General features: G+C 40.0%; 4 protein-coding genes and 5 long non-coding RNA genes across 13 annotated transcripts; 3 read left to right on the top strand and 6 right to left on the bottom strand.

Annotated features, from left to right (window-relative positions):
• Positions 1 to 26,975: 26,975 nt before the first annotated feature.
• Positions 26,976 to 30,777, bottom strand: LOC147655490 (uncharacterized). The gene is made up of 2 exons (XR_015279354.1): positions 30,717 to 30,777; positions 26,976 to 30,612 (listed from the first exon to the last, which is right to left on the bottom strand). It is a non-coding gene; the product is annotated as an uncharacterized LOC147655490 (long non-coding RNA).
• Positions 30,778 to 100,107: 69,330 nt separating this feature from the next.
• On the bottom strand, positions 100,108 to 105,613 carry ADCYAP1 (adenylate cyclase activating polypeptide 1). Of its 2 annotated transcripts, none has more exons than XM_086891057.1 (5): positions 105,533 to 105,613; positions 104,103 to 104,210; positions 102,071 to 102,205; positions 101,499 to 101,594; positions 100,108 to 100,513 (listed from the first exon to the last, which is right to left on the bottom strand). In XM_086891057.1, exons 2-5 carry the CDS (start codon positions 104,201 to 104,203, stop codon positions 100,327 to 100,329), a joined length of 519 nt encoding a protein of 172 aa, XP_086747183.1. In that variant the 5' UTR covers positions 104,204 to 104,210; positions 105,533 to 105,613; the 3' UTR covers positions 100,108 to 100,326. The 2 variants fall into 2 exon arrangements, with proteins under 2 accessions (XP_086747183.1, XP_086747172.1); XM_086891046.1 differs by lacking the exon at positions 105,533 to 105,613 and adding an exon at positions 104,551 to 105,504.
• A 34,707-nt stretch (positions 105,614 to 140,320) lies between these two features.
• Positions 140,321 to 147,391, bottom strand: LOC111924002 (uncharacterized). Its single transcript, XR_002861401.2, has 2 exons — positions 147,213 to 147,391; positions 140,321 to 140,780 (listed from the first exon to the last, which is right to left on the bottom strand). It is a non-coding gene; the product is annotated as an uncharacterized LOC111924002 (long non-coding RNA).
• A 91-nt stretch (positions 147,392 to 147,482) lies between these two features.
• YES1 (YES proto-oncogene 1, Src family tyrosine kinase) lies at positions 147,483 to 197,230 on the top strand. 4 transcript variants are annotated; one of them, XM_086890968.1, is made up of 13 exons: positions 147,568 to 147,914; positions 172,448 to 172,494; positions 181,061 to 181,333; positions 185,516 to 185,615; positions 186,291 to 186,389; positions 189,386 to 189,489; positions 189,678 to 189,827; positions 190,033 to 190,188; positions 190,460 to 190,639; positions 192,948 to 193,024; positions 193,337 to 193,490; positions 194,036 to 194,167; positions 194,931 to 197,230. In XM_086890968.1, exons 3-13 carry the CDS (start codon positions 181,069 to 181,071, stop codon positions 195,137 to 195,139), a joined length of 1,626 nt encoding a protein of 541 aa, XP_086747094.1. In that variant the 5' UTR covers positions 147,568 to 147,914; positions 172,448 to 172,494; positions 181,061 to 181,068; the 3' UTR covers positions 195,140 to 197,230. The 4 variants fall into 4 exon arrangements, with proteins under 4 accessions (XP_086747091.1, XP_086747101.1, XP_086747094.1 ...); XM_086890965.1 differs by lacking the exon at positions 172,448 to 172,494 and having other exon boundaries at positions 147,483 to 147,914; XM_086890975.1 differs by lacking the exon at positions 172,448 to 172,494 and having other exon boundaries at positions 147,495 to 147,650.
• On the bottom strand, positions 172,639 to 212,786 carry LOC147655489 (uncharacterized). Its single transcript, XR_015287421.1, has 3 exons — positions 212,642 to 212,786; positions 211,301 to 211,386; positions 172,639 to 174,935 (listed from the first exon to the last, which is right to left on the bottom strand). It is a non-coding gene; the product is annotated as an uncharacterized LOC147655489 (long non-coding RNA).
• LOC147655488 (uncharacterized) lies at positions 204,230 to 212,801 on the top strand. Its single transcript, XR_015287420.1, has 2 exons — positions 204,230 to 209,537; positions 211,305 to 212,801. It is a non-coding gene; the product is annotated as an uncharacterized LOC147655488 (long non-coding RNA).
• Positions 212,802 to 218,866: 6,065 nt separating this feature from the next.
• On the bottom strand, positions 218,867 to 227,644 carry TYMS (thymidylate synthetase). Its single transcript, XM_023919945.2, has 7 exons — positions 226,451 to 227,644; positions 226,057 to 226,130; positions 224,639 to 224,813; positions 223,064 to 223,165; positions 221,688 to 221,863; positions 220,252 to 220,323; positions 218,867 to 219,389 (listed from the first exon to the last, which is right to left on the bottom strand). Exons 1-7 carry the CDS (start codon positions 226,620 to 226,622, stop codon positions 219,252 to 219,254), a joined length of 909 nt encoding a protein of 302 aa, XP_023775713.1. The 5' UTR covers positions 226,623 to 227,644; the 3' UTR covers positions 218,867 to 219,251.
• A 3,033-nt stretch (positions 227,645 to 230,677) lies between these two features.
• Positions 230,678 to 244,665, bottom strand: CLUL1 (clusterin like 1). Its single transcript, XM_086891001.1, has 8 exons — positions 244,616 to 244,665; positions 243,608 to 243,717; positions 242,139 to 242,287; positions 240,303 to 240,470; positions 237,889 to 238,333; positions 236,535 to 236,672; positions 231,941 to 232,155; positions 230,678 to 230,845 (listed from the first exon to the last, which is right to left on the bottom strand). The coding sequence occupies exons 2-8, from the start codon at positions 243,708 to 243,710 to the stop codon at positions 230,678 to 230,680; spliced, it is 1,386 nt and encodes a 461-aa protein (XP_086747127.1). The 5' UTR covers positions 243,711 to 243,717; positions 244,616 to 244,665.
• Positions 232,320 to 270,981, top strand: LOC147655487 (uncharacterized). The gene is made up of 4 exons (XR_015287419.1): positions 232,320 to 234,980; positions 238,249 to 238,391; positions 260,249 to 260,399; positions 267,043 to 270,981. It is a non-coding gene; the product is annotated as an uncharacterized LOC147655487 (long non-coding RNA).
• Positions 270,982 to 288,358: the final 17,377 nt, after the last annotated feature.

Below are 288,358 nucleotides of genomic sequence, written 5' to 3'. Positions count from 1 at the left end.
GGCACAGCACACTTGAGCAAAGAGGGATCCTGTAATGTAATGTTTGGGAAACACCCCTCCACACCTAAATGCAGTACATGGATTCTTAGGCAGTGCTCAGCTGAGCCAGCGTCCCCACACTCACTGTAGCTATGTAGCCCCCAAATGTGGATGTCCTGCAAAGACATTCAGACACCTCTGCCCTTGGGGTCTGTTACTTAAAAAATTAAATGCCACTTCTTCTCTTCTGTCTGTTCAAGATGCTTTGTTCACTCCTTTTCATTTGCCTGCATAAGGAAAATATATTTATTAGCAGGTGGTTAAAGTTATCTGATTAAATCTGTCTTGGAAGGGCAAGAAAATCTCTATAAGACAGCAAAAATTCTAGGGTTCAATGTCCATGTTCCTTACTCTGAATAAAACCCTGGAAAAGGCTTTTCAAATCCCTTTTATAGAACCTTTGCAGCTAAGTGTTGCAAATGAAAACTGAGCATGCTAGAGAAGGCAGAGATGGGTTTTGTGAATTTTCCCAAGCATTTTGGATAAGTTTTCTTTTTTCTGAAGCACTGCATGTCCAATTGCAATTGCGTAGAGAAAAATCCCAGGAATAGAAACAAGGGTATTGCGTCAGCCAGATTTCGTTATCCTTTATCTTTCTGTCATAAGGATAGGCAATGTTTTCATCTCACTGACAGGAGGAAAGCAAGACCATGGAATGATCATAACCACAACAGTGGTTTCTGCCTATCCCTTGCCCCAGTTCATTGCCTCCCAAGCTATGATTTTAGCCCTTTGCTCACGTAGCCTACTTACTCAGCTTTCCTCTCCTCATTTTTGGTGCTGTCGTGTGTACACGTCAGACACACATTCCTCACAAACCCACTGCGCTGCTCAACCAGGCGAGGAAGGGAAAATGCCAGAACTCTTTGGGGAGATTTCGAGGACGGGTGAAAAAAGGTCGCAGGCACAGCAGAGGATCAGCAAAGAGCACAGGATCAGCACGGAATTCATGCTGTCAGCCTGCAATCAGATGTTTTGTCTCAGCATTCATCATACAGAAGGCTCCTAAACTTAAGGCATCACTCTGAGAAGACAGGACAATCTGTGATTCTAAATATAACGTAGCTGTGTCTTTGCTGTGATGGCAAAATATTTTCTATTTATTGTCATCCTCATTTTATTTGCTTTATTCTCCACACTGGTGCTTGCTCAAAATCAACATCAAATTAAAAAGAATCAAATTTTTGACCCTTTGAAAATGAAAACATTATAAACATTGTAGAGGCATTGACTAAAAGCTCACTGCAGCTAAAATGATTGTACAAAAAGCTCTTCTGAGTTAAAGAAAATGAAAAGTCAATATATATTTCAATTGCAAGTTGCTCAGTTCATGTTTAATTTCATATTTAAAGAGACAAGTATGATTGTATGTTGATTTTATTCAAATTTCTGCAAAAAAATAATTAGTAAAAATAATCAACATTAATATCAATTTACTTTTTCATTTTGGATTCAATTATGATGCACCAAATGCATTAAAAACTGTTCAATAGGCATGTATTTTTGGTTCAGAACAATGTGCTACTCTATTTGTCTTACAGTACATTACTTTATCTTCTTTAAATCAAAGCCATGGTTTTAGAAGTCTGACTCCCACTGAAGAGAAGCTGTTTTATAAAAAGTTAATGCAATTAAAAATATTAACAGAATAATAACATTTAATAACATAAATAAAATCCCAGAAAAAAAAAAGCAGTCCAAAAATGTAGCTAGCATCAGGCAGAAAGAAGGTAACTGGCCTCCAGAATGGTCAAGGGAGGTGATCATTCCCCTCTGTTCAGCACTGACGGGGCCACAGCTGGAACACTGTCTGCATTTCTGGAGTCTTCAGTAAGAGAGATGTGTGAACATACTTAACAGAGTTCACCAAAGGCCCACAGGAATGACTGAGAGATTGGAGCATCTTTCATTAGAAAAACCTGACAGAGCTGGGACTCCTCATCCTGGAGAGCAGATGTCTTGGAGGGATCTTGTCAATGAGGTAAATACCTGATGGGAGAGTGAAGAGAAGATGGAGCCATTTCCAGTTGTGCTCAGTGTCTGGACCAGAGGTAACCAGCACAAACTGAAATGTAGGCAGACCCCTCTGAACCTCAGAAAAAAATTTCTGCGGTGAGGATGACCAAGAACTGATACAGGTTGAGCAGGGAGGTTGTGGAGTCACCATCCTTGAAGACAAGAAGTTTTGACACAGTCCTGAGCAACTGGCACCTGGTGGCTCTGCTTGGGCTAGGGGGTTGGAAAAGATCATCTCCAGCAGCTCATTTTATCTTCAGCCATCGTGCATTTCTTCTGTGAAAGACATTTCTAACAAAATCAATGCTATGTTTGTACACAGCAAAAAGAGGGGAAACATATAACTGGAAGTTCAAATGTATTTCTTAATTGAAAAGTTCTTCTGTGAAAAGAATGTGATTTGGTAAATGATGAAATCCAAAGTGTAAAAAAAAAACTCTTCCCAAAAATTATTTTGAAGTGGGAGATAGGTTTGGGAGTATTTATCTTGGACACTACAGCAGTCTGTTGTTATCCTATTTAATGAAGAAATAAAATGAAAGGTATTAAAAAAATTACAGTAACTAGAAGACTTTAATTTGTCCATTAAAAAAATTAATGGTTAATAATTTTAAAAATTGAACATGCCTCTTATAATATCTATTAGCCCTTTTCACTTCTCCAAAAATGCAAGATTTTGCTGGAAGAGTAACCCTATCCTTTGACAGTGATTCATTACAATATGCTGCAAAGTTCTGCTGTAAGAATGTGCTGCTATAATGTGACCTTCTTCCTGTTAAATAATGCCAAGACTTAAGTATTATGCTTGTTCAAACTTTTAAATTAATGAAATCCAAGCACATTTTCCTAATTCTGGTATTACCTTATGAAAGAGAGAGTTCACACAACCAAGAATTTTACCAAAAAAGTGTTCTGTGGTGTATTGCAACACAGCCTCATTATGAGAAGACCAGGGGTACAAAGTGGCATGGCAAATTCTGATATAAAAAAGCAAATTCAAAATAAGATACCTGAAATCTTCTGTAAAGCAAATTCAGCTGTTTCCTACAAGGTCCTTGATGAACCCCCCCACTCCCCCCCATATACATTTTTTCGTATGAGATTTTTCTAAGTTATTTTCTTAAATATCATCAAATAGCACCAGCTCATGGCTACTCTCTGAAAGACATAAGCCTGAAAATCCTTTTTTCTGAAGTGATTTCTCTGTACTCTGTGAAGTTTCTTTGATATATGTCATTGTATATGAAATCTGAATCAGGAGTAGTCCAAGCAATAACCTAGTTCCTGCAAATATGGCTTTTCTAAACCAGTGAGTTAGCAGTCCAAATGTACAGTGAAAAAAAAATTAAAAAAAATTAAATACAAATTTGTTTGTTTGTCTAAAAAAGAAGTCACACTATGAAAAATATTGTCTTCTAAATTTCCTCAGGATTATGTGGAATCCTGAGAAAATACTTAAGTTTACCTAAACACTGTTCTTTAAAACTGTTAAATGACAAAACTTCCAAGCTGATCTTTCCACCTTGCTTTCTAAAACCTATAGCTTCCCTTCCACCCCAGCAGCATTATTATAAGAGCCAGGCTGTCTTCAACAAGCCAAGTTCTAAACCATAATCTGAAGTTAGCAGCAACATACCCCACTGCCATATATGTAGACTTAAATAAAAGTTTTCATGAACTAGGCCACTATTTCTTTCATGTAGGAATATCAAAATACAGCTCACTGAAGTTTTTTCAAGATTACTTTCACATAAGATTTGAAAATTACCCCTACCATGAATTGCCCTTCCAGGGATTCCATTCTTGAAATCAGTTTGTTGAACTGATGCCTTCAGAATGTCTTACAGAAACAGGTAACTCTTTTTCAGATTATTTCATCCACATTTTAACTCATTCCACAGTACAATCATATTTCATCTTTCTACAGAAAGATAAAATATCAGTTTTATAGAATATAGAAAAATATCAGTTTTCATATTTTGTTCCTCTGGCATCTTCTTGAACAAACCAGCTCAGTGAGTGATGCCTGTGTGTAACTTCTCTGAGCACTGAAATAAGTGGGTTTGGGATGAGAGGAAAGGGGTCCTTACTGCCGATCTATTTTATTTGGTTTTGCCTCCTGCTGAGTTCACACAGCACAGTGCTGGTTACATATGCATAAAAACACCACACTGGAGAGCAAGAGGAATAAAATAACAAGCCTTTTGAAATAATGGAGAGTATTTGTAGTCTGCAGCAGAGGCCAGTGTCAGGCAGAGGATTTTGATGTCGTTTTTTTCAATTTTCAGTTCCTTGCCACATTTCCTCCTTGAGCTGGAAAATTCACTGCAGAATCTCAGCACATTTCTCTTTACCTAACATTCCCCAGGAGCAGGACAGGACTCCATCCATATTTTGGCCATCAACACTTCTTTCCTCTGAGCACTTGCTCTAATTCAGAGGAAAACCAGTTTACATTATAGATATATCCCAAAATCTAATTAGTTCAACACATTCATGATTTATTTCATTCCATTTTCTTTACATTTGAATTCACTAAGGAGTGCTTGAGTGAACCTACATATATATGAAAGAGTATATCATTCCAATGATATAAATGGCCAAGGCTGAGTGTGATGGCTGTAACAAAGATCCCCTTCATATTTCTGCTAAAATTAAACATAGTGGACATAAGTAAGAGGTGAAAAAGTAGCTCAGTTTCCTGACATTCAAAACCCTGTGCCTGCTTTGCAAGAAAGCCATTTGGCTGCCCATTTAGGGAGAACTTTTTAGAGGTAATTATTCCACACATTCTGCCACATTATTCCTCCCTTAGGACTCTTCAAAACACAAATGGTGTTGTTCTTGATGCCAGCCCTAGAGCTTCAGGAGGTGCTGTCTCTACAGAAATGAGCTGTGGTTGGTATGCTGGTGTCTGTGAGTGGAAGGCACATTACTTCCTAGGAGAAAATTTCAGGATGTTGCTGTCATCAGCAAATGGAAAAGTGGGATACTTTTTTGTTGGGTGTTTTTTCAGCCTCTATCAAAGACAAGTGGAACTAATGCAAAATGATCAACTAGTATTTCCATTGAGAGAGCACAGTTAAGAGACTAATTTGCTTCAACTCCTTTGTAGTTCCCCCAAAAAGTAAATAGAAGTGGCCAAAGGCAGATTCTCCTCAGAAGCAGAAAAAAGAGCAAAAAATAAGAAGCTTGAAAGCCTCAGAAGTTAGAGGAGAGAGGGATGTTGGGTGGAGATACAGAGAGAAGTTCAGGCAGTGCCAGGATCTGCACAGCAACGAGGAATGTGGATAAAGGAGGGTGTTCAGCACAGGCTGTTAGCCGAGTTGGGCAGGGGAAAGAATCCAGACCTGAATAAAAGGCAGACTGGAGCAATTACAACTTGGACAAATTACAATCCTGGGAAAGCCAATAGCAAAGGGTTACACCTAAATCCATCTGGCAAAAAGGACGGAGCAATATGCTGGGGTGGTCAGAGAAAACAGCACAGGTGACAGCAGGGAGAGGAAGAGATGACTGGAAAAACTACATTTTTTCTCTGCAAGCAGGAGGAAGAGATACTGAAAACATGTGGATTTGGATCATAATGAAGATTTGGAAATAAGGCAGCAGTGGGTTAAATCTGCCAGACATGTAACAGAAGTTACTCCAAAGGACACTTGCACACTTTTAATGATTTGTGAGTGGCCAGGCTTGTTTCACCCTTCACTCATAACATGGATATTTTGAACTTGCAGTGTGAATAACTGACTAAGCATTTCCAGATTTGGTCATTAAAGCAGATCATGCTTCTTAGCTTTCTTGAATGCTATTACATTAAGTGGATTACTAGGGAAATAAATATGGAAGCATTTCTGAAGCCATAAATACCTCTAAAATGTGGAGATGAGCTTTTGAAAAGTTTGGAATCTGCCTAATCCAAACGTAGATTGTGATGCCGTTGACACTGCACATTCTAGTTAGTTCAAAAATAATACTGAAACAAAGGCAGTGTCAATATTATCCCCATCAATGCAAATCCTCAAAGGGAGCAAGTTTTCCTGTACACTAATCCAGATGTTACTTACTTTCTGGTTAAGCCAGCTGATGTTTCATCTAAGTTTTTGATAGCCTGTCTTTGTAGTGCCAGGGGAGTTTTTGACTTCCATATGGTTGGCAAGTGTGTAACAGTCATTAAACAAATACACTTTGTATTTAGTTAGCACACCTGCTGTGAATTTGCGCTATATCTGTTTGGCCTTTTCATTAGATTTTCTGGGACATGTGTACCTCAACAACAGAAAAACCCTTGATCATTTTAGCTAGAAGGGCAATGAGCAATTTGTTATAGGAAAAGTACATCCATGAACTCTACAGACAATCAAGCAACTTCTCCAACAAAGCACTAATAGCCCAAACCCCAGCTGAGCACAAATCATGTAAGTGAAGACTGTAGCTCCACTGCTCAGCAGCAGCAGTAGCTCTGTAACGACTAATACAAATAAATTTCTGTCTACTTCTGATTCCTGAAGCAACACACTACAAACTCTCCAGAAAAAAAGACCTCTATGTGTGTTACTGACAGATAAATACTAGCAAAGTTTGTCTGAATCAAATAAGGAAGAATGGGGAAAAAAATTACATTTTTTCCAGATACCTTCCTTGTTTTTATATGTGTCATTTCCCTAGGAAGAAGTGTATTCTATTTCAAACTTATTTTGTGTACTAGACAGACAGAAGGGAAATAAAATTGCAATAAGCAAACTCACTCAGAAAGCATAATTGAAGCTTTTCAAAACAATGAATAAAAGAAAATTATAGCATTTTCTCCAAATGGAAATGGATGGAAGCTTATGAGACACAAGCTAAATTGGGCAAAGTCCTAGAGATTTGCTGCAAGCTTCATTTTCCCATTCCTTGTGCTATCATGGAAAGTGCTGAAGCTTCTTTCATCACAATGAGTACACAGAAGAACAAAGGATTTTGGGTTAATAACCAGATAGTTTGTTGTATTTTTGGCATTTGGGAACATCTTTATTTCTAAAAAGGGTTTGTTATACAGTTTAGTGTGCCCTGGAATACTGGTGGGAGAGCATTATTTTGTAAATTTCCATATGTTATTTAGTCTGCCCTTTTCAGGAATTCATTTGCTGCTTACATTCATTTATGTTTCAATCATTCATTCATGTGCTATAGAGTGTTATCATTCTCTCCCCACCCTCAAAGGATTGCCTTGTATAGCTAATGCAATCAATACTTCAGTCTGAGGGGATAAACTCTGTCTCAGACTTCCTATTGTTTTGTGGTTGATTTGATTTAATCTCAAACTACAGACATATCAAGCAATATTTTGTCTTCTGCTTGACAGGTCTATTGCTGGAATATTTTTTTCTTCTTCATTATTTGGACTAGAACCATTATTTGTTTTCATTTCCTAATTAGTGTTCAGCTGACCCACAGTCATGTTATAGATGTGACAAGAGTTATATTTATTTTTTCCTCATCCCGGCTGTAACTAATTTAAAGTGGTAATATTTCTGCCAATCAAAGACACCGTTGATAATATTTTAGCAATAAATATTCATAATTAACTCACTGCATAAGCTGACTTCAGATGTAATTAAATTGGCTTAACTTTTCACATATGAATCAACCTGTTTATACTGAATACTCACAGTCAGTTGAGTTTCAACTAAATGAGAGACAATCAGCAGAAGCGGAGCCCCACTGAAATTCTTTTGTATTAAAAATGGAGAACACTACAACTAGGCACACAAGCTAAAAAAAAAAAATATTTCCTTTTATTCTGAAGCACATACTTTCTAAGGAAAAGGTCATTATGCTAAACTATTGCTGGAGAATAAGCCTGCTCTTCTGAAGAACCTTTAGGGACAATAAGATGAAGTTTCTTGTTCATAAGCACACATAGCCATTTGTATTTTGTACATCTGAGTTTTTCCTAACTTGGTGAAGAGAAAAAAAATTGCAATAAGGGTAATTTTATTTCAGTGTTCTTCAGTTCATTTTAACATGCTTGTGCCTTTTCTTGTCTCCTGCCTACAAGAAGAGCAGTGTGCTGCAACTCTGCAATGAATTTAGGAGGAGAACTTTTAGCCATTCAAGACAGAGGTATCACCCTATCCTCTGTACTTTCTAGAGTATATCAGGCCTAAATAGTCTAGATGTTCACAATAAGAGATGTTTTGATTCCGGATTTTTAGATTCTTTTTTCTAAAAACCTGGAAAGCATAATGTGCAGTTGAGGGAGTTCTTGTTTTTCTGTGTTTGACAAATACATATGAACACATGCAATGGATTGTCATACATCGAGGAAAACAAGTCTTACTTGTTTGACTAAATAGATTTTCAGAGTTAAGCATCTGGGCTACTTAGCTTGGTAGCCAAATCCCTAAATCCATGTGGTCTGCAGCTTCAGAGCTGGTTCAGTCAGGGTAGCAGAACAGGAACTCATCTGAATACAGACTGTTGCAAATGCAGAACATATTTGGATCTTCAATATTAGGCTGGAATACACTATTTAAGAAAAAAAAAAAAATCCATCATTTGCTGTCAAAATTAAGGGACAGACATGCAGCTGAAAATAAAGAGCAACATTACCTGGCGACCTGAGCTAACCTTGTTTTGGTTTAAATTGCAGTAATAAAAATGTTACAGGAGGGAGGTAAAATTATTGTCCACATTTTGGAACAAAATCTGTTCAATCAAAAATCAAGACATCTGTTCTATTACTGCTATTTCCATCTTTGAACCGTGCTGTCCTTTTATAAATCAGCCAGAACAGAAAAAAATCCAGCAACATATTTTATTCTTTCTTTGTCAGAACTTGTTAAGTTTTATGACTGTGTCAAATCCTGCCATTTAGTATCTGGGTTTTTAATATATATTTAGTACATGAGTTTGATGCTTTTGTGTGAAACTGTTTTCATTTTGTGCTGTCTAGTATAATATCTGGAGTCATGCTTCAGTTGTTATTGTGAATAAAGATTTACTGGGGAATGCTCAAATAAGGAAAGGCTGTCATGTTGCAGTGACAAATCTAATGTGTGAAACAATCTTCTCCCTGTAAAAATAAAGATTTATGTAGATATAATATCTTAAATTACAGCAATTAAATTGAAAGCTATTTCAGGACAGCTGCTATCCAGGGAGCAGTTCTCTCATTTCATGGGAAAGATCATAATTTTCCTTTAAAATAATATTTTTGGTTTTTAATTTTTTGTCTCAAATACACATGAATATACACAGTCTGAGTCATATTCAGACAGATTAAGTTTTGCCTAATTTTCTCTGTCTTATTAACAAAGAAAACCAGATTTTTCTGATTATGGGCTTGAACCACTTTAACCAAACCATGAAGAAACATAAAAAGAGAGCTGACCAGTATCAAGTTTATCTAAAGAATGTCCAAAGGTCTGGTAAGTAGTTTTGGGTTTAACTCAATGGTAGTCTATCAATTGACACCTTTGGGGTCTAGGACAAATTTATGGGAACAATTCTGTTTGGGTTGATAAAAATCTGGGTGGGAGGCAGTGGGAAAAACCCTCTATTTGTGGAGAGTAAAGTATTACCCATGTTTCCCCTTGTTTAGTTTTATATAAGTGTTGCCAAAAAGTTCTATAGTTTCTTTGTTATCATTGATGCATTAAAATTTGGTGCATTATTTTACATATTCCTAATCCCTTTTTTCTTGGTTCTTTTCCCTTGAACTCCCCCCCTAACCTACATTATAGAAGTTTCTGTAATACCCTGGACCCTGACCTTTCGTGTGCATCCCCATATGCTGTTTGGATTCTGCTTTTGTTATTTTGCTTATTAAAGATCTTTACTCTTTGGGTCACACATTCATGCCTGTCCCTCTTTTTTATTGCTAGTTATCTCTGAGGTAGCACCTGGCCAGACCATCCAGGCCTGGCACGCTACAGAATTAATTTACACCATAAACAATTCCTTCCTGGATTCTGCCTGTTGCAGAAATTACCATTATTCTTCAGTGACTTACACAGGAAAGTATACTGATGTGTAGCACTTTGAACATTCTCATGTTCACAAAAGTTGTGTGAGGTTTTTATTTTTGAGATGACTAGTTAAATGCATTTAAATAGTGGACCTGTATGTGCTGAACTATAGGAAGACTTGATCACAGAGCTGATCAAGATCTTCCATTTCAGAGCACAGACATCTGAGGTGAACTGGTCCACAAGAGAACACAACTACACTAAACATTTGTTGATGTTTCTAAGGAACTTATTTCTTTTCTGCAATACGTAAGAGATTTTTGCTCAGGGAATATGTCTGGCAAGGGAAATATTCCAGAACAAAAAAAGGCCTATCCACTGTAACCTATACTTTATCATCCACCAGCTCTGTCAGCCAATTTATTGATTCTTATTTATAGAAGATAGTTTTCCCTCACAGAAGATTGTTTTTCCTCAAATGAGGAAGACTACTTTTCAAGTGTTTGCTTCATCATTGTGTCATATTTTCAGCATTTTTGTTTCCTTAAACTGCACATTTTAGCCCCCAGGTTGCACACATTTTCATGTGTTCAATAAACTAAAACAATCTAAGTTAGTACTCTTGGATTACACAGTTTTGAGACCACAATGCTGTTACTGTGTCTCACCCTGGGAAATAATAGGGTTGGGTTTTTTTTAACATTTAGTGCAGCAACAGGCAACTATGCTCACAAGAGAGTTACACTTACAATGGCCACTTAAAGCTTTCAAGCTGGTGTTACTGCTCTGCTGGGTCTAAACCTCTGGAATCAAAACATATTTAGCAGTGTCCAAATCTGATCATGCAAAATACAAAAATGGAAATACGGAATGTGCTGCACTCAGCCATGGTATGACTACAAAAATATCAGAAGAAAATAGATAGAAAATAAATAAAAGAAAAAAAAAAAAATAAGAGGAAAAAATAACACCCTAAATAGGTTTTATTGGCCCTTAAACTTGAGCTAAGCTGTTTACACACACGGATTCTTGTAGGGGAATGATATACAGCTTCTCCACAGCCTGTGGCTAGAGCTGCTAATAGGTACCCAGCAAACCTCTAAATCTAAAAAGATTTGCAATAATCCCATAAGGATCCTTTGCCTCCTGTTTCAGAAATTTTCTCCATCTCATGGTGCATTTTCTTTTGCTATATCTGTTGTAAAATCAAGCAACATTCTTTGTTTTTAAGTGGATTGATACCCTTGGTAGCATATGTGAAATAAAGCACTGAGAACCTGTGCAATTATTTTAGCAACTTTGTGCAAGTTAGCTGACCAAAAAAATAACCATAATAAATCAATAGATTAAGATGTACAATAAATTTAGCCTTATATATCAATAGGGAGGGAGTGAGTCTAGTAGAACTAGTTAAGTGGCTCCATTGGGCTCATGGCAGATTTTCTTGAATACTTCAGAGAGTGAAAGAGTAGATTTAACAAGCACCACTGGAAAAATATAACTGCCTGCTAAGGCTCATTCCCTTCTGTTTAAGCCTTGTTTGCTTATAGAGTTTGCAATAGAGTTAACTATCTTCATACAGACCAAATGAAGAAAACCTGAAATATCAACAGGCCACCCAGATAAAAGCAGCAGGAGGTGGATTTATATGTTCTGCCTCTGGGCTGGGCACTGACAACTTACTTTCTTACAGACCTAGCCACCACCTGCAACAGTGCTGTGGATGAGTGACTGGCACCATTCTGTGACTTCCTGTCAGTTGTCATTACCATCACTTTGTTTCTTCCTTCTTCTTCCTACATGTGGCATAACACTTAAAATACGGAATATTCACTACTCCTTAAGACAGTTTCTGACTACTGACTTCCTTGCCTGACTCATTACTGTATTTTTCTATGCTGTGATCAACTTGATCTAAATTCACTGACTTCTGATAGAGAACATTTGGAAATACATTTTTATATCTGGATTTTCTAGTTTACATTGAGAGAAATTTTTAAAACAAGTAAAACTGCCTATTAAATGTTTCAGGCTAGAAGGAGATAAATATGTTATTCAAATGTGAATTTACTCCCCTTTTTATATGCCCTTGGCTATATTTGTTGATTTCCTCTATTATATGTATAAAGAAATAAGTATAAAAATTTGGTATACCTAATTGTAATGAGCAGCAACAGTAAACATAAAAGCCTAAATGCCTTATTCATCAATCAGCTCTTTTTTCATTGTAGTTGGATGGAATTTTGTAACACCTGCAGTTTCATTTGCATTCTCATATCCTTTTCTACAAAAAGAGAAGGGAATGAGATTTGCCATCAAGTGTCTCACACTGGGACTGTTATGCATTTAATATTTATGGCACTTTTATCTTCCTTATAAAAATATCTAAAAATGTCTTTCCAAACAAAAGCAAAAGGTACTTTGTAAGGAAATAAAAAAGTAGTGCTAAAAGGTCTATTTGGGACAGGTGGTGTAAATCAGAAGAGTTTCACTAACTCCTACATTGCTTCTGAGCTAGGAAGGAGGTTTTTACTGGTTGGAGTAAAGAGGTCAAGTACTTGTAAAGCAGCTAACTTGAGCAGCAAGTTGAACAATTCCAGGTTTAAATGTGTTTGGGTAGTCCTTCTCCACCTACTACATGTGGCCTGAGGCAAGGGGATGAAAAGCCATAAGACAGAGTACAGCAAATAAAACCAATAAAAGAAGCAGTATCTGTAGAATCATATTACCCACATCTTTGGAGATCTGTAAAGCCCACGAAACGTTGAAGTGGCTGGAAAGCAGAATTAAACTGAGGCAGAGAAAGATGCCCTCTACAAAGAGAAGCAGAATAAGTTTTGATCGACAAGTTTATATGAAAAAAAAATTAGTTTTACTGCCATGGGTACAATGAAATTGTCCGGTCTTTGTCTTTTTCAGCTTTTATGAGAGAGCTATGCTATAAAATGTGTCATATGAAATCTTCATAAAAAACATCTTGACATTTTATTGAAAGCTCCAGATCTGGCTTCAAAAGGAAATGTCCCCATTCACAAAAATTTCCTCCTGATAGCACTTATTTTATATATACACTCTTTGCCCTCTTACCATTTTTTACCAACTTTTCATGTTTCCTTTGGAAAAATACAGTCCATTTGGTCAACATTTTATCCACATGCATCTTGAGAGGGAATAAAAATCTCTGTCAACATTTTTAATCAACACTTGACCACATACATTTCTGCTTAGTATCTAGCAGTCATGTTTGAAAACACCTTATTAGGAAAACCCTTAATATATTCAACAGAGACAGGGAGGATAAGAGTCAAAAGTATTTTTTTTTACATCTGAATGAAAGGTACATTGATATGTTCAAGTGTCTGCTTTCTCCTTCTTTCCTTTCTGTTATTCTTTTCCCATTTGTGGGCAAAATTATTTCAAAGCTAACTGACATTTTTCCTTTCACTCTCATAGTATTGTTCCCATGGCATTAAGGAAGATTGATGTCAGCCAAAAGAAAAAAAAAATCACTCATTAAGAGGTGAAAGGAGACCTGCGTGGTGCCAGGCTGTACCGCATCTGTCTAGCATGAGGTTGCTGTACAATGCTCTGTAGCATCTGGCACTGGCCACTCTGAAAAAGGATGGTGGATTAGATGGATCAGGGATGTAATCCACTTTGACAAGATCTATGTTCCTGTGACTCAAAGAACATAATCCAATTATTCAAAGGAGTGGGCACACCATATATAAAAATGCAGACTCTTGCGCTAAGTTTTCATTTAAAGCAATATAAATGCAATATATGTTATATTTAAAGACTGTGTTGATGAGACATGTTTCAAATCATATTTAAACATTTGTTTTAAGCATGGATTTGTGTGTGTTTCTGTTAAGATTTCTTTTAAAATGGTAGAATGGCTAAAATGTTACATTTGCCCCCCAGACTTATGTATTGCAATGTTTGATGGCCCATAATGTTTTTAGAAAAAGTTACATTAAAGAGAAAAACATAGAAGTAAAAATTAAACTTCTGCATTATCCTGATATTTGTAAAGAAGTCTATCCCTCTACACACCTAACTCTAAATTACAGCAGAGAATCCTTGTTTCCAAGTCAGATGTAGCAAAAATCCTTTTGTTTCATGTCCCTTCATTTGTTTTGTTTTGTTTTGGTTTGGTTTGGTTTGGTTTGGTTTGGTTTGGTTTTGGGTTTGTTTGGGTTTTTTTTGGTGGGGTGGGGGTGTTTTATTTTGTTTTGGTTGGGTTGTTTTTAATGTATGTATTTATTTAGGTTGCAGTCTGACCTTACTGCCTTAGTTAATGAAGAAAAATCTTTGACTATTGAGCAGATTCTCTGTGATCTAGCAAGACATGCAGCCCAATTAGTTTTTCCTTCAGTCTGGGAACAGAGAGAAGAGTGGAAGAGCATGTGGATTCCTGCCTGACTGCAAACTGCAGCCTCAGAGAAAACACTGAGAATCTCTGTTATCCTCAAACTGCAAGAAATAACCAACTAAATTATCGAATACAAATGGAGTTGGCAAACAAGTTGTTGCGAGAAGGTGGTAGATGGTCACGAAAAGGAAGGAAGGATAGCAAACAAAATGGGTGCATCCACTATTTTCACTTAGAAAATAAAGTTAATAGTGAAGCTGTAACCACCATAAATCATTAGATTATTAGCTAGTTTAATCCTTGCAATTTTTAAGCCCTTTAACTGAGCTGTGAATTGGCCCTTGACTTTAGTATTACTGGCTTTTTTTTCTCATGCTATGTGAGTGATTTGTGATTTTGGAGGCATAGAGTGGCAGACAGCCATAATTATGCCTGCATACAGCTCAAATTAATTTGTATATCTCTTTTCCACAGATTAAAAAGCTCTCTACACAGCAGTCAGCTGGTACTTCTGTGCTTTCCCATACACTGCTTGCTCCAGTGCTCCTTTCTCAGGGTTCACTAAAACAAAGGAACTCATCTTCTACAGTCAAATCCCACCTTAAAGCTCACCTTTGTCAGAAAGCTGGTACTCAAGTAATAATGCTAATAACAAAGGCTGATTTGAGACTATCCAAACATTTTAGCAGCAAAATATGCATGATTAAATACTGTGTTATCAAAACAGATTTACCAACTTGGAATGGTGCATTTCTCACTTCTGAGATGTCCATTTTGTGGTTATCACAAGTAATTACAAATAGTTATATAACAGTAGCACTGAGAGAAAAGTATTTATTGTTATTAAAAAGGGTCTATCATAAATTTCCCTCTGCAGAAGAAAAAAGTTTAACTTCAACACAAAATCAACAACTTATTTCTGAATATCCCACATGAGCCATTTACCTAGCCAGGTATACAGAGTTTATTACTTGCAGTCTCTGGGTCACAACTCCTTTGATTGCAGTCCCACCAGTAATATCTAGTAATAAGGTGTTATACAAATTTTTCTAATGAATAACTGAGAAGCCAGGAATCAAGACCCAGTCTCATGAACCACATGTTCTCTTGAAATCTTCTGAACCCATTTTTAGGCACCCTTACATTGCAAAGCATAATATAAGATGCCTACCTAGCAAGCAGAAAGACATTATACTGTAAGATCATAGTGGGGTGTTTCCACCACATTTTTAGATTGTTACTGCTTTCAACACACTCGAGTGTAAATCACTTTAAAACATCCATAGCATTGACTGTTCACTGCCTAAGCTTTCAGGAATGATGTACAATTGGTACTGTAGTAACAGAGAGCTGAGCTACAACTGATCTGAACATCTTTTGGAGACCTACAGAAAGTCACCTAAACAAATCCAGTAATTCTACCTACAATGGCACACCACTGTAATAACCGGATCACTGTTTGAGTTCCTGTTTTCCCGTCTGCTTGATGTCATTCTTATATACAGCACAGCAAACTGGGATATAAGAATATGATTCCTGAGTACCAGGAGAAAAATTTGGGCTCTTCTGTTAAATTCTAGCCTGATCTTCCTCGAAACCCTGATACTTAGTGACTTTTCAAAGATACTGTTCTTGCAAACTTTGCATTGATTTGCATCTCAAATTCATTTTCATTGATAAGGTTGCATTGATACCCATTGGTCAGAAAAAGATTGTTAGCTTTGCAGTAAAGATGTGAAAATCATAAGAAAGAAATCAAACATAACACAATTAATTGTTCCCTTTCTTTCTCCCCAGACCCCTTTTACATTTATCAGTTTTATCTGAACAAGTTGACATCATACCTGCTGGATGCTCATTTTCTAAGAAAGCCTTGGTTTAGGAAGTGATAATGCTACTTTATCCTACAGACTTCGGCCTCTATTCCTTTGCTTATACACCTGTTTATCTAACAGTAGAACTTATCTTCTTTCAGCCTTCAATCTCATGTTGATCTGTCCCTCACTACAGAACTTCTGTCTTGACAGACACCTTCAATCATTGCATTCTTATAGTTCTCTAGATATGACATATTACACAGGAGACACATGAGTAACTGAAAACTTTGAAAATGGATTATGTGTTTTTTAGACTTCCTGTAATCTATCCCTTTTTACTGGCAATAAATTATTTTGATTACATTATAACATTAATAACTTAAATTTCATAGTGAAAAATGGAGGTGTAACAGGAGTCATGTTAGACAGAAAAGAAGTCTCCCACATATCTGCTACACTCATATTCACAGGTTTCCATTAAAAATGTTGTTGTTTGTGGGAACTATTCTCATCAGTTTCATGCAGGGAAGCATAGATGAAATACACACCAACTAACAGGTACACATAACTCACCAGAGGCAATAGTATCTGTTTAATATATTTCCACCTTTGATACATTATTAAAGGTACTCTCTATTCTAAAAACATATAGAGACATAGTTTTCCTGGTTTAGCCTTCTGGAAAAGTCTCTAAAGGAATCCAGTCAGGAATAACTTTTTGTTTATTTGTTTAAAAACCTCATTCAGTTTTCAAATCTAACTGCTAGAGGTATTCAAGTAGACCAGTCCATTATATTTCAATAATATTATATTGTCATTATCCATTATCTTGTCATTGCTGCTTTGTTATTCAGATAATATTTATTATTCCTACTGAAGAGCACTGAACCTTCAAGACAAAGCTAATGTTATGTTTATAGTCTGAGTGCAGAAACAACAAAACATTTCCTAATGTAGTTTCCCCTTCTCCTTCACCACGATAAATAATTACACTGTGACAAATAATTACATCATGATAAAAAGGCTCTTCAGACAACAGCATTTTTACTTTTGTTGGGAAAGCTGTTTTCAATGCATTACACACACACAAAACCTCAACAATTCAAAGTCAGGGTTTGACTCCTCACCCAGATTTCTCCAAGCTCTGTGGGCAATATCTTCTGCGAGAGGCAACCTCTGCTACTCAGGCATACCACTGCTGTATCTCAGGTGTGTAAAATACCAGGCTGGTAAGAAGTTCATTCAACAGGAAACTCGTCATCAAGGTCTAAAGGAAGTCAGTATGGACACACGTGTTGCCTTTCTGAACGTGAGCTGCCCCTGATCTTGCACAATGCATGAGCCTCGTAACAAATGCTCCTGCCCACAGTTCTTACTCAGTTAATAACAGCTCTCGGAGCTCTAAGATGAACACCCACAGAGGCAGAAAGCAAAAATGACTGGGAAAAATAATTAAAACCCTAATAGTAACAAGCTGGTGTTACCTGGCACTAAAAACTGAGGTCGCCACTTGGACAAGGCAAAACTACAAAGCCATTTTCCTGGGTATAATTCATAATTACATGAACAAAAGTGCAAACCAGTGAGACAATTTCCAGTAATGGCAGGGTGGATCATCGAGGGTTTATGGATTCTATGGGTTACTCTTGATTTCCTGTGCCTTTTCCCTTCGCCTTTTCCTTTCTAAAGAGCTGAGATAATGGGGTTGTAAAAGAAAAGGAAAGAAATACAATAAGTTAAAACAGTGTGACTAAATGAACTTGGCAGCAGTCCAGAAAAGCTGATATCAGAGTGGGGAGACAGGAGGCTCTGATGGCTGCAGGCTCTGGCAGCTAAGGTGGGTCATCTATCAGCCAACAAGACAGTTTTAATGGATGTCATATAATGAGTTCACTGCCAAAATTTCGTGGGTGGGACAAGGAAATGCTTGCAGCACTAATGCTCTGTCTTCTGTTGGGCTCAGCACCAGCAGCAGAGGGCTGGGGGTAGTCGCCAGCCAGGCGTGACCTTCCCTGAGGCTGCGGTCGGACACACTCAATTGTTAGCAGATGAACATGAAGAACAGGAGTCTCATAAATTCTCATCTTTGGTGCAGTTCCATTATTAATGTTGGCAGTAAACATCCTTTTGGAGTAAAGACTAGTCCACCATAAAGCTCTTGAGAAACCTGCTCCTGTGTGCCTGACTGGCCAAGCAAGCTCAGGCTGGGCTATCAAAGTTCACCAAAGAAGCTTCAGTAAAAAACACCACAAGGCAAAGGTGTGTCTGTCACAGAAACTTCAGCTCTCACATGCACAGATTTAGTAAAGCACATGCAATTTTGTAATTTTGGAACTTGAAATAAATTTATGTATTGCTTACTGTGCTTAACAAAACATATCTGCTGAATACATTCAAGTTTTAGTGAAGATATCATGCTATATTAACATTTTTCCCGTTTGAAAGATAAATATGGTTGCAGCAATGACATTTTGCTGACATTTTTATAGCAATATCTACAAAAGAAAACTGTGTTGAGCAACTATTATCCCATGGTGGCCTAACTAATGAGTGAGTAACAATTTGTATTGATAGGAGGTGTGCTTTTCTCTGTTTACAATGTTTGTAAACCTACTAGAACTTCTCTGTCATACCAAATCTCAGATATATTTAGTTTTTTAGGTTAGCTGCAGCCTTCTGAAGACAGAGCTAACTCATGTATTATCTTCTTCTCCCAACTATGAAAGAAGGATCATTTTACTTCTTAAACTGTTCCAAAAAGCTTATTTGCAGCAACAATCAGGTTTTTTCTATGCTATATAATTCCCATAGCAACAGTGCTTACCATGAGAAACAAAGCCCTGATTGACTACCCACAAATGGTAAAGAAAGAAAGTAATCTGTTGCAAGCAATATTCTGAAACAATAAATCACTTCCACAACTCCTTTTAATATTTTGGGGAAGAGCATTGGCACACTGGAAGTTTCCCTGTTTTTTACAGGAAACATGGCCAATGAGACAGTATGGTTTTTCACACACTTGAATTTTCAAAATATTTAATTTTCAAAATGACTCCTTAGACAATGTATGTACTAATATAATCAACTTTTAAGAAACAACAGTTTATGGAAACTAGGATTATTTCTTGCTAATTACTAGCTTGGAAAGGAAGCAATATTAATATTAATTTCTCAGAGCAAAACTTCAGTCAGTCTCTGAATGGATTCATGCAATTCCCATTATGTCTATATCAATTCAAGCAGAAAAAAAATTACTTCTTACATCCCTAGCCTCCTTCTAAAATTCTTATTGGAGATCCCAGCTTTCGACTCCCAAAGTATAGAGGGAAGTTAACATGTGAGCAGGATCACCACAGTGCATGCTTTGTCCAGCTAGGAAATTAATTAACTAATTGCATAGCAAATTTATTCATTTCTGGGAATATCAGAAGTAAAGCATTCATTTCCACTTTCTCAGTAACTTCATGGCAATTTTTCTTGCCTGAAGGTTCAGAGACTGCTTTTGCTCTTTATAAATGAGTAGGCTGTGCACTGGGGACTAGGGATTTAGCAGGAAGAATGTTGTTAATGTAGCCAGCTCAAAGTACAATGCAACTGAAATGTGATGCTGTATTATATCTTGAGTATTAAGTTGTCACAGTTTCCATTGCTGAAATCACCAAACTGATGATTTGTTTCCACAACTGCTGTTCAACCTGATGTCTTTGTTCCATGCTTTGGGTTCCCAATGCATGGTCTCTGCCCTGTGCTGAGGTTTTTCTGCTTCACAGCACTCTCTTTTTCCATTTCCTTGTTTTTCCCTTATCCCTGATACCAGGCACTAACTTGCTTTCAGCTGCAATCTCAGAGGGAAGAGACCAGCTGCTCCTTTCTCCATCAATCCTCTGAGCTCCTCAAACCAGTGCCAGCAGATATAGGAAGAGACATGATGATCTCCTTCAGATGTCATGAGTTGCTCCTCTGGCCCCTCAGGGCCTGGGAGGAACAGACTGTTCCTGAATTACAAGAGTATGCAGAGGAGGATAGAGAACTTCTCATCCCAACACATATCCCCACAGGGCAAAGGACATCTCCCCTAAGCAAAGGTGACTCAGAAGGCACAATACATAGAAAATACAGTAGTTCACACCACACACCAAAGGAATTATATTATATTAATTCACTCTTCAGATTAGAGTCACATTTAGACTCATGGTGAAATACAAGCAAAAGAAGCTTTTGCTGTTAATGACCTCCAATGGGATCAAACATCTGACAATAATTTGGTAGAGGGCAGAAGAGCCCCTTTTCCAAGCAGTCTGAAAGATCATAATGAGGTTTGTGCAATCTGCTTCCCACATGCTTGTACCGAGACTCAAGGTTTGGCACCCAAGAACCTTTCACACAGTCTCTCACAGTATTCAGTAGAAAAAAACTGCTCACTGCTTAAATGAAAAGCAAACAGAACAAAATTAAAAGAACCATTGGCTTTGATGGTTCAGATTTTTAAAATAATTTTAAGCCTCATGGGCTCCTCTCTTTTATTCATGTTGAAAAAGTTGAATTATCTTGACTGATGTGCCACCTGTTAAAATCCTTACCTCTATGGCAGGGTTTATTTCTTAAACAAACTTTTGTTTAAAAAAACCCCAAATATATATATATCAAATACCCATGAAAACTATATCCTAAAATACACATATATCCTCTATGGCAACCCTTCACATCAGCTCCATTTTATTTACATTTTTTTCTAAACTACTGCCACAACACATTTATTTTATGAACAGGGATGTTTGACTTGTGTACATCCAGCCAATGCCTAGGTCAATAGCAAACTGTTTTCTCCAGACTCTGACATTTGGATTTCAAAATACCAAGACATTCAAAATTCAGTATTAATCTTCACAAACATCTGTCAGGTAACCCTTTATCCTGGTGACATATCCATCAACCTTGTGGTAAGACTAACAGAGCACTCTATTCTCTCTTTATGTTTTTAGAAATTTGATGTTTCAGTGCATGTGCAAAAGGCAATCTGGCTTTACCAATGTTGTCTCATTCCCTTGCTCTGTGTAGCTCTCAGTGCTGCAAGGCTCCAGGTAGCTCCTTTTTCATGCTTGGACACCTGCCTGTGCTTGAATAGGGTTCTTGACCATGAAGGTGTGATAAAGTGTGCATTGACTGTCATTTAGAGTGACTTTGTTAATCTCTGACAATCTTTCTCAGGGACAAGTTAAGGCTGGGTTTAGGCATGGAGCAAAGAATGTGTAGGCTGCCAGGGAAGATGAGGACAAAGGGTGCAATATGTGTGGGGAGGACAGAGCTTCTGCCTGCCCAGCCTCTGCAGCTCACTGAGAAAACAGCAGGGGAGGCACAGGAACATCACAATGCCAACACCCTCCTGGGCAGCCCTTCTATGGAGGGCTCTGCTGCAGTCAGCTCATAAAAGTTTTCAGCACAAGGAATAGCTAAATATTAGAAAATGGCTAGGCAAAGAGAGGAGAAGCATGAAACAACACACAAACAAAGCAGCTAAAATAATATTTGCTACATAATGTGAAAGAGTACTCCTCAGGCTTCTCTTCCTGTGAAGATCAGCAATAGAGCAAAGACAGGAAAGACATCAAAATACCTTCAATATTGCTTTTTTACCAAAATCTTCTCTTCCTCTTACCTACGATGCATTAAATTAGTTCCCTAAAGACCCAAGTGAAAAAGAATAAAGAGATAACTGTGGACCAGCAAGTGGGCAGAACTATTATTGATATTTCATAAGGGCAAATGGAGACTCGAGAGTAAAGATCCTTTGTTTATTGGTTTTCAGGGAAAGAAAAAACCTAACAGACTGAGCTAGAACAAGCTTTATATCATTTTAATCTGCTTTGAGCAGTGCCACCTCGCTGGTTCTGTGAAATTCTAGAGGTTTCATCTCAGGAAAACTGTGATCATTATTTCTCCCAGGGCAGGTCTATACACACACACTCACACATAAATGTCTACATGTACATCTAGTGTATCCACAGGTGCCACCAGAGTGCTGGTAACTGAACACATAGAAAACCCTAAGGGTTTGCAACCTAAGTGGACAAGATAAAGGATTAAGAGGATGAGCTCTCCCCTGGCAAATTTGCACAGCTGAAAGTAAAGGAAAGCTAGAAGCCCAGCAGTGAGAAGTATCTTGTATGCTTGATCTCCTCTTAACTCTTCTGTAAGAATTCATTGAGCTTTAAAGACGGGATGAGGACCTTTGGTTCGATCTACTACAGTCATTCCCTTCAAGTGTTTTAATTCCACTTTTTGTCTCTTTCTGTGTCTGTCTCTTTACTGCTAAGTGGTAAAAACTAACAAATTAGAAACTGCCAAAGCAGCCTGTCCACTCTTAATGCTTTAGTTCAGGCAACTGCATTTGGAAATTTTGACTTCAGCTGTTCATATTGGTAGACTGTTGGTTAGGATTCAAGTTGCCAGTTCATAAAAGGCAGTATGCTTTATTGTCCAGCTGACACATCAGAAGCAGCATCCAATATGCACCTTATAACACACTTGCTGCTTTCCAAGTTCAGCACACCCTTTAGCTGAATACCAAAATCAGAACTAATACATGAACTGAGGGTTGGTAGTAGATAAGTTCTTAGCAGTAGCCAGAGAATCAGGTTTCCTGGAATCAGTGTGGGCTGGCTGAAAGCACAAGAGGAAACAGTCTCAGGCAGTGTCAGAGGGGGTTCAGATTGGACATAAGGAAGAATTTCTTCAGTGAAAGGCCTGCCAAGGATTGGAATGGAGTCACCATCTCTAGAAGTACTCAAGAAACAACTGGACATGGCTCTTTGTGCTGTATTCTAGTTTATATGGTGGTGTTCTGTCAAAAGTTGGACTCAGTGATCTTGGAGATCTTTCACAGCCTTAATGATTCTATTACTCTGAAGGCAGTTCTACCTAGAAGTAACTGTTTTTTCACTTTGTAATTCACTTTTTTCCTCTCATTGTTGTGTGACTTGGTTGTTGTCTCACCCGCTAGTTTCTGCTAGAATTTCTTATCACAAGTTACAGATTTCAAATAGCAAGTGAGCTGAGAAGTGATAGCGAGGTGTCAGCCTCCATTGCTCTTGTCCTCTGCTGCCTTTGATGTTGAGGAATGTTTTATCACAGATAACAGTGGAGCACTTCGGGTCACTGCAGATGCCACTTCTACTCTGAACAAGTCCCACCATTTTTTCCTCATCCCACCCTACACTCATTGTGGCTGGACTGACATATTCTGGTTTTCATCCCAAATGACACTTTCAGAACAACAATAATATTGCTTCACACTAACAGAAACCCCTCTGTTAAGCCAAATAGTCTATAAGTAACTGTGGGGATCGGTGTGATTTTCTCATTTTTTTTCCCAAAGATTTCTCATTGTTATTTTTTTCACTTGTTTTCCAATGGAACTTACTGGGGATAGACTGAGATGTAAGGCATGATCTGAGGAATGAAGTACTAGAGGCAAGGCAGTGCAACTGTCTACTCAGTGCTAGATGAGCACAATATTAGGACAATAAGATTAAATAGTTGGAGTGAGTCAAATAACCTTTCCTCATTTGCAAGAAACAGTTTTGTTCCTGTGATTCAGTTGATTGCTCAGTAAAGGTTGTGCAGCTCATTTGCTGTGTTTTTTACACCAGAAATTAATGAATGAGGCCAGAGTGTTCTGAATCTACTTGGTGACCCACTGGTAAGCAAGTTTAGCTACCTGCCTGCTATTTGAATGAAGGCTTGCACGACTTGAAGCCTTTCAGCAGGTAAGGAATGATACATAAAGCCACTCAAGAGTGTCAATCACGCCTTCAAGCAGCTTGTTCCACAGACAGCTGTGTGTGCCTCGGCACCTCCATCTTCTCAAAAAAACCCTGTATAGCAAGACACTGCTGAAGTATAGAGCTGATTTCTGCTGAGAGGTGGAGAGGTTTGTTGCTTTGTTTTGGCTTATTTTGTGTACAAAACATGACTTCAAACAGGGAGAAAATGCACATATGCTCAGTATATGAATCCAGTGTGATTTATCTGAACAATATTTAAAAAATTAGGAGGAAGGAAGGTTTTCAAACAAGATGCTGTCACAAAAGACTTCACTGTCTTTTCAGAACAGAGAAAATGACAAACCTTTTGGAAGCATGTCTCTTTTAGCCAGTTTTACCTAGTGACTTAACCAACCTCCACATGTATTTCTTAAGACCACTGGCATCCTGAGTATTCAATCTATGCTGCCACTGCCCTCTGGCCTATATGTGCACACATATTCCTTTTCCCCAGAAGGAAAGAAAGGCATGTGGGAGATACAGACAGGTGCCCACACAGGTCTTTCTCCTGCAAAAAACTGGGGTCCAGCAGTCCTGAATCTCTCCCCTCTTTAGATACAGCTATTTTTAGATGACTGTGATGAAGAGAAGGGATTTGACCATGTCTGAGGAGGTTTGACAAGCTGTAATTGCTTTCTAATCTCTTAACAATACATGCTTGAAATTATGCATAGGCTTAAGTGATTCTCTGAACTTGGGCTACAGCGGAAAATCAAGCACATGGTTTGGAAGGATGTCTTCATAGATGAGGATATTAAATATGTAAGGTTAGAATAATCAGGTGCCTCAAGTTCTAATGCACATTTATCTCTTCTGTTTCTTACTGTTTCCCATGTAAATTTAAAAAAAATATTTTCATGGTTTCAGGGGTTTTTTTCTCCCTAGACAGCTTCTCCTGTAAGTGATACCAGAAAACCCTACCATGACATGCATATGCTACAGTGATACAAATCTTTTGTTTTCCTTTCTCTGTGTTACCAGAATGGGCTTTTATTTTCAGTAATGCTGTATGCTCTTTCAGATGATGATAATGTAAATTGATACATACCCTGAAAGGATAAATAAGGGTACTGACACATAGAAGCTGATTGACAGGAACTGTTTAAGCACTGTCATACGGCTGGCATGTCACTTAGTGATCAAATTCTTCTCCTGCCAGTAAAAATTACATTGATGCCTCGTGTGGATTTTAGCCTCTCTTTAGCACTCTTTAGAGTGACACAGCTCCATTCACAGAATTTACTGTGAATACCGTACATTTAAAGATATTGGACAAAGAAATCTCCTGTGCTTGTTGACTCCTGCTCCATATTTGTGTCAGCTCTGCCTGCAGAATAACACACGCCTCTACTGGTCCACAGACACATTCAGCAGTTTATATGGAAACATGTAAATAGTGAGGTCAGTTCTTCATATCATAGCATGGGCCCTTCCAAATCTTTTATTGGCACAAAATACCCAGAAGATACCCTCTTAGAGACAATTTTTATCACTTAAAACCATGACAAAATACATAATCATGGCATTACATAACCAAGACATTAGTCTGCTGAAAAGCATTTAGAGAAACTTGTGTACAGTATCATCATAGCTCAGCCTGGAAGTTCAAGGAAGAAGGAAGTGAAATTTCATCTCTGTTAAAACAGCTTTCTAGAGCTTAAATTGTTACAAATGAAATTATGATTATTTTGAATTCATTGAATTGTAGGATTATAGAATGGTCTGGGTTGGAAGGGACCTTTAAGATCATCTAATTCCCTTGCCATGGGCAGGGACATTTTCTGCCACACCAGATTGCTCAAAGCCCCATCCAGTTTGATCCTGAACACTCAGAGATGGGCCATCCACAATCACTCTGATCAACTTGTTCTACTGTCTCACTACCCTCATAGTAAAGACTTTCTTCCTTAAAATATAACCTAAACCTACCCTCTTTCATTTTAAAGCTACTACCCTTTGCGTTTTTTTTCTCGGACCAAAAATGCCTTTTTTTTTGAAGGATAATAAGTAGATGTTTTGCCTAAAATAATCCCCACTCAAATCACTCCTATTAAGAAGGCTGACTTAAAACTGGCTTCCTGATCATGATAAATATTTAAATACCAAGTACATACCCCATCAGTCCAGCTCATCACTTCCTTCACTTAATACTGCCACATTCTCCACTACAGGATGCTTTGTGGGTTGAACAAGGTGGGACCATGAATGCAAGTTGTGTAAAGCTAAAGGCCAGTGCGGAAAAAAGGTGGCACCAAGAAGAAGCAAGGGGCATTCCTGCCCCAAGGGGACATGCACTCCAACACAGACTTGGCATACCAGACCTGGGGAGTTGTACCCTCCCTCACTGTGCTCACATTGTTTGTCGGAGGTGTGTCAAAGCCCAACAGCCACTGTGGGAGAGAGTGAAATAAAGCATCTAGACAAGGAACAGAGAGGCATTTGTGCATGGCATGAGGCAGTGGAGGGTAGAGTTTAAAGACAGATTGGCTGTTGCAGGGGCAGTTCCCTTTCCTAAACCATTGGCATTGAGGCAAGAGAGGTGGAAAGCCAGTGCCACACAAGGCAAAAAGGCAGAGCTGTAGAAGGCAGTATTCTGAAGGCACTGATGGAAGGAGGGAAGTGGTGGCTCTGCTTTGCATATTGGAAAAAGAATGCAGCATTGATCAGCACACACAATGTCTGGTGATATGGGTTTTGATGACACCAAAGGAAAAAACAGTATAGGAGAGAAAGGCATAAAAAACTTTAGCAATGGAAAGTAAGGCATCAGCAAGTACAGCACAGACCAGAGGCAGATTTAGCAGATGGTAGACTGCAGAACTGACATTTTATTACTGTCTATTTCTGCTCATTGTGGAAATACAATATAGTAATCAGCTAATTCTTAATCTTGTCTGCTTATTAACTTTCCATCTAACTACATGATACAAAACTTGAAATTAACAGAACATTTATGTATTACAGATTTTTTTATTCAAAGTTCCCTACAGCAAGCTGCAAAGGAATTATTCAAAAATTTGAAGTGAAACATTGATTAAGAAATCCTTAGGAAATAAAGTCATTACTCAAGGGAACAAAATCCACTTCAGGGAAGCTCTGAAGATCTGGCAGTCATCAGATTTGTTAAAATCTAACTTAAATTCAATAATGTTTTCATTAAATGAACGCACCTGTTCTGGAGCAGCTAAATGCTCACAGGAAACCTTGAAAAACATACAGCTTAGAAGGAGCTCTGCCAAATGGCCTACAATTTATCTTTCTTCCATTTTGACATATTGATATAAAAAGCAACATCTTTGCTTCTCAGAAGTTCATCAGTCTCTTCTCATGATGATTACCCATATGAAGTCATACTTCTTGTGATGACAGTCATTCTACTAGAACTGCATTTGATGCTGCAAACAACAGGGAATTTGTCACAGAGGCTGATGGACTCTTAAGAAGCCAAGTGCTTTCATGGAGAGGGTCCCCTGTGATGAAACCAGGACAACAAAAGCTCCAATGCCACTGGCATACAGAACAATAATGACATAAAGAAGAGTGCCTTTGTGACGTTTTCCTGGAGGCATCCATTTTCCATCCTGTACGTCATACACAATTCAAAAATAGACTAGTATGTTTTGAAAAGAATCACATCAGAAAAGAGAAGAAAATATGTTGTTAGGAAAAATCCATTTATAAAATCCTACTTTTGTTACAGTGCTTCAACATATTAAATACGAGAGAAATAAATAATAGAAGAAAATAAATAATAAAATATTATTTTTCATATAAAAACATGCACAATTTGAACAAAGGACAGACAAATTGTGATCTGTTCTTTCAAAATGTGTTAAGAGCATTTGCCCTGTTCTTAACAGAAGGTAGAGAATGACATTAAAACACTTGGACACCTGCCTTTTAGGAAGACAACCTTTGGTGGTCAGCATCTTGGCATTCCTCCCATCCCAGCTATTTGACGATGATTTCCCTTCTTACCATGTATTCTACCAGCCCACTGCCAATCTCTTTCCATTTTATCTGTCTTCCCCCACTTCAGAAACCAAATGCAAAGCAAGTCTAGCCCACCAAACCAGCCAGCCTGCAAACACAGCCTGGTCCTCATTGCACACAAGTGTCTTCTGCTTTCCTGGCAAAACAGCTGAGCAGTCTTCAAAAGAAAGGATTTCCTCCACTTCAAACATGAGTATGTTACTTCCTCAACATCTTCTTCCCCTGCCCAAGCTGAATACTGCAGGCTTTCTCAGCACAACCAGCCTGATACCAGGGCCCTCTCTTACTGCTGGAATAATTTGTAACCTTGTGGTGTCAGGAATCCTGCCCCCTCAAAATGTCACTCCTAATTACCTCTCTTCTCATCTAGCTCAATTTGAAGAAACTTTTTCTTCTGAAATGCATTACTCACAGGAATAAAGAATCAGGTCACAGCCACATGATCAGCAAAAAAGTAAGAAATTTTGCACAGCATCAGGGCTACCATCCTTCTCAGAAACAATAATAACTACTTTACAGAGAAATAGATGCTCTCCTTCCCTAGTTGAGACAGTAGATAAGCTCTATTGAAGTCAAAGCAGTAAATGTGCTTTGAAATTTTGAGAAGTACTTTCACAGCAATTTTCACAAATTGATCTCCTTTTTTAAAGCACTGCAGAGTGTTGAGATCATTGCTGTTGAGCAGAAGGAGTTAAGTGTAGCAGCACTACAGAGCCCCTATTATATGCTGACAATGATGTTTTGACTTCAGTGCTCTCTTCATACTGTGTTGTCTGCCTGTCTGCTCTGTGCTGAAAGTTTTTCTGAGGTTTGCAAATACAAAGGGTCTAAACCCACTCCAAGCAAAATCACCATTGACTTCCACAGGCATAAGAGAAGCCTTTATAAAAAGACCATATTAGAAGATACCTTCTTTATGAAATATCACTCATATTCTTCAAAGCTATACAGTTATTCCATAATCCAAATATGTTTAACAACATGAGTAAGAACTATCTTATCTTACAAAGCAGCTCTTCTCTTTACTTTCTGAAGTGCAGAGCTAAGTACCAAATGGTATCTCTGATGAAAAATGACAAACCAAATCTGAATTTTGACCAGCAGGATGCACTCATTTTACAACCACAGGCCTCTTTTGAACACACTGGTTCATCTGAACAGGTAGACATCATCCATTAGGAGCTAAACTTAGACCAGCAATTTTGTGTATGGCAGGAAACGCAGAGATTGTTTCACCACTGCAGATGGGTGGGATCATTAGGACACTAATCGAGTTATCCCAAATTTGTAGTCTTTATTAAATAACTCCTAAACTCAGTGTGATATAGAAGAGACCTCTTCCCCCAATGAATATGCTGTAAAGTACTCCTGCCACATGCTCTGCTGACCCAAATGGAGTCAGGGATTTCCACACTCCCAATTCAGTGCAGCTATTATGTGGCATACTAGAGCCAGCTCTCTGGACTTGCAGTCACACCCATGATGTGGGGATGACTGCCCATCCAGGGAAATTTCAGTGCTGGGCCTCTTCATCCCTTTATGGCAGAAGCCTGAGAGGCCTCGAATTTGCCACATTACCCAACACAAAGGACAGCGCTTATGACACCATTTTAAGGTGTGTACATGAAAGAATAAAGTCTGTTCCTAATGCAATTATGATAAAAAGCAGTTTTTAAAAAGTATAACCAGGATGACTGGTAAAAGGTGGAAGTGAGCTTCCATAACCTCTCACTCATGCTGTAACTGGCTTTGCTTTACCACTGCCCTTTCTCTCTATAGTAGAAAAATTTCACTCTGAACTTCAGTTATCCCATTATCGCCACTAGCAACAGGAGTATATTCAGTCTGTTAATTCATTTCCAAAGCTGCTGTGGGATAGCCATAGCAGGGATTTGTAAAGTTACTATTTTGCCTGACCATGCTATAACAGAAATCAATTGTTCTTCTGACAGAAGAGATCTCAGAGGAAAAATAGTGCAAGATCTCAACTGCATCCTAGTTAATTTTTTCTGTCTCTGTATCTTTAAGATATGGCAGGAAAAATACAAGTTCAGTTTAAAGAAGGAAGAGGCCCACTCAAGTCATCCACAGGTGGTTATGTTTTTACACTATCCACCCCACAGGAGCAGGGACACCACCGAATAATTCTTCAATCTCTCCTGACAGTACAGGAGGCAGCTCAAAGAACTGAAATTTCACTGTGCTGTAAGATTGTGAGTAAAAGGAAAGTTTATAATGAATTTTTTAACCCATTTTTGCTACATCGAAGTCCCCTTTGGCTTCTAGCAGTTGGATCTTGCAAGAAAGTAGAAATGACAAGTTGTGAAAGATATTAGGAGGGAGTAGGAGCAACAAGGGGGAGTGAGAGGTAGAGCTTCCTGTGTAAGGAGAGAGGGTGGACTAGAAGTTCATTTTAGCTGAATTAATCACACCAGCAGACGTACTCATACCTGCTGCCAGCTCCACTGAGAAGATACAGACGTAAAAGATAAACCCAAATTACCTTTTATCAGGTTATGTTGCAAAGTTGAGAGGTGGCATTAGGATGATTGGAGGCTTCTCAGAGCAGCGCAACCCAGTGATAAAGTAGAACACTGCAAATGCAGCAAGCAGAATAGTTCTCTCATCCAAATCTAATGAATTCACTAATCACGTTGCTGTAATTTTCTTTCAAGATATTGGTAGAATAAGTGGGTACCTCGGGAGCCAGTACTGCCTGTGGAATCCAGAACTTCTGCTGTTTGTTTATTGGTGTGCGTGGGAAAGTGCTTTCCCTGGATGTATTTATATGCTGGCTTTAAATACTTATATTTACTTGGGGACTCTAAATACTGTTATAAGTGGTAAATTGTCATTAGGTCATCTTCCTGATGCATCCCAGATTAAAGCTAATGCCCTTCATGTGGGTGCTATTAAATTAACCTACCACCGCCTGACAGGTATCCTCTAATCAAAAGTGTATTGTCTTCTCTGTTTAGATTAACTTTGATTCCTTCTGGGTAGAAAAATAATCCCATGAGTAGCCCAAATGTTTTCAAATGTGTGGGGTTGTACAGGCCAGAAACAAGCAGGAAATTACTTGTCCCCCTTAATTATAACTACAATTTGTATTAGAGTAGGACTTTTATTAGGTGCTAAAACTTTGTACTTTGCACTTTTTCTTTGCGTACACAAAATTTAAATTGCCAATTTGATGCTGCAACAGAGCAAGTGGTGTCAATTTTCTAGGCCTTTTGGGGGTTAAAAGCCTTCTTTAGGGAAGTCAACAATTCTGTTCATAAAATGGCTAAATTTCCTCCAACGCCCAAATTAAGCAGCTGCTCAAGAATGCCAGGGTGATTTAGGACTGGTTAAAAAGGAACTCAGAGTTACAGATATTGCACTTAGAGTTTACCAGAGCAAAAACTGGATTGGTTAGGAAAAAAAAGCAGTTGCACAAAGGTTAATTTTTAATTTCTTTTGAATGTGGTTCCGATATTTCTTTGTATTGGAAGAGACTGAAATACTGAAGTGCATTTTCTTTGCAACCCATTTTGCATGTGACGGGGCCCAAGAGTTTGTACAGAATAAAAGAGTGTCTGTATTTCCATTTCTATTTGTGGGTAACAATAGTTTCTTGGCTCTGTACCTTTGATGTATTTACCAAGTACTGTCAAAGAACAATTACATTTTATAATATGAGGTGCTCCCTCATCTACAGTAAGCAGACAAATATTCTGATTTATTTTCACAAGAATTGTTTAACCTAGGTAAGTCACGTATGGGTATTGTAATATAAGATGCTCTTCAGACAAAAGAAACAAGCATTTTGACAATGATCTAGTTGATAGGTGTCAATTTTAAACAAGATTATCACACATTATCCCAAGAGGTTAAACTTATTACGGAGAGAGCATTCAAAACAGAGATCAGTTCTCTAAAGAAAAAGGAGTTAGAAGCAGCTGAAATGGAAATGGAAGAGCCATGAAGGCAATATAACCAGTCTTGCATCCTTTGAAGCAGATCTGACATACCACTACAGAATAACATTAATAAAACCACCTAATATGTCTTCTTTGGTCAAAGCCTTTCCTCCCAAAGAATACATGAAAATAAAAGAAATTTCATAATTCTTTGAGCTGACACTAAGTTTTCACAGCATCCATGGAAAAGTGAATCTCCAACTATATTGGAAAATTGGTATTTTGATTTTTTTAATACATAACTACTTGCACACACATATTCCTACAACTCTTGACAGTAAAAGTGTGTGCATGTACATGTGTAAAGCAGATGGATGAAAACTTTTGAGCCATCGAGTGAGTGAAGGATGTCAACCTATCTTCAATACAGAGTGCTAATTTGCTAGACATTATTCCTGATTATTTTAACTCAGAAAATATTTTACTTAACTGAAACTGGGGGTTATTTTCACATATTTAATTAGGGTGTGTTCCATTACTAAGTTTTGCTTGATGCAGCCCCTCAAACTTTGCCATGTTGCATCTTTGGTAATCCTTGCCACTAAGCTACTTCTGTTGTTGTTTTATTAGAGTGATTAATAATAAAGTAACGTGGTTTATAAAACACCAGAAAAGGATCTTCATAAAACCTAAAAGCAAAGTATCATTTCTCTACACCATTTACAAACATGTAAACAGGTAAAGAAAACAATTAATAATGCAAGTAATGGATGTTCAAAATAGCTTTTTCAAGTCAAGTGAAAATGGAACATTTTGCAGGAATACTGCACAAGATCATCCCATTTTTCCTACCCCTAGACAACACACAGATAAAAACACTGAGAAGCTTGGCTGAAGGTAGCCCTCTTAAGGCCTGCAGTAGGATTTTATGTTGGGATTTCTGAAGTGAGATCTGTGGCACACAGTTAATACACTGTGTATTTGTATTTAATACACTCTGTATTTGCAGAGATTTTGAAAACTGAGACAGGCTTCTTCCAAGCAGCATCCCAGTACTGTCCAGATTGCTGTCCTTCTCCTTCTCTCAATTTTTAGAATCTAGCACAGATAAAAGACAAGCTGTTGATGGTATATTTGGAAACCTCTTTGACTGAAAGCATAGACTTTTCCCCTTTCTTATTCCCCATTCAGACGGTTGGTAACAGGGAAAGAGCTGTCTCATTTCTTCAAGGTCCCTCAGAAACTGATCCAGCATGAAACAAAAGTGAATGGTCCCATTATGCTAAGGGATCATAATTTTAAAAATACCGGGGATGCTTTTCTTAGCCAGTAATTGCAAATTCAATTTTAGTACACTGAATGTCAACAGGCTTCGAGAAACAAGCACATTGCAAGCTGGAGTTTGCCAAGTTCAAGACAATCACAAGTGCTCTTTATTCCTCTGGTCACTCAATAATATTAGACTTCATTAAAGAGGAAGGATTGCATTGCAGAAACTGAGTCTCAGAGATAGCATCCACCTACAAATGTACAGAAAAACTAAACTTGCAAGCTACCATGGCAGAGTTTAAATTGCCACCAAATACAGAAAACCTGGTATTCTTGTTTAATATGGCCTTTCTATTACGCTGTTTACAGGATGTCAAACACAAAGAGAAAGAATAAAATTAGTAATCAAAAGAAGGTTTGTAAAATAAGAATTTGCAATAAAACTCTATTTATAGGCTCTGATCTATAGATCATAGAACGATTTGGGTTGAAGTGACCTTAAAGACCATCTAAGTTCCAAGTCCCCTGCCACAGGTAGGGGCGCCTTCCACTAGACCAGGCTGCTCAAAGTCGCATCTAATTTGTCCTTGAATAGCTCCAGGGATTGGGCATCCACAACTTCTCTGGGAAGCCTGTTCCAGCGCCTCACCACCCTCACAGTAAAGATTTTCTTCCTAAGATCTGATCCAAAGCTACCCACTTGACAGTGGGTAAGAATTCTTCTCTGTCCTGTCTCTATATGCCCTTGTAAAATGTCCCCCTCCAACTATCACAGACCCCCTTTAGATACTGAAAGGTGCTCCAAGGTCTTCCCAGAGCCTTCTCTTCTCCAGGCTGAACAACCCCAGTTCTCTCCATCTGCCTTCATAGGAGAGGTGCTGCTGCCCTCTGATCGTCTTTGTGGCCCTGCTGTGGACTCAACAGAGCAGGTCTACATCCTTCCTGTGTCAGGGGTCCCAGAGATGAAGGCCTGTTAAAGGAATAGTATTAACTTTAATTTCATTTTGCAGAGGATTGAACCTTTTCACCTTAGCATCTCAGGGTGCTTTATGTGAAACTCCACCCCACATTAGTTGAAATGCTGCTATGAAATCCCACTGGTATGAAGCACAGCAACACTCTCTGGTAGAACTGAAATAAAAAGGAACATGTAAAGAAAGCTCATTACCCCGTGCTGCACCTGAGGAATTCTGTTGTCCTTACTGCCCGCACAGAGCCATGCTTGCCCCACCAGAGACATTAATACACCCCCTGATCTCATATTTCTTAACATGCACATTAATTTATGTCTAGAGCCCCCAGTCACGTGCAGCCCATTCCCATTTTCCCCATCTTTAATTCTGAACATGGAACAGTATTTCTTGTTTTTTTCTTTAAATGACAAACTTGCCATTAATTTATGAAGAAATTTTGGGTCCAATGATTTTAGTGAAAGCAAAACAGTCCACCTGGAATGGAGAAAACATCTAGACTAAAGATGATTAACTATTCATATTTGTCTCTGTCTTTTGAATAGACATTCTTTCTCCCAAGAGATCAGGGATCAACCTCTACCTAGATATTTCATCCTTGCCTTTGGCATTAAAACCCTACCCCCTTCAAGCTCTGTCTTAGTAATGTTCTTTCTATTCTAAGGAATAAAAATAACAATGAAATGAATGATTAGACATGTTATATATGGCATTCAGTGATGGGAAAGAATGAGATGGTAAAAAAGCTGCGTTATATTTTTTCTGCTTCCTTATGCTTACTTTTTTGTTCCAAGAATAAGATGCTTTCTCTTTTACATTCTGATTGTGCTTTGTGGCAATCATTATTCAGGGAATGAAGCATTTTAATGACTTTAAAATTAATTTAGTAGTCTCAGCCTAGCTCCCAGTGAACACGTGTCCACATCAAAAAAAAAAAAAAAGCCACTAATTGGCAGTCTCATTGGCATTCACAGCACAGACGCCAGGAACTCCATAGACTTTAAAGCCAGAAGTGACCATTGTGATCATCTAGTCTGACAGGTCATGGGACTTCCCTGAATTAATTATTGCTTCAAATCTCAATAGCTGTGATATACCTCAAGCCTGCTTTTTTACTAAAACATCCAATGTCAATTTTCAGGTTTCAAGTAATGGAAAATCCACTACAATTCTCATTTAGGTTATTCTGCAGGCTGATTCTGCTCCCTGTTAAAAAGAAAAAAATATTAAAAAAAAAGAATATAATTAAAAAGAAAGCACTGAGTAAATCTCAATTTTCATTTGAATTTTTGTACTATAAGCTTTAAAGTTTGTGACCATCTTACCGCTTAGTTGGCTAAAATGAAGTGTCCTAGTTGAAAATTATTAGGGTGATATGAACATCAAAACTGGAGGATGCTTTGCTTTTAACACTGTTATTTAGTTGTTGGGTCATTTGTTCAGGAAATTGGAAATCTATATTGAGAGCATTCCTAAATCTCAGGAAGAGGGAACCCACAGTATCCGTTTCCCACGATGTCCCAATTGCTAGGCTAACCACTGCTGGAAACTGAGACTGGACTCTGGAATACTGAGTAGTCTTCTTGAAGATGGGTCATTTTGTTGGTCAAGAACACAATGTTTCTGAGGGCAAAGACAAGACACTGGAAAGTTTTGTATTTAGCCTGAAGTGTGAGACCCTTAGCACAGAGAGAGTGTGTTATACTACAGTATATAACATATATGTTATATGATATTAAACTCAATATTTGAATAGTGGAAGAACTCAAAGAAGATATTAAAAGTCTGCACAGTTCTTTCAATGCCCATCCTCTTTTCCTGCAGATTGATACCTGCCATGGTATTTTTTGGTTATAATTCAGTCTATCTTCTTTATTATTTCATTGCTCTATTTCCTGTGCCATACCTATTTGCTCAGTACTACTCACTGGACTTTACCTTACAGCTCTGGTAGTTCAATATATTGCATCACCAATTATTTTTTTGTCCAATTGTTAATGCTAGTTTGCTGATTCTTCTAAGTTAGAATATGACCAGCTAACTGCTGGCACTATGATATTGGAAAACAGCTCCATCTTTTCAAAGGACATAATTAGACATAGCTAGCACTGCATATGCCAGCAATAGAATAAATGGTTTTTTCCAGCAGATTGAGTTAATAGGGATTCACCCTAATTAAAAGCTTGAAGTTTTAATGAAAATATAAAACCCTTCTTGGGAAAGATCTCTGCTTTGATTCACATTCAAGTCACAGAGGCAGCACAGCTCTTAAGAGACCACCAGCAGAACTGAGGCTGTAGAACACTCCAGGAGCCCTCAAGAGGACCAAGGAACGAAGCTTATAATAAGAAGGCATAGTAGTGGGTCAAGGTCTCCCAGTGAATAAATGGCGCCTTTGTGCTCTAATTAAAGCATTGCTGTTTCTATCTTTTTTGGTTATTAGAGTTTATGTGTACCTGCAATATGTTAGGGTAGAAACCCTGACCTCTAGTGCTTCTTAGTTTAGTCTAAGTAGACTAAACAATATTTTATTCTATTTGCTAAACTGAAATTTAGGAGATTTTTTTCAATGTTTTGTTTGGGTTTTTTTAATGCATAAAATCCTCTTCCCTACAAGTTCAAAGAGAAGAAAAAGAACATTGAATAGCTAGTTACTAACACACTGCCTTGGTGTTAAAGGACACTCTTTTAAATAGGTGCTTTAATTACTTAATAGCCTGGAATGAAGTTATAACCCTTTGGCTGTGGTTATGATTACTGACAACTAAAATATACAGCTCTGGCAGACTAAGTCCCTCTCCAGAAAATAAAGCCTCTGCCTCTGATGCTACCCAACACTCCACTTAATTACGCTATCCCACACTTAGATGGTGATTCTGTTGCAACATCTAACAAGGAGAAGATATTGCACAGTAATGGTAAGAGGCTAGGACAGCTTCTTGATCAAGGCATTTATTGAATTACACATACTGAGGATGCACCTGGACAGTGAAAACTGATGCTTTCACTAGGTGATGAAATTCTGCTCTGTAGTCTTTTAATGCAGACTGTATCCAAGATTAAAAGAAATAAGGAGTATAATAGATTACATGCACTGTGACATTTCTACCCTGCTATTTTTATTCATAACAGTATTATCTCTTTTATTATCTTCAGGACACTTTAGGATCACTTAGTTGGCCTGGCTACAGATCTACCAGTTGTCCCAATTAGGTGAAATCTTCAGTACAACAGATATTAAGTGGAGCTATTAAAAGCTCCTGCTAAGCCATTACAAACTGAACACAAACCATACCAGGGCATGTGTAAACGCTAACCTTTTAAAGCCAAGTCCATCTTTCTCTCCAGCAAGCGAGCTGTAACCCAGGATTTCACAGGGAATGTGGCTCTCTGGCAGTGCCTCTGCAGTGCAGGGCAGGAGCTGGTTTGCTGTCCTGGCAATAGAGCTGGGGGTGAGGAGCTGGCAGCACCTGCTTTGGAGCGCTGCCGTGAGCACAGCAGGGCTGTACCACTGCCCAGCCCCGCAGCTGCCCCGGGATCCAGGGACGGCAGCCTGGCACCATCCCATGCCTGGCATATGGACTGCCCACCCCTGGGCCCTGCTGACACAGCGTGGTGTCAGGACGGTCTTTGGGGTCCCACAGCAATTTCAGAAGGCCTTTAGGACTCCCTCTTTTAATTAGAATATTAAGCCTGAATGGCCACTGAAGCCAGGGGATAATCCTGGATCAAAGCCAAGAAAGGCAAACTGGATCAACCCCAATGCAGGCAATCAACACAATCAGCATTGTAATTATTTTAAAATAACACTGCTTAGCAAATAGAGGTGGATTTGAGTTCAGGGACTCATATGCTCAGCCTCAGTAGCTATGCAAAAGACCTTTCCTGCAGAACAGACCACCTCTGGGTCTTTTCTTCCTCACCAGCCAAGACAGCATTTCCATGCCCCAATGTGCTTTACTGTCAGGTAAAGCCTCAAACATCCTGATCTCTGCTTGAAAGAGAAAGGTAATCCATTCTGATGTAACCAGAAAAGACTTCTCAAAATTTCTGGGGAGGAAGAAAGGAAAGGAAGAAGGAAAGAACGTTAAATTTTATGATAAAATAGAAGAAAGTAATAAAGAAAAATAAATTAATGAGAGCGTAGCTGAGCCTTCCTACCAAAACACTTCTCAATATTTGGTTTTGGTAGCAGTGACTTCATTTTTAAATGTTTGAAGGAAAACTGGGAAAAAGCTTTAGAACAATGCAAGTTAAGATTAGCTGTTCTACAGGCTAAAGACATTTCCTTTGCCTAACTCCTGATTCAAGAAAGGTAGAAAAAATTTAATGTTCATTCAGTGCCTTTTTTTCAGTGACACATTCACACACACACACAAAGGATCATCACTTCCAAAACCTTTTAAATAAATGCTGCTCAGCCTTCTGGAAGCCCCACCTGGTTACACAGGGAAAGACACATGGCAGGGTTTCTCTTAACTCTGTTAGGACAGATGTGACCACTGAATTTCACTCAGCAGTTTACATATATACTCCAAGGACCAGTTCATTGACCAAATGAAACACTAAAGTCAAATTCCGTAATTCTGTAGGAGAAGAGAATGTATGGAAGTCTAACTATAATTGCCAAAATCTTGCTCTGAGAGACATATGGCAATCTAGCCCAATTGTGTGGTGACTGCCAGAAAAATTGTGTTTCTACTTTAAGCTCAGTTCCTGCTTCATCATTGTCCCTGTCCCCATGTAGTCATTTACACCTGTGCAAAGTGAATGGAAAGCATTACCAAGTGAGAATGAGAACAATTTATCATTCCTTTCTACACCCACAGCAAAGAGGAAGAAGGAGGCACTGAATTTATCAGGTTCAAAAGAGATTGAAAATTCAAACAAATGCTTTTGTACAATTCTTTTACAAAGGAAATTAATTGCAGAATTGTAGTCTAATGCAACATTATCATTTTGAATTTACCTTCTACCAGGAAATACATAATTATGCTACCCTTAGTAGCCACTGCAGGGTTACATTTTGGACATTGTGAATGCTACGAACTGCATTGAAGTTCAATGAAGTAATAAATAAACAAAATTAGCTTAAAAAGCAAGAAAATTTAAATGTAATTGGCTTAGATAGCCTTCGTTTGAATGTATGTATTTATGCATACAGGCATACACAGTATATGTATACATTCCTCACTAAAGTTAGTACAAAATATTAATTGCATGGTATTTAAATTACAGTTTAAATAATGATGTTTAAATTACAGTTTCAGAAACATTAAAATATTAGAGCAACAATATCAGAAAGCACTGACTTGCACATAAATTCTTACATATTATTCCATATTGTTCCATATTATTCCATATTATTCCAACTGTTGCAGCAAGATTTATTTTCAAATTCTTTCTCTGACCACCAGGCTGACCTAAAGCTTAATTATATCCTTGAATACAGTGATACAGAGCTTTGGTTTTTAAACTATGATATAAATAATAAAAATCATCAGAATTTGGAATCACATACATTATGAAATCAAAATCACATTTACATGAAGAGGTTATAATACTTCAGATAAGGATGTTTCATGTCAAGTATTTGAATCTCTGTTTAAAAACATAAAGTAACGTGAATTTGGAGCTGCTAGGTAAATTCATGTTAGATCTACAGACTGTTTCACTAATGCTCAGCTACATCAGGTACAGGATAACTGGAAAAGAAGCATTACAATAATGGCATAATGCAACTATTTAGTTCAGGTATTAAATTTGCTTAGATTTATGTGCAGTTTTAATTAAGTTTTCACTTTGTGTGAAGCACTTTATGCACATTAGAGAATGTATAATGACAGACCTTGATTATTTTTTTTTCTGCTGAAGACACACCATTATTTGAGAACCAAAAAGAATGGCAATAATACAGCAGGATCTAAATCTGCCTTCCAGCTTTCTTTAAAAAGGAAGAACAATAGCCTTCTGCAAAACTCTTTGTATAGATGACATCCAATTTTTACTAATTAATTCAAATGGCCATCTCTGAGGGAGAAACATGTTCGGTAGAATTTAATGTAAAAGACCAGCTCCACACCTTTAATAAAATAAAATGTTTACTAGCATAAAATTTTCTGCCCTTGTACATTATTCTGTTGTGCAGATGTTTAAAATTTTGTTGTCTTGTTCTGTCTACTATTATGCATGTGTAATAAAGAGTTTGAGTTTTAAATAATGAATAACTCTACTAAGGAAATAAGACTACCAAACAGCTCTTAAACTATGAAAATTTATCCTGGAATTTTTCCATTTATATGTCTTTAAATAGTGTTCAAACTGAGCCAGTACTGACACAAAAAGAACTTTCATATTTATATTATAGAAGTTATTCAGCTTCAAAAAACAGTTTTTGGAAATGGAGTTTATTTTATATTAAGCCTAGCCCACTCACTGATTTGATCAGCATTGCCAGGAAATATGTTACTGAGAAATAAAGCCAGTATCCACTCTGTCTCTGCATTAAGAGTTTTGTTTGACTCTTCTTAATTTTACTTTCAGAGTAAGATCTGCCTGTGTCCTCAAACTTCTAACAGAGATCAGAGCATGATAGATCCTACTAGGGAAATAAAATTAGCCAGCTGATTTTCCCCCCAAGACAAGGGAGCCGAGGGGAAGGTGGCAGCCAGGCATCGTAAAATTGTTGGAAGGACTAAGAGATGTGCATATATTGAGCATTTCTGTCTCAGAGGGTGGTCAGGTCTGTTAGAAGGAAGATGGATGGATACCTGGAAAAGAAGCCCAGGCTTCAGTCAGCCTGAGACAATTTTTTGCGAAGCTAAATCTCTAAGTCCTGAGGCTGGCTGGCACCATGTAGCCACTTGTCCAAGGAAAGGCTAACAGGACTAAACATATAGAGCTCCCTCCTATATACAGCTGTACATTGCAATAAGTGACAGTAGGATCATTAGTATGAACAATAGTAATAGAGCAGAATTGAAGGGAAGTTACAAGGAGGCAGAACATGATGAATTTATTGTAGACCGCAGGTTTCATCAGACACTACATTAGAAATGAAGAAGGACTCTTAAAATTGAACTTTACCTAGCATTTTCACATAATTTTCAGTCTTAAAAAATTAACATTTTACAATTACAATTTGAGTTATGACTGAATAATTACAGATGTTCAACTACGTTTAAAGCATGCACAGGGGGAAACAAACTGTAGCAGTCTTTAGACTCTCAGTACCTTCTCAATGTGGAATCCCAAAAGTTAATGCTCTTCCAGACAATAATTGAAACTGCAGAATTCTGCTATGTAAATGTAGAACAACTTGTAATCAACTTGTTCTTAAATTATGTCAAAAGTGTCTAAATTAAGTGCTTTGTAGATTACCGGAAATACAAATCTGAAATACAACTAATAAAAAAAAAAAACATTTCTAATATGATCATCAGGCCTAAGACATCACCCAAGCCTGCCAAGCAAATCAAAGTGGCATGGTTCTTCCTACACAATATGAAAAATGAGATTTTTCTCAGCCTTGGCTAATTGGGTTAGACTGTATAACAATTTTCTTAGCAGAAATGCAGTATCAGATGAAACCAGAGCTTAGCAGAAAGCAAAAATGAGAAAGTTCTTGAAGAGAAGATTACAAACTCTTTATACACATATGAGAAAATATATGAACATGATTTAAAATTTTAAATTTAAAAACTAGCATGGTCTATCTGGATTCTTCTTCACCCACCTACACCGCATCATTTGTCTGTCAATATATTGAGAATGAGTGCGCCTGCCCACAATTTGGTCTCACAATTCTTCTACGAGGTAAGGAAGCATAATTCAGTTTTACAGATCTCTGAGTTGCAGATAAATGGTGAAAAAGACAAAAGGTTGCAAAGGTTATATGTGGGAAAATTAGGATGTCAACCAAAATCCAGTTTTAGCAATCTCAGTACTCACAGAGTAGGGAAACAAAATTCGTTTTAATTTAATAATTTAACAATGCTCCAAGCACTTCAATTTTGTTAGTATATAACTATCTATTTGTCCTCTGCTTTTGAAATTGCAAGGTGCTTCTGAATTGCACTTTTTATCCCCGAGGGCAGGGTTCAGGAACAATTTTTTTTAAAAAAAAAAGCAAACCTGAGTGTACACTTTTTACTAAATATATGAATATTTGCTTTTTCAATTAAAATTTCAGAAGTTGAGGCCATTATGATAAAGTGAGAATGTCAGCAATAATGGTGGTACCACATCTCATAATTTTCCTTTATTTTGTGCCTTTAAAATGATTTCTCATTTTGTTCTGAACTATTTAAAGACCCACTTTTGATGACTGGTTTTGATACAATGCTTTATAGCGCAACCCTGCTTCATTTAAGAGTGTTGTGCATACCACCAGGAAATCCCCAGGATAACCCCTTTATTAGAGATAAAAACAATAATCATCATTTTCCTCCTGAAGCAAATAAAATAGAAAATTCTGGGGCATAGTAACCACTTACACAGAGGAAATAATTTCTTTGGATCTGCGCCAGTCGCTAATAGGTGCCACTCCATCAGAAGTCAACATATTTGAACTACTTTTCCTGGGTGAAATTTGACACTTGGTAAACAAAAGGATGTGTAGTCCTGTGAGTTTTACTGGAGAATCACCAGCCCAGCACCACTGCAGCCCACAGCAGGAGAAGCTTAGCTTCAAGAGACTAAAAGGGGCCTCCAGAAACAGTCTCACCTCACACCAGGTGATGATCTGAACCCTTGAATGCATCTATTGTTAGAAAGAACAAGAATTTTTTTTTCCCTGAAACTGGGGAGTGCAAATATCTGCAGGAGCAGGTATGCCTGTGCATGAACAGTTGTGCATGACCCTTTCATCATCACTCCATCTCTTACACCTACTTATCCTGTCCATCCATGGTATTTTGTCCAGATATAATGCTTAAATTGCACCTGCTTTTCTATATTACTAGAAGAATTGCCATGGGATTCCTTACACTTGCTACCTGTGCAAATAACCTCTCACCTTTAACAAAGACAGGTTACTTTGCTTTAAGCATAATTTGATGTGTGCAAGGGAACAGGGTTTAGATATCTTACCTTAATTCTAAACACTCATTTGTGCCCTGGACAAATTTCAACATATGTTCCAAGTTTCTTTTTCCAGTGAGAAACAAAATACTGATTACCTTTTCCTGTACACAGAACATATATCTGTCAGATACAACTTTTCAGTTGTGGATTATAAGGCTTATGTTTCCTCAGCAAAAGAGATATTTTCTCTAATAAGGAGGATTCTTATGAAATCTCATTCTTTGGCTTGAAATGGTATGTGCTCCTCTGCTCTGCACGTGCATAGAGTGGAATGAGCTGGTCAGTGCATAAGGAGAACCACAGAGAGAACAGGAGAGACTAAAAAAGAGAGGCATAAAGACAAACATGCTGTGGGGACATGGCTAATAATTTTCCAAGGTTTTTAGCTCCATTAGTTTTTTTTTCTCTAAGATTTTGATCAGTTCTTAAGAACACACAAGCAAAGTGAAACAAGAACCATTGAAATGTCTGATTGAGATGAGCTGTTTCTACAGTCCTTCAAAACAGTTCAGGAGCCTTGTGGAACTGAAGAACAACTAAGTGTCAGAGGTTTGTCAGATTTATTTCCAGCTCATATTAAATCAAATATCATATTACTTGTTCAAATAAACATATTGTTTCTTCACACACTCTCTAACATATGGGCAATATGGAAGGCAACATAGAGTTTAAAAATATTGGAATATTAAGCAATCTTTCTCTTCAAAGCACTCTAATCACATGCAAAAATGAATAAGCATATGCTCTTTTGCTTCTATGTGCTAATTAATTAAAGACTTTTTTGTTTGCGAAAAATAACGCAACTGCATACTTCAGAGAGATTCTTTTTAGAATTTACAATTTTACAATTACTTCAGGTGAAAAATTCATTTATGTTACTGTGTGCTCCAAATCACCTGAATATTCCTGGATGGAAATCATAGACATTACAGAATGGGTTCCCAGGTTGTCACTGAACTGATAAAGGCTGTGAGCAGAGAGCTGACTGGTGTTACAACTCTGTGGCAGTGGCACAGAGTAAATGAGCTCTCCAGACATGCAAATACATACACTGGTATCAAACAAAGATTTAGAAGTGCATAAAGCTTCACAGATCCTTATTCTGGAGTCTGGCAAAAAGAATCATTTATTTCAACAGAGAATGTTTCTCTACCAAGGACATAGAAGGATGTGGTTTAAAATTTTAAATGTGTCTTCAGATGTTCCCCTTTTTAAGCAGAAGCAACACTGAATAAATTACTATGCATATTTTAGACTATATTACCCTTAATGACATTTTCATTACACTGTTTACTTTTTATTTTTATGCTGGTCACCACTGAACTGGCATAACAGCTTTTTGGGGAAAATTGCAACTGTATTTTCAATTAAAATGGAATAAATTGTTCAATTTCTTCTTCCTCATTATGTAGTATCCGCTCTGTAGCAAGCAGTGCTGTGCCCATTCCCTCCAGCAGCTGAGGAGCTACCCAGGATGCTGGAGTAGAGGCTGAAAAGGGAACAACACCTTATGAAAAACTGGAAAACGTTTATTTCTGACTCTAACTACATTTCTCATACTCAGGGAGTGTCACTGTCACTGTCTGGCAAAGACAAAGTAGATAATTCCCCTGGCTGAAATGGTTCTTCTGGAGTAGCTTGCTGCTCCAGAGAGTAGAAAGAAGGGGAAACACTGAATAATGCTGGTATTTAAAACCTACTAATATGCTTCCCACTAAAAGCTCAGGAAAGAGCGAGCCACATCCCTTCCTAATCCATACAGGGCTCAAAGCAGTGTCTCCCAGGCATCACTCAGGAGTTTTGTATAATTTTGACATGGTCAAAAATTGCTCAAATTTCCTTTTTAAAGTAATCCACACTGTTATGATTCTATAAGAGACTCTTTCATTCATTGTTATAAATGCTTGCCAATGTCCCTATTACCACCATTAGTAGTATAATATATTGTATTTCTATTAAAAATAGCAGTGCATAATTATTACTCTCTTTATTAATTTGATGAGATTCTTTTGGCCCAGACTCTTCAGATCTGGCTCCACAGAAGAATTTCCTGATGATGAGGAAATTACATATTTTGTGGGTGTTTGCTATCAAAACCGATAAGGAAACCTAAGCAGGAATCTACCAAGATTGAATCCCATAGATGCCTCTGAAACAGAGCATGTTCTATGTACTGAGTCTGCATCCCAGATAAGCTGACAAGCTGATGATGCCTGTTACATCATAGTTACTCAGCTACAACACAACTGCTGTTACATCTGCTTTGGGCTGGGGTAAGGCATGGGACTGGACCTGGGTGACTTGACCTGGGTGAATTTCGTGCAGACCCAGTTACAGAGCATGGCATCTGCTAAAGAGTGTAGAGGAAAACAAAAGCCAGCAGTCTGCTTGTTCTCCAGCTGCTAGCTGTGCTCCTTCAAAACACAATTTTGCTTTTCTTTTGAAAAAGGGCATGGCAACGAGAGAGAAATACAATAGTCAAAAGAGCAGGATTTAAGGAGATAGTGTCATGCATAATGTTTATAGTCATAGATTTCCACAAAACTTAGAAGGTGTGAAATAAAATACCATGCATTTCCCCCATAAAGAAGGCAAATTCAAGTAGTCTGGTGATTTTTGCCATTAAATGTTTGAAAAACTGAGAGGTTTTTTTCTGATTTTTCCATCTTTCTCTGTTTGTTTTCCTCAAAAAAAATGAACAAAAAGGAATGTATGACAAACTTGCAGGTCCCTGTTTTGATGAGTTCTCTTTTGCATATTGCATAACATCTCCATGTAGATCCAGAAATAGTTTGATTAGAGGTAACAGTTTTCACTAATTTATAGATTTAAAGACCTGTGGATCAGCTCCTGAGATAAAGAGTAGTGATGTCCTTTACCTACTACAGAATAAAAATATTCCTTCATCTTCTTCTCCTTTTATCTTCCTCTCCTCTTCCCTACACCTTTCAAAGTTCATAATCCCATAGAGGTCTTAACTATTTTGTCATGGGTTTTTTTGTGCCAGCCTTGCTGCTTTTTTGTTCTGCAGCTAGTGGGAGCAGGTTGTAGGCACAGGAAAGGCTGGATGACCACCCATTAGAATTCAGGCAACTTTGGTCTGCTCTTAAAAAGGTGGATTTCAGAAACACATTAAAGAAGAGCTCTTACATAAAAGTACATTTTGCCAGACACATAAAATAGGTCAAAATATGAATTTAAACTGGCTTTTTTCTTCCTATGAAGATGACATTCCCTCATTCAACTTATATTTTGTGTTTAAAGGAAACATTGGAAATTTCCACTATTTGGTTATTTTTACTATTAAATGGGCACATGGAGTGGTATACTTCTGGACTCATCCTTTTTTCATGGCATAAATTAAAAGTAACACCTTGCTTTAAAAAAACCTTAGAGGTATGATTTGGTCAGCTCCCTACTATTATTTAGGACAAGCAGATTGTAGACAAAGCCACGCAAGGCAGTTTTTACCTTCCTCTCACACCCTTCAAGTCTGCTCCTGACATCATACAGAGCAAAGGAAGCTGTTTATAGCCCAAACTGCAGTAACAAAAGCCAGACACAGAGTATCTGGGATACAATCTGCATGTGGGGGTGTAAGAGCTCCAAGATGAGTTTAAGCAGAGGAACTACAGCAGTGGCTGATCAGATGCTTCCTGTGTGCTGCTTAGCAAGACACCCAGTAGTAGCAAGGCATGTAACTGCACAAGTGCAAGCAAGTCATCAGACACTTGCAATTAAACCCAAAGAGGGAGAAAGACCTGAGACCCAGCACTCTGTCTGTGGCTGCAGCCACAAAACAGATAGGTGCAAGTTGGAGACTCAGAGAGATCCATACATGCTCTAGAGACACAAATAGATGCATTTAGACATCTCATGTGGACTGCTTTTAATGTAATCATTTGGTCCATAGAGACTTCTGTCTTTTTACTAAGAGGAAAATGAGTGGCCATACTATAAATGGGTTGTATAAAGACCATATTGTTCTAGTTTCCTAAAATAACTTAGACACCTCAATTTTAACCTTTCTTTAAAGGGAAGTAGCCTTTGATGTGAAGCTTTAATCATGAACAGAGTATAAACTACTCTAGGATCTAAAATGACATAGCTGTTCAAAGTGTCAGAGCACCAACTAAACAGTATTCATTAAATCCCAACTACAAGTAATGTCTGGAGAAAACTCAAGGGAAAACTAATGTCTGTCACATGATGTATGAGCTGTGTTGACTCACTGCCATGTAGACTTCAATAATTTTCATCAATAACGGCACTTATATGTATTTCTGCCCAGTGACTCTGTAAATTGCATGTTAGAAAGCCTAAGGGTTTTTTTTCAGTTTTTCAAGCATGTGCAGAACAAAGATTTAGATTTTTTATCTATTTTGGCTTCCTTACGCCATGCTTACTTATGTCAGCCAACACATGTTTTTGTTTTTCGTTCATTGATGCTCATTAAAATGCTTCCAATTCACAGATGTGTACAGATAAAGAAGTTACAAATTTTTCTACAGGTCACATTTCTAGAAATCCTCTTGGGATCTTGGCACTGTCCAGAAAGCAGAAAACAAAAGGTAAATTAAAAAATTGGACACTGCTCTTTTTATTGCTCCTATACCTTGTCCCACACTATTCACTAAAAATTGTCACATTCCTTCAGATTTTAAAAGGGAAAGGTTGGCAAAAAGTCCAAAACCTAGGCACCCAATTTAACACGTTTCCTTGAAACACTTTTTTTAGGTGAAGTAATGATTATTAAAGAATTTGTTTTATTAACTGATGTTTTATAATTTCTGGTCATAATTTATCCTTTATCAGTATCTCTGTACTGACATTAATCTGTTCTCTCTAGATTTTGAGATGTAAGTGGGTACATTTCAAAGGAAATTGTTCTCTAAAGGAAAATTCTGCAACATCAAAGAACACATATCTCTGATCAGGTGGATCTGCAAGGCCCAGAGAAGTCATACTCATGTCTGTAAAAATCATGTGCACTGCTACAGGTCTGAACAAAAGCATCTTGTGATGGATGGAGGAACAGGAAAAACATTTTGTGAAAATGGGTTGCCTGTGGAAAAATTCCCTGTTCATAATTTTCAGCATTTAGAAAGTGTCAGAATATTGGACTATGTTATGGAATTTCTGGTCTACAGAAGCTTTGTGAGATATTTTAATTCCATCAGGACAGCAAAGAGGGTGTCATTTGAAAAGATCAAGATTCAAAGGAAAAATTCAAAATTATAAATGTTGTGGTTTATTGAAAATAAAATATTTTTTATTTGCCTGAGGCAGGGATAACTAATTTTGGTATTTGTTTTGAGTTTTTGAGGACTTTGGGTTTTGTCGCAACACTAGATCTACAACTCTCATGACCGAAATGAATGAAATTGAAACCATCCTCTAAGTACAGAAAAGTTCCCTGGCATCTGTCAGGTTAGACCAGATATCTACAATTTTTCACCTAAAAATAGAAAGCAGAGCACTGAAATATTCACTGTGGTGTAGGCATATGTCCAAAAAAGCAAGGAGCTTCATTGAATAAAATTACTGCAAGTAGAAGTGTGCACTTTAAGCTACTGGCACGCAAAGCTGCTCCAGTTGGGCATTTAAGCACCATGACTGCACAAGCCAATTAACTATCAATCATCCTGAGACCTCAGCAGCACCTTTCCATCATTGAATGAGGTGGAGATTGGATTTGTTGGTGGTCCTGCTCACCAAATATCTTCTCTGAGGTGATAATGTCTTCAGAGTTTCTATCACCACGCAGAAGGGATTTCAGAGTAAGACCCTCATTCGGAAATGGGAAGGCAGATAGTGGAGCACAAGCTTGAAATAAATGCAGGTGAGAGAGAAACACTCAAACAGCGTTTCAGCTGTTTTTAGCAAGTCTATTTATACCTCACCATATCCTTTGAAAACATAAAATTCTAGTCCTAATTTATTAATGGAATGTGCCAGCACCAAGTTATTTTTAAATTTAGAATATAAATGGCCTTCATGAACTAGAGCAAGCAGGCAGCATCTGACATGAGTCTCAGAGCTAGTGTGAAATTTACTTTTAAATTGCTGCTGTCTTTCCAAAAATTATGCACCGTGAGCATGTGTCTTCACTCGTGTTAGCTTTTTCTTTAATTAGAAAACAGAACCGCAGGAAGTGGCACATAGAAAGGATTTTGCCCTTGCTTGGATGTAAATAACCCTCTCAGCTTATTTCAGCTGTTTCTTCCCAGTTAAATTCAAGTTGTCAGAGGAATGTGATCTTGAAAATAAAACCAGAAATTTCAAGCTATTTGTAAACATAAGAAGCAAAGGTTACTTGTATTTTATTATATTTCCCAACCTTTTTCTTCTTCTATGGCAAACAGAAAGTGGGGACTGAAGACAACTGAAATAAATTACAGAGGGTTTCTCAGCTCCTGGGGAATCTCATTCCCAATATGAAGTGCAACAAAAAAGGGTATTCTTCTGTAGAACTGTTCCTCAAAAGAACCTTGCAAATCAGTTTTCAGCCAGCTCAAATTATCTGCCATTTCTGTTACACACTGTTGACTTTTTCCAATGTCTGTCCTCATCACAACTTTATAAGCCCATTAGAGGCATGCAGTTGAGTGTTTTAGGGAATGACTAGACACAGCAAACCATTTCCTATAAATAATTTATTCAATGACTTCAAAATTCTCAGTGTTCCTGTAAGGACTGCCTGTCACAGAGCAATGCTGGTAAGAAACAGCTGCTTTCTTCCCTGGTTCTTCCACCTGGCCCAGGGCCCCTTCTACAATCCACAGAAAAGCTGATGAAATTTCTCCTAGGTTTTGTCCATCTGCCATCTAAGTTAGAGGGAATTTTTGTAATAATTTTAGCAGAAACTGAACAAGTTCCAGGACCTTCCTGATCTTCTTTGCCTTCTGAGAACAAAATCTAAAACTGAATTGCTTTATAAGAAAACGTCCTTGAGCATGAGTCAACTTTGGGACAAAAAACGTGGCAGCCAAGAGTCTGATCTCACAAGCTCCTCAAGAAAGCAATATTATTATAAAGAATAATGTTATACAAGAGTAAAGCACTGAAGGGTTTGTAAAGGTTCAGTAAGTCCTTTTCACACTAAGCTTTGCTCTATGTTCATATTTCCAGAATCTAGTACATATAAAAGTGGTTTTAGAGTTGTTTCAGAACAGGTGAAAAGATTTATATAAATTTTAGTTAGTCTTAGGTTAAGCCTGAACTTTAAATACCTGTTCATGTGAAAAATCAAAGGTCCTCCAAGAGGACAAGATCAAACGGCCTCAAGTAGCAGCATTGAAGGTTTAAATTAGATATTAGAAAAGATTTTTACATGGAAAGGATTGTAAATCATTGGAACAGATTTCCATCCGTGGAAGTGCTCAAAATAAGTGTGGATATGGCAGCTGAGGACATGGCTTAATGGTGAACATGGTGGTGGTGTCAGATTTAAGGTTGCACTTGACAGTCCTAGGGGTCTTTTCCAACCTTAGCAAATCCATGGTTCTAAAAGAAGTTTTTGACTAGGGAAGAAGTTTGAAACATGCTGATTTTTTAATACATAAAACATTATTTTGAAACATTTCTTCATATGGACATATTTGCTAAGAAGGTTCTTCATATATTGAACACAATGCCTTCCCATAGTGTAACCTCGAAAACAAATTCCTATTCTATTAGCACTCCTGTGTCTGTCATTCAAGCTTCTGCTGTGTCTTTGAGTGATTTTTGAGGTAAAAATTTCAGATAAGTCTTCCTCCTTACCTCTGCCACTGAAATTCAAAAATTAATTGTATTATTAATTAAGATTAAATGTAGTAGCTGCATATGAATATGCTGGCAATTCATCTATCAATTTCAGCAGTAAGAATGTTTAAATTATCTCACCTCCATGCCTGATAAGCAATCAATTGACTTTATTTAATAGCTTCATCTCCAGTGCTAATTGTATCCATTTAAATTAAATTATTCTGATTGTTATTCCATGTAGTTATTTGGTGATATGAGACCTCTGAATAGATATTATTGATTTGGAGCAACCAGGCATCATCCATCATGGCTGTGAAGACAGGAATTAAATTTAAATAGTGGGCTATTATTTTCTGAATGTCTTTGTGGACAAATAGGGTAGCGGAAGCAGGATAATTAGGAACTTGCACTAATTTGTCTTCTTGATTTATAGGTATATGATTCCTGAAAATAAAATAAGGTCTACAAAGTAATCAAGAGAAGCTGGCAATAGGTAAAACCTTGTGACTCTTTTAGTAGAATGGACAAATAATTCATGTGCTACCAGTTTTTAAAAGGTGTTTAGACAGCTAAAAGAACTACTTTGCCTCCTGATGAGATTTACAATAGTGCCTAAAATGATTTTTGGACTGTTATATAGAGTAAGACAAGAAGTAGAGTAAAACAAAAAAAAATGAAAGAGAAAGATCTTTCATTGCCCCAGATTATAACTACCGCACAAAAAGGAACCATACCAAAAAAAAAAAACCAATATGTGTGACAAAGACAACTCTCATGCAGTGTTCATGAGGTGGTGAAGGTATAGAAACAACTAGAATTTTACAGAACATCCGAAATTACAAGTAAGATGAACAAAATCAATGAACTCATAAATCACTTTGGGCTGGATTCTAAGTAACATTTCTCATTTTCTGGATGTTCCCAAGGTAGTTAACATATGAGTGCAACCTCATTTTGATCCCAGATGGCTAGAGAAAAATGGGATAACAGTGAGATTTAGATCTCACCCCTCCAAGAAGGATGCCTGTTACAGTCATGAATTGTGGCTCATGCCAAATATATCCCTATACAAGCATTCACACGTTTCTCAGTGTCCTGTGTGCGTGTGAGCAGAGAAGCCACTGATAAAGATGCAAAGGTGCTTTCTAAGCAGTAAAACAGAGTGTTCTAATGAACTGTGTGATGCCTGGGAGATGAGTCTGGAACCTGACAAAGCCAAGGAGGTGCTGGGATCTGTCCTACGATATCAAGACACCAGAGCTCTCAGGACAACTAGAGGCAAAACTCATGTGAAACCCAGAAATACAACTTTGAAACAGAACAGTGATCTCTGGGAACATCTTGGATAGGTGACAGCTGATAAGAGTTCTGAGAAGACAAATTTCAGGCTGAGATCCTTTCACGCATTTGCCATCATGCAGATCATCGAGGCTCTGTTTATGACTCTGTAAATCCACCTTCAGGGCCAGGCTCGTGGACCCTGGAGACAGCGAGCCTACAACAATAGCTCAGGCATAACTGTGGTTTTGCATGGTTGTGCAAGCCTGGTATACACAGTCAGACAAAACAGAAGGTTAATCTAGGCTGGCTGTTCGTGGTAAGTGTGCAGGCTGCCTACAAAGAGAGCACATGGTAGAAAAGCAGGAAGGCAGAACATGCCATGTGCTTACAGACACATACTACATCTTTCAGAACTTCTTGAAAATCAAACCTTTGCAAAGTTGTGGCAAATGAAGAATCACCCAAAACCTTCACTGTCAGTGTAAACCCCCATGCAGCTTTCTATATTTACAGTAATTAATCTCACATGAATTATCTTTGATTGGTTTTAATTGCACAGTTAGACTGTCAACCAAAATATAAATATCTTACGAAATTCACTTGAGGTTTTAAAATTGAATTGGTAAGGAATTTGATGTGAATCTACAGCTTTTCTCATAAAAAATGAAGATATTCTCAGTGGTAAAAACAATGCTTATTAACTAGGATCACTTTAGTAGAAACCAGTTACCAAAGATGTAAGTCTTAGTATCATCAACCAAAAAGCAGAGCAACTGGTACACCACTGCAACACTAAATTAGTCTAAAAATGAAAAGGTATCATTTCATTATTGTCTGTAGTTTAAATATAGCATATTTCCATTCTCAGATGCCTTTTAAACTTTTTCTAAAAAGAAAAAAAGGGTTTCTAATCTGGCTTCCCTAACTGCAAATATTTTGATTTTTTAGCAATAAAGATGCCTGGCTAAGATCACTGAATATTTATACAGAATCTGAAGGAGTACAAACAGAAGGCACAGTCCAGTTATTCTTTTGAAGGCAAAATTTTGTTCTTCATTTTGCATCTTGAGACTTAGGAAAACCTTCTGTAGAATAAAATAACAAAGTAACCATTATACAGTATATAATACTCACTGCACAAACTTGCTTTGTCTGATGCCCAGTTCTGCTTCCCCTTGATGCTGATGTCATATCTTGGCACCGAATTACAAGAATCAAGCTTGGTCTTGAGAGCATGCAAGGATGTCAGGAAAAGTGCTACATACCATTTGAGTAGGAGAGAGTGGGAACAGTGGATGGAAAGGAATGGAAGCTTTATAGTTAGGGGTACTTACTGCAAATCAAGTTGTAAAAATTATTTTCTGATCTGTCATATCAGTAGATGCTGTTCTTAACCAGTGGAGCCACTAAGACAGGGAGCAGGGAGTATGAACTCAAGCAGTGATATTTAGAGCAGAAAGACAAACTCCATGGTCGTATATTGCAGAGTAAGGGGTTCCATGGGGCCTTTGGATGAGGAGTGCTGAAATGAACCTATAGAGTTCAACCCAGTTGTTACTCTCTGAATGATGGATTAAGCGGAAAGCAAGATTCCTGGGGCATGAGGGGCAAGAAATGAGACAATTACAGGATTTTGCTGGAACAGGAGAAGAAAACAGCTCTGATTCTCCAGAGGTAGATATCTGCAGCCGCTTACGGAACAGAAGATTCTTCTGCTGAAACACGGTGACAGAAGAGCAGCACAGAAAGTGCGCACACATGAGAGGTGCATGTGCTAATAGCATTGGTTGTCTATATGTGACTTCATTACAGCCTCTGGACTACTCCTGCAGGGCCTGGAGGAGAACAATCCATCACAGAGCTCCTCAGTGCACAGCTGGTACCAAACTGGCAGAACTTCCCTAAAGTTTCCACACAGGAGCCTGAGCACCAACTGGAACCAGCACACATGTGCAATTGTTCCAGCCAAACTTTGCTTTTGATATGGAAATTAAATGCTAACCACTTTTCTCCTGAGCTGAGAGCTCTGCCAACCATCAGCCTAGTGAGGACTTTTATAGCAAAAAAGTATTCATTTCTGTGAGCTGAAGTTTTATCATGTGTAGAATGAGTCACTCTTTACTAGTGCAGTAATACAGACCTGCTCTCTAATCACAGATTCCCATCTGTACCATTTATTTGGGAATTTATGTTAAAATATTAAGCCATTCCAGACACAATTTGAGTTTTTTCCTGTCCTGCTACATTTAACCCTTGTTCCCTTCCTTTCCTTTTTCCAATAAATTTGTGTCTGCCCTTTTTTTGTCACCCACTCAGACAGCCTCTTCATTTTTCTTATATTCTAGCATTTTCCAGCAGCAAACATGGGACTGAGTCTATGAATCATTGGGAAAGCCGGACATATCTGCTTCCTCTAGCATTTTGTGTTGTCTATCCTAAATTTACTTTTTATTAACAAACGAAACCTAGCATATAATTTCATTGCTTCAGGACACTCAGAATAGATCTGAATTAAGGAGAATCAACCAAGAAATTACAAGACAAATCAGAAAAAAATCCCCATAAATCAGAAAACCAAGTCCTGTTGTTTCTCTAGTGTAAACTTGGTTGGCAGATTTGAGTTCTGGAACTTGTTTAGTTAGAGTCTAATAAGAACATTAATTTTACTCAAATTTCAATTTAAAAAATGACTATATAATCACAAGGGTAACATTTAAAGCTAAACTAACCTCATGCTTACTCACTAATGATTTTTTATAAAACTGAAAACAGCATTATGGCAACTCAAACATAAATGTTACTATGCACTTTAGACTAGAAATAAAGTGTCATTTAGCCAAAAGTGCCATTTAGACACTTATCTACAGTGTTGAGTTAGATCAGACTAATCCAGAAAAAATAACAAGAGTTGTAGCAATATCAATTTTCATGTGTTTAAAGATGCTATTATAATTTTTGGAGTTTGAATGAGAAAGAATGCAGCAGATGGATAAACAAACTCAAATAGCCATTGCTTTATGAATTATGAACCTCAACCAGAGACAATGTCAAAATTTAGCTGAACTTAAATATGTCCTTCTATCAATACCACTGTCACGAACTTCATGACCAGACAAGCTACCTCCGTGACAAGGCAAAATAATTAAAGAGAAGTTTTAAAGAAGACATTGCTGAAATTTGCAATTAATCATTCTATTAGTAAGCAGTCAACACACTAAGTAGCTAGATCATGCAAGGAAAAAGCAGTCCATTTTACAGGAAAACACATAAATACGATATCTTTTTTGTTTGGTTGGTTGGTTTGTTTTGGTTTTTTTTGTTGAGACCACTTATTTCCACAGGCTCACCAACAGCCACCAGCTTGAACATGGCATACATCAGTAGATGATATTCACAGTAGTGGGTTATTCATCTCTATGGGGTTGAGAAGGGCTTAGGGCAGAAAAATAATTGATTATTTAATAATAATAATTGATTATTCCCTTGCATAATTACTTGACCATTACACAAAAACTGTACAGTGGGACAGCTCCCTGGCAATGGGGAAGGACAGCAGCCCCTCCAGCAAGGGTTCAATCCCACAGTGACAAAAAAAGACAAGCAGAGGAGATCCAGTGGCAGCCCCTGGTTTAGTCCCTGGCTGTCACCAAGCACGTTCTCAGTGACAAGAGCATGTCCAAAGGCAAGCAAGAAAGTCGAGTCAATAAGGCCAAGCACACACAATTAAGTTTATGCAAAGGCCAAGCCAAGGCTTCCTAGGCCAGTGGGGAGGGTGGGTCCTTCATTCAGATGGTGGCTCTTCATTTTATCTTTCTGCTGATGGAGGAAATGGGCACTCGTCCATGAGGGACCATAGTCTGGGCATCTGAGCAGTCTTGGAACTTATTAGGGGGTAGACTGGTTTTAGCTATCTTTGTAAATGGATCAGCAAAATGAAATGTACAGCTTTACATCCCAAATTTGTATTAATATAGTGACTAAATGATTTGTGATTAATTCTTATTAAATTAAAAGGAAAATTAATAAAAAATTACCTTTTAGCCAAGATGGCCATCAGTTCTATGGAACCACAGCAGCTGGAAAATGCATTCCCCTTTCTGCGCATGTTGTTGAACCAGTCGGAGCTCTTACTTACAGTGAGTTGAAAGATGCTACATTTGAGAATACAGCTGTTATTGTTTTTAAATTTATAGACATACCTAGAGGTAATTGTAAACTATTTGAGCGACTGCCATAAGCTACCCTGAAATGACTGGCAGCCTTTCACAGCAGTTACTCAAAAGGAAGTTATAATCCCAATACAAGCAGATGAACAATTATGGGAATACCAGAGATGTCTGGAACTGATTTTTGTTTCAAATTTTTCTAGCAGATTTCATCTGAAATGTAGCACTGGAAGGGACCTCCTGAGTTACTGAATCCAATTTCCTATTATCACAGCTAACAGAGTCAGAAACACCATGAATTTGGCAAGAGCTCAGTGATGGTAAACTGCCAGTCTCCCTGTCTTGGCATTCAGAGGGAAAACATAAGCAGGTAGCCCGTGGTGGCTGAATTTACTGAAAATTGCTACTGAAATGTAAGAGTTTCTCAGGCTGGTGGGGAACTGGATTTTGCCAGCTTCAGCACCAGGATAAGGGTGAGAGGGAGCCCTCCCACCAGGGGAGGGCTGGGAGAGGCTGGATGCCAAAGGGCTTGGGAGTTAGAAGGTAAGAAGAACCTAAAGAGCTCCAGAACAGAGGCTTATGGGATAAGAAATACCTATGCATAAATTAATCATTCTTCTCTTAAAACAAATGATTGGATGAAAACAATCCCTGCAAAGCCTCAGCTGTGCAGCTTCCATCCCTTGAGGGCAGTTTCTGTCAGCAGTCTGGCCTCCTGAGCCAGCATCACAAACTTCAACACTGAATTTTAGTTTCGTACAGCTCAGAGCAAGACTGGGTTTAGGTGAATCTTGAATGAAATATTCTTTGGGTAAAAATCCAGTAAAACAACTTAGAGGATGGTAACCCATCCATACAAATTTAAATCAATATCTTGAAGCATATGGGAGTTCCTTTCAGTGTTGGACCTTAAGGTCTTGTTTCAGAGCTGTGGGGCAAGAAAAAGTCTCTCACCCTTAAGATGAACTCCCCAAAAGCAATTTTGTCTCCTTGAAGTTCTCCAACTGGCAGGAAATGGGAAGAAGGAACTGTCGTGTGTGGCCCTGAGAAGTCCATCAGGTGAGCCCATCAAAACTGAATTAACACTGCATTTTCTAGGCAGCAATATGCTTGAAAAACTTCTGAACATGCTGGTAGTGCTTTGTCCAACACCTCTTGGTAAGGCAAGTTTCCTTTCTGAGGATGGACACAATGATTTTATCACATTGCTTCTCAGGGCATAAAGAGACTGTCCTTTAAGAAAGAGACATCCCCTGACTCCATGCCTCAGTACAGGCTGGATCCACATCCTGGCCTTGCTGCCTTAGAGCCACGCTGGTGCTGTGAAGAAAGAGGAAGTTATAGAAACTGGATGGATGGGCATCTAGAATGGCCTTCTCTTTTGAGCACAGTGCACCAGAAGCAGAGCTAGTTTTGCTGGGAGAAAAGCTGAATGCCAGCAGGCATTCAGGCAAGAGGTTGAGCCTCACTTGTGTATCCTGTCTATAATAAAAATTTAAAAATAATGTTATTACATTATAAAACTCTTCAAAAATGAAGAAATTGTGATCTTCTTTTGACACTGTCTGTCACTTCCCCTCTGAACTGTCAGAGGAATCAAAATCTGATCTCCACAGTAAGCCAAAAGGCCATCCCAAGGTAACTGGCAGATTTTATTTGATTAAGGTTAGAGTCGTCTCAGTTGTGTTTTAATTAACATTTCATTTTCTTCCAATGAAAAATGAGGAAGTCTTAGGTATCCTGGAATGTAGAAAGTGTTTATAACCTCTTGAGAGCTTCATTGATTAGTCTGTTTTCCTCAAGTGGTGCCATAACCCTCCGTTTTCATATGGAAATATGTAGAAGCATAAACATAAATGTACGTACGCCTTATGGACTCAGGAGGAAAGGAACAACAAAAATTGCAGATCAAGCATTTAAGGTCATTATTTTTTTCTGCAGTATTGCTGTGCAAAGCAGTCTTGAAATCACAGCATAATCAGTGAAATATTATTTAGTGAGAATTGTTCTGTGACTTCACTAAACATATTTGCTAAAAATTATGGCTAAGTAATGCAAAAAAGTCTTGTCTTGTAAACAATGTATTGATCTGCTGATGGGCAACAATCATCTAATACATCATTAGATAATGTGTCAGCCAACCACATAATTGGTAGACTAATGAATACGATAGTTCATATATAATTTACTCAAAGAAATATGCTTTATTTCCCAGATTTAAATAAATGATTCATCTAGATGTATTTGTTAGCTAATACAAATACCTTCTTAAGGTCCAAGTGAAAAAGATCTTCCCACTGCCTTTGAACACAGGCTCTTTAGAGAGTTTAGAGCATATCTGCCAATGCTTTTTTACTGGAAAAATGACCACAGATTGCAAATGTACCTACACGCATATATATTTCCATAAATTCAAGTGTAAACCATCAGCTTGAGCAAGGAAGGCTCTAAAGAGACAGCTCCATAACAAGCTTCAATGTCTGTGGATAAGTGTCCTTATTTGAGTTGTTGCAAATCTTTATTTGAGCTCATTAGTATATCTGCACATGATTTCTCTATAAAATATAATCTCTACTTTTTGGCAAATGCATCCAACGCAAATGGAGACCGGAGTAGAATATACAGTAGTGTAAAACTAAACAGCTTAATTGAGCAAGGTGAACATTAGAATTGAGTCTGGCAAGGAATAACAAGGACAACAAAAAGGGCTTTTAAAAGTACATCAGCAGCAAAAGGAAGATTAGATAAATGTGGAGCTGCTGCTGAATCAGATGGGTGGCCTGACCCAGAAGACACAGAGAAGGCCAAGCTGCTAAATGTCTTCTTTGCCTGACTCTACCGTACTGAGGATGGTCTTCAGGAGTCCCAGACCTTAGAGGTAAGAGAGGAAGGCTAGAGAAAGCGAGACTTCCTCTTGGTTGTAGAGAGCTGTGCTAGAGACCAGCTAAGCATACTTAACACCTATAAATCCATGAGCCCTGATGAAATGCACCTATGGGTGCTGATGGAGCTGGCAGATGCTGCTCTGCTGCTCTCCATCATCTTTGAAAAATCACAGAGAACAGGGCAGATGTTCCATGACTCGAGAAAAGCCGGTGTTACACCCATCCTCAAAAATGGCAAGAAGGAGGACACAGGAAACTACCAACCAGTCAGCCTCACTCCCAGTCCTGGAGCAGATAATTCTGGAGGTCATCACCAAGCATGTAAAAGAAAAGCAGGTCATAGACATGACTACACATGGGTGTAGTCATCATAAATATAAAGGGGAAATCACACTTGACCAATCTCAGGATTGGTCACGCCATCTATGATGTTGTCATAGGATGAATGAATGAAGGAAGGGCAGTGGATGTTGTCTACCTCAACTTCAGCAAGGCTTTTGACGCTGTCTCCCACAACATCCTCCTAGGTAAACTCAGGAAATGTGGGTTAGATGAATAGAAAGTGAGGTGGATCAAGAACTGTCTGAATGGCAGAGCTCAGAGGGTTGTGATCAGCAGAGCAGAATCCAGTTGGAGGTCTGTAGTCAGTGCATTTCCCCAGGGATCCATACTGGGTCCAACCTTATTCAACTTGTTTATCAGTGACCTGGATGAAGAAATCAAAGCAAGTTTCTGATGATACAAAACTGGGGACAGTGGCTGATATACCTGAAGGCTGTGCTGCCATTCAGTGGGACCCTGCTAGGCTGGAGAACTGGGTGGAAAGAAAGCAAATGGGGTTTAACAAGGTTAAGTGTTGTTTCCTGCACCTGGGGAAGAATAACCTCAAGTTTGAGCATGGGCTTGAGGCCAACCCACTGGAGAGCAGATCTATGGAGAAGAACCTGGGAGTCTTGGTGGATCACTGAGCCTCAGCCCTCTGTCTCTGTGGCCAGAAGTGCCAATGGCATCCTGAGGTGCACCAGGAAGACTATGGTTCAGCAGGTCACGAGAGCTGATCCTCCCCCTCTACTCTGCCTTAGTGAGGTCACATCTGAAATGCTGTGTACAGTTCTGGTCTCCACCAGAGCTCAAGAAAGACAAGGACTTACTGGAGAGGGCCCTGCAGAGACCACAAAGATGATGAGGCGTTTGGAACCTTTTTCTTATGAGGAGATACTGCAGAAGATGGGACTGTTTAGTCTGGAGAAGACTGAGAAGGGATGCCATTAATGCATATAAACCTCTCAAAGGGATGTGCCAAGAGGATGGATGGTGTCAGACTCTTTTAGGTAGGGCCCAGTGACAGGACAAGGAGTAATGGCCTTAAAAAATCCCACAGGAAATTCCTCATCAACATGAGGAAGAACTTCTGTACACTGAGAGTAGCAGAGCAGGGCAACAGATGTCCAGGGAGGTTGTGGAGTGTCCCTCTCAGGAGATGTTGAAAATCCACCTGAACATATTTTTGTCACCTGCTTTAGGTGATCCTGCCAGCTGGCAGGACAGTTGGACTGGATCATCTCCAGAGGACCCTTTAAACCTAATCAATTCTGTGATTCTGTGACATTGCAACAACAGCTGGAAGATCTGACAGGACATGGAGACTTCTCAAGCCAAGGCCTCCTAAACTGTGTAGAAGGATTGTCTGACTTGGTTAACTACAGGTCTGCAGGCAGAAGTGGTAGGACCAGGTCCAGAGCCCCTGCACTTTTATTACTTTCTCTTGCAGCTGCTCTTTTGCTTCTCCAGAGCTTTCTCAGGAGATCCCAGACATTTAAACACAGGGTACTCTTTCTGTACTGTGGGGTCATGGGCTACTTTAGAGACCATTTGTGGACCTTTACTTTATATGCTAAGAATCTTCAGCACATAACGAAAAGTTACTATATGCTTTTCCCACAAAAACAAAATAAAAAACACCCAAGAACTCCTAAAAGTGCAATATAAACAGTGATGATGAAATATTACCACAATATATTGTGCTATCTTTTTAAAAATGGTTGAGCTGAAATGGGCTCAGACCTGTTGCTGCTGAAAGTGGTATGAAACTAGAAAGGTGAATTCATCCCTATAGTTGCTTATATGTATAGTACAAAATCCCATCCACGCTATAGTTTCACACTAAATATTATAATTAGGAGAATTGGGGATCCATAGTCAGAGTTCTGGAAATCAGCATTATCTTTCAAACAACACATTTAAAATTAAATCTGCTTTGTTCAGTCTGATTTCTAACTTCCTTCATACCTGACTGGATGCTCATGGAAATAGTAAAACTCACTTGACCATAGGTGTATTCCTTTGGAAAAATCTACTGCTGCTTCACATCATAAAGGATCAAATTTTAAAAACTTTAATTAAATTAAATCACGTATTCTCCTCCTCTGAATGTCTAAACCATTTTCAATAACACTGTAAGAATTCAATCTGAAGCTTTTATCTACCATGGAAAATTTCTTTGTGAGTTGATAATGTGCAGTAAGGTTATTAGTAAGTGTAATAAACTATAAATAGGTTCACAGATAAGCAGATTTTTCTTTAAAAAGCACTTTTAAAGGTGAAATTTCACACTTTTTGTTACACTTTGTGTAAGACAAAACACATGCTACAATCCCAAAGCACTGGTCATTGCAAATTGATGCACATTTTAACTAGAACAAGGCACTGGGCACCCATTAACTCCTTTTATTCTAATTTAGCAGTAAAAGCTTTCATTACAGCCATTAGACAAGACCTTTGGCATTAAAGTAAGAGAAAAAACATATAGAGAAATAAAATAAAAATTTAATTTACAGCATGGGGAGTGGTAAATATATATTAACAGAACTTAAAAACTTAGTTCTAAATAATTGAATCAGATTAATACAAATGAGAAATATATCAAAAAAAATATGAAAATCTGGTGGGAATTCATTTTAAAGCTTTGCAGATGGAGACAAACCCATGTTTAAATATATATTTTTTCAGTTATGGCTTGAGGAAATAAACTAATGTTGCTTTCACAGCTCTTTCTATATATTTGTAGCAATTAAAATTTCCCACAATTTCTTGTAATAATTGGTTGACAAAAGGGCAGATAAATGTAAATGTTTGCAGGCACAATAACCTGTTATTTTCCTCAGTTTGAGAATACTTTTTTTCTTATATTTCTTAAATCTTAGCTTTAAAAAAAGTATTTTGGAGCAAACCTACACATCCCCTTCCATTCACTATTTTCAGTTTCCAGATAGAAGAATTATGAGTTTGTTACACTAGGTAATATGGGGAGGGAAAAAGGAAAAATAATTAAGCATCCAATCCATATTGGAATGGAAAAAGGAAAAAAAATCCCTCTGAAGCCTAGGCCAGAGCAGGTTGGGGTTTCTTATTTTGATGTGATTCTTCTCCTGGATGCTCTCTATAGTTTTAACAGGAACTAGGTTTGGATAACAGGGCTTGGTAACAGGGTTGAGTGCTACATCTGATTTGCGTTTTGCATGGTTTCTGCTTGGCCCTGGGAGATAGAAGAAAGACTTATGCAAAGAGACAGAAGTGGCTGTGTCTAAATCACTATTACATATCCAGCCCAAACAGCATCCTGTGGGAAGTGGGGTACCAAGGCTCCCCAGAGGCTCCACACCATCCCTGAGCCTGCAGAGCTGTCCAAAACATGGGGATGCCAGTGCTTTCCCAGACTCCAGCATGCACACAAACACCAGCATGTACCCAAATGCGAAATGATAGAGTTAAACTCAGTTTCCATCTTTCTCACAGAAATGTGAGTTTTACCAAACCAAAAATCAGCCTCAGCATGGCTCTTAATTCTTCTTTTGGTATCGACACTGTGCTATGTAGCATGCAGGACTCCTGACCTGTGATCCATGCTCCTCAGACAATATTTTTATTCTGCTCATAAGAATAGCACCTGTAAAGAAGACAGTGAGCTCTGCTCTTCTTGCCAGCTTAAGCTTTCCCCATCAAGCAGAACACACTTATTGCGTGATTCTGATATGGCAAAATCTGCTAAGAAATTCATCCTTCCATCACATCCCTCCTTGAATTTCAGCTTACAATGTAAATATGTAGACAACACATATTCTAGCTCTGCAGAGACTCCCTTTTTAAAAGTATCAAGTCCAATTCCTGTAGCAAGAAGGAATACAAGTGGGCTGAGCTGTCCTTCAGAGGGAGTTGAAGGCCATTTTCCAAGCAATTGGGGATTTGTGATGATCCTGCTATGAAGTTCTCCATTTTGCTGCAGTCAACAAAGTCACCAGGACTCTGTGAAGCACTGAGGCCCACCTGCACAGAACAGCTTGTGAGACTGGGGCCTGGGCACAAACAATAGCAGTTATTTTGGCAAGCCCGAGAGACCTTCTTGTTGGCAGATTGAGGAAGCCCACGCTTCTCCTACTGCACTGCCGTTGATCAGCATCAGAAAAGAGCATTAATCAAATATGCAATACCATTATTTTTCCAAGTTGAGGTCTCAGGTCTGTGATAAGCACTTCTCTTAACACAAAATTACATAAATATTATGCAACCACACTTCAAAACCGCTGTGTTGAGAAATTTGAATGATAATGAGTACTTTTTGGAAATGTTGCTCCAGTCTTGCTCCTGTCTAGGCAGGAAAGACTGATCATGGTCATGGTGCTATATGCTGTATCAGTTAATTTGTCTTTTCACCTGCTTTTGGCTCACCTCACCTACAACATTGTGAAAAATGACAGAGTGTAAACATCTTGCCATTAATGGGCCATGTGACAGACGCCGAGCACAGCACGCCAGGGAGAAGCATCTGAGTCTTGCAAACTCTCCCCACTGCTGGATTTACTGATGGATGACAGAGCTCCACGGTGCTGACAAAGGTGCTGCTGACCTCACTTCCAAGCATGCTAGATGGTTTGCAGCTTACAGCAATGCTTCCAGGACACAAGAGACAAGAAAGTATGTTTTAGCAGGAGATGGGTTGATTTTTTTAATATGGAATATGGTTCAGAAATGGTGAAATCTCGACCAAGAAATGTTGGTTTGGAAATGTTTGTGATCAATGAACAGTAGATCTTCTTTTTAAAATGTGAATCCATAGAATAGTAAACAATCCCCATCTTTTCCCCTACATATTACCTGTCTCCTGCTAGAACCTGTCTAATTAACCTGTTACAATACTTAATCTGGCCAGTTCATAACAAATATTTAGAAAGAGGATGCTTTTGTAATGGGAACTTTGCAAGGGCAACAAAACACTTCTTACAACATTTCTTGTTATCTTCTGGGTTTTTTTAACATTTTCTTTTCCTCCACACAGAACACTCAATTTTTTCGAGTTTTAAAAAGGGAACAAAAATTAAGATAGCATGTGCTTTCCTTTTCAGTCTGCATTGTTTCTGGAAGCAAATAAATCCAGTCTTCTTGACTGTGAGGAAGAATATCAGAAAAGTAGGACGCACAAAATAAAAGCATCTCTGAGTCATACCTACATACACAGCAGATCCAGAAGTTCCTTATGACAACTTAGAGAAGTTGTTCATGTACAGCCCATGGTACATTTGCATCAGCATTTTAGTTCAAGCTAAGAATTGCTCAAAGATCACTGCTCTCCACACAGTGACGCAGCAACAGAGCGCATGAACCAGATTCCTTTGAGGTGAAGTCTCATCCCCAGAGACACTCTCCAGAACATCTAAAGTGACCCAGCCACAAATGAGCTTTCAATCCACAAGAACCAGCCAAAAGGAAAACCCTTGAAACGACATCATGTGGGCATCACATAGACAAGGGGCTCTCGGCACCATGTCTTCCTACAGATCCACTTCCAGCACCCCGTGCCAAATTAAATGTAACCAACGAGTGCTGAAAAGGTCAGGAAGAAGATTTGGGATGTGGGAAGCCAAGGTCAGATCAGGTAAAAGCTGTTTTCACTCTGCTTAACGGTGAGATATGGTGATGGCCAGTTAGGATTTATGGTTGTTCCAGTCAAGGAACTGAGGCAAGGAAATCCTAAATCTCAAGATTGAGTGGCAGAGTTTGGAACCAGATGAAAGAAGTGGTGACTTTGACATTAGCTCTTACAACCACAACATTTAGGGCAGTCAATGAGACCCCAAAAGCTGTATGTACAAATTATGTATTTTTGTAGTAAGAGGGATCCTGAGTCAGTACTGCAGCTGCATTTCTGACCTGAGGAGCAGGCAGAGACAGTTCTTCATCTCGGGAAGAAGTCAGGAGAGCTGCAGGAGACAGATCTGTAGACACAGAGATACCGAGTACACAGAAATGCGGGCTTACTGCCTCATGCAAATATTGATGCAACACTAAAGAATTAATTACTTTCTAGCCCAACAAAAATGAGCTCAGTAAAGAGCAGTGTCTCCCCTCTGCTCAAGTACAGGAAAGACAAATTCCCACAGACATGCTGGATGCTCGACAGTGCTCACATGGGGAGTGTCCACAAAGGGACTGACTGCAAGGTTTCACCAACCACAACACCAACCAACTCTGCCACTGAGGAATGGGTGCAGGATCCTTCTGCAGCCAGGTGCTCTGGAGCCGAGGGCAAGTGGGTTTCCTTCATTAAAACTCCAATACCTTGGAGATGCATTTGACCTACTTATCTATCATCAATGATTGTCTTCACAGCAACCTCATTGCTGCAGTAATTAAGGGGTGGGTTTCTATCTCCCAAAGGAGAGATTTAGTCCTAGAAAAGCTTGGAAACATGCATGTCCCAAACTAGAGACAGTATTTTTATTTTTTAGTGTTCCTCCTCTTTTTTATTCCTAAGTGTATTTAAATAGCAAGTACTTCTCTGAATGAAAGTCAGACACAGAGAATAAGAAACATCTATAGATTCAGCTTTGCCAGAAAATAATGATTTAAACTTTAAAATGAAAGGGGTGAAACCAAAATAAATGAAGGTTAAATCAAATAAATTCTGGTTCCCACGCGTCCAAAAGCAGTAGGTTAGGCTAGACAGCAGCTAAATGCCTGCTCAGCCACTCATCCCTCCTTCCTCAAAAGAATATCAGGGGAAAAAAATTAGCTTAAAAAGCTCATGGGTCAAGAAAAGGATGAGATAATTTAACTATTACCATCATGAGCAAAACAGTCACAGCTTAGGGAGAATTAATTTCATTGATTGCCAATTAAGCAAACAGTGATTAAAAAAAGGCCCCAAGATGCCAGTATTATGGTTGAGGGGCTCAGTTGTGCCCTGAAGTAAATTGGTTGGAGCCATCTGAAACTGTGCATGGCAGGGAGCAGCCCCAGCCTTTCATCCCAAAGGCCACCCCTCCAAAGGCCACCCCTCCAGCCCCCACTGCCAGCACCTACAACAAGCACACCATCTAAAACATTGCAGAACATGAAGATCCCCTTCCAGCTGGCTGCAAACAGCATAGGGATAACCACACAGGAGTTGCAAAAAGGTAAGAGCTAGTGCCACAGCTTTCATTCCAGAGTACACAATTACATATATCATTTCTTAATGACCAGGAACTCTACACAAATTATCATAGACACCACTTTCATCTGTATTCAAGAGTAGATCCTTTAAATGTGATGTTTACAGATAAAGTTTTATTTTCCTCAAAGACACAGTGTTGGTTTTGCAGTTTTCTTGCATATTAAATCTAAGTGTCTTTATATTTTCCACCTGGATGCCAGAGCATTTCCATATTTCATAACACAAGATTTAGAAGTTTCATCAAAGCAAATGTACCAGCTCAGTGGCTGTGAGACTTTTGCTGTACACAAAGTGTTAGGATCAAAATACTTCTGAAAAAGTCAGGAGAATCCACAAGATATTTTCATTCAGTTCAGGCAGGGAAGAACCTACTTTATGAATAAATATTCTTCAAATAACTCACTCACAGCAGGAGACACAAATCTAGAAAAAAAATAAAGGAAATCAGACACTTAAAAAAGAAACTTATTCTGCCTCAGAGAAAGAAAAGACCGCTGAGGGCTGACTGAAGCAAAATCAAACTTCACATTAAGCAAATTGTACCATTGATTTATCCCAAAGTCTTGACTTTTCCTGGTAAAAGAGCATGACAATAACCCGATCTCGTACATCTGTTAGGCTGAGCCTTTCATGTAATGCATCAGAAGGTGTTTTTCAGCACATCCAATTCTGACAACATTAATCAGCAAAGCCCCTATCAAGCCAGAAAATTTAGAGAATAGATTTGCAGGATTATTATTAGACCAGAGGCCCTGACACAGCGAGTGCCTACCTACAGGAACTAAGTGCATGACAAGCTATATAAGGTGTTTTACTGGGAGGCTGTGATTTTTGCCAGTACAAATGAAACAAAGAAATTATTTCTGAAGCATGGAAGACTGAATCTCAGTTAAAATTAGGGTACTTCAAAACAGAACTGGAAGCCCTCAAAATACTATTTCACATATCACTTACCGTAAAATACTGCCAAGGAAAAGCAATGAAAGGTATCCAATCTTGCCACAAAATTTGGAGTTAAAATCGCTGATCACCTTCCTGAAATTCCCACATCTAATGGGACAGTTGAAAGAACAAAATATGACACAGGGAAAAATGCTTTGATCAGTGCAGAATTAATTTTAGCTAATGGAAAGCTGGTTTTTCTGTTCAGTAGTGGTTTTTCATGGTCTGGTTTTTGATAGCAGGGGGGTCACAGAGGTGGTTCCTGTGAAGAGCTTCTGGAAACTTCTACCATGTCTGGTAGAGCCAATGCCTGATGGCTCTGAAGATGGACAGGCTGCTGGCCAAAACTGGGCCAATGAGTGAGGTTGGTAATGCCTCTGTGATGGCATATAAAGAAGAAAATCAAAGTCACAGGGTTTTAGTTCTTGTCAGAGAAGAGGAGGAGGTGAGAACAGGTGAGGGAGACAACATGGAGACACCAAGGTCAGTGGAGAAGGAGGGGCAGGAGGTGCTCCAGGTGCCGGAGCCAAGATTCCTCTGCAGGCTGTGGTGAGACCATGGTGCAGCAGCTGTGCCCTGCAGCCCCTGGGATCCATGGGGGATGCAGAGATCCACCCACAACTCTTGAGGATCCATTGGGGATGCAGAGATCCACCCACAGCCCGTGGGGATCCATGGGGGATGCAGAGATCCACCCACAGCCCATGGGGATCCATGGGGAATGCAGAGATCCACCCACAGCCCATGGGGATCCATGGGGGAGGCAGAGATCCACCCACAGCCTGTGGGATCCATGGGGGATGCAGAGATCCACCCACAGCCCATGAGGATCCATGGGGGATGCAGAGATCCACCCACAGCCCGTGGGGATCCATGGGGGATGCAGAGATCCACCCACAGTCCCTGGGGATCCATGGGGGATGCAGAGATCCACCCACAGCCCATGGGGATCCATGGGGGATGCAGAGATCCACCCACAGCCCATGGGATCCATGGGGGATGCAGAGATCCACCCACAGTCCCTGGGGATCCATGGGGGATGCAGAGATCCACCCACAGTCCCTGGGGATCCATGGGGGATGCAGAGATCCACCCACAGCCCATGAGGATCCATGGGGGATGCAGAGATCCACCCACAGCCCATGGGGATCCATGGGGAATGCAGAGATCCACCCACAGTCCCTGGGGATCCATGGGGGATGCAGAGATCCACCCACAGCCCATGGGGAGGTGCCCACACTGGAGCCATGAATGCCTGGAAGAGGCTGTGATCCAGTGGGAGACCCAGTGGAGAGAGTGGCCCTGCTTCCAGGCTGGAGCAGCCTGTCCTTGGAGGGCTGCACCCCATGGAAGAATGACCCACGCTGTGGCAGTTTTGGGAGGACTGTGTGCCCGTGGGGAGAGTTCACGTTGCAGCAGGTGCCGTGAGGCTGCTGCTCGTGAGAGTGGCCCCACACGGGAGAAGTTCATGGAGAACTGTCTCCTGAGGGAGGGACCCCCGGGCTCACAGGGGAAGGACTCCTCTCCCAGAGCAGCTGAAGGAAATCTCAGTGCTGAACTGACCCAGAAACCCCCATGTACTGTCCCCTGACCTGTCAGTGGGAAAGAGGGAAGGGCTGGGGGGAAAAAGGTGTTTTAAAATCTTATTTTATATTTCATTATCCTCCTCTGATTTTATTAGCAATACATTCACCTTCTAACTTTAATTTGAGCCTGTTTTGCCCTTGAAATTTTACTCCCAGTCCTTACCTCAGCTCCTGAATACTTCATTAATCTCTTTCCTCTTCTCTCCCCAGCTGAGGCAGGAGAGGGCAAGTGAGCAACTCTCGTGGATGCCTGGCGTTGGGCCAGTGTCAAACCATGACCCTTTTACAGTCAGAAAGTACATATAAAATCACACCACCAGCAGCTTCCATTTGTGCACTTTCTGTGGCTGAGTTTGAGCATGTTTGCCTTCTATCTGAAGGGAGAATAACAGCCAAGATTTTCCCAAAGATATTTAAAGGAATTAAGGTCTACATTCCTGTTAGACAGAGCATGATGTGGATCTCTACATTCTCCAGGTAACTCCTGAAATCCCATTAGCTTCTGTAGACTATACCACAGCAATGCTGGAGCCTTAGAAGAAGACATCTCTTGATGGTCACCCATCATTTAGCAGAGAGGCTGAACATATGCTTCCATTGTCTGTGCTTGTCCCAGTTGCTCCTTCTTTAAGGCTGATCTTCTGCAGCAAAGGGGGAAAATGCCTGTAGTGAGACCAGATTTGTGAGGCTGGGTAGCATCTAACTTTACACAGACAGGAGATTCCCTTGGAGACCTTTACAGGAATTCTTGTCACAGACAAGGCAGGAAACTTGTCACTTGCTCCAAGACTGCTTCACTGCGCACCTGGCATTTCAAAACAAGTACAGTGCTCAGTTTCAGCAGACTGGATCCCACACATGGCTTCTTTGGTTTAGTTGTTTTCTTTTCCTTTTATTTTGGGCAGTGTTGCAGAGAACACTCTTTGGAGACCAAGTTTCCAAAGTAAGGCATGATTTCAATCATGGAACTCCCAGAGCTCAATGGAATAAAACAAACAGATGTTTCAAGTTTTGAAATTAGTGTAACAGCATAAATAAGAGAGTGATAATACTGACAAAATCTAACTTAATCTAAATATTAGTGGCCAACCTTTTATACTACATATTACCAGATCATTTTTCTCAAAGTCTGGTTGAAAAATCGAATTCTCAAAATTACCTGTTTTATTTTTTATATCCCAGAATGATGTAGGGTGAACTAATATCTTCAGGGAGCATCTTTATTTATGATTTTACTCACTCTTTGCCTAGCTTAGTGTACATGCCAGTTTAGATCACAAGGTTCAAGGGCAAGATCCTTCTTTTTGCTTTTCCTCCATTGAATGCCCATCAAAATTGTCAATTATTTGTAGGTGTTTCCTAAGAGCCAGTATTTAGGTAAAGAAGACTCAGGACTTGAAGATAGCACCTAATCTAAACTTCATTTTGGCATTTATTCTAATTATATTGTTGACCTTGGGGACCATACATTTAGGTGTTTAAACACCTCTAACACCTCCAAGGCTTGTGTTAAGGAAGCTCTTGGAGTCCCAACCAGTGACCAAGGGCTCTCTCCTTGTCAGTTCAACCAGATACAGACATAATACTAGTGAAACTTAATTGGCACAGGTTTATTATTACAAAAATACCATCAAAATTGGAAAAGAAAATAATATAGACTTGGTAAAACCACTCATTTGCATAGGTATTAAACTGCTCAGTGGAGCTTGCAAAGTCTCCATTTTGAGTGATGGACCCTTGAAACAGCACTAATGAAAACACTTCTGTTCTATATTTCCTGTGTGTACCTTAATTTCATTTATGAAAATGAAGGCTTGATTGTGTATCTTCCTCTGCCATTTGGTAGCCTGCCATCAAAACTCTAAGTGACATGACACACAATAGATTTATGCACCATGAAGCAGACACAGTAGGGGTCTGGAGTATTTGTGTTTTATTTCCAGTTAAACAATACACAGGGGGCTGTCACACTAACAAGGTATATAATGATTGACTTGCTCAGCCACTCGGAGACCTTTACTCTGATACAACTGAAATCTCAATAAACAGGAAATTTATATTTGAACAGCTGTTTATTTTGAAATGCTGTGCTCTAGCCGCTTCCTTTTCTGAACAGTACATATGGTTCATTCCTATTTAATTAAAAAAAAAAATAAAATCATTTGTTGAAATTGAGTCATAGTTGTACCAATTAAAGCTTTTAAAGGGAAGTTTTGCTTTTTTTTTTTTCACACTTCTCTTTATCATGTCATTTGGCCTTTGATATTCACAGTTTGCAGACAATCCTTAGCAATGGAACTCTCAACACTGTAATCCGCAATTTTTTTATTGGAGGCATCATAATACAAAAACATGATGTCAAAAATCAACAGAATAATTTATCAATCACATTACTTTATGAGCACAATAAACCTCAGGCTCAAAGCCCTGTAATGGTATCTCTGGCCCTCTATCTCATACAAGAACCATGAGAAGAGAAAGTCTCTGCAATGATCATCCCTGATGCTTGGTGGTATGAGTTTCAGATGCAGTGGTGCTGCCTGCAGCCCTCTTCAAACTGCTCTACAGCAGACTGAGGGATGTGTAAGCTCAGGCTCTCCCACTCCTACATGCTTCATAAACAATCATCAGTAAAAATTAGAAATAAGCAATTACACATTTAAAGTAAAGCAACAATTTCATCTTTTAGCTGCAAGAAAGGTTTGATCCAGCTAAATAATTTTTATGCTAAAATTCTGAAGCATAAATTCCTACTTTGTAAGTATTAGTTTTCATGCAGTACAGTTTTAATTCCTTAGACAGTAGGGGCAGGCTTCTTGCTACTGTATCACACCACAGTTTGGTGGAGCTTAGAAGGCACCAAATATTTGTTCTATATTGAGGGCTTTGATCCATCTTAAAGTTGATGTCCTGGGCTAGAAATGATAAAGGATATCCATTGTCAAAGCTACCGTGATCTTTTTGGAAAAGGCATCTTACACAGTTTCAGCCCACGGAACAGGAGTCAGTATCCACACCACAAAAGACTGAACTCCATCCATACATGTGCTTTTCGCAATTTCAGCAAATATAAACAAATTGAACAACATTGGAATAAAAACAAATTGAAAAACAATTGAAAATTCTGTCATTTTACTGTGCCCACACATTTTAGCCAAACAACAGGACTCTGTGAAAAATGACCACTCCACTGCTGAGCATTTGGCAAGTGAGGAGGCACAAGGCAAAATCCTCAGCCATGGCAAATCCTTGATTTGTATCAGCTGAAGCTCTGGCAGCACAAGTCTCTGAGTAAAGCTACCACAGAGACAAAGTGGAGAGATATTTGCCACTCTTGCACCATAAATGAGGCCCAGCAGTCAGCTTCTCATCTCCAAAAATTCTTTGAATCCTAAAAGGCTCCTGGACAAAGAGTTCGTTTGCCCCTGAGCTGTGATCTTTGTCTTGTATCTTTGAATTGACATTAGAATACATGGGTAATAAATCTTTTCGGTCATGTGAGATGCACAACATTCATTGAAATTCACTGGCAACAATTGAAAAAATTTACCTGCAACAGGCAACTGGACTAAGCCTTGTGGGTGAGCTCTCCTGGGTCTAGACATGTAGGTCTGTATCACCCAACACTCAGCAGGAAAAGACAGGTCACTGTCTGGTTCTATACCAACAAAAACTGAAGAGACACAGGCATGAATAAAATTGGAAAAGATAAAACTGAATACACAAACTTTCCTCTTTTGAATCTGCCAGATCTTTAGCCCATTGATCTTTGTCCTAGAAGTGGATGCTTCTATTAAAAACAGGACACTTAGCACAGAATATAAAACTCCTCTAACAGCAGCTAATTTTACCATGGATGGCACTGACTATGCCTGTAAGTTGTTTTTTGCTGACTTAACTATTTGTCTTTGCGTAACGTTGCTTACATTTTACTTTGATAACAAAATGTAAGTTTTGTTTAAAGGTGGTGTTTAATATCTTCTCTATATCAGCCACATAACATATCCTGTTCTTCAGACAGGCTGAAGATAAACAAGTTGCTTTTCCTTAAACACAGTTTGCCACACATGACCAATATACAGGCAACCTATGACAGCTGTGAATTGGCAGCAGAAATCCCCTCACATTTCTTCAGGAGGACAACCTTATCTTCACTAACTTTTCTGCTGTTGGTTTGTTTTAACTTTTCCCTATATTTCAGGGTGGCCAGTGGAGGGAGATGGCAGCATATTCCCCCTTTCCATGGTCAAGCTGCCCTTTGATGCTCCCTGTCCATAACAGAGGTTGTAATATTCAGCAACCTCCTGCACAGGCAGCTTTGCCTGAGGCAGAAAATTAGGTTTGGTTTGTCTTGCAGTAAAGCATATATTCATAATCCACAATCCACCCCAAAGGCCATAGCCAAACTACCAGCCACAGATTCAGGATCTGTCATGAATAAATCATTTGCAAAGATGAAACCAGAAACAAGCTTATTGCTTTCTGAAGGAGCAATAAGCAATAAGTAGCTGTAGATTGGAATGTCCTAAGGTCTCTGTGTCTGTATCAGTACTGGTAAAGAAAACTGTGACCAAGTGCTAGCCCCCTTTGCCTACACTTTATTTGCCTCAAATGAGAGCCTCAGAGAGGCACGTCCTCCTCTTGTGCTCTTGTCCATCCCTGCCCTGGCATCTGTGACTGCCCTGCTCTCAGCTCTGCAGCCCTCCTGAGGCTGTGCCTGTGGGCCCCACGTCTGAGGCATGGTCCAGCACCTGTGGGGCTGGGAGACAGTAGGGACCCCTGCCCTGGAGAGAATGAGAGCTGTGGGATGCTCAGCAGACACCTCTCACATTTCTGGGGGCATCATGAGGAGAATGGCTTGATAATGCAAAGCCTCAAGGTATGGACTGGGAACAGTGCTGTTCCATGTTTCCATGTTCTGCATCCATATTCCCAGGAACAGCTGTGCTATATTTTATAAATGTGCTGAAAACTATAGCCCCCTGAGAGAAATCCTTAAGGCTTCTCCTTTTATTTTCCTCTTATCTTCACAAAAAGCCAAAAAAGAGCTATTTTCTTTAGTTTACCACCTGAATATCAGGGGACCAAACAAGCCTGGAAGCCTCTTCTCGGGTTTGTCAGATGAATGAAGTATTTGCTCTCACCAAAACTCAGGAATACTCATCCTCACCTTCCTGTGAGCTCCTGTCTTAAAACTAGGAAAAACACCTTCCAGGTTTCTTCCCAGAGATTTAGGGAAGGAAGGATCTTTTCTTTTTTTTCTGTACTTGCATTGCCAAAGCTAACGTCAAGGAAAATCATTTTGTGTGTTTGCAATTTCTTTGGACAGATATATGAAGTCTGACTTGCCTGACTGGCCTTTGAGTTCTGAACAAATTGTTCCCTATGTCACTTTTCATTATGAATAACTTGGGATGTTTGTTTCGTTTCTCCCTGGCTTGAAAATTAAAAATACATTATTAAAAAATAATATAAAAGGAAAAGCATACTTGTTCAAGCCATCCTTTAATCAACACCACACAAAAATTGCTTCCCTAAGTAATTTAAATAGCAGCACTGCAATTCTTATATACCTTTAAATACTGAATTTAATCAAACAAAATCTAGCTAGTGTGGAAAAATACTTCCAAAATAGTCTTTAATGAGACTTACCAGAATATCTTTGGGAATAAACAAATGCAACTAAGCACATTATTTCAAGAAACACAGTCTTAGGAGAACCACCCAAACACAGAGCTTGTTCAAACACTAACAAATGCTACACAGTCTTGTCATCTTCAGGGAAAATCAGCCTTCAGGTCCTGCTCTGAGTAAAACCCCTGTTTCAATAGGGTGCAGCCACACACACTCAGATCCCACTGATGTCAACAGCACTTAAATGATACTGGCCTGTGGGTATGTGACTCAGTGCTTCCCTGAACAAGTGTGAGTTTCATTTGTGCTTAAAAGCATTGCCTGAGAGAGGGTTTAAATGAACACTGTCAGCTCAGTCAGCAGCCACTGTGAACCAAACTGCAGCATCAGTTTGTAAGAATTCCTATATACTCCTCATAAATGTTAAAGAAATAAAGAAGTGGTGTTTAACTCTGCTGATATAATGTCTTCACCTTTATGTTATACTCTGGGAAGGTATAAAATACATCTTTCATCCAAGGCCTCCTTGATTCCTTTTAAAAATTCTTAGTTCTATAATTTTTAACTTTCCTTGTTACTTTTATATTTGTTCCCTGTTGAATTCCAAATGTCTGAATCAATACCTTTTTATCTTTCAACCACAGCAGACATGTAATGGAGCAAAGGTCCTGCAACTAAAACTTGTCTCTGCATGTCAAGGTAACCACTCAAATCTTGCATTACCGGTACACTGGCTAAAATGTTTCTAGCTATCAAACTGATTCAGACATCTTTGAACTGCCCCTATTCAGTAATTAGGTATTATTGTGTTACTTTACAAATGGGAAGTGATGGCAAAGAATCCCATTCAATGCACTGGATGTCTCAATGATTTATCTCTGCCTTCAAAGAAAAACAGTAGAGAGCAGAAACTTAGGGTCCTGTTTCTGGCAGGAGTCTAACCTCTTCACATCAACTGCTCAGGGAAGTGAGCAGCCTATTTATATTTAGTCCACAGTAATCTAAATTTACCTCACAGCCTCCTAGCACTGGGAGCCTACATATAGTTTAAGAGTCTGTCACAAAGGTTATCTGAAACCTCATTCATTTTTTCATAGATAAAGCTCTCCTAGCAGATGCGGCTTTGACATAGAGCAGGCAAGAATTTCAGATATGCTTTCCCAAGTGTTAGTAAAAGATGGTTGAAACTTTGCTACCAGAAGCAAGACAGGCTTACAATTGGTTCAGAGTTGCAAATCAGGAGCAATGTCATTACCCCTGGTGTCACTGTTCTCATTCCTAGCAGTGGAGTGATAGAAGTGTAAAACCAGTGTGAGTCCAGACACAGACCCATCCCTTTTTCTAGTAACCCTCATAATTGGATTGCAATGCAGTTGCAGCTGAACTCTCCTGTGATGCAGTACACACAAAAATATAAAGCCAACAAGTTTTATAGGCTGGAAAAGGAGGCTAAGGTTCTCAAATGATAATGTTTTTTCCAGACTGAGATGTGTCCAGAGCTGCAGAGAATGATGAGCTCCTCTCTTATGAAGAAAAATATCTACATCAAAATTCACAGACAAAAGATCCCAAAGTCAAAATAATTTCCAAATGTCTTGGTCACAATATAACTTCTTGCTCTATTCTCTCCTTAAGCCTGAGAACTGTATCTACTTTTGTGGATGGACAGATTTGTGTTTGGGTATAATGCCCGATTCTGTTCACTCTAGTCAGCATACACCAAGTAGTAATTGCATCAGAACAGTTAGAACAGCCTTGCCCTTTGTATTTTAGAAGTGCTTTTGCTCATGTTGGCCACTTTGCTTCAAGTCATTGCCTGAGGGTCTTTTTTATACCATGAGACTATTGATCAATACAGTGATGGTATTGGCCATGCTAAAGCACTTAGCAGGGAGGATCATGCAAAAGTTCCTTTCTTCCAACCTATTTAGACAGAGTTAAAACTAAATATAAACTGAACTTTTTAAGGCTCCACTGGATGTTTGTCCAAGTGTGAGGAGAAAATTCAGGTCAATTCACCTATCCCTCAAGCACTCCTGAGAGTTCATTAAAATTGAAAAACAAATAACTTTCTAATAGATATAACCATCACTTAGGAAGGACAAAAGTGTCCTTATAAGTTAATAAGTCTGTGAAACATCACACAGGGAATCACAGACTCTCTGCTTCTCTTAGCTTGTTTCCCAGAGGTGGCTAGCCATAGGAAATAAATAGAAAAAATTGCATTAATCTGTTGTTATATTTTACCCACAAGTATATTTACTCTAATATTTTCTTACTGTAGGAGCTGTAAAATGAAGAAGTTTATGACTTTTATGAAGCTCAATAAGAATGATGATTCATCTCTAGAACAAATATTTGGACATTTAAAAAAAAGGAAAGTAAGATTCAAGAAATGATGCCTGCCTTAATATAGACCTTTTTGTGAAGAGTACTGTCCCTACCTCCATCACTGACTGACTCAGCTCACCTTTTTACTCCAGGCAATCAACAGGCCACTGGCTCATTTTCCAAATATTCCTGACACAAGTAATGTACAGTGTTGTAAGGCTTCTTCACATTAGTTGATTAAATTTTTCTGTAGTCTGGCACTGAGACCTACAGGCACGACTAGCCCTGTCCATGCTTTTAAACTCTTGTAGTCTCCAGGAGACTCAACTGCCTTTGGGGAGTTACTAGCTCCTGAATCACTCTGAGCTGGCTGCGAGCTGTTATTTTCTGTGGGTCACAAGTGTGCCATTCCTGGGCTGTTACAGAAATAACAGTACAGACAACCAGGTGCCTCTGCCCTGGGGCCTTCCCTGTCACCACTTAATTTCCTGGCATAGATGTAGCCATTTTCTCAGTCTAGCATTGCCCAAGCTCTTCATCTTTTCATACCTCTGAAAATTAGAGCTCTCCAACAGCTAGCTCCGTACTCTACAGCGGCTCAACCTCTTCTTGTTTCTGCTGACATTCCCTGTGTTTAAAAGTTATTAAGGATTTTTTGAATCAGAAAAACACTGAAAAAGAGACATCACAGCTCACAGATCTGACACCATTCTTCTGGTTTGCACAGCTTTCTGCCCATGAAAAGGGGCTAGCGGTGCTATACATGGGTTTTATTTCTCAGTTGCAGTAATATTGCATTATAAAGCAATCCTTCCATAAATAAAGATCATAACCACAAGAAGTCTTAACAGCTCTTGCGAGAAAGCTGGAAGAGTAAACATGAAAATAAGACACCTTATTTAAACTTCTAATAAAGAAGAGCAGTTTTGGAGAGAAATGGCTAGGTTATGAGAAAGCATTAGATGCCTAAAGGTAACCTTTCCAATGGAAGTGAAAACTCATGCTTTTAATGAAGAAAAATCTTATTTTAATTAGAAAATGACAGTGACACTCATAATAAATAAAATGCCTGGCTTAGCAAGTAACTTGTCGCTGATGCATCATCAGATCAATAAAGATTCAAGATAAGAATGTGCTTCAGACTTTTGCAGGATCACAGAAAAAAATTCTCACCTGCTGAGAAATCATGTAACTGCTACTTCTACCTAGGTATAATTGAGATGATTGCATACAGATAAGTACAGATATAGTTATAAATATATAGATATAGATGATATAGATAGATGTAGACATAGGTGATATAGATATAGATAGATATTAATATAGATATTATTAAAGATATTAATATAGATGGGGTGTTATAGATGTGTGTGTATATCTGAGGTGCTCCATATTTATTCTGCTAGATCTTATACATGCAGGTCTACAAATAAAATATTATATATATATATATATATATATATATATATACCTGGTTCTGTGTTGACATTCATCATAATTACTCTGGCATTCATAAGAACTCAATTCAGAGTTTTCTTCAGTACATAGTACTTCTTTTTCTATTAATTCACAGTACCTATTGATTCAGGAAGCACTTCATCATTTCTTACTCATTGACTCACTAAGTTAATTCATTGTTTTTTAAGCTAAATATTTTTAAATTTGAAGGAGCTTCTAGATATAAATGAATAAATTATAGGCTCTTCACTAAGGAGATGGCATTCTGGGAAAAATGTTAATGGGACCCACAGAAAATAACTCTAATGTATTTTAAGTGGACTAGTTGAATTTTGAAAGGAAACACAAAAAATAATGAGTAACATTAAGCCTAACATTAAAAAGCAAGCCTTTGTGATCAAGCATTATACTGGCAACAGCATTATCAGAAGTTACAACTTTATCACAAAACCCTGTCCAAGTTAGAAGCGTTCCAAATTACAAACTTTCTCATTCTTTCTAACGATTTTGAACTCACGTCTATTCCCAGCTGTCATAGAATTATTGAATATTTTTCCTCACCTATGCTCCTTTCTTGGAGTACAGTGTTAATAGTACACCTAATTCCTTATACCATAAATCAGCTTCTTATTTCCATTTGATTTGCTGGCCAGCTTTGAAGATTTATCTCTCTGTCCTGACAAATGACCACCTGTCTCCTCCAGTTTACCTTGTTCCCATGTCCAGATCACAAGTGCAAATAGCCCCTTCTTCTGCTCCTTGGAGTTTCCTGCTCCCTCTTTCTCTCTCCTCTCTTATCATATGCTCATGAAGTTCTGCAGGGTACAAGATATTGTATCTCCCCACTCACTTTTTATTCCCCACCTTCCCCCTCCTGTTTCCTCTCTTCCTCCTCTCCCCAGCTTGCGCTATACCTTCCACCATGCATTCCTTTCTTTCTCCTTCCTTTCTCCTTCAGTTTGCCACCTCCCTAGTAAAAAGAAACCTCTATGCTCCTATGCTTTAGCTGAATCCTATGTTTTCTGAGCTGGCATCTTACCACCACCCTCAATCAGTCCTTCAGTCATCTTTTCCTTTTCCTTTTCCTTTTCCTTTTCCTTTTCCTTTTCCTTTTCCTTTTCCTTTTCCTTTTCCTTTTCCTTTTCCTTTTCCTTTTCCTTTTCCTTTTCCTTTTCCTTTTCCTTTTCCTTTTCCTTTTCCTTTTCCTTTTCCTTTTCCTTTTCCTTTTCCTTTTCCTTTTCCTTTTCCCAACCATACATTTCTCCTTGTCGAGAGAATTGTCAGGTTTTTTAATATTTCCTTTCCTTCTGCAGAACATGCAAGACATATATTCCACAATATTCATTCTAACCAGACAAGCATCTTATCTGCTTCTTTCAAGCTTGTCTTTTAATCTCACTGGCACTCTTCCACTCCCTCTTTAGTATCTCTATTTCTCAATTTCCTCAAGATACTCCACCTCACAATATAAATGTGCTTTTAAAAATAAATCATCTTTAACTCCACTCTCTACCAACCATCCCACCCACCTTTTTTGTCTGCAAATGTATTCTGGAGCTCTTCCAATTAAGCTCAGTCTTAAGCCTTCTTTTTTTTCTTTTTTTTTTTCCCTAACTTCTTCCCTTTGCCCTCCAGTGAAGAAGACACATTTTCACCAAAGTGCCTCACAAATCATTCCTCCCAAAACCCAGAACTGACACCCTCTCCAATCTGCCTGCAAGACTCTTCTTCTTGTAAAGCTGTGCCACATGGACTTTGACTCATCTATGTCTTGATTCTCCCCTTTTCCCTCTAACTACACTCCAATGTGCATTTCAAAGGATTTTTCTCTTTCTTCCCTCCAGTTTTCCACAGAAGCCTTCTACACCTGGGCTCTGTCTCTGTTTCTTTTCATGTTGTCTCCAGATAATTCATTTACAGATAATTATGCAAATAATCCAATTCCAGATAATCTCATCTGCAAAATAAATAAGTAATGTACCTGTTCCATGTTTCAGCCATCTGCTTAAGAGTGGCACAGTCATAGTAGGGCTCTTCTTTCCTTCTGTGAAGTTCCTCTTTTTCTGTCACTATGGAAATACCACTATCTTGCCTCTTCTGCAGATCCTCAGGTCCATGGCCTTGGCACAGCCTTCAGCTGAATTCCCAATTGATTCTTACTCCATCTTTCTACTTTACGGTTATACATTTTACACTTTTATTCTCATTCATAACCTAAAACACTCCTCCAGGCTCTCACCATCTCCCATCTCAACTAACATAATCTTCTACAAATTTGTCAAATATAACATTGCTACCTATTTCCATTCATAACATTACAGTGAAGAAAAGTTTCCTAGCCTTTTGCTCCGAGCATGTGATTTCACTTTTCACAGCCTTCCCCCTCTTCATTCACACCAAACATCAGCTTCTTGTCTTCATTCTTCACAGCTTGTCTCCACAGTATTTATCATCTTTCATATACTAAAAGTGACAGTAACATTTAACAAACGTTCCCACAGCACACTTGGCAGGAACAGGCATTTAGGGCCAAAAGCAGAGGAGAGGTGAATTAACATCCTTTGCGTGAAACCAGCGGGATGTGCCCATGTACCAACAGACCCACTTATCCTATCTTTTCTGGTAAGGAAGGGAATTTACTCATCTGTAGCCTGAGGAGCAAAAGAAAGTTTAATTCATGCAGGATAAAGCAGGAAGAGGCAACCCTTCTGAATCAGTCCCTCAGAAGGTAGTAGTGAATGGTAAAGACTGAGCTCAGGAGCAGAGGCAAAAAGCCACTAGGCTGACTTTGGCAGCCTTATTTTATGCCTAGAAAATGTCCATCAGAAGAATCCCTAAAAAGCTAAAGAGGGTTATGAGTGCAGCTCAAAGATGTGTTGGTATCAGACAGCTCAGGTGCAGGTCTCTATGACAGACTATGCCAAACAATCTCCTAATATTTGAGTGCATCACTTCTGTACAGCTAGCAGGCAATTTTTGTCCAGAGTCAGAGCTGAGTCAATACCTACAACAGAAAAAGTCTTCCAAAAAATATTCTCTAAAGCAGTTAGCATGTGAGCCTCCTAGTCTTTCTTTCAAACTGCCCTCTTAAAAGTATTCACAACAGGCAGCCACCATGCATGAGGCAGCTGAAAAAGGCTCTTTACATCCCAACCCGTTAGAGCCAAACTGTGCTGCGCACACAGCCTATCCATTCATTCATCCCCCCTTTCTCAGGCAAGTGCTGTTCACCTGCCTGGGCTTCAATCTCTGTTGCACATCTGGGGAAACTTCAGGGTCCAGTTCTGAGAGCACCTTTACCTCATCTGAACAGGAACCTTTCATACCAACAAATGGCAGCATTTGAGATTTAAGCTACTTAATCTGTACATGCATGCAGATACAAAAAATGATGGGAGCTAAATACTGCCATTTGACCTTGAACATTTTCTAGCATCAATTCTGAATTGGTTTCCCATTCATTTTCCTGTTAATAGCAAATTGTCTAGGCATTTGGTTTAAAAAGCCTCATACTCAGAAACAGGCATTTTGTCCAAATAGGGACTGAGCACACCTTGAAGGCTTTCCCTGCTTCAATTGTGATAGAAATGGTTTTCATTTAATTTATTTCATTCTGCTACATATGATTTTTCTGTATGAGAGAATAGACAAAAACTAAGATTGTCCTTTTGGTATCCAAAAGGCTATGCTTTTCAAGCCACTCTGCTCCTGAAAGCCATATTCCTGATCAGAAAGCCAGATCAAGATGCTTATAAATTCATATTTGTCAAAAAGAAGTTAATAGATATCCTATGCCTTCACGGAAAGCTTAGGCCCCTTTCCAGCTTCAGAAGGTGCACCCTGTTGACAGCTCCCAAAGCCCAGGGTGCAGCCTGCAGCTCTGGCCAGCTGTGCCCATGAGCAGAGCTTTGCTCCAGGCACCACAGCTCCCATGGGGTGGGCGCGAGCAGACCCTCCCTCCCCGTTTCTGCCGGCTGATAAGTGAGGCTGCCTGCAAACAGCGGGACTTCACGCCAGCTGAACCCCCCTTCTGCAGCAATATCACACACACTCCTGTCTTCTAAAGTCTTGCTGGCTGTAAACACTGTGGTTTGAGTTCTCTCTTCTGCTTTACAGGATGACCAGGAAGATTTATCAGCAGTTTAATACAGAGATGGAAAAGGGCAGGGGCAGTGAGCTGTCAACGTTAGACAAGAGCACATCCCCCACAAGCATAGTGCCTTCAGAAATAAAAGAGAGCCTCCCTGCAAAGATCCCTATAGCAATTTAGTCTGAAGGAATATGCCTCCCTCAGGAGTCTTCTCATGGCTGCCAGAGTTATGAGGGCCACACGCTGACGCATGATTAGTATGGTGTGTTTAATTAGCACATACGTGTTTGTGTTCTTTCTTTCGAAATAATCCAAAACTACATGTATTGTGCAAGGTCCCTGCATTAAAATGACACAATAAATTGTGTCTCTTTTCAGGCAGCAATTTGTGAGAGCAACATGCTGCAGAAAAAAAGGTCAAGAATAAGAAAGAGAGAAAAATAAATAGGAAACTAAAATAAAGAGATACTGAAGAAGAGAAGGAGTTAATGGAAGTCCTTATAGGGCACAAAAGATTAAAGGAAGATTTCAAGGCATTAACAGGGCTAACATTTCTGGAATGTAAAATAGCATTCATATTACACAGCTGAATACCATGCCAGGAATCGATAGGTTCTGAAATGTAGTAGAATTTAAGAAGGTCGTTGTTTTGTGTAATCATGGTCCTTTTGGTGGTGTCCCCATTGGGATTCATAGGGGGATAGTTTCTTATGGAGGGTTGACAACTTTTCTTCTTAATGAACAAGAAGGTTTCCTCAGGTCAATGTCAATATAACAGGAAAGGAATATTTCCAGGTCTCAGGTTCATTAAAGCCTGAATTCTGTTCCAAAGAGTTTTGCGTGGCTCTCCTCACGTGAGGAGATCGTGCTCAGATGGATCAGCAGAGATGTTCCCAGTAGCCATCCACACAGTAAATGTGGAGATGCTGCAGCATGCAGTCCTTAGTTGGCCCTCCATTCTTGGCTTGATAGAGCCTGAATTTATTTCCTTAAGGGCATAGTTCAAGGTCTGCTGATAATGCCAGCATTTCTCTGAGGAGTTTTAGCAGACAGCCAAGTTATCACTAAGGGTCTGATTGTGGTTTTATTTATCCTTTATATTGGAACTTGCTTTACATCTTTTGTCTGCAGCTGCAGACGTGACCTTAGAGACCTTTTAAAATTAAGAACACCTTATTAATGTGAGTGTGAGCTCCTCATCTCTTTTTCCTGTTTGTGCAGTTCCTAGAAAAGTGGGGGTTTGGCTGTGGCTGAGCTCCTAGTTGCTATGGCAATACAAGTAATAAATAAATAGTGAAAAATAATACATTGGAATAAAATATTCTGATTTTGTAAGCATGATCTCCAGAATTATAATAACTGCACTTGCTTACAATTTAGCATTTCTGAGCAAAATTTTTGAGAGACGTTTGGGGTGCCCCAAAGCACTTGTTAACTATCATGCCTTGTACACACCAGAAAATGGTAATGTGGCTCTACCATATAATGCTGCAGCATTTTGGCAGTGCTGGTCATGACTTTGCATGTTGCCAGAGGAGTGCCTGGGAGGAGATATGTGTGTGTGGACATGTGAGTGCACATGCCAAAGCCAGGCGTGTCCAAACTGGTGAGTTTGCACACATGAAGGACACCAGTAACTTCATTACTGGTAACTTCATTCATGGGCTTCTCTTTCTCTACAATACCATGATATGCCCACTCTCATTCAGATGAGACATTTTACACTTCTCCAGCTGTGCAAAAAAAAGCCACAAAATACCTATAATTTACATTTATACTCCCATTAAAGAATACTTTTCTTTATTATATAAAAAAATAAATATATATAAAAATAAAGCATGTTGCCAAGATGCTACACAAAGCTGTAGATCAACAGTCATATTTGAAGGAACTGCAGAATTGATGTTTCCTGAATAATCTCCAAATTATGAGATTCTTCAATGTCTTTTTTTTTTTTTTTTTTGAATGTGTAATAACATGCATTTCCATTGTAGATGGACATTAGTTTTGGAAATCAAAGCCATGAAGAAAAATATCTGGTTTTCCTCCTATTTTGCAGGGGGAAATAACAAATATTAGTAGAATCTGAGGTGATTTCAGATTTGGTTTTTTATTGAAGCAAAACTATATTTAATCCTATAAGAATGATACATTCAATTCATACAGAGATAAATAGCTATGTTCATATTCATGTGTATTGATTACATACAAATTGCTGCTAGGTGTATTTAGAAAATAAGGAAGTATAAACATTTATTATTGCAGTTAAAGATAAATCTTATAATATCCAGTAGCACTAGGGGTCATTGAAATATCTACATATATTTTTTCTGTTGACACATTCCTAAAACATGAAAAAACAAATGTTAAAAATAGAACATGTAAACTTTGCTGGCTTGCAAAGAGAGAGGAATGTTAAATCTACAGTGCTCAGAGAGTGTATAAAGACCTGATGATGTTGTGCAGATATAGAAGCTCATGTTTCTCAAGACAAACCTTGAAAAATTAAGTTGATAATTCAATGCATCTTCCTTGCGACATATGGCACTACATAGGACTGAGGACCAGCAGTAACACAGACATATGGGAATTGCAGTTGCTTACTACTGCAAGTTTTTTAAAAAGTGACTTATTCTGAAATAGTTATTAGTTACAGAAAACATTTCTGAAGACTTAAAGTGCATCAGCAACAATTTATTTTATTTTTTCACAGCAGGCCTCAGCAGGGAAGAATGGGAAATTTGTTAAAAAAAGAAAAAATCCTACCTTTTCCCAAATCCTCTGGTTACAGAAGACACTCCTCCAACTCACATCTTCTTAACAGCAGCACATCAGAGAGTAATATGACCTTATATCATAATGAACATTCTTTGAAAGAAGACATTACAAGTGAGAAAAAATTAAATTGCAGCTCAACCACAGCCAAAGCGAGATTATGCTCTTTTGAAGACAGCAGGTTATGAAAGATCACTCTGTCTTTGCCATGGGAAAACAAGTGGCCAAAGATGCAATGGGAGAGAACAGTAGGATGCAACCCCCATTTCTCCAGCTCACAGCTTAATCACTGGCTTCTTCCTGATTCTGTACCCTACAGGGGTGGCATCCCTCACAAGCAAACCTAACAGACAACACCCTGAGCAGTAAGTAGGTGAGGTTACATCTGGTTTATGGATCCTGCCAAACAGCCCATTTGTTCATGTCAGGACATGAGGCAGCCAACTGGAAATGTCTGCCCACAGAAAATGGATGTGTGTTGCCAGGACAAGGAGATACACCAGTGAACTTCGAACATCTGTACAGCTGGGTGGGAGGTACACGAACACAGCGCTCTCTCAGGCACCAGGCCATCTCTTCCTCCTGATGTCTCCAGCCCTCAATGTCAAACCCTAGGGTATATCTAGCACCAATGAAAAAAGTAAATTTATCATGAGAAGCACAGTGATCCAAGAGCATCCAGGCCACGCTTTACCTCAGGTCAAAAAGACTTGTTAGCATCAGCAACCTGATGAACACTTTTAGGGCCAGCTTTTGCTATAAATAGTCTTACTGTGTATTGAAAATCCAAAATCAAGTGGAGAAACTGAAGGAATACAGTGTGCTAAAAGAGAAGCCTAATACATCTTTTCCATATCTTTATCCTCCTAAAGCTGCAAAAACATTCAGTGCTGCTGGTTAGGGAGTCAAATTTTGAGATGGTAAGTAGTAGCAAACTTAATGTTCAAACCTGTGCCATTTAAACAATTAAGCCTAAAAAATTAAGATTTGAAACAGGATCTGCACAGCCTGCTCAGAGTTAGAATAATTAATACAAGTGGGTTTCTGCATCAGCTTTAGGTAGAGAATAACCCAAATTGTCAGGCTAAGCTGGGTTACTCTTAATCTTTCTGGTTGAGCAGAGCATGGCTTGCCAAAGGGCCACCCACCCTCCCTCTACACCTTTGGCAAAGGCATCAGGGCCACCCCTGCAGAACTGATCCACCAAGAATGTTTCCAAGTTTCCCTGCTGAGACTTTATTAAAGGGAATAGCATTTGTGTTCAATATCATTCTACATCAATGTCCACGTTAAAGCACTATCTGCAAGTGCTCATCTGCTGTATTTGCAAGTGGCTTCCAGCCCTCTCCAGGCAGCAGCACAAGGGGGAAGCCTCACTGAGCTCCCTCTCTCTTCTACTGACCATGAACGTTAAGCTGTGCAAAAGCAAGGGTTTGTGAAAAAAAATGTTGAAACTTTACCACAACTGGAAAGACAAATTTCCTCCACAGAATCTTCCATGTGCAGAGTGAGGAAAGCAGAGGGCCTGGCTGCTCCAAGGCTGATGGAGGCAAACAAGTAACTGTGGGCACTGTGGAAAGATATCTGATTCAGAGCTCACAGTCATTACCACAATTATTTCTAGCAGAACTGGAACTCATAACTCTCTCTTCTCTCTACTAAAACTCTTGAGAAAATGCTCCTTAATAAACAATCTGATGACTTTCTGCTGGCTTGGAAACATAACAAAACTCCAGCACCCAACCTGACCTCAGTGTATATGTCACTTTTGAATCATCTGATATTAATTGCACCCTCTTTTCCACCAGGATGAAACACTCACTGTAGAATGACAACCACTCTCTGATCTGCTTGGCTTTTCCCATGGGGTTGGCATAAGTTACTCAACAAAGTGATGGATCTGTCAACACAAGATAATTTGATGCATGTGTATCCCTATCAGAACAGACCCCAAGGCTGAAGCTCAGCTCCTTGCCAATACAAACCATTACCTGAAGTTTTCTCTGTTATGTGCTGGCACCAACAAACTTTGCTGGTTGAGCTGAGTCCTCTTTCCTGTAGGTATCTTCTTATTTTGCAGCACTATTCCCATTTTTGAGCTACATGCAGATGTCCTGCTGAATTCATGGACTTGCACTTGTCTTTGCCCACGACCATAAGAGGCTCTTTGCTGTACAGCCTGCCCTGGTGGCAGCAGAGGTGGCATGTTGTGGAAGCATCACCAACATGGAATTATTTCTTGTCATGGGGGTAAAGAACACAGTCTGTTATTTTTGTCTTTATAAACCCATCTGGACATCTTCAGCTCACCAGATTTTTTTTCTTTTTCTGATTAAGGCAACCAGACTCTAAAAAAGTCCTGCTGGCTTATGTCTTTCACTGTGATGCAGAGTACCTTAGTTCCAAGTGGTCAGAGAAAGGCAGCAGCATTTCCTGCCCCTTTTGTATTCCTACAGCAATGAGCCTGGGCTGATTTCTCTGCATGCAGAAAGTCATTGAAAGCCAGAGGGAATCTGTACTTGAAAGGGTTTCAGCCATGAAATACAAGTCCCAGCAGCATCTCTCTGTTAGATTCAAAGGAGTATGTCATTCTCTGGGTACTGTGAATCTTGACAGGTGTTTTAGAGGTATCTCTTTTTACCTACATGGCTACATTATAGTGTCTGTACAATTGGGTGTGTGTATATATATATATATATATATATATATATATACACATGAAAAAGATAAAATTTCAAAAGAAAAGCAATTCCACTTTTTTACCAAGCTAGTGAGAGTCTCAGACTGGGTGAAAAAATATGTGATTTCTTCAAAGTTTCACTGTAATCACTACAAGTTGTTGGGCAAGATGTGGAAACACCCAATGTTAGTGTTCAAATATGTGGCTTTGTATTAGAAAAGTGTACTGAAGCACTGTGGGGTTTACTTGTGGTTTAGTTGCAAAAATTCACTCCTAGGTTTCAAACTTGGGCTTTGGAGCTGTATGGAAAGCAGAACAAAGCTATCATACAGTGTTTTCTCATGGTGCTCATTCTAAAGGCATTGTTAGAGAAACAGAAGTCAGAATGCTCCTGAGACACAAAAAGCTGTGCTGCGTATAAACACAAAGTTTATATATAGCTTGAAAACCATAGCAAGAAATTTTTAAAATCCCTAAATTGTAAACAAAGTAGGAAGAATGGACAGAAAATATTAATTCATGTAAGTTTATTTAAAATGTATTTTAATGAGTTGTTTTTTTCCATCACCTCCAACAGCCAACATGTATCCTGTCTTGGAATATACAAGTAATGATACTTCGGCTATAGATACTCAGAGGGGGTCTTCAGAGAGTGGTTATGCATGTAACGATCTAATTTATCAAAACACAAGAATGTATAGCACCTAATTAAAATGGGATATTCATTTCTGAAATAAAGTTAAAAATAAAAATGGACTTTAAAAGGTAGCCACTAAATCAATGGATGTCTACCTGGTCTGTTAAACACTCATATAAAGGCAGCTTATGAGTAGCAGGTACTTAATTTACTGATGGCCAGATGCTCATTTTGGCAAAGATGTCCCTTCTGCATGCCCAGATTCAGAGACATTTCTTAAACTGCTGATGACCATCAGAAACAGGCTGCTGGGCTAGCCTTTGGCCTGGTCCATATGGAAGCTCTTATGCTCCTGCTAGAAGAGCAGAGCAGGAAAGCAATCAGTTCTTATTTCTCACGTTTCAAAGGTTGAGGAGCAAAGTTCTTCTCTTGTGGTTCCTTCTCAAGGCCTCTGCACACAGATGCAGCAGAGCCTTTGGACATGCCCTGTTCCTGCCTCGTACTCCCAGCTTGTGCTTGCCTGTCCCCGAGCACAGGCATGGTATTCACTGCCATTTAAAAACTGCTTTTCCACCTGTCAACCACCTATAGCAGGGGAATCTAACAAACTCCTGCTGGTTTTTGTCTTCACTGTGTGTGCATCCTAATTCCAGGCAGAAGCATTTCGCTGAGGAGTCAGAGGACGTATTATCCCTCTTTTATCAGTACACAACCCCAGTCATAATGTATGCCCACAGGAAGAAACCTTTCCCATGCAGGGAATGACTCAGACTAGGTCAAAGCAGTGATATAAGGAGTGTGGAGAAAAAGTGAACAGTAACTGCAGCTTATAAAAGGTAGCATTTATCTTAACAGAGTGACAGCTGCTCACTATGAAGTTACAAGGGAGTATTGTGATTTTCTGACTCTGAAGCCCACCCTTTAGGAACCACTGATCTGGAATATGAAAAGACTGCACATGCTGAAAAAGTCTTTTTTAATGAAATAGGGTCAGATTGTGATGAAGCTCACTCAGGTTGAGTGGGCAGGTGTTTTCCTTCTTGTTTTGGCCCCACTGAAGTTAGCACTATAATTACAAGTAAAATATAGCTGAATACAGTGTAACAGCAATCACAGTCCTGTTGTATACTAATAATTGATAATTAATAGATTTCAATAGATTCAGAAGATTCCAGTGTTTTTATTTCTTCTGAGCTCTACTGGGAAGTAAGAACGGTATGGGGTTGCCCTGGTAAGATTCTTATAATGAAGTGAGGTGCAACGACTATCAGGCATGAAGTTGACTCTCTGTTTATAAGATTAAACAATGACTAAGCTTTAAAAAAATGTATAAACAGTGGTGTAATAAGGCTGTCATTGAAGTATAAGGAATAAAATGAAACTGGTACAAAACATAACTGCATCTTATTATAGCAAGTGAAACACAATCAAAAAATTTCTTCCTTTCAGTTTAATTGTTCCACCTGCCTGCATACAGCATGTTACACAAAGTCCTAGGCTTAATCACCTCTTAGCTGTGTCATGGCTCTTTCCTGGTGCAAAACACAGCAATGCACCAAATCAACTAGAGACACCAGAAATTATTAAACATGCATAACCTTAAAGAGGTTAAGGAAAAGACAGCCTTTCTTAGTTTTTGTGAATTCATTGGCCCAGGAAAAAGATAGATAAAATCTACAGAAGTTGTACAAAAGCAGATTAACCCCTCGGTTTGTATCAGAGATGAGTTGTGCCTTGTAATATCTATCAGTTGGGCTGTACTGGGGACAGACACCAAAAGACTGGAGTCTTTAGTTAGTTAGACTCATGAAGGTCTAACCCATGTGGCACAAGAAGTGCATCCTTGGTCTGACACAGAGGAAAAAAGCTCATAACCTGGAAACAGCCTGGCTGCAGCTCATTTATGCAGAGAATGCACTGGTCTTCCCTTGTTCTGGCCATGGGTCTGGTTTCAGAGGTGTCTCTCAGAGGAGGAATGAGCTAGATTCCTCAGGCTGTGGTGTGCCATAACCTGCAGATATTCTTGGGCTGGCAGAAAACTCATTGGCCCACAGAAAGTCTTGGGAGAAAAGAGAGCTGAAGAGAGTGGCTATGTCTAGTTTTATATCGGGCAGATACAAACAGTGGCTGTGCTGAGTGAGCTGGGTTGGACTGACTTTGCTCAGCTTCATCTGTTTGTTTTTTTTTTCCTTGAGCCTGAGGAACACTGCTTTGCTCAGGTATCACTTGAACAAACCTCACGTTTTTCATTTATGCGTTTTAATCCCAGCACTCCTGAAAGAGAGACGCCTCAAGGTACTATTTGCAAGGTCATCAGCTAACCTGACTTTAAAAACTCAGAAAGCTCATTAAATTAAATTCTCTGATTTACTAGAGAACCGAGGATACATTAAAAAATCAAGTAAGAAAAGAACAGAAACTGGGAAGGAAGTTTCTTTTTCTTTAAGCACCGAGAAGGAGAAAAGCAGAGATGTAAAGGGAAAAACTTGGAGCCAGAAGATCCAAACTTCCCCTTGATTCTAAACTTAGCTCAGCCACTGGCCCACCGTGCAGATGACTCAGTGCACTTCCTTGAACTTAAATCATTCCTCTTACAAAACTTGTTAAAGAAAGACGTCAGTGTAAATTAGATGTTGTGTCTAAGTTTAGCTATGGCCGATACATAAATATCGGAACTCTGATGTGTTCTCATTCTTGTCTGCTTAAGAAAGATGTGTATATACATGCCCATATTCATATATATACATAGCAAGGGAGAGAAAGACTTCTTTGTGCTATTTTTACAGTTTCATTTACATATATTGTTATTTTACTGGTGACATAAGAGCTCACAGCTGATTAGAAGTTTAACCATTTTCAGAGCAGCCTGATTGCTGCAACGCCCAAGCACTCTTCATTCTCTCAAACTGTCAGGAAAGTTTCAATCCCATCCAAGAAGTGGGAGCTGAGAGTACACATTCGGCATATAACATACATGATGGCTGATTTCTTGTGACACTAATCTTCACTCCTGGGGGAAAGGCAGTCATTTATTCATAACTCTACCACTCAAAAGTAACCATTCTTCTCACCATGGAGATAAATGTCAAAACAGAGACCATCCATAGGCTGAGTCTAATCTAATCTGTCCAAAATGAATATATATTTAGATCTGTTGTCAAATTTTGAATAGCAAACCCTTTAGCCTGGGCAACGATTTCCTCAGTCTGCCCTCTCCATCTATAAATATGCATATCAGAATGGATATATGCTACTAGAGAAGCATATTAATCCTGCTAGCGTGGACAAGATATGATGCTGACCAATCTTTCTGATACTAGCAAAGAATCAGATGACAAAGCACGAGACTTCCAGTGTAATGTAACAGAGACGGAAAAAATATATTAAGTTTTGTTAAAATATCTCTATCATTCAACACTCACCTGAAATCAGCAGGCCCTCCACTCCCAAGTGGCTGGTCCAACAAATGAGTAAAACAGTGTCCTACCTGGATTTCTGCAGAAGAAGGCAATGGAAATTTCCTTTCTTATCAAAGTGTTAATTCTCATTGTCCCTCTCCTTTTTCCAGTTCACATTTCCATTTTGGGGATGTCAGCTGGGAAGTATTTATTTATGCTACATCCTTTCTCACCAAACTGTACCTGTGGAGTTCATCATATCCTCTTGAAAATGGTTGTCACAATTTTCAGGAATGAGAACCCCAGAAACTACAGACCTGTCAATCTTGCTTTGGTGCCCAGTAAAATCATGGAAAAGGTAATTCTAAAAGGCATGGAAAAATACTTGAAGAACAATGCAGTCATCAGTCACAGCCAGCACAGCTTCATGAGGGAAAAGTCCTGCTTGTCAAATCTGATTTCCTTCTATGACAGGGTAACCCACAGAGCTGATCTAGGAAAGCCAATAGATGTAACCTTTTTGGACCTCAGCAAGGATTTTTATATTGTCTGACACAGAATCCTTCTGGATAAAATGTCCAGCACACAGTTGCATAGCCATGTTATATGATGGGTGAGTAACTGGCTCACAGGCTGGGCACAAAGGGTTACAGTGACTGTGGTGATGTCAGACTGACAACCAGTCACTAGTGGAGTTCTGCAGGGCTCCATCCTCAGCCCTGTGCTCTTCAACATCATCATAAATTACTTGGAAGCAGGACTGGAAGGAATTCTAAGTTTGCCAATGCCACTAAACAGGGAGGAGCTGTTGACTCCACTGAAGGCAGGGAGGCCCTGCAGAGAGAGGTGAACAAATTAGAGACATGGGCAGTCACCAACTGTGTGAAATTTAACAAGGGAAAGTGCTAGATTCTGCACCTGGAATGGGCAACCCTGGTTGTGTGTATAGAAGGTGAATGAGAGGCTGGAAAGCAGTGCTGTGGAAAGGGACCTGGGGCTCCTGCTTGATGGCAAGTTGAATCTGAGTCAGCAGAGCCCTGGCAGCCAGGAGGGGCAGCTGTGTCCTGGGGGGCATCAGGCACAGCATGGCCAGCTGGGCAAGGGAGAGGGTTGTTCTGCTCTGCTCTGAGCTGGGGCAGCCTCAGCTCCAGTGCTGGGGGCAGTTTCAGGCACTACAAGACAAAAATAACATTAAGCTTTTAGAGAGCATCCAAAGGAGGGTCACAAAGATGGTGAAGGATTTGGAAGACAAGCCGTGCAGGGAGTAGCTTAGGTCACTTCACTTGTCCAGCCTGGAGAGGAGGAGACTGAGGAGAGACCTCATTGTAGTTCAACATGTTCACAAGGGGAAGTGGAGGGGTAGGTATTGACCTCTTCTCTCTGGTGACCAGTTTCAGGACACAAGGAAATGTCAAGAAGCTGAGTCAGGGGAAATTTAGGTTGGATATCACGAAAAGGTTTTTTACTTAGAGTGGTTAGGCACTGGAACAAGCTTCCCAGGGAAGGGGTCACAGCACCAACCCTGAGAGAGTTCACAAAGTGCGTGGAAAATGCTCTCAGGCCCATGGTGTGATTTTTGAGGTGTCCTGTACAAGCCCAGGAGTTGGACTCAATGATCCTGATGGGTCCCTTCCAACATAGTATATTCTATGATATCCTGGTACTGAGACACTCTATGACAACATAGAAGAACTAGAAGTGACTGTAATTTTTCTGTCCCACTCACAGGAGTGATCTAGTATTTCATACTAGCATGAATTTCCATGAAGCTCTTTTTGAAATGGAATGTCTGAAACTTATCTCAGAGCCTAAAAAGAATGAAGCCTTCTTGCTGTGGTCCTCACAAAGAAACTATGTTGTTTCAGAAAACCATACCTCTATCTCTTGTGGATATTTCTTGTGAAGTTGCACAACAAACACTATTACTATACTATTTTGCTATTACTTAATTACTATTACTATTATATAAATGGTAAACATATTTTACACTGCTTGTAAACTGTCCTATTTCTGGTGCTCAAATATCCTTATTCAAAACTAAATCCCATTTTTACATTTGGATGAATCTTTTCAGCAGAAATTAACTAATTATTTCAAAAGATGAACCAAGTTTTACACTTACTCTACCTTAGCAGTTCAACCACATTACCATTAATGCATTATGAACTACTTTTCTTGTCTGTATATTCCATTTGAGTAACTGAGCCATGGTTGCATTAAGAAGTACCTTCAGATGTCCCACATAGGTTTAGAGCAAATGGGACCTCAGCTATGCCAGTGCAGGATTGCCTCTAGGAACCCAAGTGCAAAAGGAGATCTGGCCAGCAACCTGCTATGAGTCACTCTGACTTGCTCTGTCACAGAGGATTTGCACTTACAACTGGGTCAGATTCTTGTCTGGAATAGTTAGACAGATCTGCACTGCAGCAGGATTGAGCCCATGTATCACAATGCACAAATACATAAGCAGCATTGCTAGAAAGGGTCTACTTTCTAAAGGTGGCAGAAATGGGTGTCAGGTGACAGCTGAGATGGTGCAGAATGGTCTTTGTGCAGGAAAAAAAATGGATGCTTTGGAAAGTAATAGCTCAGTAAGGTAAAATAACCGGGGGAAAAATGCTTTAATACAACATAAAACAATAGTACAAAATAGGAATCAAGAAACATGGTGTCACTTCCAGGCCATGGCTTCTGTGCATGTGAAGTAATCATCTGGAAAAGAAGCTAGCTGTGGGAGAGGATTATGAACAGGTCACGATCTCACAGCATGACAAAATGGCCAAGAGAGCAAATGCAACCCTTGTTAGCAGTGAGCAGCACCTGCAGAAAGAAGAGTTAAAGAAGTTGCTACTTTTTGTCACATCCACAAGGTGATCATTGCTAGGTATTGTAACCATTTCTAGCCTCAACACTTTAGCAAGGATGTTAATAAATACAAATGGTTCAGAGATACTGCCACCTGAGGAAAATCTCCCTCATGCTGAGCACTTAAAGATCAACCTCACTACCTCAAAGAAAGGGCACAGAGAAGGGAAAATCTCTGCCTAAGACCATCTATGTGGAGAGGGAAATCCACAGGCATTAGAGATTCTTCTGCAGGCTACAAATCTCTCGGACTCAAAAATGAGACAAAGAACAGAGTGCTAAACTGCCGCACTTGGAACAACATATCCAGTAAATTTGCCATCCTTGCTAGCCTTGCAATCAATACTGCTATCTTACAGAATAGCTCATTCAGAAATTAAATGCTGAATGAGGGGGTCCATGAAATCCTATGCCCTGTATTACCTAAAACAAAGTGGTTGATCATAAGATTCCACTTGGGTCTTAAAAATCTATGAGTGTAGTTCAGAGGACATGTAATTCTAGAGGCTAAGTATGAGGTCCTTACATTTTTCAGGATGAATTTTCCCCGAAGACTACATTATTCATCCTATAACTGAAAAGTAAGCTTCAAAGATAGGAAGTAGTGAGCCCCCAAAAGATTAAATTTCCTCCTTCTTTTTTTTTTTTTTTTCATTTCTTTTTTTCCTTAATTCCAGGTGAAAACATGTACAGAAAATGGACAAACTTTGTGTTTTGAAGAAGACTGACAGGTTCTGAAGGCTTATGGAGAAGAGGTCAGCATTCTCACAACCAAATCCTGTGAAAGAGAGATACTGGCTGCATCTGGCTTTACAACAGGGCTCTACAGGAATTGGCTTTTCTGGTTTTGATGACCTCTGTAGCTCTGTGACAGATGTGGTGTTGTACCACATTTCCAAGGGATGGGATCTACAGCATCTACCCTTTACTATCTAATTGGATTTTATCACTTTGGCTGAATGTCAGGAGGTTTTTACAATGTGAGACTCCGAAACCATGTCTTGCCTAGTCATTCTTGTTTTCTCAGCCAGTTTTATCCATTTCTACTCCTATCTGTATAGCAGCATACAGAGCTCTAGTATTCCCCACAAAACTCATACTGTAGGACTCAGTATTGCACGTTATCCAACGGTATCATTTAAGACGGCACTTTAAATCACTGGGAACTGAGCTGAGCTTTTTGATGAAAATGTATTTGATTTTGTAAAGAGAAATTTCAGCAGAGTGAGGCTAGGACTATCTCTATGTGATTCACAGCAGAATTTCCATCTTTTGCACATTTTCAACACATACCAGGACTTGATGAAGACCTTACTTTTCAGGTGGACCAATCCTAAGTTTCATCCTCTAGCTACCAATACGAGGAAGGCATTCAGCTTGGCTGTCTTAATCACATTTTCGGTTTTGATGGGCAGGAAATGTAGTGTAGTTATATGTGCGAGCCCTGAATAAGCTTAAGAGCAGGTGTTTGCTGCATGCTGGTTTTGGGAAATAGTGGCTGGATTTTGTTATGCTGTAAGTCAGGGAAATTACTCACATCTCCCCCTCCCCTCAACAGGAAAGTTTTGGGGGGCATGGGGGGTTGGCATTCTTCTCTGACCTGGTCTGCATTTAATCAACACTTTCATCTCTCTTTGCAGTAACTCCTCACAAGTACCATTGACATCATCAGCTAAGTTCTCTGTGTTTTCCAGTTTGTCAGTAAAATATTGTTGTTGAAACCAGTTTAGAAGGTGAATTCATGGCAGAGAGGATATGACCAGCCTGTCTCAAACCCTGGACTTGGAGTTTTGAAAAATAAATTGCTATGAAATCGTCATTTAAATTCCTGTGCTTTGTTTTTTAATTGTACCATCTTAGAAAGAAATAGAGTTTGGTATAAGCTAAATTGCTGTTACATTTCAACATGCTTGAGTGAAGTCCCGGAGCTACAATAAAAATAATTGACGTAACCAGCTTTTGCTAAGCTAAAATGAAGATTTAAGTTCTGACCTCCCCTTTGTACCGACAAACTACCCTGTGCTTTTTCGCTGTAGCCACATACTACCCTGAAAAACTCAAGGAACCCTTTGTCATGTTGCAGTGTAATTTTTTTTTAGGCCAGCTAGTAGTACATCTTTAATCCGAAGAAAGATGCTGCCATTGCCCAAGCCGGGTGACACTTGGAAGCACATTATCACATACAGAATGTTCATTAAAAGCGGATTAGGAGAAGATCTCATCAAACATACCAATTCCGCTTGAAATAAACGGCTTCTAAGCACAGGAATTGTCAGAGCAACGGACCACAGGCACCGACTTTGGTTTGCATATTTTAGAGAGTGTTTTGAACTGATGTGTGTGGGACTGGGCTCTTTACTCCAGCAGTTCTGTCTACTTTACTCAAACAGAGTAGAGGTGATAAAATGTGGAAACTTAATGAAAAGATATCCCAGGCATGAAACACTGCAGAAGAATTCTGCTTAATAACGAACTAATTTAAAAACAAATTAAATGAAATGCAGCTTTCAATGTTAGGTTCTAGATTTCTCTCCCCCAAACATTAGACGAAATTGCATTGTTTACAAAAATTTATTAATACAAACTTTACACACTTTATATAACAGTTATCAAAGTCCTAGTTATAGATATCATGTGTGTAATAATACTTTGTTTAACTTCTTTTTTATATTCATTTGCACACAAAATAAGTTCTCCAAGACTAACATCTACCTACTATGACTGTATCTCAAATCTGCTCAAATTTTGGTAAGGCTGTTGGCGTTTCTGAAAAAAAAAAAAAAAAAAAAAAAAAAAAAGAAATCGTACAAAGGATAATAACCTAGATGATCACTTCATAATGCTTGCGACTAGCCACTGAACTCTAACTGATAAGGTCACAAACAAAACGTCAAGAGAGCCCTATGTCATTATACCACAGCCGACACAAACACAGCGCACTCTGCCCATGGCCAAAGAACAGAAGGACGACTAAAACGCAAGCCGATGTGTTGCAGCATCGTAGGGCCACTAAATAGCCATCCGTGAACTCGTGGCGATTTACAAGGTGAAGAGAAGGCACGAAAGCTGCACACTGCGGCCGGGAGCGCGGGCGGGCGGTGCCGGCAGCTCCCGCCCGCCCCGACGGGCTCTGCCCGGCCCGCTCCGCTCCTCCTGCCCGGGGAAGGAAGCTTTGACCCGCCAGGGTTTGTTGGGGGGGTTGGGGGGTTGCTTTCCGACGTCTTGAATGCGGGGCTCGTTTTGTGTCTTTGGAAAGACTCCTGTAAGGTTTGTGTGGTGAGCTGGAAGGAAGCGGGTACCTACGTGTCCTCCTTCGCTCCCGGCCCGGGCGGGGGACGGGACCGACCCCCGGGCAGACGGTAAGATAGGAGTCCGTACATAGAGAGATGAGGTGAAAATGGTTTATCTCGTTAGAAACCGGACCACAGGTGAACACTACACATTCTTTTATGACAAAAGTTTGTTTTATGAAATAAATTTTACTAAGCAATAAGCCAGAATGTAGAAAAATACATTTTACCTCCAAACTCAATAAACAAGGAACAAAAACTTTCGTAATAGTGCATAATTCTTTAGTGGTAGCTACAACAGGGGTTCCTAAACTTGTACAATAAGAGCTTGCATAAAACAGAACAAAGGAGTGAGAGAGCGTTCACAATCTTTTTTTTTTTTTTTTTTTTTTTTTTCTTTTTTTCTTTTTTCCAAAAAAGAACATAACCCAAAAAGGTGACTCAGGTGGGTTAAACAGAGTTCGGAAAAGTTCGAAGAGAGGATGAGAGGCGGGAGGTCCTACAAGAAAAAGCATTTAAAGAAAAGAGCAACTCCGACCGAAAAAAATGCAAAGGCGAGAACCCTGCTCATTATTACACAAGATGAGAAGCATGGACAGCACTGGAGAGTAACACACCGTACTTTGCATCCAGGTCCAGTACCGAGCTGCCCGGGGCAGTTGGGTAGCGGATCGGAGGTGGGATCGCCTCGTCTTTACCTCGACCCTGCGGCACCGGCTCCGGTACCGGCTCCGGCCCCGGGGCGCGCCGGGGGCCGCCCCCGCTCACTTCCCCACTCTTTCCAAACGGGTCCTGTCTCTGCTTTGGCTTTGTTCTGCAACTCTGCCCAGACAGCCAGAAGAGCAGTGCACGGGGCTTAGTACTTACTACCCTTGCTGCTGGTTCGGGATTTTGGGGTTGGGGTTTTGAGTTTGGCTATTTTTGGTTTTATTTTGATTTTTATTATTATTATTGTTATTATTATTATTATTTTAGTTTTGGTTTTTTAACTATTTCTCCCTTCAATAGGCAACAGAGATGCACAATTTGGATCGAGCTGTTGTTTTCACAAGATAATTATCCTCTAAGCTCATTGTTTGAGGATACACTAATAGAGATACAACTGGAATCAAAGAAAGCAGGAGGGGAAAAAAAATAATCGAAATCTAGAAGAAAGGGGATGCTGCCCCTTCAGAGAGGCTAGTAGCAAAGGAGCCTGCCTTGAAACTCACCAGGGGATGAATCTGCTTCACCAATTCTCCCAAATCAATTTCCTCATAATCCCCCTGGGAGCAGGTCATCCTTCTCTATGTACAGTAGCAAATGGTGAAAATTAATGTTTTCGACCCTGTCGCGGATAAAAATACTATCCTTTTAATTTCTGTTACAAAAATAGGAGTAATATTCAAAACAATGATTGTCTCTTTTTTTTTCTATTTATATAAAAACATAAACAGCTCAGGCGAATTCTTGTTCTTGTGCAGGCTTTTCATGAAGAATTGTTCTTAACTATTCTTAGTAGTATTTATATATATATATTTATATATTATATATAACTTAATGATTGGTCCACAAAGTAGATCTGTGCGTTTCTCTAGTGCTTTTTGTACAAAAGAAAAACAATATTATTATCAAAATATTCATTTAATGGCTTTACTTCATACATAAATACATGTTTAGATAACACAGGAGCGGTGATTGTTCAGTCAGTTTGGAAATGACTTTTGTTTTTGTTTAGATTTTTTTTTGTTGTTGTTGTTGGGTTTATCTCTCTCTCTTTCTCTCTCTCTCTCTCTCTCTCTCTCTTAGGACTTTGTATACACAGGAGTGGCTGGTTACTCACATCGCTACAAATACGCTACTCGGCGTCCTTTGCTTTTAACTCTTTGTTTATACCTTTTCCCCAGGACGGCTGCTAAGTATTTCTTGACAGCCATTTGTTTCCGGTAGCGGCTGTAGCTGTCCGTGAAGATGCCGTCTATGTGCCGCTTGGTCAGCGGTTCCGCATCGTCCCCCAGGCCGCCGCTGGCACCGCTGCAAGCACCGAGAAGCACATCTGCATCAGGCGGGGCCGCTCCGCCCTCCTCCGCGCCCCTCCGCACCGCCCCCTGCCCGGAGCGGCCCCGCGCCGGCCGCTGCCCCCGGCGCACCGCCTTGCGCGCAAGATGCGCGGGGAGACAAAGGCCGCTCCTAAAGCCGGTCCCGGTGCTGTCCGCGCAAGTGGCGGCGGCGGGAGAGACAATATCTCCCCGCCATGAATTATTCATTGCGGCCGCCAAAGCTGCTCTCCCCGGGGCTTCATTAACGTGTTACCTTCTGCCGAAGGGCAGCGGGTGGCACCGGGCTCGCCCCTGCCCCGCCGGCGGCGGGGAGCCCCGGGGAGCCCCTCCCGGCGGCTGGGGGTGCGCAGGGATGTAACCGAGCCTCCACTGCTGCAGCTGAGCCCTCGGTCATCGCTCTCCATAAGCTGCTCCCCCCGGCAAACCGTAAGGGCTGCCCAACTTGCTAATTTTAAATCGGTTGATTATAAAAATTTGTAGAGACATATGAGTAGATATAGGTGCTATAGATATAGATATATAGATATATAGATATATAGATATATATATAGATATATAGATATATTGATATATAGATATATAGATAGATATATAGATATATTGATATATAGATATATAGATATATAGATATATAGATATATAGATATATAGATATATAGATATATAGATATATAGATATTGATGCATGCATGTGTGTGTGTATATATCTCTATATATACACACACATACATCTTTATGCCCTAGCATAGTAACCCAAACAAATCTCCGCGGACACCCGCGCTGAAAACCAGGCTCACGCTGATGCCTGGGGAGCAGGACTCCACCAGACTCATCGCGGGCTCAGCACATTCCCGACCCTGGCCGGAGCAGCTTTGTTCCCCCCAGCCGCGGCCCTTCCAGCGTCTCCGCTCCAGCAGCACCAACGCCCACCGCGGAAAAGAACAAGCAGAGAGCCTTACCCGACCCGCTTGGCCATCAGGGAGTGCAGATATTTCCTGGCAGATAACTGGCCCAGGAGTTTCCTGTAGGCTTTGTTGAAGATGCCATCGGCGTGCCTGGGCAGAGGGAAGAGCCCGCGGGTGAGCGGCTGCGGCGGGCTGCGGGAGCCCGGGCGGTAGCGGTGACCATCCCTCTCCGCCGGCGAGCGGAGGGCGGCATCTCCCCGCGTCCCCCGGGACCCCTCGTCCCCACCCAGATCCCTCCCTGCCGCGCTCGCTCGGTTCCGCGCCGGCTGGGCATTTCTGCTCCGTTTGCGGGAGCATCGCTCGCCCTCCTCGGCGCGGGCGGCTCCCCCGCTCCCTCCCCCGCGCTGCTGGAGGTAAGGCGGCTTTTCCGTTCCTTCTGAGCTTTACACTGGGCACCGGGACCTGGGCAGTATTGTAGTTTTGTTTGGGTTCGGGATTTTTATTTTGATGTTGTCGCTGTTTGCTTGTTAGGTATTATTACTATTTTTTCCCCCAATCGGTTCTGCCAGACCCGTTTTTGTCCCTACTCCAAATTCACGCCTGCCACCCCCGCGAGTTGCAGTCACCTCTTTTCCGGTGGGTAATACAAGGTGTACATCTCGCCGATCACGGAGGACGGATTCGCTATACCGAGGGGCTCGTGGTCGTAGGCGAAGTCCTGCAGGGTGTTCCCGTCCTCGTCGTAGACTTCATCCTCCAGCCTGGCAACGAGAGCAGCGAGGAGAAGGAGTCAGCCTGGCTCCGCGGGGCTCTCCGCTCCACTCCCCGCTTCCGCCTGCCTCGGCTGCCACTCCTCGGCGGAGCCGACCCGGGAGCCCCGGGAGCCCCGTCCGACTGCCCCATCCCCTCCCTGCACCCGCCCGCTCTCCATCCCCGCCCTCTCCTCTGCGGGGCAGGACCGCGGAGGAGGGAACACACCCGCCGTCAGACGCGCTCCGAGAAACCCCCCAAACATGCCACCCCCTCCCCCCGCCCTCCGCGGCCCACGCCCCGGCCCGAGAAACATCCCCCGTGTGCCACAGCCGTGGCTGATGCTTGCCGGGCGGAGCGCACGCCCAGGCGCGCAGGCTGCCGCGCACACACGGAGGGTTCGTGTGCCGGGGGCTGGGCTGGGGCCGAGCAGCCTCCGCCGGGGGACGGGGCGGGGAGCGGCAGCCCCGCCGCCGGGGCCGGGGACCGCGCCCCGCTCCTCCCCGCAGCCCCCGCCGGGACGGGGGGGCTTCTCCTGCTGGGTTTCGTTGAACGGTGCCTCTGCCCTTTGAGATCTCGCCAGTTTTGTGCGTGTCCCAGCCCCCCCCAGCCCCCGCTCTCTGCCTCCCTCCCTGCACTACGATGTAGGTCATTGCACGTTACAGGCAGCTATTTTTGTCTGTGAGCTTTAGCGGAGGTATTAATAATAGATGCCGCTAAAGTGTTTCGCTCCTGCTAATTCAGGCACTTGAATCAAGAAAGCCGGCTTGCTGCCGGCTAATGGCCCCTCAGGCCACCGAGCCCGCTGCCCCCTAGCCGCCCTGCCCAGGAGGATGACACAGGCTGCTCCGAGCCAGCTCCGACGGGCTCCGGGTTACTGCAAGGACACCTCGGAGCCCCAAAAAGGACACCCACCTCGGACAACCTCGCGTTCCTGGCATCGCCCCCTCCCCCCCTTCATCTCACCGCAGCAGCTCACCGCACGGCAGTGACCCCCGCAGGGCACCCCGCTACAGAGCCAAGCGCCGGTGGAGCAGGACCACAGCACCGAGCCCAAAACTCCCCCCAAGCCAAGCAGCACCGGTCGCCCGAGCAGGCGACAAGCAGGGTGAGAGCCGGCTGCCATCGGCCGGCCCGGCCCAGCTGCCCTGAACCCCCAGCCGCAGACCAGAGTAGGAAACTCCCTTGTGCCGGTACCTCTGGGTGTCCTCCCCTCCTTCCCCACACACAGAGGGGTTCAAACACCCACGGCTCCCAGCTGGAAAGGGACAGCACAAGGCATCAGCCTGTGCTGGAGCCCAGCGAGACAACTCCGAATATAGAAAACCAAACAACCTTGTGCCAGCCCCTTTCCCTCTTGAGAAGGGCTGTCACACAGACAGGTAAACAGGGGAAGAGACTGAATCCCCGCCAGCTCCAATGCCGCTACACGAACCGTGGCAGCTCCCACATGCTTGCAGACATCGGCGCACCCCTCCCCGCGCCCCCCGACACGGACAGGCGATGCACGGCGCTCCCCCTGGGCGAGCTGCGGGCCCCGCAGGACAGGGGCGCACAGGGGACAGGAGCTTTTGGGCCCCGTCGATATGCGGCCGGGACCTCAGCCCGCTCCCGCCGACAGGCAGAAGAGCAGGTCCCCCACTCCCGGAGTCTCCACCGGGGACAAGAGGCCGTGGGTCACAGCAGCCGGGTCCCGAGGAGATGCCAGTGCTGCAGCCGGAGGGGGGTCCTATGCTGAGGTGGAGGGAGTGGGCACACAGCCCATGTGGAGTGGATTTCCTTTGCTGACTCTACTCCACATCCCCTCTCATTTTCCTTCCCGGTAAGATTCCGCTGCCCTTAGCTAAGCTGGGGCTGAGGGAGGCTGAAGTAGTCCCGGCTGAACTCTCGGACAGCTGACGGACCTACCTGAGTGCCGGGTACTGAAGTCCGGCCGCAGGTGAGCAGTAGACGCTGCAGTGCATTATTATGCCATAGACCAGGAGTGCTAAGATCGCTTTGCTACACATTGCCACTCTGTGCGGGAGGGAAAGGAAACGGCTGTCAAAAAAAAACCAAAAAACAAACAAACAAACAAAAAAAAAAAACCCCGAAAACAAACAAACAAAAAAATCACTAACAAAAACCCGAAGAAATCACCCCACGGCTCAGCAACCCCCTGGCCTCGCCTGCCGGAAAATGAGGCAGTGCGGCCCCGAGGGACAAGCGCTCCGGGCAGCTGAGTGCCAGCACGGAGAGGAGCAGAGCCGTGCCCGGCGCAGGGAGCTGCGGCCGCCGCCCGCCCCGTCCGTGCCCGCCCGCCCGCCCGCCCCGGGACCGCTGCGGGAAGGCCCGGCGAGCCACCTCGTGTCCTTACCATTAAACTCTAGACACCCGGCACTGAGAGGGTTTGGCTGCGAAACTAAAACGGCAGGTCTTGGGAAGAGAAAAAAAAAAATTAAGACCCAAAACAGGGAGGGGGAGAAATCGAGCTCTCTCCCAAGTTGCGTCCAAAAGGAGTTAAAACCCTCGTGACATCGCCTCTCCGATGGGCGAAGGACCGGCAGGATGCAGAAGATGCAGAAGCGGCAGCAGTTAGTTGTTTGCTGGTTTTAGGGCAATCCACTCCAAAAAAGAAAAAGAGAGACGGGAGGGGGAAAAAAAAGATAAAGGAAAAAAGTTTGCAGGTAGGAGCACAGATCTGGAGTGGAGTCTACAAGGGAATGGAGAAGGAGGGATGGAGCGAGATGTCGCCGGAGAACCGAGCTCTGGGGAAGAGGGAAGAGAGTGAGCGAGTCCGGGAGGGAGCGGAGGCGGGAGCCGCGGGCTGGCTGCGTGCGATGTTGTCTTCCCCAGTTCTCTCCCCTCACTGAGCGCCTTCAGCCTTCTCTTCTTCTCCTGCTCGGTGGCTCCAAACTTGACCAGCCTTCCGCAGCCTTCCGTCTGATACGCAATTAGCAAGAAAATCTTTGCAAACACCCCGCTTCGGCAAGAGCTCTCTTCGTAAACATTTGCCTGCTTGTTACCTTAGAGGACGGGCAATATTGTTTGTTGCCCCCGTAGTGGTGTCCGGATTTTTATTCATGAATCAAATGCCTTTTTTTTTTTTTTTCCTCAGTCACGTAATAATCGGGTATCAGAAAAGACGTCACCACCCCAATTCCTCAAGGAACACAGTTCTGTGTCGTCCTCAAAGATGAGCTTATCAGGAGTCATAAAGCTTCTCATAAACACCAACTCACACTTCCCTCCCCTCCCCCCGAAAAAAAATAGAAAAAGAAATTCTAACAACCAAACAAACACGCAGAAAAACCCCACCGCACAAACCTAAAAGGATGTTCGCCACAGTAAAGTTTTACCTGACGTGGGAAGGGAAGCGGAGGAGAGCAGTTAGGGGTGGGGTGGGGGGTCCCCGGGCTTGTTTGGCTCCCCCAGGGTTTTGCTCCGGGTCTTGCAGCGGGGCCAGCTCACCCCAAACGCGTCCCGGGGCCGCCGCCGGGCGCAGGCCCCCGCGGAGCCGCCCGGCTCTGAGCGCGCAGGCGGAGCAGCCCTGGCGCGGAACCCCCCACTTCCGCGGAGATTTAAGAATATAAGTGCCTGCTTTTATTTTTTTATTTTTTTCTCCCAGGCCCCCCTTTTATTTTTTTTTCTTTTCTCTTTTTTCCTTTGTCTTTTCCTTCTACTTTTTTTTTTTTTTGTTTTTTTGTTTGCTTTAAGGATTGTTAATATTGTTCCCATTACACAAGGCTCCCCCCGCCGGGTAAACCAGCAGTGCCGTGACAGCTCTGCGTGTGCTGAAGCCGCAGGGGACAAGCCCCACGGCCGTGCAGCGAGGACGGTCCCATGCGGGGCCGGCGCTGCCCGGGGAGGAGGGGGCGGCTTTCCCCCCCACTCCCCTGGCCCGACCCTCTCGTCTCTCCGCCTTGTGAAGAGACAGATGTGCCGCTCGCAGCGCTTGGCAGAGAGGGAGGGAAGAGCATCGCCATGAGGGGAAAAAAAAAAAAAAAAAAAAGTTGATTTGCCGGAGGGACCGGGAAGGAAATCCCTTCTCTGGGGACTTCCCCGCCGCCGGAATAATTTTCCCCCGAAGTGATGCGCCGGGAGCGGGCCACCGGCGGGCTCCCAGCCGCTGCAATCGCTGCTCGTCTCCGCACTCCCCTCCCTCCACGACCGAAAATGTGCCCTTCATTTCCGAGAATTACCCAAAGAAATCCAGGCTGCAGGAGCCATTACTAGACATTTTAATTACTGGGATCATAAGCAGAGCGTTCAGGAAGCAGCAATAATATAGTTCTCCTGTTTCCTATTTGAATGGGTTTGGTGTAACACGCTCGGATGAGTTATTTGAGCCCAAATCGATTTCTCAAAAACAACAACAACAAAAAACACACCATACAATTATATTCCTATTACGGTCATTTAAGGTTTCAATATTTTCCGGAGATAAAGGAAATTTGACGTGAATGAATGATTCCCGTAGAAATGGCCAACGGCGCGATCCCGGGCGGGGGTTCAGGACAAGGGGACGGAGCGGGACGCTGTCCCCGCTGTCATTCTGTGCCGAGCCTTGCGGGCAGGGAAGAAGGACGGCCGGCAGGACCGGGGCAGGGCAGGAAGTCTGCCGGGGCTGCCGGGGAAGCGCTCACCGCGACCGGCTGGGGAAAGGGTTACCCCACCGCTCCCGCTGGGGACAGGATCACCCCCACGGGTCCCGCTGGGGACGGAATCACCCCCAGGGGTCCCTCCGGAGCAGGGGTGCCCGCGGCTCCCCGCGCCGGGCCCGCAGCGCTCCGGGGCATCCCCGCTGCTGCCGCGCACGGTCCGTGAGCGCCGGGCGCCACCACGCGGGCAGCTCCGCACCTGCGGCCGGGCAGCTCCGCACCTGCGGCCGGGCAGCTCCGCACCTGCGGCCGGGCAGCTCCGCACCTGCGGCCGGGCAGCTCCGCACCTGCGGCCGGGCAGCTCCGCACCTGCGGCCGGGCAGCTCCGCACCTGCGGCCGGGCAGCTCCGCACCTGCGGCCGGCCCCGGCCCCGGCCCCGGCCCCGGCCCCGGCCCCGGCCCCGGCCCCGGCCCCGGCCCCGGCCCCGGCCCCGGCCCCGGCCGGGCAGCGCGGCGGAGAAACCCCCCGGGCGCCGCCGGGCACGGCTGCGAGAGAGGACAGCCCGAAAGGGATGCCCGCTGCTCCCTTTCACAGCTGGTGAAAGGTGCAAGGTGGCGTTTGTGCGAGGGGATTTTTGGTTTCCTTTGTCATGGCTCGGCGGTAGCGGGGGTAAAGACGGGTTTTTCTAGAAACCTGTGTGGCAAGGATTGTGTGAATCACGTCGGTATTGAAGGCTTGAACACACACTCCGCCTAACGAACAGGAAAAACTACTTCTTTCCAAAGAGACGGGACACACACAGGTAATACATTTTAAAGCTGTGGTTGTTTTCACTTTAGAAAAGCTACTTTCAGCTACTTTTGATAGATACACCTGCATTTCCTCTCTTCCATCCCCACTCCTCTAGATCCTTACAGAAAGTGTAAGGATGCCTGAAATAAAAGGCATTAGCAGCACAGAGGTAGAGATACCCATAAAACAAACCTGAAACTACAGACCCCACACAGAGACCCCGGTGGTGCTGTGCATGCAGCAGCAATGTCAGGATGGTTAGTAAAAAATGCATCTTCTGAGCTCTCATTTCTGGTTGAGTGACTAACTCACACACAGTTCGTGCCAATAAAAGTTTCATAGCATCTCACTCTACGCCACAGGGGTGTGTGTGCAAAGTGAATAAGATTATGACATGACTGCAGTTTGGGCTGAGGAAGTAAAGGTTTTAATCCGGTCTCTGCGTACAAGTAAATTTCTCAATAACTGTCATTTCAAGGCTGAGAGGGATTTCAGGTACATAATACTTGCCTCTAGGGCAAATTCCTAAGGCAGCATCTGAAGAAAAGTAGGGGTTTTTTATTGCCAGAATTTCTTTCATCTTTCCCTTACCAGCTTAAATTAGACCTTTTAATTTATCTGACTATTCTATTTTAAATATCTATTTTATTAACTAGAGTATTATCATTCTATAGAAGTTTCTAGGGGAGATTACATCCTGTGTGCCTTGTCAAGCCTGACTGCAGCTGACTGCTGAAAACCTTGCTGCTATAGTTCTAGTTCAAAGGAACATATTTATTTCATCATGTACCATGATGGGTGTTTTTTTGACCCTTCAGAAACCCCCTTTTTTATTTATGCATATTTTATAAAATATACTATGAGTAATTTATCAAACTGTCAGGAAACTCTATTGTTCCATAAAGCCATATATCTCATACACATTGGTTGGATGTCCAGCCACTATACTCATATTTCCTCAGTATGTCCCAGCTTAGCTGCAAATTTTAAAAAGAACGTGGAAGAATTTATGTACCTGGAAAACATAATTTTATCATGAAAGGACACATGTATTTCTGCCAGTATAGGAAAGGATGAATTCTTCTTTCTCAAAAGCAAGCAATCCTGCCAAACCAGCTGTCTCCCTCTCTCACACACTCACACATTATGAGTTTATCATCTGCCTTGTAACTTTCTCTGCCAGGCCTCCTTCCTTACTGGGGTGGCATGGGGAACCTATTGCTAACCAGCATGCCAATAAATACTTGTCTGCATCTGTTTCACAAACATAACACCAGCCTTTCCTTTTTCTTGGCTTTCCTGACTCCTCCTCCTCCTCCCCAAGGGCCAGCTCCTGGGAAGGATGAACTTGTCAGAGGGGCTATTAACCCATCCATGAAATCATTCAGCTGTGGCTGTGGTCATCTAGAAAAGGCTAATTAAGGATAGCCTGGCAGCAGAACAGAAGGCATTATAGCTCAAACACTGCTTAGGGGACATTTCAGCACTTCAGCTGAGATGTAGAACCTGTGGCAGAGGAGGGAAAGCCCCACTTTCCTCCTGTAGGCTAGAGGTCAATCCACTCAGGGACAGAAAGAGCTGAAGTATTTAATTTGCAGAGTTGTTTTTCTTTTATTAAACCATTCCTTCTCATACTTTCTTTAGGCAAAAGCAGCAAAATGCTCAGGCACACTGGTAGAAACCACAAACAACTGTGTGCTTTCTCATGTCCAAAGGGACAAAGCTGCAATCCAGACAAGTTTGGTCAGCCAGGGATGTTCTGGGTAGATTGTACAAAATACAAAAGAAAACCCAGAAAACAACAACCAGGGACATTATTGGGACTACAAATCTCTCAAGAGATGATAGAGGCAAGCCTCACCTGGTAGCCAGGACCCTTGCCAGCCTCTTTGCATAAGACCACCAAGCATTAGCAAAGTCTCTGTGAAAATCTTCCAGATAATTCCTTGCTACCTTTTATAACCTTACTTCCAAGCAAACAGGAAAAAAAAAAAAAAAAAGGACTGATTTGTTGGGGTTTTTTTTCCCTTTCCCTCTCTGAAGTGGGGAGGCAGGACAGCACTTGCCAGGGCAGCAGTGTAAGGGCAGCAGCAGTCCAGTCACTCTGCTCTTTCCGCTGCTTAGATCTCACTGTGAGAGACAGGTCCAGTGGGTTGCCTGTGTCTTGCATGATTGCCCACACAGAAGCTCAGTGTTCAATCTTACCTCGTGGGTGTTCTCCGCCCCCTGTTCAGTAAACGAAGGCAGATGACTGCGACAATACAGAGGCAGAGTCATTCCCATCCAAACACAAAGGCAGGAAAATCGCTTTCTAAGTCAATGAATGACCAAACAGTGGACTCGGTTTCACAAGGAGGTAGCACCATGCTATGCCTGTGACAGAAAATTTCCTTGGATGACCAATAGATTTATTTATAAACTCTCATATTTCACCCAAATAAACTTGTATGCTGCAAGAGAAGGAAAGAATTGTCCTTGATGCTCTCTGACAGAGGTTCTTTGATCAATCATTTATATACGAAAACTAGAAAAATAAATTATGAAAGGCAAAAACCAACAACAAATAAAAACAAATAAAGGACTTCTTTTAAGACTTAATATTCCAAAGGCCTATTCTGCACTAAAGCAAGCAACCTATAAAATGCCACTAATGACCTTACTAGTCCACAGGGCAGAATAAAAGGCTTTAGCACTGGCAGCAGATCTATCCCCACTCTCATTTCCATCTGGTCCAGTGTTCAGAGGAAGGGTAAACCCTTAAGCAGATTGAATATACAAAGTTTCACAAGTGCTGCCAAGATACAATAATTTATACTGGACAAATAACAGCCACAATATTTTTGTGTTCCAGGTTGCTTTAGATGCAGCTGTAGCCCAAGGTGAATGATAAGTTCTGGTTTTGTACCCAAATGTGACAGAATTTTGGGTACACCTTTAGAAACAGTGGGACTGCCATGTGCCCGTGTCCAGAAACAAAAATCCATCTGTAGTTCTGAGGTATTGCTAATGGCATAGCTAAAGTTATTCATAGTTTACATTTACCAGAAATAGTTGGAACAAATTAATAATGAATTAGAACATTTCTTATCATCGCAGGGAGCAAGAGGGAATAAATAGAACCATCCATATTTTCTTATTACAAAACAGTGTGCAGCCTATTACCAAACACTAATTTAGTGTTGCTTGTGCTGGAAAACTGTTGAAGGGTCTCTGGCTCCTGACAGTGCAGCTTAATTCAGTCTGACGGGAGCAAGGCTGCACAGAAGCAGTCCAGGGTGGGCAGGTGAGGACCATCCCAACAGGGGTGAATCCCAGCCTGCCAGAGCCTGGCGCCGCTCAATAATTCCAATTAACCACGCTAAAGATGACAGAGACGGGTCACGCAGAGCCCAGTAAATATCAATCAGAACCACATATTTTGATGAGAGAATAACAAAGTCTTTCTCATTAAGGAAAAAAAAGACATTTGGTTGGGTGTACAAGCCTGTCCTTGGTGGCTTGTGCACCCTGTAGTGCAGTCTCTGCCTTATGGGGCTGCAGGCTGTGCTGGCCACAGCCAAAATTGCCCTGAGCATGGGAGCCCTTCACGTGGCTTAGCTCCCTGTTTTGTGCCTAGTGAGCAACAAGGAGAGCTCCCACGTCCCTTAGCAGCACAGGAGGGCCTGTGCTCCACCAGATGCGTAGGTGCAGAAATGTGGGGTGGGGTGAGACTGGGGAGCTCGGTTTTCTGGCCTCTGTGCCATGAGCTGGCTGGACAGCAGGCACTGGGGCCACCAGCCAGACATAGGGGCCAGGAAACTGCAAATAATCTTTGTCTGCTGTCATAACTTAAATAAAGTACTCGAGTCTACTTAGCCTAGAGGAAAATATGTGGTTCTTAGGTTTTATATTTAAAGATAGCACAAAGAATTTCTTGTGTGTGGCCTTATGGTCCGATCCATCTCTATCTTCTAATAAAATGCATTTCTGTAACAGCCGAGGCAATTAATCACTTAAACAGAATTGGATTACAATCTCCATTACTAGAAAATCTTTAAAGTCAGGCTTGCTATCTCTGTAAAAGATCTCAAGCTATCGAGCCATTCTTTGCCCTGCTTTATGCAAAGGTCAGACTGGATGTTCGTAATGGCCTCTTCTAATGTCAGAAATCAGTCTCTGACCCTTGTAATGCCACTCACTGATTTCAGACAGAACTGCACTGGATTTATTGACCCTTCTCATTAGGAATGAAGATTGTCTACAGAGACTCCTATGTGATTTCATAACTCCAGGTACATGTCTATTGAGCTCATTATGTAAATGCTGATGTCTTTAGTCGGTTTTGAATTTCAGAGGAGTTTGCAGAGCACGGCGCAAACCAGAAATTGCTAGAACATTGCAAGACTGAATTCTCTTTTGATCCCCAAATCTGTGTTCAGTCTCCAGAGGTAACCACATATGTCAATAGGAGCAACATAATGATAAACTATGATGCTCTGTAGGTATGTTTTAAATCCTGAAACTTATATATGGTATTTTTCTCTGTAGTGAAAATACATTTCCTGGGGATTTCTTGCTTCCAAGTGGAATATAATTTGGGGTGATTCTTTGACATATTTCACTATACAGCAAACACAATGTTTCTCTAAGTCCCAGTAACACTTGGGATTGTTCCAAAATGTATGTTGGTTTTAACTGTCTGCAAAGAATGTTTTACCATTGCATAAATAACTTTGGTTAATTTCTCTGATGAAATAACTGACTGTCACATTAATTTGCTCTGAATCACAATAAACAAGAAATTTGAGCAAAGAAATGCAGAAATAACATCTTATCCTCTAATACTAACACTTAATGGTGTTTTGATTTTTAGGTTTGGTTCTAGTTTGATTTTTTTAGTAAGGCCTCCACAAGGAGATACCTGTATATGTTTCACATACCTTTCTGGGATAAAATAAATTATCACATTTGAAAGAAAACCATTGTCCAGAACATCTCCTCTGTGGAAAGTAAATAACTCTGGTTTTAATACAGCTCCTGACCCTTATCTCCTCAGATCAGTTCTACCAGTTGTGTTCTGAGACGGGAATTTCTTGTGATGTACTGTTCATTTCTACATAGCCTCGCTTTCTTTCTTTCTTCCCATTCCTAGGTTGGAATATTTTTATATAATTATCACAGAGGTACAACGAGGTAAGCCTTGTTTACTACAAGATAAATACTGGAATAGGAGAAAAAGCTGTTTATGAAAGGGGAAAATATTTTTTCAGTACTAAGAACATTATGCTAAAACCCCCACGTCACAGATTTAGAAAAAAATATCTTTTATTTTTGATGAAAGACAAGCTGAATGTCATCTGGGTATATGCCCATACTTAATGTGGGTTCTTCATACTTATAAAATACGCTACCATTATGCAATGAGTTTCTTCTGAATGCATTACCACTAATCTCACAATATTTTTATAAGTCTTATAATTCTTGTAAGAATTATAAGTCATAATTTTTATAAGTCATAAACACATTACATCTGTTTTATCCAATAAAGTATGAAATACAGCAAACTCAGTGAGTTTCTTGGGAGCACATACCTAAAAAACATGAATAGTTCTAAAACAAATACCTGCCCCCATATCAAAGGCAAAGATCCTGATTACTTTAGTGGGGTCAGATGGGCACTTTTGGCAATTTGACTCCCAGTTTTTTGCCAGTGCTGGAGGTTTACCACTCAGCAATAATACCTCTCATGCCTCCAAAACTCAGTGCCACTAATCTATAAAGTAACTATTTTCCAGTGAGTTCTGTCTTGGATTCAAGGGAGATTACTATTAAACCCTATGAAGAGTGATTTTAGTTGAAAAAATTCCTGTCCAAACCCCAAATTTGTAGTCACTAGGTGATGGTCTCCACCAGTGCATGTAGAAATCAGCAACACTTGGATGGCAAAGAAAATGTCTCCAAGAAAAAGAAAATGTACAGTCAATGATATGAAACATTAGTGAATTCATGTATTTGTTGCTAGTTTGAAGATGATTAATAACCTTGAATTAAACTAAAAATAATTAAAACAACATTACTCATCCTCTGAGAACAAGGTAATCAAAGGAGACTTTGCAACTGAATAAAAGCTGTCTTTCAAAAGAAATCTTTCCCCATCTTCCAGTGTTGATTAGTGAATAATACTGCTAGTCATTACACTCAATAGAGTTGGTGCTCTTCCTTGATTTTCGTGGGGAAAGACAAGGCAGTAAGGAGAGCTGAATCACAAGTTTTTCTCATATTTTTTCTTACTAAAAATGGTGCACAGAGCTGTTCTGGAAAACAGTGACAGGTAAAGTCAGCACAGTCACTGAAGTGCATAAGAAAGATGGCAAAAGTTCCCAAGCATTGACTCACAATCAAAAACTACAAACTTGGTATTAGGATGTGAAGAAAAATGTAATGTCCAATGATTCCTCTTTTTTTCAACAACTGCATTTAGTATAAGTAGCTAAACCTATAGTAAATACTCTTTCAGGATTGGTCCTTGCCATTTGTGTAGATTCCACAGGATGGGAGACAAACTACCCCAGAATGCATGATCCATGGTTATAAAATTCAGGGATGCTAACTGGAAAAAGCAATGCAAAACATTACATCCTGGAGGTATTTTGCAACAAAAAGGGAAGCTGGACTTGAAAACATTTTCTCTGCTCCAGTTAGGTAATATAAAACTGAAAGGTCATAGAGATATTAAAATCCAATTTTTTTAACTAGTAAGAAATGGAGAAAAGGTCAGAGGGTGGTGGGGTTCTCCACTCAAATGGTTTTTTGGATGAAGAAAGTGGATTGAAGCCAGGTAGAGCTTTTTAGTTCCCCAGAGATCAGTGAGCAGAGCACTTACAGTTGCTTTAGCTCACAGTTGCTGCCTTGCTTTTGCTGAACTGCGTACCTGCAACTCCCAGTGAACTATTACATGCCACTAATATCCTTACTTATCCTTGGAGTCCTAGTTATAAAAGCAGCAAGTTTTAAATATACGAATACAGCAAAGAGGAGCTCTGGATGTTTGCCTTCCTTGGGACTGGGCTGTTAATGGCACCTGCATAATACTGGCTGTAGGAGCTGTTTATTTCACAGTATCTTAAACTTTTAGATTATCTTCCAGGTAAAATGTTAAAACAGGATAAAAGGCAGAATTTTAGGGGTGACCCCTTCACACTATTTTCCCAATGGGACCAGCAGAAGCTGTGCCTCTGACAGAAATTTCTTAAACATTTTTTTGCACAAAGCATCTGAAAGCAAGTTATAAGGAAAACCCTGTCTGTGAATGAAGCAGTATTGCAGAGAGATAAGGGAAGTTCACACAGATATATTGCAAAGAAAATCTGTGGTGCACCTTTTAATAACTCAGAGCCAGATTCTCTCTCTTTCTATCACATCCTCATCACTCAGTTTTGCTTTGGCAAAAGATACAGCAGTATGAGATCCATCCATCCATCCAGCCATCCATCCATCCATCCATCCATCCATCCTGTCCTGACCTCCCCCAGAAAGCCGTGTCACGGATGCATCACATACAACAAAGGTATCACAAATACAGCAAGGAGGGAGGGGTTCATCTGTAAGAGAAAATCCAATTTTATTCCCACCACCAAGGTGCCAGTGCAGAAGATTGTGGCAGACTCCTGTGTAAGTGATTCTCTCATTTTCCTGGCTGTTAGATCAGTTACAGATTAGGCTGAGAGCGGCAGGACTCGGAGAGTCGAACTGGGAATATCTGCTGTTTGTTTGATCTCTCCCAGCCCTGTTGCATAAGAGCTGTTGTAGCCACATCAGTGCTGTGGGCGTGAGTGTCCCAGCAGACACTTAGGGGTCAGGTCATCTCAGCCAGGGGCTTTGGGAAGCATCTTCCGATGCCACAGGCCATATGAGACAAAGAGCGATGGCTGTCCCGCGGGGATCTGAGAGCCAGCAGGATTTGTGCAGGGCTAGGTGTATGCACAGGCCGGTTTTCCTTCAGCCAGACTGAGCAGCGGCAGCAGCCTCAGGGACGTAGCAAGCCCTGGCTTTTGCACACAGCAATCCTCAGAGGCAGTCCCACAAACAGCTCCGCGGGCCGGGGGAATTCAGCCCGCAGAGGGGATGCTGCCTGATGCCAGACATTGGGCGGGGGAGGCACAAACCCCTCGGGCCACCTTGCGGCTGCGGGACCGCAGCTGGCACAGGGGGATGCCACCCCTCCTGCTGCAAGCCCCGCTCTTACAAGAAAAGCACTTTGGCCTCCTGCGAGCTGTGGGGACGTCAATCTCTCGCTTTGGGGCGGGTGAGAGCCCTCTCCCCGAGCATCTCCTGCGGGCGCATTAAGGGGCCTGAGTCATCCTGAGGTGCGCTGGGAAGCAGCAAAGAGGCTCCAGGGCGAGCAGGGCAGGCGTGAGTGCCGATCCCACCGGCTGTGCCTGCGAGCCCCATGGAATCGCATCCCGCCTCGGGTACACGATGTTCTAAGTGCGCTCTGTGACTGGCCATGGTGAGAAAAACATTTTCTTGTTCTCTCCCAGTGCATTATGAAAACCCACTAAAAGGTGCTTTTCGCACCACAAAACCTTTTAAAAGGATTCTGTCAACACAAAAGCAACATTGACAGCAGTTGCCTTTAAAAGTACTCGAGTCTTCAAAGTCTGAAATATGCTTCTTAAACTTTTTTTTTTTTTCATTTCATTTTTTTTTTTATTTTTTTTTATTTTCCAGACTTGGTCTACTACCAGGCTTCAGAGAAACGTTTTCTGTAATTGCATTACGGTAAGAAAGTGCATTGTGAGATTAATGCACACAACTGCTATTAAAACAATTTGTAAACGTATTCCCCACAAAATGGATATTAAAACACGTGGATCTTTGCTTCGGTAATAGAATAAAATCGTTGTACAGAAAATTCATCGGAGGAATTCATATTGAGAGGACTACGAGACTCATTTGCATGTGGTGCACATGGCCCAGGTCACCCAGGTGGCCACCAAGAGATCGCATTTTCTGCTGCATTTTCTTTCACTTCTCCTTTCTTGTGCATCACCATCCTGGCACTCCTTCATTCATGTGGATCACCATCCAGGCAGTGCATGAGAGGATGCACAAATCTGGTTTTGCCAACAGAGATTTTCCTCTGCTTCTGATGATATTAAGAGACAAATTGCCACACAGAAGACAGCATGCCCATCTCCCATATTTCTGCTGCCATTGCTGTCTCTGGGAAAACCTATGGATGGGCCACCACTTTCACCCTTTCCTTTCTCAGCAGTTAGAGAAGCACTTTTTTGATCAAATAGGATGGGTACTCAGAGTTCCATCTCCTGCAACTTCTTCTTTGGCTTTCATTCTGATCATCTCATTACTGTAAAACTTGTGTAAAAGCTTCCTATAGAGCAATTTCAGCACAGAAATTTGCAAGTGAAATCAGTCGATTAGCTTATAAATTATGAGTCTTCTGTATTTTTGGAAACAATGTACAGCTCTGGCCACTGCAGCATGCAGTTAAGGAAGAAAAAATTAGAAAGTCTTAGTGTTGGTACTGTTGAGAAGGAACTGTGTGCTGCAGTCACTTTTTGTGCTGAGAGAAATGGATATTGCAGTAAGGAAGCGTTCACTGTTTTGGAATAGTACCAAACAGCAGCTTATTTTTTATTTTAAAGGGTTTTTATTTGTTCATTCAATAGGAAGCATCAAAGATGCTAACAGCTAAAAATTAATCATTCTGCACCAAAATATCCTGCTTCCAGGAATAATCATGCGAGTAAAAAAAACACTGGTCATTTGTTGCTTTGCAAAACTTCTCCAGTTTCTAAGAAGACATCAATCCACAGCTTGCATCAACGCCTTGGCCAGCAGAGATTAGCCAACTTGGTTGGACAGCTAGCAAAAATTAAATTTCAGCTATTCAGAACCAATTCACCCCCTGAAGACTGTGGAGCTCAGGTTGAGTACCAACCCTGACACCTGCCAGTAAGAGTTACATTGCAGTGCTATTCAGTAACAGATCCCAAAAGAGCTTCAATATTTTTAACTTTATATCAGGAACTCAGAGGCAGCCACTGGAGAACAACCTTCGGTAAGGAAATTTTATGGTTATAAAAAATGCAAAATGCATAATATAAAATTCAACTTGGTGATTTCTTGTTTGGTGTTTAGTGTTTTCCTGTTTGATTTTTTTGATTGATTTTTTTTTGTTTTGTTTTGTTTTAGGATTAAAACAATATATCCAAAGAATAAACAAAACCGACCTCACTTACATCAATACTGAAAACCTATTCAAAGACTGCAATCAACCAACTTTGAAGACTACAAAAGATCCATATGGAACATTCTGCATCTGAGGAATATTAATTCTGGATCTTGCAGAAAGGTCTAAAAGATGGAGGGGACTAATCTGGCCTCTTTAACTACTAGAAAAAGAAACAAATTGGAAAATAACCACTTTCCAGTCCTCACTTTGTGCAGTGACCTGGAAAAGAAACCCTACTGGCACCAGCAATCAAGCTTTCCTGTATTATCTTCCCAGGGGGTTGATTACACTGTCCTAAATATTGGGTGAGTGCCTGAGGTCCAGAATTCTTTACACTGAAGTTATTCCTCAAGAATCAGAAGACAATTAGAAAAGCAGAAACATAGAGTGATAGTCAGTAGTATACAGTAGTATACAGTATGGCATTACAGTAACAACAGTTCAGAATTGCCAGTCAGGAGGGGTAGCAAAACAAGAATATAGCATGCCAGCTGCTGACTTTATAATTTTCAAGGCACCTTTCATAACAGGAGCAAAAAAGTAGCTCAGAAAACTGGAAAGCATGGCAGTATCACATCTGTTTTTCCCAAACTGACAATTTTTGTAGTTAAATGAAAAAAAAAAGTTCATAGAATCATAGACTCATTGAAATTGGAAAAGACCTCTAAGATCATTGAGCCTAGCTCTGAACCCAGCACCATCAATTCCATCACTAAACCACATCCCAAAGTGCAACATCCACACCCCTTTTGAACACTTCAAGGATGTGGTTCCACCACTTCCCTGGGCAGTCTTTTCCAATGTCTAATTGTCTTTTCAGTGAAGAATTTTTTCCTAATATCTGTTCTAAACCTCCCTTGGAACAACTTGAGGCCATTTTCTCTCATCCTGGTGCTTTGCAGGACCTGGCACTTTGCCTTGCTGAATCTCAGACAATTGGCTTCAGGTACCATTCTCCAGAACCCATTCTCTTCTAATCTACTTTTAAGAAAAAGTTCTAGTTTTATCTGGCACACATGAGTTAATCAAAGGATGTTTGAAAAGTAAACTTCTAAAGCCAGCAAAAGCCTTTAAGCATTCCAAATAAGTGATGGGTTTGTTTCACTCACATTTCTAACTTACATTAAACCAAAGAACAGAAAATATTTTTTCAATATTACCTTGTTACACTGACAGAGAGCTCCTCAACGTTCCCTTCACACTTTTACTCCTACTATGGTCAAATCACAATGTGCTGGCTAGTACAGGCAGTGCTCTTATGTCAGGCACTGTATGCACTTGTTGGAAATGGTTCTTACCCAGAGGCTTCACAACCTGAAAAGGGATGACAGGCACGAATAAGAAACTGTAAGCACAAGAGAGACTGCTTTCCTGTGATTATACAGGAAAAGTGGTCTCAAAGTGGGAAATAAACTCCATATCTGCTCTTCTTTCAGCACAATTGCTTAGAAATACACAACCAAGTTTTTCTCTTCCTTTTGGTTTCATGTTTTGGGAATTAATAAGAGTTGGTCTCACTGGAAAATTCCAGTGAAAAATCTAAAGATCACAGGGAAAGTGTTCTGTTAAATGCAAGTCTCCAGCCAAATTTGTGCCTGCTACCTAATCCTCAATATTACTGTGCTGATAACTCCTTCTCTTGTGGTGTTCACACTTGAAAGCGAGGTCAAATTGTATGGACAATTTTTTGTCTTCAATGTGATAAGCAAGCATGCCTGCTGCTTGGACTCCTGCAGGGAATTCACATCCAGCACTATTATTTCCAATTCCTTAGCCCAAGTACTGTTGATGTTTCATTTCATAGCAGGCAGAAAAGCATGAAGTTGTTTTTTTGGTTTTTTTTCTCTCAGAGGCCTTAAGGAGGAGAAAAATTTAAGAAATGTAAGGAAAAAAACCCAGTAAAATTCACATGACAGTTGCATACACTCTTACTGCATCACCCATATGCCACGGTGGAGGTCAGCTGGTATTAAAGATGACATATTCTTATTTGCTTTATATGCTTTATATGCTAATTGCACACACTTACTTATTGTAAGGTCTGGAAAAAATACCCTTCTGTAACAAATCCATCTCAATCACGTAACTTTAGTAGGAAATTGTTCTCAAGAAACTTCGCTCAAAGTGCTTTAAAGATGGAAGAAGTGCATACTTACACATTTTATTGGATTCATGTTATTATAAGGATAAACCTGAAGTGGACATTTCTTCTGTTGAACTGTAATCTGAATTGAGAAACATTTTAGAAGCAGAGGTTTTACTTCACTTTTACTGAAAGCTGTAGCCCCGAGGTGATGAAATCACCCTGAATGCCACATGGAGAGAATGCCATTCAGTAAGCAGCGATCAAGTTGAAAAGATCAAGAAAGTAATTTGTGGCCTTTTACATCTTTAATGCAGCACAGAATTTAGTCATTTTGGACAGAGATAGATTAGATATGTCTGGGTGAGTAACCTGAGGGCAATTCATTAATTAGGGAGAACATGCAGCTGCATGTGGGCAAAATTAGGAAGGAAACACATTTGCAGATGCATGAATGGCAGCATGAACAATTCCTTCTCAGTTTTCTTGTTTAAGCTGTCATAAAATCTTGATTTTATTCTGCAAATTGATCATTTCTTTTTGGAAATTCTAGAGGTGCCTGGGTAAGTACAGGTGGATGAAGTCCATACAACTGAAATCCTCTTTCAAATTGCTTTGATCCAGCTCCTCATGGTTCATTTCAGATCTGCGGTGTCTGGTGTTTTGAGCAAGTCAAATATTGTGTTTAACTGACACATGAAACTAGATTTGGGAGCTGAGTGGCTGAATGATGATAACCAAAATAAAAGATCAGATCCAGCAGTGAAGAGAGGTCATGAAATGAAACAACTTTCATGAAACTGTAAATGTCTGGTACAGTCTTTCAAATTGCAGATCTCTGATGAATAAGAATCAAAATCCTTTTTAACCAATATTGCCAGAATAATGAACATCATTATACTTGTTAGCATTTCCATATTCTGGAAAAATTACTGTTTAGAAACTACAGATTAAGGTAGTTTGAAATAAGATGTCCTTAAACATGAAGGAAGAAGAGGAAGAATTGATGGTGCAGTAATTTCTCATTTAAAAGAACATTTTCCTCTATACATTGTACTTAAAAGATTAGACATATCACTTTCATTTGCATTTAATTTCATTACTGACAGAAGAAACTGAGGGAGGAGAAAAACAGCTAAGCAAGCAGAATTGCAAAATTCTCTCAACACAAGAAATGAGCATTCAACATTTTCCTCCACACACTTTATAAATGAAGAGGTCCCAGTTCTCACATTTAGACCACCTGGAATCTGCTTTGATGTTCTAAAGTAATGAAAGAAATAAAAATAAAATATTTTAATATGCTGAATTTTCTATTCTTATTTTATTACTTGAAATTTTAGCCAAAGTGTATGAATTAAAAAGAATAGAGAAAAGTTCTCAGACATCAAGTGCAACATTTAAAGTAGAGAAAGAAAGGAACGTAGCTTGGTGCTATTGGACTATTATTTCCTAAGGTGATCATGAGTACCTCTACTTGAGACAATTCTTCAGTGCCCCACCAGCTCAATTCAATTCCCATTCCTCCCCAACCAAAAACACTTGCAATGAAGATGAATGATGAAATTTAGAAATTTAGCAAATAGTGGGATTGGTGAGAAAAGGGGTCACAGCTGAAGGCTGTGTGTTTTGAAGGTCAGGCTCAGATATGTTGACAGGGTAAGAATTTATGCAATAGACTCATCTGCCCTGTCTGGTGAAATGTTAGTGCTGCTAACTTCTGTATCAGAAATCAGTCAGTTGTAATATAGGCTTGGATTGTCAGAGCTTTAGGTGATTTCCATGCATGGCAACAGGTTTTTTTGATGGAACCCAGGACTTATTTTCACTATGCTTAATAACATTCCAAGCCAGCTTTCTTTCAGGACTATATATCATAGTTTAGGAGCCTGATGTCAAAGAAAAGGTGCATGTGAATAGACTGTCAGAAATACTCATCTCTCACTTGGGCATCAGAAGAGGTTCCAGATGTTCACACACTTGGAAGTGGTTTCTGGGTTTATTTGAATATCTGGACTAAAAGTACTGCAAAGGTGAGTATTTAGGGGCTTGAAAATCATTATCCCTCTGCAGGTGGACACTAACTCTCTTTGATAATCTGTCTCTTAGTAAGTAGTTGAAAATGAATATGTTCAAAACAGTATGTCAGGAAATATTTTGGCGTGGCCAAAATGCAGTAAAAGCATTTGTGACTCTTAATCTTCTGAGTTGTCAGGGGTTAGCATTCCTATTTTTTTTACTGTTTTATATTAATTGCATTATAAAAGCCTAATAGACATCACAGCTGTGACAGTTAATACTGAAATGGAAGTCACATATTAAAAAAAATAGATAATCAATCACAAAACAGAAATGCCTAAGAAAAAATGAGACACTATCAGCAAATGACTTCTGTATGTTTCTGATGAGAAAGGGCACAAGAGAATGAATTATGTAAGTTGTGCACATACAGGGAAACAAGTGCTTACAAACTTTAAGACAGAAAACCAAGTATAAAATCCTTCAGCTGCCGTAGTTACTTTGGTACAGTCTGGATGGACTTCAAGTTAGTAGTTTTGAACATGTCAGAGTGATAAATAAAATCCTTGGCAGACTGTAAAACTGTGATAACTTAAAAGAGGAATTCCTTGAGGAAAAATGTGAGAGGCAGAACAGATGTTCCACTTTCCAGATAAGATGTCTTCAGCAAACCCACATATCCACTGTAGTTTAGCTGAAGAGTTGTCCATCCTACATTTTCACAAGGTGAAGGAGACACTTGTTTACTGATGGAAGGGAGTTAACAGTTACTTCTTCTTTTTCAATAAATATTTCATTATATAACTACAAAGAGAGACAAATGAAACCTCCAAACACCAGCTAATAGGTCCAAAGCTTAATGGTTCTTAACAAGGCAAAGGACACATGACAGTTCTTTCCCACATTTTCGTAAAATGATTAAGCACCACCATTCCGAGAAAAAAAAAAATAAAATTATTCTGGTAAATTACTTCTGTGACTTCAGGAAAAAATAGACTTCTTTGCAGACATGTAATAGTCTCTAATGGTTAGATATTTATTTACAGTAAATATAAACAGACAGTTTGAGATTTAGTCAATTTGTACTTCATTTCAACTAAAAAAGCCAGAGAGGGGAGAAAAAAATTGTCATTGTCAGATGACATGTCTAACCTTGATTTGTGACTTTGGAAATTTAAGAATCAGGTTTTGAGAAAGGATTTGTTTTCATCCAAGGGGCTGCATCTCTGTAGTCACAAGTGAATTTCTTCAGCCCACATTTTATTTGGGAACGAAGGACTGTGACTCACACCCACACCAGTGAGCAGGAGGAACTGTGGCTCTGCTTCTGGCAGTTCTGACCCATGTTCTTTGACTTTTTTTTGTTTCACACCATAGGGGAAAACTCATTTGTTTAGTTTCACTTATTCAATATCATTTAGCTAAATATTGAAGCAAATAACTTTTAAGTTGACCAATCCTCATTTTGGCCAAAGAAACAGACACAGTTCTGAGTTTGGTTTGAAGATATTCAGGAACACAATAAACTTGTCTCTTCATCAGTTTGTCCCCAAGATCCTAGCAAAACCTTGAAGGATTCTGACACAACCTAAAACTTATCCAGGCAATAGAGAGAAATACGACGTAATTCACTCCTTACTACCTGAAGAACTCCTTATTTGACATTAGTTTCAGCAGTTCTTCATGCAGAGACACAGAGAGGTGGCATCTGAGTAGCACACAGACAATTTAGAGAAGAAGCCAAGTGTCAAATCTTCTGGTGTGCACAGAACTTATGCTGCCCTGCCCCTGCAGCTGCTGCTCTGGCGTGCTACTGGAACATGACCCATTTCAGACTAAATATGTTTGTAAAGATATTTTATCAGCATGACATTTTTCAACTTGACATATCTTGTGACACTTAGAAAGAATTTTGGAACAAGTGACCATCGTGTTTTTCATGGTTGAATTGATTCATTGATAACTCTGCACAGGTTTCTTCTCTATGGAAATCAACTCTGCCTTGCAAAGCACAGATAAAAAAGAGTGCACTACTCATGGCACTTGTGCCAAAGGATTGTATCAAACTGGTTGGTCTCAAAAGACTTATCAGCACCTCATATCCACCAGATTTTTGTGCCTTAAGTGCAGCTTTTTGAGAAGGATGGAGAAGAGGACAAACTTGAAAATTCAAGTAGTTTCACAGCCCTGAGGCACAGCCAGCCCTGCCTGTCCCTCTCCATCCCTCCAAGGCTCCCTTCTACCCTGCCCACAGCCCAGAACTTCATGTCAACTTGCTATGGCAATCAGGCCCATGCCCCAGAACCACCCCAGGGCCATTTCCAGCTCCCAGCTTCCCTGCTTCAACCCACAGGTCCACACCTTGGCCTGTCCCCAGCCCAGGGCGGTCCCCAATGCTCCTGGCTGTGGTGTGGGGTGAGCCCCAGCTGCCAGAACCTGACCTGACAGACCCAGCAGGGAGCTCTCATGGTCCCCAGGGAGCCCCCAGGGAGCTCCTGGCAGTGCCCTGATGGGATGGGAGATAAATTTTACAGCTCCAGTCAGACGAGCTGGATTTTCCAACAAGCAAAAATCCCACTGAATTTTCCAACAGTGGTCCCTGAAGAAAGCTGCAATAAAATTCTAGATACATGCTTTTGAGGTGTCCCTGCGCTGCCGCTTCAACAGTGTGCCTCAGCAGCAGCACAACTTCTGCTGCAGCTGGAGCCCCTCCAAGCCCAGTCCTGCTTCTTCCACCCTTTCAGATTCTCCTGAACAAGTTCTTTTTGAGCTTTTCCTGGACTTTTTTTGCAAGTCTTCTTGAACAATCTGATTGTTTAAAACACACAGGGATCTTGAGGCTGAGGAGTGAGAAGCAGTGATGGAGTTCAGGGAGTTTCTCTGGTCCCCACAGGTGCTTCTGCAAGGGCTGAAGTGTGTCCTATCTGGAAAACCCTTCATGGTGCTGGTGGCACCAGGGCAGTGTCAGTGTGTTGATGTGAGCTGAGTGCAGAGCCTTATTTCTGGCTTTATTGAAAAGGATGGAACATCCCTCCTATGAGGAAAGTCTGAGAGAATTGGAATTGTTCTGCTTGGAAAAGAGAAGGCTCTGGAAAGACCTTATTGTGGCCTTTCAGTAGGGACCACTGGAGAGCTGGGGAGGGACTTTTTACAAGACCATGTAGTGATAGAACAAGGAGGAATGGCTTTAAACTGAAAGGGGATGTGTTTAGATTTAGATATTAGGAATAAATTCTTTACTGTGAGGCTGGTGAGGCACTGGAACATGTTGCCCAGAGAAAATGGGGATGCCCCATCCCTGGAAGTGTTCAAGGCCAGGTTGGATGGGGCTTAGAGCACCCAGGTGGAAGACAACCCTGGCCATGGCAGGGGTTTGGAACAAGATGATTTTTTAAAAATCTTGGTTTTCCAAACCAAGCCATTCTATGATTTGCAAGAGGAGTGTGGGGCAAACTGTGAACTGCTGTTCAGTGAAACAAGAGCGTTGTTGACCAGCTGGAAGAAGGCCAAAAAGAAATAATTTTGTTTTTCAGCAAAGATTAACTATGTTAGATGTGTGGTGGATTTTCTCATTGTAAAGACTATGAGTCTCAGGACCAAGGGGTAGAGAAATTCTGAGTTACCTCCTCTGTTTCAGGCATTCACGAATTATTTGACAAACACCTTTGCCAGTGGTCTGGATACACTAGATGCTTTTCAGCAAAAAATTAGATTAGAATATTTTTTTGAAATCCTTAACACATTGTATTTCTATGATTCCTATTTCTACTACTGCAAGGAGCAAGGTATTTTTGCACTAAAGAGTTAAAAACAGTATCGCACCCATATTTCTTACATAGCATCTAACCACAGGTGTCTTTTACATCATGAGCCTCTGGTAGTCCGAAAAATAGGAAAAAAAAGGAACAAAACCGTGTTTTGCTCCTGCCACTCCTATAAAGAAAGATTGTCTTCAATACCTTTGCATTAAAACAAAATTGTGGAAAGCAGGAGGTTTTTCCAGTGGTTACCTGCAGGAAAATAAAAACAAAATAAAATCCAGAATGAGAATTTGACTTACTCTTCCATTTCAAAAGAAAACTAAAAGGAAGAAGGAATCATCTCTTCTAAAAGTGCTAATCCCAGAAGCATTGTAATAGCTGAAAAATATCTTCTTCACATTCTCTATGCAAATAATCCTTATCCACTTTTAGATAATGACATTTGGGTAGAGAAGAATAGATTTCCTTTGGGAACACTTTTATGCCATGTGGCATTCAGTTCCTGAAAACAGCAATTGATCTGTGGGGGTCAAATATACTTAAGATATGATTAATATTACCAGAAATTAGTCCCTCAATAGTCTCTTTTTCAGACACAATACCAATAATCAGCTGGCTTCTTTTCCATGCACACATAACACATACCACATTGCTGTTACTTTGCAGTTTGTATTTAGCATTTATTCCATTTTTGTATTCATTCTTTTGTTGGTATTAGACAAAAAACCCATGAAACTAATTTTCACCAGCATTAGTGCAATCTACATGACCCAAGGCCTACAGTTTTAGCAGTATTTTTGCTGTATTAGCAATGAGTCTCTTGTGAGAAAACTGCTGTGCAGAAATTTTACTGTGTTCATGTGGCAGCTGTCCACCATGTGTTTTAAAGGAACTATCAGGTGCGTTTCTGATTAAAGTGTTTAAGAAATCATCAACAGAAAATGGCAGCTGAAAAAAATCTAGGTTTTCCCCTACTCTAAAAAAAAAAGTTTTGGTGAGAGGAATTTATTGCAGAAACAATAGCAGACACTAATAGCAGTTTGCTGAGATGTAAGGTTGATACCCTGCTCTGATTTTAGATTTCGGAGCACTCTGGCATTTGCTTGTACAGACGCAGGAGGAAATACACAAGACCGTACAGATGCTGTAACTTCCTGTGGATTTTTGGTTTTTTCTTTTATGAAAACTGTTCTGCTTAGAATACTTGTAGGAAAAAGCATACAGCCTCACATTTGAGGTGGTTTTTTTTGCAATGCAGAACACTCAAATGGAAGTCTCTGAGACTGCAGGACCTAAGAGTTGTAGTAGAGCAGAGTTGAAGATGTAAAAATATAAAAACTGTTTTATTGTCTCAGACCAGTGGTCCATCAAAACTGCTTGCCTACCTCCCGCAGCAGCTGTTAACAAATGCTTAGGAAAGACCACAGGAACAGCAGAAGCCTACATTGACACTTTTTCCCCAAGCACTTACAGTTTCTGGTTGTTTGTGGCTTAAGGAATTATTGAGGTATTAAGTGTATCCTCATTCTGATATTCTGTCCTTGCTTGACTTTTCTCTATGAATGTGCCTAATTGCATTTTGAACAGTTTTATACCTTTGACTTGCATCAGCTATGTGAAACGAGTTTCACAGCTTAATTAGGAGTAGCTCCAAATCAAGTGTCTGTTCTGGACTGGATTTTAAGGTTTCTGTCCCCTCCCTGCCCCTGCCACCATGATGAAATCTTACTTCAAACATGACTAGAATTTCAATGTTCAATACTTAATAAATGAGAAGATCTGCCCATCTCATCCCTCTGTTGTGACAGTCTTGTATACCAGACAATTTGAAATTGCACTCTGTGGATGACAGCTATGTGCTTCATCTACATATTAACATTACTGACCAGTCCCTCAAACACATCCAAAGGCCATGATGAAGTTTGGATACTGCAAAAGATGGGTACAGCAAAACAGTAGCTACAGGAGCCTAAGGACAAATATGCTCAGAACTCATTGCCAAGCAGGCTTAACTTAAACTACAGCTTTGCAAGTGTGGCGGACATGAAATACCAGAGCATGGTATATCCAAGCATTCCATTCACCTCATCAGGCAAGAGGAAGAGATAAGCTAATTGTTTGATCAGGTTTAGAATTCTCAAATTGTGTCAGCAATTCCTGTTTATAAGCAAAATTCATTCAATATTGTAGCTTATAATGCTAGTTCTAGACTAGCCATCTAGACAAATGGCAAAGAACTGCATCTCAGTTTTTACATCAGAGCAATACATGGTGCCTGCTCTATGCTGGCAAGTCTGACGTCCTGGAGCATTACCAGGCATCTCTGAGACACAGGAATTCCCCACACACCATTTATAAAGGGTCCTTGGAAAGCCCAGAGTTAATGTGAATCTACTCAGTGTTGGGCAGGTAAGGATGAGGGTAGGATAATATTTTTCAGATGTATTAGACCATCCATTTCAATGTCAGTGCTGGCTAGAAAGAAAATCATGGCCAAGAGGCACATGGAATGAAACTAATGAAAAGTGCCCAGTTCATATCTCATCCCCCCCTGGAGACCCTAGCACAAGGAACATTTCAGAAGACACAGATTTTGGTTGTAAGGTCTTTCTCTAATGCCAGCCACTCCCAGATATTTCAGCAGCCAAGAAAGGCAAACACAGCAAAGACTTAAAATTACTAAAAAGCCCAATACAGGTTAGGATCTGAGTGGCTGGGGAGCAGCCTTGCTGAAGGGTCCTGGAACACAACAAAAGCTGAACACGAGTAAGCAGAGCATGGCTGCAGTAACAAAGTCAAACTGGATCCTGGACTGCAGCCTCAGGGACATTACTGGCAGCAACGGAGATGTGATCATTCCACTCAGGGTTGGTCAGGTTGTATCTGAACTGCTGTGACCCATTCGGGTTGCTACACTTCAAGAAAGGCAAAAGAAGACTGGAAAGGGTTCGAAGGAAGGCTGTAAAGTTGATCAAGGGGCTGGAGAACCTGTCCCATGAGGAAAGGCTGAAGGAGTTAGATCTTTCATCCATGGATAAGAGAAGGTTTAGGGGGATCTCATTAGGGTATTCCAGTAATTAGAGTGCAGATACAAGGAAGACAGAGGCTTCTCCTTCACAAGAAGACACATGGAAAAGACAAGAGGCAATGGGTACAAGTTGTACTAGATGTTTCATCTTGATATAAGAAAGAATTTTTTTACAGTGAGAATAATAACTCAGTGGAACAACCTAAACTTGAAACCAAAGGTTTTTGACTTGAAATTAGTCAGGTTACTAGGAAATCTCACTGAGGCTCCCTTTTCCAAGAAAACTTGGTCCAGATGAGCATTTGAGGTCCCTTCCAACCTGGACATGGTTCTGTGATTCTATGATTTAAATTAGGGCAGGTGTACATTGCACAACAGGCCACTGCAAGGTCCACAGAGGTTAGAAGGACCAGACTATGCTTGTGGGGACATCTTGCCCAAGATGCACTGGCCCCCACCTTTGTAATTGACCTTTGGTTGAAGAAATGCTGCTCTATATTAAGGCAGTGTGTGCAGAACTGTTCCAGCTGGGCCAAGTATTAATTGTACAAAATTTTCAAGGAAAGGAACAAAATTTATGTCTGAAAGACAAGGGAATTAGTTAATTGAGCATGTTGGGAAAACAATGTCAGAACAGAGAATTCACTTTCCAGATCATTGACACATTTGCAAAATAGCATCATTTTCTATTCTAAACGAATAGTAATTTCATTCAACAAAGGGGAAATGAAAGGGAGAGAAGTTGTGAAAATTTTGCAAAATGTTCTGTTGTCACTCATAGAAACATTCTAAAGTGTTTTTTCTTTTTCTTTTATTTTTCTTCCCAAAAGGACTGTTCATTTAATTTCATATTTTATTATAAAACATTACATTTCCACATCTCAGAATGAAGTATCCAGGTCAATCTGACACTAATCCTTTATGAAATACCCTTCTGCATAGAACTTGTGGAGTTACTGGTGCCATAGCTAATGAGGACGAATGGGCAGTCTTTTGCCAAATAGAATTTCCATCTTCTGCAAGTCTATGCTAATAAAGTATGACTCCATGGGGTCTGGAAGATAATTTTTTTTTTGTCTTTCTTCATTGCACACTTGAAAGAATCATTTCCTCACCATGGATAACAGCAGCTTGGGGACAAATGATTGCTGTACAGTCTCAATACCAGATTGCTTGGCCACACACAACTTCTACTGATTGATTTCTGAGTTTGTTTTTTGTTATGCATCATCTAGGAGTTACCTTTTCCTGCTGCTGTTGTCCCCAGCTCACATAGCATGGGTACTCATTATTTCACTGCTCTCTCACAATGTTTATAATAGCACAGTATGGTATGATGGTAAGTTTAGAACTGTACCCATCCTTTTATTACTGGAAGGTATCACATCCTCTGTTACCCTTTCACAATCCACTTATTTTTCTCCTTCATCTGCTCTAGCTTGTCTCATAGCTGATGCTCTCTTTGAGGCATGTACTGTCATTTTCCAAATGTATGGGCATGCCACCAACCACAGTAAAAGTCCAGGCCAGCTGAGAAATGCTGTTGTGTTATTGCCCAATAATTGTAATTATCATCAGAGACAGATGCCTGTTACTAATCATAAAAGCATCTAGCCCTCTCTTTCTGCTTCCCTGTTGTGTTCTTATTTTCCTTCTTGCTTTTCTTTATACTTCTTTTAATCCACTTTTTTTTTTTTTTCTGAACAGACACCTTCAAATAACAGGCACCCTCAATCAAACTCTCCCTCTGCATTGATCTGGTAAGAATTCTGACAGCATCCTAATTCCACTGGCTGTCATAAGTGAGGTTTAGGTGACTGGCTGAATGATGTCCATTTCCATAGTGTCACAGAAATATTACTGTGCTGATGTTAAATAGGAATGTGCTCTCGTTTGTTGTGCTTTTCCTCATTTCCCATGCTCTGCAGAAAGCTGCATTCGTGTTCCTTCCCGGAGAGAGGTGGCTGCCAGCAAGGAGACACAATGCAAGCAAGGCTTCAGCTAAGAAACATCTGCCTGGGCCAGCTGCAGTGGATTTCATGGGTCACTCACATACAAGGCTGACGATGTCCCACATCACCTCCATAGCCTCAAATCTTCGTTCTGTCCTGGCTCAGCCAAGCTGCCCTAGTTCAAAAGGCCCCTGCAGACAGATGAATGACTCCTATTTCCCTTATTCCCCGTCAGTGAAAGGAAAACGAAACACTTGGGAGGCAGTGGGAGTCTATCACTACTCAGCCCTCGCAGACTCCACTCTGCATGCTCCGTGATTTTGCTTCATGACCACAAGATGTCTCCTGTAATCCATGGAAATAGCAAAAGGCTGACAGACAGACTAGAGAGGAGGACACATAGAAAAAAAAATGGAGCAGCCTTCAGGAAACGCCTGAGAGAAGCTTCCCGATGCATGTCCCATCTCCCACCCAAGAGAAGAGCATCCCAGAGGAAAATGAGCTTTGAAAAGAGAAAGGAAATCTGATTAAACTTCTCCTTGAAGCAACAGAACAACCTGTAAGCGTTCACAGTTTATAAGCATCCTATGAGCAAGGAGAAACCAAAGAGACTGGCAAAGTGCTGAGAAATGACTGTGAAATTCGATGTGCACAGAAACAAGAGCTTCCTTGAACTGTATTATTTCCAGGGCAGAACCTTCAAGAACCACCATGAATTTGTTTGGGCAAATATAGCAAGTCTCAGGATTTACTTTTTGCAGACTTGTTTTTCAGGCTTGTCCAGTATTGGTTGTTGTCTCAGTCCAAAGTGGAGCAGCATTGTGTGCAGCCTGCAGTCATTGATTCCCTTCATTTCCAGGCAGGCCCACAGCATCTGGCATGTTTAGGTTAATGCATTTCTTCATCAATACTCTAATGTTACACTAAAGAGCAGTCTTGCCCTTGCACTGCTCTGCTTCTAGTGTTGGTTCTCCTTTTAGGAATGTAATTGCCTATAACATGTAATGTAACTGGATTTTCCACTTGGAAGTTAGAGCTAGTCAGGATGCTTGAGAATATATATTTCTAAAACTTTCCATTAAAAAGGAAGGGGGGGAAACTGTTATGTATTTAGAAATTCAGCACACTGTTTTTAAAAAAAAAAACAAAATCCCAAACCACCCAACATTTTCTCTATCAATATTCTTTCATCTTGAGGTCTGGGGAATTCTTAAAAGAAACTAGACAAATCTTTAGAAATCTCTGACAAATATTTTTGCCCTCATCAATTATCATTTGCTGGAATAGACTCATACTGAAACAAGTGCTTATATTTAAAAGTATCTGTCATATTAAATGATACATTCTTGTAAGTATGTCATTTAATTTATAATTTCTAATTGCAATTTATAGGGCACAAAGGCATGCAAAAAAAATTAAGTAATATGAATTGCTTTATTCAGACTGACAGGAAAACTCCCATGACTCAAGCAAATCACAGAAATGGAGGAAACCCTGCTCATGGGATCACCACTGGTGTCACAGACCAACAGACCTGCACAGACTTCTGAATCGGATTTCCCTCCTGAAATCAGCATCAGGGTGGTTGTCACGGTACTTCATCAGGCAGCAAGCTCTGCAGAAAAGGAGCCTTAAGGAATAAGCAGATGTTGGGAATGGTGGTCTACAGTCTAACTCCCAAAGGCTGTGCTTAAAAGTAGAGCCACTACAGACAGACAGAAGGGTAATTTATTACGTTTCTTCTAGGCCCTGGAACCCACTATTACAGCACCCATCCCAGCAATTGACTTCTTTTAAAATCCACATTTAAAGATGCCAAAGACCCCTTCTCCTTCATGCACTTGTCTGCTATTAGCTCTTTTAGAAGAAGCACATGTGATACATGTGATGGTGTATTCAAAGACAAAGGTGTCTGTTGCAATGAGAAGGGTGTAACTTAACCTCAGTACATTTTTATTATTTTATTCCCTTCCCAACAGCATTTTCTCTCATGAGCAACTCCACTGCGATCAGTGAGACCGCTTCACATGTTGTAGGATTTACCCCTTGATGAATATAATCCAAAAAAGACAAGTGGAAAATCCTCCTGGCTTTTGAATAAGGTTTTATAAGATATCAAAATTATACCAGAGGCTGTTCTGAGGTACAATACATAAACTGACTTGTGGTTTTCATGTGAAATTGAGCAAATACCTCCAAAGTGTATTATTAAATATTCTAGTACGAAAGATCACTCTGAGCATTTTTGTAAATTTCTATTCTTGAAATATTGATTCAAGAATTTTGAAGAACCACTATGGTTTTCTCTAAATACCAAACCAAGCTACCCACTAAATTTGCTGTATGAGTGCATAGGCTACTGCATTCCTCTATGCAATGTGCATTATGCAATTTATTATTTATGTATGTTGCTCCTTATCCATCATGAATAATCTGAGATGAGTTCAGCTGATTAGAGCATGGTACTGATAACACCAAGGTCGCATATTTGATCCCCATATGGGCTGTTCACTCATTGGACTAGATGATCCTTGTGGGTCCCTTCCAACTCAGAATATTCTGTGATTGTTAAAAAGAGATGCAACTAAAAATACTTAGAAAGATGGGTGAATGGTTTACTTTCAAATTAACTGTGGAAAAGGTATAAATAAATTGGAATTACTACTGTCTGAGTTCTATGCTGGTAATTACGGGGCTTAATGAGAATTTAAGTGATAGTCACCATCACTTATATATTTGGTAAAACTGATAACTAGGCCTTGAGCTGAATAGTTCTGTTTTTCTGAAGCCTCCTCACAGTGATACCTCAATTTCTCAGTTTTCTTGGAGTTCATGTATTTAACCACATATATAAGTGTGTGTGTGTGTGTGTGTGTGTGTGTGTGTGCGTGCATTTCCTGTATTGGACACTGAGATCACCAGTTAATGTTTGATTTGTACATTCACTTTTTATGTAGGTGTGTTTGTTTTCCTGCTGGTCTTAGCCAGCAAACCTGACACCTGAGTAAAACCTTTGAACTCTCAAGTGTCATTTATTGGTGGAGTCAAACAATGTTTGCTGAGCACTAGCTCTAACTTTAAACTTATCAAAATTGGCTTTGTCCAACATAATCTATCCTATTCTTCTACAAAAGTACAACAGTTGAACTTTTGTTTCCTTTGACAGAGTCAAAATAGCCAGAAGCAAGCACTAACCAAAACAATCTTGAACTAGTCTAATACTTCCCCCCATCTTAGCATCTATACTTACCAGGTTCATCAAGAAACTAAACCTCAACAGAGTCCTACAGGTCTTAGAAGTTCCTGCATTTTTCTGAATTCTTCAGATTCTTGTGAACCAAAGTCCAACATTAATCCAACCACAGAGCTGACATAAATCCTACCAATCCTCTCCATCAGCAGCCCAAACAGTGAGTGCATTTCCCCTACCAGGGTCATCTGCAGCCTGACTCAACACATCTCTTCAATCCAGGAGTCACTTGACCCTACAGCCCTCTTAAACCCTGGATTAGGTCAAACTCTAACCTTAGTTTTAATCAGAACTCAGAGTTTAATCTGCAGTTGTGAGTAGCATCTTTATCCCCTGCTACCTCTCTGGATCAGCCCTTCCCATCTGAACTTCTAGCTGCAAACTGCAGCCTTTACTGAAAAGACCCACATCCTGTCCTGCACAGCTACCCTGAATCATCCCCTACCAGCCCTAGTCCCCATTCTACCTTTAATGCTCTTGTAGGAATAAACACATATTCTCAAGCTTCCTTTTGCAAAACACAAATCTTTACCCCAGTCCTAACACAAGGCTCAGAACCAAACCTTCTCAGTTTATCCCTGCCACCTCCAGCCACGACCCATTTCTGTGACAGCAAGGAATGAAGAAATTTAACAATATCCTGCAGCATCCATGTGGACAAGGGCTGAGGTTACTGTGAGAAAGAAGATTGTTTAAGTGTAAGGAATTGGTGATTTTGGGCCCATGATGGAAGGCACAATTACAATTAGAGCTGAAATTCACCAGCAATGCTGAGACATACAAATGAAGAACATACATTCCTAGTCCCTGCTAAGAGCATGGTGTTAGGTAAGAGCTTCTGCTGTGAGGAATGAGTGATGCCTGCAAGATTTGGTAGGCTGCATCTAGCAGAGAATGTTTAATATTCAAGTTAGTTTCAGAAGAAATTAACTGAGAAGGGGAGGGTTGCTGCTTGTTGAGATTTGCAAAGACTAATACTAGGACCACCCAATTATCTTAACTGGATGTGGTGGTTGAACACCAGCTGGCAGCTAAGTTCCACACAGCTGCTCACTCACTTGGAATTGGAAGAGTAAAAGTGAGAAAACTCATAGGTTGAGAAAAAAGTTTCATAGGTAAAGCAAAAGTCTTGCAAACAAACAAAACAAATCATTCACCATTCCCCATGGGTCGGGAGGTGTCCAGCCAACTCCAAGAAAGAGAGGCTGTACCACACTTAAAAGTGACTTGGGAACACAGACTCTCTCACTCTGAATGTTCCCCTGCTTCCTTCTTCTTCCCCCAGCTCTATATGCTGAGCATGATGCCATGTGATATGGAATATTCCTCTGGATAGGGTCACCTGTACTTGCTGTGTCCCCTCCCAGCTCCTTGTGCAGCTCCAGCCTGCTCACTGATGGGGTGTGAGGTGCAGAAAATGCCTTGACTCTGATTTAAGCACTGCTCAGCAACAGCTAAGACATCTCTGTGTTATCAACACTGTTTTCAGTGCACTTGAAGTGTACAGGGATAAGAGGCCAGTGCCAGGGATGTGGGGTTGTATCCGTTACAGATGCCCAGGATTATAAAGTGGGGGATCGATACTAGGAGTTGGAAATGGCTTTATATTATTTAGTATCCATTCAGGAACTGTTTCAGGTAGTACTTTGTAATGTAGGTTGTAGATCCTTGGTTTTCAGCAACAGGTTTCTTTTTAAGGGAGGCTGAATATATCCCCTTCCCCAACAGAGAGTGGGAAATCAGCTGAAGTCACGTAGAGACATGAGGCAAGGCTACAGTGGTGAATTCTGGGTACGTGAGCTTGAAAGAAACTTGTATTACAGAGCACTAGATGATGTGCCAGGATTTCAGCAGGGAGGCAGCCTCCGTGGCAGGCACCCAGGGAAACAGGCAGGCTGGTTCAAGCGCAAGGCACTGCAGTGTGGGATCACAGCTGAAACGCTCGGAGTGATATAATTAACTTGAAAGGGGGATACAGCTGCATAAACTTCACATCCATACTTGCTCTGGAGAAGGAGCAAGTTCCTGTGCTTAAAGTGTGCTAAGAGGATTTCCTTCTGAGTTTGGCGGCACAAAGTGTGCACACAGAGGTCCAAAAAGCAGCTTGTTCATGTGTGAGGATGCTTGTTAATTCTTTTTCCCACCAACCTGTGTGTACTTCCATGCCCTGTGGAAAGATGCAACAAAATTATAATGTCAATAATCATGAGAGTACTTGGCCAGTGTCTTTCCCTTTGTGATAGCCCATGAAGACCAAAGTCGGCCAGGCTGTGTGAACTACCCCAACTGGAGACCTGCAACCACAGCTGCTCCTCCTGTGTCAGCTGGCACAGTGTCAGGCTTACCATTGCCCTGCCAGAAATACACAAAGTGCAGCAGATACCCAAAAGAGAGAGTAAAATGAGGCTTTATCCTCATCTGGGATAAAAGTACTGTATTACTGACTGCAGAAACATGTACCATCCCAGGATGGAAAAGGGCCCTTTAAAGCACAGAGCAAAGGTGCAGTGCAGAAACACACAGAAACACAAATCTTAAACACTGTGGAACTTCAAAACTGTGGAAATTCTGCCACAGGTAAGACAATGTTAACATCAGACCAGGACTTCCGAAACTCAGCTTCAGACCATCATCTTGAATTGGGTTACCCCACCCAGAGGCATCTATAGGTTGTATTTCACCGCCCAGTGAGACATGCTGGCAGTGCAAGAACATGTTCAGACATAAAAATGCAAATAATGCTAATCAACTCACCTCATTAAACTCTATATAGGGGATATATACATGCTGTATGACTATTTTTTTTAATTTTTTTTTTTTTAAACTAGCCATTTGAAGAGAGCAAGACAAGTACTCCCATTTTTCTAACGACACCAAAGCAGACTGTGGTTAAGTTCTTTGCTCTGAGAAAGAGTAGCTGTGCTGTGGCCCATAAAAACCAGTGCTGCTTACATCGGACTTTAATGCATTTGAATACCTTGTGTATTAAAAACCATATAAAAACTTTTCAGCATTATTTCTTTAAAAATTACTCAAGGAAATTGATCATTTCACAAATACCTTGCTACTTTTGGGGCGTTTTTACCCTTTTGTCAGTGAGTGTCTCTGCTTATGAAGGATACTTTAAAAATCATTTTTCCTTCATTTTATTTTAGTCAGAAACTCCTTGTGTCCACACTAACAGTGAAAAAAAAAAAAAAAAAAGTTTGAGGCTTCTTTCTCAGGAACATTTATTTCCTGTAAACAATTTTTCTTTTTTTTTTTTACTAAGGTAAATGTTGTGTGATACTCTGTGCAAGCCCATATTATGCAGAGCAGGAGGTGGATATGCCAATATACTTGCTTCAGCAGTGAAAGGAGTTCTGGCTTCCCCTGCCACTGCTCCTCATAGACGAGACTATAAAGGCATTCATGAGTTTAAAGGCACTTCTTTTATCCAAAGTGTCCACAGCATCTGCATGAAAAAAATGGCATGTTGAGATTTACAAGATTTCAAACTTAAACCTTCTTTGTGCAACCAAACCTACACCCTTCACAAGTGTACTTGCCTTCAAAAACATGCACTATTTCCATTAGGACATACAGAGAGATTGATACCTGTATTCATAGATTTGTACAAATAGAAAAAGAATATAAACTATTTTTCAGTTCCATGCTGGATACTTATATTTAATTATTATCCTTAGACTTAATTGTAAATGTACAATTTCTATGCATATAGCTATGCCAACTCCTTCTCTTGAAAAACATATTATGACAGAGATTCCCACAAAAGCCATGGGCAGGAAGGTCTCCCAGGGTGCCTTTGAAGGTCTCCCCCACAGAAGTTTGTCTTCAAAGGTTTTCCAAGTTCAGACATTCCAAAGTTGCAGCTTATTCTTTTGAAGCTATCCAGGAAGTTTTGTTGCTGGGTGGCCTTAGGACACTTCTGCTATTTGTTTTCTTCTGTCTAGTTCAGAAAAAAATTAACCAGGTGCTACCAGGAAACCAAAATAATCTACTTAGCAGCTTCCACAAGAGGGTGCAGTTGCATTTTGTTAAATCCAGAGTCAACCACAGTTAATAAACGGATTGCAGCAACAGCTGCCAGGCTGCCTACAGAAATGACTAACGAAACAATTATAGAAAAAAAATCATCAAATGTGGTGAAAGATGAGAAAAATTATATTGAAACACACTGAATCTATTAATAAACAGCACTGTCAGCTGATGTTGAATAAAAAACCTGGCCTTTCAAACCTCTGTGGGATTCATTTGTAATTTGTTTTCTTTGAGCTAGTGAAGAGCCACAAGCATTCCAAAGGGAAGCCCCCAGCTATGAAATCCACTCTTCCGTTTTAATTTGACTTCCCAGATGTTCCCAGAAACGCCATGAAGCAAGTAGAACATTTACTGACTTTACCAGGATAAATCTGGAGTGATCCGGGGCCCTTCAATAGCTCACCCTAAATTCACTGCAGTGTGGTGAAGCTCAGAGTTGTCAGTGGCCATTTTGCATATTGGACTAGCAAAGGTTGTTTACTTTACTATACTTTTCATTATGAAAGCCCCTAACAGACCTGCTTTAAGGACCAGCATCTCATTGTGAAAACTGCACACACAAAGAACATAAAAAATGTCACACTCCTGCAAGAACCAGGTGAAAGTTCGCATAACTTCACTGAGCAAATGATCCACATGCCAACAGGCATGATGCCAGCCATCATCTTCAAATGCCAATCAAGCTGTGTTTGTTGCTCTGCTCTCCTTGCCTGATGGTCCCAAAGCTCTGCAATCCCCATCTCTAAGAGCCTTCTATCCCTATGGGACACTTCAGCCTGGCACAAGAGGTAGGGCCCGAGTGTGAGTGAAATTTGAGAAGCAGTGATAGATATCCAGAGTGCTTGACACTGGCTGGTCTGTTGGCCACTTCTGCTCTTAAACTTGGTGAATCACCTGTTTATACTCTGAAAAGCATGTGATTAACTTGGGTAATAGGGAATAATAGGCTCTGTCTCCTACCCACTCTTGACAAGATGAAGCTTGCCCTGATGTAGAAGCCAGCACACAGTTTGTCACATTTAAAGCACAGGTTCCCTTGACAAATAAGCATTGAGATAGCCATCAGTTCTAGCAAGCCAGCCACTCATGGCAACTTTTACAAGGATATAAAACTTCCTGGCAAGTTATTCTAACTACCTGTATCCTAAAAATTCAGTAAGAGTATGGCAACCCTTATCCTTCCTGAAAATATTTTGCTGTCATTAAAAAGAGGTTTGTGCCCATTTTTCAAAAACAAATTTAAGAGTATGCTTCTAAATATTAAATAAGGAAGAATTTAGCTACATATTTTTAAAGCTAAAAGTACGTTTTTAAACATACAAATTTTTGCTTGGTGGACTGAGACTTTTTTAAAAAAGCAGTGTTCAGTTTTTTAAAAAAACACCTAGTCCTAGCAAAACAGTTGTGAAATCTCAGATGTGATTTCTCATGTCAAAGGCCCAAGCCTTCCACCAGAGGTCTTTCACATTTTTACAGTTCTCAAGTGACTTTCTGAAACATCGTATTTCAAATGTGCTGAAACACATCAAGTTATGCTACATGGATTTTATCAGGTTTGTTGTCTAGGAAATACACTTACCTTCAAATAAAATTCTCATTGCTAGGTTGGAGCAGTCACAAGATTCTCCTGAGAGGACATTTTCAAATGGACTTGGTTTTGGTTTGACTACTTCCCTTTATTGCTGCTCCAGAATTTTCTGCTCACAGTTTTTAATAGAAAAGTGGTTCCTGTAATATTTTTTTCCACAGGAAAAAGTTGGTTGTGTCAAAACAATGTAATGTCCCTTTGGGAAAATAAAAAAAAGAATCCAAAATGTTTTGAGTTGTCCAAGCAAATCTAAATGTTTGGCTTCAGGATGGTTTGTCATTACTTATCATGAGTTTGTCATGGTTTAGGTCCCTCATTTCCCCCCGTCATCTGAGGTTTGTGAATGGATTGCATTTTCCATCAAGAACAATAATGTCCCTTCTAGCTGTTAGGATGATGTATCAAATACGTCCAAGCCTACATTTTAAAACCAGAATATTTTTTGGAACTTTCTGTGTTTTTTCTTCACAATTAGAAAACAAAAGCAAAAATGTGGGATAATTTTGAACACAGTCTAATTTTCAATATGCTTAATCTTGAAGGAAAGAGGAGAAGGAAATTCTTGTGCTTTGAAAAATCCCACTTTAACCAAAAGTGAAAGGAAAAATAAGCAGAAGGAAGAAGCATCAATGTCATATATTTTTCTTTAGCTGGTATTTTTCTTCTTTCACTTACCTACATTTTTCTGCATATCATTAACTAGTATTGTACATTATGAGAATTATAAATGTATCTTCTTATCCCATCATGTAGAACTTATTCCATGAGAAATTAAATACCAACATGCAATGATATCTGGCTTCAACAAACTGTTTAATGAAATGTATGAAACAAAAGAAAATAGTGGAATACAATATTACTTAAAAATTAAAAAAAAAAAAAAAAAGCAAAGATTTATACATTCCCTCCAAAGTTTTACAGTTATCTGAAAAAACAGGATCAATTAATTGCATATTCAAAGAAGTAGAGGGGAGGAAAGGACTATTTGCCTCCTGCCTTTCTTAGAATAACTCAAAATTTGTATAAATATATGTTGGTAAAACTTCTCCTTTCTAAATATATTTGTCATTTTTATAGCTTGTAGTTCTGAATTCATGGCATATACTTAGTTCTTCTGAACCTTTACAGCAGTCTTTTCTTTTTCCTTTTGAAGAATATGAACAAAGGTTCTGGGTGGCTGTGATGTACCATCACCATCTTTAGCACTCATGAAGGCAGGCTCAGGTTTGGTTCTGTTCTGCTCCTTTTTTTCTCCTGAAAGCCAAGAGGTAAAGTGATAAAACATCAGGACAAATCAGGAGTTTGCAGAACAAAGATAAGAGTAACACAAAAGTAGTTTTGCTTCTTTACTAATTCCTGTATATTTTTTTTCTTTTTGAGCTAGGGGTGGAGAAGGTTAGAGCTGCTAACATTTTCCCACAATAGTTGTTGCATGGTGGGAGGTCTGTCCCAGCTTTGTGTTCCCATCTAATTGCAAAGAAATCCTGGCTTAGCCTTTGAAGCCTTGGAACAGAGCATCTCCCACCTCCCTGGCTTGTGAGAGGAAATGCAGAGAGTTTTTGGAGAACTCACCTTAGATCCACACCAAGCCTCTACATGAGAAGTGACTGTGCAGAGGCTTACTTGCCTTTGGGTCAGGTATGGATGTACTATTAACACCTACTGCAAAATGCATATCCCTGACATCTATGTTGGAGACTTGAGACATTTCAAATGCCTGTATCCAGTTTGGAAGCAGAGGTGCTGCTCTACAACTTAGCTGGTCAAGTTTCTTTCTTCTAACATGAGAAAGCAGCAGATTTTCACTTTACAAATGTCAGAGCAGTGAGGCAGACAATTGCCAAGAACAATCTTTGCCTAGAAAAAGTGGAAGCTGGGTGGCTATAGGCAATTAAAAACTCTCACACTCAAAAATAACAATTAACAAGGAAACTATACAAGCTCTGCTTGTAATAAACCCAGGCTTCTTCCATCTCTTCATGTCTTTTTCAGATGTCAAGAAACAAGTTTTCTACAACTGCTGCCTCTTGAGTAGTTGTTCTCTTGGCTGGCTCCATACCTCCATCATTCAACTCCAACACAGATTCTCAGGGAAGAATGGAAGAGACTGTGCCTGCTGCACGGGAACAAAGCAGATAATGATATGCAAACCAAAGGGTATTTACCTGGAGTGAGGTGGGAGCTGAAAAACTCCATGCCGAACCATGTAACATCTAAACATCAGGAAAACAGAGCCATCTAGTCTTCCCTATTCCCCACCACCAGTGCTATCTCCTTATCTATTAATACAATCCCATTGGATTTTCCTAAATTCTGAAATTTCAGAAAATTCAGACTGTTCTGGCTGTAGGTAGGATAAGAACTCACTGGTGTCCCTATGTTACTACCTTTTTCCTCATGTCAGGGAGCACAACAATAGATAGATAGATAGATAGATAGATAGATAGATAGATAGATAGATAGATAGATATCATTCCCTAACTAAATTGCATCAACATGTTCTTGGTTTATAAAAAATGATTAGGAGACGTAAACTAAGATCACGTTGGCAGAGCTGAAAACCTATAGGAAAAAAAACCTACAGTTGTAGTTACACCAGCAGACCAGAGAGGATTGTAACCTCCACCTGAAGGAATGGTGATGAGAAAATTAAAGTAATGAGGAAAACAATAGAAATGAAGGGCATGCTGAAAAAACAAGCCCAAATATCTGACAGGTGTCCAGTTTCCTCAGATCTCTAAATGGTGCACAACAGTTATGTCCACCTCTAATGGTGAACAGCCCCGTCCTGATCCAAGCTCCATTCTAAGGGTTTGTTTGACATCACAGATTGAGGGAATGATTTTGCTCCTGGAACTATTCCCAAAGTAATAAATTTCATCACATTCATCTTTGAATTAAGAAGGAAGGCTTTCTGATCCTCAGGGTTGTAACCAACCATTATCCTCAAAACATTTGGGAAGAAAAAATAACCTGTCACATAAAATTCAAAAGATCTGTTAAGCATCTAAGTATAATGTAGGGCACTCACACAGCCTGAGGAATTCGTTAATCTTTAACAACATGGTAGCTGAGAGGAAAAGACCACACAGAGTCCCAACTAAAGTTTAACTACTGATATAGGAGAATAAGATATTTATTTTTTTTTAAATTCTATTTCACTTGGCTTTGTGTTTATGAAATCATGTATAAAAGCACCACAACAGCATGTGTGTTGAACAGTAAAAATTCAGGATGCCCTGAAAAAGAGGGCATTTTGATACAGAATCCCCTTCCAGTGCTCCCTAAATGCCATTTTAACTTGGACTCTGCAGCTATTAACATTATTAAGCATTACTCCTGCAATAATGTCTTAAGTAGTCAGCTCAAAGAAAAAAAAATACATATAACCAGTATGTACATGTACAAGTCTCCCTAAGTCAGCAGAAATTACATCTTTATACTGGCTATCAAATGAGGTCAGAATCTTAAAGGCTATGAATGACTCTGGCAGTGATCTCAAAACCAACCCCAGTTCAGGTCAGCTTTACTGCACAAACTTCTTTTCCTCCTACTCTTTGTCCCTTTCCACTCTCCCTAAGAGTACATGACCTGCTTTGTGAGGAGGAAGGCACACATCCCAAATCTCTCAGAATACACAGTGGCACAAGTAATGATATTATTTTCTTCTGAACATGTATGATTTCACAGGTTTCAGAGTTTTCAAACATGAAATTTAAATGAAAAATAAAAAAAGAATGTGAGCAAGCTTCCCAGTTAAATCACGCAAGAACCAAAGACACAGGAAGTGAAGTTGCTGCCAAAGCAGGGTTGAGTGTTAAGTGTTCATCGCACATAGCACTGCCCTTGGAACAAAAGCAGTAGTTATTTTAAGTAACCATAAGCAATACTCATGTGCAATTCAAAGGAGATCGGATATAAAGAGATAAAGATTAGAGTACAGCAATACGGCTTTCATTATACAATGTAATCCAGCATGTCTGATGTAACTGGATGTGACACAAATGTAAATAGCAACAGGTTTGGGAATACAGGGTTTTCAAAGTCTAACATGCTTATAAGCATAACTTTTAGTAAGTTCAAAAACAATCTTTGAAACAATGTTTTTCAAAAAGAACCCTCCACATACTTGCTAGAAGTATAATATGCATAAATAATTAGACATGTTATGCAAGATCAAACAGAAGTGCTATTTGAGAAAGAACAGAATATTGAACCTCACAAAGACATGCGGGCACAAACACAAAGATCCTGGCCATTTAGAGATGCAGATGCATTTAAAGGCAAAATGGGACATCTTAAGATGTTTAACACAAGGCTTAAATAGGATACTTGCTTCAGAATAGGAAATAACTACAGATCCACCACACAGTGACTTAGCACTCAATTTCCTTACTAAACTACTATACTGGTATGTAATTTGCATTATATCCAAGGAAGATGTTTCACTTTTAAACATCAATGATTTTATTAATAGCTTATGGAATATTAAATAGAAATTAACATGACAAAAACTACCCACTTATTCACTAATTCTTAGAATATTCAGATTCAAAAGAAATGTATTTGGGATTAAAAAGAAATACCTATGTTTTGCTAAGCACCATGTTCTTAAAATATTGATCCAAGAGCTTCAAAGTAAGCAAATGACTAATACTAATTCCAGGATGAACTGCTTCTTTGTAATATGATCACACAGTACAATGAGCAATGGGAACTTTGCACATGAATTTAGGAGGTGCTGCTATAAAATACCAGTTTTTATAACGGGTATATATTTTATTTCATAAAATACACTTTCAAAGAGCAATAGCTAGGATGAGGCCTTGACTACCTCAGTTATTTCTCAAAATGAAGGAATTAATTTGGGTCCAGAAACATTTTTTATTTCTTTTAAAAGAAAAAAAAATGTTTTCTATGAACCACTATAGTGTTTTTCTATTTATTCTGAATTGTTAGAAACCAAAGTGTTTTCAAGAATGTCTAGATGTTTTCAGGTTACTATCATGTTAACTAACCTGAAACCCAGATTAACTTTTGTCATGTACTGTTAAAGCTCTTTATAGCATCAACGTATTCACCTCCTTCAGTATCTCAGGATGCAAGTCCTTTATGCCCCAATTACAAACCACTGAACCCATAACAGTGTTTGAAATATCTTAGTCTGTCTTTCTCCATCTTTATTCCTCTGTTCCTCCTTCTTTCTTTCTGCTCTTATACCTGTATTTGCCCAGATCACCCTAAAAATACGTGGCATAATATGTATCTGATGCTAGCATACATTTTTGGTTCTTCTTTTCAAATTATTCAAACACATTAAGGATTGTATAAATGATTACTTACTTTAGAAAATAATTCAAATATACAAGAATTTTCAAAATTGGAGAATACCTTCTTAAATGTAGGCTATTTGCAGAAATCCTCATTATTAGGTTAATGCCAACTAACCTCACAACACAGGTGAGGAGTTAGTGAATGCTGAGCCTGTCTGAAGGGCTGTTTGGGAAACTGTGTCCAGCAAACGGCAGCAATGAACACCTGCACCAGTGGCTTCTTACACTATATTCCAGCTAAAACATTTGGGGGCAGCTCCTCCCTCCCCCTTCCAGCACAAGGCCAAAAACATTAATTTAAAGCAAAAGAATAAAAGAGAGGAAGTTTCTAGAAGCAGGCACTGGCCTTGCCCGATGAGCAGCTGAGATTTGTGGTAGTTTTGGCTGCTTCAGTCTCCTGAATTGGTCAGTCCACCTGCACTGCAACACATTTGAGAGCCCACTCAGGAATGGGCACGGTAAGGGAGCTTTACCCAGATATCATGTGGCAGACAGGTTGCAGGCTGCCTGGCTGGCAGGCAAAAGGTGGCAATGACACGCCGAGTCCCATCCTGTGTAGGATTAATCAGGCTGAACCACCAACAGTATAATCGTTTTAAGTCACCTGTTCAACAGCTCCTTATAAAAAGCACACTCTGAGAACACTCAGACTATCAGTGACAAGTGCATGACAATTTAAGAAGCAACCAATTTTTCCACTGCAATGAAAGCATGTCTAGCCTCCAAGACTCCTGACTCAAACTCTCATCTATTCTTTCACACCCATATGGTGTGAGTCTGAGCTTGCTCTCAGCTATGGGACCGGTCAGCTTGTCTTCTCCCCAACTGCTTTGCTATTTTAATCACACTGTGCTTGAAATTAAGCGTGACAGTCTCTCCACTACTGACCGAGTCAATCACTGGTGCAGCCCCAGTACTGTCTGCGGCAGCCAATAGCACACACACACGTAATACAGCAAGTAGAGGACACAGGTAACAGCCCAGCCTTTCAGAAACCCACCAAATCATTCCTTAAGATGATCTTTAGGAGAGAAAGCAACAGGAGAGGTGTGATGAACTGAGAATCCAAACATTTTGGTACCACACAGGCATCGCCAGGTGCCACGAGAAAGGACTAATCCCATCCATCAACACCGAACCTGAAACCCAGAAGTCAAATTACAGCAACAGCTGGCAAGAGCCAGTATGTCTCTAACTATGAAGCTTTAGCCCAATGCCACAAAATTTCTTAAACGAGTCATTCTGAAAAGTAATGAAGATGACGACACAACTAGGTCTTGTGTTTTTCAGATATGTACATTTCACCAGTGTGCTGTAAAATTAACCAATCACTTGCCTGTGTATATAAAACCCCCCCAAATGATACTGGAGTTCAAACCTTGTTCTCACTCAAGATTCCCATAAGCTCAGTTGGAGTTGTGAATCCATGGCAGACCTAGAGCTTCAACCGGTCTGCAAACTGTTAAGTAATTCATTGCCAAGGTCAATTTGTAAAACTCACCACTGCTTTTTAAATTAAAAATCAATTCTGTATAATGTGAGTTAGATTTCTGACTGAACAGGAAATTATAAACTCCACCATTCTAAGGTTACATGAGAACAATTTATGGTATCGAGTCTCCAAATCTAGAACACTTCCGTTTTTTTTGTATTTTGTTAACTGTTTAAGTGTATCTGTGATCCTCTAAAAGCAAATACATGTATTTGCTTTATCTGAAATTCAAAAATACAAGTGGCTTTACTCTGCAGCATTGCCTGCAAAATAAACTGAGCATCCTGACTCAATTATTTTTCTTATGAATAAACTATATTAGGTTACATTTAGTGATCAATAAAATTACCATTTTATGATCAGCCTTTAAAGACAATAAAGCGGGAAGAGATGTAAATTTGACTACTAGACAGCAGGAAACACTAAAAGATAATGCTGAATGAGAACTGCTGATTTGCCCATGTAAACTTCAGTAAGTTTGGCTCTTTAGGTTTTTTTCTGTCCTTTCGCTCCTCCCTGCAGTCTGCAGTTCTGAAGGCTAGATGCATTTGAACCACCTTTTTCCACGAAGCCCACCTTGACACAACCCCGATGTTTTATTTCTTAAAATACGAAACACTGGCTTATGGAAGTGGGAAACCCGTAATGTAAAATTCCCCGGAGTTACTGATGCGTAATTTACAGGCTCGTTCTCTGCTCGGTGTTTGGCGACAGCTCTGTTCCGCGGTGCCGCCCTGGGCATTCCCGAGGTGCCGGCGCCGCTCCCCGCCGGCCGCCGCAGCACCCGCACTGCCGGCGGGCCATCTCGCTTCTGTTTGACCCACAGGAAATTAAACGTACCGAGCCTAAACCGTGGCCCACCTGAAGATGCCTAGGCGAGGAGTTTTAAAAGTTATTTTTGTTCGCTTTTCACGCACCACGCCGAAGGGCTCCGCTGCCGGAATCTTTCACGTTCAGCTTCCCTGGCAAGAGAAGCTCCCCGAGCTCACCAGCCCAGAACGGCACGGCGGAAGGAGCAGCTCTACCCGGACCGGGGTCCCCGCGACCCAAGGCCGGGAGTAGGCGGCCGCTCCCGGGCGAGCCGCGGGGCAGGGCAAGCCCCGGCTCCCTCCCCGCCGCCCCGCACGCCTCCACCATGTTGTCTCGGTGCGCAGCGGCGCGGAGGAGGGACCGCCGCCACCAGCCCGGCTCCGCGGGGGCCGCCCGGCTCCTCCCCGCGGCCTCCGGTTCGGGCGCGGAGGCGCTGCCCCGGCCGGGAAGCGCGGCGATCCCAGCCCGGAGCGCATGGAGGGAAACACGGTGCGGAGGAGGGGCCGCGGTGCCCACCGGAGATCCCGGCCATAGGGGCGGGGAGTCTCCTCCTCCTCCTCCTCCTCCTCCCGCAGCGAGGCTCCAGCTCCCCGCACGCACCGGAGCGCTCGGCTCCCTCCTCCTCGTCCCTCCTCCCTTCCCCTCCTCCCCGCTTCCCTCCCCGGGTCGCCGCGGCTCCGGGAGGAGCGGGGGGGCCCCCGCTTCCTTCCCTCCCCCCCTCCTTCTCCCACCCGCCACGCCGAGGAGAGGCAGGTGAGGCCCCGGCCGCGTCCCCGCTCCGCCGCCCCACGGGAGCGGCAGCCGCGATGGCGGCGGCGATGGAGGCGCTAGGCCCCGGCCGCCCGCCCCCGGCCTCGCCCCGCCGCCGCGCCCCGGGGGCGGGGGGCGTCCCGTGCCCCCGGCCCCTTCTCCTCGGCAGAAACTTTCTCGGCAACTTTCTCCCGGGCCCGAGCCCCTGCCCGCGGGGCCGAGGGGTCGGTCGGGCGGGAGCCGGGCTGCGCTGGGCGGGCTGCACGGGGTGGGCTGCGGGCAGTAAGTTTGTGGGGGAGGGCCCCGTTACCCCCGCTTGGCCCGGTGCCCCCCCGGCCCCTTCCCGCCGCGGCCGCTGCGGGCGGCTGCTCGTCCCCCGGCGGTGACGGCGTTCACTGCCCGGGCTGCTGCTCGGCGGGAGCCGCTCCCGGCGCGGGGCCGGAGGATGTAAAAGGGCAAAAATCAGGAGTCGCCTGTAGGTTGGCTTGCGTGGTTTTATCTATTAATTTTTCTTCCCCCCCCCCCCCCCCCCCCCGCCCCACTGTTCTGGTTTATATCCCATTACCGAGCCTGGAACACGACCGCTTTACATTTCTGAGTCATTAATTTAAACGTTCAGTCATCACGCTTCATCAAGGCTACTTGTCTTCCTTGCAGTTTAAAAAAAAATTGTTGGACACACACAGGCCCCTGTTCCTGCGGAGTCTGCACATAACGCTCTGTGTGGACACACAGGCTTGATGTCCTTAAAGTTGTGTGCTCGGGCTAAGGGCTAGTGTGACTTCTACAATATTCAGTTTATTCAGTATTACAAATATGTGAAATTTATTATATGGTTATTTATTATATTAATATATGGGCTTTTACGTGTCTACCATATGTGGGTATGGTCCACCTGGCACTGGGAAAACTGGGACAAATATTTCTGAAGCTCATGTTGTAAAGGTGTATTTAGATGTACCTGCTGAATTTAACCCAAGGCAGAGGCTGGTCATTAATTAAAAATTAGATGTTTGGGTTTACTTATAAGTGGCAGAATGTTCCAAAACCAGTTTTGAAACCTGGAGTGTGTTGACAAAGAAAGTGTATTGGTTTTCATGTAATAATTCATAGACGGCTGAGTGATATTTCAGACAAATTTTGTAAGTGAAATTGATCTTAAGTCAGGGGAGCCGGATACGCAAGTTTACTTCAGAGTCCTTCTCTTTCCTTTTTGGAAAGTAAGACGATGAAGAGGGTCAAAATTTCCTTGTCAGTTACCTTTGCAGTACCTCTGTTTGTAGGTAGTACTGTTCAGCCATAACCATGTTTTTGTAGGCTTTGTAGAAGTAAGAACATTTCCTTTCCAAACAACACTTTGAACCTTGCACTTCAACTCTTGTTTCTGATATGTGTCTGTAAATTTAGCTTATAGGAGCTTCCTACTGAGCATAGGCATAGAGTGGAGGGGAGACTGTAATTTGCACAGCCTGGGTGTTGTGGTTAATTTTGGGACAAGGTAGCACCTCTGGTGGCAACAGAGACAGCAGCATGGGCACTGTGCTTCTGCTGAATTTCAAAGAAAAAGGTCCAGTGGTACCAGGTGTGACAGTAGTTAGTAGCAATAAATGCCACCAATTAATTATTCCACGTGCTTTGTTAGCTTCATTTGTTTAACAGGTGCAGCTCAAATAGAACTATAATCTCTGTGTGCCTTCAGTCCCTCTAATAACTCTTCCGGGTCTTAGAAGATTTCAAATAAATTTGGCAGCAGAGGTCTCCCAGGTGAGCAGTTTCTACAGAGTTTCTGGAAGTAAGGAAGCTAGGTAGGATGGAGCTTTTGACCTGCACACCAGAGAGTTTATGGCGACACTTTCCTCAAGCTGGAAATCGATGGAGGAAGTGGAGCCTCCCTGGTTTTGCAGCTTGCAGAGCTACTGGTTCAGTTTTCAGTAGTTATTTAATACCTGGACCCCAGTACCATTCTATCCAGAATGAAACTGGTGAACCCAAGGTAGCTTTAATCTGGATTTTGTATTATAAAGAGGGATTGTCAAGGAAATATTTGTTAGTCAACAGTAGTTCTTTGGCTACAAAACAAATGAATGGAATTGAAAGTATACTTAAATTTTTTTCATTATTTTGAGATAGCAGGTAAAATGCTTCATATATTTTTGGTGTGCTGCACACTGTGTAACAGAATTATTGAAAAAGTCACAATATAGGGGTTTTTATCAATATCAATACAGCAGAGCAGAGAACTATTCTACTGCACCAAAGAAATGCTCTTTATTTTGAGTTTTGCACACTTCTGCAGCTTCTGAAGAGTGAAATCGTCAGTGTTCTGTCTGATAAGTCATGGCCGTCATGTGACAGCAATGCAAAAGTCTGTGGTGTGGCACATGTGAGATTATTTGGTCAAAGTTTACTTTATGAATAAACTGGCTGTATGGTTTTACTTTTCCATATGCGCTACCTGTGGACAAGTGCTATATTTTCAATAGATAATTCAAAACTTTAGTTAAAAGAAGTAAGTTCTTTCATCCATATTGCCTACTTGCATCCAACTGTTTTGCTGCCTAGTTTGATCCCAGTTTGAGTAAGATACCTTGATGTTAATTTAAAAATTGGTGTCAGTACTACACGAAAATGGCTTTAGGAACGCGTCCTTATTCTGCTGTGTCGAATCAAGCAGCCTTTTTCAGGTAGGACACCTTCTGTGTGTACGTACACAGCCTGTGGTTTCTGCAGAGTCTTTTTGAAAGGTTTCAGGCTTCTAGTACTGAAAGTCCTGTGCCTGTTGATGGAACAGATTGATCCATAAGGGAGAACTGCAGCTTCTCTTAACTACCATAACAGAATGGATTAGTTTTTGTCTTGCAGGAATCACCTCCAAATACAAGTAGATAACTCAGTCTCAGGATGTATTTCATTTCTGTTCTCCTTGAGAGTGCCAGTAGGAGGTTGTTTTATAGTGATGAATTATATGATGTGGCAGCCTATTTTTTATAATTTTTTGAATACAAACAGCTTTACAGTTGCCATATGGGAACTTCCTTCAATCACTACGGTCCCTGGCTGCATTTGCACCAATTATTAGAGCTGTAGGATTCCAGATTGTATCACCAATTGCTGGATTTTGAAGGAAAACCTGGACAACTTCCCATGTGTATGCTGAGTTTAGCAGGGGAAAGGTAATATTGAAAAGATACTGTCAAGTACTTGTAGGACAGGTTTAATTTTAGGTTATAAGAGGTCATTCTGACTGCCTTTTGCACTTAAGGCATCACTATCCTTGATGGTGCCAGTGCATCAAAACGGAAACTGGCACCAAAGTAAGTTACTGAAATGAGTGGGATTGCACCCTTAGGTAAAGTTAATATGCACAGCTGATTGCAGGATCAGAGGTCAAGATAGTAACTTCAATGCTGGAAATTGAGTAAGTAAACACTGTTACTTATGCATGATTTTTGTTCCCTTTAGATTTACACACATATTCTTTGAAGATGTAAAGGGTAGCTGGAAATAGGACAGGAAATGACCTCTCTTGTCATTTTGGCTAGGCACCGCATAGAGCACTGAGTTTCATGCTGTGTTCCGTAAGTCAGTGGACCAAAGCCATGCACAGCTGAAACCAAGCCCTTGAGCTGGACTTCTAGCTGGCACTGGCTTGTATCCAAGCCCCACAGCTCAGTGGGACACTGCTGTAGAGATCATCACTAACTGCATTTAAGGCTGTGTTGACTGTTGTGGCCAGACTGGGGTTTTGTTTCAATTTTTCTTGACTGTAGTATTAGGTAATGTTATAGAGCATGGTTGGAGAATGCTGAGGAAGTAAAACCTCAGACTGGAATAATTTGTATTTTAGCTTCTTGAACACTGTTAGTTGTTGAGTAGGGAATTGGGAAACTGTTTTTGCTAACCTGGCTGTATTTTATCTTTATATTTTTGGAAGGCAAATGCTTTTATGGTAGTGTTACATGTGACTTTAATAGGTATCAATACTGACTGCACCTGTATCTTAAATGTTTATGTAAATTTTGAATTCTGATGGTGCTACTGACCATCAAATAATTTGTCTTTCAACTTGTCACTTCAGGGAGATGAAAAACTTCTATGGCTTTTTTTTTTTTGGTTTTCTGTGGCTTTTTTCACACCAGAAGTCTAGAGAAGTCTGGGAAAAATAAATGATTCTGCAGAAGTGATGAACTCTTTTTAGTTGAAATTTTAGGATTAGCTAGACCAGGCTTACAAGAGTGAATAGCTTTATTTAACTCCATTGACAGTGAAGTTGAGTAAACTCGCCCACATAAGTAAATCTTTGTAGATCAGGGCCTTTAACTTTATTTTGGAGAAACTTTCAGGAGAATTTTGTGGTATTAATCACACATTTAAACTCAGTATTTCATATTGGGAGTGTTTGATTTAGTAAGGTTAAGTTCCTTTGCACATGCCCAAAGCACTGTAGTGTTGGAAAACTGAGGCAGTAGTAGTGTTTTAATCATGAAGTGAATTATGGAGTATAAATTCAGGCAGGCCTCAGGTATGCTTCTCAGGACTGATAGCCCTGTAGAAAAGAAGGGTCAGAGTGGAGGATGGTTGGTGTTCATGTTCCAAATGTTTGTCCGTAGTTCAGGCAAACATTTTGATGGTGGTGCATGCAAACTTCAGAAATAAAATAATGTATCTGGGCTAAAGGTTTTGAAATTTTGATGCCTACCTATTGGCCACACAATTGTAAGAAAAGGCAGTGCTTGTGTGAGGTATTTAAAGAGTAATTAGAGGGTGCTATGGATCTCTTGTGTATTGCAATAGTATAGCATTTTAACTGTTTTGGCAGTCAGCCAGGAAAGGGAGGCTTAAAACAAATTAATAGTGAACAATCCAGTTTTAATAAGTTATTTTAAGTATGGTTAGATAACAACATTAATATTTATGCTTAAAATGTGACAAAGAAAAAACAGGTCTCAGTATGTTATATGTATCTTCTATTTTATTGGAAACTAAAATCATGATTGATGCTCATAACCAGAAGAGTAGAAGAGAAACCCTCCAAAGTCCTTCTCTTTCTTTACATACTCTTCCTGTTTCTGGTTGATTTTTACCAGCTCAGCCTGTTCAACATAAATACTTTATTTTGCCAGTTATAGAACCCCAAAGTCCAGAAGCTTAAAGACTGCACCAAGGACAGCATGGCCACAGGCTTTCCTAATTCATAGGCTGCCTTCCTGAGCATCCAGTGTTGCTCAGAATTTCAGATGGTGGGGGCCCACGGTGAACCTCTGGTCTGACTCAGGTGTTTGGGCTTGATGGACTTCTGGTATAATTTATAAAAGCTGGCCTCTCAGTAGGCTTAGCTTAACATGTGCCTCACAGATGAACACTTTTAATGTTCTGGTCTAAGTATGCTCCACTGAAAAATGAATATAGTATTAATATCTAGAAAAACATTTTGTTTTTGAAGCGCACATTTATCTGAAACTAGCATTTGTTTGCCAAACATAGGAGAGAAAACATTATCAAAGCTGAGGTTGAGGGAGGAAATTTAAAAATAAATACAAAAGTTCTGTATTTCATTGTAAAGTGTTTAAAACAAATCACATAGATTAGTCATGCATCTTTTTAGTGCTCTTGTATCTCTTTTTTTTGAGGTCTGCAGTTGGAGATAAAAACCTAACATTACTGATTCCCAAACCAAGGTCTTCAGAAGAATATTAACAGAAAACATATGTAATGCTTCAGTTAGAAGTTGATCAGACCTAGTCTGTGAGAAACACAGAGTTAAACGTGACATTTAAGTGTGAAATTTGTATAAAACGGGGGTCTCAAAACATCTTAAAAATTACAGACCTGCACCAAACCATGTAGCAAAGTTCACATTTTAAAAATCTGTAAAGACACAGCATTTATATTCTTGTGAAGACTAAACAAGGGTGAGATGAAATGGAGGAAAGCTTATGGTGATAAAGCAAGTGGTTTGTGTCCTTCTTCCTGTACCTTCTTGAGCTGAAAACAGAACATTGCAGCAGAACAATTTGCAACTTCTGGTGTTTTGTTGATACCTAGTATTTAATGTTTGTGACTAGTTCCCACTGGTAGTTCAGTTGAAATACTCCACATTTCCTTAGAGATGTGAACTTGTAGCAATGTTCTGATGAAGCTGTGAACACACTTAGTAATGTATCTTATGAGCTTGTAGGTAATCTCTCCTAATAGAAAATCCTGCCATACTTCAGTGACAGGTGAACATGAAAATGTGGATTTTTGTTTTCTTTTTCCTAATGCAAATTTATGTGAGGCTTAAATAAGTTCTGCAAAGCAAAGACTATTCTCTGCTTTGTGTGATGACTAGCCCAGGTGAGTTGTGTATCATTCTTAAAAGAAAACTGTCCCTTACTGAATGGGGACAGAAGACTTGTAGTTTTCTTGATAGTTTGGAGGTTTTTATCCTAAATCTGAGCAGAACTTCTCTTTGATGCACATGTTCTTTAACTGAAGCCTACTAGAAAAAGTTGTCATAGATCAGACTGGAAGTCTATCAAGGCAAATATCTGTTGTCTTGATTTTTTTATTTTTTTTTCCAATCCATTTGGGATAAATTGTTAATGTCTCAAGTAATAATTCTTGGAAGTTTAGTTAGAAGCTAATTTTCAGAATTCTTTGAGCAACAGATGGCATTTCTCATTCCGCCTGTTTTAAATAAAAACTATTCAAGTTTTTTCCAGCTGCAATGTCTTAAAATGTAAGCATGCCCTCTGGTTTCTGAGACATGTGATATATGGGTTTTTTGCCAAAGTGTGTTCTTTGGTTTTGTTTTTTGGGATTCCCCCTGCCATATATTTTAGAATAGAAGCTGCATTATAGAAAGACAAAGCCCTTAAAGCAAAGAGAAGATGGGTTTGTTTAGCTGATACTGGTGTCAAATATTTGTTTAATCAATGATTAAAGGTTATAATAGCATTGGCCACATCAGCTCATCCATACCTAACTGAAAAACATTCACTGGGGAGTGAAAAAGGGTGTATTAGTCTCACTGGAGAAAGCCATGTTGATTTCTATTTTCATAGTCAAGTTAAATATTCTATTCTGGAACACTTAGAGCATAGAGCAAAAGACTGTTTCTTTTGAAAACAATAACCCATGAAGAAAAGAGAATGAAAAACAAGGATAATTCCTGAGCTGTTACTACTAGTCAGTTGGGGAAATTTTCTTGAGTAACATTTGTTTTCTCAAGCCTGCGAAGTAGGCATTGTATTAACGTTCTGTAGCTGGTGGGGAAAAAAGGGGTTACGTGTTGTTGTTTGGTGGGCTTTAAAGGGTTTTTCTCTGGTTCTGACAGAGCAAAATACAAGTACAAAATTTTCAACTTCAGAACACACAAAAATTATATGCTAACTGTATATGGCTTTAGAAGCTAGGATACAATAATAATATGGATACCTTTTTTTTTTACTTTCAAGTACAATTCTGTACTGTATTTTAAGTACAGCTACACACTAAAAACACAATTCATAAATCATAGTGATTGAGGCTATTTAAAGTGATAAGCTTTCAAAATATCTTGCTGAATAATTGCACATTATGTAATTTGATAAAGATATCAATCTTCTTTTTCATTTTAGGAATTATTTCTTAGCTTGTACACTGTAGAAACCGTAGAACTGATTGATTCAGGCTATCATGATGTACGTAAAATGAGACAAGTGTTAGTTTATAGATGAAAAATTATTTCCCTGGAAACGTTTGACTTGTTCATGCATAGTAGGTGTATTTAAATATTCTGGAATTCATTTGCATTGGTTATTAAATCTAGGGCTCTTTGATTACCTCCCCTTCCCTTTTGCTTAGGTCTGACATATCATCAGAATACTATTTAAATCTGGTGCATACATGGTGCAATCATAGCCAAGTTAATACATGACTTACATTAACAAGCATGACACCTTTATTTTATATGGTTATTTTAAATTACTATTTTATCTCAGATTTACACTTGGGCTTCTTCGTTCTTTTTCCAAAGAAAGAGGTTGAGCCTTCACTAGTCAGTAAAATATATTGACTCTACATATTAGGTTTACACTAATCCTTTCAGCTTTTTGCCAGGGGCATGGATTTTCTATGTGTACATTTAATGTAATAATATATTAAGTGTCTTAATAATTCTCTTAAGCTATATGCATAATTATTTAAGCAATAAAAGTGCAATTTCTATGCAAGACATTTTTATTTCTTCCTAGTTTGTGTTCAGTGACATTTGAATGGAAATTCTTATTGAAATCCATATAAATAACCGGTGTTACATTTTAAAGTACAAGTTAATATGTTGCTTCCTAGATAAGGATATTGAGGGCAATAATTCTAGTGCAAACCACCATTTGCTTTAAATCTGATAGATTTATTTACAAAAGGGAATATTAGCTTTAGTTTGTGAATATTTTTTGATCACCACAACCACTAAGGCATTAGAATGGATAGATCCCATACTCCCAAGTTTTTGTTTTCTTTGAAAATAGCAACAAGAAAATCTCTCCTCTGTCACTTAATCTTGTCTTCCCTAAATGTTTGTAAGATTCTGGTGAACCACTATCTAGATAACATTGACGAGTGGAATATTCTTTACACTTTACAACAGCTTATGTTACTTTAGATATTTGGGTATTCAAATTCTGATTACAGGTGGTTATGAATTAGCTCTGCCAGTCTGGTAATTTAAATTTGTTTAAAGTTTTGTCAGCTAACAGCATAGTTTGAATGTTTTTATAAAATTCAGTATAGGTTATCCTAAAAGTAAATCTGGGGCTTTTATAGTAATTTCAATTAAAAAAAATAATCTCCACTTTAAATAATAAAGAAATGTGATCAGAAGGGTCACTTACTGTTATAACTATATATGACATGTGGTCAGTCAGTGTTTGACTTAATTTGGCTTCATAGGTCTGTTGTACTCTATTTCTGCTGTTATACAAATAGTTAGAAGTAAATATTGTTTACTGCATTATGTGCAGTACAGTGTAGTCAGGTAACCAAATAATTTATGTGATGGAGTCAAATCATATTTAGGCCAACAGAGTAACCTGCAAAAAATTCCAAGCCTGTCAGTTTATCACAGCCTAAGGAGTTCTTGAGGAAATCCTGATTTCTGTGATGGAAAGTTAAAATTTGTAAGTGCTACTGCTGCAGGATTTCTACAGCTTGGAAGCCATGCCATTAAACTGTTGCTTCTCTTAAAACATTTCCTAGATTTGATGGATTTTTACTTTTCCCTCAAGTTCCCCTGATATTGAAAGCCAAAGCAGATGCAGATAGTACAGTTTTACAGTCAGAATATCTGAACGGGATCATTCTCTTTAAAAACATTGCCATGTAAAATAACTTCTCACATACTTTAAATTTAAATGGAAATTAGGTTTGGGGTTTTTTTTCCTATTTAAAAGGTTTGTTTCAGGGTAGTTTGTTTGTCTGTGGCATTTTTTAGCTAATTTGGAACTGGAAAATCTGAACCTGCTTTTATTCACAGATATTTTAGCATTACTATTCTAGGATGTGATCCTTTTTTACACACTGAAGTCAAGTGCAAAATTCCCCTTGACTTCAGGGAGAGCTGGATTAGCTTTACACAAAAGGACTAAATCATCCTCTGGGATAAGTGGAGGGAACTCTATTGAAGTAGACTTCATTAGAGTATAAAATGAAGACAAAAAATGTGTTGCCTGCCTTAACAGGCAGTGAAATTGGATCTGTTAGCTCAAACAGTTAGGTTAATTTAGCAGTTGAATCAAAGATTTTTGTCCTTTTTCAATTAGATTGTAGTTATATTAGTTCACTGCATTGAGCAGTAAATAACATGTCACTTAACCTTTACTACAAATATTTTACTGAAACTAGAATCTCTTTATGAGCCTCTTTGTGTGGCATAATAATTATCATGAGAAAACAAACACTTGGTTAAGCAAACTTTTGAGCAGTTTATCCTTAAGTAGATGAAAGGAATCTGTTTGAATTGCTATTTAGATCTAGGCTTTATACGACAAGTTGTGTGAGGTTTGGGGAGACTTATTTGTATTTTCAGGCTCAGGCTGGTATCCTGAATGGCTTTTTGTAGTCTTGCTGAGGTGAGAAATGGATAATTCATTTACACTGAAAATTGAACTATATGTTATTCCATGTGGTATCTGGAGTAATCCCATTGAGTTCCACAGTAGATAGTAGTGCCTTTGGAATCTTCCACTAATGCTTTACACAATGGTATCTGATTTGTGTATACAAAGGTTGAAGAAATAATATTTGAGACAAATGAACTCAAATGTAGTGATTATTTATGTAACACTCTGCTATACTTGTAAAATGAATCATTTGCACTCAGATTTTTCTTCTGGTACCTGTTGGAATAATGAATTAATTCAACTGTATGATTATTATGACCTAAGCACATTCTGTATGGGTTTCTTGTACTTCCTCTTTGAAATTTAACAAGGGGAAAAGGGATGAAATTATTGTAATCTCCTTAGAATCATTTGAGAATGAGCCCTTAAATGCTGCCCCACATTTCTTTATTAACATTTCAGAGGTTAAATAAATTCTGCTCCCTAGGAAGCTTCATAGAGCTCTTAGCTGTTTAGCATACATAGGTCTGGAAAAAAAACCCTCCAGAAATAACTGTTGCTGCAATATTTAGCTGGTGTTAAGGGGTTAAGTAGTAACCTGAAATTTTCTGAAGCACTTAAGATGCTAAATTTACAAAACACGAGAACTGTTTTAAGATTAGTCTTCGTTAGGAAGCTTATTGAAGCACCAGCATCTTCCTGGATACATCCTGTACTTTTGTGTCTTCAGCTTGCTTCATCTATTCACGGTCCTAACTGCTTTTTGGTTTTTAGAAACTCTTGCTGCAACTTCTTTGTGACTAAGACGCATTGTCAATCAGTCCAGTGCTCCCCATGCCAGCCAACTGCCCCCTTAATGCAGCAATTCACTTGGATGAATAGTGCTCATACTTTAAGGAGACAATTGTCTACCAGAGAGAGTGCCAAGTTGATTTAACTTTGTATGGGTGTGAAAGAGTTTTTAAATGGGTGCTGTCAACTAGACTTGGCCCGGAGCATCAATTGCATGAAAATCGTTATAATCTGATTGGGATTACATCAAAATTTGTTCAAAATATTTTAGTCAATCACTGGGCTGTGAGAGCATTAGTTACCCCAGAAATGGTTGTCAGACGATTGCCGGTGGTCTCTTGGAACTGTAGCGGACGTGTTCTGGCTGAATGTATAACATGTCTTTAAAATGGACTCCTTTTTGGCAGTACCTCGCTGAATTGGTGAAAGAATACAGGATTTATGTTGTAATCTGCTCTTCCAGTTCCCTTTAATGCCACAATGTGTGTTTGAAACACTTAGTTGGATGTATAATGCAGTGTAAAACCACAACTGTAGCCTGTCATTACTGTAGTGCCTACAGAGCTGTGCTACTATTTAGCCAAACCAGCTACTTGGATTATCCATTACCTGGAATTGTTTAAAAGTGGACAGAATTTATGAAAATTGCATCACTTCTTTGCTGACCAAAATTTTTGGATGCATTTTTAGTTTTAGTGGAGGTTGAAATGAAACTTCTAGGTACATAATCGCTTGAGTGCAGAGGGTTTAGAACTGTGCTCTCTTTCATTCTTGATAGTGTAGGGATGGACCTTTCCTAAACATAATTTGGACCCTGATATTTTTTCACTGCACTTCTGAAGGGGAGAGGGTGAAAAAAATTAAGAAAAAAAAACATGTGGAGAAGATGCTCCCTGAAATTCCTTATGTTTCTTTTTCAGGGAGGTCTGGAAATCTGAGAAAGTAAGTTATTTCTAACAATAGAATAATTGAATAGAATAATAATTTCATTATCCTAAATGTGTAGAAAGGATGCTGTTAACAAAATACTCTTGTTTAAAGGAGAGAGAAATTATTTGGTAGTAAGAAAATTTTTCATGGTAGTAAGTAGTGAGTATATTTGGGGGCGGGGAGGAGGGTGTTTTCTTTGCTTGTCTGAGGTCATTAGGCCATTACAGCTGCAACAACATTGCTACTAGCTTACATACATTTGTGGAGAAAAAAAGAGGCATTGTTATTTCAGTGCCTGGCTGGAATAAGTAGTTTGTTAAGCAGTGCTGTGAGGTTGTTGGTTGTTTTAGGGACATCTCCAATAGTAAATGTGCAGCTATTAGTAAGTGTATTGTAGGTATCAAAAGAAAAAAAAAAAAAAAAACAGAAGTTTAGATTAGAGTATATGAAGAAAAGGAGCTAGAATAACTTTCAAATATGAAGGACAAGACATTGATTTGGATCTGTCATCATAGCATGGAGAAGAAATCATGTCTGACCACCTTGTGTGCTGACATGGGCTGGGTAGATGAGAGAAGAGCAATGAACATTGTTTATCTTGTCTTCAGTGATGCTTTTGGCATGGTCTCCCATAGCATCCTTATAAACAAACCAATAAGTGCATGCCAGGTGGATGAACAGTGAAAGCGACTGGAAACTGTCTGACCTGGTGGGCTCAAAGGGTTGGCATCAGTGGCACAATATCACAAGTGGCTCAAAAGCTGGTGGCCAGTCACTAGCAGTGTACCCCAGGGCTCAGTACCAGAGATAATCCTATTTAACACCTCTGTTACTGACCTGAGGGTCACACAGAAGCACACCCTCAGCAAGCTTGCAAGAGGAGCTGATAGACCAGAGGGTTGTGCTGATATCCAGAGGAACATTGACAAAGGAATTGTCTGATGGGAACCTCCAGAAATTCAGTAAAAGGAAATTTAGTGACCCTGGGGAGGAACAAATCCAGGCTCCAGTATGTGGTAGGGTCCAATCAGTGAAAAAGAAAGTGCAGAAAAGGACCCAGGGGTCCTGGTGGGAAAGATGTGTGTGAGCCATCAATGTCCACTTGCAACAAAGCAGGCCAGAAGTGTTCTGGATGCATTAGGAAAAGTCACCAGCAGATCAAGGTGGTGATCCTTTCCCCCTACTCACCACTGGTAAGGGCACGCTTTGAGTGCTGTGTGCTTCTGGGCTCCCTGGTATGAGAAACATGGATGTCCTAGAGCAAGTCCAGCAAAGGGCTACTAAGATGACTACAGGTCTGGAGAATTTGTCTTCTGAGAAGCTGAGAGAGCTAGGATTGCTGAGCCTGGAGAAGAGAGTGCTCAGGGGCACCCTATGTGTGTAAATAACCTAATGGGGTATAATAAAGAGGATAGAGTCAGGCTGCTCTCGGTAGTTTCCACTGATACCATGAAGTAATGGGCACAAATTGTAATACAGGAAATTCCATTTAAACATCAGAAAAAATAGAGGATTTTTTTTTTTTATGTTAAGGGTGATAGATTGCTGGAACAGGTGGTCCAGAAAATGCTGTGGATTCTCCATCCTTGGCAATAACTCAAAACCCAGCTGGACACAGCCCTGAGCAACTTGCTGTTATTGACATGCTTCGAGCAGGGGGGTTGGGGTAGGCATCCTCCAGATGTCACTTCCAGTTTCAGCTGTTCTGTGATTTTCATTAAGTGATTTAAGAGGGCCTAACCAGTAAGTATGGCAGTTGAAATGAAACAAAATACAGGTGTTGAAAGAAGAATAGTTTTGTTTGTATTCACAGACAAGTTTGTTTGTTTGTTTCTTATGAGCAGCTTTCTTATGACAGCTTGGGAAGAGGGGCGAGAACTCTTTGCAACTACATTGTTCTCTTGGGTGTCTTAGCTTTCTGCTATTAATATCAAGGCTGTGTATGGCTTTATTGTCAGCTGTGACCTCTCATTCCTGCAGCAGCAGCAGTGAGGCTACTGTTAACATTCCTGCTGCCCAGAAGACTGAGCAGCACCAGAGGCTTTAAGACAAGGAAAAGTTTTCATCTCATATCTGGAAAAGTGTTTTTTCAATGTCTGTAATTAGGGTATTTTTTTTTCTTCTTAATGCTGTAAAAACATAGGATGTGAACACTATGCTTGCTTCAATGGTCTTTTTACCAATCCTGGTAGTGTGGTTGTTTTTCTTTATTTTCTCCATATATTTGATTTAAACATACTGAATTGATGAATACATGCTGCTCTTCTATTGGCATTAGAACTACAAGCTTCTATTGGACTGATGCAAAATATGAAGATAAAAAAGGAGCTGAAACAGTTGCATATGGATTTAAACACACTTTTATGTGTAACTGTAACATCCTGCCAGTAGAAATACGGCCACAATGAATTTAGCATTTGAGCTTCCACCACAGAAAACCATTTGATCAGTGTGTAAGACTAATTTTCAATTCTTTGTCTTTGGATATGTGAATTAAAAGAGATGAAAGTTGGCACTGTGTTGAAAAAAATGTGTGAATTTCAACCTGAAACTTAGATGGTGCTTAAAAACTTGGTGTTGTAAAAATTTAACTTCACACAATATTGGTGAGCCTACAAATACTTGTGTACATTGTTTTAGTCCTTATCTCAAGTTACCTGCTTGTTGGTTGTGATTTCCACAGAAGTTCTCAATTCTCAAGAGAAATGTTAAAGGTTTTACTTTTCTTTGAATGCTGTCTCATTTGCAAATGAATAACTGTGTCTTCACAAGCTCGTTTGTGTTTTCTAGTAATTAGGACAGCTATTACATAGTTGAGTGGCTACTGCTGCACAAGAGCATATATTTATGGAACTATTATTTACAGACTGGAAAAATGTGAGAGACTTTTTGATGCAAATAAATGTTAGTAGTATTACTGTTACAATAAATTTTTATCATGTATTGATCTTCCTAAAGATAATGCTTAAACCTTCTGTGGAAAAAATGAGAAACACTTCCATGTTTTTAGAGAGGCCTGCTTTGCACTTTAGAAATACAGCTTTCCAAATAGTAAGCAAGCAAGGATCATTGTACTTAGACAATAAGCAATAGATAAAACACCTAGCTAAGTTATAAATTCATGTGTCATCTGTAGTGTCCTAATCTGTATGTGACACTATTTTTAAGAAAGACTTCAGAATAGATCTGGGGAACTACAGATTACTAAGCCTGACATCTGTTCCAAGTAAATCAGTCAAAATAATAATGAATATAATGAAAATAACATGGATAAACGTGATGTACTGAGGAAGAGTTAGAAGCCTTCTCTGAAGGGATGTTATGTTTTGCAAACTCGCTGGAGGTTTTTTGAAGACAAGCACATGAATAAGCAAGATCTGACAGAAGCAGTTTCCTTGGATGTCCAATGGGCATTTGACAAGGACCACCACCAAAGAATCTTGAAGAAACCAAGCAGTCACAGGACAGGGGGAAAGGATTTTATGTGGTTAAATTAATGACTAAAATATAAGAGGAAGAGTTGAAGTAAATAGGGAGGGGCTCCAGATAACAATTCTCCAGGGTAATGTTAACAGAGCATGTTCAAGTTTCAAGTTAATAATGTGTATAGAAGAAAAAGTGAGCTCACAGACTTCACTGATGGGTAGCAGATGCAAAGGCAAACCCTAGCATTACACAGGGACCTGACATTGCTCAGCAACCAGATGTTAAAATGGCAGACAAAATTTCCCATAAATTGCTTCATGTATTCTGTTTGAAGGTAAGGGAGAACAAGCTTGTCTTCTCATCTAAAAAAATGAGTTCAAAGCTGACTATTGCCACTAGGAAAGAAAGGGAGAATGATGATTATAACTTTTAAGAAATTTAATCATTTTACGCACTTTTGCCCTGCTTACACCTACCCATGTCATTGGTCTAAAAAGAACATAGTTGAAGTTTCAAGGAAGAGAAAATCTAAAATATGGAACTATTTCTGTAAGAGGAGCAGGATGAATTTAAGGTCAAAAAGGTGACCAAAAACTGGTGTGACAGCATCCTGTTAAGTGTTCAGCAACCAATGAGACAAAAATAGGGGGTGTTTATTCACTGTCTTTTTTTAGTGCATGCACACTAAGAGGTATCTAATGAAAATAGCAGCTGATGAATTGAAAACAGACAAAAGGAGGTGGTTCCCAACACAGCATGTCATTAAGCTATAGAATTTCTTGCCTCAGGAATTTAAGGAGTCTAAACATTACATCAGTGTAGAGGGAAACTGCTGTTTTGTGGAAGAATCATCAAATACCTATCTATTCTTGTTCAGGAAATCCTGCTTCTGCAAACCATTGGGGGATCAAGGAATATTCCTGGGAAATATTGCTGTGCATTTATTGTATTCTTGCATGCTCCTGGGTGCTGTTAATGAGAGGCTATTTGAATGGACATGGACCTCTGGATCTTGCTTAGTACAGCCATTACTTTATTTCAAAGCCTGCCCCTTTTTTATTTTTATTTCTCTTTTACTAGTTTTTCAGAATCCTTTCTAACAGTAGCACTCAAACTTGGGCCTGCACTGGGGTGCTAAGATATTTAAGGAGGATTTTAGGGCCACTGGTTACACATTCTTTTATTTGTGAGACCTTCTGCATGCAACCAAAATATAAAATCACCAAAATATAAAATCTGATCAGACCAGGGACAGGACTGCAGGTACGTGTCAGTCAATGGCTTCATTTCATAAGGCGTTATCCTCTTACTGGTGCATAGAACATTTTGGTCATGTAATGGATGTTCTAAAGAAGAGGTGGCTTTGAGAATGTATAGGTCGAACAAATGCACGGCCTGGGCTGACTGTAGGCAGATTATTTCTACTCTCCCTTCTGACTCCTTTGCAGTGATTTTGTGTTGCACTTCCTCCTCCAGACATGCTTATTGATAAAAATACACTTTTCTGTGTCTCTAATGATTATTGAAATAATCAAGAGATCTTGCTACTTATAAATTAAGAAGTAATACTGTGTTGGATGGCAATATTCCATTTGAGAATCTTCACACTATTTGAAACCAGAGACGGCTATTTCATATAGCTGTCCTGTTCCTTTTGTGAAGGTGGCAGCTCTGCAAATAATAGGTTTTAACTGTTTGGTTCAATCATAATAGATTTTGATTTGGTGGCATACTTTACTACATAACTGATTATTAAATCCTTAGTTTCTGCTTTCTGTAGAAACATTTTTGCAGTTTACGCTGAGGTTCACGAATTAGTAGACTTCATAAAATATTTTCATTCAGTTACACATCATATGGACTTCCTGATAGCTTTCCTTCTATAGCCACCTTATTTTATAATAATTGTTTCATATTCAACAGCTATCAAGATTTGTACAAAGATGTCAGAAGCACGTGTAATTTTATTTGAAAGGTGTGTTTATTTTTCCATGAGCAAACATCTATCTGTTGTGCAAGGGGAAAATAATGGCTGCTAATATTTACGTACAACTTAAGCTAATTCCAGTTGCTCATTTGTGGCAGTGCTGTTTCTCACCCTGTTGAAGGCCAACTTTTCCAGCCTGATTTTTGGAGTCAGTGGAAGGAGATGACCATTAGGCATGCCATGCCACTTAAACTTGTGTATTAGCTGTCAGGAGACAGGTTGGTTAATGCCAGCTTTGGCTGCCTATACATGAGCTGGTTCTGTAGGCTCCCGTTATAGTCAGTGGAGAGAAATAAGCACTTTCACTGCATGATTCATCTCACCCCCAGATGGATGTCTAAATTTGGAAGATGAATTCCACCTGAAGTCCATTACCAAATATAAATGTCATTAGTTTAAACTAGGGAATTATTTTTAAAGGACACTAGCTTGACTGGCACAGCAATTGAGTAGAAGTCTGTTTTCTTCCATGAATTGCATTTCAAAGGTTTAAAATCAGCACTCTGTAGCCTGTTTCATATTTTGTGTTGTTTGGAACTGCTCTGCTTTTACAGCAGGTTTGAAAGTTAACAAGTCAGATATATTCACACTGCTTTATTTCTAAGTATCTTAACTCTGCCAGGCTATCTGACTCTTCCTGACAACTGGTTTGATTACTGGAGTAAGGGAATGACAACAGCATTATGTGCCCTGTTCTTCTCATTATGCTAGTCCCTGTTCTCAGAAGGATGTCTTTCTGCTCAGAACTTTTTTGCTAAATGTTAGGAATTTTAAAAAATAATTTTTTTCAGTGTCCTTAAAATCATTGCTGCTCTACAGTGGCCTATGTCTTTACAAAAGTTATATACAAAGTCTGTGTGAGGTGATCCAGCCGTGAAATTTTCAGGTACAAAACGTAGGCAGTGAAAATACCTTTTTGTTTCTTTTTGTCTGGAACAGACACTTGGAATGACTGGTATCCTTTTAAAGTATTTTTCATGCTGTGCCATGCTCACACACACGCACAGCATGTCTCCCCTCCTGCCCCCTTAATTTTTCCTGTTTATAGGTCTTGATTCCTGACATGAGCAATCTCCTATCCTTTTTCTTTTTTTCCCTTTTGGAAACTGCTTTTTATGTCATGATTTGTGGCAACTTTTTCCTCATGATTACACTGATCAAGTCCTGCCATCAGATTCTATCCTAGTACTTGAATCAAAAATAAGAAATTATTACAATCCCATTTCTATTGTACCTTGTATGTATTATGTATACTTTCATTTTTGTATGCTGTTTATTATACTTATGTTCAGTTACATATTGAGGATGGTAGAGTTCTATCAGGTCTGTTTAATTTGGTGTTTTTTGCATTGAAGTGAGCATTTGTTTAGTTCCTACATCAGCCTGAACATTCTAAAAAAATAGTTTGGGGTTACAAAATAAATCACAAGAGCATTTGAGGTAATGTATATAATAGAAAGCTGTATCATTTGAACATTTTACTCTGCCAGATTCAACCATGGTGGGAAGAGGAGTTCCTCACTAGGAGCTATGGGGAAATTGGTGGCTGGAAACTTGGACCCAAAAGGGTATTTGGGTTTCTAACTGGGAGAACTGAATGTCGTACAGATACTGTATGGGCTCCTTACTTGTACTGACAAGAATGTAAAGCAGTTCTCAACTCTCTTAACAAAAATAGCAAAAGTCAGAAGTAATACCTATGTCAAGCTATGGAAAGATGTGAGGGCAGGTAAACAGATCACCAGCCCTTAGCACTAGCAGAGAATTTATCATAATTAATAAAGAATAAAAATTGCCAGGCACTTTTAGAAAAAAATATCTTCCCTCAAAGATGGGGCATAAAAAAATCCCATTAGTCTCTACCAGTTGGGAGTGTCTGGGTAATTCTCCCCATTCCTAGCCTGGCAGTTTAATGCTGGGTGTAGTATGAGCAGAAAATGCAATACCCTGTCAGTTTGTGTCATAAGGAGCAATTGCTGAGCTCTCCATTTGATGTCAAATAGGACTTTACTTGGGGACAATATCCCTTCTTCCTGTTGAGTTACAGCCAGTACTTGGTAGAAATATGAAGTGCTACCTACTGCTTCCCTGTAGGCAGTTCCAAAGGGGTTACACCCTTCTGTGTACTTCTCCTTTCTTCTTACTGTGTATTTGGGGTTTAGTGTTGTATTGTGCAGATCTTACCTTAGATCAGTCACCAGTGAACTGTGTCACTCCTTTGGTGGCTGCAGGTACAGGTATTTACCTGAAATTCTGCTGAGGCTCAGTTACCCAACTTAGTACTACTCTTTGTGAATAGCAGTACATTCTGGCTAGCAGTCCACAGATGATGCCAAACAGCTGAACCCGTTTTTCAGCAGATCCATTTTGTGTTTTGTCCAAAAGACAATGTGCTCAAAAATATGCAAAATTGGTTCCTAAAGCTAACCTGTGGAATGATAGTATTGCATTGCTCCCTGCTGGAAGGATGACATTTAGCAGTATTAAGTTTATAAAGCTGGTAAGGACTTAAGGAATTTTGGAAGTTTAGGAGCTTAGCAAAGAAATCCCATTTCTGCTGGATGGGGATGACATGTAACTTTCTCTCAGATACATCTTCCTCTTTCAGCTTAGGAGGACTGAGAAATACAAGTTTTTATATATCTGTAAACCATCAGTATAAAAATAATCAAAACACTGAAATGAGTAAGAAAACTACATAAAAGGACTTAAAATATGTCTCCCTAACCTTCCAGGAGAGACACAGAACAATGACAAGACTTTTACTTGTTTTATGGTTCCATGATAAAATAACATTTTAAATGCTTATATTTTTTTACTTTGTTTTCAATAAATACTTGCGTTTATTGAAATTTTCAGTCAGAGACTGTCACATATGCAGCAAGGTGGTTTTCATTTAAGCTGTTTTAATCATGCTGCTTATTTTTGGAGATCAGAAGTTCTGTTACTGAAATATCTCTACCAGGCAACATTAGTTCTGTTTGAGTAGTGTAAATTTGTTTCCTTGTTACTCATGACTGAAATCTTTCTGACCTGTGACCAAAATTTTAAAAATTCATGCAGGTTTCTGAATACTCAGTTGTTTGATGTGTGTTCTTCCACAAAATCCCTAACATCTTTACCCTTCAATTTAACATTCAATTGAAATTAAAATTGTCCTTCCTTCTGGCAGTACTTCTGGAGTCAAAAGAATATCATTAGAAGCCCTGCTTCCTGGTTAGGAACAAGAAAATCTGTTACTAAATGGCAGTTACTTAGCCTGAAGAGAATTCTTAAACTTACGTTGTGTACTCCTGAAAACAAAGTACCAGGGTCATTAAGAACACAAAATGGCCAAGGCTTTTACTTACCTATTTAGAAAAACATTGCCTGAACTGGTCAATAAAAACTGAAGAGTGTCTTTGTGCTATGGTACCCTTTTGGAAGTTAGCTGTATTTAATTACATGAAAGGTGTCAAAACTATTTCCTGTTGCTCTTTGATTATTAGTGGTTTGTTTCTCTTTTAAAGAAAACTTTCAGATCTCTAGTTGTTGTTTCAGCATCTCTTCTCCCCTTTACTCACCCTTCTCTCATCTATTACTGTTTTATTTGGTATCCTGTACCATGGCTAAAACTTACCAAAGTTACCTGTTGTGTTCACTTTGCTCATGTTCAGGGTGTAGTGACTGGTGGTCTTTACATGTTGGCCAGTTCACAATTGGAGCATGCTGAATTAGAGGGAAGGCACATTGACTAATAATGGAAAACCTTTTAAAAAGTGAATGTTGATAAAGTTCCCCATCACAGGAGCTATACTAAGATGGTTTCCCTGTTTCACTCCATCAAATAAGAACACCCTCAGGAAAAGTTTGTCTTTGGCATCTTCTGCAGAATGTTTTTATAATTTGTATTTAAAGCCCTTTCAGTGGTTATAAGTGGTAGCGTGAAAATCAGCAGAAGATGAGTCTAAATGAAAGCAAACAGAGAATGGGAAGCAAACACTATGTGGTTTCATGTTACATGCCATCATTGCAGGCTTGGTACACTTGGTACAAGTCTCTCTAATTGCTGGTCTTGAGCTGGAAAGAGTTGAATGTTTTGGTCCCTTAAGCAAATGAAACAACATGAATGTAAGGGAAGGTAGTACCCTGGTTTTAGAAAGCAAAGAATTAATATTCTTCTCTTTTCAGTAGCACATTCATGAAATCACTAGTGAAATGCCCACATTTGGAACAAAAAGTTTCTGTTGGAGACAGAAGATACGCCTACTTTGCAAGAACCAACCCTTGTTTTAGACAAGTGGCTGTAGCCTACAAATAAGCTAGTCCTGCTTACAAAGACAGGAAGAATGTGCTTTCCTGTGGTGATGTGCTTGCTGAGGTGCAGCAGAAATGTCTTCATCCTGTAGAAGCTGATGAACTTGGAAGGTAGAACCACTGCATAGCTAAGATCCATGCACATTGCAAAACACAGTGCCAGGTGCTTACAGGGCAGGTGATGAATAATGTAATGGAGTATTGGAGATAATCATAAGAAATGCTGGATAGAGTAGTGGTGAGACTCTTACTGTGTTCTTTTGTCTCTGCTTTCAGATGAGTGATAGACTTCTGAATTTCTTTTTTTCCAAAAAGAATTTTTTTTTCTTTTTGGAAAAGAAAAGAAGTTCTTTTTCACAGCTCCATGATTAGGGTTATCTGGATTAACTGAGAGTCATGTCTGTTTAATACAGAAAAATTATTATTGTATTTTCAGCAAGATGGATGTGCACCATGCTTTCAGGGTATGGAAATTTCTTTTCAAGAGCAGTGCTGAAAAAGACCTAAGAATAATAATGCTGCTGTCAAAATAAATGTTAAAGATCGCAAATGGGTCCAGGGAACATCATGATTTTCCACAAAGTCAAGTGCAAGGTCCTGCTCCCGGATCAGGGAGATCCCCAATATCAATACAGACTGGAGGAGGAATTAATTGAGAGCAGCCCTGCAAAGAAAAAGATAGATGTTAGTGAGTGAAACATTGGGCATGAGGTGACCATATCCTGGGCAGCATCAGAAGTGGGGCCAGTAGGTCAGGGGAGGTGATTGTGCCGCTCTGCTCTGCTCAGATTCCCACCTGCGTACTGCATCCAGCTCTGGGGCCCTGAACAAAACAATGTAGAAGTGTTAGGGCAGGTCCAGAGGAGACCACAAAGGTGATCAGAGGGCTGGGGCACCTCTCTTACAAGGACTGGCTGAGAGTGTTTGTATTGTTCGGTCTGGAGAAGAAATGGCTCCAGGAAGAGTTACTGTGGACTGTCAGTGTATAAATGGAGCATGTAAGAAGCTGGAGAGAGACTTTTACCGGGGCCTGTAGTGGCACATCAAGGGGTAGCAACTTTAAACTGAAAGACTGCAGCTTGATATCAGATACAAGTAAGAAATATTTCAGGATGAGGTGGTGAGACACTGCAAATCTCTCTGAGTTGTACAGACAGGTTGCGTGGGGCCTTGCGCAACCTGAAAGATAACCCTGCTCAGGGTTTTGTGCGCTGGAATTAGATGGTCTTTGAAGGTCCTTTCCAATCTAAAACATTGTGTGATTATATGAAGGAAGGATTAAGGAATATCCCCTACCTTGAATGCCACATCTTTTCCTAGTGATCACTGTTAATGGGAGTTTCTGGAAAAACTGGGGGATCTTGGAGAAAATGAGGTGACTGAGTGACTGAAGAGCCACTTGATAGACTGGAGTCTAGTGGGACTGTATGAGTCTGATCAAAGGGAAGGTTTAAGTGAGCTGTGATCCTTCTTACAACAGGGAACAGGAACAGAGTAGTGGTAGGGCTCCAAGACAAAGGTGTTTTCTGGATGTCAGCATTAAATTCAGATGGGATGTGAGGCATGTACTTTTAGTGGTTCCTGTGTTCAAATTGTAGGACTTGTCCAGACTGTGGGTCAGCTTTCCATAAGAATAATTTCAAATGAATTTGAGCATTTGTGTACATTCAAGACCATAAAAGGAAAAATTAATTTAGGGCAGCCCTATGGCCTCCATTGTGCAAAATGCCTGACAAGCTAATTAAGATAATTTTTCCTGGTCTTCTTGCCTATGAACACTATAGTATCTGTCAAGAGAGAAATAATAGAACAGCACTAATGATAGCTATTAAGGTAAGAATTCTTGTTTAGTTAAAACTTCGTCCAGCTCTTTCCGTTTTTCTAAGGCTGTTATTTAACAGGTGTCATCTTTTTTGTTTCATTTTGAATTTCTTTACAATTTAATTGTAGCTTTCCCCTTTTTTATGTACAAAGGAAGAGCACAAGCTATTGATTAATGAAGAACAATGTGCATGTGTGATTGTAATTGTTTATACATACTTTCACTTTTTGTTTTAGTCCAAAGGCTGATACTTTCCATCTGTCTTCTTGAAATCCTGTTGTTCAGCAAAGAGCTTAATTGTTGAAAGAGGTCTGGGTCTATGGTCCTTTAATAAATGAGCTGCAACATTTTGTCAGTAATTGGAGTTAAACACTTTAATCACTGATTTTTCTTAACATGGTAATCATATCAAGTATATAAAACAACATAGAGAATAGAGGAGAATTTGCTTTCAGCTTAGGGTGATGTTTAGCGAAGAGCAGATGGGAAATTCATGTCTGCAAAGCAGAAATGTGCAAATATAAAGTACAGTGTATCAAACTGCAAATAAATAATGTCTTAAGTGCCCTGAGATTTCTTATCAGTGACCCTGTGCTATGATTTCGATGGATATAATACTATGGGGTCTTTCATTGATTTATCACTTTAAGTTACTGCAACTGTTCCTTTCCTGTATATTTCTAAGCTGACTAATGAAGTTGCAAGAGGATTCTTGCTGATATTGAATTCTTCTGTCATCTTAGAAGTATGCCCAGCTGACAAGATGAAAATGATTCATAAGAATTTCAGTATCTCTGCGATTCTGGGAGCTTGCAAATCTTGTGGTCCATTTTTCATATATAGTTCATAGTTGAACATTGAAAGAAATTGCTTCTTAAATTATCTTTTCAGAACAAAAATGCAATTTGTTCTTCTTATAATGTAAATTTTATGTTCCTTTTTCTGTAAGGCAGATGTCCCTTGGGAAGGTGTTTAGCATGCTTCATGCTGTGAGACCCAGAAAGCAATGTTAGTTTACTTTAGTAAACAAAATTTAAAAGTGTTTTATTTTTTAAAATAACTTCTGCATACTTTTTTAATTTTTAATATACTTAAATATAATGTTTGGAAACTGGTTATATGAAAATGGTCTATGATATCAGGCATAGGTTTGTTGTTTTCCAAATAAAATTCAGTGAAAACAAAATATTTCTATTTATAGATTGATTCCTACATCCTCTCTGAAATATCCTGGATATCTTTGACAAGGTATGACATGCCTTAGAATCTGAAACAATGTTTTGGCCAGACTTCTTGAACATATGAAACTTTTAGCTTTTAAGGTACTTGTAATTATTTGCAAGTTAATAAAAGTAGCCATTACACTATTAAAAAAACCCAGAAGAATTGTCCTTTTCTGCATTTATTTATTGACTATACACTTAAATGTTGAAGACAATAGAGCAGCAATAATATTGTCTAGACAATATATTGGTTGTTTTGTCTGTGATATCATCTGTTGTCAGAGAAAATGTCTTGGTGTGGTAAGGGCTTGAAATTGTATGGCTAGACATTATGGCTCTAAATTTTAAAAATGGTCTCATGTATATGTATTAGATATTTCATCACATAAAACTGCTTTTGCAATTCTGATATTTTAGTTAATCTCTCCCTTGTGATCTTGACTACTGGAATAAAGAAAATTAATCCACCAGTGTTATGTATTTTGCATCATTTGCCTTTTCACCCTTTCTGAAAGTGAAAAGTATGTTGACTACACTCAAAATTCAGTATACATCCTGAAAACAAACTTTCTTTATGTAGAAGTGCTATTTGACAGTTGGTAAGGGTTTTAAAAATTAATTTTAACTATTTAAGTTTGCCATATTTTCTCTGCTCCACTTTGGAAGTAAGAAACAGCTCTCTCTGGATGTCAGTCAGGTACCCCCAGGTAGGCTCTGTGCCTGCTGCAGGTGGGTTTGGGGTGTTAGGTATTTTTTTGTTTGCTTGGGGCTTTTTCCCACCCATATGGACTTCTTTCTTTTGTGTTTTCCGTTGCCTTGCACACAAGGTAGGCAGCTTCTATGTGAAGTGGAGATTCTTCCTGTGAGCAGCTGGAAGACAAGGAGGTTGATGGTGGGAATGTGCCTTTTCAGATGCTTGAGCAGTTTGGATGAGGAAACTTTGCGCTGGTGTATCAGACTAAAAGGCTGCTGCAAGATCCTAGTCCTGGCCTTGGCTGTGACACTCACCACCTGTGGGTTTTCCTAAGCCTTGTGTAGATCAGAATGTTTCTGATGCTTAAGTCAATGTCATTATAATAATAACTACTTCTATTTTCCTGGATAAGATTATCTGGCTTAATAAAACATAAAACAATTCAAGTGAAGACATACTAGAATGCAAATCCTGTGCAGACATTGCATAAGTCCATTAGTTTAAATTCATAAGCTGGGACATACCTGTTGGAGTTTTCTTCAGGTAGCTGAGTCCTTAGTCTTTGAGAGGAATTTTTGAGCTATAGGTTGGTGGAGGTGAGAGCAGTTTGCATTCATCCTGCTTGTCTCATGTTTCAAGACATCTCCTGCTGATGTCTCTTTATAAAAAGAGACAGCCTTATTTTTTGTCACAGTCCAGACTCATGGTGCAGGTAGAACTCCTGGTTAGGGGCAAGGGCCACCATTGAAGACAGAATAAGAAACTAAGTCTTCTTTGACTAGAAGCACGTTTAAAATTGCAGTAGGCTTGCTTTCTTCTACATCTAGTCTGTCATTCTTGGCCACTTCCTAGTCTGATTGGAAGTCACCTTTCCTTGTATGTAACATCTTGTCTAAGAAAACCTACTACCCTAGATAGTGTAGGTTAAACTCTGACTGTAAATAAGCACAAATTTATGGGTATGTCTATTTTGCAGAGCCATTCATGATATGGTCATTGTCTCCAGTATGCTCTTGGAGCCTTTGCCTGTCTCTAAAGTGAAAGATGCTTTAGAGGTACACAAATCTGTACCTCTACAGATTCAGCTGTTCAGGTACAGAGTGAGTAGGATGAGATCCTTCATGTGTGGCCCAGATTAAAGGAAGAATGTAACTGAGATGAAAATCAGAGTGCTCACATCTCTCCTAACTTTGCCTCACTGATAACCCCTAATTCCACTTTTGTTTTTAGAACTTTTCATTGCCATAGGCAATTTTTCCTTCAACTTTGCAACCTAGCTCCAGTGGGACTTTGCTAGGGCCTATTGTGCACTGGTATGAGGGTTGAACCACCTGTTGGGGCAGTTCCATCTCCTACCTGTTAGTTCCAACAAGGACAGTAGGTATTTCTTCGGTAGATAAGCTTTTGTCTGGGATGATCTAAATTAGAGGACTCTAAATTCTTAGACTTCTGCATAGGTACAATGTTCAAAGTCTGATACATGTGGGCAAACCTCCCATATCTAAGCCATTCAAACCTCTGAGGAAACAAACTTCAATTGAACTTCTTCCATTCCAAAAAAAAAAAGTCAGGAAATCAGGGAAAGATATGAAGGATTGAAGGGCCTTATTCTTCTAGCAATTTCTGCTTATCCTTGTTTTTCAGGTGGCATTTTGGAATATGGTATTCCTTCAGAGCACAGTTGTTGTGATCTTGTAAGCCAGTTAACTGGTTCCTCCAGTAGAAGGATCAGTATCAATCATTAATTTACAGCAAATTCAAAGTTCTGAGTCCTGTAAAAAACACAAACCAGAATAGAAATATGTAATATTTCCAATATATTTTGATTCTGAATTGCAAACTATCCACCTAAAAAGCATTTTTATACTCGTTGTTTTTTCTCTGTACAAAATTCTCTGTTTGCTACAATGGGTTTGCTAGCTGTAGCTTTATTAGAAAACAATCTAGGGTCTGTTCTGCTGCTGTGAAATCAAAATCATTGCCACAGCAGCCCCAGATTTTTTTGTTTAATATGTTTGTATAGTCATGATCAAAGAAGGACTAGGCCTGTACAACCATTAGGATTCAAAAGTTCAGATTGCCTTAGTAAAGAAGAGTAATAAAGAGGATGGTTTTAAATATGTTTTAGTGTATGGGCAAGCTGAGGTCTAATGGTACTTGTTTATAGTTATTTTTTGGTGTAGAACTGCACAAAGATGTGTGGTAAACACTGAAATTCAAATAACAAATGCTTGCTTCAGTGGGTTTTTTTTTAATGCTTCTTCCTTTATCTTCACGTTTTTGCTTATTAGATTGTTAATTGCAAGGTCATGTCAGTTGCACTTTAAATGCATAATGATGCAGACTCTCTAAGGCCTCATTAAACTAATGTTACTGCTAATTATAATACTGAATACAGTAGAACATCATTCTTCGAAATGTCATGGATTGTTCATGGTAAAATAAGCAAACCCTGCAATTTATGACAGTTCATAAAAGATAAATTATATCCCATGATAAAAGCGGCACCATTTTTTAAAATTGCATGTGCTCTGCAAAGAACACAGGGCAATTCTTTAGCTTATTGTCCTTAATAAACAAGGCAGATTGTTTTTTAGACTAGAAAGCCCACTCTTGTTTTCATACCAAAGCAGTGACCTGTTAAAGATGGACTGAATTAGCTGGATGTTATAGTATTGGCTAAAGACTTCTTAGCCTCTTTACTAGTGGTTTTCATTTTTTTCAGTCTATGTCACATCTAATAAATGATTTTTCAATACCACCAGCTGAAACCAGCTGTTTGGCAGATGCTCTATGCTGTTTGCCCAGTGTACAAAAAGCCAGTATAGGTTCTGTGTCTCCAGTGACATGTGGAATCAGTTCTACACTTGTTTGAGCAAATAGACAGCTGCCAGCTAATGGATCCATTAGCAAACTTCCCACAGAATATCCTGTCTTTATCAGCGCATGAAATTTTAATAACTTTAAATCATTACTTTAGTTGAAAGTTAAGAAGACCTTTTTGTAAGACCTTTTTGTAAGGCATTTGTTTCACAAAAGTGAAGGCATGTCTTTTCTTGACAGTAACAATATATTTTTTTATGCTAACAGTGAGAAATGAATCTACAGTAGGACTGGAAATCTTCAATTTTTATTCATCTTTTTATTAGCCAATTGTGAACCTCAATTTATTTTTCTGCATTAGGTAGTATGGGGAATTGTTTTTTTAGTTGGAGGATTTTTTGTATGTTTTAGGTGGGAAAATATTTGCAATCTTGCCTTACCCTTCTGGAAAGAGACTTGATTTGCTTGTTCTTCTAACTTGACTTACTCTTTGTCATGAAAAATCACTCTTGTGCTCTTTTTTAGCTGTATGAACAGTTTCAGTAATCAAAAGTAATGAAATGAAAATGTTGCAAATTGCCTTCTGTTAGTGATCTTCCTTCTTAGTTATGGTACAGTAGCCAGTTTATATGAGAGGTTGAGAAGAGAGGAAGTCCCTAGAGCATCTTTCCCTTTGTGGCACATCAAAACTGTTAGATGTGACTGTCACTCCTGGCCTACCTCATGGTGAAGTCTTAGAAGGCAATTGGGACATGCTGCCTTGTAACAGAAGAGCACCCTTTTGGGTGGCCCCAAAAGGAAACACCAATTTTCTTGGGTGCTTTTTGTTCGGTTGTTCTGTCAGTTTTGTTTTTTTCATTTTGGGGGGGGTTTTAATAGTGAATGGGTTTTGTTATCAAGTGCATTACAGCAAGCGAAGTAAACACGAGACTCTCCCAGCCCTTGGTCCTTCAGGATTTCAGGTGCTAACACCTAGTCCTCAAAGTACTGATGAGAGGACAGTATGAGGGAAAGGGAACACGGTGTTTAGAGGCATTTGCAGATAGCTTTAAGGCTGTGGCTGGAATAGGCAGTTTATCCACCCGAGTTGAAATCACCTCTTTCAATGAAATCTTTATCTAATCTTCCTTCATGCCAGTAGAGACCTTCCTTGAAGCACTCCTGGCAGTCCTGTGTCCCAAGGAACCAAGGAGTAACTTTTGTAACTACCAACTGGAAGGAGCGCAGACACATTGGATAAACGAGTGGTTTCCTTGTGGTGCCCACCTCTCTGGGCTGGATGGACAAGGCTGCAGACACCCCGAGGGAATTTGTCAGTATGCTAAGATACAATGGCTTTAGAAGAAAAACTTGTTTTTCTTGGTCTGGTAGCTCATCCTTAAAGGAAAGCAGAAAAAGCCAACACAAAGACTTTACTGGTACACTTTTCAATTGTTGAACAAAGCTTTTCTCATGATCTGGCACTCTGCTGTTAAAAGGAGTTGGAAAGACACAAGGGCAGCATTGACTTTCTTGGAGCTCTCATCTTGTCAGAGTGTTTATTAAAGGTCTTCTTCATTGTCTGAGATGTTTGTAGAGTATTGAATGGCAATTAACCGTTGTTCTTTATATGACTTCTCCAAAAAGCACAAATCCAGTGAGATGCTACTAAAATCTCATTTGATTCCTATTTCCTAGAGTACTCATATTTTTCTGTTGATTTCTGTGGGAATCCTGTTAACCTTCAACTGTCCTTAACAGTGATCATTTTAGCTTCAGTTTTGACTTGAAAACATTCTGACATAGGTTTGTTTTCATCTAGAGGGCAGAACAAGGCAGCTGGGCTTGTAGTCCATGCCTTTTTGGACATGGTTTCGTGATAGACCTCCAGCAAGCTGACTGCCACCCTCTCCCACCCAAAATGTGTGGGCACAGTGATTAGAATCCATAGGTGAATCTTTGTTTCAAAGAAAGAACAAGATGCTGAAGTTACTCAAGTAGATTGCCTCAGACACCAATCTGGTGTGAAATAATTATCTAACTAGTGGAAAGTCAGCGGCTTGTGAATAAGATACCTTGGGCCAGCATTTCTTTAAATAGATGGACTTCTGGAGTGCAAACAGGAATTTCCCATCTGAATCTATTTCTAAGGAGTTCAGTGCGTCAGAAAGAGAGCTGTTAGCTTTTTATGACAGAAATGTATTCCTTAATATATTTTTGCTGGCCGGGCAAAGATTTATAAAAATAGTTGTAGTTATTTCAGCTACATACATTTTTGATAACAAATGCAGTACCAGAATAATCAAATCCAACATTGCACACCAGCTGCTTAGGGATTTTTTGTTCTTTATCCAGTAATTTATTAAAAGACTAAACAGTACTAAGTTGTTGGGGGTTTCCCCCACAGGATGGGCAGTCAGGATTTGTTTACTACCAGCTCCCCTCATACTTAAAATTCTTCCTCACTAATGCATACACAGTATTTTACTACAGTTCACACCTGTAGTTTTTGCTTTAAAAAGATAAGGAGTTTGCTCAATTTTGTTTTGTAGGTATGCAGTTATAAAAGTAGTTTACATTTTTGTCTGCTTATTTCTGAATGTCTTTCTCTTTGAAGTGCTGATTGAATCTCTGATGTTAATCTCTTTAACCCCTGAAAGAAGATTACCTTAACAGTGAAGTGGCTGGGGAGGGGAGAAGCAAGGGAGAGGCTGATTCTGTTTTTCTAGAATGAATTCAGGTCTTCAATAAGGGCTTTTCTTTGTGACATTCAAGCATACCAATAGCAAGTTCCTGCTGTTAACACAGCCTTAGCTGGACTAGTTACCAGCCATTTGATCAAATCAGCAATTCCTTGGGCAGAATCCAGCTGTTTTACCGGATTTGGTAAATTGTTTACTATCTATTTTTTTTATTACTTTTTTGTTTGTTTGTTTGTTTGTTTGTTTTTTAGTCTTGAAGTCTTACCAGCCTGCTACAAGTTAGGCAAATGCCAGAAGGAAGGAAAAATATTTGTGATGGACATTTGGACAGATGTCCGTGTACTTCACTTCTAATCTACTTGATTAACATTAGTAATGTGCTGGACTTTTGAATTTTGTGCTCAACTTCTAGCCAAAGGCAAGGAATCAGTGCTAATAGAAAAGACATTTTTGTAAAGGTGATTGGATTTTCATTCAATGCTAGCAGAAAACATTGATTCAAGTTTTTTAAAAATAGTCAAGTAGGCCTCAGAGGAAGACAAGAATTTACAATAGGCAGCCACATGGCCAAAAGAAAGTATTTTGGCTTACAATGTCTGCAGTGGTAGAGAAATTAAAAGGATGTGATTCTGAATGTTTGACTTGTGAATTAATAACTGGTTTTTCTACTGTAGATAGATGTTTTTTGTAAAGTATTTAGGCACACTGCATTCTTATGCACATATTTGAGCCTTGTCTGTTAATATTTGTTCATAGTTAATAAGTTGGCAATAATAGTATATGAAGTAAAAATAATTGAAAAGGTGTGATTGAATTGAAATTGAAAAACTTTGTGGTGATTCATTATTCTGTGGAAAACCTTAAATTGTGATTTGTAAAAGGGCAGTTATTTGACTTTGTTGCTGCTTGTTTCTGTGTCAGTAATTGTATTACATTGCAGTAGTAGGGGCTGAAATGACAGGGTGAATATACTTAATCTTTTTGAGCATTAAATTTTATAGGGTGTTTCACTGTCTGTGAACCTTGTTCTTTCCAGGAACTCTGATTCATGGTTCTTGAGGAAATTACAGTAGCTTTATCATTGTAACAGTTAGTTATACAGAGGGTATTATTTTCTCTGTGTGACTTGTATTAAGGCAGTATTTGTTTAGTAAAATTTACTTTCTTCCATATTTCTGTGTCTAATAGTTAATAAGGTAAGAAGGAACTGAGAAGGAAAAAAAAGAATTAGACACACATTGGGAAATACTGTGTTTCCCTAATTGTTAGTTAGAGTCCATGAAATTGTTGTACTTATCAAAATATGTGGTTTCATGCTTTCAGACTCCTGCTGTTTATTTTTTTTAATTGATTCATTAGAGAATGCGGAGCAGTTGATTTTCTGTGTCTATAGAGGTTTTACTTTTGAAGTTAGCATAGATTTTTTAAATCCCCTCCTGCAAATAATGCAGGAATTTTAATGCCAGACTAGTGCTGCATCTAATAGACGCTGCTGTTTTCCTCCTGATTTATTTCCCAGCTGGGGTAAGCCAGAAAATGCCTGCTACCAGTTGTCACCACCTGATAAATGGCAGGTGGTGGTGACTTCTTAAGGCTCAGTCGGTGTTAATTGCTGGCGACAGGTCTCCTCTCTGATTCCCTTCAGCAGCAGGTAATAGGTGCCCCCACGGTAAACAGCTCTGGCTCTGTCTGCCTGTAGTGCAAGCTGGTGGCAGTCCTGGGCCATCAGGGATATAAATGTCACCTGTCTGGGCACAGTTCTGTTTCTGAATCCCTAAGGATATTGTAATTACTCTTATTTTTTTGCAATTTTAGTTACTCTAGAGCTTAACCCCTGTTCTGTGGCTGTGAATATCTGAGGTTTGTTTGTGAGGTGTATTTGGGGAGCTGGCAATGGATGAAAACTTCTCTATGTCTTTAAAGATGTCACCAGCTGGGCAAGACTTCATTACACAGATGCTTAAAAGAAAAAGCAGGAATGCCCATTTTGTTTTCTTTGTATAATTGCTTTGGATTTGCTTCCTATAATCGAGTCTGGATTTGTCACATCTGTTTCCCCCTCCGTCCTGCTATAGAAGTCCATTGTCTTTTCCTCATCTGTTTCCTGATTCCCTCTTTTTTACCATTTACAGTCCATCAAGTAACCAGGATGAAGAGTAATCCAAATGTTCTGTTACTATGTGAAGTTGTAGGGGAAAGTAATTAGGACTTCCCTGGTCTGGTAATAGTTTAGATTTTATTCCAGAACACTTTTCCATCAGAGTTTACACTCTGCATGGGGTTTAACAGTAATAAATTAACATTTGGGTGAACTTTTTGGGAATATTCTGTGTTATCTATCAAAAGACACAACATGAAGGTGAACTCTGTTTTTTTACCTCTCGTTCTCACAGATTCAACCATGGGGTGCATTAAAAGCAAAGAAGGTAAAGGCCCAGCCATGAAATACAGAACTGAAAATGCTCCAGAACCTGTTATTTCCCATGTCAGTCATTATGGATCAGATTCCAGCCAAGCAACACAGTCACCGTCAATAAAGGGATCAGCAGTTAATTTTAATAGTCATTCCATGACTCCTTTTGGAGGGCCTTCAGGAATGACACCCTTTGGAGGAGCATCATCTTCATTTTCAGCTGTGCCAAGTACATATCCTAGTACTTTAACAGGTGAGTGTTACATAAAAAGATGCTATTATTATCATTATTTATTGTTATAGCTGCTTGACAGTCATAGTCAAAAATACTATGACACCTTGCCACAGAGAAATAAATTGCAAATTTAAAATAAATTGCTTTTTAGAGATTCCTGATTTCAGTATCTTTCCTGCTCAGATAATAATTCAGCCTGTATTCACTAGTGACTGAGGCATGAAGGTTGGCTTTTATTTTTGTGGAGACAATTAGGGTCGCAACACAGAGAAATTTTAGACTTACTAAAGTCATTAATGGGAATAGTTGATGAAATTATATTAGAAGTTTTAAGATGTTGGAAGGATGTGTATGGGATAATGGCTTTAAACTTTGAGAGATGTACAAAATGAAAAACACTTCAGATTCAGGAAATGGATATTTTAAACTGGTTTCAAGTCTGATTACTTTCAAGTTATATTAATACAACATTGCATCAATTTATGAAACTAAACAGGATTTGCATTATATTCTGTGTACTTTCCTATGGGTACAGTATGTGTGAAACGAAAGAGCAGAATTACCATTGTTGGTGTCTATATTAAAACCAAAATGGAAAATGTAAAAATAGAATTTGCAACACACAGAGACCCTCTTGGCTGAGGTACAGAAGATACAGCATTTTAAAGCAACATGCACATTTGATGTTATAAACCCAGCTCTATAGCAAAATCTTAACTCCAAAAAAAATACTGATTTTGTCCATATAACTAAATTTCATAATTTTGATGGGTATTTTTGAGAGGAAGCTGTGATTTATTCTTTTTTTTTTGAGAGAGAGACACTAAAAAGACTAATTTATTCTAGAAGCTCTGTACAGACACTTCATGAAACAGAGTAAATAATTTCTTATTAGTCTATTTCTAGTTTTCCCACAAACCTCTAATGTTGGCACAGTTATGATTCTTAAGTGTTTGCATTGTCCCAGTGGCATTTAAAGTCTTTTAAATACAAGATATTTGAGATCCATGAAAACACATTCTAACCTTGGCATTAAGCAGTTCAGGAAACTAAATATGAATTGTTAGGTAATGATCACCTCATAGTCCTTTTCTTGGGAGTACATTAAAAACCAAATAATTAAAATGAACATCTAGCCTGTATCATTTATGAGTCAGCTCTGAATCCCTGTTTTGGATGAACATATGCTGAAATTAAATAAACACAGCATTTCTTTATTTTCATTAGCTCTGCTGAGGAAAGTTTATTGTATTTCATCTCCCCCAGGAACTATGGCATATTTCTTCTTACTAGATCTGGTTCTTTGGTCATGTAGGAATCTCCAGCAGAGCATGCAGGCACTCTTGGGCATAACCAGACATCAGGGATGTAGCCCCCCACTGGGCACCACAAATCCTTTGCTGCAGAGACCAGAGGGGATGCTCTCTTGCCTGTTCCTGTTCCTGCTGATTGTTAAGCATGTTACATCTTGAACCAGAGTCAACAAGAGAGATTTCTCCTGAAAAGAGTCTTGATATCTCATCAGTGTGAAAACAGTTATCAGCAGGCAGACTGATTTGTGCTCGCATTGTTTTGCAATTAGGTAAAATGATACTGCATATTAAATTATTCCTTCTCGTTCTGTAAAATCAGCCCATCCACAAAAAAACACACATTTAAATAAATACATACATACATACACAAATAAAATTGCACTAACAGTTATTTGGTACATTCAGTACTGCTTTTCAGATCAATCAGAATTTTTTCAGATCAATCAAAATTGGGTGTTTTTGTGAGCAAGTGAGATGACTGCCTTCATCTGCTGTAAGCTTTTTGTATTTGTGACCAATAAACCACTGGATCACATTCTGTTTCCCTTTGCTTCACAAGAGAGGAGAATAGATGGGCTTGTCAAACAGGATGTAAGTGTCAGTAGTACTTACCCAGTTGATCAGTGATGTGTGACAAGAGGATGATATGGTTGTCATCATGGCCTATAGTGAGGCTGAAAAGAGTTGAGCTATCTTTTATTCCTCCAGAGCAGAAAAGGAGAAGAAATCTGAGTTAGTCACATTGCTCCTATATTGCACACTGTCTGTCTTCAGATACTTGGAATTCACAGAATATTGCTGAAAATCAAAACAGATAAATGGATTGCTGTTCTTGCCTTCCATGAAACTCTGCTAGTGCTCTGTAGACCCCATGCTGAGCAAGAAGGTAAAGTCTTCTCTCCAAAACCGTAGATTAGAAGATGGAGTACTGACCAAATGAAAGGAAAATCTTTAAGGGAAGTCTTGTGGCTGCAAATAGCTGGAGCAGCTAAACTAGACTTCTTTGCAGTGGTTCATGAAGAAAACAGCTGCAAGAGACTTGAAATGTCATTTGACAATATCTTTGTTTAAATCAGTCTGTGCTGATGCTGTTCTCTTCAAGTATTTATTATTCTTTGCTATGAAAAAATGACACTTGTGACTGAGAATAAAAAGAGGGTTTATGGTAGTTGAAGTTTTTTGAGTTTCTGTATATGCATTTAAAAACTTTTGTGATATTGTGAATTGAGAGTATTGATCGTTTTCATCTGCTGAAAAACACTCTGGGGATGGTTTGTTTCCATAACACTGGCTTTCTGTTTGTGTAAATATGGTTGTATCCTCACTATTTTCTTGCTCCACATATCAGTTTGTGTCATCAAAATAATGTAGTAATAAGCAGAAAAATTGGTGGAACTGTTTTCATTTTTAACTTAAATTAGAAGCTGCTAACTTCTAAGGAATATCTTTAATTCATTTTCAGTTCATAAATCACACTTTTAAAAAAACCTCAATTACTCTAACCTCCTGTGGGGATTTTGTTCTGTTTTGCCTAGCAGAACTGTAAATTCATTTCCAGCTGAGGCCAACTGAGAGACTGTAACTACAGAAAGACTCCAAACCAAATGAAAATATTTAGGTGATTAGGAGCTATTATGTCAAAAAGTGACATTGCAAAAGAATATTGCATATAGATTATTGCCATTGCATTATGTATTCTTCCTTTCTGATCACTGTCATGCTAATTGTAAGATCTAAAATTAGATGCAGTGTGTTCTCTTGGTGGACTTTCATGTATATCCTGGTATGTATATGTGCATATACAAGATGTAGTATTATACATTTAAAAATGTTATTGCTTGGATGATCACTAGGCTTCTTAAACTTTCATTAGACTGAGAAATAGCATTTCTAGGGCTTAAAAAGTCTTTCTGAATTGTCTACTTGCTATTTTCTATTTCAACTTTCTCCTAATTATGGTACTTGGTTCTTTTGTTTTTGCTAGTAGCTTGTACCTGTCAAACAGCCTGTTCTCCTTTCCCTCTTCCTCTTGTCCCTCTTCCCAGTTTTAAAGATTAGTCCTTTGAAGTATAGAAAACGTTTTTCTGCTGGTAACTGTAGAAGCCTTCTTACCATCCACCTCTGTCACATCTGTCCTCTTTGGGGGACCTGTTCAACAGTATGCCCTGTACCAGAAGTGGGATGGGAAAGCAGGGTTGGTGGAGTGCAGCTGTTCTTCATGTGACCTGTCTTGGTCCTTGTTCTCTGGAGTAAAGAACTGTTGGATCACCCTCAGCAAGGGTCTGCTTCAAGTGGGGAGACTTGGTGGAATCAAAAAAATCAACAGTGCTGAAGTAGAGGAATGTCTTTGTCCTCAAGAGAGTACTCCTATTTCTGGTTCAGTTCCTTGGGTAGGTCTTGATGTGTAACCTCAAAAAGTTGGGAATGCATCAGTTATAAATAGCTAAGTGCAACAGGAACTTTTACGTCTGTGAAAATTAGTGGCTGATGGTTCACCATTGTGGTGGTGGAGGTTCTTCCAGAATTGCATTTCTTAACAAGAAACAAGCTTAATAAAGAAGCTAGGTTTTTTTGTTGGTTTTTTTTTTTTTTTTTACTGATGATGCATCATGCAAGTTTCTGTATATAGGTGCTGTAATTATTAATGTAGTTCCAGTGATGTGTCTAGCAGCCTTTTGTGGTGTGGAAGCATATTTTCAGAATGTCTGTTTATAGGCAGTCCTAAGAAATTAGAAGGTTATTGATCTATCTTCCAAAATGAGATGCAACCCAGAGTGTTTAGTTGCTTCCAAATCCAAACTGATTAATTGCTTCACAGACAAGTCCTTAAATCGAGTGTTGCAACATTACTGCTATATCATATGTGATTTTTTTTCTTTTTCTTAAGGTGGTGTTACTGTATTTGTGGCCTTATATGATTATGAAGCTAGAACTACAGATGACCTTTCATTTAAGAAAGGTGAACGGTTCCAGATAATAAATAACACGTAAGTGTTCTCATTCACAGACCTCATTGGATTGTTTGGAATAATTAGATCCTTAATTCTTTTGGAAATCTGGTAGGGTAGATAGATTTTTTTTATTATTATGCAGTATTCAACAAGCATGGGGTTAAAATATATAATACTGCTAAGACAATAACTTTTCAGGTTGAGATGAGGGTTTGGGTGCAGACATAGAACTGTAGTAACTGTGATAGCCCCAAGCATCTTCTCAGTTGGGTGACTTCCTTCCTCTCCCTGCCCCAGCAAGGCACAGCTACCCCCTTTAGGGCACAAAAGGTGGGGACAAGTACTGCTCTGTCCCAGACTTTGCACCCTGGAGTTACTCTCTGATCTGGAGAGGCAGATGAAGACTAGACAGCTCAGAAGTTTATTTACATATCTCTGCCATAAAGCATTTTGGTTTTACATTTCAAAAAAAAAGGAAAAAGGCTCCAAATCTTTAAAATATTAAATTCCTAAGAGACATTAGAGAGGAGACATCTGCATTGCTCAGAACACAAGATGTATGTTGGTGCAGCACAAACTATTTTAGATGCCCTCATAATTAAGATAAAATGTTACCTAAATTTACCTGCCTTTCGTACGTGAGTGTGTTACGAGTGCTACAGAATTTTGTGTTGTTTAAATGTGGAAGAGATAATTGATATTTCATTGCAGGGAAGGAGACTGGTGGGAAGCAAGATCCATTGCTACAGGAAAGACAGGCTACATCCCAAGCAATTACGTAGCTCCTGCAGACTCCATTCAAGCAGAAGAGTAAGACACTGTAGCCTCTCGATCTAACACACTTTATACCCTGTGGTGATACTGTTTTTAAATTCATTATATGTAACATTTAAGAGTAAAGTTGGAGAATATTATTAATGAGAGGATAGCAGTGCTGTTTGGATTATGTCAAAGGTATAATTATTAGTAAGCATGAGGTGGACACACACAGATGTTTTATGCCCACTTGGTACATGTGGGGCTAAAGGAGAAAGGATGGGAGAAATCAAGAATGATAAAAATTGTAGGGCACACTTTGTGTACGATATAAAGCAAGCATGGGTGGGTTTTAGCTAAAGAGTTCACACAACACACCATCAACATAAGGTTTTTATCCTTATTTTCACTTGCCAAACCCTGAGTCAAGGTCAGCTCTGTACTTGGTATGACCTAACCTTACATTCTAAAAAACCATTTGTGTGCCCAATTATTGCTAATGTATTAATCTGCAATAACTTTTTTGGTGACAAAATTGTTTGATATGCTAATTGCTAATTGACTGCTGTGAATTTGGAAAATTATGTTGCTTTGTGTACCAGTACTTTCTACATTTATTTATTAACATCCTGAAGTGCTTAGACAATCACATAAAATGTGGAATCCATAGGTTGGGCTGAAGTTTTAGGTTATGCTTTTTCCAAGGGATTGTATTTGCTGTACTAGAAATATAAAGTTGCACAGCTCTTGTTTCAATATACAGGCATGATACTGTCCATCAGTAGCTCCCTGATATGTGGTCTATGCACATCTCTGTTTGCTACTGCAAGTCAGGGAAAAGTGCTTGATTTTCAGCATGGTTCCCGAATCTCAAGCTGAGTCTTTAGCATGTTACTGCTGCTGCTCTCACATGGCTCTTTGCTATTAAAAAATGATTTTATCAAAGATCCTCAGTTATTTTACAACCTTGAGTTTAATCTGGTTTTAAAATTATTTAGAAAAGAAAAAAATTCAAATATTTCTTCTTTTTTTTAACTATGCAATAACAGCTTATGTCATTACAACTGCAGTGGTGGTAAAATGGAAATGATTGCCCTTTACAAAGAAAGTATGGCTCCTAAACACTGGCCAGAACAGAGTGGTGGGATTTGTCATAAGTTTATGTGATGACTAGAGGTGAGAGTGAAGGGTGATGAATGAGTAAGCTTTTAAAAACTGTTTATTTTAAAGAACCAGTGCTAATTTTATTATATATCCCCACAGTATTTGGATAAAGTGCATTTGCTTCAGAGTTTATCCCTGTGCTTTGACAGTGTTTGTAGATTTTGTGTTATGACTGCAATTAGAGTTACAAGTGCAAATGCAATACAGAGCCTCAAGTTGCTAAGATTTTGTCTGTGGCCTTTTCTAGGCTTGGAGGCATTTATAGCAGAAACTGCTTGTGACAGGATCCATATTACTTGTGTGCTTTTTTTTCATGACACCATAATATAAATGTTTAATTGTCTCTGAAAAGTAAAGCAATTCAACCCTACTTATAGGTAGTGAAGTAAAACAGCACTTTACAATATAGTTTGTAAATTGTTGTTGTAGTCCAGGGAAGAGGTATTTTCATGTGAAGTTATGAACTAAGATTCAAGTTTGCTTCTGTAAGATTATGGGTTACATCCAAATTGTTTCCAGTGCGTATACTCTCATATCCATTTCTAACTTTGCACATCTCCTTCAACACTCAAACTGAAAATACAACAAAATATAAGTTTCAAATTCTCATGTGATTGCACAAGCCATTCTGCTCATGGCCAACAAAGTGATCCCTCTTTATCTACATTTTTCCCCCAGAAAATGTTTCACCCACAGAGCCATTGCTGTGCAGCAGTTTCCAATACTACTTTTCCCATCACTCATGAAGTCAAATTAGTTTGATGATACGATAGTGACAGAGAAAAATGTTTGAAATTTATGCTCTACATCACTTTGTAACTTCTGAGGCACCTAATAAAAATAAAATGTAGCTAGAAATAAGTCTTACTCCAAAGTCTGGGGATTCATATGAAGATGGACCTTAAAATTATCACTGGCTCAGGACAGCGCTGTGTGCAGGCTCTTCATCAGGATGAGCACACTGTGGGAGTGTAGAAGAAAAAACTCCTTTTGTGAAAGAGCTGAAGGCAAGAAAAAACGCAAGTCTTTTAAAACATCTGTGTTCTTTTTGGTATCAGAATGATCCAGCAATTTCGAATGTTACTCACAGAGAAGTAAATGACACCTACCATAGGGTTTTTCTTAAGTGATAAGTAGAAAAATGTGCTCTCTACTGAGGCAGAGAAAGATGGGAGGCAACAGAAAACGAAACAGGAGAGATTCCAGCTGAATTTAAAAAACTTTTTATCCTGAGGACAGCCAGGAAGGGGTACAGGTTGCCCAGGTTGGTAGTCTGTCCTTCAAGGTGTTCAAGCCTAAAGTGTACTACATCCTGAGCAACTAGGTCTGATGTCACTGCTGACCCTGCCTGCAGCAGGAGGCTGGACCAGAGAACTCCAAGGGTCCTTCCAACCAGAATGAGCCTGTCATCCAATTATATTTATGCACACTCACTTTGCATTAAATATTGTTTTCTAACATAAAACCAAAACTTTTTAAAGAAGGGGGTGTCAGCTGCTGCAGTGTTGAATGTGCCCCCCAAAGTGTCTCGTCTGATTCATCTTGGCCTGTAAACTTAGCCTGAGGAGTGTGTTCCTTTCAGTGTTAAGAGCAGTTGATGTCTGTTGTTAAACAGCAGAAAACCATAGTGTTTGCAGATACAGGCTTCTTTGCATGTATTTTGTAAATGATAGAAATGACAGTCATATAGAAATAGTTTGTCTTAATATTTTGATTACTTGTATGTCATTGCTTTTGTTGATCTGTATCTGCTTTGGGATACTTGTAGCCCAGCAACTGTTTTGGAGTATTAGTCCTGTCAGTGCTTGAAATTCCTAAAACTTTTGCTTGTGAGTACCAAAGCATAGGAAGCTTTTATTTACACATTTTCTTTTAAATTTTTCTAGGTGGTATTTTGGTAAGATGGGGAGGAAAGATGCAGAAAGGCTACTTTTAAATCCTGGGAACCAGCGTGGTATTTTCTTAGTAAGAGAGAGTGAAACCACTAAAGGTATGTACGTGTCTATCTCTTCTCTCTCCCATTCCCTACTCTCCCCAGCAGCAAGGTGAACATTATTATTATGTATCCCATGATACACATGAATGTGCACACCATGTATGTGTACAACAGCAGCTAGGGAGATACATTAAATACCTTTTAATATTTTAGTGAAGCACCCAATGTCACTTTTTTCCTAGGTGCTTATTCCCTTTCAATACGTGACTGGGATGAGGTCAGAGGTGATAATGTAAAACACTACAAAATCAGGAAACTTGACAATGGTGGATACTATATCACAACCAGAGCACAATTTGAATCTCTGCAGAAGTTGGTGAAACACTACAGAGGTAAGTTCCAGTGTCCCTGTGCCTATTGTGAGGAAGAAGGACTGTGTTACATAGCATATTCTTAAAATTCACAGCTATAAAATTTCTTTCTGATTTCAACAAAAAATAAATTGACTAATTCTTTATCAATATTAAGATGTTACTTTTGTTACAGTTTTACCCCTCCTTAACTGTGAAGCTGTTAAATATTTTTCCTGTTTTCCAGAACATGCCGATGGGCTGTGTCATAAGCTAACAACTGTGTGTCCCACTGTGAAACCACAAACACAGGGACTAGCAAAAGATGCCTGGGAAATTCCTAGAGAATCCTTAAGGCTGGAAGTTAAGTTGGGCCAAGGATGTTTTGGTGAAGTATGGATGGGTAAGAGCTTAATGTGACACATTTCAGTTGTTGCTGTGAAAGTTTTAATAGTATTGTAAGTAATCAGTATTGGGATCTGAAAAGACAATATCATAGAGAAATGAAGGGAAAAAATACCAGTTACGATCATGCATGTATTGGTAAAATTAATATTCATTATAGTTCTAGTTTATGATTATTCTGTTAGCTAAGAAAACAGAAGCAAAAAAAGTTTCAGCAGAAAATTTCTTTGCTATTACAGTGGGGAATAAAACCTGATCTGTTTCTCTAGGAACATGGAATGGAACGACAAAAGTAGCAATCAAGACACTAAAACCTGGTACAATGATGCCAGAAGCTTTCCTGCAGGAGGCTCAGATCATGAAGAAACTACGACATGACAAGCTTGTTCCGCTATACGCAGTCGTTTCTGAGGAGCCTATCTACATCGTCACTGAATTCATGACAAAAGGTGTGGGACAGAATAGTTAGAAATACTACATTTAAAAGGTTATTTAAGAGCTCAGCAGTAAATCAAATGTTTAATTAATGTTAGGTATAAGCTAGCTGGAGTATAAGTGTTAATTTTGATTAAATTAAAATGAGCAATGCTTGACCTACTTGGAGCAGTTCTGATTTAGACTATGGGCAGAGGCATGGTTTTTTTGCACATCTGTGTCACCCTTGTTAATCTTCCAAGTATAAGATTGGGGGAGGGTGGGGGAGTTCTCATTTTTAGTGTGTACTGTCCATCACATTTTAAATGGAATGGTGTAGCTGGGAATATTATAAAATTGTCTGCCTGTAGAGAGGTCATGCTAACAACAGAACATGTTGAGCTTTGAGTTTTTTTGTTTCTTTCCCAGCAGTGTAATAGTAAATTTTAAAAAGGTTGAGGGTTTTTTTTCCTCAGACTCCCTCCTTTATCCCCTTGTTTTCAGTCTTTGATCCTTCTTCCTTTGCTCTGTATCATTTACCCCTCCCCCTGCTGCTGAAACAGAGATTTAGAGATTTAGGCAGAATGTAGAAATAAACATCATAAGCATATTAATGTTAAGAAGCAGCAGATTCCCAAGTCAATTATTCCATTTTTTATAAAATACAGACTTATATTCAACTCAGAGAGAAATTTTGCTATCCTCATATGATACCAGAAGCAAGGGAGTGGCTGGTGGTGTTCAGTGCACTACAAATGTATGGGTTTACTTTTTTCCTCTTTGGATGGGGTTTTTAAAGGGTTGTATAAGTTTATAAAGGTAAAAAAGAACAGAAATTTTTTTAAAAAATTAAATATTAAATTATTAATTAATTATTAATAGTAAAGTTTTTTAAAAGTTCCTTTTGCATTTTTGTTTCTAGACACTAGACAGCCATGCAAAATCAGTTTTCATTGTTCAGAAATCAGGTTTCAGCAAGGCAATATGGAATGAAATATTTATAACTGTCTAAAGAAAAGCAAACTTTGCTACCAGAACTGGTTACCTTGCAAAAGCAGAAGTAAAGGATTGTAATTTGTCTAAATTATGGTTTCAAAATGCTGTTGGAAGCTTCTTTTTGTAGCTTTCCTTTGACAACTTCACAATTTTACAAAAAAACCTATAGAACTTCTTTGTTCTAAGCTGGTAGAACTATTTATTTTTTTTTTATATTTCCCCTTTTACAAGGAAAATAAATAGGTACAAACTGCAGAGTATCCAACTGTTTATTGCACTGTGGACAGGTTACTAGAGATCAGCATGAAATCTTTGCTCCTCTTCAGTCCTTTGATCTCATGAACCAATGTCAGAAAAAGTCTGTGCAAACACACACAGCAAACAGCAGCAGCGGTGTGGGTCTGGCCTGCCACATTTTTACTTTCACTATGCAAAAATACAGCTTCACAAAAGTTATTTTGGAGAACTCTAATTCAGAATTGCTATTATGAATCCACTTCAGAATATGCAGTCAAGTGATTTCTTTCCCCACCATGACCACATTTGTAATTTTGTTACTGTAATTTCGACTGTGACAAGAGCGAGTAGCTATCAATTTTCACCAGTTTCTTAGGAAAGAGGTCATGTTCTTACCTCATGTGACATAATGCTGCCTGTAGGGAAACTGTTACATAGAGACAAAGCTTTGCTGCTCAGGTAGAGTTTGTTGTAACTGAAGCACAGGTCCTTGGAACTGATTTCAGATACTGCTCATGTAATGTTTTGGGTACAATTGCATTATATAAATGGGAGAAAATAAGGTATCGTAAAGAACAGAAAATAGTTTTCCCTGTAAGAAAGGAAAAGCAAATATAAGCAAATGTAAGAAAATAAAAGAAACAATTTCAGAATAATTTCTCTAATATATGATTTGGGCTGGCAAAAAAAGGTAAGTAAGGAATAGAGGTTTTTTGTGTTCTGTAATTATAAATCTCGCAGTGGAAGAAAGTCCAGCTTTCTCCAGCTTAGGAGGAGCACTGATCCCAACAACATTAGAAAAATTCTAATGTATTGCCAAAAACAGCAGTCTGTTTTATTAGTGTTTAATTATTTGCATCACTGAAGTGGATTCCAAACCACTTGGATAGAATTGCACTAACTAGTTACCAGTGCAGAGCTAACTATGGGCATGATCATTGGGTCACATATTGTGGTAAATGATGGATTTGCAAGTACAGATTTCATGAGATAAATGTGTCAATCGTAATGTCTAAGAATAAAAAAAAAAAATCTCACTTGTGTTTTCAGGTCAAGTTAATGTTTTTGGCTTTTTCCCTTTTTTCCCCCAAAATGTGTCATGTTTTACAGGCAGCTTGCTAGACTTCCTTAAAGAAGGGGAAGGAAAATACTTAAAACTCCCACAGCTGGTCGACATGGCTGCTCAGGTACCGAAAAAAACTATATTTTGTGCTTAGAGAATGTATTAGATATCAACTAAACAAAATTATTGAATGTTCTGGCTGTTGTATGCTGCTCTTACACCTTCTCTTGTGGGTTGTAATTTGTCAGAAAGGAAACAGTCTGGCTTGCAATTAGCAGCCAGACACACTAATCAGGGCCAAGCTCTTGGTTGCTATGTTATAATTCCTATACTTACACAATGGGAATGGAGCTAAAATAAAGGGGTGCAGCTTAATGCTTGGGAGAGATGTATATAGTCATGAAAAATAACCTTTTATAACACTTTTCTTTTTGAGATTGCGGACGGCATGGCTTACATTGAAAGAATGAACTACATCCACAGGGACCTCCGGGCAGCTAACATTCTTGTAGGAGACAATCTTGTGTGTAAAATAGCAGATTTTGGTTTAGCAAGGTTAATAGAGGACAATGAGTACACTGCGAGACAAGGTAAGGCCAGTTAATTTATTTAATTAATAAGACTGATTGCCTTTCAATTGCTTAGAACTATTACATTTAGCAGCACAGGCCTGTGTATTGTGTGTTCATGGATAAAGATCATGCATGGAAGTGTGCTTTCACAGATATGTTTAGGTGAGCCCCTTGCCTAGGTGTAATCCTAGTAAAGTTCCTTTGTTCAAAGTTATGTGGCAGTTTGTTTGTGCTTTCAAAAAGCATTTTTAATTATTTCTGGGGGATAAAATGTGCTACAGTTTGAAGAGAGATGAGATTCCAGAGATGTTGTTCATCAGGTTCACTTTTTGAAACATATTTAAATAAGACTCTCAGATGTCTTTAGTGCTTCCAGATATTGTAGCCAGTAGTTGCTGTCCTAGTTTGAGAAATACTAAAATACTATACCACCTTGAATTTTATCAATAAAGCAAAGTATTAAAATGTGTTTAGTGTATTACTTTTTTCTAAATATTTTCAAGTTTAAACAAATTGTGGTTTAGCAAGGGAAAATTGAGAATCTGTCTTTTCAATGTTTGTAGGAGCTAAATTTCCAATTAAATGGACCGCTCCAGAAGCAGCGTTGTATGGTCGGTTTACAATCAAGTCGGATGTGTGGTCATTTGGAATTTTACTGACAGAGCTGGTAACTAAGGGGAGAGTGCCATATCCAGGTAACAGGAAGATTTAATAGATTTTTATTTTCTTTGTTGTATTCTGTGCCTCTGAAGTTACCTTTTGCACTTTTTCCCTTCATTCAGAGCCCACAGTTGACAAGCAGAGACAAAAACTTAGTCACACCTCCCTGGTTCCTTTGTTCAGAAAGATATTTTTGTTTATTTTTATATTAAATATTGCATATTTTGAAGAGTTTTAACATAATAGCACTTCTAAATGTGGCTGACAGTTTATTTCAAAGGATCCTTATGTTTCCTATCTGTCCCTGATATTTCTACTTTTAACATCTTCCCAGGCTACAGAGAGCATCAGTACACTGGACCTGATAAACCAGTTTTTGAAATGAAACATCTTTTAGCAGATATTTTGCTGGATCTGGAATTTGTAAGGCAGTTCTGTTAGGGATATATAAAGCCTTTTTCTTGGCCTGATTTTAAATTAAGCGGTCCTTGAGTGGAGCCTAAGGCAGGGAGAAGCTATTTGTACTTGAGTCTCCTTTGTGAAAGGACAGGTCCAAGGCAGTGGGAGAGGGAGAAAGGGAAAAGTACCAGGTGTTGAGAAATTACCAGTTTACTGAAATAATTTTCTGAAAATGTGTTTAATGCAAAATGAAAAAAATTAATTCACACTATAAAGTGTGTTCATTAAAGATTCTGTTCTGGTAGAATCACATGCATTGCAGCTGCAGAGGTTCTTGAAAAACTTTGGTAAACTGTGCTTTGCATAATGTCATTCAGAGCAAATATGCTTTCCTTTTAGGAATGGTGAATCGAGAAGTTCTGGAACAAGTGGAACGTGGGTATAGGATGCCTTGTCCGCAAGGCTGCCCAGAGTCTCTCCATGAGTTAATGAAACTGTGCTGGAAGAAGGACCCTGATGAGAGACCAACATTTGAGTATATACAGTCTTTCTTGGAGGACTACTTTACTGCTACAGAACCACAGTACCAGCCTGGAGACAATTTATAAGCCAACAGTCTATATAACATGCACAAATCTGCCAAATGTAAAAGACTTGCAAAGAATTCCTGAAGTCTCTAAGAAATCACAGGAAAGAAAATCTTCGCTACTTTGCATGCTCTTAATGGCAAACTGGAATTTCATAATGCAGTTGCACAAAACCACTTTTAAAGTGTTAAACTCTGATTTACCAATGACATGTTTTTATTTTTTCCTCTTTCCCAACTTCTTTTCAGGGTCCAAAGGAAGCTTACTGAAAATGCGGGGCAGAAAAAATGAGTGTTGGTGTGAACAATAGCAGAAAAAACAATGTTTCAAATCCTTTATTCTCCCAGTGTTTGCTAATCATTCTACTACTAAAGAGGGAATTGTCTGGAATCAGTGTCCTTGGGGTGAGGCCTTTTTAAAGCAGAAGAACGTTGTGGGACCAAGCAATTCTATTCCAGTTCAGTAAAACTCCCTGTGTTTAAAACTACGTGTGTGTGCCCCCACCCCTGCAAAACAAAAGATGGTACAACTGTATTTGATTTATTGTCTCGATCTTTAAGCTTCCACTTTCATGACTTAATTAGGGTAGGCAGGTAAAAAGAGAAATTGGAACAGTGAAAGAGAAACTTGATCTAAATGGTAGACCTCAATAGTGAGATTAGAGAGCATAATGCACTGTGTTAATACTTGTATTAATATAACTGGAAAGTAGCATGAAAGATTTTTCCTTTTTTTCTTTCTGCATAGCTAATTAAGAATAATGAAGGTAACTAGAAAATGAGGTAATATTTTATAAAATTGTGTTGATAAGGTATGATGATATTTGAACTTGAAGCTATGTAATACAATCATGGGGGGGGAAAGCCTTGAATCTTTTAAGCTCCAATGAAACAGCAAGCTTTTGTATGGGAAGACTACCTGAACAAAGTTCACCAGGAAAGCAAGACTGAAGCTGGTAAATGGCCATCTCTTAGTCCTTTTTCAGAGACAGGTTTGGTACTGTTGTATGTGGCTTGTAAGTGTTAACGAGGGTGGGTGCCACAAGTGCTATCTGTCACTAGTTCAGGGATTTGATTGCACTTTTGCTTTTCTTGACTATTAAGACACACACACAGTTGCTCTTCCCACTTCTGCCCTTCCTACAGAATTATTTAACTAAAAATAAATGAAAGAAAATGTGAAAGTTTAAAAAGCAAAGGGATACAATATATTTAATATTGTCCAAGTAATAAAATTTGCTGGCATTCAGCCCAGCTGACACTACATCTAGATTTATCTTCTTTGGCTACTGACATATCAAGCAATAATGTCATGTCTTTTACTCAACAATTAGCATGAGGTTCTTGAATTTCTGATCAAGCTTATGTACTTTAATTTTGAAACACTCTTAGTTACCAGCTTGGAATTCGTATCATTGTAAAACTATTCAACAAATGAATTCAGAAAAGCTGGTAATATAGTTCTGGTACTAAACTTAATATTCATGGGTTTACACTACATTGAATCCAACTACCACATAGGTCTGTGTAGAAACAGTGCCATCATTTTTCATTTTCCCTCATCATTGCTCATCAACTATACATCTATGGTTATCAAATTTTAAAAGGGCTTTCTGTAAGAAAAACAAAAACAAAACAAAAAAATACAGACACACAATACTCAAAAAACCCAAAAATATGAAGAAATTTTAATTTTTCTAAATATTTTAAAATTAATAACACAATCATATGAGTTTATGTATTAATACAGTCATAACAAAAAATGCCAAAAATGACACTGGCATTGTATGGATTTTTAATTACTGAATGGAACAGTTCATTGTAATAACACTTGTATAGTAAAGGAATAAAACACTAACTTAATGAACGTGTTCATTGTAAATGGTTGTGTATTATAAAACTTCTCCAAAAGAGTTTGTATGTTTATGAAAATTTATTTGTTTCACCTGAAGACCTTGATGTGGTTCTTATCTTAACAGAGTTTAAAATTCACATTCACACTTTTTATATAAATAGTAATAAGTTTAATTATGTAACTAAGTATTTTTATAAAGTATGGCATTGTTGAACTGTTTTGCAGAATTGGTTCAAAATAAATTTCACCTTGATTGCATCTGCTTATTTGAGGTGAGGGAGGGGAGAAGGTGGGAGGGGGACAAAAGCAGAGTAGCCTTCACATTGAGGGGAGACGGATGGGAATAAAACATTCATGAGGTTTTTTTTGTCCTCTGTAAATTGTACTTCCATACAGGATTGTGAGTTCATCGTGCATTATTGCTGTTAAAACAGAGACATGTTCTAGCCTGGTTCACAGGTCCTTGGCAGGAATGGTTTAGAACAATACTGCCTGGGCTTAAAACAAACCCCTATGGTGGACAGACAGATGGACTTGGATTCTTGTGGGAACAAGTCCAACTTAAACTCTTAGCTGGCAGTAACTGCCATGCTGTAAGGCAAGCACATATCATCCCTCTTGCTTTCTCTGGGCTGCTCTCTAGCAGCCACTGTTCACTTCTGTCTAATTTTTCAGGGAATTTTATACATTTTTTCTTGTGATAGCCAATGTTTTATCTCAACCTCATTGAACGTTACCTGTCTCAGTGACCAGTACGACTCAAAGTGCAGATCCTGGCATGTATATACAGTGCCACTGTAGGTCAAGGAGCTAGTACTGTTTGAGTTTCAATAATAACTAATACAGCACTAAAACCATTCTTCCTACAGAACCTACAAACTGCAAAGTTTACTGTTTTTTTAGTATTTCCTGTAATGTAATTAATGTTTTACTATTTTTAATGAGAACAATCATGTAATTTCTGGTAATCTGTGCTCCTCCCTGTTGTCCATCCAGACCTTGTGATTCCCATTCTGCATGCTAGGCCTGCAGACTGTTTCTGTCATGCATTGTTTCAAGCTGTAGTATTTTAATATTTTCATAGTATTTTTGAGTAAACTTCCAAACATAAACATGTGTACAATCCTACTATTTAGATAAAGTACATTCCTGCTTTAGCATAAAGCGTTATGAAAAGGACCTTATGTGTTCTTATCCTTGCAACCACTGAATTGTCATTTCATCAGGCTTGTGAGTAGCCATTACAACTGAAAAGTAGCCTTGGAAAGGTTCAGAGGGGATTTTTGTTAGGTTTGGTGAGTTTTTTTGGATGGTTGGGGTATTTTTTGTTTAAAGAAAGACTTAGAGTTTGCTAATGGGTAGAAACAAGGCAGAATGCTGTCTTACCCACAGTCATCTATAATACTGTTTATCCTAAAACACGTTTTCTGCAGCTGGAGTGACTATAAATGAGTATAAAGAAGTAAACTTAATGAGCCCCCACTTTTGTTATTTATTTTCAACTGTTCAATAAACTTCTCAGTTTTTAAGTTTTCCGTGGAAATGCTGTAGATGTTTGTATTTGTGCCAACGTTCCCCGACAGAGCATCACTTAGAGCTACACAATCCCATTGGGTTTAAACCACAGGAGCATTCAACATAAACTAAGCAGTACATTGCAAGCAGGAGACTCAAATCCTCACACATGGCTTAAGGAATTTAGGGCTAGATTGGAGCAACTGATCTGGGCACCAGAAGCAGGGTGGATAACTGCCTAGTCCAGAACTGTGATTCACTGAGTAACTATTGCCTCGTGTGGTAGGTACCTGGGCTCCGTGCAAATGTCTCAAAGTGCAGGTGCCTTCGTAGACACACATCTTGCTCCCACTTCAGCCTCATTGTAGTACAGCAACAAAACTGCCTTTGACCTTCCAGGCACTGCAGGAGTGTGACTGTCAGTGTGAGACTGGCCAAATATACTTCTCTAACAGACACCCTTCCAAGATGGTGAGGAGTCAGGAGACAGAAATGAGGTGGTTGTATGTATTTTGGATGTAACAGCCTGGAGTGTAAAACCTGGGTTCAGATCAAGAATCCTGGCTAGCTGGGTGTCAGCTGTGAGAGACTGTTATGAGGTAGTTGAGAGTTGGAAGCAGAACCCACTGCAGATTTCGCCCTCAGCTGCAGACTTTAACATATCCTCAAGGACCAGATTATTTTCTCTGCACTTTTTCCTAGTGACACAGAAAGAGTGTTAGCTACAGAAACAGCAACAGCTTCCCTGCTTCTTTCTCCCTTAGCATAGGGGAGGAAAAGGGGGAGAGTGAGATAGAAGGATGGAGGCAGGCAGCTGAGGTACCACACTTCACTGGGCAGAGGGAAGTTGGCTGAGGGTGTAGCATGGCAGATGTCATATGTTCTTGTCTCTGTCATATTTTCAAAACGAGGTAGAAATGCAGGGGAACTGAACAGCATCTGTTCCCTTTTGCACAGTGGAAATGGAGCAAGGCTAATGCCAAATGCTGTTCTCTCTGGTGGTTCTGGGCAGCTCACCCTAACTGGTTTCTAGCATAGCCACTTCATATTACTTGGGGAGCCCCAAGCATTGTTTTGCTCTCAGAAATTTCTAAGAACAAACCTTGATCAGGATTTGGGGAATTAAAAAAAAAAAAAAAAAAAAAGATACTGGGAGCCTGACCAGAGAGTTACTGGCCCCTGGATCCCAAATAGACAGCATATCAGACACTGGGAGGTAGCTTAGCATTTCTTTCCTATATATATGGATGTAGGATTTTGTGTCAGGTTTCCCATGTTCTTCTCTGGTCCTACTCTTTGGGCTTACTTTCCTCAATAGTTCTGCATGCAAACATGTTTTTTGTAGGAAGGACATTGATTTTATTTTTTAATGTTCTCTTTAAAGGCATAACTTTTGTCAAATTTTTGTCAAGCAACCACTGTTGTTAGGTATTATTGGGTATTGAAGTATTTATAGCAGTGTGTTTTTTTACAGAACACTGTCCATCTTAGTATTTAATTTACTGTAGGCAAGGAGAAACGTGTTGGCCATTGTGTTGTTTTTGTTTTATTCTTAAAGAAGACAGGACAGATACCTAGTTAAACTCAGCAGGGTCTGAGAAACAGACTGGAAATCTAAAAGGGAAACCTGAATACAAGCAGTCTTGATGAATTAGTCATGTAGCAACTGGAAAGCTGACTGCTGTGAAAGCATTCCTTTCTTTAATCAAAAAGCTACTGCCAGTGGGAGCACTTCCTTTGTGCCCTGCTGCTAGGTTATTGAGTCTCTAGCTGAGGCTGCTGGTAAGTACATACTGGGAAATTGATAGATCTGTGCATTTTACTTTTGCCCCTGAAAATCTATCCCAACCTTTTTTTCCTGCACCTCCAGAGGTGCCAGCTGCTGGATTCACCATTCATTCAATACCACCCCCGACTCTCTCATTTATTCACATTTGGGGCAGTCTTCCAGGGTCTAAAATGGCTGTTGATCCTTCTCTTGGCTTCAGTGTTTGGCAGTGCCAGTGGTGTATTTGCTGAAGTGAGGAAGGGTAATGAAGCATTTCTGCTCTTTCAGAAACAAAATATGATAAATCTCAGTTCAATATGACTCTATGATAAAAGTACCACACATGAAGACAACATCTGTTCCTTTGACTGCTTCATCATGAAAACAGTGAGGACTTTGCCCTGCTTCTCCAGCAGGTGTAGAAAATGTCACTCATGGTGATGGTCATGGTGTGCTGTGGAGCAGAGAATGACCATGCTAAATTGCAGCCCCTGCTCAGTCCTGTCAAGGAGGCCAAGTCAGTGATTCTGCACTTCTGGAGAGTTCCCAGGAAAAGTCAAGAGTGTTAGTTCACATTCTTAAGAGTGAAAGCTGGTGACTAGATGACTTTGGTTCCTTACATGCCTCTATCCACCTTCCTCTCCTCTCAGTTCTAGCCAGAGTGTTCACAACAAACCAGTTTTTATTTCTCCATTGTGGCTGTGCAATAATAGCATGGACATAGATGAAAATTCACAGGTTGGTGTTTTCTCTTTTTTAAGTGGACAGTGCCTAGCAAATTAAGCAGCTTTATAAGAGCAAGGTAAGATCTGTACCCCTTTCACTGGAGTTTTGATTTTGTTCTATATTATTACCCTCTTCACTTTTGGAATGACTCTGTCTTTCAAAGTGTCTTATGACTACCACAAATGTATATTATTTCTATTGTGCTAAAAGACTAGAAGTAGAATAGATTTTATTTAGATTTTAGTCTGGTGTTATTTGTTAAAGTGACTTGTTAAAGCGACTGCATCAAAATCTGTCTGTTTAATTTTCTTGACATCTTTACCAAAGAACCACTGTTTGCAAGGAGAGGATTTTGGGGTTTTTTTCCCACATGAAACTGAAGTTCAATCAATTGCTTGATTGATTTAACAGTGAGTTAAAGGTTATAATGAGCAGATTACAAGTAGGCTAAATATGAGCTCTGGCGCCACTGTCATTAGAATGGCCCCAGCCTTTTCAGACTGCTACTAAGTGTTCTGGGGAGCAAGTGTGTATATACTTAGCAATAGTTATGCCCCTGCTTTCAATTGATCAGTAAAGTAGGAAGAAATGACCCTTTTTACAACCTGGGGATGACCAAGAGCTTTCAGGAGGATAGTGGGATACATCCATGATGACAGGTCAGCCTATCTTGTGGGAACGCTCTTAATCTATTGACGAAGTAGCCTGGGCTTCATCTGTTCTTTGTTCCAAGACAGACACTGTTATGCTAGCCAATAAACAGAAATCTGCTGATAGGCAGCATCTCTCTCAGGGGTTTGCAAGGCATTCATCATCTTGCCCAACAACCCTCATTGCCTAATACATAGCATTTCTCACACACTCTCAAACAAATGAGATCAGTGTCATTATCTCTGTCATGATCTTTTATCAAGGGAAGAAGGGATATTTTGACTCATCCAGGGTCAAGTTGACAACTGTGATCAAGCAGCAGCCAGAATCTAGTATTTGGTAAAATGAACATTTCCTTTCAGACAGGCAACTTTTCACATCACCTACCAACCTTGACCCCTGGTCCTGAGCTTGGAGAAGAGAAGCTGCAGTAATTTCCCATTATTGCTCACAATGGACACCTGAGCTACTAAAAAAAAAAAAAAAAAGGGAGACAGAAACTTGTATAAAACCTGTGGGCCCTGCACAGCAATTTGGCTGCCACAAAGCCAGTGTACCAATTATGTCATGCAGACAGTGTGGAGCATGGACCTCTAGCCTGAGGCTTTCCCAGGGGGCCCTGGGGTGCAGCTAGCCGCCTTTGAGACAGCCCAAATGTGGGTGAGTGCTGGACCTTGGCCTCTGAGAATGGCAGTGACTGCCAATGGGATCTGCCTTCCCAGGTCACTGAGCTGCCACATCTCAGACACATGGCCAGGGGGCAGGAAGATTTTGTCAAGCAGTTTGGACAGGACACAGCTTCTGTGACTGTTCCACAAGCACTGCCCAGTGGGCACATTCATGAATTCCCCTGCAGTTCTTACTGCTCCCTTTTTGTACCTTGGTGTAGGTTCCAGCCATGACTGCTTTGCAGCAGTGCCTTTCAGCACTAGACCATAGAACAAGCACGTCTTTCTTTGCCATTCCAGTCTGTTTCACTGACACTGCGAATATGTCAAAACCCTCTAAGCACTCGGCTGAACACCCACAAAACCTCTGACTTGATGATATCATGCCTTTTCCTCCTTCAATCTACCTTTGCAATTGTTTCTCTCAGAAATGTCTCGTTTGAGGGGTTTTTTTATTCACTTAGAATCTGGCAAGTACGTACTCAGTTATTTTAAGCTTCTTTAGGAACAAACCATTATCTTTAGTCAGCCTAAGACTGGAGTCTGTGTATCACCTGGTTTGTTGTAAGATGCTGAAAACCCTCCCTGTCGTCATGGGTGAAATGTGCGTAGTACAACCTGCCTAGATACATAAATGACCTCAGGCACTGTAGTACATGATTCATCACATCCAAGAAAAGTGGGATGGGATGTTGTTCCCATGCAGGTGGGAACAGCAGAGGAACCGAGACACAGGCAAGGCACAGACATCAGTTACTGGTATCTCAAGCAAATACCCTAAACAAGGGAGAATTCAGAACTGGAATCACTATCTCCTAACTCTCGAGACTGTTTATTCCCTGCTGCTGAAGAAAATTATGATTGGCACAAGGCTTATGCTCTGTCTGTCATTTCTCTGACACTGCAGTTTGCTGAAGAAGGTTGGCATGTGGTTTACCCTGGCAAAAACCTTTGCTTGGAATAAATGTTGACATTGAATAGTTGTATGTGGGGCTGGAAGAAACCAATTCTGATGCAGCCCTGAGTCTTGGGGATTGAAACAGCTGGAGCACAACTGTCATTACCTCACTGCCAGAAACAAAATGTCTTATGAGTAAATGACAGCTTGAATGTGATTGCAAGTGCCAAAACAACTCAGGAAGATGCAGCAGCGGCTGGAAAGAGATGGTATGTAAAGGCTGTCTAATTTGGAGAAATGTTCTTTTCCTCGCAGGTTAATGGGATCTGATGAACTCTGTCCCCTTAACAGTGCTTTGAACTGCCAGTCCAGTGTGGCTCTTTTCTTCCTCTGTGGAGTGGGAGGTGATACAGAATAACTTTCATCTTGAAAACCCTTTGTGATTATTAATTTTTTTGAGGAAGGGTATGCATCTGGAAACGGGAAGTGTAAGATGAAACATGGCCACTCGACTAAACTGACAGTGGCCACCCAGGTCTGGGTGCAAAATGAATGGCTCCATGCTGGTACTTCAAATTCACAGACTGTCTGAAAAGGTTAATTCTCAAAGTACCAGCTGAGGAAAAGGCCCACAGTCCTTCTGTTACAGGCATTTGGATGTAATGAGGCAGTAAATTCAGCTATGTTTGGCAGTCATATGTGCTGTCAAGGCTTTCTTTATTCATGTGGTCAGTAGAGACATGGTAGAAATTGTCAACAACTTTGAAGGCTTCTCCAGAGTGCTTACCAGCAACAGGCGATTCTGCTGTACACATTTTAGGGTTCCGTCATGAAAAGGGTAGTTACAAACATGTAAGTCGTGAATTTTCACAAAATAGTTCCATTTGCATTCTTAGAAATTGAGAACACATGTGGCTCTCAGGCAAGCCAGTGTGAAAGTGACCAGTCAGAATTCCAGGGGGGTATTTGATGCAAGCTGCACATTTCTGCACCTTCTCCTTTTTTGTAATTTTTAACCAATATGAATTGGTCTTTTTTCTTTTTTTCTTCTTTTTTTTTTCTGCAGTATCAGTGACTTTTCCCCTTGCTGTGTTATCAACAGTGCAGTCTTTTAAACCGTGGGGAGCTAAATATAATTTAACAGAAACTGAGGCATTGGTGAGTATCAAACCACTGTGGGTGACACTGAGGGTTCTATATTTTGGCTCAGCAGATAGGACCAGAGAAGGGCACTGTCCACTTGGCTATAGCTGCTGTCCTGAAAGCTCTGTGAGCCAAACAAGAGGGAAAGGTGATGCCCATGGGACCTCAGTGTAAGAATGCTCATTAACTCAGAGAGATTCCCTGCTCCTGATTGCCCTCATTTGCATGTGGTCTTGATTTTGAAGCAATCTATACATATGTTTGGCTTTGAAATAACAAATGAAATACAGTCATCGCTCAGTTCTTGAAGACTCTGCCCATGCTTAATTTTTGCAGGATGGAAAATTGTAGCTACTGCACAGCACTTAGTGGTGGAATTGGTCAGAACATTACAGAGTAATTATGTGGAACTCTGGCATTTCTGAAAGAAAATATTTTTGCCAAGTCCTGTTTCTTCATATACCCTTCTGTTGATTTCATCTTTCTTAATTACATATTTAAATCTGAGATTTTCACCTTTTAGCCACTTCCCTACTGAATAAGCTGTTGATTTGGGAGCCAAATCTTGCATAGTTAACATGTTCCTGTTTATTAGAAATAGACTTTCTAGGCATTAATGTGAGGAGCCATAACGATAGCCTGGTTAGAAAGGAAAATTAGTGAACAAAAGATATTGTCTGCTCAAAAAAAAACTGACATAGAAAGGGCTGCCTGGAACTGCAAGCTTGGGGACCAGCCCTGTGAACTAGTGAAAAACATCCTTGAAAAGGGCAGCTGGCCTCTTTGAAGTGCAGCTGAGGTACCTAGAAACCAGAAACATCCACAGATACCACTGATAAGCACTAAACAAGGAGACTAACAACAATTTGTCATGTGAGGGTGGAAAACAGTCTGAAAAAAAAAAGAGCTCTGGAGGAACAAAAACAGCATCCCCAACTGTCTTTGAAAAGTAGAAATTAAACAGGATCTACTGGCTGCTCAATGCCCCACTCCCTCTTATGACTGTGCTGTAAAAGCAATTAATGTTTATCCAAAAATGAGCCTAAGAACTTCATGGTTAAATCCCACACAACCTTTCTATGAGCATTTGGGCTCTCCCCAGGGACACCTGGCTAAAAAAAGAGCATGTGATATGGATCATTTTCGAAATGGGACTTTACCAGCTTTCTAACTGTCTAGCTCTGTCCTCCTCTCTTTCAGGAAGGGTTGGTCCCCCAGGTTGTTCCCACCTTTTGAGATGGTTTTTTCTGCTTTTGAAATCTGGCTAATTCACTTCATATCCATAGCATAAATATTAATATAAGTAATCAGAAAAATATCTGCTGTTATAGCATTAATAAATTTGCTTCATTCATGGTAAACAGTAATCTAAAATAGTATATAACTACTTGGCTGCTGCTGTCACTGGTTGTACCCCAGTACTGATTCACGTTTATTATTAATTGATATCTTGCTGTTGTTTGATAATATATATTATTGATGGCAGATATTCATTTGTAATAACTTGATACATATTCATTCATATTAATTTTATTAACCATAGATATGTTTGCTAGTGGCCATTTTTGTGGTATTTGTGGCCATCTGTTATAAATGAAATAAATTTAGTGGGCAAAGCTTTCACATCCTCATATATTAGACTCCCACAAACCCACAGTCATTATCTCTCAACACCTTTTTTAATAATCACTCTACCAATATTTCTTCCATAATGAAACCAGGTTAAAAAGGATTCTGAGTCCTTGATGATTTTCAGGAGAAAGTGTCAAATGTTCTTGATTGGTATTGAGAACCACTTTGCTTTAGTGTCAGGAATTCATTTTGCATGCCAAATGTAAATATTACTTGCATTTTGCGACATTTCATCATAAAGAAAAAAAATCCATGTGTTATGGCATCACTGTGGTTCCAATTATTTAATTTGTTTTTGTTTTCTAGTTTATGTGAAAGTTACAGGTCGACATGGTCAGAAAGTGTAAAGGAACTGGGTCCTATTAGAGGAGTACATGTTTTAGCTAGCATCCAAACTAAAATGGTCTTTCAGATTGTTTCAGACAGAAGCTGTGTCACCAGCAGGGAGTGCTGCTTTCTGCCCAGAGAAGTCCTTCCCTCCCAGCATACCCTCTTCCAGTGTCTGCCCTCGAGCAGAGATGCAAACTTTGGGAATCCTCAGATCCTCTCCTGGGGAACCTCTACCTGCAGCTTGTAGGAAAAGCCCTTTCTCACATAGCAGCTGGCAGTGGGGACTGATGTCTACAGCTATAGGAAGCTGTGTGCTTAAAAAAGGTGCTTTAATCTATAGGTCTTTCTTTAGCGTTTGGACAAGAAGCTGCTTTTCTTTAAGTCTGGATAATTGGGAGTTTGTTTTAGTTTTTTTAATAGCTGTGGGCTTTTTCACAAAAACAGCTCCTTACTGAAAACTACAAACTCAGTAATTTAATTGCCTGTGCTACCATTGTCTGCTAGTAAATGCTTGGCCTTCATGCGTTGATCTGTTTGCTGAAGTGATCAGTCATTTTGGGAGGGATTCCCTTCAGTATTAAGATCTAAAAGATCCTGTTCTAAAATAACTTATTTCCTTTTCTGAGAGCAGGACATATGAGAACAGGGGTGGTTCTCTGTTTTAATTTGATAGCTAAAATAGTGCGACTTGGCTTTTCTGTTTAATCCTTTACTCCTGCTTGGATAGAGTTTAAAAAGAAGCTGAAAAGGGTTTATTATCAACTACTCACAGCCATGAAATTAGGGAAACACACATTTGCCAGTGCAACACAAGCTGATGAGGGAGGGACGTGTGAAGGTTTAGAGTATCTGCTGTTTGAACTCCCTGCTTGCTTCAGAAAAATGGGGTAAAAATTGGCAGCCATTCCTTGATTGACTAGAATTATTTAATCTTTTTTTCATCATAATGTTTTATTATGCTACGGGATGTATTTATTTTATATGTCACACTTGAAGAAGGCTGCCAAGCACTTGCTATTCTGCATGGAATACAGATATATTACTGGTGTGCTACCAGATGAGGAAGCTTGTGGTAAATCATCTTTCCTTCAAAGCTGGAGTTTTGGTACCCTCCATTTTCCTAATCCTGGATTTGTCTCATCAGTTTTGATGGGAGTAACTCTGTCAGGAACACACTATCAGCCTGTGAAACTGACAGGCTGGAGGAACAACAGTAATGATGAAATCTGGAGTGTGAGAGAATTTGATCCAGTTCAGCATAATCTGATATTCATTCTTGTTCCTCTACAGAAATATTCCAAAATGGTCTGCTTGAGAAAAAAGACAGGTGTGAACTTAAATACATCTGTACCTGATGAAAACAGTTACTTTGCATCTCTTAGGGACGTGAGATGAAGTCTGTTTGCTGGCATCGTATTGTGTGTCCCAGGAGTGCAGTGTCAAACATCAGGTTTGTGCCACATTGGTGACGTTTTGGCATGTAATTCTTTGCATTGGATTAGCAAGGAGCTTGTGCTGATCTCTGCTTATTCCAAGGACTTATCTGCTTTGCAGTTCTCTTGCAGTAAAATAGCTAGGGAGAAGAGGGAGGGCTTATTTGTCCAAATTAATCTATTTGATTAGAATGCCAGGTTTGGGGAAAAATAAAGAAGTAAAAACATCTCCAATCTTTCAGTTTTCCCAAATAACATTCTTTGATGCATTATTTAACAAAATAATACACTGTAGACTAAAACACAGTCTGACTTAAAATTATTATTGTCTGCTTCAGAACAGAAAATGTTAAAGTATGGATATCTGGCTTATTCAGGATCCTATTCCTGTCTGGGCTACTCAGACCAGCAGTTAAAACATGTTTGAACGTTCAACTTTATAGCTGTAAAACTTTAAATAGTATGTGAAGCAGGAAATGCTAACAGATGACGATCTATTCTCACTGCTTTTTACTTTTAGGAGCAGTGTTTACTCATTGCTGCTAAACACTCAGAAGTTTTGCTGGACTGACTGATGTGTATCATTGCAGATCCATTTGGGAGGTAAAAAAGTGGGCTTAATACCATTTCAGGGATTTTCCCTGCTAGGCAGAGTGTTTATGAATGAAGATATATCCATGGAACTATCATAGAAATGGAAATTTCTTTGTTGGCGTATTGCATGTAACAGGCAGTTAGCATAGGTACAGCTGTTGCTGGTTTATGCAAGGGGCTTATGCACAAAGGAATTCTCAGGGGAGTGCTATGAATTAACCAAAAGTATGATCATTGAGAGTGTTAATAAAAGTAGATAAAATCTGTGTTTGGATAGCTGCTTCTAGAAGCAAAGTACCCTTAACCTGTGGTAACTTCCTGGATAAGAAATGGGGATATCTTCTTCAGAGCCAACACGAACCTCAGAATTTGGTAAATGCTGGTTTAATCCAGAAATTCTGGTTGCCATCACTTTGAGGGATACTCTGGAACTCTCAGTAGCAGAGGGCCCCTGGCTTCTTTCATAAACAGCATCCCTATTGCCAGAGAGAGCTGCATGTGCTTGACTTTCTGTCTCGGTTTATAGGTGTCAGATCAAGTTAATACAGCTGGTATTTTTCTTTCAGAAAATATACACCTCGATATACCTAGGAACACTGTTGCCAAGCTATGAGATGTTCATACCTGGATTAGAAAAATTTATTAATCTTTACAGTTAGCTGGGCCGAGGAGTTTGGTTCAGCTGTATGTTACTGATATACCTGATCTCATTTTCTGATGGTTTCTTCTAGCTACTTGTGAGGAAGAAATAAAAAGCTTATTTTAATTACATGTAAATTAATATTGTTCTAGATGCAGTGTGGTGGAGTTATTTGGAGATGTGTAATTAATTGATTTAATTTAGCTTGCAGCTGCACACATAGGCCTTGAGAGAGGGCTGGATAATGTATAGTAAACACTTGACTTGAGTGTTACACCTCTGTGTTTTATGCTTTGAAAGGACAAACTGGGCCTAATCTAAGTCTTCCAGGTCTGTGATACGGGCAGAGATGACTTTGCTTCTGTATCTCTCCCAGACACTCCCCCCTTCCACTACTGCATAATGCTGCATTGCAGGAAAACAGGAGTGGTGTGGGAAAGCTGAGGGCTGATCACAAGTGAAGATAAACGTGTTTCCGTTGACTTGGAAAATGCCATCGCTGTTTTATTTTCAGAGTAGGATGAAGCTTACTCACAAGGGAGGAGAAGTAACAAGGAAGTTCTTTCTGTAAGACAGTGATGCTAAAATTGTAAAATCTAGTTTATGGATTCCAGTTATGGCCCCATTAATCATTCAGAAATGATCTATTTCATGTTCCAAGTATGCATATACATTCAAAGTAAAAGTGGGTGCTTATCTACAGGATGATATTTGCAGATTGAGATCTATACAAGAAATTATTGGCCAGACAAAATAACTGTGAATATCACTTTTTGCTACTATACTATATTATTTTCTATTTAAAACCATTAGATGAAATATCTCTTATATGCATTTATTGACAAGTACTGTTTTTTTCCTTCTCCAAATCCTGAATAATGATATCAACAAATGTTGATATATTTCAGCAAACAGCACTATTGGATATGACCAAAGTAAATGTATTACTATAAATTTTATCCTGTATTTCTGTGCCAGAAATTCGAGTCTGCAGGGGAACCCCATTACCAGGATTGTCTTTTAGAAGATTTAAAGTGGCTTTTATATACAGGGAGGCTTCAGAGTAAAGCCTGTTAATAATTTTTAACGGATATTTGGCCAAAAATAAGCTGGAAAATAAGTTATCCAAACTAGAATATCTGAGTGAAAATGAAAAAGTAGATGGAGGTCACTCATTTTTATTTTGAAATGGTACTTTGTTAACTGCTATGGGTCAGATTCTTTACCCCATATGTTCACTGACACACCACAGCTGCTGACCTACTCTGGGCACTGCAGTGCAGCACACAGCTTTCATGGGATGCCATAAATCATGGAATGCTGAACCAGGAAGTCTGTCAATATAGGATGGCAAAGACCCGAAGAGCCTGCAGAGGAATTATGATGTAATTTTCAGATGATTCACTTTTTTATAGAAAGAAAAATTCTCCCTTGTGTGGGAGAGAAATGCTGCTTCGAAAACTCATCTTATTTAAACTACTGCACTTTTTTTTTTTTTTTTTTTTGTCAAGAAGGTTTCCTGCTGAAAATTTCAGGCAGCCATGTCCATGTTTTAGGGTGCTTTACTGAAGTATGTGCTGCCAAAGATATACTCATTTCCACAGAAGACTGCTCTACTTCCTACAGGTCCTGATCTGCTTAGTTTGAACCTAGTCTGGATATTGACATAGTCATTGCAACTCTGCATAAGTACAGCCAAAAGTATGATACAGACAGAACAGCAATTCCAGCTTTTCATTTGCTTTCTATTTCCTCAGTTTCTACCACTTCATAAAAATTTTGCAGTTTGACAGGAAAAATAACTCTCTAGAAACCTTCACTGTATTTGATTCTTATTTTTCTTATCCCAGATGCTGAATGCAAAGCAAAAAAAGTGAAATAAAGGAAGCAATAGAGTGGGTCACTGAACCAGCTGAGTTTAAATCCTTGTGCATTAAGAGCCCAACTTTTCCAGATGAGGATATGCATATCCAGATAGGACACGCAACTGTTTCAGATCTTGGAGTTTTAATATTTTATTTCAATAATACTACAGTGATGTAATGTTGATACTGTTTCTTCACATACTCAGAGCTCAGTTTGAACTAGTGATTCAGAATACTATTAAATGTATTTGCTACAGGATGTTGATACATATTCTGCACCTGTATTCCCTTAAGTTTAAATCAACAGTTTCCTTCTAAAAAAATATGTAAAAGTACTTCAATGCTTGCATAAGGAAAGCAGCCAACATTTAGTATGAAATGGGAATGGACTTTTTTTAAAAAAATATGTGGTTTCCAGTGAAATCAGAAGTTTTGTTCAGAATTTCTGTTCCCAACATGCTATACTTAGCAGCACTGTTAAAACCCCAGATGTACTGTATGTGCATTTCTTTACTGCTCCACACACCCTGTTACATAATTCTTTACATTGCCTGTGGACAAGAGAAAGCAGAAAAAAAAAATCAATAAAGAGTTTTATAGCATGTGTTACATTTTCTATAAAACACATAGAAAACAGTGTGATGTTATTCCATCCTTTGTGCTACTGAGTAGCTCCACTGGGAATTCAGAAAACCAGAAGCAAGTCTTGAATGTTTGTTATTTCCTTGCAGGCCTTAACAGTGCTAGGAATTGGTGCAGCTACCAGAGAACATGTGAGTATATGTATAAGTGCTTTGGGCTTTTTCCTAATTACTGTTTGTTTAATGACTCTACTTCATAACCTTTGGAGCAGGTGCCAAAATTCCTTTACGTGAAGTTAAACACTAAAGCTGAAAATTACTTGGTCTCTGTTTCAGCTACTCCCTACCAAGGTTGTCTCTCTTCACCTTATCTCCTTGGTTCATTCTTACCACATTCAATGTCTGTGAACAACCTGGAAATATCTGATTTAATTTTTCACTATTAGTATTAAAGTAATTGCTAAAATTTCATATTTCTAACAGCAGTGAGAAATATGAAAGAATGCATCCTGTGATAGTGATTGGCCATATATGGAGGATAGAGAAGGAAGGTACAAAGATGAAGTAAGTTTATGCTGCTCTGTGGAGCACACTGCAGGTCCAAGAGACAGCCTGGATAACATCTGTGCAGAGCAGTGCGGGCTGGACAATGTGGTCTGTAGAGCACTGGAGGGCTGATGAAGCTGGTGAATCCTGTAGCCCAAGGATGATTACCCAGCTCCCATTTTCATTTTGCTCTGTGGTTTTGGTGCTTCAGACAGTGTTTTGCTCAGTACAGCAGTGCATGTGTAGACATGACCCTGCAGTGGCTATATGAAGGAGTGAGGTTTGGAGAGGAAAGGTTCCAGGCTTCTCTAATTGTACCAACTCTACTTGTGCTGCCGTAACTCAAATGTAAACATCGAAATTCCAGGAAATCCTGCTGTTAGCAAGCTGCAAGTCACCCTCTCGGTGGCACCAGTGTCACTGCCAGGGGTGCAGGAGGGCTGGAGCTGGGAGCATGGCTGGCAGGGCAGGTCTGAGGGAACAGCCAGGACTGAGAATGCTACCAGACAAGATTATGGTGCCAAGACATCTCTGAGGGCAAGGTGTGTCCCGGGGACCAGAGTCAGACAGAGCCCAGGGCCTGCCAGCCTGGCCATGGTGATGAAGTCAGGCCCAGGTCAAGCTCAGCCTGCGGGTTCAGGGCCCGGATCAGTCCACGGCCCTGCACAGCTGCCATTACCCCTGGGGTGGCTCCGGCAGGGACTGGGGCCATGTCCTGAGCTGAGATGGCCCCCAGGGCAGGGCTGATGGGGGAGGGCTTCTCATGAGACTGGGCAGTGCCGGCAGGGCTGCTCCTGCCCTCAGTGCCCTCTGCCCGAGCTCCCTCCGAGAGAGATGCATCCTCTCACTCAACAGAGAAGCGAGCTCTCTCTGAGGGATTTGCTGAAGAGGGATTTAGTTGCTGTGGGGTGAAGGGGCATTTCAGGAGACACATAACCAGGGCAGGGACACAGAAATGGAAAAAGGACAGGGATTGTTGGAGGCAGGTGGAGGGCTCAGGCAGATCCTGTGTAGCCCCAGAGCCCTGGGCAGGCTTGTGGGTGGGGGTCAAAGCAGGGATTCTCAGATGGCCCCTGAAGAGCATCAAATTCCCTTTGTGAGGGCTTCGGTCACACTCAGCATGTGGGCAGGGCCAGTGCTGTGGGAGGGTGTGCTGGTTTTGGCTGGGGTAGAGCTCATTTTTCCACAGTGGCTAGGGAAAGGATATGTTTTGGGTTTGTGCTGAACACAGGGTTGATAATACAGAAATGTTTTTGTTATTGCTGAGCAGGGCTTACGCAAAGCCGAGGCCTTTTCTGCTTTTTGTACTGCCATGCTGGCAAGGAACTTGGGGGTGGCTGGGAGGAGACACAGCTGGAACGGGTGACCTAAAGTGACTAAAGGGATATTCCAGAGTGGTGTCATGCTCAGTGTATAAAATGGGGGAAGGAAGGAGGAAGGGGAATATTTGGAGTGGTGGCGATTGTCTTTCCAAGGAATTGTTATGTGATGGGGCCCTGCTCCCCTGGAGATGGCTGAACACCTGGCTGCCCGTGGGAAGCAGTGAATTCATTCCTTGTTTTGCTTTATTTGTGTACACAGCTTTTGCTTTCTCCTTTAAACTGTCTATATCTCAAACTGAATTTTCCAGCTTTTTCCCTTCTAATTCCACCCCTGGTCCTGATGGTGGAGAAATGACTGATCAGCTGCTTGGGGCTGGGTTGCTGGCTGGGGTTAAACCACAACAGAGGGTCAGAAACCAGAGCTGTGCCAGGTTTGTGAGGCAAGGTCCTGTGCAGCTGCAGGCCTGGCTCTGCACTGCTGGCTTAGGGCTTGAGGCAGCCTGGGATACCTGGCAGGCAGGATGCCATGGGGGCCAGCCGCTCCCAAGGACTGAGAGCTGTCGGGGAGCCCCATGGGGCTTGTCCCACCTCCATTTGGGAGCAGGGGTGATAGGGGTGGTGAGGTGGCCCCAGCCTCAAGTGCTGGGCACCTCCCTGGGGATGGGGATTAGCAGAAGCCAGGAGTGAGGAGAACCACAGTCAGACATGGCCCAGGGTGTGTCCAGCCAGGATGGGGTGTTGTTCCATGGCTAGACACGTCCACAGCTGTAGCACAGCTGGAGGCAGGTACACCATGCAAGCCAGGCAGAAACTAAGGCCTGTGGGCAGAATATTTGAGCCTCAGGTGAGACTGGTCACAGTCTGTCAGTGCACTCAGTGCCCTGTCTGGCCTTAGCAGGAATTTGTCTGGTACATTTGCAGCTATTTTAAAAGGGTGAAACCTGTCCTTTCTCCCAAGGAAACTCATTGCTAGCATTAGTAGTAAGTCACTGCAGTCAGCTATATTTAAATACTTTTTGCATGAATTATTTTTAATGACTCCAAAGACCAGAACTAAATCCCAGATATATCATATATAGTGAGGTGTCAGCAGACAGGCTGATACTTTTTTAGAATACCAGTCTCCAGATTAAAGTAAATTGGTTTTTATTGCACCCATCTTTTTGCCAAGTATTGACACCAAATGTACAGAGCCAAACAATGTGAATTAACAAATTCTCAGTCTCTGCAGCAACTGGAAACAACAGTGATGACATTAGCATAATTCCTCTGCTGGCAGTTTCTCACACCAAGCCCTGCTATACTGCTGTACTTCTCACACTCAGCTGTTGTCTACCAGTAGATAAGGCACTTTATTTGCAGGGAGGGGTGTTTTACAATGACTATCTAGCAGGATGGGTTTGAATTATCCATTAGTATATTAAAGGCCAGTCCTGAATTTTGGCTGTATGGGATGTTTTATATAACCTTTCTCTTCACCATAGCATCTGAGAACCACATAAACATTTAATGTATTTATCCACAGAATTCCCATGTGAATAAGAGGAATACAATTATCTGTACTAGAAACACAGGAAATTAATATGAGGCCTGAACTGACAGAACAACTTAGTCAAGCTCCAGACAGGAAATCTGTAGCACAGCTAGAAATTGAATCCTAACTCTTATCCAAGTGTATTTCAGCTACAAGGCCATCTCTCATCTGGCTGGACTGGTCTCCAGGAGGAAGAATGATTTCCTACAGCAGAATCACTGCTATTTTCACTTTAGCTGCCTCAAAATGGAAACAGCTGCTTATTCACATAGGCAAGCACATCCCAAAGCTGCCCAGTTCTAAGCATGATGAATCCTGTCCCCAGAGTGCCCCTAGTTCCTGCCTTGTGGACACAGTAGGTGACCAGAGGGGTGTGACTTTGCTCCCAAAGGAGCCTAAATGCTAAAAAGATTTTGAAGGAGTGTGTGAGGCAATTATCTGGCAGAGCTGCCCAATCAGTTTGTGTGAGCATTACATAATAGCCTCACTACAAACTCAGCGTGCCTTTGTGCACATTGAGCCCATGGCTGGGAATGGAGCAACCATTTTCACTCGGCATTTTCACTTCACTTTCACTTAAGAGATTCAACATCCAGTTAAGTGGCAGTAACTTCCAAACTCAATGCAGTACAACTATGCCCTTTGGCACACATTGATTTTTTTTTCAGTGTACCGCAGTTCATTGTGTCAGGTGTAGTGTTCTTGACATTACAAGTATAAGCTGATTTTTAATACTGACAACATCCTTGAAGTTCATCCAAATTCTCATGTGAACTCTCATTTAAATTTAAATAATTTGGATTTACACGCACAGGAGGGACACTGTTCAAATGCTTTTATATGAGTTGCCAGCAGCTCTTATGTTAATTTGGGAGTCTCCAGGTCTTAACTTTCCATTTTCTCCCTTACATTGCCACAAGTGAATGATATTTAAATATCTTCTACAAGCCAGGGCCTTGAGTTGTCTCCAAATTGACAGCTGCAGACAAGGAAGTGTGAATGAAAGCTTGTCTGTGCTGCTGATGGCCAAAAAGTTCCAGAGAAAGCCTCTGCAAAATGCAGCAGCAATAAGAAAATCTTTCTCTCCCCTTCCTTCAAGGCAGCCTGATTAGTTTCTTCAGCTGTCATGACTGCAATTTCTGAGCATAAGCTTGTATGCATTGCTGTAAGCTTTTGTTGTTTCATGTCATGCACTGAAAGGCTTTGGATGTCTTAGAGTGGCAGTCATCTCTAGTATGGATTTGGGGACCTCTGTTAATTAGTCCAGCACTTGATAATGTTTGATCATATCCAGTTATCTGAAATGCATGAAAACAGGTTAGTTATATAAAAAAATTCCGGTAACTGACTGTGGTTATTGTTCTTTTTTTTTTTCCTTAAAAAACATGTTGCTACATGGTGGTCACAGCTTGTATTTGTGATGTTACCCCACAAGCTCACCTTCCAGTGGGCTGCAAAGGGAAGTTAGAAGGGTGAGTTAAATTTCAAGCAGGTGAATGTGAACTGTTTGTGGCCTTAACAAAGGCACTTGAAACCTGGGCTGCATTCCATATTCAGACACTTCACAGGTGCCAGTCACTATGGTGACAAACTCACCAAGTCAGACTCATTAGAAGACTTGATTTTGATGGCTGATCAGATGGAAGTTTGTCTCAAAAATTCAGCAGTTCTTTCTTTCCTGATCCTTCATCTACCATAATCAGATAACTAGTATTGTTTATTGTACTGCAGTAAGGCAAATTTTGCAACATACCAGAACATGTCAGAAATAGTGTGGGTTACAAAACTCATCTAAGGTGGAATGTAGAAGTTGATATCTGACCAAAGTAGTAAGAAATTTCATTGCTATCTGTGAGTTGTTGAATGGCCCTTGGAAAGTGGAGAAATGATACAAGGATGCACCTCTGGAAAATATCAAAGCAATGTCTCATGTTTTGCCTAAAACATTGCTCTGAATATGTCCTGCAGTCATAGTAGACATCTTGGCAGCATGAACTGTATTTGTATTTTGCAAATCAAAATTCCTTGAGTACCTCCTGTTTATATATTAAACTTCTTCAAATACTCATATTTCTGCATGAAAGCTCCTAGAAGTCTCATACCTATGAATTTTAAAATGTATTTTTACTTTTACTCACATTAAAGTGTGCTGCTGAAATGCCTTTTACATCTTTCTGATCTTTTGAGCACCATAAACCTTCTTGGTCTTCAAGGTATAAGCTTCACTTCAACTGCTATTGGTGGTAAACTGTGCTGATAAAGGGAAACAGTGAAGTTGTAACTAATTCCTATACTAAAAACCAGCTGTTCCAGAGCTATAGAGACTGGTGTGCTTATGTATGCTATGTATGTCTGTACACCTAACTCCTCTGCAATTTATGAAGAGAAGTAAATTATTCTCATTCTGAATTCTTTTCTTGGCTAGGTATTCCTGTCCTGGATAACCACTGAGACTGCTGATTCCCACTAGTAAAGCCCTGAGGCCAGCTTTACTTCACATCCTCTCTGGCTACACTTGCCAAAATGTCCTGCAGAATCCACCTTATCCGCAGTGTTACATAAAGCGGTTTCCAGCAAGAGGAACTTTACTTGCTAAGTGTAGGCAGAACTGCTAAGTGAATGTGCAGCTTAATCTGTTTCCTTTTAGAGGACTGTAGGAACACTCTAGAACCTTTAACTTATAAAAGTATGCACACAGAGGGGGCTGACAACCTACAGGTGGGACATACCATTAATGAAAAGGTAACACCTGGACCATCTGAACTAGGTGACTTTAGACTATCAGACTAGTAGAGCTGGGATGAAGTTTATTAGGAGGAACATGTGACAAAGCTCTCAGGTGTGGTAACAAGAATGCTGCTACTACCTGTGAGGTCAGTATTTTGAGAGAGGACCCAAGTGTGTTTTGACTACAGGCCAGCTACTGAGCATCCATTTAATGCAGCCTCACAAAAGGATGAGGTTTGACCATTCCAAGCTTCTCACAGGATCTAATATGAAAGAGCACAATCTGATCATCTCTCTTCAAGAATGATGCACTACAGTGTATATTAAGAACCTCTCTAATATGCAGTGGTCTCTTAACTTTTGGTGTGCTTACAACGAGCAGATTTTTTTTTTTGGTGCAATTTCTTGTGTTGGGCTAAATGTCAGGAAAAGAGAACAACTTTTTGTGCTACAAAAAATTTGTCTGCATATCAGTGATCAGTATAAGAAAAACCAGCATAATGACATGAAAATAATTTTTATAGAAATTATGCATTTCAAAGTCGTGATCAGTTTGGTTTAATAAAGAGTCAGTGGTCCTCTTATACAGGAATGAAAGCACATTGATTACTAAATTCTTAAAATTATCTGAAATAGTAAATTTTTCCAATTATCTACCAGTTTATTGACTTTAAAATTTAATTTAAAAATTACTATGTGTTGTTCCACATGTTCAAATATGTATTGCATATCCTATGTCTGAATATTAACCACACATCTACTCACAATTAAATTCCTGAAGAGAAATTTTATAAGTTACTGCAGAAGTTACAAGGATAAGGGGAACTGAAAGCTGAATTCTGCTAGAATTTAATTCATGAATCCCATTCTTAAAACTACTATGATCTCTAGGTTTTCATGCTTCAGGCTGCAAAAGTAGTCCATATGTTTGTGGGATCCGGTTTTAAATGGTGACAGACAGCTGACTACTAATATTATCTGGTAACCTGTATTTAACTGCAACTCTCTTTGATTTATATCAAATTAGTAATTTATGTGGGGTTGGGGAATAAAAAAAAATTGCAGCTACAGAGACATTATACAGAGATTGTATTTCCAGCAAGGTTCCATTAAAATCTTTTGCCTTCCTGATGGTTCATCTGTGAAGACCACGGGAAGTTTGTTTTTCCTTGCCAGATGTTACCCCACCTCCAGGCCACTTTGCTTTCCAACCCTTTTTTACTACTACCTATAAAAATTCACACCAGAATTAAATATGCATCGTGCCTTCCAGAAGGTATTTTTTAAAAAGCTTTATTAAACATACACTTTTTAGAATATATTTGACAATTTCTCCCACCTTGTGAAGGAAGCCTCTATCACACATACAAATTCTTATTTTCAGTCCCAAATCAAGCCCGTAAGCCTGTGCTTCTCACACACAGTAACTCAAGGGTAACAGAAATGACCACTGGTAACTGAAACAACCTGTAAAAGTAGCTCTCTAACAAAACTGGCTTAACATCTGCATAGCATATCAGGAATAATCATCTGTCCTGTACAACTACAAGGTATCAGGACTGAAGGCAAATCTGGTCTGTGACTATTTAACAGTAAAGCAAATTTGTACATTAGTACTTCTTAAGTACATAAAAACCCCACCACTTTAGAGAAACTAAGTAGCTTAGGTACATTTCCACATTAATATTTAATGCTGGTTTATAGCATTAGACAGCCATCTCCATTTTAATAGGTGGATGAGGATTATAATCTTCAATCTGAAAATCTTCTGCCCTGAAACAGCTGATGTCTTTTATCTCACGAAGAATTCTGAGTTTGGGGAAAGGTCTTGGTTCCCTCTGAAGCTGAAATAAAAGCAAGCTTACTGTATAAAGCTAATACTTAAAAGCAGAGACTTTGTGTTCTCTATCTCTGTTCAAAATCAGATTACACTATGTAGGCTTTCCCTTCCCACCAATATTTATTCTAAGAAAAAAAAAATTGAAAAAAATTCCAATACAGTTAGGTAAAATCCACCTTAGTATTTTCACAGGGAGCAGTAACATAGTTTTCAGGTGAATTCCCTGATAGCCCAAATGCACTGCAAGTACTTTCAGTTGGCAAATCAGTTCTGGTGGTTACAGATTATTTTCCTTCCAGGGGAAATTAAATTGGAAAATCTGACCCAAACATGCATCAAATATTCTACAGCTTCTCACTTCTCATCATTTGGGTCTGAATCAATAACTACTTCTCTGGATGGTTTTGAACCATACCAATAATAAGGACAATCGGTCCAAGCTTAGTCTAATCAAATCAAACACTGATTTTATCATACTGCAACAAATTACTTTCTGAAGAAAATGTAGCCTTTCTCAGCTAAATAGTATTACTCTGTGATTTTTAAGTCATCCTTTTCTGATGTATCACTAAGACATTTTATTTTGTATTATTTTGATTAGGTGGAATTATTTTCAAAGTTAAAAGTACAGATTCTGGACGTCTAACTTGGTTCTAAAGTAGTACACAGATGTACATTTCAATCATGCTTGTATTGTATTTCTGTTTGCAACCTGAACTGATGTTAAGATACTACAGTTATTAGGATAGAAATGAGAAAAAAAGCCACACAAATTAAGAACTGCAAAAGGATATTTAAAATATCAAGATAATTTTACATTGAATAAGCACTGTGGAAGATAGAAAAACAGAGTACCAAGTACTTACTTGGACTTTCAGAGGTTCAACATGGTTCAGATATATGTGAGCATCCCCTAAGGTGTGTATGAACTCTCCAGGCTGAAAAGAATGAAGAATACATGTGGTTTTCAAACAGCCAAGTTCCAAGAAAGCAAAACATTGCAATACTTACAGTATTGATTCTCAGCATCTGGCTAGTGTGGAATTGCAGCTTCTGTGCTGGTTTGTATCCTTGGAAGCAGTGAAGGGCACAAACTTCTCTGACTAATGCATAATTAATGGAAAATACAATAAAATTTCCACTAGTTTACCAAAAAAAAAAAACAAAAAAAACCAAAAAACTTTCAATCTTTCTATCTTACTGCTATGACAGTAGCTTTGGTAGATGAATGGAGCAATATTGATCTGCTCACTGGGACAGAAACAGGTGCAGCAGTGACATCCAGCTTTTCCACTCCACCTCTAGTAAGTACAACTCACCAAAGCTGGCTTCAGAGCAGTTGCCTCAGCCACTACTAAACAGCATTGGAGGTGTCAGGCACAGGCAAGCACCCAGATAGGGTTTCCAAGCTTGCAATTTCTGAGACTTAGCAGCCCCTGAACAATCAAATTTAATGTGGGGAGGTTTCATTGGCTCTTTTACTGGCCCCTGACCAGTGTCTATCAGCCTTCAGATACGCTACACTGAAAACCACCAAAGCCAGGAGAGGAAGTGGCTGGCAGGCAACAGCTGGGCGTAATTTTTAACTTCACTTTTTTTAGTATCTTGGGCTAATTTCTGCAGCTGCTGTGAAGTCTGATTCTTCCCTGTTGCCCTGTCTTAAGAAGTTCCCCTTCATGTTGCTGGTGGCAGAAGGATTAGTCCCAGAAGGCCTTTCTAGTACAATTTTTTATGTGCCCTAATGAAAAGGGGTTTTCCCTTGTACAAGACTGTCATGCATTTAAGTTTCTCTGACAAATTACAAAATGCAGCTCTGAAGTCAGGGCAGGAGCTATTTAAGCACATACTACCACTTTACATAATCATTTACATTAGGAAATCAAAAAAATACACAGCCGGAATTTAGGTGGGCAGAATACCCAAATTAGAACCTTAACAGCAACTGCTGAGGTACTGTTCACTTCCAATAAACACATGCTACAAAATCTAATCACTTGTATATTACTATCCCATAAGGACAAGCACTCAGTTCAGATTTCTAAGACTAGTGAACAGGTCAGTCTTGCCCTGAAAGGATTTTCTGCTTCACCAGAATTTAAAACTTCTTACATCGCTGATTCTAACTGCCCATAAAAACCAGAGGCAATTCACATTGAATTCACAGGGCTCTTTTTTACACGTATTTCAGCAAGATTTCAAACAGCATGTTCCTTCCAGTTCTTCTTGGACATGATATGAAGAGCCTTATGTTTTAGTCCCTCATTTCTCAAACAAGAATAAATAAAATGATTAAATAGCCTACCTTCAGCCCTGTGACATGGGCAATCATGTACGTGAGCAGTGAATAGCTGGCAATATTAAAGGGCACTCCTAGTCCCATGTCTCCAGACCTCTGATAGAGTTGGCAAGACAATTCACCATTTAGAACATAGAACTGGCAAAGGGCATGGCACGGAGGCAAAGCCATCAGGGAAATATCTAGGAATTGAGGTACAGAAGGTGGGGGGGGAGAAAACAGTAACAGCATTAGTGTGTTATGAATGTAGAAGATGCAAAACCTAAACAAGCATGTAATGAGATACAGTAGAGAGCCAACTGCACTGTCATTCTGTTGCTTTTTCTCTTGTTTATATGCACCTGCTGCCCAAGCAATTAAGTCCAAGTCATGACAAGCTGTCTCCTGGGTTGTATGACCAGAAAGTCATAAACAGATATTCCACAGAACAGATTTATGCCATAATGTAGCACAGCAGTTTACCTCTACTAACCTTGGTGAGACAGTTGAATTCCCTAAAGGAAGACATTAAGAGTAAAATTAAGCATATACCCTAAAGTGAATTATAACTGCCTCATCTTACTCTCTTCCCACTGCAATGTGCTTGTTGAGATATAAAAGTAATGATCATTTAAAAAAACAGATCAGAAACCAGAAGATCTTTTGAGTGTTTTTCTACTCCAAAAAAGTGTAGAGAGTAAAATTACAGCTTGGCAAAGAAAACTTTCACCAGATATCTTCTGAGAACATTTACCCTTGAAAGTAACAGCAATTACATGTGGCATACCCTTTCAGACAACAGTGGAAAATGCTGTGTGATTTTTTTTTTGAGCACAGATCTATCACTGGTGAAAGTTAAACATCCTCTTCCAGTAGCTCTTGTTTAGAAGTTGCCCTACAAAGTGAATGGATATCTATGTATAAACAGACCCTATCATTCCTATGATACAGGTTCACCACATGAATCTACGTTCAAGGAGAAAATTACAACACAAATAATATTTTTGTTCTCCAGTTTTAAGGGTTAAGTTTACAATAGATTACATGGCTAAAAGCCAGACACATTGTTTTAATCTAGTTTTTATGGTTTGGGTTTTTACCTTTTTAAAATAAGAGTTACTGTCTTTGAATAGACCGTATGTCAAAGACACTGGTATATGCCTCACTTTAACCCAGAGAGGAACACTGAAGGTTCATTATTTTTGAAGTCTGAACATGAGGATTAAGTAGAAAGAGAATCAAGATTATAACCCCTGGCCATTTTTACTGCACTCCTAGTAGTTTTGTAAAGAATGAACAAGGACACCGAATGGAACTGACTGTTGACACAGGAACAGAGCACAGTTAAGCAAGCAGCAATATAATGTGTAACCACATTGACTTTACACCAGCTGTTCCAATACCTTTGGGATTCCAAGCACACATAATGATTCTTCTGTCATCTGGATTAGTTTTGATCGTTTCAATCACTTTTTGCAACTGATCAACTCCTTGGTTGGAGTAATCTGAAGAAATATAAGAAATAAGATCTAAACCGGACAGATTCAAGTCATGGTGTTTTTTAATATCCAGCCCATGTCCCAGTGAAAAGTAATACCCAAATGAGAACCACTGAAGATTTTATTGCAACTTTGAAACTGATTAGTAAGTTGGCACCATCCAAACATAGGTTGTTCTTCGTCTTTCTTAGGATGCTCCAGAGCTTGTAAAATTCTCATTATATTTTCCTATGTTCCCTCAACTCTTTTGTGTGCTTTAAGTACCTTTAGCACCTGCTGAAATAGGACCATTCCTATTTATTCCATTTTCAACAACTTGACTTTTTTTAAGACTATTAAAAATTCTGTATAATCACTAAACACCAAGAAACAAAAGTTGCAATACAAAAAAACTAGCAGGACAAAGGATGATATTTTATCACTCATGATGACTTGTTACCTAAATAGGATAAGATCTGTACTGGAATGGACAAGTTATTACCACCTAGTTAGTCACGGTATTTAGACAGATTTGCTTATTGCATTTCCAGATTAAAAATGCCTTTCTAGACTTTCAATTTGCATGCTACAGTGCTCCTTCTTATATATCTATTAAAAATAAAAAAAAAAAAACCAAAAAAAAAACCCAGACCAGTGTGCCAGGTGCTAGCATTCTTTACACAGTCAAAAGTAGGAAGTTTTTGACAGATGAATAAATAAATCCATGTAGCACTCTCAGGGTCAGGTATGAAAACTACATTTCCATAGACTCTAGCTCCAGAAAGGAACCTTAATCATGGGTAGCACAGGATATTACATTTCACCCAATGACACTCATAGGCTGAATTTTAGGGTCAATACAATCTATGTAAGAATTTTTCTGAAATTAACTGACCATTAGAATGAATTTCAGACTAAAAAAGCCATTAGTGGCTAATCAGTGTTCTGACTCATGCCAGTGAATCAGCATGGCTAGTAGCTACTTTTTTCCAGTAACTCTTATTGCAGCAACACCAAATTAGGGTTACAGGGAGACCCAAGCTGGCAAACCAGATAGTAATACACAATTAGCATGTCCAGGAACTCTTCTGCCAGCATTCCATTCCATTCCATTAGCCTTGTCAAATAGTTATGTTAGTTCCTGAAGCTAATTACCTATCCATTAGTAACACAACTTAAGGAAATCTAATTGTAAGATGGGAATTTTTCATGTTCTTTTCTTCCATGCTATGTTGTGCCTTAGACCTTTTAAGATGAGAAACTCTGTAAGTTTTCAGATGTGTCAATTCACAGTTTGTATCACTTGTGTTACCATAAAACTGTATTCTGCTGGTGGTCAACATGCCAATATTAAGTCTAATATCTGAGCTGCAATTTGAGGCTGTACTGAAAACAAAAAAAAAAAACAAACAAAGAACAGCCCATTCCACGCAGACTTCTGGAAGTGATGTGTCACAGCTGTCTCACTGAGCACTCAAGGTTGTATTTGGATGAGATTACCTGTGTGCATGTCTTTGTATTCTGCTCCAAAATGCCTCCACTGGAAACCATACACTGGTCCCAAATCACCCTCCTCTCTGGTGCTGAAACCCTGCTTATCCAGGAACTCACGCGACCCATTAGCATCCCAAATCTTCACACCTTTTGCAGAAAGCTCCTTGGCATTTGTAGAACCCTACAAAACACAGTGAGAAGTCTGCATCCTAATTCCAACACAGAGGAAATGATTTAAAACAGCTCTATTAAGCTTTGCTAGTCCAGTATTTCTCCACTCCTAAAGGAAGAACAGTGTAATTAATGTACAGGATGAGGTTTTTGCACATGGACAGAACAAAACTTGTGAGCAACATCCTGGGCTGAAGTTTGAAGTGCCATGCTGCTGTTGTTTAACTCTGGGTTCTCACACTTTGTGAATGCACAAACAGCCTTAAGATCAGTTGTGGGATGTCATTTCATATTTGCTGAGAACAAGATGTTATTTTACAGATTGATGCAAATAGACTGACAAAAAATGTAAGGCCTAAGCACAGTCTTTGCCAAGCCACCTATAGTAGGCTTAAGGTCTTAAAAATCCTTTTGTTAAAATGGCAAAAATGAGAAAATAACCCAAAAACTGTCACTGAATCCTACAAGAAGTCCAAATCAGGACACTAAAAAATCCAACACAGAAATGATGCTGTTTTGCAGAGTGTCTAGTCTTTCACATTTGAAAAAAAACCAAACAAAAAACCAACCCAAAACAAAACCAAAAGCTTTTAAAAAATGAATGTGTATTTCATTCTTGCTATATAGGAAATGGTTATGTAGACTCTCCCATACCAGCACAATATCACAACATATAAAGGAACATTTATATTGCAATGAACTACCTATCATTGAATTTTATTACACTAGGTTCAGCTATTAGCTCTGTTAGATCTCATTTTTTTGCTACTAAAAAGCCTAACATTTACATCAGTCTTACTTCATACGTGGTTCCACACTGCTTCTTTCTGTTCAAATCAAGCTATCTCAGTATTAAAAAGCAGATCATTAAACTGCCTACTATCTATCTCATATTTTTAATTCTCTCATATTATTAATTCTGATTAGAACACCAGAAAAAGAGACTGTATTAGGCTTTATAACTGTGGAGTATATTCAAATTAGCCCAAGCCCTCATTATTTCAAATTTTCTCCCTTAAAAAGAAATAGGAGAGAAACTGTTCTGATCCTACTGGTAGCAAGTCTGCACTAAAATCCAGAATGTCTTGAAGATTCGCCTTCCATGTGTGGTCACAGCATTAGGGGGTTGTACTTCTTTTGTCACAGGAACAGAAGCATCTGCAGTTGCCCAAATGCCTTAATGCTGCCCACCAGTTCGCTCTGTTTACACCACTCTCGGGCCCACCACCCACAGAGACACTCAAATACCGAACCTTTATGAACCACAGCAACTCCTCCAGCACTCCCTTCCAGAACACCCGCTTCGTTGTGAGCAGTGGAAACTGATCTGCAAAAGAGTTCAGAGTGTCAGCGGGGACCAGCCATTTGCCAGGGGGAACAGACTTCAGCTTTCCCCCACAGAGGGCAATGCCACCACCTGGCACTGGGAGGTGGGGATATGAAGCAAGGAGTTGCTAGAGGATGCGTAACTCCCGTGTTCAGATCCCTGGGGTGGGAAGGAACGGGACAGCCCCGGCCTGTGAGACCCCCACACTCAGCCCGGCTCAGGGCAGTGCCGCTAGAGCCGCGGCGGGCAGGGGTAGGAGCGGGAGAAGGGGCAGGAGCAAGAAGCAAGTGCAGGGGGCCGGGGGTCCCGGCGGTGCGCACCTCTCAGGCTGTACCGCGCCTGCATGCCGAACACGGAGATGGTGCCGGTGCCGGTGCGATCCTCCCGCCGGTGGCCGTGCTGCAGGATGTGCCGCACCTGCTGCAGGTACTGCTGCTCGCCGAGCTCCGGGCTGGCGGCGGCAGCGCTCAGCATCTCCCCGTCGGCGGGCATGGTGGGCGAGCGGCTCTGCGGAGCTCCTGCTGCGCGCTGCGCTCCCGAGCCCGCCAAAGCAAACCCCGCTTTCCCGCCAAAGCCCGTATTTCCCGCCAAAAGGAGCTGAGGGGCGGACGGGGCGGAGCGGCACCACCGCTACCTCCTCTCTCGTCTGTCTCTTTCCCTTTCCCCCTCACCTTCCTCTTCCAATAGCAGGGGTCCTCAGCACCGCCTCGTCCGCAGCCGCACGCTGCGGTCCCGCACGGAGCTGTTCCTCCTGAGGGAGGGCTGGCCCGAGCCAGTGCCCCGAACCATACCGGCTCGTTTAGGTTGGATATTTGGAGGAGTTTCTCCACAGAAAGCTTGATCACATATCGGGATGGGCTGCCCAGGCAGGTGGTGGAGCCACCGTCCCTGGAGGTGTTTGAGGAAAGACAAGGTGCCATGGTCTAGTTGACACGGTGGTGTTCCGTCAGAGGTTGGACCCAGTGAGCTCAGAGGTCTTTTTGTACGTGATTGATCGTGTGATTCTGTGACTTCGTTCTGCTCTAGCGGCGCCATAAGCGCTCTCCAGGCTCATCCCGTGCTGAAAAGTGCTGTTGGCATTTGTCTTCTCCCTCTCTCTGCAGCCTCAGGCATCCCATTTTGGAGCTGAACAAGACCAAAGCCTTCCGCTGGGCCTGGCAGGCCACACGCATCTGGCACTAGATCCCCCCAGGCAGGATATCCCGAACGGCCAGAGCCCCTGTGGCAGCCTCCCTTGTCCCCCCTGCAGTGCCGTGCCCCATGCACAGCTCACCTTCCATCCCCATCAGTGTCACCCTGACCTGCGCTTCTGCAGCCAGGCTCCTTTCATGCCATGCCGTGTCATCATCTTCCCGCTTCCTATTTTATTGGCACGTTTGCTGCTCACTAAGGGTCGCTTGGGTTTATTGGTTCTCATCGTGTTGATCTCAGCTTCTCCCATGTCCCAGTGTCATTTTGCATCCCGATCTGTGTCTGATTGCAACTGTTCCCAATATGGTGTCCTCTGAAAATTCTCTGGGTATAACCTCTGCTAGTCAGAAGAAACTGATTCTTCTCTGAATATTTCTTTTTTAGTATCTCTTGGAAGACAAGAATTTTGTAAGAATCACTTATCTCTGAGATAAAGCCCAGCTTTCTGACAAGCAATGTGTTTACAGGATTTATGACTGATAATCTCTCATGATTAGGAGCCCGAAATACAGGTATAATGAATGAGCACAGAGGACTACAGGTTAGAAAATACTAACTTTCCTTGCAGCAAACAGAAAAATAATCTTTTCCACTTATTAAAGGAGTGAAATGGCTTTTTTTTTCTCATATAAATTTGTATACTTAATGTGTATGTATAGAAGTACAGGAAAACATAGTGTAAGTAGGGCGTGGATATTTTTCTCTGCTCATATCTAATATAGATGTTTTTGTACACTTTGAAATTAGCATGATTTATTTATCAGAGCTACAGTTGGAAGTAGTGCATATACCTGTGTGCAAAAAAATGCTTAGAAAAGCTCTGCACAGCAAATGATACCAAATCACTGAGAGCTCTGCTTCTAGCTGAGAGATATATCAGTTCTTAACCTTTATTATCATTTACAAATACCATTGAAAGTTGACGTGTATAATTTAGGGAGAAACAAACTACTGATAAGGGCTGTTAATTAATTAAGAAATAAACTCCAGAGGCAAACTACTGTTTGTAAGAAATGCCAAAGGCAGAAGACTTACTCATTAGTGCATATTCAGATAAGTCATTTAATGTACACAATAAGCATCAAAAGCAACTGGAAGAAGAAATTAAATATTTTCACAGCAAAATAATATGCTACATACAGATGGAAATCTGGTTGATTCAGACTGAATGTGCTGCTGAATGTGCAACATCTGTAGGGATCAGTCTTGAAAAGGCTTAAGAACGTGCTTGAATGTAAGTATGAAAATAGAAATTACTTTTATGCTTACAGCTGATTATGTCATTAAATTTTTGCATAACCAGAGCCATAGCTTGTTATCAAAGATTACATTACTGACAACATAAATAACATTTAAATTAATATTGAAATGGATTTGGGTTTGAGTTTGAGTTTAAACATTTCTACAGTCTTTGGTTGATAGCTTATATGTCACAGTATTTACTAAGCAACATTTTATTTATATGCAACTATTTTAACCATAGTGATTTAACAGCTATGTTGAGCATAGGGGTAGTTCAACTAAGGAGCATATACTTTATTTCAGGAAGAAAGAATTCACACTTCTTCTTTCCTAGAAGGAAAAAAAAAAAAAAAAAGAAAGAATATACATTTTGGTTTTGAATGGAGAAGTATATGTGGAATGTACCAGCGTCCTGCTATAGAAACATGCATAACATGAAAATCAAGCAAACTTTTTTTTTTCTCTCCCTTTCTGTTCTTATAGATCTGTCCAGTTTTCTCGTAGAGTTTAACTCTTTTTTATCCATTACATTTTCATGTGCTGTAAGCCTTGTGCAAACTGAATGCAAAATGGTGGTGTGATTTTGAAATCAACACCACTTACTTTTCTCAGGTATGGAATGGCTAGAGGAAAATCCTGTCCACAGGAAAATCAGACTAAGATTCAGGCTAAAAATCATCATCAAACTACAGAAATAATTACTGCCATCACTAGGCCCTGAAGATTAGTATTCCATGATCTGAAAGAGTATTTATCATTTATATCTGTAACTGCATATAAATTACAGAGAATTTTGAAGATAAATGATAGAGAAAGTGTTGGAGCATTTTATTTCATATGTTTATAAATATTAAAATGTAATTTCACCAACATTTACCTAAGCAAAGTACACGGTGAGGTTTATTCTGTCTAAATTCTGCAGCCCACCTCAGCCTCTCTGGTGGGAGTGATTTCTTTCATCAGCTCAAAAATTCTGCCTCTGACCTCAAAAGAATAAGCAGATTTAATACAAAATGCTGAAATCTTCTTCATCTACTTTGTTAATGTTGAATGTTCCCTCCCTGCCTCCTGAGACTTTTCTTTGTGTGCAGATCATGCTTCAATTCCTCAGCTGAGGAAATCAGCTGTGACCTAAAGAGAAGCAATGTCCAAATCTGGTCCTTCTCAGAAGATTTGGGGACCCTGCAGTGATCTGCCTGAAAGTTGCATGTGTCTTGTGGCTCTATTCCCCTGGAAGAGACAGCTCTGAGAGTCAGAGGCCACTAAAGCTGTGCATCAGAGTCCCCTGGGAAGGGAAACACAGGAAAGGGTGGTTTACAAGTTCTACAGCAGTGTGATACCACCTAAAACCATTCCATCTTTCCTGGAAATTCCCCGTGGGATTAGAGAATATGAAGCATTTTTTCTCCCTGCCTCTCTGCCTGGTTCTTCCTTCCGCTTCCTGAAACGTCTCAAACAAAGAGGGAGGCTTCTTGTATGTCCTTTCTACAGAAATGGTTGAAGCCCATGAACAGGATCTTTCTGTGCATGATCCTGCAAGCTGAACTGCAGTCTGTATTAATAAACACAGTTAAGCAGTGTGCTGCTAATGCAGAAATATTATGGTAGGACAGCTCTTCCAAGTCCTGGTGGTGATTCTCACTTTGCACTCCTTTATCATCAGAAATAATACGAGCATGCTCTCAAATACTACTGAAAAGATACTTAAAAAACCATAGTGAATAGTGGTAATTCCAGTCCACTCATGATGAATGAACACAAAGACGTGGTTTTCAATGCCAGGACACTGGACTGTGGTTTTGAGACAATTCTTTTCTGAAGAAATATTTATCATCACATTACCTCATCCCACCTGTTACTTAAAGAATGAGGGTCTCACAGCTAAATAAGTCAAATAATTTAATATCATTGTGTCTGTGTTTTGAAGGCTAGAACATTGAGTGTTTGATAAAAACACAAATATTATGGAAAACACAAACAATGTGTCCTTTCTGAGAAGGCAGTCTTGTATACACCATGATTGAATCTTGTTCCAACTAAAGTTTATTGCAATGTAAAACACCTCTTACGAAGAGGTGTGTTCTCTGTGAAAGCAGAAAGAATTAACTTACCACTTAAAAATTCTTCTTATACAACTGGAGTGCTTTCCCAGCTATGTATTCAATGAACTCAGGACTCTTGGGATCTAAGTTGGGAGGAACTTTAATGGTGAAAGTAGGTGAAGTCAGAATGTTCACATCTACCACAGTTTCGTCTTTACTGGAGGGATCCCCAGGTACCACCTAGAAGAGATCAGTACTTTAGACGCTACAAACTGCTGTGTGCTTTCAGTTTTGTTTATACCTACTGTGCCCACTCCCTGTAATATGGGAAAATTAAATAGGGGAATATTTTAGGCTTGTCTACTTTCTTTAAATTGCTTTCTTCTGAAAAGACAGAGGGTGTCTGAATTTATGTAGGTGGTGGAAAGAGCTGACATGGCACTGCCAAGACCATATTAAAGAACTGCATGTTAATATTTATACCATGAGCTACATCTATAAAGAGCTTCTGTTCTCCTAATGAAAACTTCTGAGCTGTCCCACTAAGTTCAATACAACATTTGTGTGACGGAATTTATTCATTCCTATGTGTTTTTCTAAATCAAACTTAGTTCTGTAGCTTTATTTTTCTAGAAGAGATATCTCAAAATCAGTTGGGAAAGTGTGTCTGTTTCCTGTTCCTATTTTGTCCTTTTTTTTATGGACTGTACCATCATTTTTGTATAAAGTTCTGGTAGTAATAGTAATTCACTATGGATTCAATGGATTTCTAAGTTAGAAGAGAGACTAAGATTTGTCCCTTGCCCAGGAAAATGGATTGACTTTACCTTGGATGTATCTTTGTGTGTGAGACACAAATAACCATTATGTATTTACTGAAATATTGACCGATGTTATCAAGCATGTTCAGCTTCCACTGCAAAAATCTGTATAACATTTGCCTTCTTTGAACTTTGGAATATATAAATACAGACACAGATAGCTAGACATTCATCGATCCAATATGGATGTGTTAGTGACTGGTGCAGTGCGATTTATCTGTGAAGGTAATCTGAGGCCAGTCAAAGCCGCTAGTGTCAATTTACTCTTATCAGACAGTGACTCAGGTTAGCCTGTCAGCCATCCATCAGTCTAAAAGGATTTAGAGGAAAATAGTTTCTAATCTCAGGAGTTTCAGCTCATCGAGGGATTACCAAACATACACAAATTCAAGATGAGTAGGAACATCGTGTTGTAAATCCAAACATTACAAACATCCACAACCCCCAGGAGCGTAAGCATGAGCAAAATGCAGGTTAAAGGCAGCAACAGCTCCCTTCAGAAGACAACCCTTACCTTAACTATGTTGAAAATGTTTTCTGGTCCGATGGTCATGTTGGATAACTCAGACACCCACCCAAATCTTTCTTTCATTTTGTTCAACAAGTAAGAAGTGTCCTCTGTGTGATGCCGAACCACCTGGAGAATCTGCTCGTACTGCTCCCCTGAGAGATTAACCAGCTTAAAGGCTTCATCAAACTTTATGTGCAGCTCAGGAACATTTGGGCAATCTGTTAGAAAAGACAGTGTTATGTCTTGTACTTCGTCTTCTCTGTCTGAAGAAATAAAAACTAAAAAAAGTCTAGTGAGAAGGCATGGTTTGGATGTATCTTTAAATAATGCTGAAAAAAGGAGAATAATTTTTGCTGACTTATGGTAGATTTAGTTTAGACTTGATGACTAAATGAATCCGTTATCCCATTTGTTATATTAAAGTGATTTACTATATATCATATAGTATAAGGTTTATATCATATTTTATGGTAATAGATCTTATGTTAATGCTAAATAAGGTCTGGTAAATTTTACACATAGCAACTTCATAGTCTTCTTATACATTATGGGTTTTTTTTATTGGCTCATATTCCATTATGAATCTATCCCAAGCATATAGACTGCAAGGCAGGGGCTGAGGGAGCAAAATTCCTTCCACTGTAAGAGAAGATCAGTTTTGAATCCATGTGAAGAACCTTAACATATCTAAGTCTGTGTGTCCAGAGGGAATTGGCTGATGTAGCTACTCTCCAGGATATTTGAGAAGTCATGGAAGAGAGGTGACTAGGAAAATGGAAGTAATTAACTGATTTTTACAAAGGGTTGTAAGAAGGACCCTGAGGACTACCACCTTGTCAGCCTCAGCTCTGTGCCTGGAAAGATCATGGAACAGATCCTCCAAGAAGCTCTGCTCAGGCACATGGAAGATAGGGAGGCAATTCGGGACAGCCAACAGAACTTCACCAAGGGCAAGTCCTGCCTGACCAACCAGTGGCCTTCTATGATGGAGTGATTCCATCAGTGGAGAAGGAAAGGATTAGTGAAGTCATTTATCTGTACTTCTGTAAGGTCAGTGACACAGTCCCCCACAACATCCTTCTCCCTAAATTGGAGAGATATGGATTTGTTGGGTGGAATGTTTGGTGGATGAGGAATTGCGTGGATGGTCATATCCAGAGGGGAGTGGCCAATGTTTTCATGCCCAGAGAGACATCACAGGAAATCCCATCCCTTAGGAGTCTGTATTGGGACCAGTACTTTTTAATGTCTTCATCAATGACATGGACAGGGGGATTGAGTGAACCCCTGGCATGTTCACAGAAGACACCAAGCTAAGTGGTGTGGTTGACTCACCCGGGATGGAATGCCATGCAGAAGGACCTGAACAAGCTCATGAAGTGGGCCCAAGTGAACCTCATGAGGTACAACAAGGCCAAGTGCAAGGTGCTGCACCTTGCTGTGGAGCTTCTGCTATCAACAGAGGCTGGGGCATGAACAGATTTAGAGCCGCCCTGCCAAGAAGGACTTGGGGGTGCTGATGGATGAAAAGCTGGACATGAACTGGCCATGTGTGTTCACAGCCCAGAAAGACAAATGATCCTGGGCTGTATCAAAAGAATCGTGGCCAGCATGTTGAGGGAGGTAATTTTGCCCCCCCACTCTTCTCTCACAAGACCCCTGAAGCATTTCATCCAGGTCTGGACTCCTGTATTGGTTTGGCTCCTCTAAGGAGCTTCTAGAAGCTTCCCACCATTCCCACCGTCTGGCAGAGCCAATCCCTGATGGCTCTGAAGATGGACAGGCTGCTGGCCAAAACTGGGCCAATGAGTGAGGTTGGTAATGCCTCTGTGATGACATATTTAAGAAGAAAATCAAAACAAAGTCATGGGATTTTGCTTCTTGTCAGAGAAGAGGAGGAGGTGAGAACAGGTGAGGGAAACAACACGGAGACACCAAGGTCAGTGGAGAAGGAGGGGCAGGAGGTGCTCCAGGTGCCGGAGCCAAGATTCCTCTGCAGGCCATGGTGAGACCATGGTGCAGCAGCTGTGCCCTGCAGCCCCTGGGATCCATGGGGGATGCAGAGATCCACCCACAGTCCCTGGGGATCCATGGGGGATGCAGAGATCCACCCACAGTCCATGGGGATCCATGGGGGATGCAGAGATCCACCCACAGTCCATGGGGATCCATGGGGGATGCAGAGATCCACCCACAGTCCCTGGGGATCCATGGGGGATGCAGAGATCCACCCACAGTCCATGGGGATCCATGGGGGATGCAGAGATCCACCCACAGCCCATGGGGATCCATGGGGGATGCAGAGATCCACCCACAGTCCATGGGGAGGTGCCCACACTGGAGCCATGAATGCCTGGAGGAGGCTGTGATCCAGTGGGAGACCCAGTGGAGAGAGTGGCCCTGCTTCCAGGCTGGAGAGGCCTGTCCTTGGAGAGCTGCACCCCATGGAAGAATGACCCACGCTGTGGTAGTTTTGGGAGGACTGTGTGCCCGTGGGGAGAGTTCACGTTGCAGCAGGTGCCGTGAGGCTGCTGCTCGTGAGAGTGGCCCCACACGGGAGAAGTTCATGGAGAACTGTCTCCTGAGGGAGGGAACCCCGGGCTCACAGGGGAAGGACTCCTCTCCCAGAGCAGCTGAAGGAAAACTCAGTGCTGAACTGACCCAGAAACCCCCATGTCCTGTCCCCTGACCTGTCAGTGGGAAAGAGGGAAGGGCTGGGGGAGAGAAGGTGTTTTAAGGGTTTATTTGATTTCTCATTATTCTTCTCTGATTCTGTTAGTAATAAATTTCACTTTGAGTGAACTCTTTAAGTTGAGCCTCTTTTGCCCTTGAAATATTTTTCCCAGTCTTTATCTCACTCATGAAGCCTTCATTAACTTTTTTTTCTTTTCCCTGCTTTGCCCAGCTGTGGCAGGGGAGGATGAGAAAGCAACTCTCTTGGACGCCTGGTGTTGGGGCTGTCTCAAACTACAACAGCTGCTCAGCATTGAAAGACATAGACCTCTTCAAGGAAGTCCAGAGGAGGGCCACAAAAACTTAGAAGGTGGGAGCACCTCTCCTATTTATTAGGATGGGTTGAGAGCTGGGGTTATTCAGCCGGCAGAAGAGAAGTCTCTGGGGACACTTATTGTGTCTAATAATTTGTGACTATCAGCAACTGAAGGGTGCCTGTAAGAAAGATAGGGACAAGCTTTTTATCAGGCACTGGGGACAAGAGGTAATGATTTTAAATTGAAAGAGGATGGATTTAGACTATATGTGATCAAGGAGTTTTTTACAATAAGGGTGGTGAAACACTGAAAAAAGTTGCCCAGAGAACAGGTAGATGTCTCATCCCTGGAAGCATTCAAGATCAGGTTCTGTGGGGCTCTGAGCAACATGACCTAGATGAAGATGTCCCTGCTGATTTCTGGGGGGTGATGGCTTGTAAAGGTCCCTTTAACCCCTAATTATTCTGTGATTATGTTATAGAGGTTATTACAAGAAAGCCTGTGTTCCTGTTGAGTGTTAAGACCTAATATTCATCTTATAACAGCCAGACAGTATTATGAAACTAGTTCCATCTGCCACAAATTCAAAACTGAAGATTGGTCTTTTTTTCTTTACTAAAATATGGATTTTAAACAAGAAAAATTTCTATACAATAATTGCTCTGTAAAAGTTCAATTTCTTTCACGTCAAATTGGATTATCAAGGGGCACCTTCAAGCTGATGGTACAGTAACAAACTGGTATGTGTAATACATGGGTATAGATAAAAAGGTAAGTGGTAAAATATTCCTTTTTCATATTATTTTCATATTCTATTCAGATTCATATTATTTTAAAAGTATTTCATTGCTCTTTAATTTTTTCCACACTGGAGATATTCTGAAGACATTTAGGTTTAAGCATATTCCTTGGATTTAAGATCTAAATAATTCTGGAAAGACTGATATGTGGGACTCCTGGCAACAGTTCTAGGTGATCAGTCTGAAGGTTTTTCAGGTGCCCATGGATGGTGCTGACAGAGCTCTGCCATCTCCTTATATATGTCACACATGAAGTCCCCTTTTTGTCCTTCATGTCAGTTCTATTTGCAGACAGGGTGCAACAAGAAGTAATTACAGGCTCTTGCGCACTTACTTTCCTTGCGAGGAGCTGAATGATACCTGAGGTTACACCTGGTTGTCAGCAGGGGAAGCGACAGTCAGGAGTTTGAGCTTCTCCTCCCCTTCTGCTCAGCACTGCTGCTCCCAGGCAGGATCGAGTGCTGCCTGACATCTTGCTCCTCTGCAGGATGGCAGCTCTACCAAAATACCTATTCATTATTTTATAGGCTGTGGGACGTGTCATTGGAGCACCAGCGGTATGTTAATAACTGAGTTATACTGACACTCTGTGGAGACTGTGGGGAAAGCTAATTGAAGTCATCTGGAATGAGCAATGGTTATTGTAGTTACAGTAAAAACTCAATGACTAAATGTTAATCCCAGTAGAAAATTAAAATCTCAAAATCGATAAACCAGTGCATTATCAATGCATAAACAAATTAATGCATTACAGAAGGAAAAAAAAAAAAAAAAAAAAAAAGAAAAAAAGGTAAAATAGTTATTTACCATGCAAAAGATTGTCTTGACATTTCTGGCACCTCTCATGAAACTGTGGGCATCCAGAGGAGTTCTCCCGGAGCTCCCTGCACTGAAGTCTCTGGCGCCCTGACACAATTTTTGAAAACATGCCACTTCTGTCAGGATCTAGAATGAAGTCATAGTATTTTTAGACTGCTGTTAAACTTAGAGTCTTTTTAAGTATGCATTCATTACCAAGCCTGAGTGCTAGAATATAATTTCTTGTCCTTAATCCAAAGTATTTTGCATCAATCCCCTTCCCTACTCCTCCACTTCACCTCCACTCCCCCAACAAAAATAAAAGGAATAAATTATTAAAAAGGAGAAGTCAGGAAAAGATTCAGATCATGTTTTCTTTCAAGGAATTCATGCTGCTGTAGTATATTCCCTTATAAAGTCTTATGACAGACATTATTCCCTGGACATAACCAAACAATTGCTGATATTATTACACATTATTTCTACAGCATGTGAGTTTTGGTAAGATCTTTTTGATCCTTAGAAGTCAACATGTATCATAAGCACATACATTAGATGAGAACACAGTACCAAAGCTTATTTCTGAGGTAACATGGCTTATGATACAGTAAAAAATTAAAACAACACAGTTCAATAGTCACTTTGTATTTCCTGATAATCATATAACGTTTGTGTCACCTGCCATTCAGAGTTATGGCATGTGCTCGCTGTGATTTATCCTATTTGCAATAGTCAAATATGAGGTTTATTTGTATTCTTAAAGTTTGCCATGGTCCTTTTCCTTCACTGAATGTCATCATCAGTGGTATGCCCAGAATTTTCTGGTGACTGGAAAACCTGATGGCTGGTCTTTGATTGGCTGATGTTTTATTGTCAAATTATATTGCTGCTGTAGCCTACAAAAGGACTTGTAGCTGTCAAGCTGAACTTAGTATCATTTTGCAAGGGCAGGAATATGCCTTGACATCTCACAGAATTACCCTGATTTTTTTGGTGACCATGTCAATAAGAGATGATAGAAATCATATCCTGACAAATGCTGAGATTAAAGCCTTGTGAGAACCTGCATCCAACCTGAATTTAAGGGCTTCTGAGGAGCTCCTGCAAATGCTTTGAGAATTGCCATGAAAATCAGGCTGTGTAAGACCCCTAAGTCCCCCTACAACATTCCTCTGAGATTTCTAAGTGACTTCTATTTGTTCATTTAACTGATAGTTATCCTATCCTATTTCCATAGCCTCCAGAGCTTGCTTACATATCTCACACTCACATACTGGAAACTGAGTAATTTGCTGTAGTTTAGCCATCCCAAGGGGGTTGATGTCATTGACAGTGCAGTCAATTTTCATCTTTTGACACTTGCCTTTGGTTTGTTCTGGCACATCTCTTCTATAATCTCTGTATTCATCAAACACGTCGGTGATCACCTCACTGACACCTTCGAACACCGTCCTACTGAAATCAAAAACTATCTGTAAGAAGCCAGGCATGCCCCAGCCTCTCTGGGAGCCGTCAGTTCTGGTGGTGACCTCAGGTAAAGCTGGCATACTGGGGGACTCACTCAAGTCCAGGTCAGACATGAAATATGTCTGAAAAGACTGGTCAAATTCTTTTTGCATGTGCTTGAAAAAAATGAAACTTCTGTCAAATATTGAACCCACGTCTGATAATAGCTGGCTAAATAAGTCTTCCATCTTTGCTAGCTGGGTGTCCTCTTTCTCAGGCTTTTCATTGGACTGGATGTCTCTTCCTTGATCCTCATGAAAAGTAAATATGAGTGGAGGTATTTTCCTCAAAAAATCTTCAACCTGTGTATAAGAAGGAGACAGATCAGGCAACAGACAAGTTATTGGTTTCTCCTCTCAGGTAAGTGTCTCTAATTTTTCTCTTTCAAATACTGATAGAAACAATGCCTTTGTAATAATTGCCAATACAACATATTCTCTGAAGTAATTTAATACACTAGACCTCAAAGAAAGGAAGTGCATTCAATCTAAATCATTAGTTCCAAATCAGATCTAGAGTAAAAGTCTGCCAGTTGCCCTTTAATCTGTAGGGGGTCAAAGTTATTATCATTTGGGTTTCTTCCAACAGACAGCTTGGACTTTATGTTGTAAAGACGTGAGATGCATTTCTGTCTGCTTATGTCAGTGTAATCTGTGATTGTTCTCACCTTGATTTGTAAAAAGCCTGCCCTCTCTCACCATTGGGCAAATCCTTACATCATTGTGGAAATGGAAACCAGCAAAATCAGTAAAGCAGTGGTTCTGAGTCCATGGTTTTACTGTGTAAAAGGCCAAGTGTCAATTCTGCTGTTACAGAATTCCAGTTCCTGGTCTCAGCCACTGGTTCCCTGCTCCCTACTTTAAGGCACTACTCTGGCCTGAGCCAGTGGAGTGGTTTTATGAGCCACACTCTACGACACTTGAAAATGGATAAGGGTTAAGAAACATTCTGCTAAAACACTCATATAGATAGATATAGACAGATATAGATAAAGACAGTTTTATATATTATTCTTTAAAAAAAAAACCCCAAATCATCAGCTTGATTTGACCACTAGTGCAGCTTAGAGGAAAGGTGAAGTGTGAAACAGCACTGCAGGAACAGCCTAAGCCATTGTTGCTCCTGCTGTCTGTGTATCCTCAGCCACAGCTATCATCTTTGTTCCAGTTTCTTTTTTTTTTCCCCTTTTCCCTTTCCACAACACAACACAACAACACAACACAACACAATTCTTACTTTGAATGCTTCAAATAAACCAAATAACTAATGGAGGAAGTTACCAAGAGGGTCAAAGACAGTGACAATGCAGTGTAGAACTTTAACTGCAGTAATTGTAGCATCCATTGACTCTTGAAAATCCTAAACACTTGTATGAGCTACCCATGAGCAGTATCGAAAAGCTGAAAGTATCACAAATAGTCTTAAATTTAATATCTCCCAGATTTTAACCTGATTTAAGAATATGCACAAATATTAAACACTTTTGCTCCAAACCCTGTCTGAAACACACTATGTTTAATGTTTAAGTTACTGCATTTTCAGTACATGGGAGTGTTGAAAGCTAGGAAATCTAGCTAATGTTTTAGTAGCAGCAATTACAGTTTTGCTTCAGAAGTTTGTTGCACTTAAAGTGTATGCCCAAACAAAAAAATATGATTACAATTGTTAAATTTTATAGTAATAATGGGCCAGTCAGGAAACCATATTTTCTTTCTATGGAATTAGGGCAATCTCCTTTGCTGACAGGTTCCTTTATTATAAGAGATAAATCATTTTAAAGCTTTATTTGTTACTTAAAGTGTTTATTAAAGATAAATATAGGAAAGAATGATGTAATAAGTAGGTGGGGGCTTTTCCCCCATGTAATTTTGGTAGCTACATCTACATTTATAACTTTGCTGATTTTCAGATGGACCATAAAGAATCTATGTGGTATTTTTCACAGTTATCAAGCACCTTAATGCAAGTCCCACTGTGAGAGAAAACATTGTGTATCTGGAATGAGTCTGTTGGAGTTAGGGGAATCATCAATTTCCGCGGAATCTTGCCAGGGTGCAACTGAACTCATTTTGGCTCAGCATTCCATGACCATAATCGTATGTAATCTCTACCATATAACTTCATATTTCCAGACCCTCCAAATCAAATTAATTTTAGTAAGCTGATATAACTGGCAGACCTAGGTATTGAGAAAAAAATATGTTCTGTCTCTAAAACTTCGGGTGAGCTCAAGACTGTTCTCAAAGTTTCAGATACAAAGTTTCTTCCTACCTTCCTCTTAAAGGTTGACACACCATGTTTGCAAGTTGTATAGTATCTCATGCAGGTACTTTCTAAACAAGATTCACATTCATCCCATAGATTTTTCAAGGATACTTGACATTGTCTTTCCTCTTCTTCCAGTCTTGCCTTTACTTCATCCATAAGTCGCAAGGCTTGCTAAATAAGGAAAAAGATTCAGTTCAGGCCAATATTCATCTGAATTAGTATTCTAATGTTGATCACTCATTTTGCTATTTATGGCTCCTTTTTTTGCTAATCCCTAACCACTAGGGTAGGCTGCCTTCTCAGCTGCAGTCACATATGGAGGGAAATGAAAATTGAAAGCCTTTTCTTTATAGGATTTTTTGTTCTCTCAGGGGGCACATCCTACAGAAACAAATGGATCTCTACAGTCTACCAGGATTTTTGATGTTAAGAAAAAAACTCACACATCATTCTGTGTAAGAATTCAGCCTCCCACATGGTCATGTGTTCAACTTGTGTTATTTTTTTCTCCATATCATCTCAACAGTATTCATCTGTCCCACAAATAGTCCTTTTCTGTTACTTTTCTCTACCTTTAAGGGATTGATATTTCACGAGGGTAGGTCCTCGCCATGAAGTCTTTCTAATACAGAGATATATAAAAGTAGAGCATCTCTGCTGTTTGTGAGTGTACTAATCAAAAGGATGTAGTAAGGGGATTTTTTTCTTGCTCTCGTGGAAGTGTGAGGCACTCCTTCCATACTGAAGGGCAACAAAATGCATTTTACAATGCTGCTTCTATTTACATCATCAGTTAGGGCACAAAGCTGAGCAGATCAGAACCAGCAAGTTTGGAATAGACTTGACAATGGAAAGAGAAAAATTCTTCCTATCAAAGTAGATTGCACATCATCAATTTCTCTCTCCAATTGCAAAATATTTTAATAGTTTTGGTTTCCAAACAATGTTCCAAGTTGTCTCTAAGTATGACAGAAACGTTTTAATTGGTGGGGCTTATTCTTTTTTGTTATTCCAATAGGGAAGAGACTCACATAAAAGAAAACTTGTGTCAGAATGTGCTTGATGGAAACAGTAACCACAGTTTTCATAATCTATGTTTAGTTATTTTCTGATCTTTCTAATACATTTATTCAGTGTTTTATGAACTCTCACTGTGGATGTAAGTCCTGTGTAAATGAAATCATCCAGTAAGATCTAGCAAGAATGTTGATTGTGGGAGTGCACTGGTGTTCCTTAAGATGTTAGAAAGCTATCAGGTACTTTTTGGCTTGCTAATACCAATAGTTTAAACTAACTACCAGATGTTGAGCCAGGAGGGAATTTTCCTTCAACTTTGTTGAAGCAAAGTTAGGATATTTGTATTTTTTTAAAATATACATTAAACCTCAGTTTCTTCAGATCATCTGAGCACATGGCTCTGAGCCTAGGCATTACACTAAGACAGTGGAAATGTCCCTGATTCACTGTACTTTCTTTAGAGCACAGTATCATTTGTGGCTTTGATATTCTCCTGCAGGTCTGAAGTTTTGCAAAGCAAGCTGGAAAACATCTTGTGCCCCTGCAATATAGAGACATGGAGGGCACAGCTGCTGGTCCTTCTGCACAAAACACTGTTCTAGAGTGGCCTGCAGTTGCCTTGGTGTGAATTCAGTGAAGGGGTTTTTAGAAACAAGCAGTGTGTGCAATTTTCCTCTGCTAGTGAGACAAAGGGGAAGGAGCGGATTTTCTCTCAGTCCCATGGCTGTATGAAAAGATGTACACTGCTTGTTTCGTATATACAATTTGGTTTACATTCTTCCCAGGATAAACATATAAACCCTACAGATGCATTTATGTTACCTGTTTTTCTTCACTGCTCTTCTTCAAGGTTTTCATCAGATCTATGTGCTTATCTTCATTTCTTTCCATCATAATTTTCATCTGCTTAATACCAATCAAAGCTTTCTTTACCTCTTCATCTACATACTTCTCTCCAACTTCAGATAATTCTAAAAAAAAGCCAAATTATACAGTGACTTAATCAGATTTTAACACTATTGCAAATTGTCATGCACTGATGATGAAGGAGAATGAAACAGCTCTATGTTTCCCTATAGTGGCAGAGCCAAAGCTGAGATAGCGAATGCTGAATAACACTGAGCCAAGACAATTTCCATCAGATAAGAATCTGGCCCAGAGCTTTTGCAAGGATCAGCTGTATGTAACTCAAAATATATATTTGACTGTCCCACTGCTGAGTACTGAGTCCCAGAATAATTGAGGCTGGTACCTTTGGAGATCATTGAGCCTTCCCCCCTCCTCCCCCCTCAAAGCAAGGTCAATCCAGGTTGCACAGGACATCATCCTAGGTTTTTGGTATCTCCAGGGATCACTCATCAGTTTTCTAATGACATAACCTTTATATTTATCTTTTCTCTGCTAGAAGCCTGTGACAGCTTCTCTCTGCATTTTGAAAATGTAGATTACACGTGACTTCAACCTGTTTTCACAAAAATTCAATTTCCAGATTTCCTGTGACATAATGACTGTAGAGTTTTGGTGAAAACCTGGGCTGGCCCATGCGTTGCACCTTGAACATGATTGTCTACATGATTGCCTATCCTTTATCTATATTTATTTACTTTGTGGAAATACCCTTACTATCACTGGAACTATAGAAAACAAGCAAAACCATATCACCTTGAGACTGCCAAAACCACATCAATCGCTTCTTCCTTTATATCTTTCTTCCTCACCTCTTCTTGTTTGTTTATTACAGAAATCTTGTCAAGATAGAGTGAAGCACAGGATTGTTTAATGGCTGATCCTCTTTCTACCCACAAAATAAAGCCAAGCTTAGAGATGTGTGTGTGTGCAGAATAGCTGCTATTTTCTGAATTAAGTATTTTTATTTCAGCTGTTTGTAAAAGCCATCTTTTTCAGTGAAGTATGTAAGTGTAGAGGAAATACTTTCAAAGATTATTTGAACAAACAAAAGAGTTCAAAATCTCTTGAATTAAATTTTTGTATTCTGATGATCTACAAGGAACCAAATGACCTATAAAAATCCTGTAAATACTTTTTTTTTTTCTGGCAGGTGATGGTTGTCTGTTAATCCCTTTACTTTCTCATCCTGCTTGTTCTTATCTTCCTAGTGTATGTGTGTGTGTGTGTGTAGGCATTCAATCAGCTTTATTATGGTTTCTAAGCTCCACACAAGCAAGTGGAACTTCTTGATGCCAGTGAGTGTGGAAGTTAAAATGCAGTGCCCAGCTGGAGATGTGTGCCCAGGGGCTTCCAGCACACCCTGGCAGGAAAAGCATACGCACGCTTGAGGTTATCCCGGAGATTCATTTCCTCCTGCTTCGTTGGTGCACACTGATGGCCCTTCAGACACAGCAGATGTATTATAAGTATCCAAGAGGACCTCATGTTCTTTCTGTTAAAGAAAAACAGTTTGGTGCAGTTATACGTAAACATTGTCAGGAAGCTCAGATATCTGGGTATATTAAGTAAATATAAATACTAATACTAAGTATCTTACAAGATCCCGTTAATTTTGTCTTGAACTATGGTTTCTGAGATGTATAGCATGCACCTAAATGCTACTCTTGGTGAAAAATACATGAGTAAGAAGCTTGACCTCATTTGTAATTATCTATTTAGATTAATTAGATTAATTCCACCGAGTTTGCACAATGGTTAACATAATCAGGACATGTATGTATAAAAGCAAAAGCTTATGCTTCTCAGTTTGTTCCTTTTCTACTTTGTGAAACACACTAATTACTGATCTCATATTATAAATACATCCATGCTAAACACTATTGCCAGTTTTAAAGAAGGAAGTTTCTGGAATGTTGTTCCCTTCTTGTGTCCAAACATGTAATTCCTTTTACTGTCCTTCAGAATAAGACTTAATATAAGAGACACAACAATAAGTGTGCCAAGAAATTAGCAATTAGATCAATTTTATAAAATAGAAGAAATCCCTGCAAAATAAGGGAAAGAAATGACATTTGCTTTATTTCCCTCCTAAAAGCATAGGTGAAAGCTTTCTTTTTCAGAAACCATGCAACTGCATTTTATGATTCCCATCTTATTAAGTGAACACAGTATTCAGGTGCCTTGTAGTTAGCCAATATAACCTTGGAGATGCAATTATCAGCTGCAAGAGCATATGTAAATTAACAGCCTGAATTTGTTTATAGCCTGGATTTACTTCTATGGTTACTTGCATATTGTACCCTTACTTTTACAGTGAAATTAACCAATTAACTTTGCAAAGAAATACAAACACACAACCAAAGAAAGGTAAGAAAACCAAGTATATTTACCATTAATATTTTGCACCTCTTCTGCAAAATCGCTCCCTGCGTCAGGAAGGGGCTGGGCTGTGTTCTGATCTAATTTCTGGGAGTGTCAGGGATTTTGCCATGTTCTACTTATCTGATGAGAAGGTACTTAATCCTATTAGCAGGACGTTTAGTCATTAGGCTGAAGGATTTTGCATGTATACGACTTCATGCTCATCTCTGTGGGCAAAACCACCAGAGGGAGTATTGGGCAGAATTGCCTGATTTAATGTAATTTGGAACTCCTACTTTTCTGTAGTCTGTAGCCTTTTGTAGTGTTAGGCCTTCCATTGTCTTACTTTTTACTTTAGGAGACACCTGCAGCTTATGTTATTAGTGAAATTGATACCATTAGTTTGTCTAAAAATAGCTTTCAACATTTTATCTCTTCAGCATAGCTTTAGCTTGCTATAAAAACCACTGCATTATGTAAGGGCCTTCTTTGTACACATTCTGAAGGTACAGGAGCTGAAGAAAAGATTAGGAGCCCAGATGCAGGCTGGCATTTGAGCAGATTCTGGAATGAGATAAACAATTTTTTGGCATTTTGTTGTACTTGCCAATGTTTAGGGGGTTTGCCCACTTAATGCTACTTTCTTCAGTTTCTCCATGTCTGTGAGATATGTCTGAGATCTGACTTGTACAAAGTTTTGGCTACTTTGAAGTGAAATATTTAAATAGCAACAGATGCTTGATATAAAATATGGACAGGTATTGTTAGCAAATCATATACCCAGTGACATTCAGCAATATCACTCCCTTTTAGTCAAAGAGGAGATGGGGAGGGTGGGTGTCTGTAGCTCACAGTCTGCAAGAGCAGCTTTAAGACATTCTATTCTATTTTATTTACCTAATCATTCATAAAAGCCAATCAACGATTGATGGCTAAGATCTCGCACGATTAATGCTGCTTAGGCAAGAGATTTGACGGATTTAGTTTTGAACACATTATCAGGAAGAGTGAAGAATCACACTTTTTTTCTGAAAATGATGGGTGGAATGAAATATGTGCTTTGTTGTAATCTATACGAATTGCTGTCACTGAGTTGCTGCTTACTCCTTGACCAAGACTCATCACTACCCAAAACATTTCAAGTTCTCTTCTGTGACACCCTTGCAGACCTTGCAATCCCCTGGCCAGACTGTTAAGGATCCCTGGGTCCTGGGCTGAAGCAGAAGGGGCAGTCTCTCTCTCTCCCCCTCTGAACCTCACACTTGGCTGAGGAGAGAGTGAAAATGGAAAATACATTTGCACAAAGGAAGACAATCTATTACAGATGCTTGTGAAACGTGTGCTGTTAGACTACAAGTGTAATGAATCCTAAGACTTTAATCTTTCATGCAAGGGTTTGTTCACTCATTTTTGACATTTAGCTTTGCTAATATTCATTTACTAGCAGCATTCATTTGCTACTCTTTCTGAGCCTGACTGTATATAGAGAAAGCTTTAAGCAATCTGGAGTAAAAAGGGTGGTTTCAATATGTCATTCGTAGTTCACAGGAGTTTGTGAGAAAGCAGGTGGCCCCAGCCCTGTGGGGACAGAGAGCAGCACTCCTGCCCCGGGGGAAGAGGCTGGAGAATGCCTCTGGCACAGATCCCACCACTTACCTGTAGAATTGACTGCTTTCTGAAGGTCTTCTTGGGAGTGTCTGGTCAAGCACACACTTGCACCTTGCAAAGCCAATCCTTAGGCTGATGCTGAGACACAGAGTTGCAAAGTCTCTTGCTTCATCTTAGATGTTACTCCTCATACTTTATTATAACCATTATGTAACCACATGGAAATAGGCACTACTATATGCATCTATTTCTTTTTACAAAATCACTAAATCCTAGTTCTTTGCTCTCATGTTATTTCATATATATAATCTAGTGGCTGAAAGAGGAGGTATAAGGAACCCAAGGACAAAATTGATAGAGCTAGTATGTCTGTTAAATTTAATCTTGGGCTTAAACTAACATTAGAAGTGCACTTAAGAACCCAACACCCTGTTCCTGAAAGGCAGCTGTTAATCATGCTTACTCTGAAAAGCTTTTCCGCTCTCATTTCTGTTTTGAATTTAATTAGACAAAAATCTCATCAATAATACCTTCAGGTTTCATGTTAAATATCCACTCTCTTTTAACATTCCAAATCTGATTCACAGTGACCTGTTGTGGAGATCTCCATTTCTCCATTTCAGCTGCCATGTTTAATAGTTTCCTCTTATTATTTTATTTTCCTCTGAATTTGAGTGCTTTGATCAGCTATAGTATAGCATGTCATGTCATGACATTGTGCAGACATTTTCCATTTTTCCCACTCTTATACAAGCACATGATTCAGTGCTTATTGGTGCTGTTGAAATTAATAAGGTACTCTTATTATATTAAATCATACTACATACTACGATCTGAAGAAGATGTTGGGACCTAATTGTAGAAAGTGTCTTTTTCCCTACCCCAATTTCCCACCCCTGTTATTCCACTACTACTCTATTTTAATTGAAATAATAGTTATCTCTTGGAAAAAAAATAGGAAAATATCTTGAAAAGGAATTTCAGTTAAAATAGATTTTTTGCAAGATACTGATAAATTGAAAAGTAAATAATTGTAACAAGATATATAGACATTGAGCTTGAACCAAGCTGAACTTGAGCAATGAGACTTGTAGCTGCTTTGCAGATTTTTCTTAGGTCCCATTGGATGACCTCCACAAATGTGTAACATTTTTTCACCATGTACTGTGACTTCTCCCTTTTTGTTGATCCATTCCACCTGGCAGGATTAAGCATCAAGAAATATGTTGAAATGGAATTTCCTGTGTTGTACATCAGCTATAGGATTTTGTTCCAGTTAGATATTTACACAATTATATTCTGTTTGTAAGAGTTGTTTCCTACTATGCTACACATTTCCTACACATGTCTTTCTGAGCCAGGCCAGGCATATAATGATCAGTCTGAAAATACCTGTACATATTTATAGACTCTATGAGTCATGGAAAGTGCTATATACTGACATTAAATCTCTTGGTATTTGTATGAAATAGTCCCTTGTTCTACAAAATCTTAATTAGCTTTATTTGTAAGCAGCTTTATTTGTAAGCACACTATTAGTTCTACTGCTTTCAATTGAAATTAAATCCTAGTGGGGGTTTGTGGTGTAATTGCATGGCTAATCTAAAGCATGCACAAAGCTTTGCTAGAAGTTAGTACGGGTTTTAAGGGTGTAGAATTGAACTTATGTGCTGTAAAAGTTTGGGGTTTTTTGTTTGGGTTTTGTTTTAATCCTTCCCAGTGCTTCAGGAGCCCTTGAGTGGCTTCTGCTTTCTCTTGTGTTTCAGAGGCTCTCAAAGGCCCCCTGAATTTCAGTATTCAGTCTTTGAGCTCTACCTGGTTACCTGAAGCTGGGAACCAAGGCTCCTTCTTTATCCCAGAGAGAGAGGCATGCTTCTGAGGTGCTCTCAGCCGTGCTGAGACCTCAGTCAGAGGAGCTGAGGCTGCATTAAGCTGAATAGCTACAGTCAGTCTAAGCTACACATCTTGCAAAATTACCAGCTCTGGTCCCCAGTGCAGCACAGCTGTGTCAGCATGACAGGATCCCGAAGTTCACAAGCCCTGAAGCTCAGAGTCAGGCTGACACAATTACCCTGTCTGGAGGAGGGTCAGGCAATGCCAGGTCAGGACTCTGTGCTGTGCTCAACACAAATGTGAAACCAGCAGAAGGCAGAAATCAGCCTGCAAAACCTGGAGAATCACACTGAGATGTTAATTTGCTTTAGCTGGTATTATTAAGCTACAGCTTTTGGGGTAAGCAAGACCAGCTTCACAAGGCTTAGCACGCTTTAAAATACATGAGCCCTTTTTGATTTCCTTTTGTTCATCTATCCATGGATGATAAGGATCACAATTCGGTGTGGGGAAAAAAAATCTTCCACTTCACTGCTGAAATTTTTTGTTTTCCAAGTCCTTCAGGGCTTTGACACAAAGTTCTGAATACCAGTCCCAGCAGTAATATGACAACTGTTGCTCACATGACCATGCAAAGTTTTTTCCCACTTTATCCAGAGGTATTGCAGAAGGGATCTGTGGTGATACTGAAGACTATGTTTGGGAAGACAAAACTGTAACAAAAATTTAATTCACTTTAGGGAGCAGAAAGTTAAAATCTTAGTGTTGAGTGAAAGACAATATGAAGCTGAAACCTAAAAATTACGCAGTTGTCTTCAGAATCCGTGGTTAGGATATCAGCTAACTACTAAACTTGAAGAAGCACTATTACTGATGTTATATTATCAGCAGGAGATATCAAAGTCAGTGAAAGGATAACAAAATGAGCTAGAAGCAATTTATTAGAAAGGTATGAAGCAAACCTGTGTGGTACAGTTACACAGATTTCAGGAAGCATTTAATATTAAAATGCTGAAGTTTTGAACCAGATGTTTTGCAAGGGTTTAGTTTCAAGCTTCCCTAGGAACATTAAAACAAAAAAATTTTATTGCATGCAGACATAATATATCAGCTTTCAGCCTGCAACTGAAAGGAACAGGGTCCCTTCTGTGTATTCATCTGGTTTGCTTGAGCATATCTTTGTCATTCAGCTTGTATCACCTAGTTAAAAGAGTGACTGATTATTGAAACCAATCCAGAGTTTATTGAAATTGAGAGGACTGAGTCTGGGAGGTGCAGAGCAATGACTGAAGATGGTAGCTGCCCTAACCTGCTGGAAAGGGATTGAAGGCACTCAGGAGAGGGCCTTGATAATATTCAATGGAGAAATTAGAAATTGCTTTGTTGGGGAGTAATCCTTTCCCTGGTAGCTTGGCCTCTTGTTTCTGCTGCATTTAAAGTGGACCATGCTCCAGTACCTGTGGGACAGCAATCCCAAAGAAGGATGTCTGAATATAAAGCTTCCTCAATGCAGCTGGTAATCGGACACACACAGTCAGTCCCCTTGCTTGCAGTAGCATGGAAGTGGAGTAAGCAAAACTGGAATGCTGCCTGAAGCTGACATTTTCTCCATTTCAAATGTTAAGGACAATTTCTAAGAAGATCCTTATTGCAATTACGATTAATGACTTCATGCTTCTAAGAGTTCTTGCTTAATTGCCGTTGCACATGTTTTTACAGCTGTCCTTTTATATAACTGGTACCCTACCCCGTGCATCTGCCTCAAAACTCAAAGCTTTTTAAAGCACTGTGAAAGAACATTAGTTACAGAGACCTGAGGAGAGGGTCTCTGTAACCCAGAGGGAGGAGAATAAAATTTAAAAAAAAAAGAAAAGAAAAATTGAGTTCAGAGCAGATGAGAATTAGGAATGAAAGAAAAAAGGCAGAAAGGAAAAGGAAGGTGAAATAGGAAAAACCACAAAGTACAAAATGTCAGTGGAGACACAGACAAGAATAGTGTTTCCAATTGGAAGTGTATGAATTAATATCCTCTACCAACAGCTAAATCGTTATTGCAAGCAAAAATAATGTAGGAAGCCCATGAAGGTGCACATGTGGCAGAACAGGACAGCTATATAACTCTTGAAATCTTTTCTTCCTCATATTTCCTTCTGCTCTGGTATGAAGCCATTCTGGGATAGAAGGGGGCATTTGCCTACACTTCAATACATTTTCAGATACTGTGAAATGCTAAACACTGAGAAAAGGATTGTGGCATTCACCAGTCCAGATCTGAGTGTGCACAGTGAGTGTGTGCACCTCAGCTATCAGGAAGCAACCTGATCTATAGGAAGATGTCCCCTACCTGTGACAGGGATGTTCAATTAGATGATTTTTTTAGGGTCCCTTTCAACCCAAACCATTCTGTGATTCTATGATTCTGTTATATTTATGATACAGGCCAAAATGGGAAACTTGGACATCCTGCTGGATTTTGCAATATCTATCATGCATGGAAGCTAGCAGGGTCTGATCATTCATACTTACAGCACAACAAATACAGAAATTATTTCAAGTTGTAAAAAATCCAGTCTGCCATTTTCTAGCACAACTTGCAGTCAGCTGAGATGGGAGCTAGCACGTTTAAATCATCATCTTTTTCAAAACTTAAATCAAAGTGTTCAGCTCATAAAAGATGAAGGCAAACTCCTACAGAGCACAATAATATACTTAGCATTAAGCTCTTAACACTTCAAAGTCATGCTAGACTTTCACTTAGGGTTTAGGTCAGCTACATTAGTGTCCAGCATAGTATCATACATCCTACTTTGTGGACAGTGGTTTGTAGGGATTCCTTATTCCTTATGTTTTTATTTTGTTCCTGCAGACAAAGTATGTTTTAAAAAATCCTAGAAGATAGCCTCATTGTGAATATTCAGCACAATGGACAAAATGCTCTCTCTAAATGAAGAAATCTGTGAAATTTCACCTGTTGGAAGGATATTTGGGGTATGCAAATCTGGAGTATTGGGGTAGTACTGTACTTAAAGGAGTAATCTCACTGTATATTCTCAACACCTTATAGAAGGGGTTTGGCTCTGCATCTGGTTAACAGAGCAGATATAGAAATCTTCAGAAAATAATTGAAACCATGAACTGGGTAATACTTAATTTCCAAGCCTGACTGATCTGAAATGGCTGCTTCACATTGTTTGCAAAAGCAGCCAGAACCCCTGGTCATGTGTATGTAGGGCACAAGAATGGTCTGTGACTACTACTAAAAATTCATCAATGATGCAGATGCATTTGAAACACCTTAGGTGCTAGAAAACTTTCAAATGTCCACAGTACAGTCATAATTATGTTGCAAATATTATTCAGAAGTATTTTGCTATTGGTACTGGGGGACAATACCACATTATACATTTCCATACCTGAACTCAGGAAGAAATGAACTTTGATTTCAGTCTTTGCCCTTGTGCCTCCAATATTATATCTCACAGCCCAAAAACAGATGGTTGAATGCTTGTTCCTCTGCCTGGGTCTAACATATTTAACTGCACACATAGACACATTTATATATTAAAACAGTAGACAACAGGTCAGATCGTTAGCTGATGTAAATAAGCAAAGCTCCTTTGTCTGTGCAGACAGCTCTGATTCATACCAGCTGAAGACCAGTACATTTTCACTAGGTCTGGATTCAGTAAACCACACACACACAGAGTGCAAAGCAGCCTATTGTTTGAAGGAAACCTTTCTTGTTTAGGGCACTGCTGAACAAATAAACTAGGCAGCAGAGGGAATTAGCAGGAATGAAGAGCATTAGATCCTCAGAGAAAATAACATCAAAAAAAGCCCTTGGTATCCATCAGTCAGAATTCCTTCTGTGCTAGACAAAAGCTGCAATGGAAATTGCTGTGTCGTAACCTATGTGATCCCATACTGAATAATTTACTTGAAACACTGTGCTTCCAGCACTGTGCAGATCAAGTATCATGAGCAAGGGAAGAAAGTAAAGGAGAAACTAGAAAGAACTTAAATACTATTCAAGCAAAGCACTTAACCACACATTTAACTTCTAACCTAAGAGCAGTCCCATGGAAGTCAATGGGATTACTTATGTACTTAAGTAAATCATGTGATTAAATGGTCCAGTGGATCAGGTTTTTAAAAACCTGCATGGCTGTTACTTAAAAATGGATGCAGTACAACAGAGTAAGGAAAGGAGAAAAATCTCTTTTCCATCCTCAGTTTCAAGTGTACTGACAAAAGCATGATAAGATCTAGCACTAGGAAGTTAGACTTGGAAAAATCCAGCCTTGAAATAAGACGTTTCCTCTTTGCTGTGAGGAAAATACTGAGACAGCTTACGAGACGGGAGTGGATTTACCCTCACACAGAGTTTTCGTGATGGTGTTAAGCATATTAAAAGAAAAAGGGGATTAATCCAGATTCTGAGAGTAAAGTCAAGGAGTTAAAAAAAAAAAAAAAAAATTAGCAGTTTCTGGAGAAGAGACACCTCCATCAGTTTATTGCAGCATATTGGTCCACATCCAACCTCCAGCTCAAAAGATTCCTAAACCACTGATTATGAGACAGATGACTTTATATTTCCCTGCGTTTTGTATTTCTTGTAAGTATCTACTGCTTTTGGAAGTACTACTTGGCTGGACATATTTCTGATTTAACCTAGTACAACCATATTTCTTTTCAATACTGTACTATACACACACATCATGAGAGGATTAAGCTGGCTTAATTTAACTGGTATTTGCAGTCTTTTTTGCCCCCAAAATATGTCAGCCTGACTTGTGCTTACCTCCTTTGTTCATGAGTTTGATATGGAAACATTATTGATTAAATTTCCTGATGCTGTTTGACAGTCCTGAGCTTCCTTCAGGATTTGGGAAGGGAGTACTGCACTGCACAGTCATCTGTGACTCGGTGGTTGTCAATGGAGCTGAAGTCATGTGGGATCTTCTCTCCTGAGCAAGTCCCAGCAGCCAGGGTGCCACACTGTGACAGAGGGACCTCCATTTCTCCTCTTCATGGCACACACTTTCTAATCTCCTAAGGCAAAAAAAAATGTTATTTCAATACTGTCATATCTGGATAAAACTTGCATATCCTGTGGTTAACTAGAAACCAGACCAGATGACCTAATTCAGTTTTTTCTGGCTCCAAATGCTGTAAATGCTTGTCCTGGGCTAGGGCCCATCAAAGCCCATCTGAGCCCCTGGAAATACTTGTATTGACTTCACTCTGCATGAACAAGATTTCAACTCAATGTACAGACTATGCCCGAGTCAACAGGGGTCCAAAAAGAATGTGGCTCAGCTTGCAGTAAATACATACAGCGAAATGACCACAAGCAGAGCTATTCAGAAAGGACCAGTAACAGCATCCTCACAGAAATTCAGTGTGTGAAAGCTCAATTAGCTATAGATATCAGCAGGAGCTATTCTTCTCAGCTTTCTGTATGAAAGGTATACTGAAGTTATACGTATTTATTTATGGGGGAAAATTTTAGGGTGGGCTATAGGACCCTACAAGATTCAGCCACTGGAGACAAGCTGTTCTACCACAGTTTATCCATTTCCCAAAATAAAACCAGCATCAACCCACATAATTTAAAGGGTTCTAAATGAGAAAAGACTCATGCTTTAGGCCAGGAGCACATCTGGTATAGCCCTAAGGATCTAGTTCACAGCAGTAATATTTTTCTGCTGTTTTAAGCCAGAACTTCTGCAAGTTTCAGTATGAAGGCTCTTAGCTTTAGACCTTAGACAGGGCAGAATGCTGGGAGCAATTAACTGCACACTTTTACCCTAAATACAAAAGTTTAATATGCCTATGTCACTCATGGCAGAGAGGTGATCCCAGTTTAAATGTTGAGCTTTTTTGTTAAATCCTGAGCTGTGATTTTCCTGCTCTTCTTTATGCAGTGATATAGAACCATTGAAAGATAGATGCATCTTTGCATAAAAATGGAAGTCATCATTGTCTTAAAAGAGGTGTTTAAAAAGCAGTTATGTGTGAGCCATTAACCTCATTTATATAATAAGATATTTAGGAATGCTAGTTGGGAAATATATTTCACTTTGTACAGGTTACAACAACATACCTCTTCAGCTTGCCATTATTTTTATCTTTATGTATAGTCACAGTAAAGGAGATTTGCATATGGTGGGTTTGTGTCTTTGTGGGTAGATTTGCCTTCTACACCTTCCATCTGTGGAATATAAAATCTCAGGACTTCATGAGGCAAAGGTAACTTGAGACATAACCCTGTTCTACTTGGCAATTCGAAATTCCCACATGAGACCAAAAATTTTAAAGAGTATAAAGATAAGGGTCTGTTTTCTCAAAGTGGGTATATTAAATTAGGGAGGTAGGTGGTTAGCCAGGCATGATAACAAAGACCCCTTGCAGAGCAGAAGTGAGAGCCCAAGGTCTGGCTCAGCCTCAAGCACTGTTGAGCAGAAGAGACTACATTCCTGGACACTGGGTGTGATAGACAAGTGTTAGAAACCATGAAGCACTAATTATGTACATGTGAGCAAAAAATGTGGTAGCTGCTCAGACAGCAGGACTGTGTGTGTTTGAGAGAGATGACTAATCTGGAAAATTTACTCGAGAATGATAAGATAACCTGTTTTCGTAAGACAGGGATTTTTTTCCTCTGCTTGTTTGTGAGGCGTGCTTTGTTTGCTTTTGTTTTTAATTATATTATTTGGAATTGTTGCATTTTCCTGAAAAGTTCTAACTTTGGCAGTTTTCATCTATGCAAGAGGCATGCACTCAAGACAGTTGAAAGTGATGTGATTACTTGTTAATAAGAAATTAGCTGTCACAGAAAATTATCTTGGGAAAAAAAATCCAGTGAATTTTGCTATATGATATATTTTAGAAAGGTCTTCAAATTCTCTAAACTGCAAAAATGCTGCCCATCATTTCACAACACTCTGGGGAAAGACAGCTGAATCCCAGTTTTAATTGTGAAATTGTAGGCACGGTTTCATGCATTTGGAGGAATGTAAAATATTTCCATTATCATTTCTTGTTTTTCTGCTTATCCCTGCTCCTCTGTCCTTTCCTCACCACTCAAAGTAACATTTGGGAAGGGAGAGATATTTATCAGGGATACATAAGATTTCCCATGGAGCTTCATACAAAATAGATATTCATTAGAGGACAGGGGGAAAAGGCTTTTTCAAGAAGAGGCTTAGCAGGGAAAATTGAGCATTTGATAACAGCAGTGTGGAGAGAAATGCTGAACCATCGCCATAGGGGCTGGCAGCTGAGGAGAGAGCAGAACAGTGTGGGGTAGCACAAAGAGGTTTTAATTTTTTACAAAAAAATAGTCCAAATATGATATCCTGGCACTCCTGGACTGGAATAGAGTCCAAAGGGCAAGTTTGGTGTTTGAAGATAGAGACTGGGCACAGGACCTGAAATGCTTCCTGGGCAAGAACACTGCACTGACAGAGAGATGTATGTCCATCAGCTCAACTACCATAACCAGAGACAGGATTGGCCATCAGCTAGTATCTTCCATGTGCTGATCCCACACGGCTGCAACACTGCCACTGTCTGCTATAAATCCCCTGTGAAGGAGCAGGGTACCCAAGAAAGGTGTTTGCACATGGACAGAGAGATGGGAGACCAGACTTCCATGTATCTCAATACCACATCCTTCCTGCTTGTCTTATTTGCTCAGATGCTGAGTTTCCTCTGGAGGCAGTTCCAGGGAGGCATCTCAATTATGTTGATTAGCAAATCACAGCTGTTGCTCAATCCAGATGTTAGAAACTGCCTCCAGCTTCTCCCAGGAGCTGAGTTGCCTGTGGGTGATTGCAGAAACATCTCGTCCTCTACCCTCCTCCCTGTACCACCTGGTTGGTGCCACCCCCTGCTCTTCTGTGCCACCCCACAGGGCTGGCTGTCATTACAAGCCAGGACAGGTAAGATTAGACGATTCAGAGCTGTGGCTGAAAGAGAACCAGAACATTAAGGAGCTGTGTGTTTTTCAGACTCATAAGTAATGATTTCATTGCAGATGAGGATGCTTAGGCAATGTGTGAGTTATCAGAGCTGTCTTCACTTCCAGTTTCTGGGTCCAGGCTGTGTTCTGTTTCCAGACTGATGTTAGGCAATGATGTGCATCAGCCAGCCATCTCCCCTGTCCACCCACCCCTGCACAACCTACACAACCTGTACAGCCAAGGTACTGGCCCTGAGGATCCATGCATAGGTGCAACCTCAAACACACATGGGGAAGCATGACATGATATATCTTTCACTTACTGGGTGATGAGAGACCAAGACAGATGAAGAACAGCTGTAGGAGCTGCACAGGAACTCATCTGCAGCTTTTTAAGAGCCATAGCTCCAGGGGAACTGTTGCTCTGCCAGCCACTGTTACGCATTACCAAATAAAAGGGCTCCTGTCCTCTCCTGCCTCAGTGACATTCCTCTATTAAGGGCTTAATTGTCTCCTTAGTTGTCACTGTCTGAGGGAGGGGGATATAGCAGAGAAAGAGTCATAGGAAAATTGGTGGAAAACAAAGTATCTGGCCAGTACATTTAATTCAGTAGATAAATTCAGTAGGGTTGGATTTACAAAATGTCTTCTGTGCATCCGACCTGGGCTATCATTTAGACTTTAGAAGTTTCTTCAAGAGCACTTTAATTGAATTTACTACCTAGAATTTAATTAAGTTTACTATATATAGTTGCAACTCATAGTTTCCTGGTAGTAATGCAGCTCCTTCCATTAAATTGCACTTTTAAGACAAATGACACCCATCCTTTTACCTATAAATGTATAAAATAGTATTTCTTGCTCACTTGCAACAAAGGACTTTGATGCTAAATTGTCTCCTGTTACTAAATGGGTTGAATATTTTCACTGCATCTGAGGAAACAAACCAGACAGGGATCACCTGGTTTGCAAAGTATACTTTAAAATGTTTATTTTGCACCTTTGAACTATTTATTTCTTTTCACTGCCATCACAGAAAAATATGGGTTTATACTTAATAAACATCAGTGAGAAGCTTTCTATGCTTGTTTAAACAGAAGTAAACTTGAAGACCTTGTCAAAACAAGTAGGTTAAGCTTGACTAATCAGCTGAACTCATTCTATTAATAGCCAAGGTGGCATCATTATTCCACTAAGTTTTGTCTAGAATATTGGGGGCAGGTACATATATCCATACAGAAGATATTAAATCAGGTTAATCTTTCCAAAATGAAAATACAGTAAGTCATTTACTCTCTATTTATTCATTCTGGGAAGGAGTATTGTGCCCAGTTAAAAGAAGAAAGGACCAATGAAATTGAGAGTTTTTCAGAAAACTTCATTATGGATTGATTAGGTGGAGTTTGAAGTGATGTTGACATCCTTATGGAATATGGCCACAACTGTAGTTAAACTATGTGCCAGTGGAGACATTAAATGCAATCTGATGCAATTAAGATTACTGGGAAACACAGATGCACTTTTGATTTCTGTCAGTTCTATGGCAGAAGGGTATAAAATTGCAAGAGAGGTAAAATCAGGTGTTACATTTTCAGGTTAACTAAATGCAAATTTAACAGCCTCATCCAAGCCATGATTGATGGGAACTCACACTTTGCCATCATTCACCATTTCCTTCAGACCTAACATGAGTCTTTTAGTCTTACAGTGCCTTGTGGAAAGAAACTAAATCCACTTAAGGCATCCACTTACATCATTTGCATATAATTTTCTTTTTTGTGATGCTTTCCTCTCCAGCTCTAATGGATAAGTGTGTGTCTATGGCTCCAAGAGGGAGTCAAAGTTTAGATATTTCTACACATAATTTCTCTAGGTGATAATCAGCAGTACTGAAAAATCCAGGCACTTATTCATCTTATTCATGAAAATTTCCCTAGCAGAAGTTTCTGCTTCTGAGCTCTCCTAAGAAAATGTTTCCATCTCTGAATCTTTAGCCCAACAAACAAAAACACAACAAAATCTTTACTTAAGAGAAAAGGCCTGACACTAATTTTAGACATTGCTTTTAGCCACCAGCCAAGGCAACAAACCAAAAGCTGCTATCTGTATCCTGCTGGAACCATACAGATAAGCAAGTAGGAGAAGCATTCCCAAGGTCCCAAGTATCTGGATTTTAGATAAGAGCTGTGTGAGCTACCCAGAGTACAAGGATCTAAGAGAAAACCCTGTATTTTAGTTTGCATACCTCTGAAATATTAACAATATTACTGAAACATTTTTCTGATGTTAGGAATGTGGAAACAACAAATGGACAAATGATTCCTATTTCCTCAACCACTGTCATAATTCTGTGGAGGTATAAGGCACTCAGATCTCACTGTTTCAATAAAATCATTTAACAGAGTTGCCACAGTCCTTTGTTGCCATCTCATGGCATCTATGCTTTCCCACTGGTAGTATAATTATTTATTGAAATGGTTTCTTACAGGTGTAAATTGCCATGTCTTGAGACATGGAGGAAATAAAATCTGTCCCATAAATTATGGGGGCATTTATGAGAAAAAAAAATACACTACAATTCCCCATCTGCCTGAAATGTGTGTGTTAAAAGAGCTGCATGTGAAAGGGCACAGTAGATTAATAAAGTGCTCTCATGTAAGTAAGTAGCAGGGGCTCCCTAATTTTCTTACAGGTCATTGTGTTAACAAAGGGCTTACACTATTGAAATCAGAGCTAATCTCTGTTCTTGCTACATATGTCAAGGATTGTGGTGTCTGGGTCAGGCTTCAGTTCTCACATACACAAACAGATTGAGGACCTTTGTTGCTTGTGAAGTGCACACACTCCCATGGAGCTCAGAATGGAACAGCTTCCTAAGAAGTGATAATAAGAAGTCTTGTTCTGTGTCAAAGCAGCATTAGAAAATAGTAGTTGTTTCATCAGATTGTGTCCAAAACCCACTTCCACTTTTCTTGAAGAATGGAAGTGGGTTTGGAAATGAAAGATATGTACTTAATTTTGCTGATAGCTACTATCTTTATTCACTCTTTCTTGTCATTTTATATGGGGAAGTTCTCTTTCCATCCTTTCAGCTCAAGGAAGAGCTTCCTTCCTGTTCTAGCTTCAGAGCTAATACATGATATTTCTTTTTTTGTACAGAGAAATGAATATAGACACATTTCAACAGAAACTTCTTCAATGAAATGTTTTCACTTCTGCTCAGAGGAACCAATATGAGTTGTTGCCAGAAGAATCTTCACATGCATAACCTCATTAGAAGCATCCTCTTCTGGCAATCAGCAAACACAATCAAGGACTGAAATAGTCATGGAAAGTGCTCTCTTATCCCTCAAATAACTTGACTTACACCTGTTGTCAGAGCAGGAAGCAGTTTAGAGAATAAAGCCTTATGATCTACTTATTTCAACACTAGTCAGTATTAAAAATAACCATATAGCTGCAGTTTTCCAAGTGGGACCAGCCAAGCAGCTGTATTCACTCTGTTATGTGCACTTAAGGCAATTGTTCTTTGCACAAAAAAACCCAAACAAACAATGTGGTATACTTTACTCCATGTTTGTATTGTTTGCTTGTGGTTAAAGAGTATTTGCTATCCTTGGTGTTTGGACTTACTGCAGAAATAGAAAAGGGATTTTTCATGTCATGGATAAAACAGAAAAAATTAATTTTGTCAACAACTCAAAACATTCATTCATATAACATGAAAAGTCCACTTAAATGCGGACATTTGCCACAAATACCAAGTCTATATACTTAGCACATACTTCTTCTATTTCTTACTATGTAACTCGGTCCTCCAAGGTCTTGCTCTTCCATTTCTTATTCACTGTGTTCCAAGTAGCCAAGAAACCAACAGTAAAATGAAAGAGATTTATTTCCAGACAGCTCCCATTTTGTGATTAGATGAAAACCCTATTTGCACATGCAGGTGGGGGCATTTATATTAGGAACCCAGTTATGTGGCTGCTTTTTTCACTCTAGATTTTCCAAGATGTCCCCAGAGCCTCTCCAATCAAAAGCTTTTTACAAATGTTTTCTATAAATCATCTTGCAGTTTCACTGGCAGGATTATTCACCCCAAGAGCTGCAGCTAACCCCTCCATGCCAAAGGATGCTGTGCTGGCCCTGTCTGTATGGCAAAGATGGGACTGCCCAGGAAGGAAGACTTCCCTGGGGAAATCCTAGGGCTGGGAGATGTGCTCATAGGATCTCCTACCTTTTCTATCCCTTACAGAATGCTTTGAGTCAAGGTGGCAGCGTGGTACTGAATGGCCTTGGGCTGCAATAGTGACATTATCCCACTGCTGAGAGACTCTGCTGTGCTCCCACCCGTGAAGGAGCACTCAACACGGGGTGAAGAGTTTTGACCACCTGCCATTATGCAGGTAAATCTGTCCCTCTCGCCTAGCTCTTTCATCTTCTTTCACAAAACTGTGTTTTGCTCACCATCCTGTCTCTAAATGCTTTTGTGTCAATGATGGTGAGCTGCAGTCAATGTCTGCATATTGCCAGTGGGATCACAATAAGGCAGATGCTTTTTATTCCTTGAGAGCACTTGGTATATGGTGCATTATCTTGCATTTTAATTTATTTATTTATCAAAACACCATGCACAACAAATCTGAGAAAGGACTAGAGGAATTTACCCAACCAGCAAGTGCCTATTCTAAGTAAATGCCTTCTCCTATCTGATGCTGTACCAAGCCTAAACTGGAGAATACATTCACTGTATTCTCTAGTTTCTTCTTCAAGTAACCCAGAATATTTGCAGAGATGAGGTCTGCTCTGCTTTGCCTGGAGTATTGGCTCTCATACAGCAATAACTATATAACAGCTCACACTTAATTTTAGCTTCTTCCCAGTTAGTCAGGACAGGAAAATTGACATTGCCAGAAATAAAGGTATTTCTGCTTATTGTCACTTTGTCCATAACTCCAATCTAAGGACACCTGCTTCACTGCTTTCCTCATCATATTTTCTGAATGCGCTTTCATTCTGTCTATTTAGATTGTGGAGGTAATATATGTTTTCTGAAAGCTTTTGAGCTGCTTTTCCAAAAACTAGGATCTGCTTTTCCATTTTTTCACTGTATTCTCGTTAATTAGAGCAACCTCTTAGGGAAGTCTCAGGGACTTTAATCTTAGTGCTTCTGTAACCAGTTGTACAAAAGGGAGTATTTAGAGATGGAAAGTACCCATTCTCCAGGATCAGGATTGGATTTCAATATATTGAGCAAAGAATGTTATGAGTTCAGTGTCTGGGGAATCTCCTGATGGAGATTTCTGTGGGAATCATCTGAAACCACAGAGTTGCACAACAGTAGCTCTGCTGTAAAAGGGCAGGTGTTTGCAGGGTGGTGGCTTGTCTGCTGACAGATAACCTGGTTTGCTAGGGGAGATAGTCCTTCTGCCCACAAAAGTATCCTAGGAAAAATCAGAGGTGGTAAATTCAGTCTGGTTTTGGATGATTTGGATAGTATTTCCACTGAGGAAGGCAAACAGTCCCACTGACAAGCCTTGGGGAGAAATCTTGGCTTGCAGAGTACATCCTGTAGGAGCACCTGATCCCAGGCAGTGGCCTCCCAAAGAAACCTGAGATGCTGCTCTTTGGTTTGGTCACAAACTAAGTAGTGCTTTTCCTGGATAACTTTGCTCCTTCCTTCCTTGGTTGTTTTTTTTTTTGTTTGTTTGGTTTTTTTTAATCCTTTCCTGAAAATTTTGTATGATTTTGCTAATTCCTTCTTATTCACAAAACAATTGTCAAAACTACTTGGTATCTCTCAGCTTTTTGTTCTGTACGTGGGGATGGAAGTGAGCAGGATTGCTTTGCTGCTGTCCCGAGCAGTCCTTACAAAAACAGCCACTGTGATGTCAAAAGAAACAGTAAATCTCTGGCATAACAAAAGAGAATCAAAATGACTTACAAAGAAATGTTAAAGCAGCGTTTTTTTCCCAACACACACACCCCACAGTATTGCAGAAAATTCCTTAAGCAACAGAAGTGGAAAGAGAAACAAAGTTTAACATTTCAGTGTCTTACTCAGCAAAGTTTTCTGAGGAAAACAGATCAGTTGAAATAGTAACCTTTGTTAGTTTTTCCATATACTTTATTCAAATAAAGATATGCGAGCTACATGTGTTCCTGTTTAATCCAAAGACTTTATTCTAAACTCCTTGGATGTACATTAACTTGGTATTTTTATTTATTAGTCATTGAAAAGAGTGGCACACAGGGATAATGTTGAATGTGCTGTAAATCAGTGCAGTATTTAGCTTGTAGAGATTTAATCAGAAAAGTTAGATTTGTAGAGGGAGGAAATATCTTTTATTAGCCTAGCTGCCAGAGTGAGCAAAAAAAAGGACAGAAATCTAAAAGCTTTTCTAATTAGGCCCTTCAGTCTAATAAAAAAATAGCACCCTTAAACCACAAAAGTTACAGCAACACCAGTATGATGACACATAAAACGAATCATTTGTGCAGACATGGCCACAAACCTCTGTAACCTCATTGTCCACATCCTCCCTTCAGCCCAAATATAATATATGGTTATCACACTCAGAGCTAGTGATTTTGTTAGAAAAGGGGAGGCTGTATTTGGTGCATTTGATGAGGAAAATGAGTTTAGGCAGATAAGAGTAGCCTGTCTCAGCCCACAGAGCAGGCAGGAGGATGGCGTGTGCAGGACAACTGCAGTGTAACACCAACTCACGACCAGGAGGAAACTCTCCATTTCAAACCCTGAGCACTTGCAACAAAACAAAAATAAATCCCAGCTCTGTGATCCTTGTTTGAGTATTGCTCAGGCTCATCAAAAGATGCAGGATTGAGTTTGAGTGACAAGTTTAGCATTCTCTTAGGGCAAAGGTTTGAAATTCCTTTACCTAATGAGTAATTGTATCATACTGTGCCTGCTGAGCTGCTAATGGCAAATGAGAGACATTTTGGGACAGAGGGAAGCTAGAAGTCCTTTCTAATTAAGTGTGCCCCTTTCTGAGTCTCTAGATAAATTCCACGATAGTTTTCAGTCCATGCTTGCACACTACATCTTTTTCTTCTTTCCCCATTTTTCCTGAGTGCTCTGTCCACTATGCTGCAGGCAGAAAATTCCTCTTAAATTCCTTTTGTGTCTGGTCATTCCATAGATTAAATCACAGCCCCTTGGTTTATTATAAGAAATGCAACCCTCACTGCTATCAGCATGTCCCTGGACCCTTCCTATTACTGTTTCCAATCTGAAGCTTCCTTTGGATCCTTAGTTTTATCAAAAGTCCTTTTTCCTAAACCTTCTTGAACTATGATCTGTGAATTTATGCATCATCTGGTTATTGCCAGTGTGCTGTCCAGGCCACGAAGTACACAAAATGTCAACAAATGTGCTCAGTGCTGCTCTGGAGGTATGGCCACTTGTCTCACATTTGGACTGGATGTGTGCCAGGTCATGCTGAGCCCAGGAGCCATGGAATGGCTGAGGTGCTCTGTAGGGAGCCTCACCTCAGATTTGCACCCCATAGCCTCTACACCTCCTGATGAATCATCCAAATTCCTCTTTGTGCTTTCATGAACAAGCTGTTCTGCCCCACGCTTTCCATTCCCCCCACATCCCACATGTTTCCACCACTGCAATATGGATACCCTCTCCAGCATGTTTCAGTGTTCCTAAATCTTCTGGGCAGCAGAAGTTGTGGCTGGCTGGGATGTGCCTGCATGCCAGCTGGCCAGCCCTAACGTGCACGTGGGCACGGGTCAGATGGCCACTTCCAGACTGAACAAAGGCTGAGCTCTGTCTGCATTCCCATCAGGAACAGATGCTCCTCTGGCTCTTGTTTTCCTATGTGGACAAATGGCTCAATCAAATGTTTAGGAAATGAGCGACTTTGAGCTCTGTGTCTTTCTGCTAAATCTGATTGAAATGGGTGAATAGCAGGGCAAAGTTCTAAGTAAAGATGACACACTGGTCTTGAGAGTTGACACACAGATTCTTGTACAAACAGGCTGCAAAAGTCACGTAGGAATAGTTTTCGTAAGAAATAAGGCTAACAATGTAATAGCCGGGGTGGAGCGTGATATCAGGGAAGCTGGATTTGGCTTCCTGATTCTGAGACTCAGCCTGTGCACTCCCATAAATAATGTTGCTGACAGGCAGTTTTAAATTGCACAACAAATGGACCAGGGCACGGCTACTCAATGGAGCAGAGCAAAACATCCCCTGTTCTTTCCTGCTTTTCTGCTCATTGCTGCCCGCTGCCTCCTTCTCCCCCTTCCCTCACACAACCAAGTGTAAAGAAGAGATCTACACTAGCAGGCCTCTCCTTTCCCGAAGGGAAAATAAATTCCGATGGCTGTTGTACCCCCAGATCTCCTCATGCGAAATAGAGCCAGCTTGTGTGAGTGGATCTCAGGCAGCAGTGTTGAACCCCTCTCATCTACAGCCAGCTCTGGTGCTGGTCTGGGTCTGGTTCTTGCATGTGGTTTGGTTCTGGTGCGTGCACCTGAAATTTCACATGCTCAAGGTGGTAGACAATGTCTACTTGCAAATTCTGAAGAATAGATAATAAAGTAGTGGAGGCACAAACTGCGCAAATGGGGAAGACTAGAAAGGGAGGGAGTGTGTTTGTGAAGCAAAGTTCATAGCACATGGGCACTTTGCAAAAAGCTAAACAGACACTAGAAGAAATTCTCTTAGGCCTTTGTTATATTCCATCTTCCTGAAACCTCCTCCGTGATTTGAAATTAAGCTGTTTTGGCACTGGAATTTTGCCACTCTTCAGATATTCTAATTATCTGCCCTAACAGAAGCCTGGTTTCCTAGTTCACTGTTTCTTTTTCCTCCCTTGAGACTATTTCTGGCATGTGTTTCTACATCATTATGCGAGCACCGAGTGCAAAAATTGTCTTTAATGTTTCAGAAAGACCGTACTTAGTTTATCAAGTGAATTCAAATGTGTAAACCTGTAAGAAAATCTGCTGTCTTTTTCACTGACCCTTTTACCCTTTAGGATCAACCTGAAAAGCACTTTGTAACATACATAAAAAAGTTCTGATTTCCTCTCCCTTTTGCACTTCCTTACCTGACACACCTGATGTGAAGCATTGCTGTCTTACACATTTATCTGCTCTCCTCCATTTGGAGCCAAGTCCTCACTGATTGTGATGGATATAGAAAGGGAGAGAATGTGGTTCCTCACAGAATTCATCACTAAGAGGTAAACAAGAAATACTGAAACTATCTTGAAGTCAGATTTTAAGTGTCAGGCAAATTTTGAAAAGACCAAGCAAAACTTAATGGGATATTGTAATCAAACTTGGGGGATGTCAAGAACTTTTTTTAATTAAACTGAAAAATAGTGGCAGTGCCCAGAATATTGCTTATTATAGAGCCTCTCATACACCAAATGCAGACTCCTGGCTCTGGAGAGAAAATTTAAGAATGGTGGTATGGGTAGATAAGTGGAGGGCCTGAGAGATTTTTAAAGCATCCACAAAAAAAAAAAAAAGAGGCCAGAGATGGCCTCAAAGAGGAGGCAGGAGAAGCAGGGCTGCTGTGGGCAGCAAGGAGACAGCAGAGCTGAGGTGGGCAGGGACAAAGGTCTCACCAGGGATCCCTGGGAGGGCTGGCCCTGCCAGAACTGATGCTCTGAGGGCTGTAGCAGAAGAAGCAGTGAGTCTGTGTGTCCTGTGCAGTGACCCAGGCAAGGGAGGCACCCAGGTCATTGTCATTCTCCCACGCAGATGCTCTGCCCCAGTAGCTCTCCATTTGCTGTCTGCTGCTCTGCCTGGCGCTGGAAAAGAGCTCTCCATGTCTGCTTTGCCTTTGCTCTTTGTTGGGTTGTGCTAAATCAAAAGCCAGCCCCTCAATGTGTGTGTAAAAGATGTCTAAGCACCCATTTTTTAACTCCCAAGTGGGCTTTGCAGCTTCTCTGCTGTCCCTGCTCTTCTTTACAAGTATGTGTTGAACTACACTGTGTCCACAAAGACAAACATGCCAGTCCAGCAAAGAAGATAATTAAAATTTTATTGAAAACATACACCAGGAAGAATGTCTGTTTAAAGCCTCCCTGCACATAACTATAGGCTCTACCTTTTGTTTTCAGCTCAGGAATGAACAAACCACACAGCTAGGATTTACAAGGAATGCTTATTAAGAAGAAACAGTTTCAAAGAAGAGTCTGAACTGCAAGATGCAGAATTACTAGTAATGACATGAAGCAGGTTGGAGCTGCAAACAGGCTGTCCTTTCGTGTTCAGCAATTTCAGTCCTGGCAGCTGCTGCAGCTACAGCTGATTCCCTGTTCTGCCCTGCCCTGCCCAAGAGCTGTGTAGGTGTACACATACACATTTGTCAAAGGAAAAAAAAAAAGAAGGATGGAAAATACTTTGTTCTTAATGGGAAAATATCCATCTCACAAGGTTTAAAATGGAGAGCTTTTTTCCTCACAAAATGGAAACCCTATAAAATGTGCATACTGTAAAATAGCCTTCCTCAAAAAACTTTGAAGAACAAATTAGCTGATTCTGTGGCATCTCACCAGGCTGTGGAATTTATGAAAACCGCATTCCTTGGATTCTAAAACACTGGCCATCCCGCTGCTCTTTCAAATAATGTTGATTTTGCTGACTAGTCTCTCTGAGAGCCAGCACAGTTGTCTAATTGTAAGTAAATAATCTCGGAACAAATCCATGTTTGACATACTGTCATACTAGCATTTACTGTTTTGCAAAAGGGATTTACTTCAAGGATATTGAAAAATTCCATTGGTGTTTAAGGGGAGTAGCAACTGTGACCCTCTATAAATTAAAATCCTTGACCCTGCTATATGATATAGAAGATCCAAAGTATTTCACAAGTTCAGGTCAGTGAAGGCAGAAAACAAGCTCTGCTTCTGAAGGTGCGGTATTATGTTCACAAAAACATCCATGAAGGTTTACAAGGGTGATACATTTAAAGCTTAGGCTCTTAGGCTCACGTGCAGCCCCCCCATACCTTCTTTGGGAATGTGTAAGGTTGATTATAAAGGTCTTCCCTTACAGATCATGTTGCTAGGAAAGGATATGCTGGCCACATTCAGAGCTGCTGTAAAGTGCTTAAGAGGGACACTGGTGCCGCTGTGATGTCAAAGTTCAAGAGCCTCATGAGTCCTGCGGACCACCTACAACCTGAGGCTGACAAATCCTAGCATCCTCTACATTCAAGGGAAGATGAAGCCGTGAAATCTAGTCTAAAAGCCTGGAATGACCAGCCTTGTTGGAAATCAAAGAATAGAAACTTCCACAGATGCTGAAGGGTTCAATCTGCAGCCTTGGGAAGAGCTTAGATGAAGGTACACAGACATTGGGTAGAGAAATTATAAACTGATGTCTCTATAGTTATAAGTAAGAATATGCCTAGAGTATGTAAGAAATTATATTGTAGAATGGCTTGAGGTTTGAGCTGTAATGGTGTGAGTTATAGGGTAGGTTAGAGATCTAGAAACTGTAACAGAGGTGTGTATGAGTACGTGACCTGTCAGCTTATTGGCTAAGACACAGACACAGTGCAGCAAAATTAAGCAAAGATGATAGGTTATTAAGTGAAAACAAGCTCTGTGTCAACTGCCTATTGGGCTAAAGTGTTATTGCTATGCAAAGAAAAACTCGTGACTTCCTCGAGCTATGGCTGACTTGTTGCTCCTCTAAACCTCACGCCTTGAGACTATATCTTATCTGGCTACTCGAGCAATAAATCATTTCAAAGCAAGGTGGTCCCATCCCTCGTTCTTCATCTCGACACAGCCTGAGCGTGGCCCACCACTGCTCTCCTGAGATCCTTTCAGGGCAGGCTGGGATAACACAGGGACTTGAGCACCAATTGCCCCACTGCTCTTGAATGTAATGCCACAGCTGTAGTGGTGACACTAACCCAAGTGCTTGTTGAGAAGGGTTTTCTGAGATGTCATAACTCTCTTTCCCTGGCTGTACAAGCCAGGACCTAGCAGCCTGGCACACGAGCAAGCTCGAAGAGCTCGTCATGATTTCGGATGGTGACACCACAGCAGCAATATGGGCACAGTAGACTGCATGGCCTGTGGTGCCTGGGAGCCCCAACCCTGCAAACCTCTGAGCCTTGTGCAGGAGCTACGAACATCCAGGGCAAAGCAGATGATAAGGGGAATCTGAAGTGCAGGATCACCCCCAGGAATAACATACCCATGCACATATATTGAATATTGCAGCCAGAAATAGGAAGGATGCTGGACTGAATTTCCATCTTTCATTCTTTGATTGAACATAAGCTACATGGTGTGTTGGGTTTTTTTCCATCACCACTATGAAGATACAGATCTATACCTCTCTTTGTGGAATTCTTTAAGAGCTGATATTTATTATGTCATCATTGTAGTTGCTGTTTTCATTTGCATCAGCGCTGCTTACTGTAGCTCTTGTTTAATACAGCCGTGGAAGAATGCATCCTTTTGTAGCACAGCCACTGTAATATCACAGTCACTTTACAACCTGCTTGGAAAGGGGTGCAGAGCTCATTACAAGTTCCAGTGATTCCAGAGTTACCCCAGCACCACAGCCCATTAAACCCATGAGCCTTATTGAGGCCCAAAGCAGATTCTGAGTGTGATGCAGAATTCCCAAAGATGTGTGCTTTGCCTTGTTAGATGTAGGTTGATGTTTGAAGTTTTTTAAGAACACTGTCTAGGTTCTCCCAGTCTGTCACAGTGCTGAATTCAATGTGTCTTGTACCATTAAGTAAGACAAAAAAGGTGGCAAATCAAGAACAATCAGGTTTTCATATCATATTTTTATATGGCTGAATACATATTCTTTTTACTGTGCATTTCATGTAAATGGAGTGAAAAGTTGTAGCCTGTGACATACTCTAGTTCTAGCCCCTTTAATACTTCCATTCTAATGAAGAGACAAATCTGGCTTATTGTGAACATATTTCATTGAAATATTCATAAGAAATAACAAAAATGTTCTGTGACTTACGAAAACATTCAAATTAACTATCCAGATGTCTAAAAGGCCCTGTTAATAACATGTTTGTGTTTGTCTGAAAAGTTAAACTATTGAAGTACAGTCAATATGAAAGTGTACAAAGTTTTGTTTAAATTCTTGGCTCCTACAGGGAAAACCGTCTCTTTGGATTTGTGTGCATCTGTTTCTATCTGAAATTAAAATCCAAAGAAACAGGAGCTGGAACAATTTTTGGTGCTGATTCAAGTAGTGCATGAGAATTCAGGTCAGTTTTTTCACTGGATCAGTACCAATTTCTTTACAAATTTTATTTCCAGTCAAAGAAGTTATGATGATGCTTGTTCTTAAAATGTTTTTGAATGGGACTGCATAAAAAACTTCAGCATGTCAAGCCAATTCTTCTGGACTTGTGTGCTGCTCATGGAGAGATCACTCATAAATGCTGCTAACAAATTTGGCCTCTGTGACCTCATGCTGTGAAGTTACCTCAATAATTAAAAGCGTTCCTATATCAAATAACAAAGCCCCTTTTTTGACAGTGGAATGTGTAATGTTTGTAGATTTTCCTCTCCAGTAAGCTGTCAACATTTTCAAAGGAAAACAGGAAGATGTCTAGTGGGGAGATCACAAGGTAAGGAGCCAGGAGGTCTAGGTTTATTCCTGGCCCTGCCACCATCGCATTACATGATGCACAGCTCCTCTCTGCTTCGTTTTTGTTATTTCCCACACAACAACAGTGCTCCTGAAGGGGCTCTGGGCTGTGCTCTGGGTGCTGGGCACCATTGGGAAAGCTCTGGTAGCAGGGGCTGTTCACAGTCATCCAGAACTCCTGGGCTCATTCAGCAGTGTGAATTTTCAGAAAACATTGACTGCCTCTGAAAAAAACTACTTTTTTTGCCTCTCTGAAAAGTTCAGCTGCTTTGCAGGGAATATTAACCACTTTCCCATGAATACATGTACTGGCCACAAAGGTGCCATTACAATGGTTGCCATTTAATCCAATGTTTGTCTTAAGCAATAAATTTTCAGCGACAATCCAATAATATTTCCCTGGGATCCCAAATGGCTTCTTTTTTTTTTTTTCCTTTTCTTCTTTTTGAGGCTGAATTAACAGTTACGTAATATAAGGAGGTTTGGGGTTCTTTTCTGCTTTTGCTCCATAAATGATTTTTTGTTAGGCACAGTGGAAAAAGAACACCATATAACAATTCAAAATGAAGCCATCTGGCTTTGTGTCCATCTAACAGTGTTAACAAGTACCCCACATCTAAAAGAAACAAGAAGCACCGTTTCTGTGCAGTGTTCATTTACTTCACTTTGAAGGAGCATAACACAAAAATGAATTTATTTAATGAAGTGTACATGTCTTCCTTTTTCTTTCCCATGGCATTTCACTACTTCCTTTGCCTGTGTTTCAGTTTCTTGCCTCCACTGTGGTGCACCTTAAAAATCAGAAGAAAATTCTCAAAGCCATGATCTTGCTGTTCAACTTGGTGTGGGCTCCTGCCTCACAGCCCAGCAGAAGACAGGTTACCCAGGTGTGAGTGCAGATAAACTACTCCACATGAAGGGAAAATAGAAGGCAACTGCAGTTATCACCAGGATGCAGCCCCTAAGTCAATTCAGAGTAACTCATTGGCTTGTCCCATACCCTAATGGGTTTATGCTTCCAGCATGTGAGTGCACTGGATGATGCAAGATAAATATGAAAAATGAAAATATTAAAAATATTTTCATGACTGTTGGCATTTTGATACTGCTTGTGGGAAGAAAAATAAAAGAGCAGAAGTAATTTCAAGCTTAGACTCATGCTACTAGTAAAGTCTTACAATTAGTCTACAACCAGTCTTCCTTAATGTGTGGTCTCCAAGACATCAGAAGGGAGACTGTGAAATGATTGTGAAAAAATTAAAAACCAAACACAAATACACATATTCCCACGGATGCAAAAAAAGCAAACAGGCAAAGCAGGAGAAAATAAAATATGAAACTAAATAAAAATCATATATGGAGTCTAGCTTTAGTATTTGACCATAGTGAAAACCATCTTGGCAAGGGCATCCCTGGATTTCTTTTTTCCTCCCCCAACCCCTTAGGTGGTACATCAGTAAGGAGCAGTGGTAACACTGGCAAATACCTTTAGTGAGGACACAGATTTAACCAATGAATGGAGTTGGGCTCACACAGTAAAAGGACTTCACAGAAAAACATCCCAAATTAATACAAAGTTTGTATGGACCAGCCTGTCAGTTTGGGAGTGTTTAGTTTAATGCTTCTCTCTGTAGAGCCATAGGCCAGCACAATGCCTCTGGCCCTTCCACCACAAGGAGGTAGGACAGATTTGATGAAATAGCTCTGCTTGGAAGTGAAGATGGGCATCTCTGTAACTCTGCAACTTATTTTGGTTAGGAGGGAATTTCATCTCTCTTGGATTCTCCTCCAGAAGCTGGTACCTGTCTGGTATACTATACAATGAACTGTCTCTCTGGAGGGCACAGAAGTGACAGGCAATGGCCAAGGACTTGTGCTGCTCTTCATCCCTCCTCTCTCATCACTGAAGGAAAATGCAGGTGCTAGACAGAAGAAAATTCAAAAGAGCCTCCTGCAAGGCAGCTGTCTTGATCTCTGCACCTCTTCAGGCCCAGGACATGCACAGCTGAATAAGCAAATCCATAGGATGACCAAGCTTTAAGTGAGATAAATAAATAAATTAGTTAATTAAATGTTGATATAATGAACTCCTAATTTATATATAGCACCCACAAATTATCATTTGAGCTTCTCACAAGATAAGAACAGTTTGGCATATTCGTTGGAAATTGCATTATGTTGTTCCTGTTTCTGAAAAAAAGATGCCCAAGGAGCCTCTTGCCTTCCAAGAGCTGAGCCAGGGCAGGCACCAGCAGTGGTGGGACTGCAGCAGATGTGAATGGGCTCTGTACCAGGGTATGGGCTCTTTTCCTGGAAATCCTGATGTTTGCATGCACACATGCACATGCCCAGCTAATGAAACTCTGCTGATACTATCAACAGCTTTTCTTCTTCTTTTCCATGACCATCTGTGGGTTTGACTCATTTATTCCAAAACTGTGCAGCTAAGTCTGCCTAGCTATCTAAAATTAAAGATCTTAGCTTGCTTTTCCTTTTTTTTTTCCCCCTCTCTTTTTTTTTAATGTGGTTTCATTACAATCCACCCTCCTTTCTGCTGTTGTGACTGAAAGGAGCTCATTTAGGTGTCCAAAGACAGAGGAGAAGAGTTCAGAAATCCTGTGTGGTGTCATCATCTTGTAGGGGAACGTGTCTGAGAGAGCATTTAAATCTTCTGTGTCCATGCTGCAGACTTTCTCTTTTTCCTGGTGACACAAGTGTTTTCTTTGTGATTAGCTCACCATGTGGGAATCAGTGTCTTAACATGCATAACAGCGCAGCAAAAGTTTAGAATACGCTACAAAGCTTAATGACAAAAATATGTGTAGAATCAAATAAATCAAAATCTTGCTTTTGGACTGGGTTCTGTGGGTGGAAAGTTGTTCTTATATTTCATTTTAAAGTCTTCATTCATTCCTGCGATAGAATGCTATCTGTTTTGGTTTTAATTTGGTCAGCTTCACACAGTTTTTGACATGCAACTGTCTGTGAAAAGCAAAAGCTGCACTTACCATTAGACAACAGATTTAAGATACCTCTTTACTGTCTTGTTTCTTTATCCAATATCTTTTTTTGAAAGTATGTGATGTTTACAGTTTGACAAAAAAATTGCCTTTTACTAATCTTAGAGGGCTTAGCACCAGCACCAGATTTTCCACCTCACCAAATGGGTGTCTGTTAATCACAAAGCCAAGCATTTAGGCTCAAAGAGATGATTCTTTTTAGCATAAACATACAAAAATATGTCTTGTTGAGACCTCTCAATATGATGTAATATAAAAAATATATATAAACATAGTAATTATTCAGAGAGGTTTTGCAATCTTGACAAAAGACCCATTAAAAGATGGATCTTTTCCCTGAGAGGAAAAATTATTCTTAGCCACTTTCAAAGTAAAGTGAAAGGGGGTTCACAATTCATTCAATTTTGTATAGACCTTGAAAAAAAAATTGCAAACAAAAAACAAGTCTGTTGAATTTTGCATCAACAAGTAGAAAACTGCAGTAAAATCCCTAGGAGCGTTATGAGTGGAGCAGGAGTGAAAAAGGCAGGGTGGGCAACCACCCAGAGAAGCAGCAGGGGAAGGTTTATGAGTGCAATATCTGCTGACAATACCTGGATTGGTGGCACATGAAGAACCCAGATGGTCTGTGTGCAGCTTCCCAGGTCACCCAGACTGGTAGACATGGAGGTGGGCCAGGCTGAATTACTGATTACTTAATTTCTAGATGATATGAAAGAGGCACATACAAACCCACATTGCTGTCACTAACCTAAGAAAAAAACAGGGCATGTGGGGAGGACTTCATAGGTGGCATCCCTTGTCCTACCTGCCAAGGAGTCCCAGGCAGACTAGCTGAGTACTCATATCTGGATGCCTGAATGCATTGATTTGGGTATATACCCCTCCTGGTGCTTGTCAGCATCAGCATATGGGCCCAAGAGTGTGAGTGACATTTACTCCATTTCACCAATAAAATCACCTTCCCCTCTCTAAAGTGGTCTTTGACAGTATTCTAGATAGGCAGCATTGCAACCATTTCTTACAGATGTATGGGAAATTCTGGCTTTCAAAGAACACTGCATGCTGTTATGAATCAGTGATTGCTCTGCCTCCTGCTTGCAGCGAGCATGGGCAGGTTCCAGCACAATTTGCCTCTAATAGCATAAAATAGGAGTTACACATCCAAACCCATCAGATGTTTGTTTAACTGGATTGGATTTGCACGGCTTTCCTTTCTGCCAATAACTTTTTTTTTTTAAAAAAAAAAAAGGTAATCTTCTCAACATGCAGTGAAATCCTGACTCCACTGAAGCCAGTGGCACATATCCCACTGATTTCAGGACGGCCAAATTTTCAGCGATGGCTTCTGGTCTTCCAAGCTGTTGAATGTGAAAGCTGAAGGCAAAGGACATCTGTAAAGGTACCTCCTCACCAGGCTCTCTAGAGTTAGCACCATTAGAAAGAGCAAAAGCAGTAAGACTACTCTAAAAAGAGCATATTCAGTGATCATTTGAAGTTCAAGCAGATATTTAGTAGCTTTTAAAGAACTAAACAATACCCACTCCTTTTCACCTCACCACGAGGTGAAAAGTGAATAGCATCTTTCCCATTAAAGTTAATGGCAGCTCAGTACATCCCTCAGGAAACAGGCAGCAATATTTACATCCCTGTCTGCACACGTCCTTGAAAGTGTTCATTTCCTTCCTATGCAGGTTTTCATAAACTTCCATCCTGTCTTAGAACAGTACCTAAAACACCAGCTGACTTTTTCATCAAAGTATTTGCCAATGCAGTAGCGCTTTTTCCATCAAAATTCTAAACATTTTAAAATATGTTGATACAAATCAACTCCACCCCCAAAGTCCTTCAGCGTAAATGTTTCAAGAAAAGCACTATTTCAAGAAAATAGATTTCAGCATACATTATGAAACTTCATTTCAGCATTCTGAAATTATTCTATTTGTTGTGTACTAATTTTAAAATAAATTTTATAACTTATGGGAATTTATAGAATACTGCAGCTAGCAGATGACAATGCAATAAAAACTATCATCACAGCTGAAATATTTTATTTCCTCACTGGGTTTTACTATCTTTTAAAATCATTACTCTGTGCTGCTTTCTATCACTGAATGAAACCTCTTTCCTTGATCACAGTGTCTCCTGTTTTTTGCAAAGATCTGGTATGTCACTCCCATCCAAGTATTTCCTGTTTGTTTTGGAACTAAAGAGTCTGATAAATTCTTTCAACACAACAGAAATTGGAGACAGATACATCTAGAAGATAAAATGCTTTAATAATCTGCAGAAGCCAGATTATTTAGAGTAATATAATATAATAAAATATAGCTACTCTGAAGTCATAAACTGATTTCAAAGCAAAGAAAGGGCATAAGTAATATCAAAACATAAAACATAAAATAATAAATACAGGAAACATTTGAATTTTTTTAAACCAGAATTTCCAACTCAAACCCATAATTTACAGTCTTCTAAGTAGACAGCATTTTTAAAAAAATTTTTTTGCACTATGGACTGTAGGACAAATAGGTTCAAATGTCATTTCTCCTTTAATTCAGAATAAAAAAAAATTTTCAACAGCAAAATTTCCTGAATCATGTTCTGATCATGACTGATATTTAGCCAAACAAGTTAAAAGAAAATTCCTCTTTCCAAAAAGTGCCACATGTTATACAGCATCATGAGCTCAAGCAAGAATTTAATCAAAACTCTTTGCATTCAGAGTGGTATTATTAACAAACCATGAAGGAATTCAATCATTGTTCCAATATCAATTCATATATCATCACCATGCACAGTGTAAGATTATATATAGATTTCTTAGCCAAAAATGCTGCCCATCAGCATAATCAGGAAGCACAAGTCCAAGTAAAGCTGTGTAGTTACATACAAACCATTTCAGCTCACCCTTGCCAAGAAAAAACATCAACAAAAGTTTTGTCTGCATGACCAATTAATTCCTACAGAAGGCTGAGAGCATGAGGCTCTTCACCTGTGATATTCAATAATACAGGGGTCTACAACTGAATGAACATGCCTGAATATTTCATTTGTAAGTGTTTTCCATAACCAGAATGAATTTGCCATAAAACTAGCAACAGAGCTTTTAATGTATAATTTAGAATTTACTTTTCTAAAGAATCATTTAGGTTGGAAAAGACCTACAAGATCATCAAGTCCTGCCATTATCCCAGCACTGCCACGTCCACCACTAACCCATGCCTCCAAGAGCCACATCTACAAGTTTTAAATACCTTCAGGAATGGTGATTCCACTAATTCCGTGGGTTTAAAATGTCACAAAACAATCCACTCCATAGGGCTCACCTGGACACCTACAGGCTATGAACTTCCAGCTTTCTCATTCATTCTTTGTAATTATTAGTTGCAGTCTTATTTCACAAGACTCTTAACATTCAAAGTTTTGGTAAGAGCAACCCGTTACAAGAACTGCCACCACCCTGAAAAATTCTTTGAGTGGTATGAAATGCTGGAGCCTACTTAGTTAACAGAGCAGATCATGTCCCAAGGTTTCATTCTTCACATTTCAACCCCCCCTTAAAAGAAATGCATTTCAAGATTGAAATGACCAGATGCCCTCATAGCTATGGCAGTGGATTAATTCATCTCCTGCATTATCACCTTCTATGGCAATTGTTTTTCTAGGGCAACTACCAAAGTCAGAAAGCAGCTCCAAAGTGCAGCAAATTAAGGGTTTGCAGGAGCACTCTGCTTCTAACTGGATGAAAAAACTTGATCATGGCTGTGCCATTTAACACAGGATTATATATTGTACCTCTTATCATTGTGGAGGATTTTCATATTTCATGGATTCAAAGCTGAATTGGGACTGGAATGCATTCTGAGAAGACATAATTAGCATTATAAACTCCATATTTTCCCAAATAACTTATGTAAAATTCATGTTTGTGATTCAGTAATTCATCACAGGTGCTAGAGGAGGGTGATGAAGAAGACCTTAGAGCTAGTGCACCTCTCCTATGAAGGCAGGCTGAGCTGAGGTTGTCCAGCCTGGAGAAGAAAAGGCTCTGGGAAGACCTTATAGAAGCCTTCCAGTGCCTAAACAGGGCTACAGAAGAGATGGAGAGGGACTTTTTACATGCACATGTAGTAATAGGACAAAGGGGAATGGTTTAAACTGATGGAGGGTAAGTTTATATCAGATATTAGGAATAAATTCTTTACTGTGAGGGTGGTGAGGCACAGGAACAGCTCGCCCAGAGAAGCTGTGCATGTCCCATCCCTGGAAGTGTTCAAGGCCAGGTTGGATGGGGCTTTGAGCAGCCTGGTCTAGTGGAAGGTGTCCCTGCCTGTGGCAGGGAGGCTGGAACTGGATGATCTTTAAAGTGCCTTCCAACCCAGACCATTCTGTGATTCTATGATTCTGTGTTGAACACTTTTTCTGAAACTGGAGGCTGCACTTTCAAGTCCCTTTTCCTCACCCCAAGGCTGCAAAAAGGTCATGAAGAGTTACCAGAAAACACTCCTACTCACAAGGAGCTCATTCCCTGTAGGAGGGGGAAGTGAGAGGTGGCTGCAGTTATGGCCAAGGCTCTGCTAGCTGAGCCTGTTTGCTGGCAGCAGCTCAGTCAGTCCCTCTCAGGCAAGGTAATGCTTGTTCCTGCAGCCAGCAAATACAGCCAGTTCTCACCCTCATCCCGCGAGGCACTGAGCTGCTGCTGAATCAGGGTTACACAAAGATGAACGAGCCCAACGGGAAAGGGCAGGGAAATGGAGACAGCTCACACTCATAAAATGAGAAACACAGAGTTAGAAGAATTACAAAGACTATAAAAATCCTCTGCACTTTGGAAGGTCCTTCTACCAGCAAAGCCTGGGAAGTCCTTTCCCCACAGTAATTCCTCTTCTATGTCATCCAAACCTCAAATTCCTCTCTGGAAATGAATGTGGATGGGACTGTATTTCCCTGTGGTTGTTGCTGAATGACTCAAAACTTTTCCCTCCCTTTTCCTGTGAGACTGAGGGGCCACATCAACCACCAGCAAAATTTTGCACTCTGCATTTTAGTTCTGTGAAAGAAGTAGCATCTGGGCCAACAGAACAGGAAAATTGTTCACAAGTTCCAGCTTTCTTTAATTGCAAACACAAACACTATCAATATGTAAAATAAAAGATAACAACACAAAGTTAGGCTGCTTGGCTGGGTCGATGGAGGCCTGCAGGGGTGGACAGACAGTGGCTCCATGGCAGATGTCCTACCTTTAGGACAACATACACTACTGCTCCTATGAGCTGGGCCAAGGCAAACTGCCTCAAATCATCCTTGATTGCCTCAAACACCCTACTCCTAATGTACATTAACCTGACCATATCTCCAGCAGATTCTTCTTAGGACTTGTCTGGAAAGGTCAAGGGAGAGAAGACCACTGCCAGGAGCAGCTTGTACTCTCCAAGCTGGACCCACTGCTGAATGTAGCAGCGCCAGCAGGTGCAAGGCTGAGCAATAGCTTCTTTACCTTTGTCTCCAACAACAGGGTGTTTCTGGCCTTTATGCCTAGAAGTAATGGTCAGGGAGAGAGAAACTAAAAAAAAAAAAAAAAAAAAAATGGAGAAAGAACTGAGTCTTTGAAACCGAAAAGCGGTTCCTTGGGGAACTTTAATCTATGTCGATGGAACGAGATAGGGCTTGTCCAAGTGTTCCAAAAGGTTCAAAGGATAGTGATTAATGATTCCTACTACTTTGTCTGGTGACTAGTTACAAGCAAGATCTGTCCTATCATATACCTTTATTCCTGATCTGAAGGACAGGATGAGGTGCACTTCAATTAAGTCTGCAGACAAAACAAAACTGGAGTGCATTCACTGGGCTTGGAAGCAGTCCTGGATCTAGGCAGGCTGGAGGACTGGGCCAACAGAAATGTTTCAAAATTGAAGAGCAAGTACAATTTTCTGCTCCTGGGATGGACCAGCTTAGCAGAATGGGACAGGCTGGAGACTGGGAGCATGGGGAACAGCTCCACAGGAAGGGCTGTGGGGGCTGTGGAGGACAGCAAGCTGAATGTGAACCAGAGGTGCACCCCAGCAGGTGACAGCAGCTTCCTGCTGGGAGGTCAGGGAAGAGATGGAGCTGGGCTCTACACAGCACTCCATGTAGGAGGATGAGAGACAACAAGCATAAGCTGAAACAAAGGAGGTTCAGACAAGACATAAGAAGAAACTTTTTCAGCCTGAGTCACACCCGGGCAGGGATGCAGGTTGCCCAGGGAGGCTGCACAGTCTCTGCCTTTGGAGCTTTCAAGATCTAAATGGGAAAAGCACTGAGCAACCTGGTCTGATCTCACAACTGACCCTACTTGGAACAGGAGGCAGGACCAGAGACCTCCTCGTGGGTTTCTCCAACACAAATTACTCCATGTTATAATTTTACTATCCTAGTGGGTTTTGTTCTCTGATACTTCTTCATATATTTGGTTATTCATTTCTTTGCAAGTACCTTGACTATGTCCATTTAATAAATAAAAAAATTGAATTTATTATACAAGCAAGTATCTCAAGGGGGAAAAAAGGAACATTATGAGCAGACCAGCTGCCTGTTACAAATTTTGAGGTATGTTTTCTGAAATCTAATACAAAGCAAAACCAGTAACACTCCAAAACTCAGAAAAATACATGGTAAGAGGAGAAGCAAACTCTTCCATACTTAAACTTATAAACATCCCCCACGTACAATGGTCAGGTGGTGCCTCTGGTGCCTTGTTTCATTTTCATTCCCCATCAAAATGTTTTTTGCTTGTATTTCATGTGGCATATGGACTGAACCAGTGCTGCTCCATACTTCACAGTTCTCCCTGCCCTTGCAGGTATCCATTGCCCAAGAAACCCCAGAGATCTCCAGGTCATAAGGGAAAAGTTTGAACAAGCAGGTGTATGTATATACTTATTCTGCAGTTCATGCTGATTTTGACAGATTTTGACCAAAAATTGTTCTGTCAACAGGCATACCTGGTCTCTTTCCATGAAGAAAACAGTATTACACATGACAGCATGAAAACTCTGCACTTCAAAGGGTTATTTTATAAATGTGTGGCAGAATTCTTTCCTCTCCATCCCAAGTGTCCCTGCAGGAACAACAAAGCTGGTGAATAATGCGGGGCTTTGCTCCTGATCTCTGCGTTGTTCCCTTTCTGGGAGGCAGAGCTGGAGACCTCACTGAGCTCTGTCAGCCACGGCAGATGTGTTTCTGCTAGAGCAGGAGGGAGTTTTTTTCAGTCTCAATACTCTGCTCTAGCACCTGCACAGAAATGGGCTAATAACAGCACTAATTTGCTGAACTTTAAACTGAAATGTTTGGAATATCCTTTACACAAGACTCTGGAAGCCAGCTGCATGCTGAGCAGTCATATTTAAAGTAGAGAAAAGAGATCTATACTCTGCCTGGGGACATCTGAGTGGCTGATGCTGAGCCTGGAAGCTGAAGGCTGTAATTCATTGCTCAGCTGGGCTTGTAGGTAGTTTTATGTAGATCTGAGAGAGGTATGGATGCAGGTGTTTCATTCCTCACAAACATATCAAGTAGAGAAATTGACTTTTCTATTGCAGGAGAAAGCTTTGTAGAGATTTCAAAAGACCTGACAGCCTAAAGTGACAGAATAAAGATCAACATCAGCTTTTTCCCCTGTGTCCTCTTCACAGATATCTCCAGACACATTTTGGGTTATGTCTTCCCTTTATTGGGTCGCAGGATAAAAGATTAAAATCACTGGCCACCATGGTCATTCTTTCTTCATTCCTGAACTGGTTTTGGCCTTTCCTTAAAGTTACCCAATACTTTCCATCATAAGGACCTTATAGCCTTGCCAAAATTCAGTCATTCTAGCAGTAATTTCTCTTGCTGGCTGGATGCCCCTGGCTGATTTTGTTTGGACTTCTTTTGATAATTTTTTTGAAAAATTTTCAGTCATTTCCAAGAAAGAACCTAGGGGAAAATGTATATATTGTTGTCTATGTCAAAAGCCTCTAGATGTTTTCTTTTAAAAACTCTCATTTCCCAGGCTTTGCATCACAATGCTGAAATCTGGTGGGTAGGTGATCTTTGTGCCTGGAATAACATTTCCTCTTTCCCAGTGGGAGTCTGCACAGCATAGAAGCAAGATGTCAACCCCAGATTTGTAGAGGGAACAAAACTTTTAGGTTTTTTTAAGAGTTCTACCTCACTTATTGTAAAGGTCAGAGAAGAGACAGAGAAAAGAAATTTCTGATTTTCAAGACTGAAGCTAGAGAAGAAGACTCTGGCTCTGCCAGGCAGTGCCCACATGATGGGAGCAGCTACACTGGATCCGGTTAGGGTGGAGGTGACTTTCATCAAGTAGCCTGCACAGTGCTGTGGTTTAGATTTGTGACCAAAACAGTGCAGGTAACACATCTATGTTCTTGCTGTTGCTGAGCAGTGCTTTCACAGCACCAAGTCATTCCCTTTTTCTAGCTCTGCTGCCCCATGAGTAGGCTGGGAGTAGGCAAGAGGCTGGGAGGGGACAGCTGATCCAAACTGCCCAGGGATGTTTCACACCATATACATCATGCTCATCAATAAAACAGGGGACTTTTTGTGCTTGGCTGCTGCTTGAAGACTGACTGGGCATAGGACTGCTGGTGGGAGGTGATGAGTGACTGCCTTTGCATCAGTTGGGATCTTTTTTCCCCATTCACTTATTAAACTGCCTTCATCTTGACCCATGAGTTTTTCTCACTTTTGGCTTTCCAACTCTCTCCCCCGTCTCTCTGGGGGAAAGTGAGTGAGCAACTGGGTGGGGGCTGAGCTGCCACCAGCCAACCCATCCCAGCAACTCACCAACATCCAGCTCATCCTAGTCTGTCACTACCCATGTTTTTCTTGACAATCCTAACAGGAACCCTAAGGCTTCATTTGCAGAAGGGCTGAGCACTGCCCCCTGACAGGGAAGTCAATGGGATGTAGCCTTCAAGCTCGTAAACACTGTGCATGACTGTAGGTGGATTGCTCATCTTCTGTGATCAGCAGCACCCCTCATGTCCTCATGTGCCAATCATCCACTCATGGGGCTTCACTCACAGCCTGCCAGGGTTGCGTTTTGCAGGTTTCACATGCATTGAAAGATGAGAGAGAAAGGTCAGAGGCAGCACTGTGTGTAGGTGAGCTTTTTGGGGTTGTCACTAGGACTTTTAGCCAGGCTTGGAAAGCAGAAAGTGGAAGGTGCTCTCAAGTATATAGTGTAAACATCAACAGCAACACTGGGTACCTGGAGAAATCATTGCTCTTCAAGTGATTCACTCCTTAGGTGAGAATAGCTTTAATCTTACTGTGACACTCTCCTATAAAATGGAGGTATTAATACTCCTTATTGCTTGCAAAGTTTAATTAAGATTTGTGAAATGCTACCCTGATGACAGACATAGAGGAAATAAATTATTTTCTCTTCAGAGAAGGGCATGAATGTTGCAGTGAACAGGACCTATAGGAACAATGAAGAAAAGAGAAAATATTGAAGGGGCGCTCCCTAAATGAGTTCAGTCCCTCCTCTGTACCAAATAAATGGAATTACCAGAGAAAAAATTTAATACACCATTATAAATGAGCATCCATGTTGATATTTTTTGTCAGTAGGAATATATGTCTTGTCAATAATTCTGGACATAGGCAGGTAAATTGAAGTCTCGAGGGAAATCTTTATCCTGGCATTTCCTATCTTGTGAGTGCTCGATTTCACCACCTCAGCAAAGTTTTTTGACCATGACTACTTGTGCATGCCTGACAAAATTAAAAAGTCATAATAATCTCTTCATAGCCTTCATTAATATTTCCAGTGAATATCTCATGCTCTGTAATCTACCTGAAAGAAGACAGAAGCAGAACATCAGTTGCATCAGAAGCAGCTGTTCATAATATGGTCTCAGAAGCAATATACGAGGAACTATTTATCACTACCTGTCTTTTGGTACATTTGTTCCTTTTGAAGTCCATTTGCTGTAAAAAAAAAATAATAATCAATGTAAACCTGGTAAATGCTACTAAAAATACTAATCAGAGTGGCCATCTTTTATTTTCAGTCCCAAAAAACAAAAAAAGCAAAACTTCAAAGGTTAATCATTCTCCATAAGTATTAATTTACAGAATTTACAGATGTGTTCTACATAGTGTGCAAAATACTTTACAATTGCAGTCATGATGTTCCCTGATTTTCAAAGGGTTCTTTTCTGTACTTTTTGGGCCAAAGTCAGAGCTGAAGAGTTGTAATTTAATATTCCCCTGGACCTACTTACACCCACTTGTTGAAGCATCGGGGAGTCCTAATGGGTGGAACTCACGGGCTGAGGAGCCAAAATACATTGCAATAATGTTAACTTAATATAGGGAGGATTCATTGCATTTTTATTTGCTTTTCTTGCTATGATCCTCTCCTGTGACCAAGCAATATACAAGTCACCCTCAGTCCCTGTTTGACTCTGAGGTCTGCACTGCCAGGCAAGTGGTCAGGAAGACCACATACGGTATTCCAGTACCTGAAGAGACCCTACAAGAAAGATAGAGAGGGACTTTTTACAGGAACTCAGAGTGACAGGACAAGGAGTAATAGGTTCAAACTGAAAGACAATAGGTTTAGATTAGGTATTAAGAAATGATTCTTTACTGTGAGGATGGTGAGGCACTGCAACAGGTTCCCCAAAGGAATTGTGGATGTCCCATCCCTGTAAGTGTTTAAGGCCATGTTGGATAGAGCTCTGAGTAACCTGGTCTTGTGATCCTTGTCCACAGCAGGGAGGTGGAACTAGATAATCTTGGAAGTTCCTTCCAACCCAGGCCATTCTATAACTGTCTGATTGTATCATGCATTTGGACTTACCATAAGAGTCTCTACTGGCATAACCAGCACATCTGGGGAGTGGACACAGCTGAATCATGCTGTGTTGGTGTCTGTAAGTAGTTTACACCGGCTTCCATTCCCTCTAGTGCCAAGTGCCCTTACAGAGACAGCTCTGTGTGCCACTTTACCTCTGGGAGAAGTTGTACAGCCAGACCAGAGCATGCAGAACACACCCAGCTGAACCCCAGATGTGTGGCATGTAATGACAGCAGACTGATGCTTCTCTGGGCTGACACAGCCCAATTCTGGATTCCTGCTGGCTTGCTCCCACTAAAGATAGCCATAAGCTGAAAGCCATTGGCATTTAGACAGTCTCAAAACATGGAGAGATCTTTGCTGCTTTCTATCAATGTAAATCAAACTCTGGCCAGTACCATTTTGATATACTCCAGCTGAAGAGCTGATCTGGTTAGACCTCAGGCAATAAAAATCTATTCCTGAGGCAATCAGAACTATTTTTCTGTGTATCAAAAAAAAATATACTATGAGCAAACAAAATGTCATAGGTATATGTATAAAAAATCTATAATATAAAAATGTATAAAAATCTGCTTCTGCAAGGATCCTAATAAAATTGGCACTAATTATTTGGTCTTGGTTTTACTGTCTTCAACATTTAAGCACTCTAGCAGGAATGGAATTACTTTTCATTATGGAAATTTTTGGAGTGCAAATGTCAAATATTTCATTGGTTTGGATATTCAGCAGATACAACAGCTACAAATGTTTTAGGCAATTTTGACAAAAAGCGTTCAAGGAAATAGGTCTGTAAATTGCCAGAATAAAACTTCACAAACTTTCTGAACTGCAAACAATCTCTCTTCATTCAAAATATGAAAAAAAACCCCGCAATGATGTATTTTACCAGATATTAAAAATATTAAACAGTGGTCCCTCAATCTCATTCACAGATGATCATAATAGCTGCACTTTTACTTGCATTCCAGCATTTTGTTTTTATTTGTATTTAGTGCAATGTGACTGTCCAGCCTATTCTAGAGATGTCTTCCTTTTTTCCTTCCAAGATAAAGTGGTCACAGCAACTGAAAGACAAGAGAACTGGCACATGAGCCTTTGCATGATCAACATCCAAACCAGGGCTAGAACTAGTCTGTATCTGAGTAATTCTGGCATACTGAAAAGACAACCAGGTGTTTTGCTGCTTTCAGAATCCCCCTCAGTCTCACAGTTAATCAAAAAATAGGAAAGGAAAAACAAAAACCAACCTCACTTGCCAGGGACAAGTCTAGATAACTAAATACTTTCAAATTATGATGCTAATTACCCAGATTAAGAAAAGGGTCATCTGTAGATTTAACAAAATTATTAGCAAATAGCTTCACCATTTGTTCAGGATCATTTACAAACTCATTACCCAGATCCAAGGATAATGTCTTCACTCTGGGCATAGCTCCAAAATGGTCATTAACAACAATATGAAATTGTTGTGCAGAAAAAGATTTATCATTAAAATATGTTATAATACTCAACTCTTACTTTTGAAATGCACATTTTGTACAGAACCCAAATGGTACTTACTTCAGACAAATGATCTTCCACACATGGTTCCCGTGTCACATGTAGTTCTCCTCAATGATGCATGCAATTATTTTTTTTCAGACATTTTAAAATTTTATTTCTGCCTTTTGTATTGCATGTGGGTTTGAGCTATGAGAAAGCTGCCGATCAAAAGAGAATGCCACACGTGCCTCCGTGTGCAAGGACCAAGGCTTCCAGTATCTCCAAGACTTGCCAAATAGCACAGATTTTGTAGGTTAGGCTCTGGGAATGAGCCAGGTAAAGGGTAATGGTCCGTTATGAAGTGGAATCAAAGTGAGCAAGAACTGAGCACATTACCTTGAGTTTAAATCACTTCTAGCACAGCCTGCACAACTTTTTCTGTAGTGAATCCAGGGAGATTAAACACTGACATCCTTCTTTTCTGGATTACTGCTGAATTTGAACACATTTTGCAGAGTAAAAGTGAGTGAGACCCATTATAAACAAACTTTCTTGCTATTCAAGAGGAGACTGTAGCAAGGAAAAAATAAACAACGCACATGTGGTTGGTAAGTGCTTAAAGTCACACCGTGCCACAGCAACTGCAAAGCACTCACTTGGGTACCTTATTTCAGCATTTGATGAATAAATTGTAATAGTTCCATATAAACAAGCCATATTAAGGCAATATGTAAACATTTCTAAAGAACAATGATTTGTTTAGATGCATTAGTCCTTCTCTGAGTCTGAATCTGGCAGCAACATGGGATCGCTTTGTGACAAGGCAGCCCGTTGTGGTAGTAAGCTGCTGTTACATTATTATTGTCAGATGAGAAAACAGGCCTCATAATTTACGTCCTGAACTGGGGTAACAAAGAAGCCCCTAAAATGAAGCATTTCTGTGAAATTAGTTTCCCTGGAATGTGGTCTAAAGTTTCCTAAAAATAAAAGAATATGAAAATATACTTGAAACTCTTTCTGAGCAGATGAGTGGTTTTCTGTGGAAAGGCAGAGTAACTGTGTTTGGCAAATTTCACCATAGATTTAAATGAAACTTGAAAAATCTGAAAGTGTATAAAAAGCTAAAGTTTGTGAAGGCCTGTGACTGGGCAACACAATATTATGTTTCCTAGCATAATACAAACCTGTATTATGTAGTGTACTGCACCCTTAATACGTATGTATTCAGCTGAACATATACAATAATGTATATGCTCCATAATACCAATAATCTACCAATATTTGTTAAGTGAGTTTGATCAATTCTCCATCTCCATGAGCCATCAACAGTCTGTCTTCCCCTATGCTAATCCCAGGATTTCTAAGGGTGGTGATGGTGTCTGACACCTACACCTTCCTCTGGTGGACACACATTGACCAGTGAGAAGGAAAGAATAATGCTCACTTCAGATACTAAAACATGAAATACTTGGTTTTAAAGGAAAGAGTTGACATATGAAACAGTTCATGTGTTTCCTGCATTTCTTTACTAACACTAGATTTTTATAGCAGTATTAGCAGAAGCTCATCAGCCATTTAAATTAACATATTTTTGCATACACTTTCTCACACATTCCTAACATATGTATAAGAAATCCAGTGTGGAATACAACTTACACGACTAAAAGCCAATATAGAAGCTTACTCTAGAAATTCGGAGTGTCCCACTGCGTTCACAAATTAATGAATATTTTCAAGTCACAAGAATGAAAGTAGGCCTCAGATCTACTGAATAAATCATAAGCTCTATATGACTTCAAAATACTAATACTTCTTTTTTTAATTATTAAAGAACATATTTTCCTCAGATGCAGCAATTCACTCATCAGGCTCTGCAATTTTGGTTGCTACCCCTCAGTTCATTAAGGTTACTGTCTAAAAAATTAGAAAAGTGTTATGATTTACTGCTTTTGAGGAACTTTCTAAATTCCTGCACATCCTGTTCCTTGCACATCACCTGATGACACAGGTTTAAGGCAATATTCCTCTTTCCTCATCTTTTTTTAAAGCATTCCTTCTGTACTGTGTTTTCAGACAGAAGTACCCTCCTATGGAGAAACGGGGCTTCATTATTGCTTTCATCCACTCAGTGAAACGTGATGGAAAGGTTTCTTTTAGGAAACATACTCATGGCTTTGGATCAGAGTTTCAGTGGCTTTCAGTTTTGAAAATAGAATTTTATTGATTCTTTAAAATAAAAATTGTAAATTTTAATTGTAAACTTAGGAGCCTCAAACCACCAAGTAAGCATGAGTGTGTCTCATAAACACTGTGGTCCTAATCCAACACAGCACTACAGGCACCCTGTAATTACCTGATGACTGCATTCAGATTTAAGTGTTTACTCATGATATTCCAGTCAACTGCTAGAGTGTAAACTAAAAGCTGAGTCGAGTCTCTTTGATATCTGAGCCCTGCTTTAAAGCAGCAAATGGCTACTGCAGCTGGTATTCCAATATTTTCATCAGTCCTAAACTAAAGGTACTGCCTCCAAGTCAGTGAAACATGGTCAAGCTGATGTCAACTCAAGTAATCAGATCAACTGGAGGAATTCAGATTTCTGAATTTCTTCTTTAATTTTTGCTCTAGAATGACTACTTTCGGAGGACTTAATCCTCCATTCCTTGCTGATGTGAGATCGTTCTTTGATGGGTTTCCAATGCTTTTGTACCTTTCTGGTACACTGCGGTCCTTAATGGAGCCATAGGCGCTCTGAAAAGACCATGTAGTATAATACTTCCGTGGGACATCCCTACATTGAACAGCTGTGATACCTCTAACTGCAAAGGCAAAATCATGTGCATCTTCTCCCTGCATCAGGAGGGACTCTCTGGTCCCTCCACTGCTTTGTTCATCCCCAGAACGAACTGGTGCACATCGCACCTGCCCTGCCTCATCAGTACTGATGTTAACACTCAAAGATGGATCATAAATATTTATCACCGTCTTCAATTGCTTAAAAATTGCTGGCTTTGCAGAAAAACAAACCATGCCTTTCATGAAAACAGGAGCCTGGAAACAATCCCTTATTCCTGGCAACATCCAGAACTAGAAAAATAAAAGATGACTGGCCTGTGTATCCATAATCCCACAAATATTTACAGACTCTCTCCAGTGCCTGCAGTGCACAGAGTCCCAATGAATCCAACAGGACTACTCGTGGTCCTTCGTTCAGCACCAGGGCGAACTTCGCACGTCCTGCAAACTCCTCCCAGCTATGCACCCCCGCTGCAGGACCCCTCCATCGGCGTGCCGCGAGTGAGGCACGCTGGGCTGGCTGGCTGGGGAGATCTCACTCACGAGGAACCCCCGGCTGCCTGCCCGG

The sequence above is a fragment of the Cyanistes caeruleus genome, chromosome 1 (genome assembly GCF_971803275.1).
Source record: "Cyanistes caeruleus chromosome 1, bCyaCae1.hap1.1, whole genome shotgun sequence".
In the NCBI taxonomy this organism is placed as follows: domain Eukaryota; kingdom Metazoa; phylum Chordata; class Aves; order Passeriformes; family Paridae; genus Cyanistes; species Cyanistes caeruleus.
Note: the sequence above shows the minus strand (reverse complement) of the source record. Positions and strands in the feature narration are given on the sequence as shown.

What these genes read in the sequence shown, in the direction of transcription:
- ADCYAP1 (XM_086891057.1), bottom strand. Translation starts at nt 104,203, where the DNA reads ATGTGTAGCAAAGCGATCTTAGCACTCCTGGTCTATGGCATAATAATG. An exon ending in TATTACCCACCGGAAAAGAG is followed by an intron (nt 101,595 to 102,070) that starts GTGACTGCAACT and finishes CCCTCTGCCCAG; the next exon opens with GCACGCCGATGGCATCTTCA. An exon ending in CTGATGGCCAAGCGGGTCGG is followed by an intron (nt 100,514 to 101,498) that starts GTAAGGCTCTCT and finishes CGGTGCTTGCAG; the next exon opens with CGGTGCCAGCGGCGGCCTGG.
- YES1 (XM_086890965.1), top strand. Translation starts at nt 181,069, where the DNA reads ATGGGGTGCATTAAAAGCAAAGAAGGTAAAGGCCCAGCCATGAAATAC. An exon ending in AGAGAGTGAAACCACTAAAG is followed by an intron (nt 189,490 to 189,677) that starts GTATGTACGTGT and finishes CTTTTTTCCTAG; the next exon opens with GTGCTTATTCCCTTTCAATA. An exon ending in TGAGTACACTGCGAGACAAG is followed by an intron (nt 193,491 to 194,035) that starts GTAAGGCCAGTT and finishes CAATGTTTGTAG; the next exon opens with GAGCTAAATTTCCAATTAAA.
- TYMS (XM_023919945.2), bottom strand. Translation starts at nt 226,622, where the DNA reads ATGCCCGCCGACGGGGAGATGCTGAGCGCTGCCGCCGCCAGCCCGGAG. An exon ending in GGCGCGGTACAGCCTGAGAG is followed by an intron (nt 226,131 to 226,450) that starts GTGCGCACCGCC and finishes ACTCTTTTGCAG; the next exon opens with ATCAGTTTCCACTGCTCACA. An exon ending in GTGTGCTTGGAATCCCAAAG is followed by an intron (nt 221,864 to 223,063) that starts GTATTGGAACAG and finishes CTCAATTCCTAG; the next exon opens with ATATTTCCCTGATGGCTTTG.
- CLUL1 (XM_086891001.1), bottom strand. Translation starts at nt 243,710, where the DNA reads ATGAGGTCCTCTTGGATACTTATAATACATCTGCTGTGTCTGAAGGGC. An exon ending in TGTGCCAGAACAAACCAAAG is followed by an intron (nt 236,673 to 237,888) that starts GCAAGTGTCAAA and finishes ACTTCATTCTAG; the next exon opens with ATCCTGACAGAAGTGGCATG. An exon ending in TCAAGACAATCTTTTGCATG is followed by an intron (nt 232,156 to 236,534) that starts GTAAATAACTAT and finishes CTTTTCTAACAG; the next exon opens with ATTGCCCAAATGTTCCTGAG.